The sequence below is a fragment of the Lampetra fluviatilis genome, chromosome 23 (genome assembly GCF_964198595.1).
Source record: "Lampetra fluviatilis chromosome 23, kcLamFluv1.1, whole genome shotgun sequence".
Lineage (NCBI taxonomy): Eukaryota > Metazoa > Chordata > Hyperoartia > Petromyzontiformes > Petromyzontidae > Lampetra > Lampetra fluviatilis.
Window position 1 is genome coordinate 6363115 of NC_136297.1, and position 288358 is coordinate 6651472.

A 288358-nucleotide genomic window follows, 5' to 3' on the forward strand; every position below is an offset into this window, starting at 1 on the left:
ACAACAAATGACAGTATTGTGCTCCACTGCCCTCTACCGTCCACCGTGTAACCCTGCTAACGAATGCAATGTTCTTCTTGGTTCTTTCGGTAAAGTCACGTAGAATGGAAATAATAAAATAATAAAAATAAAACTTAATAAAATAATTCTCACGACGTTTCGGCCACAACGCAAGCAGCCGTCCTCAGGTGGAGAGCAGGTCTGTCGAGAAGACAGACGTCGTGAGAATTATTTTATTATGTTTTATTTTTATTATTTCCATTCTACGTGACTTTACCGAAAGAACCAAGAAGATGAATCCCTGCAGTCACGCAATCTTTAAATCGAATTGAATGTTGGGGTCTATGGCAGGTCAACCCCATAAGAGAACTAAACAGGCAGAAGTCCTGTTTAGCTTCCGAGATCCGATGAGCGAGGGTGCATTCTGGGGGGTTTCTTCACCGCCTGCATCCATGCGTACACTCAATATATATACACAAGCGTGAGAGCACCATAGTGCATGATGCTGTATGGGGCCGTCCATAAATGACGTCACGCGATTTGGGACGATTTTTGACCCCCCCCCCCCTCGTCACACGGCATCACAAAAAGTCAGACCCCCCCCCCTTAAATATGACGTCACAAAGCTCTGCTCCCCCCCCCCCCCCAAACATATTTCCATTTTGAAAATAAAACATGCTTCAAATCGCTTTAAACTATTGTCATTGTAGTGCGTATTTAATGTGGCGCTGCTCTCTGATGTCGTAGGAGTGTTGTTATAACAACTCTATATTTATTTAAAGTTGCGCATTTTGATGTGACGTCACATTTCTCAACCCCCCCCCCCTCGTCACACATTGTTACAATTGTCTGAACCCCCCCTAGGTGCGTGACGTCATTTATGGACGGCCACTATACACGCACCTAATACGCAGAGGCCGTTGTGAGCAACTGATATAAACTATAACGATGTCCTACATGGGCTAGAAAGTTGTTATTTGGCTCAAATATAGCCAGGTCTGTGGTTAGTCACGAGTGCAGTACTATTTCTCGTAGAAACGCTCAAGAAGACGGTAAAACAGGTGTCGGCGACACTTCAGATGCGCAGGGGTAAAAGTAAGAATCCATTGAGCCTGGACTTGAACTGGGACGAGGGAGCCGACGGCACGGGTAGCTGGTGATCATAATGCAGTTACAGACTCATTCTAGATTTGAAGCTTTCGTGACTGCAAGGATTCATACTCTTAGTTTTTTCGGTAAAGTCACGTCGGTAAAAAATGAAATAAAAATTAATTTAAAAAAAATGAAATATCGATTTAAAGCTTTCGTGACTGCATGGATTCATCTTCTTGGTTCTTTCGGTAAAGTCACGTAGAAGGGAAGTAATAAAATAAGAAAAATAAATTATTTTATTATTTTATTTTATTATGTTTTATTTTTATTATTTTATTACTTCCCTTCTACGTGACTTTACCGAAAGAACCAAGAAGAAAAATAAAATAATGATTTCATTTTTTACCTACGTGACTTTACCGAAAAAACTAAGAGTATAGTTACAGACTCGGCAGGCCCAGACTCGCGGTGTGCGCGTGTTCTCTCGTCTCATTCTACACTCACACAGACGCGTACGCGCGCGGGTCTTCTTCACGCTAATGGGGGTGGCGGGGATTGTAGTCAAACGGTAGGTCAGCAGACACTCCGGCTGCAACGTCTCGGCGTCTTTAGCCGCGGCACTGATGTGCGAGGCATCTCGATAAAAAGGCACCCCGTGTCTCCAATAGAACTCATTGCCTCGACGACCCGCAGAGGTCCTGCGTCAATGTCGAGTCGTCGTCTCTCACGGCGTCTCGTTAATGTCCCCCACACACACTTCGCGTGCGTTGTGTTTTCTTCCCCCCCCCCCCCCCGCTTGAACTACGAGCACCGACATTCGATGGCCAATTTGTGATTTCACTACCGCGAGTCTCGCCATCCGGGAGGTAGGCATGTGCCTGAGCGGGCTCTTAATGTACCTTTCTTCATTACTGACAACTTGCAGCTCAGCACACGGCAGATGCCTGCGCAGCGCGACTCACGACCTCCTCTTGATACCAAGATCCAGGATGGTCATCGTGTCTATGCGCCGCTTCTCGGTGGCAGCCCCAACATTCTGGAACGATATCCCTCTGCACATTCGCAGCATCACCTCAATCGCCTCCTTCAAGAGAGACTTAAAAACTCACCTCTACCATCACGCTTTTGAGCGACTCTGAGCTCGGCTCCGCGCCTGAGTTGCGGCCGCTACGTCTGCAAATTTGCGCGCGTTACAAATTGAACTATTATTATTATTAATGTAAGCGCTGTTAAATTCGTGTAAATCAATCGTTTGACACGCTTTCGCGTAACAATATCATCCATAAGAGGGTTTTTTTGGGGGGTTAGATCGTGTAAATATATAAATGTGTCGTTAAAACTCGCCACCACAGGGACACAGCCAACTAGTAAAGGTTCATTTTCTTGGTTCTTTCGGTAAAGTCACGTAGAATGTAAAAAATAAAATAATAAAAATAAAACATAATACAATTATTTAAGAAGATAAATCCCTGCAGTCACGAAAGCTTTAAATCGAAATTTAGTAAGGGTTGTCACGTAAACAGAACGTGGCCAATTCGTCACTAGTACAGCACCACCGGTGTGTTGGAAAATCAAGCCACAACATTTACAATGTGAGTACGACGTTTCGCCTGATGAAGCTAGTTGTAATTACTGGCGAAACGTCGTACTCATATTGTAAATGTTGTGGCTTGGCTCTCCACCACACCGGTTAGTGCTGTACTAGTATACTGCACTATACACTACACTGTACACTACACTATACACTACACTATACACTACACACTAGTGCTGTACTAGTGACGAATTGGCCACGTTCTGTTTACGTGACAACCCTTACTAGACGGGTTTTCACGACACATTTATATATTTACGCGATCTAACCAAAAAAAAAACCCCTGTTATGGATAAGTCAATCGTCATTGGCCACGGTCTATCCGTTGCAGAATGAAGGCCTCCATCCATCGGTGGATGAAGGCATCCCAGATACCGCCAACTGCCGCCGTTCTGCGATGTAGCAATCCATCAAGCACACCTGCACCACAAGATCATTTCATCGCTCCCATCTCCGAGCATTTCAAACATTCGTTTGACCGCTCCACTGTCGCCACCAGTAAACGCACAGAGGCGAGAACAGATTGGGGGGGTGAGTACGAGCGTGGAGGAGGAGGAGGGGGGACTGGGATGGCAACTGAAATTGATTTGGGTGCCGCCTGTAAGCCATAAACATCACTGTGTACCCTGTCGCATAAAGGTCAGCGTCAGAATGCATCAACATTATTCACGACACGCAAACGTGCACACGGGAATTCAATTCCTGGCCTGGTGTGTGCAGCCATTTGGGGTGGCGGTGGTCATGAGCATATGCTGCTGCCCATTCTTATCTCCCATAAGGAAATTGGGTCTTGGATAAATGTTACGCAGTGACGTACTATTTAGCCCACATAATTCTTCTGGGAGCCCTCTTCTGCCCCGTATAATCATATGAATATTCCACAGTGCTGCCCTGTTTACTAATCCCACAATTGCTAGCCAGTGCAGTTAAAGTGTACAATCAAAAACATCCTAGCCAGTACAGCTGTTTTAAAATCCCAGAATTCCGAGCCAGTGCAGCTGTTTTCATTCCTCACTGATGCTGCTACCACGGTGCTTTTGTATGTGGCAGTGCATCTGTGTTTACGAGCGCAGCTCATTTGTCAAATCACATCTGGCTGGAGTGTGTATGGCAGGATATGTATATAACTCGACATGCCTGCGGTCTGGAAGGTCACCCACTAACGTTACACACTCGGCAATATTTCTTTTTCTTGCATCACGCAATGCAATTCTGCGTCCACCGCCCTTGGACAATAAGTGCATTTTTTTTCCACTGCTGGATGAAGGCCTCCCCAATTCATTGGGGAAGCGTGACTTTACTTCACCACGTTGCTCAGTGCGTGGCTTTGATCAAGACCCTGACGCCGGTATATTTGGAGTTTGCGTGTTCTCCCTGTGGTGGCGTGGATTTTTCTCCGTGTCATCCGGTTTTTCCCTCTACATTTAGAAACATTAGTTTTGAGTAGATAGCTGCTATACATTTCCACGTAAGCCACTCCGTTTAGACATTATTTGTGGCCATGTCGCTTCTGAAAACGAGCTATATATACCTGGTAAAATAATTTTTATTTATTAATTGAAATTTTTTTACCTACGTAACTTTACCCGAAAAAACCTAAGAATAAAAATAAATATAGTTTAGTTGTTTAGTTTGTGCCCAGATTATACTCAGGTTGACCCCCGTTCTACCGAGTCAGTCAGGCACATAGTTGGCACACGGCTCGTACACGGCTCGTACACAGTTGCCAAAGTACTCGACACAGTTCGCGTAGTTGCCGCGGTGCTTGATGAAGTGTCAGAGAGACAGAGAGCAGCTGGCCAAGGCAAAACCCAACGAGTACAAGGGGATGCGTCAGCAACGGCATCAGCACGGAGGTTTTCGCGGAGAAACCTCCATTTTTTCGAGAGGATAACAATCGAAAGGTCTGCACGGGGTGGGTGTGAGAACCCGCTTGCTCTGCTGTTATCTTCTGGCTACCTTGTGGTGGATCACAGGCCGGATCAAGATGACTTGGAGAGTTCGAGAAAATTCTGCACCAAGTGTGAGTCTCCCCCTAGGTTGACTCGGCCTCAAATGGGTACTCAGTAAGGACTTCCACTCGGTTAACCCAACCAGAGATGTCTGCCGAGTGGGGCCGTTTGATCATGGTGCTTTCATGAAAATCTCATGGGAGGATGATATTACATCGTAATTATCGTTTATTTTTTGTTAGGTATTTGCATATTAGAAACACTACAGCACCAAAAAAATATTTCGTACATTCTTACGGTAAAAACTCTCAAGAATAAAAAAACCGGACGAATGAGGGTGAATGCACAAATAGGATACGGGGGTGTTGTTCACGTTATAGGGCCGACTCCCATCTCCCCCCCCCCCTCTCACCCCCCCCCCCTCACGCCCCCTCACCCTCCCCCCCTTAAGCCCCCCCCTCACAATCCCCCCCACAATCCCCCCCCCCATCCTCCCCACCACCACTGCTCACGGCGATAGAACCTATATCAGTCATTTTCCAAACTGCAGGTTTAATTAGCGGTCGTTTCCTTTGAAATCAAAGCTACCATAATTTAAGAGGTAACTTGCAAATCGCCACATATAAACTTAATAAAATACTACGTACTATTACATCATATTTCTTTTAAAAATAAAACTTTCATTATAACCACACTAGAAATACATAGATAAATATAAAAGCCACCAGCCCACCTTTAAAATACAGTAATATCACCAGGGGCATCCTCCGTTTCAAACATTTGCGAAAATTCCAAGAAGGTGCCACCATCCTTTAAAAAAAAAATCCCAGAAGTCGCCACTCTGGTGGTGCCCCACTAAACAATCCCAGAATTCCCCACTGATGTTGCCGCCTCGTTTTAAAATTCGCAAACATTCCGAGAAAACGACCGCGCAAAAAAAAGTGTACATTTCACCGACGAAGGCAACGTTACACGGCCGGCAGAGCAAATGTACAGCCATTTCGTACAGTACCCAACACGCAGCACGCACGCACGTGTGATGGAGCGATAGAGCAGGCGAGGAATGTACAGCTTGGTGAGCGATGGGCAGAGAGAGGATGATTGGCACCTGGCTGCAGTGCAACGCATGCTTTGGCATTCACGGGGAAACCCGTTCAGGCTCTGGTGCAACAATCGAGACCGTAAAAGAAATAAGTTATTCGTCCGAAAATGTGGTTCGCCAAACCAAATCCGATTTTCCCCACGAAGCAAGACAGTTTGCGGAGCCCCACGTTGGCTTACGTTACCTACCGAAGGCATTTTCGAACACGTGGAAGAAAAACTGAAAATATTTCTGACCACGATAATTATTTTTTGTATTTTACCAGGCAAGGCCCACAGAGCTACATAGCTCTTTTTTCAGAAGTGACCCAGCCACAAATGAGAGCTCAACGAAGTTGCTTATCACGCAGAAATGTATAGCAGCCAAATACTCGCAATGAATGTTTCTAAATGTGGAGGGGAAAACCGGAGGACCCGGAGAAAAATCCACGCAACCACGGGGAGAGAGAACATGCAAACTCCAAATATACAGCCGTCAGGGTAGGGATCAAACACACGACCTCCTGTATACCAGGCGAGGTAGTTAACATCTCGCCACCATGGCGGAATGTTAACGTTAACCGTTACTCCGAGAAGTGACTAGATAACCATCCAGTACATGTCCTCTGTGTCGTAAAGTAAAATCAGCACGGGGAATTCAGGCTCCTGCTCAAAATTGCAGCCAACTCAGGTTGATAAAATCATGGAAACGTGGCACACATTAAATGTGCTGGCAGAGGCACACAGAGACCCATAGAATATCGTAGATGCCCGGTAACTCACACTAGTCCCACAAGCTCAGACACTGTAGTGTGCTGACATTAGCTTTTTTCATTTCAGTACACAGCTTCCCAAAAAACTAGTCTGGTGGAAGCCCAGCGCTGGTGCATCACTATCGCCACACGTTGCCTTTGTGTTCCCATTAATGATCAATTAACTTTCGCCTGCATGATGCTTCAACGTCATCATCGGAGCCTGGCAAACCAGAGCTGGACTCTGTGGTCTTGTCAACCTGGAGCCACGAAGGCACGTGGCCCGTCACGGTCCGCGTTTTGGCGTTTACCAAATCTTTTCGATTCACATGCCAATTAAGCCACTGCGCACACCACACGCCGCGCCCAATGGTTGGTCGTCACGGAAAGCTGTACCCTGGGGGGGGGGGGGTGTTTGCACGGACTCGAGGGTTTCCCAAACGCGAGTCCTCGCGACCTCCCACCACACTCCGTCTTTCCGCCTTCACCAATTGGACTCCTCCCATTCAAATAAACTCGTTGCACGCTGCACGCGCCCGATGTTTGTTAAACACGCCCACGTGCTGCGGCAGTGGAGCAATTACCGGCTGTCTGCGGCAGTGTGGAACACGTGTACACATGCACTGCCGTGAGCTCAATCTTCATTGGAATCGGCTTAATCGACCCAGTCAATTGCTGATCAGGGCACGTGGTACGTGTTTAACAATCATTGGGCGCGTGTAGCATGGAACAAGTTGATTTGTATTTGAGTGGTAGAAATACATTTGTAAACGTGGGAAAAAAAACTTGGTGTGGGGGGGGGGGGTGGTTCACGAGGATTGGAGTTTGGTGAACCTTGACATGAGCGTCTTGCAAAATCACTCAATTGAACTATATTAAAATTGTAAATAACATGTATATTAAATATGGTCCAGATTAGTTACATTTCAACTCTTCTTAAATGTGCTGCAGTATCCTAAACGAATTGACGTGAGAGCTCGCGCTTTCCAAAAAGAGGCAATGCATCACGCATCTCAAGGGGCCTGAATTGAATCTCCCGGTAAAATGAAGGCGACGACGACGACTACGGCCATTCGCGAGTTGCTCCATGACCACGTGACCGGTCATGGAAGCCAGCGGCGAGCACAGCGCTGGGGACGCCGATGGCCCATGGGTCAGAAGGAGGCCACAACCTCGCTCCATGCGGCCCATGGCCAATACCAGGCTTCCACTTAGAACCGGCTGTGACCCAGGTGCATTGTGGATACAAGAGTACTACACAAGCAGAACCCCATTGTGTGTCCCCACGATAGCCTAGCCAATAGGCCGACGGTTTAAATAATCATTTGAAGGTACTGTATGTGTGGAGACACACGACGGAGTTGTAGTTTGTTTGTACTTTAATTGGGTGACGGAGGAGGCAATATTTTCGAGCTGGCAACAAGTCTGTGTTTTCAAATTTCGCACGCTCAGTCACAGGCAGGAGCGACTGAGGTTGTGTGTGTTAATGTACCATTGGCCGCCAAAGGTATTTGCAAGTTCTATTCGGCCTTCTGGCCGATTGGTAATGGAACGTGCAGGACTGAGATGGACGGTGGCAGCGCTGGTGTGTGAGGGATGGTTGACGGCATGGCGAGGACTTCATCCAGCAGCGGAGAGACAATGGCTGCTGCTGCTGCTACTGATGATGGATTCGGCCCTCCGCAGGGAATTAGTTGCCCACCCCCGTGCGAGCAGATGGGGCGCTCCGCACGGTTGCTCGCACCATCGCTGCCTCATTGGTCCGAGCGTCGCTCTCTCTCTCCCAGGCGGCGCTGTCCCGAACCACCATCGGCAGCATTGAGGGCGCCCTCCAGAGGGCGGGAGCGGCGACGTCGGAGCAGCAGCCAAGCAACTTTGGGCGAGTGGAGCCCGTCGAGTTACCTGCCCGCCACCGCCGCCGCCGCCGGCGTCTCGTAGAGCAGCACCCCGCTGAAAGTGGTGAAGGGCCGATCGGAGGAGGCCACCTCGCCGCTCGCCACCTCGACGAACACGAGGTCGCCCACGCTCAGGCTCAGGATGACGCCGAACACGCCGGGGCCCGAGCCGCCGCCGCTGTCGTGCGTGGCGCGTCGCTCCGACGCGTTGCGATCGGACTGCCGGCGGACGTTTCCACCGATGAGGCGGTTTCCCTCCTCTTCCCCACCGACTCCTCCTTCCGCCTCGTCCACTTCCTCCTCATCGTCCTCGTCCTCCTCTCTTTCCTCCACGCCCTCCTCCTTGCTGTCTTTGGCGTGATGCGAACGGCTGCCGTTGATGAAGCCGGGCTCCGAATGGCTGGATATTTTTGCCGTGTCCACCTGTGGGCACGGGGTGAGTGGTCATAGGGACGCAAGCCAAATGGACCGCGTTGTGCACTCGGATTCGCGGTCTCGTTTTACGTAGACTCAAGACTTTTCACGTGTCAAATCAAAGCTGTTCACCTGTCAACTTTCTTAAATTGCTGCAGCTTTCTTAGGGCACCGCAGTGTTCAAGCACGAGGTTTCAAACTCCAAGTGAGCATCTACCCTGAAGGAGGGCTACGGCCTAAACCATCAATTTTCTACATACACTCTCCTGCTATAGTTTTACATAATCCCTTTGTTAAGTATCGTCAAAAACCACGAAGATCCACACGGTGTACCGGAACCTTCATCCAGCAGTGGATTGACACATTTTAAATTTATATGATTTGAATCTGGAGGAATCCGATGAGCAATAAATCTCTTTTTCACAGATGTCCAGTCGTTTTCTCGGGTTTATGATCCCATTTAGGCAGTTGCCCAGCTATTTTACCCAGGAGATCCGCGGTGAGTGAGCACAGCAGCAGCAACAACATTAACACAAAAATATCACGCGATTTTGGACGATTTTTGACCCCCCCCCCCCCCTAGTCACACGGCGTCACAAAAAGTCAGACCCCCCCTCAAATATGACGTCACAAAGCTCTGCCCCCCACCCCCAAAAAAATAAAACATGCTTCAAATCGCTTTAAACTATTGTCATTGTAGTGCGTATTTAACGTGGCGCTGCACTCTGATGTTGTAGGAGAAAACATTTATTAAAAAGTCTATTTAATTACGTAGAACGTGTTGTCTATATTTATTTAAAGTTGCGAATTTTGATGTGATGTCACATTTCTCAACCCCCCCTCCCTTCGTCACACATCGTCACAAATGTCTGACCTCCCCCCCCCTAGGTGCGTGACGTTATTTATGGATGGCCCCTTACGGAATAATGCGCGACTAACAAACGACGTGTTTAACAGACAAAGGGCTGCCCATCACCCAGCAGGTTAAATCTGTAGGCCGCAGTTGGTCAATCGGCGGGTCACGTGTGGTGGGGTAAAGCGTTGGTATCTCGCAACACCTTCCGAGCCGTCTGGCCATCGTGGTTTTTAACACTGTTGTTGATTTGTATGTGTAATGACAGTATGCCATCTAGTGGCCATGGGTGTTAACTACGGGTGTGGGTGCAGCATAGGACGATACACACGTGAGCGACCACAAGGGGGGGCGTAACTGGGCCAAGGGTCAAAGAGCGGATTGAACTGGAAGCTCCTGGAACCCATAGGAGAGTTCGAGAAGAAGGGCGTGGTCAAGGGCGGGGCTTGGCCACACTGAGTGAATATGAGGGAGAGGAAAAAAATTAACCAGTAAAAACAAAGTTTTTCACTCTAAATCCTTTATATGCGTGGCGGCTAGAGTCCTCTCGTCCTCTGGCTTGAGATGGCTGCCACCTATGGGTCAGATGATTGTCTGCCAGCAGACAATCATCAATTGGTAATTAAATATTTTTTAAAAATTCCCTAAACAGTGCACAACGAGTCTGTGTGGAAAATGTCAGCTCGATTGGATCACGGGAAGTGTGTTAAAAACGACCCAAAGATTTTGCATGGTCGTAAGCAAGCAAGCAAGCACGCAAGCACGCAAGCAAGCAAGCGAACTTAATATGAAGGATTTAAAAAGGGGTTCGGGGCTGTCGTGGGGGTTCGGGTCCTGGCTGTCGTCGCTGTCATTGCTGTCATCTCTTAGTCGTCGTCATCGCTGCATAGCCAGCCAACTATACAGTCGTCATCGCCGTCGTCACTATATAGCCAGACAGTTATATATAGTTGTACGTCGCCGCTATCGCTGTACGGTTGGCTCAGCTATAAGTCAGTCAGCGCTAATGTTACTCTGTGACCCTGTCGTTAAAGTTTTAAGAAATAAATAAAAAATCCTCTACAGTCGTGTCTCTAAAGTCGTCTCATCACATATGCAAGCACTATTTGTTGTTTAATCCTGTTTGTGGCGAGGTCTGGCTTGGGTTCCGTGTAAATGATTTTTGCTCTGGTTGATCTGCACATTCTCTACCTGCAATGATATCTTGTAACTGCCACCACTGCCCACTGTCTTGGACTGCGGTATACGAGTCTCTATGTAACTACACGCACCTGTACTTTACTCTATGAATCTCGATTCAACTCTACGCCCTTCGCGTGGCAGATTTGTGCCAGAAAGGTGCGACATGCTAACCAAAAATAAATGTACTTGACTCGATGTAACTGCGATGTCCTGTTGCTGCTGCCGCTTCTGCCGACCACCTTGGGCAGTGGTCATCCTTGTAACAGAGCTACTTAGCTCAACGGGGGCCTCACCGGCTGAGACAATAAAGCCTGAGTCTTCAGGCCAAAAAGCGTCGCTATAGAGTCGCATTTTTGGCAGTGGCGAGAGCGAGCGATTTCTGGGATGCACATTTCAAAAAGAATGTGGCTGCGGGGCAGGAAAGGCCACCTCCTCTCATCGTCGTTACCTGAGCCACGGTGCGACCGGCTGCTGACAGCCACGCCACGACACCCTGCCCGTCCGCCGACACAAGGGTGCCGCTGAAGAAGTAGCGTCCGTCGTACGGAACGCGGAAAATCCCTGCAGACAAACACAGCGTCACACGTGCCGTGGTCGTAGCGTGGTGGTGTCGTGTATAGTGTATGGCACGCACCTGTGTCTGGGTCGTAGCGTGGTGGTGTAGTGTATAGTGTATGGCACACACCTGTGTCTAGGTCGTAGCGTGGTGGTGTAGTGTATAGTGTATCGCACGCACCTGTGTCTGGGTCGTAGTGCTGTCCGTCATTCACATAAGTTTTGTCGAACGCGACGACGCGACCCCGGGACGATGACCGAGTCAATGCCGCCGAGAACGCAGCTCGGTGGAACTCGTGCACCGGGAACCCTGCACCATCACCACACCATCACAGCTACTATCATCACCAACATCATCACCAACATCATCACCGTCACTACCATCACCACACCATCACAGCTACCATCATCACCAACATCATCACCGTCACTACCATCACCGCCAATATCACCACCATCATCAGCTCCATCATCACCATTATATCTGCCATGCATACTTCATCACGTCACCTCGTGACATGACACCAATTGGAATAAACACGGGAAACACAACAACGCTGTATATATTACAGAGAGATGTCAATCGCTGCGCACCAAATTCCACTGAACACCTGAGCGGCTGGGCGCACGGGCGAGCGACTCACCGGCGACAGGCATGGGCAGGGGCGGCGAGGTCGTGGGCCCGCGGTGAACCACCGCGGCCTCCAGCGCGGCCACGTCAGCCGCCTGCGCCCTCAGCGTGGCGTTGACGGCCTCGACGCCGGCCCACAGCCGCTCGCCCTGGCGGCCCAGGGCCTCCCGCACGGCCGCCACCTCGCGCCGCATCTCCAGAAGGGCGGCCGCCTGCACCTTGGGGCCCGCCGTGACGGCTGGTCCCGCCGCCCGCTCCTCGGGGAGCGCCGCCCCCTCCACGAAGGCCGCCCGAGCCACCGACGGGGCCCCGTCCACGGAGGCCGTCGCTATTGGCGCCGCCGCCACCGGCGCCGCCCGCTCCGCCGGCGCCGCCCTCTCTCCCATCGCCGCCCTCTCTCCCATCGCCGCCCTCTCTCCCATCGCCGCCCCCTCCACGGAGGCCGCCCGCATCATCGCGGCCCTGGCTCTGATGGCCCTGTCGTCTCGGAGCGTCGCCCCTTGCCGCGAAGTCACCGCCCTCTCGCCTGCGACCATGCCCTCCACGGACGTCACCCCCATCGCGGCCGCCGCCACCTCGCCCAGCGCCGCCCTTTCTGCCGGCGCCGCCCTCTCTCCCATCGCCGCCCCTTCCACGGACGCCGCCCGCATCATTGCGGCCCTGTCCCGGACGGCTGGGCCTTCCTTGTGAGCCGCCGCGGCCGGCGTCTCCTTCTCTCCCGGTGCCGCCCCCTCGGACTTGAAGCAGCCGCCGTCCCCCAAACCCTGGCTGCTCTTCTGGGAGCCCTGCAAACGAGTGTCATGCGGAGTATGAACACGATTGCCCGGTATAAGTGTGCGTATATGACAGAATTTATTGCCTGCATTCGCTGCATGAATTGTGGAGCTGTGAGCATCGGATGAGCGATGAATGTCTGACGAGGTTCAGCCAAGTGTCACGTGAATGACGCATCGCCCCCTTCCTAGGACGGTCCGCGCGCTCGTGCGATGTGACCCATGGCATAGGGGCAGTGAGGGGCGGGGGGGTCCTGGGGGGGGGCGGGGGGGTGCACGTGGGGGGGGGGGGCTACAGCGTACCTCCCTGCAGCGCGTCGCCCCATCAGAGGCGACGCGCTGCGCCACCAGGCCGAGCTGGCCCTGCAGGCGCCGCACGCGCCAGTCCTCGCGCGCCAGCCGGCTCGCCTGCTCCCCCAGCAGCCGCCGCACCTGCTGCACCTCCCCATCGAGGCGCTGCTCCGCCTGCGCCACCGACTCGTTGACGCGCCGCGCGCTCTCCACGCGGTACTCGCTCACCTGCGAGACAGAGCCAGAGACTAACGTTGTCTCCCGTACGCGGGCTGTTGGGCCGAGTGCCGTTAGCGAGCACCGGGGGAATGCCAGCAGGCCGTGCAGAGGGGTGGATGTGGCCAGGAACCAGGCCCCGCTGCCCCCCGAGCTGATGTTTTGGGACGTGCCGTAGTTGGTTGTCAGTTAAGGCTGAGTGGACCTAGGCAAGGCCCCAGTACCAGTTCAATAAATACTTACCGCTGATTCTAGCCAAGGCCAGGGATCGAACTGGCAAAGACACAATGATCCGAGCACATGGAGCAAAACCCGACCACACACCGGGGGGGGGAGGAGGGGAGGGGGGGAACGTGCAACCGCACGACCGTGGAAACCTGAACTGTGGCACAACCGTCACGAGCGGCTCCCTCGCTCCCACGGCGGGCTCACCGAGTCGCGCAGGCCCCGCAGCGTGCGGTTGATGGTGCTGAAGTTGAGCTTGAGCAGCGTGATCTCTCCCTGCACGGCGCCAAAATCCCCGTATTCGACGGCGTCCTCCCCGGCTCCCCCGCTGCGTTGCTCCCAGCGCCGCACGCTGGCATTGAGCGACGCCACGCCGGCCTCCACCGCCGACAGCCGTGCCAGGACGTGCTCCACGCGGTTGTCGTCCGTGCAGCAGCCGCGATCCTGGGGCCCGGCGGCGTCCGTTCCATTAGCGGCCGCCCCCCCCGGTCGTCACGACGACGCCAGTACCGCTGCCGCCGCCGCCAGGAGGCTGCTGCCGCGCCGCGTCGGCGATGCGAACTTCCAGGCTGAGTGTCGTCCGCTCGAGCTGGGACTTGAAGTCGGCCGCCTCGCCCGCCACGAGGCCGGAGAGGAAGTCCCGCAGGTGGGAGCAGCGCTCTGGCAGACACGTGTCGGACGCGTTGATCCGCGCCTCCAGCCCGTCGAGACGGGCCTCCAGCGCCACCACCTCCCCCGTGATGACAGCGCCCGGGATGACGCCGGGGCCGCCCAGCACCTGCGGGCAGGGGGATCGCGGTTAGAAACGCCGTCGCCGACACATGTACGTCCAAACTTAATTTGGAGCTTTCGTGACTGCAGGAATTATTCTTTGGTTCTTTCGGTAAAGTGACGTATAAAGATAAAATAATAAATTAAATTAAATACTAGCATACGACGTTTCGATTGCAACACAAGCAATCGTCATCAGGTATAAATGAAATAGAAACACAAATCTAGTATACTTAGACATGTAATGTAATACAACAGAGAGTCGGATAACATAACAGTCAACACCCTATCTGGTTGATTACGTTCTTCCTGAGAATGCTAAATTTGAGAGAGAGATTAAACACAGAACCAGAAACATAGACAGACATATAAGCAGACAGATATCGCAGAGATACATAGAGAGAGAGCAAACATAGGCACAAAGAGAAACTACGCCTCTGTGTCGAGGCTTTAAATAGAGAAAGGGGGGGCGGGGGCGGGGAGAGAGGGAGGGAGGGGTTAGAGAAATGTACGTCCACCGTCGTGGTCTCAGAAGGGGGCACGGTCGGCGGACAACACTTGAAGGTCCGCAGAGGTGGGTGCACAAACCTACTTGCCGTGCTTCTGCCTTCTCCAGGCCACCCTGTGCGCAGCGGGGAAGCGAGGCGCTTCAAGCACACACCGAGTGCCCGCGTGTGCAAAGACACGATCATGAGACTGACGCTACGACGATAAAACCAAGAGTATTGAATTAAACACCTCTTCAAATGCAGCGTCGTTAAGAAGTGTCGGTCACTGCAAGTTCCCCGAGTCGTAAATGCCAGAGGCTCCAAACTAAAGCGAAGACCCTAAAAGTACTCTTAGGTTTTTTCGGTAAAGTCACGTAGGTAAAAAATAAAATAAAATTTTTATAAAAGTAATAATTTCTATTATTACTTTAATTATATTATTACTTTTATTAATTTTTTACTTTATTTTTTACCTACGTGACTTTACCGAAAAAACCTAAGAGTACGAATCCTTGCAGTCACGAAAGCTTCAAATCTAACCCTAAAAGTAGCGGGCGAAACGCGCCGTGCCGACCTGCGCGGCCGCCTTATCTCTCGATATCTCGATGACGAGAAAAACGCCTTCCCGCCCTCCCCCGGTGGTGATAGTTGTTGTTTTTTCCGCACCCCTCTCTCGAGGTCGGCGAGCCGTCCGTCGAGCGTGGCAGCGGCCCCGGCGCAGCAGGCGGCGGCGCCGTCCGCGTCGGTGCGAACGCCCTGCAGCTCGCCGTGGAAGGCGGAGAGCGTCGCGTTCACGTGCTGCTGCAGCGCCAGCTGCGCCCGCTGCGCCCGCTGCTCCAGCAGCGCCAGCTGCGAGTCGCACGAGCACAGCCCGCCGTGGCCACCGCCGTGGCCGCCGCCGCCGCCGTGACCGTTCATGCGCTCGTCCACGCCGTTGAAGATTTCGCCTGTCGGACGAGGGGACAGAGAGAAGAAGATACATTCGCTCGTGAATGATTTCGATCGAAAGCTTTCGTGACTGCAGGGATTCATGTTCTTGCTTCTTTCGGTAAAGTCACGTAGAAGGGAAATAAAAAAATAATAAAACTTTTACTATTAAATTCTCACGACGTTTCGATTGCAACACAAGCAATCTTCATTAGGTGTGAAAACCACAGTAAGAATTGTTTTGAAAAAGTGGCGTTTTTTTCTTGAATCAATGCAAATGTTAAAAGGCTCGCTGGCTGGTTAGAGGGAGCATGAATGTGAGACTTGAGTGGCATATTTGTGCCAGACAGGCGCCACGTACGTAAACAAAAAGAAAATTGACTTGACAAAGCACGTGCGGACTGCTATTTTATTAACTAAAATGTTATTCCGGCTCTGAGACTTAAAATGCCGGTTTTCCTGTCTCGCGACGACCACGACTCTCGAAGGCAGGAAGGGGGAGGGAAGGTGCTTCCTCCGGTGCGGCCCGGCGCAATCTACAAAGCGCCTCGATACCGACCGCACGTCAACGATGCTGCACAGAAAGCGAGCGTCGCGACGCAAAACAGAAAGAGCGCGCGAGGCGGACAGAGGGTTAGAGCCTCCCGGGGGAAACGCGGCGCCTCGAACCCTCGAACGAGCGGCCGAGGGCCCTCACCCTTGAGCTGCAGGATGCGGTCGCCCAGCAGGGAGTCGAGCACGGCAAGGTCGGGGTGGGGGAACTGCTGCTGCGGCGGAGGGGCAGGCGGGTGGTGGGGGACCCTGTCGGCCAGGCGCTGGATCTGCTGTGCCTGCCCGGCCACGGTGGCCTGCAGCTCGGCCAGCGCGCGGTCGCGCTCCCGCAGCTCCTCCCGCAGCGCCACCACCTTCGCCATGACGTCCGGGTACGGCTGGGGGGGAAACGCGCAGGCGCAAGACGCGGGTAGCCCTGTGAGCGAGTGGCACCCGTGAATATTCTTAGGTTTTGTCGGTAAAGTCACGTTGTTGCCTCCGAAACGTTGTGATTTTTATTTTATATTTATTTTACTTTTATTAATTTAAATTTTTCACCTACGTGACTTTACCGAAAAAACCTAAGAATATGAATCCTTGCAGTCACGAAAGCTTCAAATCTGGCACCCATGAATATTCTTAGGTTTTGTCTGTAAAGGCACGTTGTTGCCTCCGAAACGTCGTGATTTTTATTTTATATTTATTTTACTTTTATTCATTTTAATTTTTCACCTACGTGACTTTACCGAAAAAAACCTAAGAATATGAATCCTTGCAGTCACGAAAGCTTCAAATCTGGCACCCATGAAGTTCCGGCGACACGGCACACGAGTAGGGGTTGGGTGGCCAGCACCGGGCCCCTACCCCCCCTCACCCGGTGTCCAGTGCTTGCCGAGCTGCATTGGCTTCCGGTTGCCGAACGATGCATTTTTAGAAGGTCGCACTCATCGCACGCAAAGTGCTTGCCACGAATGAACCACAATACCAAGTATGAATGCATGTTGAACTTCTTTCGCACCGTACGTAGCCAACCGTGCTAATCGAAGGCGCAAACTCCGGTCATCCCTGCAGTGGCTTTTGGCTAGCCATCGAACAAAGACGGTCACTGCATCGCGCGCTTTCAGATGCGCTTCTGCGGCCGTCTGGAACGCTCGTCCTTCCGATATTAGGAAGCCACTAGAGCCGTGCAGTTTTAAATCATCATCTAGATTGAGAACTCATTTGTTCAGACCCCTGCACCTCCAATAATCACGGTTGGCGACAGACGGTGGAAAAGAAGTTCAACATACATACATTACCCCACCTCCCTCCATTACGTCTCTGTACCTCGGCATACATCCCAGGAGTCTTGTCTCCGCCGGGCACGACCTCGTGACGATGGTCGGGAGGCACGGCCTCGAAGCCCACGACGGAGTCGGGCGCCTCGCCATGGGGAGGGCCGGCGCCACGCTCGTGCACCACGCCACCCACGAGCGCTTGGATCATGTGGCGCGCGTCCGCGTGCAGGGAGGCACGCAGGCCGTCCGTCATGCCCACCAGCGAGCCCTGCGTCTGCTCGAGCACCAGCGTCACGCGCCGCACTGCCTCCTCCAGCCGATCGATGCGCTCACCGTAGATGTCCATGAGGGGCCTGCCGCCTGTTGGGATGAGGGCCAAGGTCAACATTGAGATGTTCACCGTGGCCATAACCGCCGGTGCCGCCGGACTAAACGGACCTAAACTTTAATTATTTTCCGAGTAAGGTCCGCTGAGCTACATAGCGCTTTACACCATTGGAACCTCATTTGCCAGTAAAAATATGATAATTGGGTTTTTACCCTTCTATCTGGCAACAAAACTGATACCTTTTTTTACAAGGAGTCATGTTTACATAGACCACAATTCCTGCAGTCATAATGCAAACAAAAAACACAACTCTGATAATGTGCACTGTCCTTGAAGTTGATTGGTCCACAGCCGAGACAGCTTTCCTTAGAGCCTAGTCTCATATGGGTTGGACCAGATGACGCCAAAAGGCCCTGTGAGACTAGGCTCTAAGGGAAGCTGTCTCGGGTGTGGACCAATCAACTTCAAGGACAGTGCACATTATCAGAGTTGTCTTTTTTGTTTGCATTATAACTGCAGGTATTGTGGTCTATGTAAACATGACTCCATGTAAAAAAGGTGTCAGTTTTGTTGCCAGATAGAAGGGTAAAACACCAATTATTACATAGCTCTTGTTCAGAGATGACCTGGCCACAAACGATAGCTCAACAAAGTGGCTTATCGTGTAGAAATTTATAGCAGGCAAATACTCTCAACGCATGTTGAGTCTTACATGTGGGGGGGGGGACCGGAGGACCCGTGGAAAAATCCACACGACCGTGGGGAGAGAGAACACGCACATTCCAGAAAAAGACAGGCATCTTCATGGTCAGGATGGAACCCGCAACCTCCTGTAGACGAGGCGAGGGAGCTAACATCTTGTCACTGCGGTGTCAGCTCAGCACTTCTGACCCCTGTGCCACTCGACCAACTCGTGTTTGTACAAAGACAAAGACTACCCGTATAGCCTTAACAGGCTTTAAGATCAAGTGCTGTTCGCGAGCACCCATGAAGTCCTTCCCACCACCATGCAGGTTTTGACAGATATTTTCACCACACTTCACCCATGCTGGTCAATTGCCGGTTGGCGACGGCTTCCAGCACAGACGCGGGAGCACGAGAGAACACCGCAGCAATTGATTCTTCTGCACTGCACTTTGTTGACCGCAGTGTAAGCACGGCCCCGCAGCGGCCGATGACAACCCGGCGCACGGGGATATTGGATGCGTGCGGGAACACGTGCGGGGGGAAATGCGCCGTGCGCGCGACGCACGGGCATGGGACGAGTGCGTACTTTTCGGTGGATACTTGGGCTTGAAGCCCGGTTTGGTTGGGTCACCCTGAGCCCCGCCTGGGGGGGCCCCCGGCACCATGGCCCCCGGCACCTTCGGGGCTGGGCCTCCCACTTTGAAAGGCCCCCCACCGGTGGGGACGCCTTTGACGAAACCGGCTCCAGGCACTGGGAGGGAGAGCGGGGGGGGGAGGGGGAAAAGAGAGGGGCGGGGAGAGAGGGAGGAGGAGCGATGGAGGGAGGGAGGCAGATGGGCTCACATGGAGCTCATGAATTCGCACGCATCGGAATGAAGACACACGTTTGGCACATGCGTATACGCGCACGTGCCTCGCATGCAGGCAGATACACACGTGCACATGGTTAGGGTTAGAATTACAATTGGGGGGTTGAGATTCGGGTTCGTGTCAACACTGTAATCTACGTCATTGTGCGCGTGCTGTTATGTTATTCTGTCAGAGTTGTGTACTGTGAATGGTGAGAATATTTGTACGTTGGTTCATCATCGGTCACCTGCGATAAGGGTCAGGTTATAGGTCAGGGTCAGGGTGATGTTCTGGGTTAGAGTCAGGATTTGGGCCATTGTCACTATTGAGGTCAGATTTGGGGTTCAGATCAGGGTCATAATCAAAGATAGGGGTTACGATAGGGGCTGTATCACTGGTCAGATTAAAGGATACATTCTGGGTTAGAATAGGGCCACGGTTAGGGTCAAAGGCAAGTATTAGGGTTAGCGTCAAGGGGCAGCTTTAGGGAAACGGTTGGGTTACTGGTCGGAGTGAGGGGGGGGCCACGCTTTGTGTTGGAGTCAGGGCCGCTCACCTGAACCCGATGGGGGGGCCCCTCCCCCGACGCGGTCGAGGCAGCTGTCCCCGCCGAATCCCGGGCAGCAGCGCCACTCGATCTCGGTCACCGTCTTGTAGCCCAGCTTATAGTGCGGCCGTAGGTACGTGCGGTACCTGCGGCGACACGGGCAAGCGGCGGCGGGGGGGGCGGTGGGGCGGGGGGTGGGGTTTATCCGCTGAACCAGTGGCCACTGTGAGGTTCATCTTCTTGGTTCTTTCGTTAAAGTCACGTAGAATGGAAATAATAAAATGATAAAAATAAAACGTAATAAAATAATTCTCACGACGTTTCGGCCACAACGCAAGCAGCCGTCCTCAGGTGGAGAACACAGGTCTGTCGAGAAGACAGAGTCACGAAAGCTTTAAATCGAAATTTACTGTGAGGTTGTTGCTCGCACGAGGACAGCGAGGCAACAAACTGTGAGTGTCTGGGTTGGAGCCCTGGGGCCCCGGTGTCTTGCCAGGAAGGACGTTGTCACCCATGTTAGGATACAGAGCCAGCACCTCTGAGGTTCTGGGGTGAATTCATAGATCAGTCCCCGAGGGGGCTAATACTCCTTTTTTCTTCTTGGTTCTGTCGGTAAAGTCACGTAGAATGGAAATAATAAAATAATAAATAAAAAACATAATAAAATAATAGTGAGAATTATTTTATTATGTTTTATTTTTATTATTTTATTATTTCCATTCTACGTGACTTTACCAAAAGAACCAAGAAGATGAATCCCTGCAGTCACGAAAGCTTTAAATCGGGGCTAATACTGTAGTGGGCATTTAAGAATTCTCCCAGAACCTCTGAGTACCTGGGTTCAACACCTGTAACTGGACGACACCATGGAGGCTGACATTAGACATCTAAGCCCTGGGGCTGCGTGTCTCTCCTAGGAATCTTTATCTCGCGACAGAATACTGAGCCAGCATATCCGAGTGCCTGGGTTCGATTCTTGTAACTACGTCTCCTAGGGGGCTAACATTAAGACATTTGGTGATTCACTCAGAACCTTTTGGGTGTCTAGGTTCAATTCCTGGAAAATGTGTATCCTCGGGCACTGCGACTGGACATTTTAATAATTGTCCATCCTTGCGATCCAATGGAATTGCGATGCGATTCAAGAATTTATAATTTTGTTTATTAATCACTTGGATCGTTCCTCATGTTTTTTCCTCTCTTTGCAGTTTCGTTAACTCCACAGGCCTGAAGTGACACACGAGCGCGACGTGCCACGTGCGCGAAACCACCAATACAGCCATCGATTCTTACAGGATCGTGAGTGCCGACAGCCGACGCGTCATTACACACGTGTCGTTACACACGTGTCGTTACACACGAGTCGTTACACACGAGTCGTTACACACGAGTCGTTACACACGAGTCGTTACACGCGCGTCGTTAAACAAGAGTCGATACGCGTGCTTCATTACACGCGCGTCGTTACACGTGGCAGGCTGATATGACTGCCGCTACACTCGGCCAACACCTCTGATGTCTGGCTTCTATTCCTGGAGCAGATGCCAATTTCAGAATCAGTGGGCCCAGCAACCTCGAAGTGTCTGGGTAAGAGCTCTGAGAAACTGATGCGCTCTAGAGGGCTCCGGCTCATATCTGGAAACTGAACCAGCTCCCTTGAGGGTCAGGGTTCAATTACTTAAGCTGGCTGTCGCGTGCGGTTTTGATGCCAGTGTCAGAGACACTTGAGCCAGCAACCTCCAAGCACCAGGGTTTGAGCCCTGGGTCTGGTCACCACGCACAAGTGGTTGACTTCCCACCCGAGTATTCATTTCTCACCGGATGTTTATTTATTTATTTCCGGGTCACAGGGAGAGTGGAGCAGGCGGCGATTGACTCGTAGCCCCAGACAAAGCGAGAGGCATACTGGACGTGGTCTTCTGGGAGTGGAAATATTTTACCGAGGTCGCCGACTAGGCTTGCCACCTGTCCTGATTTTCTCCAGAATCTTCCTCTCTTTGAGACAGTTGCTGTCCTGGGAAACCTCTAAGGCATCCGAGGACATTAAAGATACCCGTTTCTGTCAGTTGCGTAGTAAAATTGATAATAATCATAACTTCAACTTGTAACGCGCTGCCGCCGCCGCCACACAGTATTCACTCGCTCTTGTAGAGAGAGACCGAATCAGAAGCACGAGGAACCAGATGACAAATGGGAAGGCAGCAGCAGCAGCCACTCGATAAGCCGGTGCAAACAATTATCCAAGCTCTGCAGTCCTCAATATGTAAAGGTGTTATCAGACTATTAAGGAGTCTTTACACGTGGGTGGAAAGTGAAGCACCCGGAGAACACTATCCCATACAGATGGAAAGGTGCAGTCCACAATTGCTGTGCCGTATTCTCCTGGTGAGCCAGGGTATGACACCTCGATGCCCACGGGCAAGGAGTTTCACAACATTTGCGTGACCCACCACCCTCGCCTCCACAGTGCTGATCTGGAGGTATGTGCCACCAATAATTTAAAAAATAATGAACCACTCAAGACAAAACAATTACACGCAGTTCAATCCTCCACTGGTGTCGTGAGACGTTCCTCTTCCCACGAAACGCCCCGGATATTTCCTCCTTTTTGTAGCTGAGGGGCGACCACCCTTATCGCCCATCGGACCACCTACCCACTTTACCAACAGTAACCCGTCGAAATTCAAACTGGTGGCAAAGCCGATGGCTGCGAGCGGGAGATTCGAACCGTGGCCCGTTCCCGTGGGGCCGGGCCCCTGCGATCCTCACATGAGCGGCCGCTGGCACTTGCCCTTGGGCCAGGAGCAGGGCCTACGCTCGGCCTTCACGTAGGAGTCGGTGCCGTTGATGACGGCGCACGAGATGGTCCGGGTCACCACGTGCGCGCACCAGTTCCTGCGGAGGGAAACGCCCGACACGAGGGGGGTGAGGGGGGGGAAGTCGCACAACACGGAGGAGGGGGGGGGGTAGAGAGAGGAGAGATGACGTCTTCGCTCCCACAGGTCAGCTCAGCCTGAAATGAGACCTCAGTGTGGGTCGCCAACCCCCCCCCCCTCCACCTAGGTTGACTCGGACTGAAATGTGGAACCAGTAAAAAGCAACTCTTAGACTGACTGAAATGTAGAGCTGTTGAGTCGCCCCAAGTATGAGTGGTTGTGGGTCTCCCCTAGGTTGATTCAGACTGAAATATCGACCCAGTGAGGGCCTCACCTAACTTGACCCAAACTGAAACTCAGACTGCAGTGTGGGTCTCTCTTAGGTCTACTCAGCCTCAAACGAGTACTGTACCTAAACAGTGTTATTATGAACATCACCGACATTGAAATAAAAAGTATGGAAGGTGACGCTGAAGTGAGGCCATGTGAGCGCCATGACGGTGGCGAATTAAATATAATTTCTCTCATGAACCAATCCTCAATCTTGCGTAAAGACAAAGACGGGCCAGGGGCACGCAGCCGAGGCAAATCGTATCGACAAGAGCTACGTAGTTGATTGGAGTTTGTGACTGCCAGTGTTCTATATATGCAGCACAGAAATAGGTGGCTCGCTAACGGCACTTGCTCCGAACAGTGTTATGCAGTGAGTAGCCAGGGTTATAATAATTGTATTTTTACCCTTTTATCTGGCAACAAAACTGACACCTTTTTTTACAAGGAGTCATGTTTGCATTGACCACAATACCAAAAGGCGTCATCTGGTTCAACACCATGTGAGACTAGGCTCTAAGAAAAGCTGTCTCGGGTGTGGACCAATCAATTTCAAGGACAGTGCATACATTATCAGTTATGTTTTTTGTTTGCATTCCGACCGCAGGTATTGTGGTCAATGCAAACATGACTCCTTGTAAAAAAAGGTGTCAGTTTTGTTGCCAGATAAAAGGGTAACAAAACAATTATCATATTTTGCTACTGGCAAAGAAGGTTCCAATGGCGGTAGCCAGGGTTACTTAATTTTGTTATAAACTGAACACAGTAACACACCACAGGGCAGAAAATAGCGAACAAAAAAATCCACTCGACAACATTCGTCAATAACACGGCTTTGACTTACACAACAGGGTCAAACGGCCGCATTGAAGCTGGAACCGTAGGGCCCAAAACGTCTCCAACCACGCGCCAACGTTGGCGCATAAACTCTTGGGTGTGTATTTTTTGGGGGCCATCACACAGCAGAGGGGTTTCCCACGCCTCCCAGTTTGCCAATACCGTATTACCCGCTCCGTTACAAACGAGGGAAACAACACACGCCGCACGCGCCCGATGCTTGAGGAGGCGCGCGACGTGGGGAGAGGGGGAGGGGCGCCGAATCTAATCGAACAAAATAAACCGAGCAGGTAATTCAATAGTACAGTACTGTATCCCTTTTATATATATATCTATACCTGCTCCTCCACACACACACACAAAAAGAAAACCTATTCTAGATTTGAAGCTTTCGTGACTGCAAGGATTCATATTCTTAGGTTTTTTCCGGTAAAGTCACGTAGGTAAAAAATTAAAATTAATAAAAGTTTAATAAAATAAAAATCACGTTTCGATTGCAACACAAGCAATCATCATCAGGTATAAATGAAATTTTTTGTTGCTATTTCATTTATACCTGATGATGATTGCTTGTGTTGCAATCGAAACGTCGTGATTTTTATTTGTATTTTATTTAACTTTTATTAATTTTAATTTTAATTTTTTACCTACGTGACTTTACCGGAAAAAACCTAAGAATAAGAAAACCTATATTTAACGCATTTCCACCAGCCACACGCCACTTTTGAGAGTGGCTATAGATTCAGCAACGCGAGCAGAAACTCTGGACCCGTTTCAACATTTAAGCAGTCTGGCTCGCTTGAATACAGTGCTGTAATCTCAGCCAGGCTTGCTTAAATACTTCTAAGAAGAAAAAGAAGAAGTATGCGCAGGGACAGATATTAGCGAGAGATCTATAGACCCATTGTCTGAAATTGTGTGAATTATATTCTCCACACTGACCCGAAAATTGATGTTTTGTTATCTAATTAAGAGCGATCTCGAGGTCACGAGTGACAGAACAAAGACCGGAATTGTCTTGAGCAAACTTGGGGCAAGTGCTGTTAGCGAGGGCCTTTTGAAGGTCTACACGACACATCTGTAAAAGGAAGAGCTTTATAGCTCGTCGGATTCCTCCAGTCTAAATACTCATTCTGATTCTGACATTAACGGGTACAGGGGGTGGCCAACACCGCGCCCCCGCCCGTATTTGTCTTCCCTAATTCTGATGTCTACACACCGCACCAGGAACTGTTACAGACAGTACCTCATTCAAGGCTGGAGCGCCCAGTTCGGATAAAATCGTCGAATTCGTAGCTGGAGTGCGCTAACCACTGCGCCACCGCTCCCCATGTCACTGGGACGCATACGCAGGCAGAGTTGATATAAATCATGTTAATAATGAGTATTAATGAATGTATCGATGCACCCGGTTTCGGCAGGATCTCTCCAACACGCCGACTCATGTGATCCGCTACGGTCATTGTGACTTTCCGAGTTGACCAGCTTAAGTTATTACACCCTACGCGCGCCTGATGATTGCTCGACACGAGGGTTGCGTCGATGATTTCGAAGCATTTGCGCGACACGCGCGGTATACACACAAACGGTACACGCAACGCAGAGACACGCACGGAGACACGCACAAACAACAGATCCCCCGTGTAATCTTAACAGACTGTTGGGGTAAATCCTCTTAGCGAGCAGCTATGAAGACCGGCACGGCACACGAGGGGGTGGGTGGCCAGCACCACGCACGACCGCCTTTGTCTCCCTAGTGGCGATGCTTTACACACTGCACCAGGTACTCATTTGAGGCTGAGTCGACCTAGGGGAGGCCCAGGACCGGTTCAGATAATCGTCACTGGTGTTGGCCCGTGAGCGGGAATTGAACCCGGGCGGCCAGATTTGCAGAACAGTTCGCTCACCGCTACACTACCGCTCCCCATACGCACACAGACACACACACAGACACACATCAGCAGAGATACAAAGACATACAGACACACGCACCATCTCCGTCTCAATTTGAATCGACGCGCTGTCCCATCGGACGTGTTTATCACCGCATTCTCCGGATTCTAAAACGCTCCGGAAAGTCAGACAAACCCCAAACTTGTGCCCGACGCTCTGAATGAAGTTGTATAAAATCTGACCGCACACACAGACACCCACCGGATGAAATATGCACCGCCAATTTTTACTTTAAAAGTGGTGCGTAATCACCCGGTGAGCGCCATCATCGGGCGCATATAGCGTGTAACAGCTTTGCATTGCGACTGAATATAAAGCAACGCTCACAGCCAGTCTCGGTGGTAGAGTTCGGGAGATGCCCACGAAATCGTCTCCACTCCATCATCCCACGTGCACCACCAGCCAAATGCGCGAAACGCATGAAGATGCCCACTCGACACGGTGGCGAGATGATAATTACCACGCCTGGCATGCAAGGAGGATCGTGGGTTCGAACCCTACCCTGACGCCTGCTGTATAATATTTGGAGTTTGAAAGTTCTCCCCCGTGGTCGCGTGGATTTTTCTCCGTGTCCTCCAATCGTTTCCCCTCTCCGTTTAGAAACATGCGTTTCGAGTATTTGGCTGCTAGTAATGGGCCACATAAACCGCGTTTTTGAGCAATAATTTGCGGCCAGGTCGATTCTGAAAACGAGCTATCGATATTGACCTGGTCAAAAAAAAAAAAAGTTTTTTCATAGTTTTAGTTTCGTATTCCTGGTTCTTTCGGTAAAGTCACGTAGAAGTGAAAAAAAAAACAATAAAATAATACAAATAAAACAATTAAATTCTCACGACGTTTCGATTGCAACACAAGCAATCATCATCAGGTGTGAAACCCACAGCAAGAACATTTTAAAAAAAGGTTTTTTTCCCCCTTCTACGTGACTTTACCGAAAGAACCAAGAATATGAATCCCTGCAGCCACGAAAGCTTTAACTCGAAAGTTTTATCTTCTTGGTTCTTTCGGTAAAGTCACGTAGAAGGAAAAAAATAAAAATAAAACATAATAAAATAATAAAAATAAAACATAATAAAATAATTCTCACGACGTTTCGACCACAACGCAAGCAGACGGCTGCAGTCACGAAAGCTTTAAATCGAAAGTTTTCGTTTCACCACTGGTCCCGCCAGCGAGGCCAGATCAGAGCTAACAATGTCTGGCCGCGTCGCTCTCTCACCTGTGTCGGGGAGGGGAACGCACGGGAGGGGACGGCGCGGAGTAGAGACTCATTCGGTACGGGGAGCCGAAGTGTCCCTTGGCTGTCGTTCCGAGAGGGCCCAAGCAACACAGGGCGACCAGCAGCACCAACAACGGAGCACCGGGGACTTCAGCCAGAGCCATGATCCGGGGTGGGTGGGTGGGTGGGTGGAGGATGCCTCCCTTGGTGTTGATGATGATGCTGGTGGTGGTGGTGATGGCTGGTGGCTGTGATGATGGAGGTCACTTTTCCGCTGCTGGAGTTGAACTGCAGCTCACGAGGTCCATGTGCGTCCGCTCGTCTGTGCCGATGCTGTACTTGATCAATCAAATGATCGGAACTAACTTATAGATTCGTTTCTCTTTGTGTGTGTGTACGTGTGTGTGTGTGTGCTGTTGACCTGGGCCCAAGTTGTGAGTCTCTCGCTGTTTGCGTGATTTTGATTTTTAAGCGAAGCTACACACGGGTCGACAGGCGCTCCAATGTTGTCGCGGGTTGGTTTTTTTCTCCCTTCTTCTCCGTTCCTTTCAAGTTCCTCCACCTCAGCCGAACGTGGCCAGAACCATCGGAACAAAACAAAAAAATAACGGGAACAAAGTTACTCGAGCAACGCTTTGCCAAGACTTTCTCCCCAGTTACAAAATCATCATCATCATCATCGAGAGAGAGAGAGAGTTATGGGAGCGATTGTGATGGGCAGTTAATAACGAGGGCAGTGACGATGATGCGAAAATGCAGGGGGTTGATGATGATGGCGGTGGTAATAATGATGATGATGCTGTAAAAAAAATCGGAGACGCGATGATGACGATGGTTAACGATGTGCAATGATGATAAGGGATGAATGCTGCGTTATGGTGACGGCGATATCGACGATGACGACGACGACGATGCTAAATGAGTGAAGGCAGTGATGATGAGCGAAGGCGATGTGATTGTGATACCGGTGGTGACGCTGCCCTAGGGACGATGCGGTCACTCTGCGAGCCGATCCTCCCTCGCCTCGGCTGCCCCTTCGCGTCTCGCGGCCCTCCTCGTACTCCGTCGCATTTATTAATAAAGTGGGGGGCGGGTGTGTGTGGGGGGGGGGTGGTGCCTGTTTCCTCTCCTCCTCCTCTTCCTCAGCCTCGTCCCATCGCAAAATGTTTGCCCAGCTTCGGTAAACACGAGCCGCCCGCTTTGATACGGCCCAGTTCAACCCCCCCCCCCCGCTGCCCACCGATCTCCTTCACAATCTCCCCCTTCGCGCCTCTCTTCATGTCACGCCTATTTCTCATTCTCATCTCTCTCTCTCTCTACCCTTAACTTCTTAACTTCTTTCTTTGCAGATCTATAGCCGCGCCCTGGCTCTCTCGCTCTCTCTCTCGCCCCCTCCCCTCCTGCTGCTGCTACTGCTCGACAGCGAACACTGGGCTGCAAGGGCTCCCGGACCCACGTTTCCGTGCAGCGCTGCGGCAACACGAAGATGCAATGACTCTTGGCTCATTCCTCAGAGAGGCAGGAGTCAGGGTCCATGGAGCAACATCACTGAATGGCACTCGGAGACTAGAAACGGGTCGGGTTGCTACCTCCGAGCTACAAAATCCCAGGGCCGTGTGATCTACCTCGTAGCCCAGGCCCTAAGCTGCACAGCGCCGCCACAGAGGACATTGATTCCCGTCGAGGTGCCATGTACATCGACGTGAGATCGCGTTTTCGCCCTCGCATGGTGCGGATTTTCTCAGGGTGATCCCATTTCCTCCCACGTGTAAACTCATTAATTGGCCAAGAAAACACCTTCATGTACAGGGCGCTTCAAAAAGATGTCGACACTTCTGGCAATTTGCAACAAAACCACAAGAAATGTTTGTGCCTCCGGGCTCTGGAGACCACCTGGAGAAGATTCCCAGGCACGCGTTGACAATGACGGCGAACAAGTGGAGGCTCCTTTAACTTTTCCAAGCTATTAGTATTTGTTATCATGTCGCAGTGTATTATCCGTTCTTTTTCCACAAAAAAAATAGTCCCATCATGTAAGTGTTTAAAAAAAATTTTTGAAGCACCCTGAATAGAGGACTGCAGAACTTGGGGGGAGGGCAATTTGGCACCAGCCATGACTAGCTGCTGCTGCTGCCTTTACCACTTGTCTGTGGTTTCTTGCACCTCCGAGGGCGAATTCTCTGCTGAGGCGCGTTATGCAAGTTGACATTCTCCCTTCATCTGACAATACCATGAGCAAGCCAGTCTGGAGTCTTTCTCATCACCAGCCGTCAACTATCCACAGCTTGGACAAAGGCCTCCCCCCCAAGCCGACCGAAAGCCACTCGGGCTGCCGCGATACAACTCTCCACCCAGCACCTTGCACAAGGACCGACTTCATCTGCCCCTCTCCGTGGTGGACGATCGAGAGCTTAAGACCGAGGGAGACGGCCGTCACTTTGTGGACGCGTCGCGCCCGTCTGGAGGCGCAAACTCCGACAAATTGCGCTCACTTTAGTCGGCGATCGACGTTCGAGGTGGACTGCGACCCTAAAATGAGTAGCGCTGCCGCCTCACGTGGTACCGACCGCCCCCACCCCCCCAACCGTGATCCGTGGATTAAACAAGCAACTGGAGACACCGGTGTATGGCAGCCAAGAGCAGTTAATGAGAATGCTATTCGCAAGAGGTCACACGTTTGGCGCAACGCTCCTTCAGGAAACTAAGCGCGATGAATGAATGTGGTGGACGTCCTCTGGAACGTTCCATTCCTTGGCTGCCACTCCGTCGTGAATCCTGACCACCGGCCGTCGTCCACCCTTGCTTCAACGCACGTATGTACTGTATGCTGGACTTCTTTCACACCGTACGTAGCCAACCGTGCTCATGGGAGGTGCGGGGGAAGGACAACAAAAACACACAAAGTTCTAAAGAAATGAGGTTTCAATCTCGATTTAAAAGTGCATAGCTCGAGTGGATTCCGAATATTGGAAGAGCGTTCCAGACGGCCGCAGAAGCACATCTGAAAGCGCGCGACTCTCAAAGTCTGCTGCATTGGCCGATAATGAAGGCTTGCTTACAAACGGCTGACTTTTTTCAAAACAACTTGGACTGCTGATGATGCACAAACGCAACTCTACGTGCCACCAGTCTGCAGAAGGGCATTCCTCTTCAGGAGAGGGATTGATCGGCGACGTTTGAAGGTTCACGTCGTAGTTGGCTAGTGAGCCAGGCTTCAGGAGTGGCCTGGTAAAAACCCTCGATCGCTGTAGGCGAACGATTGAAACTGGCAGTGGCGGGAAGCTATGCGGCCCGTGGTTTGAGATTGGTTCAGCAGTCGCCGCACTGGGGGATATATTTGCAATTACAATAGAGAATCACGCGACCATACGCAAATGCATCCCAGAGTTGTATTAGACGGACAAAAACAATCTCAAAATATTCGTCAACACTGCGTTAAAAGCAATGGTCCTTATTACAAGCACGTAAAAATGTGCTATAACGGCCTTTTGCCAAAAAAGTGTTGACGAATGTGTCAAGTATAGTAGTAGGTTTTAACCCTTTCAACTGGTACAAAAACTGACACCTTTATACAAGGCATCATGTTTGCAATAACCACAACACAAGCAGTCAAAATGCAAAAAAAAGAAACAACTCTTTTTATTTGCATTTTGAATGCTTGTGTTGTGGTTATTGCAAACATGATGCCTTGTATAAAAGTGTCAGTATTTGTACCAGTTGAAAGGGTAAAAACCTACTACTATATTTTGCCACTGGTAAAGGAGATGTCTCAGAATGCGTCAAGTGTTTTGTTATGTGTGCTTGTGCACCCGCCACCAACGCAGCATCAACAGTATTTTACAAGTCGGACCGAGGGGCCTGGTGTGGTAACCACCCAAGGGCGCGGTGGGCACCCACGTGTGAGCTGTGTGCTCTGTGCGGGTACAAACACAGCGCGTGTAGTTTGCGGGCGAACATCTGTCTACACTGTAGGCGTGGGTTTGTGTGCTGGGTTGGCTGCGGTCATGCCACCTTTCCATCTCCTTTTATGTTTGCAACGGTTTGAGAGTCGCATAGTTGACTGCGGTTTCGCGGGCGACAATGCAGCTGTGTCCCCCCCATCGAGTAGCAGCGGATAACCGCTTCGGTCATGGCCACAAGCTGTCGACGAGTGAACAAATTCACTGGTTTCACAGTTACGGAACTTGCTGTGGACCTGCACAAGGAAGTCCATTATTGGGTTCTTGTGCGAGTCTATGGCTCTTTACTATAACGTTTGAGTCATCGACATGAGACTATTAAGGTCAGAGCAGAAATTGGTACCGCCTAACCACGTCTTACCAATTTAATAAGGTTAATTGGTGAATTAATTTGCTGACCCCACCCATGTCAAATGGTTCTCGCATAATTTACTGCTATTTGGCACAAATACATAGGAGCCACTCAAGTTCGTGGTACAAGTGATATACTGTACATCTCATCTCGGCTCATGAACTGTGGGTCTCAGTGGCGCGCAGGATGCTGTACACATGCTATATGGCTGTTCTGCTCCATTTTGGACTCCTGGAGGGAGGTCCGTCCTCTCAATGTGAACACTGCTGACTTCGGAGGCTACCGAATGGCCCAGGACAATGCGACTGTATTTTGAGTTGTTTGCACCTTGCCTAAATGGAATCATCACTCAATTTGATTTTGTGACCATCTGTAGAGGAGTTCAAGGAGGCAGCCAGGGGGATCGGTGTGCTCCTCTTGTCTGTATCACGGAAAATTGAGCCAGCACCGCTCAAGGCTCCCAGGTTATAATCCGATGACGTACATGTCATGAGTTTTTCTCCTAATTCCATTCCGAAAACGTACACCTATGTGATGACGTGCACCTACGTCATCGGAACGGAATCGGAAGAAAAACTAAACTAAAATAACTTTATCGGTACGTCAAGTCAGAAGATGTGTGAAGGCTCCCAAACTGGGCATATGGCACAGTTTGGCGCAAGCTGTCAGAGTACGGTCGTGTCACTCTAGTTCTTTGCGGTGAGTTCGATGTCTTGAAAAACAACGGCGGTATGTCTCTAAATAAAATTAACCCGAACCGCTTGCGCGTTCTGAGATTTATGGGACCCACCCTGCAACTTGCAGATGTCTTGAAATGGGAAAGGTTTGGGCGAACATTTCGCCAGGTTTGGCATAATTAAGCAAAGCGATGGGGAAAAAACACCCCACTTTAGTTTCAGTTGTTTTGCAACAGTAATGAGTTTCATAGTCTTTGCCAAGCCAACAATAAAATTTGTAATAATTTACAGCTTCGTCAATCCACTGCTGAAGGCCTCCCCCACAGCACGTCTTGTCACAAGGGTTGTTTGACCATACTTTACCATGCTGTTCGGTTGTGGGTTGGTGAAGGATGGGTACGTGGAGGGAAGGGGGTGTGTGACGCAGTCCCAATTCCGCAGTAACACACCGCGAACGTTTGCCATGGGCCGGGAGTCAATCTCACGTCCCCAGATCGGCACGTGTAAGACAGCCAGGAGTACACATTTTCACCATTTCCGTTTCCACGATCAGTTTTCTTTTGCAACAATACACAAAGCATAAAAGAACAAGAAAAATACCTTTTTTTAAGTAAAAACACCTGTTTATTTAGTTGTTTGCAAAATGGGCCTATGGCAAATATGCGTTTTTAGGCAAGTAACAAACGTTCAGTAAAATAAATGTACAATGTTTCACAATTGCCATCTGTAGTGGCCTACAATACTATCATTAGTTTTGAGCCTTCGTCTTAAATGGTATCATACATACAGCATATAAATGACCTGTACACAATATAATTCAACATATTTAAAGTTTACATTTTTTTTTTACCTTGTCAGAACTTTTTTTCCTCTAATTTGGAACGGTAGACGCAAACTGCACGGTGACATTCAAGGTGCACGTTAACGACTTGCTCCGCGTTTGCGCTGCTGATTTGCACTCAATTGACCGCATTCCTAGATGTTTGAAGGGCCTCCATTACAGGGAGCTTCTAGAGAACTCCTCCAGGAGGCATTTGACTATTCCACCCTGGAGACGTTCGTTCTCGCAGGAGGTGAGAGCACCCACAATTCACCCCACCCATTCGTAGGGATGGGTTGACAGACACGATGGGGGCGGGAGGGGGGGGGATTTAAAAAACAAATCACTCAATCTTTTAAATAACAGCCGCATTGTGGGATGATCGAACCGGCAACCCCTGGATTACAAGTCAAATGTGCCGACCATTTGACCACGAGCAGCTTCGTCATAGCTTTCCATGTCACTCGAGTGGCCAGCAAAATTTTATTTTGCAGTTTCTTGATCGGTTTCCCCAATTAATGTCCACCATTGGCCATGTATCAAAGTAACTGTTGCCACGTGTCAAATTCCACGAGGAGGGTGTGCTTGAGAAACAACAGATGTAGTATGCCAATGAAGAGATGGTGGCCACCGACTTTAATCAATCACAGTGACCCAAACTAATACACAGTTCCGCATTTCAGCCGCCACGTGATCACCCCGAACCAAATGACGCCCGTCAATGGACGATGCACGCGAGTGACGCAGAGTAACGCCGAAGTTGTAAATCTTAGCATTTTGATGGAAGGATTCATTTTTCCTTTTTCACGAACGGTTTTCTAATTGAGATATATTCATTACTTACAGAAGAGACTGGGAAAAGTTAGACAATGTGGTTGGAAAAGAAGCTGCTGCCTTTGCATGTGTAGGCAATGTAGAACAGCTCAGTACACAGAGCGTGGGATCAAGTGCGTGCGAGCGACAGCACGGACGTGACGTCAAATCTAATACAAAGCTGGTATCAACAGCGATAGCAACGTACATGTGTATGTTGAATTTCTTTCCCACGTACGTAGCCAACCGTGCTACACGGACAAGCAACGTGAAACTATAGCTATGATAAATTAAATAGCACACCTAAAACTGTAAACACTGACCTTGACTGAAGATTAACATTTGTTCAGCAAGGCTTATTTACTCCCCAGTTTTCCTCATATCCATCCATTCGTTTTTAGAAGAATTAAAAAGCATGAATCCTGTTTCGTTTCCAAATCTCTCACCGTTTCTAGTTTCAAAATCAGACTCCATCGACCGGCCTGACTGAGGATAGATAATATGTGACCGCCCGACTTACGGTGGTGCACTCCTCCTTTTAAAAAACACAACAAGAACTAGAGTCCTTTCAGGAGAGAACTATGACTGCGCGTTCGCCCAATTATCAGAGTGTACGTGGTGAAAGCGCAACCGGAAACGATCATGTGCATACCAGAAAATAATCGAAGATTGATACAGGTAGGTCAGTGACCTACTCACTTGTACTGCTCGCTACAAGGCCGCTTCATTAGGCCAGTCAGATTCGGAATCTAATGCACACGCAGTTCTCTGCGTGGCCACCTTTTGAAGTGCTCAGGAGCCCACCCACGCCTGGCACGAGCTTACCTCCAAAACGGCGACAAATCTTCCCAATAAAGGTGAATTCCTGTCTTCGCGCTTTCGCAACGACAGGCGTGCACAGGCAGGATCGATGATCGTCGGGACAAACCAACGGGGTCAGGAACGCAAGCAACATCCAAGCTTTCGTTTTTCGAACCTACGCGGCACATTCTTCACAAATTTAAACGCACTCCGGTAATGCTTGGTTGGGGCACGTAGCCGCGCTCATCCCAGTGTCCCAATGCAGCCTCGTCTGTGGGCCATAGGCCAACATGAGTGACCCCTTTAAATCAGATGGGGGGGGGGGGGGGGGGTGGTGAAGAGTTGGTTATACCAGCGCCTTCCAGCTTCTGCCGCCCCCTTTCTTGCTGTGGGGGCGGCATTGTGTTCCATTACCCACAATGCCACCACGATGTTCTTAAATGTCCCAGACGAGATTTTCGACTGGTGAAGGCCGTCACAGCTTGCGGCGCTTGCTCCTGATGGGGGTATCGGGGCTGCTGCTTGTTCCATTGTCACTGGGGCAGGGGGGACGAGGAGACGAGATGGACATGGCAGGAGTGAGATATTCAACCTGGTTATTCCTTTAGCAGAAGCCGGCTGAATGGCTACAACACAAACATTACAAATGTTCGTCAAATCAAATGTCAGAAAAGTGTTGATATTTACATTTTAAGACCAGGAATTAACCCCCGATTAAGCACATAACCAAATTTATCATTGGTGACCAGGCCATAAATGACTCCACTTTAGAACCTGCTAAAATCAATGGTGGTTCAAAGCTGGACTCAAACACCAGGATACCTCTAGCTCAGCGCTGCCAGCTCAGCACTCTGATTTCCGAGCCACCCGGCCGCCTCCTGATTCATGTGCTTGATGCCCTCTGCGTTACCCGAGGGGGTGAGGTAAAAGCTCGATGAAGGAAGTTCTCTGAAAGGAAGGATTCTTGAAAAGAAAACCCGAAAGGCAGAAAAAGACAGATGCTGCTTGACCGAAGGAAGTTGAAGAGAGGGGGGATGGAGGGGGTTATGCACAGTAAAATGAAAAGGAAAGCTCAAGATCGGATAGGATGGAGGGAGTTTAATCCTTAGACCTGACGTTGGGCAGAAGACCCAAGTAGGCCTGGTGAGCCTGGTTGTTGCCTGTGGGTTTTCACGCCGCTCACCTCCCACTGCGCCGGGCGGCTTCCCGTCGGCCACGTCTGTGGGTCAGAGGGGTCGAGGGAGTCGCCGAGTCCAAGCCATTACCACCAGTGGATATGTACGAGCCCCGGTGGTCAAGGGTCACGGGCATGCCGGCTTTCAGTCCAGGCCGTTGTGGGGTCATCCCTAAGGCAGTGAGGGGGGGGGGGGTGGGGGGGGACATGTAAAAATTAAATTGCTTGAAATTGATTCTTACGCTCGCAATGCGTGCAGTGAAATGCGTGTGTGAATTAAAGATAAGCATTTACATTCATTAAGTGTTGAAATGCGAAGGCAGAGCGCTCCAAAGATGGATGAAAATATAACGAGGTCAGGGTGAACCACAAGCAAAGTACAGAGGGGAAGGAAAGAGAAGCCAAAGGGTGTAAAGAGAGCGACGGGCAGAGGAACACAATCGACGGGTGAACAAGACGCCGACTCGCACACACATCGCAGGTTCAAAGACATTCAACGGAGAATTCCATTTCCGGGAAGAGAACAATCTGGGAGAGGATATGGGACTAGCTATGGAGTCATCGGAGAGATGCGAGGATCAGGATGATGGTGTGGGGGTCACGGCTCGTGGCAATGGGGGCAAGCGGCCTCACCAATTTTATGCTCGAGCGAGCGGAGTTTCTGCTCCGAGTCACGCAGCTCCGCCTGCTGCTGCTTCATCTGCGGCGACCGCATCTCGTCCACATGCGAGCGCAGCTCTCGCTGCACGTCGTTATGCTGCTCGATGGCCGAGCGTAGCTCTTGCAGGTAGCCTTCGCGACGCACGCACACAACACAAAGACATACATCGCCTGTACAGCAGAGGTCGCAAACGGGTTTTGATTCCTTACCCGTACCCGGCCGCACCAGGGTCGCAAATGGGTACCCGTACTCTACCCGTACCCTACCCGAAATGAGTGACAAACAGCTACTCACCAGTGACTCACGGCCTACCCGTACCCAGCCGCACCAGGGTCGCAAACGGGTACCCGTACCCGGCCGGGTACGGGTAGCCGGGTATCGGGTAGGGTACGGGTATCGGGTACCCGGTTGCGACCTCTGCTGTACAGCCTTAACAAACCGTTGGGGCAAGTGCTGTTAACGGACACACCTATGAAGGGCGGCACGGCACACGAAGGGGTGGGTGGCCAGCACCATGCCCGGTACTAATTTGAGGCCGAGTTGACCAAGGGGAGGCCCAAGACTGGTTCAGATAATTGTCACTGGTGTTGGTCGTGAGAATAGGAATTGAACTCGGCTCGCCGGGTTTGTATCGCTGCACGCCAACGGCTACACCACGCACACATGCACACGCAACCCGCACAAATGTGCCCGAGTGTAGCCTCTGTGTTTATTACCCAGGTGATAAATACACCTGCACAAATTTGCTCAGAATGGCGACCACAGCTGCTGCCAGTGCCCGCTTGTGCTGGAGTGTCGGGGGACAACAGTGGTTGTTATTCACCGGGCAAGTGGCTCGAGTGTTTCCTAAACCCACACCACGACGTTAACCCACGAGACGACGGTGGAGCCGTACCGATCTGGCTGCTGAGCTCCTGGCACTCGGCGGGGAGGGGCGCTCCGAAGACAGCACCGCGGAGCTTGGCGAGCAAGGGCGCGTGGTTCTGCTGACCGCCGAACTTGCCGTTGCTGCGGATTCGCTCCCCATTGCGCGTCAGCAGCGTCGGGCAGAACATCGACTTGACGACCTGAGGAGAGATGCGGTGCGGCGAATACAGATCATCCGGCGCTGTAGACCACCAGGTTATATACTTCCCAGTGCGACGACTAGACCAGCCAGCTCTAGAGCAACAAGTGTCACACCGCCCATTGTTACCACTCAACGAGTGATCATTACACAACCCAGTACTGCTGATAGACTACCCATCACTAGACCATCTTCACACGAGACCACCTGGCCCTCACACCTGTCTCAATCACTGGACCACTCTGCACTAGCAATTCGTTGGCCAACCAGCACAACTACGACGACACTACCCATCGCTAGGCCATTCAGCCAGTGCAACCAACATACTACCAGTCACCAGTACCACTGGAACACCTATGACTTGACACCCCACGCCACCTCTAGGCCACCCAGCGCCACATCTAGGCCACCCAGCGCCACACCTAGGCCACCCAGCGCCACACCTAGGCCACACGTGGGTGCCTCACGGTGCTCACCTCCTGCCTGTAGCGGTTGGCCGTGTCCAGAGAGTCCAGGATGATGGCATCCCCCAGCAGCTGTGAGAACACTGCAGGGGACACACAAAAGGAGCAGCCTGGATTCTAAGGACCGCTTAGGTGACACGTCCCTCTCTCTAACAGCCCATGGGCTAGAGCAGAAATCAGTACCACCTAAGGTAAGCAAAACTTTAGTCTTGCTGATGTATTTATACAGCCGATAAGTGAATTATTTGATAACCCCACTCTTTTAAAATGGTTCTCACCAAATTCACCATTTACTGGCCACATGAATGAACTGAAAACGCTAAAGTGATGCCACCTCCGGTGGTACCGACCGGTGAAATATCTGCTCTGGCCCCACGGACTGTCAAGTGTAATTCCAAGTGTGCTACTTGCAACGCTTCTTTGAGCACTTCAAGATTTTTTGCCCCCAAATTCTGTCAATGCCCATGTTTCTCTCCCACCTGTCATGGCCGTTAACATACCCTGATTAAATATGTTCCTCTGCTGACACCTTGGTATGTTGCTTTAAATAATTAGGATTTGGTTTTCAATTTTTTTAATGTATAAAAAAAAATATCATCTGGATAATCCCTGGAGAACGAACGTCATCGTTTGCAAAGGTTGCCCAGATTGTCAATCTACCCGTAGCACGTAGCAAACGTGTCCATAGTCTATAGCGTCTTCCTGGAGTAGACCGACCTTCCCTCGTCCACCTCTTCGTCAAATAATTTAGATCCCGTTCCACCTTCACCAACTGCACCAGGTGCACATGAACTCAGCCATGTTTTCCAGGTGTGTCCCCCCTGACAGGTACCTGTCAGCTGTTTGGCGAAACTTGTCGTACGAGCCTTTGGTTGGCTCCCCTTTACCTTGAACATTAATTTGCTACCTTCTCCTTGATCAAGTTCTTCTTACAGCTCTCCTGAAGCTCATTCCCATTGGACGCTGGAATTATTACATATATGTGTGTGTTGAATTTCTTTTGCACTGTACGTAGCCAACCGTGCTACTTGGAGGCGAGTCATTCGCACAGCTTGAAATGTTTCACGCGTGTTTTTTGGCATGAATGACGTAACGCAAATATAATTGTTACAATTGCGACTACAGATTTGCCTCACTTTACGCGGTTTCGGTTTGTGCGATTCTGCAGAAACGCAGCTAACCTATTCCATCCAAAATTTGCTCTACGCAGTTTGAATGCAATCATATGTGGCTATGCGGTCAGTTTCGCAGCTTTGTGCGTCCTTATTTTGTAACGCATCTGCCGCACAAAGCGAGGGAAACCTGTATTCTACATTTATATTTGTTCCTTTGTCTCCCTTGATGCAGTAAAAAGAAGCCCCCTTCAGCGGGCCTCTCCCAGGCTAAAAAGGGCACCTACATCTAAATAACGCACGGCTGTTACGCAAGACGCTCATATATAAGGGTGGAAAAATTCGTACGAAAAAAATTGTGGCACCTTTTCCTTCGAGCCAATTCACTAAATTGTAAACGAATGCATATTTATGAATACGCCATGAGCAAATTGCGTAATTAGACCGAGCAGATCCCAAAAGGAAAAAATTTAAGACCATCTTGGGAGTTAAAACATGTTTAAAATATCTCAATTTTTTTCGTTCATATATATACATATATCAACAGCTGGAAAAGAATGTTTCCATCGGTGCCAAGATTCCACTTATATAAATGTCGAACTCAGTCCTTATACATGAATTAAATACGTTGGCAAAAAAAAAAAACCCAGCACACATTCATCACCTCCTTTTAAATTGATGGGAGCTCTGCGAACGCCACGATTTTAATCTGTTCCACAAAACCTGCAACAAAACTGCCCCTGGACGCGCTCCCCACCGCGCCAGTTCTCAGAAGCTAAGCCGAGAGCCTTGGTTAGCGTCTCGCGTAGGTGACCGCCAGCGCTTGCCACGAGCCCCGGTACGCACGCTCGGCACGAGTCAGCCTGGCGCCGCTACTGAAGAAGTCTCTCCCCCCCCCCCCCCTCCACCATTACGCGATCTCTACACGCAATCCTCTTTCCTCTAATTTTTCTGTCTTCTCCTCTCCTTCTCCCCCTTTCTCTGTAGTGCACACCGGTGCTGTGTGCACTGCTGCGGTGTGGTTCGTGCTGATGCAGTGCAGGCGTGCACTTGTCTGGGTGCATGATGGTGTGGCGGTGCAGGTGCGCTAGTATGAGTGGCGTAGTCAGAGGGTGTACTGGTGTGGCTGTACGGTGGATACTGGTGCGGTGCGGGCACAGCCTGGTGTGTGCTGGTGCAGGCGTGGTGTGTACTGGCGGTGTGCTTTGTGCCCTGTTGCGTAGTGGGACTGGTGCAGGTGCGGTGCCATAGTGGCACGCGTGGCATACCGATCTGGCATTGCTGCTGGTGCTTTGGGAAGATGAGCAGGTGGCGCGCGTACACAGGATTCCCCTCCACATTGAACCACGGACGGCCATTGATCATGTGTGGTAGCGGCCTGTACGCAAGCACACAAAAAGACAAAGATCCCCCGTATAGCTTTGACAGACTGTTGGGGCAAGTGCTGTTAGCGAGCACCTGTGGCACAAGAGGGGTGGGGTAACCATCACCACGTCACGTCCGGCCGCCTTCGTCTCCAGTGGCACATCGCACCGTGTACTCATTTGAGACTAAGTCGACCTAGGGGAGGCCCAGGACCGGTTCAGATATTCGTCGCTAATGTTGGCAGTGAGCGCGAACAGAACTCGGGTTGCCGGGTTCTTAGCACATTGAGCTAGCCACTACACACTCCCGCTCCCCACGCATGCGAGCGTGCGAACACACATGTGCCTGTGAAAACACACACACCCCCACACGTGTACACGTACACGCCCGGCCACATTCACCCAGTTGCCTTCCTCTTCATCATGCCAATGGAGTTCCCCACAATGCATCAGTACTAATCATTGGTTGGCCGATGGAAAGAGTGGGCCTGGCTCACAAAACAATGTACGTGCGCACGCAGAGGACGTGGACGCACGCATCGTTACTTTTGCTACAAACTTGAACAAAAATATTTTAATCAGTTTAAATGGAACCACTCTAATTTAACAACAAGAGAGCTCATTGCAACTCTTCCATCGCAAATGCGCAATTAAACTGCTTAACAGTGGGTCACATATATTTTCTGCAATGTCCAGCATGTTATTTAAAAATATTTACTGGCTCAAGATTTTTAGCACATGTACATGCAGTGGCCAGTTTTGCTGTGCTTACAGAGATATGGCGTGTCTACAAATCGACTAACTCAGCACAAATTCGGCCCAAGTTGAAATCCTGCTGTTGCATCTGGGGTGGAGCACCCATTTCCAAGCTCACTGGCAGATGGTGTAACTAAACATAAAGCAGTCAGGGTGATTCATGATCCAGCACTCACCAATTCACTCCAGTCACTTGCTCACTGGCAGTCAGTCGCCTGGTTATCACTCTTCGTTTGCTACGAACATGTCCGTCCAGCGCTCGCTGAGCTGCATTGGCTTCTGGTTGCCAGACAAATACATTATGAGGTAGTACTCATTATACACAAAGTGTTTGCTACAAATGAACCACGATACCTTGCTGATCTCGTCTAGGAGCATAAACCATCACGTGAACTCCGGTCATCCTCGCAACGACTTTTGGCTAGCCGTCGAACAAAGACGGTCACCGCATCGCGCGCTTTCAGATGCACTTCTGCGGCCGTCTGGAACACTCTTCCTTCCAATATTAGGAAGCTACTGGAGCTATGTACTTTTAAATCTAGATTCAAAACTAATTTCTTGAGAACTGCTTTTGTGTTTAGTTTGGGCTCCTTCCCCTGGACCTCCTATGAGGACCGGTTGACTACGTATGGTGCGAAAGATGTTCGACATACATAAATGTGTAGTAACATGGAATGGGTCTCTACGTAGCATAGCGCTGGTTGCTGGCAGAGAAGGGAGAATCTGCAGTTGCACCAGCCCTGTCTGTCAGCAGGTCACGTGATAAGCCAGAGAGAGGGATGTAGGGGAAAGGTGATAGAGGGGGCACGTGAGGCGAGCCTGGGAACCCGCTTGTAGGTTCGAGAAGGGGGGCATGGTCGGGGCAGAACGAGGCCACACTGGGAAGTATAAAAGGGGACCCCGAGCGAAGGCCCGGGGCTGTTGCCTGGAGTGGGATCCCCTCGTCGTGCTGCTGGAGTCTTCGCCGCCATCTTCGTCTTCACCTTCTCGCAGGCAGTCTGCCAGCTGTCCTGACTGGGAGTTGTAGTTACCTCTTGTCACCTGTGAAGGCTGATAATAGAGTGCCTCCTACTCCTAGTGTCTCTGAGTGTGTACACCATGGTATGTACACCATGGTAATAACCTTGCAACTTCCCTCTTGGAGTTCTGCAGCCAGGTTAAGAATTCCCAGACTGTTCTGTTCCATCCATGCAGTGTTCAACCACCACAATCTATTTAGAAATTCCCTCCCATCATAATATTCTCCCTCAAGCTCTTAATAATAATAACCTCATTCAATTCAAGAAACGTGTTATGCTCTTAACTATTAACACCATCAACAGTGCTATTCGTTTCGCCATCCAGTTGGTGTTTTGGGCCTGCGCACAGCAACGATGACAGGCTCCCTCCAACGCGAAGAATTTTAACTCTCGCTGGAGAGAAATGTCGCTTTAAACATCGCAACTGTCGCTGCAGACCACCCAGGCAGGGCCGCGCTCGCCGCCTCCACCATAAAAACGGTTCAGCAAACAGCTGAAGGCGACGCGCAAGATAAATAGGCTTTTATTTTTATCTCCTATTTCATTCTTTTATTTTTATTTTTTTTATCGCTGCCACTGCTGCCGCCGCCAAAGTCACATGTTTGTGCTTCAGCGTTCACGTGGGTGTTAGTGGCCCCGGGATGGTTGGTCCCCACCCCTCCCAACCCCCTCCCAGCCTTTCATTGCAACATTTAAAACAATATTTTAAATGTAATAAACTCCGTACATAAGTGCACTTCCTTCCTAGGTTGCTAACTAAACTGCGAGTGAATATTCCTGTCAATGACGGGCGAATGGGAGGGAGAATGGAACTGTTCCTGTTGGGCATGAACAGTTTCTGAAGAAGCTCTCGCCAATGGGAGCGAAACGTCAGATTTTGCGCCAAACAACACGAAGTACATCCCGAAAATGTATTAGAGAGCTGTACGGCCAACAAAAAAAACCTACGTAAATGGCGTCATCTGGTCCAACCCATGTGAGACTAGGCTCTAAGGAAAGCTGTCTCGGGTGTGGACCAATCAACTTCAAGGACAGTGCACATTATCAGAGTTATGTTTTTTGTTTGCATTATGACTGCAGGTATTGTGGTCTATGCAAACATGACTCCTTGTAAAAAAAGGTGTCAGTTTTGTTGCCAGATAGAAGGGTAAAAAAACAATTATCAAGATGAAAATAGAGAAGATTTTTTTTGTAATGAAAGCCTTTTGGAGAATTCTTTCGGAGCAAGAACATGCAACAAGCAAGGAAGTCCTGACAAGAATAGATACAGGTAAACATGCGTTTTGGAGTATTTGTCTGCTATAATTTTACACATAAGCCACTTCGTTGACCTATTATTTGTGGCCAGGTCGCTTCTGAAAAAGAGCTATACAGCTCAGTGGGCCTTACCTGGTAAATTAAAAAGTTTAGGGAGTTTAATAATTGTATACCCTATGATCTTGCCATTCCACAATCTCACTCGCACCAGCAGAGCAAATTGAATTGCTCTATATCTACTGATTATCCTCTCGGGCATGTCCCCTCCAATGGCTACCACGGTCATCAGTTTCGGCCACCAGCCAGCCCTAATCAGAAAACTGCAATATTTCGGACGTGTGACAAGTGTGAATGGTGACCGGTTGCAGAGGACGGTAACACTGGAAGGTGCCGCAGAAAAAAGACATAGCATAGCGCGGTATGTAAGCCGTCTTGGTTGAAAGACACAGCGACGGACAGAGAGAAGAGGAGAGACCACCGCAAAGCAGGTGCCTGTGATGGAGAGTAGGAAACAGTCACGCACCAATGGCCCAATAGGCCGAGGGGATTAGAAGGAAAACACAAACCATGAGAGTCGGCGGCGCGCGAGAAATATCCCAGTTACATCTTGGGTGGGGAGCTCGTGAAGCTTCAACCCACGTGCCTTGGCAGTGCCGGCATTGGCTCTGAAAGCGGCCTGCTTCCACCGCACATCGCGCTGCTTCAGCAGCGATGGACCGTGACTCGCCGAGCGGCCAAATAAGCGTGACGGATTCAGATTTGGCAGCGGCGACGTTTTTTTGCTGGAAAATATATTTTCTTGTACGTGATCATGGGGCAGGGGCGCACAAACTGGCAATGAGTAGCAGGAAATGTACCGCCCAAACATGGAAATAACGGGCACGATGCAGTGCCCTCATTTTAGACTGCGAGCGAGCGACACCACACTGCTCACGACTTGCATTACGCCCAGCTGCCCCTTACTTGGCAGCAATGCGCATGTATTAAACGCTGCCGATTGTGTACCCAGGAAAGCCTGAGCCAGAAGACTCAAGAATACCACTACCGTGCTGAGAGTGTCATTGTCTTTCCATGGTGGCGAAATGTTAACTTCTTCGCCTGGTATACGGGAGGTTGTGGGTTCGATCCCGACCCCGATGCCTGTACATTTGGAGTGCGCATGTTCTCCCCGTGGTCGCGTAGATTCTTCTCCGGGTCATCCAGTTTTTCCCCTCCACATTTAGAAACATGCGTTTACAGTATTTGGCTATCAATTATCATATGATAAGGCACTTCGTTGAGCGATCAGTTATGGCCAGGTCGCTTCTAAAAAATAACTCTATAGCTCAGTGGGTCTTACCTGATAATATATTTTTATATATATATAGTTTCTAGTCTCTACTTGAGACTCCTCTGTCTTCAGTAGTCAGACCATTCTGGTGTTCACACAACGCTACACCAGGGCCCATTTAGCCCCCAATTTCAGATGAACCCGCCTCAATAATGTTGCCGATCTCCCCAAAAGGAAACTGGGGTTGGAATGTATAATAATAATAATAATTATAAAATATCCAATTATCCAGTAAAGTCTCACAGAGCCTCGTTGCTTTCCTGCATTGGATGTTTGACTAATTTTGGCTTGTGGGAAGATTCTAGAGTAAGTGGAGTTTCTCCACCATGCACGCGAGGAGGTGACATTCAATGCCCTCATCTCCCAGCCACCCAAGCACTAACCCACTCAGCTCTGCTTAGCTTCTGAGATACGATGAGATGGGATGCATTTATAGGAAAGTTTGGGCATCATCGAGTGATACGAGCTGTTAGCTACATGACGGTTAGAGGTCACGCGAAAAAACATCCTCGGGCGAATTCAAACGGCAACAACTTGGAGCCATATTTCTGGTGTAGAACGGTTCTCGCCCGATCATGTTGTTGGGAAAACTACGGGTTAATCGTTGGTTCCAGTGCCAAAAGATAATTCTTGTATTTATTCGTGTTGCGCAGGACGGAGCCTGAGAAGCAGGTGGCGAACACATGTGGTGGTTTGCGCGCGCCGCGCGGAACGGACGCAGGGCCCACTATGAGCTCATCGAAGAGTGCAGTTTTAACATCAAATTGCTCGCTCGTTCCACGCTCGTCGCCGAGCAGGCAACCACGGTGGCGAGATGTTAACTGCCTCGCCTGGTATACACGGAGTCATGGATTCGATCCCGACCCTGACGCCTGTAATATTTGGAGTTTGCGTGTCTTTCTCCCCCACCCCCCCCTGTGGTCGCGTGGACTTTTCTCCACATTTAGAAACACGAGTTTAGAAAGTATTTTTGCCGACGTAAATTTCCACGCGATAAGCCACGTCGTTGAGCTTTCATTTGTGGCCAGGTCGCTTCTGAGAAAGCGCTATATAACTCAGTGGGCCTTACCTGGTCAATAAACAAATAAATAGAAACAAAGCGGATGAACGTGAAGAAGGTCCCCCGCCGCTGAAACATCAGACACGGCAGCAGCTGGATGAGTCAATGCATCACCAGACCACGGGGGATGGCGATGGCTTGGGAAGCCCTTCATCCAGCAGTGAAAAGATCATGACTGATGACGAAAATGACAATGGTGAACGTGTACTGTAGGACTTGCTGCTGTAATTTCAGCTTCATAATGTGCTGCAGTGATAGGCCACTGGTCCGGCGGTTAGCGCAGCGCTTCGTTTGGAACCTTGCGAACAGAATTTGATTCCTGGCCACAGCTAACAGAAGTGGCGAGCGAAGTCTGAACCGGTTCTTGCCCTTGCCCCACCCCATCGCCAAACCCGCACTAACCAGCGCGGTGAAGTATGGTCAAACAAACCCCTGCGGCTGAAATGACGCGGGAAGGCCTTCATCAATCAGCCGGATGACAAAGGGGCTGTTAATTATTACGTTGATTACTATAATCAAATGAAGTGAGGAACTGCCTATTCCAGCAGGACCTTGCGTCGTCGTCAGTGGGGACTGACCCCAGAAACGATGGCACGGGAACTAATGGCATAACCGGTTTGTTAACCATAACCACGGCACGGTAATCCTCCGGCTGTGAAAAGGGTAGCTTGCCACGTGTCGCTCATCGCATAGACGGGGGGTTCGTACACGAAAACCTGTCGCGACTGGCTCTGCTCGAATTCAAGTGAAAAACCTATTTGATGCAATGCGCTGTGCATTTAGTGGTAGCCGAGCTGACATCATGAAATTCATGGCTCAATCTCAGGAGGCCGCACTTAAAGAAAGGAAACTTGGAATTGAACCAAGCATCTCAGCACTGCTAGCTCGGTACTCTCTCTGTATCTCGGATCTCAGTGGTGATGGCTCAGGGTTTCCTGTTTCGGGGATTTCAGTAATCAAACTGGCTCAGTGCTCTAACATGGGCACTGGTATTAGTCCCGTGAGCCACCGGGCCACCGCTGCTGAACATCTAAAAGCATTCGTCTTGGCCGGCGGAACAACTTTTCCAGTTGACGGGGATTTTCATCATCTGGAGATGATGTTAACTTGCTGAACAAGTCTCAAGGCTGTGCCCATCCCACTTTTATGGAGGACCCACAGATTGTAAGGGAGCTCAGTTTTCTGTAACGGCCCAAAGTAGTGTTATGGCTGTATGGCTGGGTCTGTATAATGCTGACGATCTTTGGTTAATGTGATACCAGTATATGGTCATCACAGTGCATAACCAGTGATGTTTAAGTCCAGTCCTGAGAAATTGAGCTCCTGTGCACACACGTGCTCTGTTGTGGCTTGCAATGCATTTGTGGGTATTTCCCATGATGCCACATGGTTAAAGAGGCGTCACCATAATCACGTGCTATTCAACAGCCATGCTCACCATAATGTAGGGTGTCTTCGTGAACAAGTGACAAAGCGCTAACTATAGCGCCAGCAGTGTGTCCCTTTGATGTAAGTTAGATCATTTAAAAGCAGCAGCTTTAACCAATGTGCAATTGTCAGTAACATGTCCAACGTAGGAAATAAAGTAGACAAACTTACAAAGAATAATTTACACGTTCACCTCAATTGCTCATTTGGCTTGGTGTGCACAGCCTCCGGTAGAATACCACTTTCAAAAAAACCTTGGAAAGTTCCCTCCAATTCAAGCTGCCATGCAACAAATATTCTTCTGTAGCAGGGAGTGGGGGAAAAGTGCACCCTCCCACCCCTAGTGCGCAAATTATATTTTTAAAAAAAGTTACTTGAAGGGATTTCAAGAAAAGTTCTGCCACGTCTGCTTCTGCGGGTCGTTCTACAAGCAAACGGGGTGATGCACTGCTCTGCACAAAATCTCCCAACGGATGAATACAACTGGGGAAAAAGAGACAATGCTTCAAATCGCTTTCAATCGACCATCCTACCACTTGCACCTCCACCACGGATTTATCCAAGCTTCTCAATGCAGCTCCGCCCGGGACAATGACACGGTCTAGCAGTGGTATGTTTCGCCCCACTTGTTGCAGAGGTTCACGGTTCGAATCCAACGGCCGCCCTGGTTATCACTGACGCTCCGAGAGATTGAATCAATTAACCGTGAAGATACTACCCGCAGTCTGCGTCGCAGTAGACGCTAAAAGATCCCCTGACATAATTTTCATGAGCAGGCCACTGTGTACCAGCGTCAGCTTCCAGATTTGCCCAAATTCGAAGAACACCCACAAATCACTCAATTGGGATAATACAGGTAGCAATCATCGACCCCCTCCTCGCAGTCTGATGCCCCGGAGTCACTCTAGCAAATGACACTCATCCTGGCCTCTTGAGTTCTTACCTTGCTCAACAAAATAGATTTGAACCGATGACTTTAATAACTGCACCACAGATGTACACAAATGCCCGGTGATTAGCGGTGGGGGGGGGGGTGCAGCCAACGCAACTGAATCACCAATCTATTCCAGAGCTTTGCTTGCAAGGGTTTTTGGTGCCACAACAGGCAGCGAGGGTGTCCCCTCTTGCGAGGACCAAAATAATAAGCCTCACTTGTTCCAGGCAGACAGATTTCTCCTGAAGATGGAGCTCAGGGGCAGCAGCTGTTGCTGCCCGTTGGTCTCGACGTAGATCCGCTGGGCGGCCTCCGTCGTGAGGGTGAGCAGGCAGTCCATGTCGCCGCTCATGTGCCACGACAAAACCCTCGCCACCTCGTCGTCCTCGATCAGTGCCAAGTGGCCCAGCTGCGGGGCACGCACATGCAAAGACAAAGGCCCCCCCCGGGTAGCCTTTAACAAACTGTTGTGGGCAAGTGCTGTTAGCGAGTAGCGCCAATGAAGGCCGGCACAGCACACGAGAGTGGGTGGGTGGTCAGCACCACGCCCGGAAAATATTTTATACGCACGGAATAAGGTGCTCATTTAAGGCTGAGTTGACCTTGGGGAAGGCCAATGACAGGTTGCTGGGCACCGCAGGCTGCGAAAGTTGGCCGTGGCTACAAAACCCGAAATCCAGTCACCGCAGGTGAGGCAAGGTGGGCGAGGTCAGTCGGGGAAGGGTGAACAAGCGGATGAGTTTATGGGAGATGGGCGAGTTTTTAAAGGGTGGTTGAGTTTGTGGGTTGTGGGTGAATGGGCGAGTTTGATGGTTGGTAGTCATACGAGTAAAATTCGTGGTGGTGGTGGTGGTGGTGATTATTGAGTATTGGTAGAGAGTCAGAGAGTGGCTGAGCACGTGGAAAGTGGGGCGAGTGAGGTAAATGGCGGTGGGTGAGTTGAGTAATGGTTCAGTGCTGGTCAGGTGGACAATCGGCGAGCGAGTGAACTAGACGGTGGAGGTTTGGTGAACTGTTGATAAAAGGTTGGATCAAAGATGGTTAGAGGGTAAGTGGACGAGTCGCTGCGGGACAGCGATACCGTGGGCGAACGAGCGAGCGAGCGAGCAAGTCCACGGGCGAGTTCCTGGAATCCGGGCGAGCACTAAATTAAGCGGGCAGGCATCGTTTGTGCAGAAAAGGCACCTTGCCCAGGATTTCCTGGTCGACGCGCGGGTATGGCGGCAGGGTGCACGTGCGGCGTGGCTGCTGCACGAGAAGCTCGTGTCGCTCCTTGAGCGATCCCATCAGCTCATCCACCACCTCCACCTGCACGCACAGGGGGGGAGGGGGGGGGGCACGTGGACTCCGCCACGCAGACACAGCTGAGTGCGCGGGCAAGGAACTCTAAACCGCTGGTTATGAGCGCAAGCTGCTGTGTTTCAAAGTCCACTCTAAACGTCACTTCCGACGACAAGGAGTCACACGCAACACACGTGGAGGGCACCAGATGAGGGCATGAAGCACAGTGGCTCACGAGACACAGGAGCGCAAGCGGCTCGCTGTTATGCACGCCCACACGCAAGACGAACACTGCCGGTCAGCTCTTGCCTGCTGCTGTTGTTTTGGTTGCACAGACAACGGAGCGTGTCTGGGGCAGGGTGTTTAGGCTGAGCGGACCAGCCTGTGTATTGGGCAGTATGACCGAGTGCCGCGACTGGTGGGTCTCACCGTGTTGAGCTGCATGTCGGGGACTTTCTGCTTGCGGAGATCCGCGCGCAGCTTCTGCTCCTTGGTGGCGGCTTCTCTCTGCCCCACTGCAGCGGGATCACAACATCGGCAAACGTAAACACTCCGCCCATACGCGCGGCGTAACGTTGCCACATCTCACGACCTCCGGCTGCCTTCACTTCGCATCGCTCTATCTAAGCTTCCGGTCTCCCTTACTCTGTTTACCATCGCTGTGCGGTCTCCGTGTTTCACATCCCATCTCCGCACCTCGGTTTCCAAAAGCATTGTTGCACGTGTCGGCGTGGGTACATGTGCGAGCACACGCGTGCATGTGTGTGTGGATGGGGAGCGGTAGTGTACCGGTTAGCGCACTGCACTCTGAACCCAGCAACCCGAGTTCGATGCCCGGTCACAGCCAAAGCTAGTGACCATTATCTGAATCAGTCCTGGGCTCTCGTGTACTGCATCTCCGATTAGCACGGTTGCTACGTACGGTACAAAAGAATCTCGACAAACATACATACCCTGTTGGCCTGCATCGGTACGCATGAACAGCACTTGCCTCAACAGTCTCTGAAAGGCTCCATATTGTTTGTGTATGTGTGAGTGTCCACATGTAAGCGTGTGTGTTTGTACATGTCTGTGCATGCGTGTCCATCCGTAAATGCGTGTTTGTCTTTGTCCGTGTCTGAACATGTGTGCGTGTCTGGACATGTGCTCATGTCACCTTTGAGCTCCTTCACGAGCTTCTCCTTAATTTCCAGCATGCTCCGCATTTTCCCCACAATGCTCGACAGCTGATCCCGTTGCTTCGACAGCGCCGCCATTTCCTGCTGCTTCTTGCCATCTGCAAAAACGTCGGGGGAGGAATGTGGTGGTGGAAACATGCAGCATTCGATTCCACAGGACACACACTCTGAACTGGCTTCTTCCTGTCTGGTCTCATGAGCAGATTTTGGCCTACACTCTCGCGTGCCAAGTGCGAGAGTCTTTATTCTAAATAAATTACGAGCCGGTCGAGTTGCCCTTGCTTTTGCAGACCAAAATCACCCGGCAGCCTTTCTTTAAACAAACTCTGGACCGGCTTTGACCTTTTTGACCTCATCAGCAATGGTGTCTTTGGGGTTTGCTGCAGCGGTGGCTGTCATAACCCATCGCCAGAGCAAGAGTGGGATGGGCAGGAGGCTGCCGCGGGCGTCGGAAACGAAGCAATCAGCGGCAGGGGCTGGTGGTGGCTCCGGCTCCAAGGTACGTTGGGGCAGTGCCGGCGCCGCAGCAGTTTGTGTGGGGTGAGGATGGCACATTGCTCAGGGTAACCAGGTTGCCTGGCTACGGCTGTGGTCGTACCGTTGTAGAACATGAAGGGGAGTCTGTAGGGCTGCACGGGCGGCTCTTTCGGCAGGGCCTCGCCGCGCACCTCGAAGCACAGCACGTACTTTGCGCTGTCGTGGCCCGGTGTGTCCTCCGCCAGCACCAGGCTCTGCGGCACGAGGCGTAGGAGGGAGGGGGGGGGGGCGGAAGAGACCACGGGAGAGAGAGAGATATACTGTCACACGGGCGGTTCAAACGCACAGCAGGGCACACTCCTGCTAGGTGCAGTTGTAGCAAGGGCTACCGTCGCACATGGGGTACAACAAGCGCATGGGCAGCAGGAAACACAGCAAGACAGGAAACACAGGGGCACCCGACACATGGAAGGACATGAGAAGAATGGCGGTTCGTTGGTCCGGGTTTCAAATGTAACAAAGTTCGCCTTGGGTTTTCCAGCCTAAGGTGTCAACGCGTGGAGGGTGGATTGAGAAACTGGAATGCGCTGGCAGTGGCTTCCATCGCTTTCTCCACGGTGCAGCCCAAGCAGCCTCCCAGGAGAACCGGTGTTGTGGGAGCCCACTACTTGTGCCTCACCATCACCACACATTGCCTCTGAGAGCTCTAGTTATCAAGGAGTTCACTTTGCCACCTACTCAACCTGGAGGTACAAGGTACCAATTTATGAGACACAGGAGGGTATGAGAGAGAAAATCACCAAACAATGGAGGGCATGAGACACAAGACACGTGACACAGGAGAACATGAGACGCATGGTTGGTCCACTGGTCTGTATTGCATCAAAACAGTTTATTATCTTTATAAATTCCCGATTAAAATCACATGTAACCTGAAGGCAATTAAACAACACACGTTGAAAAAATTACGCTTATTCAACATCCCGAGCCCACTTGAGGGCCGCAATGTTTCTAAATTAATCATTCAAGGTACAGCACTAAAACAACATTATGCGACGCCGGGAAACAAAGAGGAGCCTTCATGCTCACGGCTACAAAATGCAAATGTAGTGGCAAAATATTTCCCTTGGACACAACTTTGAATAAAAATGAAGAAACTTGATGACAAATTACGGGGTTACATCTTAGAGTAATTAGCGGCTTGCTGGACCTCACACTTTAGAAACCAGGAGCCAAACGCCCAGAGGAGCCGCGTGCCCAGGGAGCTGCCTGGCACAAGTCGGGCCAAACTTGGAATACAGTTGCCATATCTAGGGGGGGGGAGCCCCCAGTTCCTAGCTCACCACAAAAAGATCAGAATCAGAATACTTATTTATACTGGAGAAATCCGATGACCTATAAAGCTACTTTTCACAGATGTTCAGTAGGGGCGGGTCAGAACATTACAACGACAAACAACACCAACACACAACAGGAGTGCAAAGTATAGGAAATGTAAACAAATCACTTTTAAAAAAATATACAAATAAAACTAAACTATGTTTATATCACCTGGTAAAGCTCACTCAACTATTAGCCTCGTGTTCAAAAGCAACCTGGCCACGAATGACAGCTCAACGAAGTGGCTTATCACGTGGACATTTATAGCAGCAAAATAATCTAAAAGCATGTTTCTCTATATGTGGAAGTAAAGGTGCAGCCCGACAATTGCTTGCTCATGCCACTGTTGGCAGAAAGGCCTCCAAGAGAGCCCTAGACTACCCCTCGAGGTTATTTGGCCTATTTTTTCCACGCTCACCAGGTGTCTTGGAAGAAGATCGAGTACCCACACTGTGTCCCACCCCAGTTGAACTGGCGATTGACTAACTGTGCTGAACCCAAGAAACCTGCCCTTTGCTTCAACTGACGCACCATTGATTGAATCAAACAGGAGTCCCTCTGTGTTATGCTGCTGAAAGGTCGGTTGTTATTTTTTTTATAGATGCTGCAATGTCATCGCCCGCAAGAGGAGGCAATTCCACTCGCCGTGTGGGTGTCAGTACTGTAGCTCAAATGACAAATGCATGGCCAGGAACCAAATCACTCGGAAAGAGCCCGATCCCATCCGATTTCAGTCGCTGAGCAGCGTTGATTCCGGGTGGCACCATGTATGAACTGTCATGCACAAACAGGCTGTCACAGGGTTTGCGGCGCTATTTGGTGGGCAGCAAAGAGCAGTACAGAAAAATCCATTTGTCATACTTGTACATCTATGCTCCATGGTGTTGGGCCAGTACGGCCGTGTGAGCAGGGTGGCATTTGCGACCCAAAGCAATGCATCACTGCCGTAAACACAAAACCAAGCCAAAAGTTCACCTGCTCACCCACTCGCTCCCCCATCCACCCACTCCCCCGCCCGCTCGCTCGCTCCCCCATCCACTCGCCCGCCTGCTCGCTCACTCGCTCATCCCTGCAATGTCTTGGGCCCGTGACATTTTTCACGATGTGTGGACAAAGCTAGCGTTGTGGCGCGAAGGTTTTTCTTTCTTTTTCGGTGCAAAATGAAGCCGCACGGTCACTCAGACAAACAAACACGCTGGCAGGCAAGGGGACAGCAGCCTCCCTCAGGGGGATGATGCTCACGTCAGGGCATGGCAACCAGCGCGCCTCGGAGTGCCTGGGTTCAATCCCAGGGTGTAGGTGTCTCTTAGGAGGATGAATTCAAAGTAAGAGCAATAAGCACAATAGCTTTGAAGCACTGGATTCAAGCCCTGGGACTAGGTGTCTCTCCAAGGTTTGATGTTCATGTTAGAGTAATCAGCCAGCACTTATGAGGTCCTGAGTTCAATCCATGTGTGGGTGTCTCTCAGAAGTTTAAAATCCAGGTTATAGCCTTTCCTAGTAAAAGAAAATAAAAAAGTTTGTAGCTACACTACCAGGGCACTTGAGTACACGCATGGCCAGGAACTAATGGTACCAGGGTTCCCAGTACCAGGGTTTCCCAGGGCCACGGCACCACTTTGCAAATGCGATGCCAACACCCACGCGCACACAATGAAAGTAGCACAACATCAATGGCACGGGAAAGGGCTGGGCCTGGTGCTTTCCTCTCCACTCCACACGCCTGGCTGGCCCCCACCCCCCAGAAGAGCACGTTGAGTGCAGTGGTCTCTCTATTAAATGAGACATGGGATGCATGAGCTCCTCAACCCCACCCAATGAAGACAGCGCTCGGTTACTGCTGTGTCTCGGGGCAGCCGAGGCTGCGCAGGGAAAATGCGAACCACGATGACCCACGTACTAATCCACGCCTCGCTGGAAAGCAGAAATGGCCCGTGGAGCTGAATATGACAATGGTGAATGTACTGCGGAAAGGAAGTGCACTTGCTGCTGTAATTTAAGCTACAAAAACTAATCTCATCAGCAGCACAAAGTACAGGGGACTTGTGAACTCGCAGAGAAAGTGCCAAAGAATTGTTTGAGAGCCTGGGTGGTACTCATTTCTCATTGGAAAGCCTCTCTTTTATTTTTTGATTTTTTGAAATCACGGTGGCTGAGCACAGGCCCAAAGGCACAAAACGCCAATCGGACAGCGACTAATAGTAACTACTGAAAGTGAAACAGATACGGTTTGTTACGTTTCTTGAAATTGAGTGGAGGTTATGGGAACTGGGGAAACGGAGAAGATTGGGAGGGAATTCCAAAGTCGAGCAGTGCAAGAAGCAGAAAGAGGATGGGAAAAAATGTGTGCGCGTTATATTTCCTTTGTAACGCAGGTTTCCCTTGTTAAAACAGTCTCAGTCTCAACGGACTCTCCTCTGGTTTTCAATCATGTGAATCTTGTGATCCATGCTCTAAATAAGGAATGGATCGGCTCCGAGCTAAGCAGCCAACATTTCACATTCCCATGGCAAGAACCAGGACGATCACTTTTTACTTCACATGAAGGCACCACTCAATTTTACTACCGCAGTCAACCCCCGACTGGGAATTGAACCTGCATCCTGACTGTGAGTGCACCTGGAGAGGTGACAAAGGTGGGGGTGGTCGGGGGGGGCGCGGTTTTATTAACCAATCAATCATGTTCACAGCTTAGACACACAGACATAAAGCTGCTCACGTCCCCCACAGCCACAGAGGATGTGCGCTTGCTTAACAAGCCTCTCTGCCATGCCAATTCAATTTGTTTTCAACGGACGCCCCACGGTTTGTAGGCATTGCCGTTCGCCGTTAACGGCGCCCGGTAGACTCGCTACACAAGCCTATTGGGGCTGCAACACAATGATTATGACGATCATCAGCCATGATATATCTCGCACCTGAATGAAGGCCTCCCCCCCCAAGCCATTATCATCCCTCACGGTCTTGCATTCCAACAAACTATCTACGCCCTTGCACCCATGCTGATTTCCATTTTTGAAATGTACTTGTACTTGGCCTCATTTACGCTCCGTCGCCTTCAGCAACCCGCATGAAGTATGATCAAAATAACCCCCACAACCCACACAGCATAAGAGATGCAGGTGGGGGGGGGGGGGGGGGGAGCCTCATCCAGCAGTGGACGAACAAAATCGCTGTACATGTACAAGGGGCAACGATCACAATGTCGGTCAGTAAATTGAACCCAGAGTGAGATTTGAACTTGCGCGCTTGCAAATCGCAACAAGGCTGGCACCGTCGCAAACCAGCTACGCTGACAATTCAGGCGACAGCCAAAACGTCTCACTTTTAATCTCTCTGTAATCAACAAAAATAAACCAGCTATGGCTGCAGCAGCGGCTCTCACGGCCATCACGGGGCTTTTGCTTTTTTATTCTCAATCCCAGCCCCCCCGCCCCCCCCGACTGTCGTCACCGACGCCGTAATCCGCTACTCGCTGCCACTAACAAAAGCACGGCGCCGCGAGCGGCCGTCCGCGCCGCCGCCTGTGCCCCACGATGGCGGAGAATCGATCATCATTGTTCACGGGAAACGGCTCGGGCCACGCGGCGGCCTCGCCGACCGCCGATGTGCGTCTCAATCGCCGGCCGACGTTTGGCTTGGCAACCACGCCGTTTGGTTTGGCGAGAGGCATTGGCGTGACGTGAAGAAAGAAAAAGACAGGGGCGGGGGGGGGGAGGATTGATGGGGGGGGGGGTTATGGGCGTGTGGAGGAAGGGCGGGTGGTTGTGAGCTTAGAGAAGAGCGGATGGAGGAAAGGGTTGGTGGATGGTAGTGGGAGAGGAGGCTTTGGTAGAGGAAGCGACGGGGTAGGAGATGTTGAGGGGGTAGGGGGGCGACGGCCAGAGCCAAATCAAACGTGGCATGGGTGGATGCGACCATGGGAAGAGGAAAAACGCCTCTCGCTCGCTTCCCCAACGTCTTTTGACGGCGCAGAGGGGCGAGGCTATGGAGGGATGTGCAAACAGGCTAGGGAAACAACCAAACGTGTTGCGCAGGCATTCACGCACGTGCTTGCGTGCCCACTAGACATTGCAAAACAAAGACCTTCCATGTAGCCTGCATAAGACTATTAGGGCAGGTGCTGTTGGCGAGCATATATTAACGCCAGCACACCGCTTTCATCTCTCCAGTGCTGATGTTTATGTATGCACTGGGTGCTCATTTTATGTTGAGTCAACCTACGGGAGGGGCCGATGTCCATTTCAAGCAATTTTCAGGGAACAGCAAAGCTAACCACAGCACCACTGCCCCAACACACAATTGCCACAAACATCAGCAGTGGGATTTCCACATTCCTGTGGAGAGAGCAGGACCATCCGTACAAACAGCAGCTCTGGTTGGCTTCTCACAAAATGGTACATGTGTTTTAGCAACCACTGGGCGATCGATGCGCTCGACCGGGATTTGAACTCGTAACCCGATTGCGAGCTGGGCACTCAACCCACCGCGCCAGACATGCTCGGAAATAGACATACACATGACACACGTGCACCCTAGCACACACACACACTGAGATGTACGCGCAAGTTCAGGATTTGAGGAGCAGTGAGAAAAACATATCAATTGCTGTTGATATTGGCAGCCGCAAGGCAACAGGACATCCACAGAGAGAATTACGACGTCTGTGGCAGGAGCTGCGCCATAAATAGTAAATATGGCGGTAATATTAATTTTGGTGAGGCCACAAATCAAATGGCCAAATCTAAGTTCGTGCTTCAGGACTCCGCATTCGAGTAAGAACACCGACATGCACACACGCTGCCTGTGTTTGCATCTGGAAGCGAATATCCATTGCCGCGCACAGCTGTTTTTATAGGACTGCTTGTTGCGCAGGTTTCCTGAATTATGTTGGTAATTAAATCCGACTCCCATCCCGGTCATGGGAGACGGACGATTCTATGAGTAGAATTTGCCTGAAAGTGGCAGATATAGCGGCTGCGTGTTAAACTGCTTTGGTTTCAATTTATCAGACCCGAGTGCAGTACAGACGGACGGAATCATGGGACGCATGCAACATAAAGAACCAACACCTCACCACTGAACGAAAAGCAGAGGTCCCTGGCTTCGACCTCCCTTGAAGACAGTGGACAGCACTCAACCAAATTCGCACAGGACAAGGGGGATGCGGCCACCTGCTTCACAAGGGGAAGATGGGTGATGTGACCTCCAAGTCCCAGAGCGTGGAACGTATCGCATTAACCTACCCACTCAGATCTGTGCTTCATTTATCGACTTAGCAAGTCAGGAAGCCACCGAGTGGATCGCCAAACTAGACGTCCCATTGGAAGCTTCTCCCGTCATACAAAATAAGAAGTGCAGTACAACTACCAAGGGTGGAACGAGTCACCAGCAGTGACGACGACTTGACGAACATGAAGAGAGGAAGCACTATTGGGCGTCTGTGAAAAATAAATAAATAATGTTTCTAAATAACTTTCGCTTTCAGCAGGCGCCTCCCCACTGCGTGTGCAACCACCCGTCAACTCCGCCATTTCCACGTGCTCCACACCTCTCCACTTTGCAGCGCAGCAAGAAAGCACGCTTCCGGCCGCAAATCTCAGCCGGCGCCGTGTTTCCCGGTGTTCAGGGTCCTTAAGCAATTGACACCCAAGTCCCCCCGCCGGCCTTCCCCACTGGCATTTCAAGTCCCTTCCAGTTCACCAGAAGTCACTTTCGCACATTTTAGGTCACGTCCAGGTCACTTTCGGGTGAGCGTTGGTCATTTCAAACGGTTTTGGGAGATTCCCGGCGACGGGAGGAATCTTTCCGCGACAGTCAATCGCCATCGCAGGACGTGCGATTGTCAAGTCACCAGTGCTTCCTCCACATTACAGACGCGGTGAACTTTGCTGTGGAATTTGTTCAGAACGCAAGTGGCCCCCATTCTTTTTACCAATTTCAAACTAAGGTTGAAAGCATTCACGAGTTAACTCAGTTTGCCCATTCATATTCTGGTAGGCACTGTAGTTCTCGTAAATCCGATCCAATATGAACCAAACTCCAGAATAATAACACAAAACATGTCAATAGCACTGCCTTAAAAGTAAATCACATTTAGTACACGTGCTATTTAGAAAGGAAATTGCCCAAAACTTTGCCTATTTTTTTTCTTTTAAGGCAGTGGTGTTGACACAAACGTTGAGATTTTTTTCTAAACTGTCCTTGTCCAACGCAGCAGCAGCAGCATCACCATATAATTTGTCCAAACTTTAGGAGAACATTGTGTTACCTTTAGGGATTTACCCAATAAAAAAACATAAAATCTATCGGTCAAATTGACCAAGAGGTTGCAAAATACTGGGAGGCACAAACCAAAGCAAAAAGGAGCATTGTATGCATGACTTTTCCCTGACCTGGTTGTGATATTAAAGACTTTTGGAAGTTACCACAGATCTAACGGACAGCGCACGCAACCAACGAACTCGGACAATCGCAATTACTGACCAACCGGGACAGAAAGAACGACTTAATATCCACCATTAAACAAAACCGCAGTTCTTTGGTCACATCAACAGATTCAGCGAACCATCCGAAAGCCAGCGGATAAATCTGGGTCCACACCAGGGCGATCGGTCGCGCAACTTGGTTGCATGCAACCGAATTCGCTTAGATGCGAACATTTTTGCAACTGCTTGCTTGCAGCAAAGACAAACTCGACTCCAAGCGATTCCGCTTGGCGAATCTCCAAGACATGGACTCCGGCCTGATCCACCGATTGTCACAGGACTTGAAAAAAAATTAACCCGTAAAAACAAAGTTTTTCACTATAAATCCTTTATATGCGTGGCGGCTAGAGTCCTCTCGTCCTCTGGCTTGAGATGGCTGCCACCTATGGGTCAGATGATTGCCTGCCACCATTAAGCAATTGGTAATGAAATCTAATTTATTTTTTCCTAAAAAGTGTAAAATTTTGGAAAAAAATTTCAAGAAAATAAATTGTCACACACAACGAGTCTGTGTGCAAAATGTCAGCTCGATTGGATCACGGGAAGTGGGTTAAAAAACGACCGAAAGATTTGCACAGTCGTAAGCGCGCAAGCAAGCAAGCAAGTGAACTTAATATAAAGGATTTAAAAAAAAAGAAGAGGGCGCAGGAGGAAGACATGGCGATGGATTCGGAGCATCGCAGGACTTTCACAGCTTCAACCGCAAACAGCTGATTCGCGAGGCTGAGAACCGGGCGGGGGGAGGAGGTCACGAGCAGAGCCGCCAGCACGGCGCCCCTCAACCACCTCGTCATTAGGCCGGGGCACCACGGGAGGGGGATGGATGGGCACAAGCGGCGCGTGGACTACCCGCACTGACATGGCTCAAGCGAAGCGGAACAACGTTTCCGGCTCCCGAGCAGCAGCCTCGCGGCCCGTGTGTGCGGTTAAACGCGACGGCTAAGTGAGCCATCAGCCGGGTAGTGGATGTCAAGGGACTGGGGGCTAGTGATCATTTGAGATTGAATGAACCGTCATGATTCATGGGTCGTAAACCATAGATGGCGATTCGAACCAATAGTCAAGGAACGTTTTTCCCCCCATTGCGGTGAATGCGGTGGCGGCTGTGGTGGCAGCGGCAGGGGGTCATGTAAACCCATCATGACGTGAACAATGAATGCGGATTTCATTGAGTTTCATGTGCGCAGTTCAACACGTGCCGTACCAAATGTAAGAATGGATTTTAATCGATCGCGAGCATAAGAACAGATGGAGATTGATGAATCAATACATCCGTGCTGTCGACTGCCTGCCCCCAATGGCGGAGCCAGGATTTTCAGGTAGGGGGGGGCAACCCCTCCAGCAATGAAAAATGATCGGAGTTGTTAGTAGGCAAGGACTTGTCCCTTGCTTTTTATTCGACGCGTGTGCGGCGATGGCGGAGCCATCGATCGAGGGTCGAATTCGAACCGTGTGTGATCGGCATCACGCTCGCTGAAGGTGAATGCCTTCAGGGAAGTCGTGCACTGTATATGCAACTGCGCACAATTCTGTGAGTCACTTATAACCGCTTTGCCGTTACTTATTGCCAATTATGGATTCAGATTATTGTCCTATCATCTCATAGAGTCCCTGGCACGTAATAATATGCTACACAGTGGCAGTCGCAAAATGCCGATTAATTTCGATCGGATCATTGGGGGGGCACGTGCCACCCCACCCCGACACTGGTTCCGCCAGTGCCTGCCCCTGTTCAAGCGCAGGCTCGTGAGCTTCCCTTTCATCCTCTGCCTATGACTGATTGCCTCCCCCTCTCTCCCTATAAAGAACAAAAAATGCCTGTTTTTGAAGAGCATGTTGCAAATGCGGTCGTATTTAGAAGCTTAACAAAAATCTAAATTGTATTGTAATTGCATTGTGGACGTCATTGCTTGCAAGAGTTGGCGACTGTAACGATACACTTAGGCCATGTCATCCCAGATGGGAAAACTCGCCCTGATTGTAGATTGCAAAACAAAGAAGCATGAAAAAAATACAAAAATGCTCCGTGATTGGACACACACACAAAAAAACAGCCGCTCATGGGGCTCCAACCAAGGTCTTTGGAAGTACTGACTTTGTGTTCTGAGGACCAATCAGCATCAGCCTCCTGAGACATCACAGCCGAGGGCTTGAATCCAGGTCACCTCTAAAGGTGCTGGCTCAATGCCCTGACATAAGCACGCACCCTCTAAATCACCCAGCCTCTTCCACTTTTGCTTAACCGAGTGCAGGCAAATAAATGCATATTATTTTTCCATTTAGAGTCCACATTCGGGGGGAAACGCCATGCCCGTTGCTGTGTGTGTGTGTGCAAGCGAGTGAGCGAGCAGGTCTGGGTAGGCGGGGGCTCATTGTTTCTGTCTTAATTTAAGAGCGCACACGCAAGCGCGGCTGTATTTATAGTTTCCCTTTAGCTTTCTCTGAAAAACCCCCCGGAACCAATATGGCAGAGTAAATGTGATTACTCCATTGCATGGTCAGGAAATAAGCGAGGAGATTAAAAAAAACACACACACAAGTTGTGGGGCACTTTTGGATTCGATCCACAAAACTGCGCGCGGCTGGACGTACTCACCGCACGCCCATCTGCACTTGGAATTTCCTAACAACTAGTGCAGCTGCAGTGGCACGCAGGCACACACACGCGCACACGCGAACATTCACACTCACGAGCATTCATTCTCACACGAAGATCAAAGACAAAGAACCCCGTATAGCCTTAACAGACTGTTGGGGCAAGTGTTGTTAGCGAGTACCGATGGCGGCCGGTAAGGCACCATACTCATCTAAGGCTGAGTCGACCTAGGGGAGACCCAGGACCGATTCGAATAATCGTCACTGGTGTTGACTGTGAGCGGGAATCGAACCCGTATTGCCGGGTTCACTCCCACTCCCCACATTCTCACACACACAAAAATAAAGACTGAAGCACACATGCATGAACGAGGACTTGCACGGGACGCAATTATGAAGATGAACTAAATAAATGAATATGAACGTAAGTAAGCTGAATGTACGCACGCACTTATGCATTCACACACACACAAACTTGCACAGGACGCAAATGATTAGGAGCTAAAAAAACGAATCTGAACTGCAAAAATTGAAAACATGCATGCGCACACATCCATACAAACACACGAACACGAGCTAAAGAAACAAAGATGAACTTAGCAAGTCGAGCACACTGACACACGGACGGAATGAGACACACGCACGGGCACACTTACGCAAATGCACGTGCACGCATGGTGCTCTGCCCAACACACTCACACACGCACACGACCACACAATCCACACACACACAATATCGCATGCACACACAAATATAACAACACACCTGCATATACAACAGTTGACACACACAACACAAACAGCCATGCAGTCATACAGGTGGTTGAGGCAAGTGCTTCAGGCTGCTATAGCACCCGAGGGGATAGCGTGGCCCACACCACTCCCATCCAGTTTCTAATGTTTATATACGACAACCAGTTACATACACATTTAAGTCGGAATCGGTTGTGAAGACGCGGGCAATTTCATAACCACTCGCCCCTTATATTGTCTGTAGTCAGGATTCAAACCCAGGTCGATGGGATAGGATGCAAGAGCAGTGTGCTAACCACTGCACCACCACTTCTTTTGGGGTGGCCTGTCCAAAAGCTGTTTGGGAAAGTAGAGTTAACGATCACCTATGAAGGCTGCCGACATGGCATGAGTATTTGTGGTGGCCAGCACCGCGCCCGGCCAATTAATGATCATTACACACTGCACCAGTTACTCGTTGAAAGTCAAGTTGACCTAGGGCTAGGACCACCACTGATGCTAGCTGTGGCAAGGAATCGAATCCAGATCGCTTGGATAGGAGTGCAGTACGCTAACCACAGGACCGCTACTCAAGCAGTGGCCTGTCCACATACACACACGTATACACAAACTTAAAAGCCTGTGAATACACACACACACGCCCGGTCACGTGACATTTGCCCATGCCAAACACTGGGAATTCAATTATCCACATCAAACAGCTCCGTAGCATTCGACTCGTGACTGCCTACATCTAAGAGCACGCGTCTTCATCAACTAAAAATGCGTGCGCACCATCCCTCCCTCCCATCCAGAGCCCGGCCCCGGCACCGTTAACAATCCCACTTTCACTCCGCGGGCCATTTCCGCTTTCCAGCGAGGCGTGGATTAGTATGTGGGTCATCGTGGTTCGCATTTTCCCTGCGCAGCCTCGGCTGCCCCGAGACACAGCAGTAACCGAGCGCTGTCTTCATTGGGCGGGGTTGAGGAGCTCATGCAACCCATGTCTCATTTAATAGAGAGACCACTGCCCTCTACGCGCTCTTCACTCATTATAACTAAAGGGCACCTGTTCGTCAATCTAAACTATTATTTTTTTCACCAATTAAGGCCCACTGAGCAAAAGAGCTCTTCTTCAGAAGCGACCTGGCCACAAATAATAGCTCGAAGTGGCTTATCATGTGGAAATTTATAGCAGGCAGACAATTTGAACACGTTTCTAAATGTGGAGGGAAAAACCGGAGGACCCGGAGAAAAATCCACGCAACAACAGGGGATAACATGCATACTCCAAATATACACAACCTCCTGTATACCAAGCGAGGTAGTTAACAATGCGTGTGAAATGTCATGGTTTAAGTCTCTCTGTCCTGCCACCCGCACCAACTCCCCCACAAGGGCTTTAAAAAATTTACAAAATTAATTCCAACTGTCAACAAAAAAAAGTAATTGGAAGAGAGTTTAGACATTTCTAAAACCCCACGAAGATTAGAACAGGGTTTCAGCCACATTTTTTTAACCTAGGCCGTTTGTACATAGCTCATCATCACCACCACCTGGCTGGGGAAAAATAATTCCAGACTCTGGAGGTAGCAGAAGATAATTAGTAGCCCTCCTACTCAGTAAAAGGTTGATCGAGGGCATGGATAGAAAGCTTTGGTTGCTGGAGCAGAGAGTGCACTAAGGAGAGTAGAGAAAGATGAGAAGAGTGTTATGGGGAGCATAAAGAGATGAGAGGAGAGGTAGGAGTCAGTGGAGGGGAGGGGAGTCGAGTGAGATGATAGCTACAAACGTCTTCTTGGTTTTTTTTCGGTAAAGTCACGTAGAAGGGAAGTAATAAAATAATAAAAATAAAACATAATAAAATGAAACAATTCTCACGACGTTTCGGCCACAAAAAAAAAAGCTACAAACGTATTACACACTTATTAAAGACCCAACGTTACTACACGGCAGGGGTAGGTCACTGTGTGCCAGCCAGTGTCACTGCCCAAAACCTTAATCTGAAAATGACCCATGGCCAAAGGCCATAATAACAACACGACATCAACAAGTCGTGATCGCAATCACCCGCGTGCACACAGGGCCAGCGTCGGAGGCCCCCCTCGGGAGCCCTGGCTTCGGCACCGAGCGGATGACATTTGGGTTAAATCGGGACGTTCCGATGGAGCGTTAAGAAATGTTGCTGCTCCTGCGGCATGACGCAGGCAGGGCTGCCAGGTTTTTGGGGGGTAAACACCGCCAAAAAAACTCTGGAGCCGAAGGGCCCAAAAGCGCCCGATTGCTACAGCGGGGTCCAAAAAAGAACAGACGTTGTTCAAAAAGTAGTTTTTTTTCTGAATCACATTTCACAACAGCCGATTGTGAAGAAAATATCACAGTCTGGCAGCTTCGAGCAATCCGTTCACAGTCGGGTGACATTGCCGTGGCTGTGAACAACAACAAAAACCACAAACACCGTCACCACGAACCCGAATACCACAATCACCACCGCCACGACAACCACCAGCATCACCATCGCCACCACTGCCAAATGCTCGACCGCTGGCTCACAAAGCACTCGGGAAGTAATTTGTCAAGAGTGACACTGCCCGTGCAACGCCTTGGCTGCTGTGCATTGTGTCTTGGGGCCGTGTTGGTTTTTGTTTTCTGATCGGCATTGATAACAAGCTCCGAGCAGCACTTTTGTTTTTTTACTCGAGCACCTACTTACAGAACGGAACGACCACTTGTATGCATACTTCATGCTCGCGCGTCTTTAATAGGGGAATAAATATTAACGTGAATATATATCGTACGAGTGTGCGTATGTGAGGGGTTTTTTTTCCTTTCAATTATAGTACCACATACCATCATTCTAGTTGGCTCTGCCATCTGGCCCAAAGTCAAAGGAAACGTGGAATTTTTACCACTGCCTTGGGATCATCACTGCTCATTTGAGTAAAGTGACACCTTGACTTTGACATAAACATCGAGGATAACAACATCTGCAATGGTGGAGAGTGGTGCAGTGGTTAGTACACTGGCCCATGAACCCGGCGACCTAGGTTTCGATTCCCAGCCTCCACGTCTAAGATCAGCGGCGAGCGATACAACACATTCCTGCGGAGGGAGCTGGTAGGAACGTTGGGTTGATCGGTCAATGGCCAGGGTCAACGGCGGCGTGGTGTATTCCGCAAATATGGCCGACTGTGAGGGCGGGCACAAGCCGGCGTGAGTAGGTTAAACGTTGAGTTTTATAAGGGCATCACGGGGTGACCAGCCCCACCCAACCCAGCCCCACCCCTCCCACCCCTCCCCTCCCCTCCCAGCCCCTCCCCACCCTGCCCCTCCCCACCCTCCATTCTCCACCCAGCCCCACCCCTCCCATTTTTGGATGCACGACGGACGGACACAATAATCCCCTGTGGGCTGGTGTAACCAGGAGGTTCCTACCAGTATAAACTGGTCCTGGTATTCTGTCGCTTCTTAAACCCACGCCGTTGAGTCGCAAGGTGAAATTTGGTCAAACAACCTCCAATGACCAAAGTGGAATGGCGAGGGCTTCATCCAGCAGTTGACTGACGAAAGACTGTAAATTATTATGTATATTATTATTATATGCATGTGACATGTTAATGTTACACTTAGGCTCATGGAGTGAATAAAAACACTGCAAACAAAAACAGAAAAAAGCAACTGATTGTTGAAACGAATTACGACCCCATAATCTTCACGGGGTGGGGGGGGGTGAATTATTGTCCTCTCTACTGAGGGAGTGGGGCTCAGGGGAGATAAGGCCGCTTGCTACATTCGTCTGAGACGCACTGGGCCGACACCGCCTAGACGCTAGGCTGCGAATCGGCGCAGCAACCCGAGATGAAACCGTGTTCCCCAAGCGTGGCCCAGTTTAACCGTCTCGGCGCCGGCCTCTGACGAAACGAGGAAAACAATACAACATCGCTCGTGCGGATTCGCTTTTTTCTTCTCGGGATTCGGCCGAGCCCCAACTCGGCGGGACTCTGTTCCGCGAGGAAGGCACAGAGCAATCCACTCACTCATCTGCACAGCTGATGAACCGGAGCAGCGAGTCGCATTGCGTGCGTGAGCATGTGCGCTGTGTGAATGTGCGTGGGTCTGTCCCAATATTCTGTGAGGATAAACAGGGAGAGCTGTGCCTTTGTGCGTGTATGTGGACGTGTGTGTATTTGACACACGCGCACAATGCATGCGAGTCTGCCCCAATCGCTTATGAGAATGAAAAGGAGGAACTTTGTGTATGTGCGAGTATGTGCATGTGCGCATATATTCACGTGTGTGTACGTTCGTGTGCACATATATGAATGTTCATGTGTGAATGTTTAAGTGCTTATCTTTGTGTACACACGATTGTGTACACTGTATATGCTCGTGTAAATATATATGTGCGTGTGTGTTCATGTGTGGGGAGTGGTGGTGCAGCACTCACGAGCACTGCGCTACGTAACAACACCAATGACGATAATTTCAACTGGTCCTGGGCATTCCCCTAGGTTGACTCGGCCTCAAATAAGTACCTGCCGTAGTGTGTAAACATCACCACTGTGGACAAAGGCGGCCAGGCATGATGCTAGCCACCCACCCCCTTGTGTGTCGTGGAGGCTTTTGTAGGTGCTGAATAACAGCACTTGCCCCCAAGTCTGTTTAGGCTACGCGAGGATCTTTGTCATTGTATTCAAGTGTATATGTGCACAGCTGACAACACTGTGCGCGTCCTCTCTCTGTTCAGTTGCCCATCGTCATGTCGCTAGCACGGGATCCTCCCGGTGTGGACGCGAAAGGGGGATGTAGACCACCGCACAGCGTCAGCCGCAGCGCATACACCGCAATAGTGCAGGCCACCACGATGGCGGCTGCAGAAGCAGCAGGAAGAGGGCCGATCGGCACGCTCGCTCGTTAAAGACCGCTTAACGACGGCTCGTAAAGCTTAACGACATGCTACATTTCTGTCAGAATTATGAGCACAAGCCAACACCCTAAGTGGCATAAAAGCACCTAAAAATTAGTGGCTGTCTACGAAGATTAGTCACGGAGGATTTGGTGTAGCCACGAGCAGTATTTCTGTTTCGTGCGCATGCACGTGTGTGTGTGTGCATTAATTAAATTCAATGTCCTTTATTTAACCAGGTGCGAGTCGTGATTTGTTTGGAAAGAGAGGGGGGAGGGGTCTGGGAAACCCTAGTCGGGACGTGTTTTATTTTACGACCGAGTTGCGGGTAATTTCAAGCTCACTATTTGAGCTACCGGCCCTGGCACACAAAGATGCCCACGTTCGAGAATGATTCCCCCATGGTCCTTGACATCCGTTCTGCCGCGCACAGCGGTGAGCCTTGGTAATATTAATTTAATGAGAATATTTGGCCAGGAACAACACTGTGATACGGACTACATTCGTTTTCACAGGTGTCCTGGATCGATCGGCAGAGAGAGCATCGTAAATCACCACGCAAATCCGGAAGTCAGGTCCAATGGCATTCGATCTCTGAAGCTAAGCGGAGTTGAGTCTGGTTAGGACTTGCATGAGAAATGACCACGCATGGCGAAGAGGGTAGCTGTAAAAGACTATATTAAGAAATTCATCCGTGCGAAGTTTTGAGTGTCACCCCCTCGTATGGGTGGTGGGTTTTCTCTCCGTGTACTCCGGCTTCCTTCCACATGAAGTCAAACATTCATTTTAAACACAAGAGAAATGCAGATTTGAATCCAGAATCTTGGTGTTGACAGCTCTGTGCTGTGACGCAATATTGGCCTCTGTACTGTCCAGCCATCTCCAACAGAAAAAACAATACCATGCCCAGTGTCTATTCTATATTTATTCATGCAGGTTTTAAAAAAATACTTTCTGAAAATGTTATCACGACTGTGCTCTAAGAGCCATGCTGCTATGAGACGGAGAATCGATGTGTATCTCTCGCACAGCAGTACAATCCCTTGGTCTTATTACCGAGCTTCCTCGTAAGATCCCTTATATTTACCTCTGGTTCACATAGTAGGGGGCAGCTATATTTCACCCACCCTGCCACAAACAGCACTGGATGAAGGCCTCTCCCACGCCATACTGTTAACTCTCAGAGCTGGAACGTAGCCAAATTAATTGCAGAATTTATTTTAACACAATTTATTCGTGTAATCACTGTTAACCAGGCTGAGACCATCGACTCGCGACAAATTAAAACCAGGTTTCATCACAGGCGGCTCAAACCTGCCATTGAGCTTACAGTGCTCAGCGGTGGCGACTTGGCACTTACCTCGGAGCCGCTCGGCCATGTGTGCATGTAGAACTTCTTTCACACCATACGTAGCAAACCGTGCTAATCGGAAGGTGCCACACCTCTGCCGCTCACCTGAATTTTGGCGACGCCGGCGGTGAGTGGGACTTGGACCGAGGGTTTATGTCCAATGAAGAGCGGCCGCTCTTCCCCCTCTGTCTTCTCCTCCGTCTTCTCCTCACTCCCCTCGATGGTCACCTCCACCTCTCCGTCCAAGTCGCAACCGGTCGGGTTCCCAAACTGGTCCTGCGACGCGACATGCCGTGTTATCGCACACGGGTGATGTCCCCTTTCTTAATCCACTGCTGGTTGGCGAAGGTAGAGTCAACAGCGTGTGGGAGCATAGAAGTACAATAGACCAATGGATTTACCGCACTGCCGTCTGCAGTCCACTAAACAGGCCCAGCAGTTGTGCATGACGGTCGCCCATCCAAGCACTTTGCGGCTTCTATCTGTGATCTAATTAATAACCACCAAGAACTATTCGCTAGTAGGATACGCCCAACTTTCAGAGTGGGGCTGTTCCCCTGCATTGAGATGTTAGCCAAAGCGACCTCCATTCGCTCTCTTAGATAACTGGTAGGATGAGCAGATACTGGGCCGCAGTGCATCTGTAATGTAGCCCAGGGGTCCACAATCCGAGACTCTTTACCGACTGCTTCATGACGGAATGCATGTATTTATTCACATGCATAGAGTTTTGTACCGAATAAAAAAAAGCAAGCTCTTTTTCGATTTAAAGCTTTCGTGACGGCAGGGATTCATCTTCTTGGTTCTTTCGGTAAAGTCACGTAGAAGGGAAATAATAAAAGAATAAAAATAAAACATAATAAAATAATTCTCACGACGTTTCGTCAAGGCGCCCTTCCCCCCTTCCAACCCAGCTTAAATATACGCTCCAAGCGTGGTGGTGTTTCATTCAGACGCTGTCTCCCCGACAGACCTGTTCTTCACCTGAGGACGGTTGCTTGCGTTGTGGCTGAAACGTCGTGAGAATTATTTTATTATGTTTTATTTTTATTATTTTATTATTTCCCTTCTACGTGACTTTACCGAAAGAACCAAGAAGACAAGCTCTTTTTGCTACTTCTGTTGCTGACTCCTGATCGAGCCAATAACCACCGGGAATGGTTTGCTGGGTGGACGCCCTAATGGGTATGAGCCACATCGGCCTGCCGGTGGGTGCCACGAGAACGCAGGAAGCGCCGGGACGCTCACCGTGAGCCGCAGCGTGACGGCGCGCAGGAGCGTGCGGCTGTCGAGCGAGCGCGAGTTGGACACGGTGAGCGTGGCCGGTGTCACGTCCGGCTGCAGTCGCTCGGGCGGCCCCGGCTTCACCTCCAGCGTGACCTGAATTGGGCACGCGCGTGGCCAAGAGAGAGCGGGACGCGGTCAAGGAACGCAAGTGCCCTGTCTGGCTGGCCTGACCACGCTTACACTATGGGAACCTCATTTGCCAGTAAAAATATGATAATTGGTTTTTTACCCTTCTATCTGGCAACAAAACTGACACCTTTTTACAAGGAGTCATGTTTGAATAGACGGTCTATGCAAACATGACTCCTTGTAAAAAGGTGTCAGTTTTGTTGCCAGATAGAAGGGTAAAAAACCAATTATCTGCCCGCGCTTGTTTCACCCGGAAAAGCTTTGCCGAGTCTCAAGACACTTTTTCAGGAAAGTCCTGCCAAGTTTTCGCAGCAGGGGGGCGATGCTGCTGCTGTGTGTGTGTGTGTGATTCCAAATCGAGTGATTTGCTGGTAATTTTTGAGCATTGGGATGTTTGTCAAATTACGGTTACATTGTCTTCACAGCCCCTCACTTTGCAAGTCTCTTTTCCATCTCTGCCAATTTCTCTCTTTTTAAATCCTTTATATTAAGTTCACTTGCTTGCTTGCTTGTTTACGACCGTGCAAATCTTTCGGTCGTTTTTTAACCCACTTCCCGTGGATCCAATCGAGCTGACATTTTGCACACAGACTCGTTGTGCGTGACAATTAATTTTCGTGAAAATTTTTTTCCAAAATTTTACACTGTTTAGGAGAAAATAAATAAATAAATAATTACCAATTGCTTAATGGTGGCAGACAATCATCTGACCCATAGGTGGCAGCCATCTCAAGCCAGAGGACAAGAGGACTCTAGCCGCCACGCATATAAAGGATTTATAGTGAAAAACTTTGCTTTTACGGGTAAATTTTTTTCCTTTCCCTTGTTCCTCTATTGTTTTATAGATCACAACTAAGGACCCCCTACTTTTCAAATGAGCATTGAGGCGGTGCTAATCTGCAGTTTACAGCCATAATTCTAGATTTGAAGCTTTCGTGACTGCAAGGATTCATATTCTTAGGTTTTTTTCGGTTAAGTCACGTAGGTAAAAAATAAAAATTAATAAAAGTAAAATAAAAATAAAATAAAATCACAACGTTTCGGAGGCAACACAAGCTTCCGTCACACAAAAATAATATTCAGGGCCTACATTGGCTCCTCCCACCCTCAACCAGTATATATACAAATACTGTGTTCTTGGAATTTCTCTCACTTGATACTGCTATCGTGCTGTGACTATTCCACCTGAAGACGGAAGCTTGTGTTGCCTCCAAAACGTCGTGATTTTATTTTATTTTACTTTTATTAATTTAAATTTTTTACCTACGTGACTTTACCGAAAAAACCTAAGAATATTACAGCCATAAGTCAGTGGTGGAAATTCCACATTCCGATGGTGGGGGTTCGTCTAACCGTAGGTAAACTGTTGTTGACGTCCCCACAAAGTGGTACTTATTTTCGACCATTATCCCCAGTGGGATGATTCACTGGTTGAAATCGATACGTATTACAAACATCACAAAGCTACGACGAGATGGGCGTGCGGTAACACATGTTAGCACACAGACTTGATTCCCGACCACTTACAGCCCTTTGTTAATCCACTGCTGGATGAAGGCCTCCTCATCCAAACAAAACAATTAATCGAATCATGATTTATAATATACGCTTGGTCAAAATGGATTGGCGAAGGTGGTAGGGAAAATCAATCTCAGGCCGCTGGTGTTTCGTAGAGCATTGTGCAAACCACTGCGCTTCAGTTCTGCCCCATCGAGCGTTGGAGAATGGACCGTTTCAGAATCATATACCTTGTAAGTAATGGGTTCACATGACCTCTACTGTCACTAGAAGCTGCTAAATTCCCCACAAATGAAAACAAATTCTCAATTGTCCAAACAAATCACGACCAAGAGCCACGGAAATTCGTCAAATCGCAAGGGGGAGAGACTCATCACATGCCTACTTTGCAGCATTACAGTCTGCTGCTGTATAGAGATGCACATCTGGTGTTAGACTGCCACTCACCAGCATTCCCTTCAGCATTGTCTTATCGTGGGTGTATATGAACTCAATGTTGTACATCCCAGTGACTTCCGGCAGAACTTTATTCCTGCGAGAGACCGGTCCGCACACACACACACCGATCAATGCTCAATGTGCATGTGTGCATGCATGTGCAAGTGTGGGGGTCTATGTTGTATCTATATATAAAAGGGAAATTTGTGAATATGTTTGTCTGTTCAAAATGTTTAGCGTACTCCCTGACATGCAACTAACTTTAAATTTGCCATGTGGGTACTTTCCAGACTGTACACCATGGGGGGAAGGGGGGGGGCGCAATAATGCATATATTTTACACGGCAAGTGAGCTGCTGTGACGTCACATGTCATGTGACCCGTATGCGGAAGCGTAACGGAGTGTGCCTGCTGATGTCACGCCACCCCCAAACCCTCCGCGGGTAAAGTGAAATACAAATGTGTTGCAGGTCTAAGGCGTTCTTCGCGCAGCATTGGTTTATTATTTTAGTCGTTTACTGCCGTACGCACCCTGAAGTTGAGTGTCTGCAGCAAGCACGTGTATGTGTACCTATGGACGCACGCACGTGTGTGTGGGGGGAGCGGTAGTGTAGTGGTTAGCGTGCTGTCTGTGTGTTTGTATCTGTGTGTCTGCGTGTGTGTGTGTGTGGGGGGAGCGGTAGTGTAGTGGTTAGCGCTACACTGCGCTACGAACCCGGTGACACGAGTTAGATTCCCACTCACGGCCACCACCGGTGATGATTATTTAAACCGGTCCTGGGCCTCCCCTAGGTCGACTCAGCCTCAAACGAGTAACTGGTGTGGTGTGTGAACATCACCATTGGGGAGACAAAGGCGGCCGGGTAATAAAGCTAGTACTGTATAAAACATAAATGACGAAGACAAAGATTCCCCCATACGGCCTTAACAGACTGTTGCGGCAAGTGCTATTAGAGCATCTATTTAGGCCAGCACTGCACACGAGGGGGTGGGTGGCCTACAGCCTTTGTCTCCCCAATAACGAATGTTGACAAATCGTACCAGGTACTCATTAAAGGCTGAGTCGACTCAAGGAGAGGTCCATGACCGGTTCGGATATTTGTCACCCATGTTGGCCATGAGCGGGAATCGAACTCGGGTCCACCGGGTTAACAGTGCGGCGCGAACACTCCCCGCTTATGGAAAACAGGTCCACGCGCGCATGCCCACACGGTCAAACGGTTGTTGTGAAAAATTCCACGAAGGTGTAATGCCCAACATGATGGGAATAAATATCTCAAGTAATGAAACCCTTGCACCAACCGGGACCGCCCATCGTGGTGAAGTATGGGTTTTAAAAAGTTTCAACAGCAACGGGTATGGTGTAGAATTGTTGGTTGTTAGGCAGTCACTCACCGGAAGTAGAAATGTCCTTCCTTGTCTCCCGCTTGGGGCATGTTGCACTGGAATGTGATGCTCTGCAACGCAATTCATTAGCGTTACTCAAACCAGGTGATTGCCCGAGGACTCATTCATCCGTTCGTTAACTTTATTCAAACCAGATATATGAAAGTGTTTTGGTTTGCTCATCTATTTTGTTAGTCATACTCGGTGAGTTATAGTGAGATTAATTCATTAAATCCTTAACTGTATTCAAACCAGCTGAGTGGGCCAGAATTCCCTGTGGGTTGAGCAGAAATACACCACCAAACATGCCAATGAAAGATGTTGGATGTGGAATTTTTTAATTTGCACCCGGGGTTGTGAAAGCCACATGAAAACTGGAGGAGGGATGATCAATAATATGCAGCAAACTCTGAAATATTTCATGTGATCAGTTGAGTAGCTCAGCAAATAATGGAAATTGTGATTTCTTTATTTCTACCACTTCAAGTTGTTCTTCAACTCGAGTTCTGGGGTAAGATCAGGCCAAATCGAGCCAAATAAAGTTTCTCATCCTATGGAAACAAGATAGTATCGTTCGAGGGGACCGACAGTGAGATTAGTTTGGTGACGACAGCACAATAGCTCTTCGATGCGTTTTCTGGTTACGACGCGTGACGTCTGACGTTTTCCTCTCAGCACGTGGAGCGAGACGTCGGACAAGTTCCACGTTTATTTTGTTTAACCAGGTAAGAACTCAAGAGATCAGTATATAGTCTCATTTGAAAGCGTGACTTTGGGAGGGGGGGGGGGGAGGTTACCGAAATGACGAAAGCGTTTTCTGGTTACGACGCGTGACGTCTGACGTTTTCCTCTCAGCACGTGGAGCGAGACGTCGGACAAGTTCCACGTTTATTTTGTTTAACCAGGTAAGAACTCAAGAGATTAGTATATTGACTCATTTGAAAGCGTGACTTTGGGGGGGGGGGGAGGTTACCGAAATGACGAAAGCTAAACAAATAAAATAAAGGGCATCAACAAAGCAAACATAAATCAGAACAAAAACAATAAAACATCACATCGAACAACGTGCATTACAACCTAGAAACACATGACAGCGACGCAGCAAACCCGTGCGAACATACACAGCAACACTGCGGCGGCATCGTATCGACGAAACCTTGCAACAATTAAAGAGTTCCGTTGTTTGTCCTAGGAGCCTCACTAAATTCACGAGACAAACTCGTCTTTTCAGGAGGATCCGCCCCATTCCGGATTTCAGGCCAATTCCTTCACATGTTGTGATTTTGCTCATGGGGAAAAAGGCAAGATTATCTGGAGAAAAACCCACGCTCCTCAGTGACGGGAGAAATACAACACCCATGATGGTGCCGGAAGTATCTTAAAGTGCACACAAGTAAAAATCTAGAGTACGGCACAAACTCGGTTAGTTCCGTGTGGTTTCCTGAATCATCGGCGCCTGCAAATTGTCCCAAAACCTTCACAATTAGCAATATAACTCAAATTAAAAACCTTAAATAATCCGCAGACATTTCCCGGGGCTAGCTTTTGAGCGGTGCTATTAAAAAACAATCGTGGTCGACACACGTCTAATAGCAGCAATAACGAACATGCTAATTCACTGCGACGGAGCGAGGATAACCTCAATCACGCGATGTCGCGCCGGGCTGCCAGCCGCCAACGGAAAGTCAAAACCACTTCTCTCCGCCTGATGAAGACCGCTTCTGTTGTGATAAAAACGTCGTGGGTTTTTTTGCTTTTATTATTTTAAATTAATTTAGAAATTTTTATAAAAATTTTATTCAACAATTTTTTTATTGTGTTGTTTAGCAATTTTTTTGCTTTTTTTCAATTGATTTTTATTTTAAATGAAATTTTTATTTTATTATTTTATTCTCTATCTACGTGACTTTACTGAAAGAACCAAGAATATGAATTCCTGCAGTCACGAAAGTTAAGGCAAAATTCAGATCCACTCGATAAAAAATAGACATTTACAACATTCATATTTTTGTGGCTGCATTTCGAGAGAAGAAAAGTGAAGCCCATTTGAATCATTCTCATTATTTCGGTAAAAAGCCCATTACTGTACATTGTTAGCTTCAAGGGATGGCAGTACAGCAAGAGGGTTTGTGAACCCGTGCGAGCAATCGTTTGCGCGGGTTTTCTCCGGGTGCTCCAGCTTCCTCCCAATATCCAAAATTCTCCTGAACAGACAATGGCCAAACATCCATATGCAGGGCCCTCGAAAAAAGTCTTGAGACTATTTTTAAGAAGAATTGACATTATTATGAGATTGATCGCATGGGCCAGCTGCAAATAGAAAGCTAAAATTTCCCTTCCCAAAATAAGTAACTTAATTGGCCTTACATTTCAGCAGATGTGATTTTACCGTTCAATGACATCACACAGAATAACCGTGTAATACTATGAGTCACTGCATAGAAATAATGTCGACATGAATCAATTCAGCTCTATCGGACATCTGTGAGACTACTGTACATCTGTGAAAGAGCTTCATAGCTCATTGGATTTCTCCAGGATAAATAAAGATTCTGATGTACTTAATTTAAATAACTGGGAACTTAGCTACCTCTTCGTGCTTCAGGGGATGAGTTGCGTACGTGCTGACCCCTGGGCCGCTATGCAGGCTGTCCAAATAAACTCGACATTTTAAACGTTTTAAAATTTTCGAAATTCCTTGCCGGGTAAGGCCTGGGAAGAATTTCAAGCCGAGATGCACACTCCCGCATGGCATAGAAAAAGTGAAGTTTTCACCAAAGAGAAATGAGAAAAACCCACAACTAAATTTGCGTCTTCTTAATTCCACCACGCAATTTTTCACAAAAGCTACCATTATTCTCGTCCGTATTCCTGTCGAAGAACCAGACACCGAGAAGGAATACCCAAAAAAAGCAAAATCTGCAGAATTTTCGATTTAAAGCTTTCGTGACTGCAGGGATTCATCTTCTTGGTTCTTTCGGTAATGTCACGTAGAAGGGAAATAATAAAATAATAAAACTAAAACATAATAAAATATAATTCTCACGACGTTTCGGCCACAACGCAAGCAGCCGTCCTCAGGTGAAGAACAGGTCTTGTATTTTATTATGTTATATTTTTATTATTTTATTATTTCCCTTCTACGTGACTTTACCGAAAGAACCAAGAAGATCTGCAGAAATGTTTTTCTTCAAGTTTTCCAACGCTGCTAACTCGCCGCCAACATTTGTTTCGTGTTTTTTTGGCCACAGAAACTGCCCGCGCCTGCCAGCGTCAGATCCTATCGCTGCGGGAACAGCACACAAGTGTGCGTGCTCCCCTCTCTGTATGTGCGAAGCACCGCCGTGGCCCGGACGGCGGGCTGCGACAGCGGGAGGCCTAAACGGGCGCAGCAAGCGGCGGTGAGAGTAGGAGGGAGGCAGAGAGCCCTCTCGCTTGACGTTTCTCACACGTTGCGGTAGACGCGTTCGCTGTTGAACGTCTCAACGTTCCAGAGGTGGCCAGGTGCGGCTTGGCAAGCTAAATGCCTGTGTCGATGTTATACATGGTCATGCGGGTTATTTCACCATACTTCACCATGTTGATGAAGGGTGGCAGGACAAGGGAGGGGGGGGACGCACCAATTTTTTTGAGAATATAAAGTAGAGAAACGTAATCGAATAAAGATTTGAGAAAATATGTAAGTTGAAGGCATCACACATGCTGTAAAGAAAATAAAGTGGGTTTGGAGGCGATGCTTCGATCGAAGGAATGATGTCCGGTTGATGAGACTCGTGATTGAGTTGCAGCAAAAGGAGGGAACTCGGCGGAGATGGAGATTCTAAATCAGCTCACGTGTGGATTGTTGGAAAGCGGAATCATGACGAATGGCAGTGGCTTCATAAGGCCTTTTATTCAGCAGACGATTGATCATGTTTCTGCTGCTGATGATGACATCCCATTGAGACAAACATCTCCTTAAGGGGAGGACTGACAGGGGAGCCGTGAGCCAGCATTGGCAGCTTGAAGAGTTTTATGTTGCACTTTGCCTCGGGCCGCACACACAGGATGGGATTCTCTCTGCTGGAGAGGATGTTTGCCTGTTTGAGGACCCTCCAGGGATGTGTCACCTCAATTACTCTCTTTGCGGACGCCACAGTTTGTAAGGAAAGGCTATTCGTTTTTACGGCCCTCGTATCTCATGCGGTACAGGGGGCGCGTGTTATGGATTATTATTAATGCCAGACCTGTACAGAGTCACCTAAGACCAAAGTACTCGAAATGAGCCCGATCTCATCATATATCGGAAGCTAAGCAGATTTGAATCTGGATCGTGATTGCATGGACAACCACCGTGCATAACATGTGTAAGAGGCTGTGGAGCTATGTTGTGGGCAGGATAATCAGTAAAGTACAATACATCATTATAATGTACTTAAAATGTACTTCTATACTCCCGCATCGATTTTGCTGTCCAATAACTGTTACTTGCGTACAGCTGTAAACTATGTTGGATTGGCGGGCTCAGCGTGTTTCATTCCATATTCATACATGTATGTTGAAGTTCTTTCGCATACTTCATGGCCAACCTTGCTCATCAGAGGTGCAGGGGAAGGACAACACACTAAACACAAAAAGCAGTTTTAAAAAAATAGTTTTCAATCTATATTTAAAAGTAAACAACTCCAGTGGTTTCCTAATATCAGAAGGAAGAGCATTCCAGACGGCCGCAGAAGCTTTCGTACAAAATCTCCAAGGACCGGTGTTGGTAAAGGAGACAATTGATGGTGGACCAGGCGAGAATAAGGCATGCATGGGGATTGCTGGTGAGAATAAGAAGGCAAAGTCAGGTGGGTAAAGTTGACAGCAGTGGAGTGGGGGCGGAGCAGAAATATTGGAGGGGGGACAGCAGTAAACCTAAGCAGGCAGGCAATGATGGTCGAGCAAACAGGCAAACGCAAATTTGGACGACTCAAAGCTTTGCATCTGTTTGCAGAGTGGGCGATCGTCAACTTTAGCCGCTTACCGTCAAGAATGCCTGGGCCACGAAGGCTACTCTGGAATGTCCGACAAGCCGTGTTGGGCAGAGGGAGGTTCAATCAGACTTTACCGCCGCACAAACATGCAGGAGACAAGCCGACGGGGGCTGATCAAACAATTGAGTTGTGGTGGTGGTGGCGGCGTGCGCGCGTGAACGCACGTGGAAAAAATTCACGAGGACGGCATGGCCCGGAAGATGTGTCGTCACATGGAAAGATATTTTGCCTGTGCATCTACAACACGGTATTGGTGGTTGGCGTGCTGGTGACATAGGTGGGAAAAGTGAGGTTACTCTCGGAAAGAAAGCCTCCATTCATACTGGTGCAGAACCTTCCTTAAAAAAAACGCTCTTCAGACTCCCCCGAACCTCCTGGACGAATACAGAGCTACGGCCACATCACCCGCAATGTGCCCAAGGTCATAAAATGTTGGGCTAGAGCCTGTATAGAACTTGGGATGGGCGAGCACCATACGTGTCACAGGCTATGGGGGCTACATTGCGGATAGCAGAGGGCCAGGCAGCGACGTCTATTGTTGTCCTGGACTTGCATGCTCCCCCAGCCACTCTCTCTCCATCATCACCAGCCTGCAATGACCAGCGCGGCCAATGTCTGGTCAAACATTTTGCCGTGCCCTCAGCCGGCAATGGACGGACAAAGGGCTGCACGACACGTAACGTTACATACGGACCGTTATGTAACTGCACGTGTGCGGACACGGTCGCAACAATGTAATTTTAGCGGATAGGGGAGCTGTCCAGCTGGCACTGACCCTGCATACCTTAGAGGGAGACTTGGGGGAGACTTTGGTGTCTGCATTCCAGATCTTCATGCTCAGGTTGTTGGGTGTCACGTTCTTCATCAGCTTCCCATCCTCAGCCAGAACTTGCACCATGAGGTCTGAGAGCAGGTCACCGCATCGAGCACGTGGCGTAAATTGTTTTGTAATTTTGTTTGTCATTCAAGAACCCAGAATACAAAGAAGATTTTCCGAAGATGAGGAAAAACAGCAAATAACGTGGACCACACCCGGAGCAATACACCCTAAAAATTAGAGACTGACCATGGGTGTCTCTGAGCTCACTGCTCTACAATAGGGGAAATGATCGGGGAGCAGGTTAAATGTGTTTTTAATGCTTTCCAAGCAAGGTTGAAAGCTTTTTCCCCATAAGTTCTGTCCGTCAATCGCACCCATCCGTAACGAGGCGCAACTATACACCTCTCGTAGAGATGATCCAATATGTATATGGTAATAAATAATTTAGTTATACTGCATCGGCAGTGATATGCACAGGCACAAATAACAAAAAAACTCAACGCATTCGTCAATAACGTTGTTTGTGGCATTAAAAAGGAAAAAAAATACACAATCGGTGATGTTTTGCACAATAGCCTTTTTTCAGAGTACACCACTGGGATTGTAATGATTCACACCACCCCAAAGCGGCTAGGAGAAGCGCTGGCTCAAACATTTCCACGTGGCCTCGTTCTTATTTTTTCGAAATTTTCCGTATGGTTTCTACGATTTTAGTTTGATCCAGTCTCTTCAATATAACATCGGCCTTTCATGAGCACATCATTGCTATGCATTTCAAGTAATCAATTCTCACACGTACAGTAAAATGCAGAGCATCACGAGCATAAGATTACATTTATATCAGAAGAAGAATTAATTAAACACAAAAAGCCAAACTAAATCCAAAGACTCTTTTTCAGGAGGGGTTTTAATTTTTAGATGTTTTGAACCAATGTTTTGAGTATTTCTAAGTTTGCCAGGAAACCAGAGCATCCAGAGAAAACCTATGTGCATGAGAAGGCAACACAATCACCATACACAGATGGAAAAAGATTGAGGTTAGTCCACTTGTTATACCATCTTCTCACGGCGAGTCAGGGCACATGGCACCTCGACGCCCAGAGGAAAGGGAGATTCACAACATCTGTGTAATCCACCCACCCTCGCATCCAAAATTCTGTACTACAGACAACATGCGTAGCCACCACAGCAAGATGGACAGACACGTCGTCACAAAATAACCGGCACTACAACTAATAACATCGTTGCCATCATGACCACCACCACCATTCCAAGCGCCCACTGAATGCATTCTCACGCACACACTATTGCTCCCAATTTCCGCCAAAATAAAATGGTGCATAACGGCCACTCGCTTCTGAGGGAGATAAACTGCAGTGCAGACAACGCCTCGATTCAAGCAGGTTTTAAACAGCGTTGGCACGTGTGTGTACCCACGCGACGACAAGAATAGACCTTCCTGGAAAGCACGGCACTAAAATATTCATGGCCATGTCTTTTTCTGTTTTCCGCTGTTTTTGTTTTAAAGGAAACGTTGCCACAGAGAGATACGGCCCTCCGTCAACCGCACGTAGAGCCGCGACGGTGCAAGCGCCATGCGCTCATCACGACTACAAAAGTCAAAGTGGTTTCCTCCAAAAGTCAAAGTGCTTTCCTACTTGAAGAAGCAAGGAGACATTGGTGTTCATCTCCTATTTGCAGCCCTGCAGAGAGCCAGCATTGGATATTCTGCATTCTTATGGTGGCAGCGAGGCCATCCATAGGAAACCGCTGTTGACCCTTTCCCAAAGTAGTACACATTTCATCGACACCGAAAGCATGGTTGGCTAAGTCAGCCAGCATTTTTAAATCGCAACCTTCCAACTGCGAGTCGCTCCCTCTTCCACTGGGTAAGCTGGCCAGCTTTGTGACACCAGTGTTACAAATGTATCGCTTCCATCACACAGCACCGTGATGTGTTTATTATTAAAAATTCTAATCCTTATTTTCATACTACAGGGTTTTTTGTGAAGTAATTAGTGATGGGGCTGATACCATCGCCTCATTACACATGAGAATGTGATATACGTTTTAGAAACGTATATCACATGCACGACATCCTTCAAGGGTCTATCTTTCACAAAGGGCTGCCCTGCACTCTCCTTAGCTGTGCAGATGGGGGCGAGTGATTCGCTCTGCATCGAGCTGTTGAATTAGAGCTGTAGAATTTACAAAGCCAGATGAGGCTAAATCAAAGCACAAAATCTAATTTTTACACGGTCTGGGATTTCTGAGATAATGAAACTCCCTGCACATACCAAGTCTCATTGGCTTAATCTTCCTAGCAAAATTGTTTTAATTTGGATCGGATGCGCGAATTGTTTAAGGTCACGCGCGGCTTCAAAGACTGTTCCGTCCTAACACGGAACTGAAAAATGTGCCCCTTTGAAGTATCATATTTAGCTATGGCGTGTGTATGGAAGCACGTGTGTGCGCGCACGCGTGCATACTTGTTGGCACGTGTATGTGTGTCACTTTACTGCCTTGGTGACAGCACAAACACAGCTGGCTCGTGCCTAATTACCGCCGATGGCACCGGCGTAACGGTGCCATTCAGTGCCCATTAAGGGGCCGTGCTGGCAGCAGAGTCGACAAATCTCGAGAAACGACAACCAGGCTCAAGCACAACACTGGCTGTGTCGCAACTGGGAACCTCTATCCATCATTAATCATTCAACCGCTCATTAAGCTGCAACAGCCAAAACGAAGGCAGCAATTTGATGAAAACGCACAAGCGCGAGCAAAATGTTAAATGTAATGGTCCTGAACAGGCCCGATCTCGTCGGAACTCGGAAATTAAAGCAGGATTGAGCGTGGCCAGTACTTGGATAGAAGACCACCCTATGAGCGGCTTGCAATCCGAGGGTTGAGCGTTCGACCATCATCCCTCCGGGGTCAATAAAATTAGTTTAAATTTGTATGGAAAACAACAGAAAATGTCCTGTGGATACACTTGCCCCTGCCATAGTAATGCGAAAATTCCACAACAAACAACAAGTTGAGTAGGATTTAACTTTAACTCATACGCTTAGGCTGCGAGGTGGCCAAAATATAGCAGTACAGCATGGATTGTTGAATCCATCTTTGTGGAGATCTAAGTGTTACCGCCTCATGTGTGGTGGGTTTTATCTGGGTACTTAAGAGTTTTCTCACATATGAAGCGAAATTATCATTAATGGCGATGAACAAACAACCCAATGCAGGACGCATCTGAAAAAAAGTGTCCTGAGACTAAACAAATATTCAGTGGTTAACTCATAACAGTTTTCTTTCGTGCAATGATTGGTGACCAGGCCGAGCTGGTCAAACTCGCTCTACTTGAGCAGTTGGTTTAATCTCAGTGGGTACGCAGATTCAAAGCCAGCAGCCCAGCTGTGCTGGCAAGGGATCAGTATGATGGTTCGCTCACTATTTATTGACAAAATCAACCACTCATGACAATACTAATACGTACACATACAAAACAAATATCCCTATTTAGCCCTTTGGACTCTAGTGGCGAAGTGCTTTTAACGAGAACCTACTCAGGCCAAGACAGAGGAGTAATGTGGCTTGCATCTTGCCCGGCCACCTTTGCGTCCCAGTTATGTAATCATCAGCTGATGACAGATTCATTTGTCACTTGTAATTAGCGTTATGCATAGCCAGGAATCAAAACCTGTAATCGCACCGCTGCTCTCCATAATCGCACAGACACACACAGAGACAAAAATATACCCACACAACAACCACCACCACTTGCCACTAAGTGGAGGTGACATCACCCACAGGTGCCTGAACAGACTTTTTTTGGTACAAGTGCTGTAAGCGAGCACGTGTCAATGTCGGCATGGCACACGAGGAGGTGGGTGACCAGCAGCACTCCCGGCCGCCTTATCCTCCCAAATGGCGATATTTACTCATCACACCAGATAACCAATTGAGGTGCAGTTGCCCAGGACCGGTTCAGATAATCGTCACTGCTATTGGCCGTGAGCGGGAATCGAACTCGAGTCGCGTATTAGTAGCACAGTGCGCTAACTGGTGCACCACCGCTCCCCACACTCACGCACACTCATACATACACACACAATGTACCCACACTGGGCAGTCTGTGTGTGGTAGCCATGCCTGTGAGGATGCCTCCCACAGTGTGCTGCACCAGCTTGTTGAAGTCCACCAGTAGCTGCGTGGCTTTGTTGGGATCGGGCAGCACGGACAGGAGGATCTTGGGCCCCTCCAGCACCTGTTTCCCCACGTGGGCCTTCAGCTGCAGCGTGAAGTCTCCGCTGGAGTGTGCCGCACACACAAGGACAGAGATCCCCCCCGTATAGCCTTAGCAGACTGTTGGGCCAAGCGCAGATAGTGAGCAACTATGAAGGCCGGCACGGAACCCAAGGGGGTGGGTGACCAATATCACGCCCGGCCACCTTTGTCTTTCCGGTGCTATTTACACAGCGCACCAGGTACTCATTTAAGGCTGAGTTGACCTAGAGGAGGCCCAGGACCAGTTCAGATATTCTTCACCGATGTTAACTGCGAGCGTGAATGGAACTTTGATAATCTGGTTCGTTGCCTTGCACGCGAACCACTGCGCCACTACTCGCCATGCACATACAGGTGTGCACAGCATAAATACACAAACATACACACATTTTTATACATGCATGTGTATATACCGCCAGTTTTTTCAACCCACTGCAGGATAAGGGCCTCTCCACTCTGGGTGGGTCATGATGTTTACGTGACCTACATCACCACATTGGTCAACATACATACATTTATCACTCACACATAAGCATACTTATACAAAAAAAACACATGCACATGCATACATGTACAAAGCTCTCCCGAGTAGCCTTCAAAAGGCTGTTGGAGCAAGTGTTGTTAGTGAGCGCCAATGAAGGCCAGCACAGCGCACCTATGAGAGAGTGGTGTGGCCAGCACCAAACCTGACCACTGATGTCTCCCCAGTGCTGACGTTTACAAATCCCAGCATGCACTCATTTATGGCCGAGTCGACCTAGAGGCGACCCAGGACCATCTCACATTCCACCTCTGCCCCTGCTATGCGACGCGGCGTGGAATGGCTGACTCACCAGGGCGCGTTCACTTGCAGGACCCCAAACTCGGCCTTCCCTTGCTTGTTCGTCTTTTGAGTGGTGGCAGCCGGAGAGAGCTGTTCCACACAGCCACGAGGAGTCAGCGCGACACCACACACAAGCAACATAGCGCAACACAGCAGATGCGCACAACGTACATGCACGCAGGCCAGGCATGGTGTTTTCCGATTTTCAGTTCATTACAAAGCATGGCCTAGGTATGAAATTTCGGATATACGGTGTCAAACCAGAAGCGATGGCACGTGTACGTAATTGACGTCGCTCCTGTGCTCTTCTCACCGCGCAGTGTCACTTTTGCTGGCACGAAGACAAATCAAAGACAAGAATTCCCCCCTTATAGCCTTGACAGGCTGTTGGAGAAAGTGCTATTATCGAGCGCCTATGAAGGCAGGCATGGCACCGAAGGGGGTGGGCGGCCCTCACCATGCCCAGCCGCCTTGGTCTCCCCAGTGGCGATGTTTACGTATCACGCCAGGTACTCACTTGAGGTTGAGTTAACCTATGGGAGGCTCAGGACCGATTCAGATAATCGTCACTGGTGTTGGCCATACGCAGGAATCCAACTTAGGTCGCTGAGTTCGTAGTGCAATGCTCTAACCATTATGCTACCGCTCCCCATACACACACACGTCCACATGGTGACTCGGGTGGCTGGGACACGCTTTCCCGTCGCATTACCGCTCCCTGAAGACAAGCCACATCTGCGTGCATACACGCTGGGGGGCAATGGCTTCGAAGTTCATGCCACCTCCTCTCCGTCAGTGCCCGGGTCCCCATCGGGGGATGGGTGGGGAGGGGAAGCTAACGATCCAACCAGTCGTGACTAAATTCTACCAACTCTGACTCTGGTGTGACTCTCGGTGTCAAAACGAATTCGCTAACTAAATAAATAATCCACACGCAATGCCTGCACCGTCGAGATGACCTGGGGAAGTGCTTCTCAGGATACACTCCGCATGCTTCACCACAATCCGTGTATTCCATCTCCGTTTTATTCAAATAAAAAATCCCTGAGTATGGCACTCATCTCGTTAAGTCGTCAGCATATAAAACCTGTACAGTGCAGAAACGTGTAGACTACATGGCCATTACAGGATTAACAACGCAACCCTCTCATCCATCGAGGTTCGTTGGGATGTACTGCGATGATGCCGTGGTATCTCTGCTGATTCCATCCACTGCTAAAATCATATTGAACCACAGACGTATTTCTTTGGTTTTGCATTGAGTAATTAATCCATCAGAGTGAACAAAAATGCTAAGAAAGTAAGCCGAGTCCAGAGGGCGTTTCCCCAAATGCCCGAGTAATTTCTAAGAGCACACTACCCCCTGTTGACCACGGAATGGACAAGAGACATCTCTCTTTCCAAAGTCCAGTAGGAGTCACATGGGTCCTTTAATGGAATATGTGGGTGTCTTGATGTGCCACATGGGTGCCTTGATGTGTTGCATGGGCATTGTCAGCAAAGTGCCTTTTCGTTGTCTTTCCCCAGCCATCTAAAAATTACGCCCAATTTACTGTCCTGAGCCAGTGGTGGAAGCTTCACATTCCTATGGTGGCGACGCGTCGATATCTAGGACATCCAATGTTGACTATTCCCCATGAAGCGGTACTTATTGTATTGACCCGCAGGGGACGTTGGGCTGAGACAACCACCGACCAGGATTTTAGCTCGCGGCCTTCCGATTGCGAGCAGCTTGCTCGAGCGCTGAGCGACATAGCCGGGATCTCATACATGAAGGAGAAGCTGGAACAGACCTTGAGCGAGTGCGGGGTGATGAGCTGCACACGGACGTTCGGCTGCTGGCAGGGGTTTCCCCACTTGTCGCACAGCTGAACCGTCAAGGGCTTCTCCAGGCTACTGTAGTTGTACACAGTGATGGGCTGCACGCGCACACCATCACAGAAGACAAAGATCTCCACGATATAACCTTTATACAGACTGTTGGGGCAAGTGCCGTTTGCAAGCACCCATGAAGGCCAACGCTGTACACCTGGCCAGTTGCTGATGTTTACACCCAAATGCACACACACACAGCACTAGCTACTCATTTGAGGTTGAGATGACCTAGGGAAAGGCCCAAAACTAGTTCAGATATCACTCACCAATGATGTTAACTGTAGTTGTCAATCGAACTCAGGTCACCGGTTTGAAATGCAGTGCACTAACTACTACAACAGCGCTCGACACCCACACACAGATGCGCTCGAGCATACGTATACATGCACGCACGCGCGCACACACACACACACACAACGCCAGCAACACCCACGCTTGCCCGCTTCTATCTCCACAATGCCAATGTTTTTGAGATCACTACACTAAGACTAAGTAATCATTTCAGAACATGGCCATGCTCCGATTCCAATTGTCATCGGTGACGAGCATCATGGCCAGAAATTGAAACCGGAATCCTGAGCTCATAGCTCTGCACTGCTGGCCAACCATCATACCCCACCACTCACCGCGTAGACAGGCACACAACACAATTAGCAACTCAGATGAGCACAGACGATTATTGACTTTAACTTCGCGTCGACCCACGCACTGCACATGTGCTCAGAAAACATCACACGTGTCGAGAGATTTGGAAATTTCGGGGCAGCAAAGCCAATACTGCATTTCATTATCCTTATGTCAGCTAGTACCCAAGGGGCAGTCCCATGCTCGCTGGAGCAGAGAGATGCTAAGTGATGGGTGGTGGTGTCTATGCACGCCTGTAGTCTGGCACTGTGGAGGCGAGGGATGGTGCGACACAAGAATGTTGCAAAACTCCCTTCCTGTAGTACCATACGCTGGGCTCTCCAGGAGGCGGTACAGCAGCTGTGAACTAATCTCCAACTGTTCCATCTGTACAGGATACACAGAGTTCCCCCCTTGCACATGTGGCTTTTCTCCAGGTCCTCCTGTTTCCTCCCATATGTAAATACTCATTAATTCAAGCCCCCACCCAGTGATTCAATGCATTGTCATGACTCAAGCATCGATTCTTTTTGTCTATTTGTCACCGTATGTTGCCATCTGTGCTGCCTCGGCCTCTGTTCAAGTGCAGGGTCTCAGGACCTTGCTTTCTTCTCTCTGTCTTTCACCGAATGACTGCCCTATTTTCTCTCCATAAAATAAATATCCCCACCGTTTCTGTTTGTCCCCTCAAGATACGGTCGGTCACATTCCGACGATACATGAACCCACATCATATTGTCTTGTAGAATGCAGAGTAAATTTTGTTTTCAGATGCTGCACCAAGTCTGCGACGGTTGGCGGTGAGCGCGAATAATTAAGAGTGCAAGTGCCTTTTGCGTGTCGTGCCAGGGCAGCAGCTGCAGCGTGGCGGGCTGGCCCGCGTCAAGGGTGACTATGAGGTGTTCTTTAAGGTCCTTGAGCGAGAATAAAATGTCCCTGGGGCCCAGGGGGCCTAACTGGAAGCGAATGCCCTTCACCAGCACGCTGCCGGAGCACTCCTGCCAAACACAAACACACACACACGCAATTATTATTATTATGTTTATTTACCGAAGGAACCCTGACCGAGTCTCAAGAAGGGTCTTGCCAAGTTCCCGCAGTTGGTGGCGATGGCTGTGGTGTATATTACATTCAAGTAATTTGCGGGTAAATTCTGAAATTTGGGAGTGGTATGGCCAGAAATCTATCTGGCCACCTTTGTCTCCCCAGTGCTGATGTTTACACCTTGCACCAAGTACTCATTTAAGGATGAGTTGACCTACAACAACAAAAACAGCTGCCATTCACCACGAAGTGATGGTGACATCACCACTGTGCTTGTGCTAGATGAGGTGCCAGGTGGCAAACCCACCACCACCTCTTCGTCATGTCAGACAACAACACTGTGGTGTTTGTGAGTGTCTCTCACATCCACCACCGTGGATAACCGTAATACTAGGACGGGTGCGAGGGACTGGCAACCCCCTTCGCCATTAATTAATTTACTAAAGAACCACAGGAAACAGATCCAAAAGACAAAGATCCCACGTATAGCCTTAACAGGAAAGTGCTGTTAACGAGCACCCATGAAGGCCGGCATGGCACACGAGGGGGTTGGTGGCCAACACCACGCCCTTCGTCTCCCCCAGTGGCGGTTTACAAATCACATCAGGTACTCATTTCAGGTTAAGTCGACCTAGGGGAAGCGCAGGACCGATTCAGATAATCGTCACTGGTGTTGACCATAAGCGGGAATCCAACTTAGGTCGCCGAGTTCGTAGTGCAATGCTCTAACCATTACGCTACCGCTCCCCATACACACGCACACACACACGTCCACATGGTGCCTGCGGGCGGCTGGGATACGTGGGCGCCAGAGCGATGCAGCAGCGGACGCACCTGCCAGCTCATGTTGAGCGTCGAAAGGTCGAGACCTTTGGCCGAGACATTGAGCGCCGTCGCGAAGCCGGACGACATCACGGTGTTTCCGAACTGATCCGTCACTTCAACCACTGTCGGGAGTGTGAGGGGCAATGGGGTCGAAGGTCAGTCGAGGGGAGGGGGGGCAGGGAGGATAAACAACAAGAAATCCCACCATATGACCATCAGCAGCCAATCAGAAAACTGCTGGATAGAGCGGTGCTTTCTGGTGGCCGGTAGGGGACAGAGCAGGAGGTAAAGAAGCATTTAATTAATTATTCAAACCACCCACACGAGCCCCATAATCGGCACTGGGCTTGCAATGCTGGTGACCATGGTCTGGTGTTCTACATATGCTGGCTAAGTTGTAGGAATGTGGAGTTTGCACCATTTGGTTGAGCAAAGGTACTCCCTTATTAACGTAAACAATGATACAACATACAGTTACAAGTTATCATAATGGCCATTGCTTATCCAGAAGAGCAGAGGTGCCACGATTAATCCCACAAGGCATTTCATGAAATGCGCCGACGATGATGTGTAGAGATCAGCATTGGTGATAACTGCTTGTTGAGAATTCACGCAAATAATATCCAATTTAAACCTTGAGGCTAACAAAACAAGCGAGACGAAACAAACCAAATAAATAAACGAGATGGTCCAATATAATTGCAACGGCACAAACTATGCAAGAGAACATTGGTTTAATAATAATGTAGAGGGGGGTCTTGGTTTAAGAAAGGTGCCTTTAAAGAACTAAAGTTCGATTCCTCGAGTGAACCCAAATGTGACCACCAATCGTGGGAATTTTGGAGACGGACGGCGAATGTGTGGAAAGAGCTCTAGCAAGAAGCACAGGGCAGGACTGCACTCAACTCAGAGGCAGCGACGCATTGAGGCAGCAGGAGCAAGGAGCAGATTTTTCCGAACAGTTGGAAAGACCGAGCGATTAAAGAAGAAGCGCCGTGAGGGAGCGAGCATGAGGGGTGAGCCATTGCATGACCACAGTTGAGATGGAAAACAGTGGCGCGGTTGGGGCTGCCGGTTTCCACACTCACGGATCTCAGCGCTCAGCATCTCGTCCAGTTGTATGATGGGTAAGCCTTTCAGCGTCACCCTCAGGTTCTTGGGCTCATCCGGGATGGCTCTGTGCCCACCGATCGACCACAAAGACAAAGATCCCCCGTATAGCCTTAATATACTGTTGGGGCAAGTGTTGTTAGCGATGAATGCTGGCACGGCACACGAGGGGGTGGGTGGCCAGCACCATGCCCCCACAGCGGCAATGTTTATACATCATACCAGGTACTAATTTGAGGCTAAGTCGACCGAGTGTTGGCCATGAGCGGGAATCAAATTCGGGTCGCTGGGTTCATAGCGCAGCGCACTAACCGCTGCACTACCCGCTCCCCACACACACGGACACCTCTATTAAACTGTTTGAATGTTGCAGGGTTATTCTAAAGATAAAGTCGTTTGACGATTTTTTTTTTTTATTCAAGCCATCTTCAACAGCACATCACGAGAGCATTGCAACCTGCAGCCGAAGTGATGGCGAACACCGGGGACACTGCCACTGTGGTCACGCGGTAGCTAGAGAGATGAGGCTATAATGACAACTTTTGTAGACCACCAAGTGTCTCTGTGTGCGTGGAGTTTTATCGACCCAGCTCAAACTTCTGTTCGATTATTATCATTTAATAATGGCTGATTATTAAATAATATCATTGTGCCTTAGCTTGGCTCGGAGAGTGCTGGGCAAATTCCGATAAACAGCATCACCACTCAAGTGGTGTATCTATCGAGTGTGCAGGCGGTGCAACTGCTCTGAGAACCACGCACCAGAGACGGGGCCCGATTGTGAGGCTCCAAACGGAGCGGCCAAAATTTGGACAGCGGGCCGCCTTATTTCATTCCTTGCAACCGAGGCACCATGCCAACCACTGCTGACAGTGCGCCCTGCCGCGTAGCGCCCACCTGATGGTGAAGGAGGTCTCCAGAGTGTTGTTGTCGTCCTGGAAGAAGATCTGGCAGTACTTGGGCTCGCTGGCGAGCGTGGGAACCTTTACGTCCGGCAGAAGGCCCTGCATGAGTAACTCCCGGTTCACCTTGGGGGTCCACGTCACCTTCAGCGTCCGGCAGGTGAAATGAAAGCAATCATCAGACGGAACCATCTCTTAACGACCGTTTAATATGCGCTCTCCCCGTGTGGCCTAAACTTTTCAGAATGTCCATGTCGAGCTGGGCCATTCATCACTTGTCATTGTATGCCAGGCTAAAGTCAGCAAGACCAAATGTCGTGCCCAAGTGAACAAATGAATGAATGAGCGAGAGAGCACATGGGCAAGCAGGAATGAGAGCAAGCGGGCGATAGGATGAGTTTGTTACAGAGCAAGAGAGTAAGAAAGCAAGAAGGTAACAGGACGAGCAAGCGAGTCAGAGGGTAAAGAGGGCAAGTGAATTAATAAGTGAGCAGAACGTAGGCGAAGAGGGTGAGCTTGAGTGAGTGAGGGGGAGAGAGGGCAAGAAAGTGAACGGGAGAGTGAGAACCCAGGCAAGAGGCTAGGCAGGCGAGTAAGTGAGCGAGTGAGCGAATGAACGAGTAAGACAGAGGGCAAGGTGAGTGACAGTAAACGGGCGAGTGGCAGGATGAGCAGCCGAATGAGCGGGTGACAGGGCAGGTAGATGACAGGGCGGGAGTGGGGGGGGGGGGTGAGTGCGCGAGCACGCATGCGAGCGAGCGAAGGGGAGAGGCAGGGGGGGGGGACCCCACCCGCATCTTGGAGACCAGCGTGGCGTTGACCATGATCTCGCGGTCTCCCTCGTCGTACAGCTTGTAGAGGAGATTGCGCAGGTGCTCGCCCGCAGGCCAGTTGATCTCGTCGGCTGGACGGATGAGCGTGGCGCGGTTGTTGCCGAGGTTGAAGATCTGGATGGAGGCGGCGCGGCTGCTGGGCTGCAACTTCACTTTGCGCTCCACGGGCGGAACTTCTTTGTTGTTCTGCGGCGCATCGGCAGGACGCCGCGATGTCAATGCTCACGAAACGACATGCCGTTGGATTCATCACGAGACAATATATTATTTATAAAATTCCCCCGTGATGTTGATTTTTATGAAAAGATATTAATTCTAGATTTGAAGCTTTCGTGACTGCAAGGATTCATACTCTTAGGTCCTTTCGGTAAAGTCACGTAGGTAAAAAATGAAATTAATATTAATTTTCACGTAATTTTTCACAATATATAATTTTTAACAACATTAATTTTCACAATAATATATTATTTTTCAAAATATAATTTTTCATGAGAGGTAATAGGTGCCCCTCCACAAGGGATTTAGGCACACCCAAGTAGTGTGGCGGGCACATGAGAGTCTATCCATTCGGAGCATGCCAAAAGGAAATCTTGTCATCGTACTGCGTGATCTGCTTGTATCCGTAGCCTGCGCCAAACGAAATGGCAAGGACGCTGCACCGATACCTGTATGCTAATGAAGGCCGTGATGATTTTATCCTCCTTGAGAGAGGCGATGTGGATGGGAGGCCCCGTGAGAGTGGCCGAGCTGGCGTTGCTGCAGTCCGCCATGTACACGGGAAGACCGGGGGCGCCCTCAAACTGACAAAGACAAAGAGGCCCCATTCAAAGTTACGGAATGTTGGGGCCAAGTGGTGTTAGCAAGCATCTATGCAGGGCGCTGGAGGTGGCGGAAGTGGCCAGAACAATGCCCGCCGCCTTTGTCTACACATCACACAAGGTATTCATTTGAGGCTGAGTCGACCTAGGGGAGGCAAAAGACCAATTTCAGATAATCGTGTGTAGGACGTGAGCGGGATTCGAACTCGGGCACTAACCACTGCACTGCCATTCCCCACACACGCAAACACATGCAGACACACACATATACGCACGCATATTAATAAAATGCAATTAGTGAACCCTATGGGGCACAGTGCCACCAAGTTACGTAGGTGCTCCGTGAGCATGCCCTGCTTGCTCCACACATCACCGTGACTGCGAGCGTCCTCGCACCTTACTCTGGATGATCAACTTAGGCAGAGACGAGACGTTCCCCGCTTTGTCCATGATATCCACCGTGAAGTGCAACGCGGTACCGTTCTCAACCAGCAGCAGCTCCGCTTCGGGCTTCACCCTCAGCATGCTGGGCGGGCCTGCACACATACAAAGAGAGTCAAAGATCCCCCAGACTGATGGGGCAAGTGCTATTGGCGAGCGCCTATGAAGGCCGGCACGGCGCACGAGGGGGTGTGGGTGGCCAGAACTACACCCGGCCACCTTTGTCTCCCCAGTGCTGATGTTTACACACCACACCTGGTACACTCTTACTGCCGAGTTCACCTCGCGGAGGCCCAAGACCGGTTCAAATATTTGTCACTGATTTTGGCCAAGAGCGGGAATCGAAATATGCCTGCACACATACTCACGCACAAAGATTCCCCGTCCAGTCGACACACTGTTGGGGTAAAATCCATTGTTGCGTTGAACTACTAGGCCCCAAGGTCTACGATCTCCACTTGCAGTCACCCTCGTCAACCGGCACTGACCAGTGTGCCAATGTATGGTCAAACAACCCCCAACAACTTCACAGCTTGGGGAGGCCCTCATCCGTCAGTGAAGTAACAAAAGGGCTGCGCGTGTACGCGTGTACGAGTAGACATGAGCGTCGTCAAGCAGTGTCACTCGGACATTGCCCATCGCGCAAGCGTGTAGAACCTGGCAGCAGACGGATCTTGAGCATCTGCGTGCTCTCCTTCAGGTTGGGCACCGTCACCTTGAGGTTGAAATTCTGCACGACAAGAGAAGAGTGACTGTGAGTCGGGCCTAAATGCACGGTTTGATACGATAGCAAAGCATCCTACCGTTAGCGTCTGCGGCCCGTAATGGAAGCAACGCTGATGCTGGAACCATGTGTGCCAACATGTGCGCGCATGTGTGCGGGTGCGTATGTGTATGCGTGCCCAAGCGCGTTTGCGCGCCAGTGTTTGTGTGTGTGCAAGTGTGCACACGCGTGTGCCCACCTTGCCCTGGCAGTGGTGCACCGTGCCCTTGGCGGTGACGCCCTTGAGCAGGAGGGTGGTGCCCCTGATGACGGTGCTATCATAAGACAGCTCTAGGCCCCTGCAGGGAGACATGGTGCGGAATTATACAGAGAGCGAGTTGGGGTCACACAAATTAAAACCGATCTGAGCTCGTCGGGAGTCACCAACTCAGGTAACGAATGACGTGTGGTCTGTATTCAAATCATCATAAATGTATCCGATCTCACAAGTTAAGCAACATTGAGCCTGGGTTTAGTATTTGAATGGGCGACCACCAGGACTGGCCAGGTATTGTAGGAGTTGATACTGACAGATGGCCAGGAGACGGCTGTGAGTTATACCCCCTCGTACACATGGATTTTCTGCAGGTACTCTGGTTTCCTCCCATAAGCCAAACACTCATGAATGGACTTGGCCAAGCATTTAAATGCAGAACCCTAGTGGAGAAACGACGACCGTATGCGATGTGCTTACCTTTCCTATACTTTGCACCTTCATCGTGTTTCGTATTGTTTGTTGTTTTAACTTTCTGACTCGCCCCTACTGAACATCTTTGAAAAAGTGCTTTATAGCTCATCCTCTAGTATAAATAACAATTATGATTCTGAACACAGGTGTTGTATGTTGCCATGGGGGTCCATTCCCAGCAGCAGTGCAGAACACTCCACTGTTGTACTGTACAACGTTGTGCTGCTAGTTTTAGCATAATCAGTCACTTCTGTCACTGCAGGGACAAGCGTTTGCGATTGATAAAAATGTTTTGGGTCAGATCAGAATCAGAATGTTTATTTATAGTGGAGGAATCCGATGAGCTATACAGCTCTTTTTCAGAGATATCCAGTAGGGGCAGGTCAGAAAATTATAACAATATGAAAGCACGATGGGAGTGCAAAGTAGAGGAAAGGGAAGCAAATCACAAAAAAAAACTATTTTAATTTTACCAAGTAAAGCCCCCTTTTTTTAAGAAGCGACCTAGCCACAAATGATAGCTCAATAAAGTGGCTTATCACGTGGAAATTTATAGCAGTCTCCTTCACCCGACAGACCCAAATAAATAAAGTTAGCTGGCTGTGTCGGGTAGAGGAAGGTGCATGACAGACATTGGAATTGTACTCCACATGACACGACCCAAAAATCTCTTATGAATCATATTGGTTGCGAAAGCATCAAGTGTTGTTCGGGGCTTGTGAGTTAACCTGCGGTCACCCACTAAGGGTATTTGAAAGTCCTATTCGGCCCTCGATAAGGCAAAAGCTTTTCCAACTATGCCGTAAAACGCATGGAGCTGCACGCCGCCAAGCGGGGTCAAGCACACTTAGAAATATGTCGCAAGTGGGGACTGGCTGCTGGCGCCAGTAATTTATGCGAAACGTGTGTGTGTGTGCGCTTATGGAGTTCATTTGTGTGCATTGAGTCCACATGTGGAGTGGAAGCAGTCGGGGTCTGGGGTTTTTTGTACCTTCTCGGAGAAACCAGGTGTGTTCAATTCCTCCTATGCATGTTTCGCGTTAACTCTGACCGTTTGCATCCGTCGCAACTGATTTCCAAAACCCGGCACGCGGACGTGGATTTATTTGTTCTCTGGCTCAGGCCAGGGAGGGGGGGGTTACCCTCAGGCCATTGCAGATAAAGTAATTTTCCCGTAATCAAGTGCCTAAATAAAGGCACGTCACAAGAAAAAAAGAATGTTATATACATGTAGCATTCGCCTTTCTGTATAGACGAGCGTGCGTTTATAGGTGCTCGCTTACAGCACTTGCCCGAACAGACTGTAAGGCTGCACCAAGGATCTTTGTCATGGATTTGTGCATGTGCATATACATGTAAATACATGCTGGGTGCATATATATGTACGTGCTTATGTGTTTATGGGTGTGTGTGCATTCATTCATGTTTGCAGTGAGTGGGTGGAGAGGTAGTTCAACCACTGAGCTACAAACCCAATGACCGAGATTTGATTCTGGGATGCGGCTAACATCAGAGGCGAGCAATGTCAGAATTGGTCATGGGTCTCCCCTAGGTTAGCATGTATATGTAACATGTGTCTATATGTGCGTAACGTAATGTACGTGCGTAGTGTGTGTGTGGTTATATACGCGTCTAGCATGTTTGTGTGTACGTATACAGCACGTGTGTGTGTATTATCAGGTGGTGCAACTGCCAGCCATCTCAGTCGGTGAACCCATAACACCTGAGTCTATCCAGTGACCTCCTGCTAGCAAGCCTTGCACACATCACGGCATCTCAAAGGAAATCTAACCTGGCACAAGCGCTGTGGTGAAGTCACTGTCGGTTTGTAGCAATTGCCAGCCGTTGCTGTTTTTGTCGTGTGTATATATGTATGGCGTGCGTGTATCATGTTTGTGTATAGTGTGTGTGTGCATATATAATATGTGTGTATAGTGTTTCTCTGTCTGTGTCTGTGAGCGAATCTTAAAGCAGCTGGTGTGCCGACTCCTGACTGGCGAGGCTGGGTAATCCGAATAGTCAGTGTGCCAGCCCCAGAGAGCATGTGCACCACCGACTTGACAGTTTCAATTTCCGTTACAGCCACTCAGCTAATTTCTATGGGGAAATTACCAGAGCCGCGCTATCAGTTGCAGACGGATCCCGCAACATCAGTCACATGGGCAAGCCATTGGGCTGGCATGTCGTAGAGTGTCGTAGAGTCGTAAGCCACGAAACGTCACGCAAACTCAACTGCATGTAGACTTGAAGAATGGTGCCACAGGCTCCCTATTCAAGCCCCTAAGTCCACCTCTGCTGTGTGGGAGGTCACTCATTCTCTTCTGTCATACCCAATTGTCTGCAACTCTTTTCACCCACCCACCTGTAGGGTTGACTACCTGCCCTGTTCAAAGCCAGACAAGAGATTCTTATGTTTCCTCTGCCGATGACTGGCTGTCTCTATTAAATAAGCCACACTTCATCTGCTTTTTGATGCCATATGAATCAAAATTGTATGATATTACAGAGAAAAAAAATATCCATTTTACTATCATGCGATGAACAACTCGAAAGAAGTAGGAAACTGCAGCTCTCCAAGAGGTTACTTGAGTAGATCTCAACAGCAATTCTTTGAAATCTCCTTCCTGTGGGCTATTCTCTTACACCGGCTGATGCTTTGATTGCTGCTTTGATTGTGAGAATAACGAATGGACCTCGCGTCTTACAGAACGATGAGAACAGGGGAACTGGAATCATATCTCGACTGAGCCAACACAGCGATTGGGCACTCACGCTGCCTCCAGGATGGGCTTGAGTCCCATTGGAGGGCAACTGTCGTGGCCAAACTCGTCCTTCATGTCGAGCGGAATGTTGAACGGGGTGCCAATGAGAAAGGGTGACTCCAGGAAGCCCACGGTGAACTTGTCTGGCTTGGCCTCTGCGCGGGAGTGAACATCAGCAATTACAACTTCAACATCCTGGGACTCTGTATTTTCCGGACGTAGTGCGCGTTGTTTTGCACAACGTCCGACGTTTCGCTCGATGTGCTGGGAGCCCCTGCAAGAACTGGATTCAGTAAATTTATTTAATTCAGTTCCTGAACAAGCTTCCAGCAAATGGAAACACAACGAAGAGCTATGCAGCACATCCACAAAAAACTAATGAGTCAACATCCTTCAATGCGAATGCACAGGCACAACCGAAGCAAACAGTTGTCAATAACCTGGAATGTTTCTTTGTTTTGTTTCTATCTTTGTTATACTCGCTCTGGTAGCCTAAACGTATCATCAGTATGTCGTTAGCATACCACTCCAATAAATCTAAAATAATCGACTCCAATGCGCACGACTCAACACGTGCATTGGGAGTAGCACCACGGAAACCCTGTAAGCCTCTGGCAGCTGTCATGCACATTGGCCGCCAAATCTTGCACCATCCAAGCTCAGTCAACCCGAGCCTAGCTTCCCAGATCTGCCCAGAACAGGCGCAAACCCCGGAGATCAACTTGTAGGCTCGCGGTCATTAACAGTCTCTTGTCTATCATGGTCTCCCGTGTTAGCCGCTGTTGGTGGTGCCGATGGCGTGGAGCGGTGGCAGTGCAGGTGACACGCACCGGTGACGGTGAAGTGTATGGCTTCCGAGGGCAGTTGGTGCCCGGAAAACATGTTCCCGTTGCTCTCGTTTAGCACCTGCAGCCGCAGCGTGTATTTGCCCCGCTTGTTAAGGTTCTCTGCAAAATCACAAACATTACAAACAACGAAACGTCAATGTGCGTAGTGTCCAATGCAAAAGCAGTTCATGATGCTGGGCGGAAAGTGTGTAGCGTGACTATAAGTATGCATAGTGTGGTGGGAATGTGTGTGTGTGTAATGTGCGTGCGTTATGTGTGTGTGGATAGCGTAGTTCAGTTTTAAGTTTCTTTCGTTTAACCTGGTGAGAACTCAAGATAACCAGGATATAGTCTCATTTGTGAGGGTGGCATGGGGCATTAGCCAGCCAGTAGGGGGCAATGACTAGAGGGAGGTCACAGGCTGCGGCATGGATACTGTGCAGGAGAACTTTCGAATTTGCAAGGGGGAACTAAAGTGCAACGTACGACACCACATGAGCCAAATGCCTGACTTGCACAACACACAAACACACAACATGAATCTTAATTTAGGAGCTTTCGTGACTGCAGGAATTATTCTTTGGTTTTTTTTTCGGTTAAGTCACGTCTAAAAATAAAATAATAAATGTAATTTATTATTTTATTTTTAGACGTGACTTAACCGAAAAAAACCAAAGAATAACACAACATGAACCAACTGCCTTACTAAGACCATGTTGACTCACAGCGTAAACATGTGATCTCCCTGCAAGTGTTCGTTCGAGTGGAGGGGGTGGGGTACGGTACCTAAAAGGATGAAAACCACCGGTATGAATCCAAATTATATTGTATAAGAGGTGTTAGTTTTGTGGCTCATGACTTCAGTTTTAACATCGAGTGATTGAGAAAGACTCACCCATTTTCTTAAACCAGAAAGGCCACTTGCTGCCTCCGTGCTGGCTGATGTGGGACACAATTTCCTTGTCTCCGCTCGTAGCTGGAGTGAACGACGCAAGCAACACAAAGACATGCGGTGTGCAGACACCCGTCTCGCACATCATCCGCTTCGAGAATGCATTTAAAAACCTTCAAGGTGTTTTTGGATTGCATCTGCGAAAGTCCGAAAAACCCGCTGGAACTGCAAGATGGCCAATAGGTGGCAGTACAGAAAGTAGTTTATTTAAACACATTCCTGCTGCCAAGGGAGCTGGTAGGAACGTTGGGTTGCTCGGTCAATGGCCAGGGTCAACGGCGGCGTGGTGTATTCCGCAAATATGGCCGACTGTGAGGGCGGGCACAAGCCGGCGTGAGTAGGTTAAACGTTGAGTTTTATAAGGGCACCACGGGGTGACCAGCCCCTCCCCACCCAGCCCCACCCCTCCCACCCCCACCCTCCCCACCCAGCCCCACCCCTCCCACCCCCACCCTCCCCACCCAGCCCCTCCCAACCCCTCCCCACCCTGCCCCTCCCCACCCTCCCCTCTCTACCCAGCCCCACCCCTCCCATTTTTGGATGCACGACGGACGGACACAATAATCCCCTGTGGGCTGGTGTAACCAGGAGGTTCCTACCAGTATGATTCTCTAGTGTACATCGAGTGTTATCCTCCCACGTGCACAACTCTTTATGCATGGCCATCACAGCCATTCTTGTTGTACGTAATCATATCATGGCTCATTCTGAATGAGGGAAAAAACGATCGACTAAGGGCAATGATGATGACTTGTGTACGAACTTTTGACCTTTGACCGTGGTCAAAAAGTCTGCAAACTCACCACTCAATGTAAACAAGAAATAGTGACTGGGTGGTGGAGGACTGCAGACTCACAGTGGAACAGGATCTTGAGCTCCACCAGCAACTTGCGAGTGGAGGTCTGGCCTCCACCGGGCAGCTTCTGCATCGGGTCACCGCGCCTGTTTAGAATTTCCACGCGCAGGGGGCCTGCGAGAGGGGCCGGCAGAGACCATTGGGCAATGTGGCATTGGTCAACACACGCGCCACCACCATAAAACTCCGCAGTACAGTCATCTGCATCAACTCATAATAGCAGGAACCTCACTCAGAATTGGCTGCATGTGGTCAAGTGATAACATCCCAATCTCTCTAGCTTGTTAAATTACTTATTTAGTGTGCGTTTGTTGACACGACTTGACTATCGTGGTCTCCATGAACGTGATGCTATGCGCAGTGCCTGCCTGCTGTCTGGTCAGCTGTTTGACCAGACCACCGTCCCAGCTCTGTCAGCATGTGATGATTCACACATTCAACAAAACTTGGGTCACCCACAAAAGTGCCACTGTCCAGAAATTGGTCTTTTCTTGAGAGGGGGCAGATTATGTGGATGAAAAGTGCTCTCTAAGTCAGGTCAGCTGCGTACGGCGTAGCACTTGCACAAACAGCTGTTTGCTTCACTCCCCATGAGTACACGCTCAATATCTGCTCTGTTGTGGCTTATTCTTCTCCATCTCCAGCCGGGTTGTGTGCTTTGCCATGCATGCTGCTCACTGTCCGCTCTGTCTGCTGCATCGTCGCCCTTAAACTCCCCTGCATTGCCGCTGCGCTGTTGGGAAACGCACTTCCAGCCATGAGTAACAGCCTCGTGTTCCCAGTCCCGTCGAGGATTCTCACCTATGGGGGTGCCGGCCGGTCTCTTATCACTCTCGGTCACTTCTCCTCCCTCGGGCCAGGTCACCAGGAACTTGTCTGGAAACCTACATACACGGCAGTGCACACGCACACTTTAATATCCATGCATTACATTTTTTAAAAGGTTGCAAGGTACAGACCTGCAATTGCTTGCTTGCGCCAATGGAGTCTCAACCCAAGACAATGCCCATCCAGAGTGTATTTGGCCTACTCTCCTACACTAGCCCGGACATCTTGAAGTAGCCACATTTTACCCTAGTGCACCCGATCAGCCAATCGACTAACTGGAGTATGCTCATTTATACTGCTGAGTGGACAGAGGCGGGAAGGGATTTAGGAAGCTTGCCCCACTGTTTCAACTACCACGCCGGGAGATGGAATCGAACTGGCAACCTCTGGATTGCAACTCCAGCGTGTTGACCGTTACACTACAGGCAGCAACCCCCTGTGCGGGAGTCCCCCACTCAAAATGTAAGTATCCAGGCAATGTACCGAGTCAAATACACTATTTAAATAACTAAAAATTGCCTGTTAATTACATACAATGACCACACCTGAGATTTTCCAAGTCAAACAGAGGAAACGGAGCAAGCAAAAGCTCGTGTGAGGGTGTAGCCGGATAAAGAGGGCACCACCCACTTTGCCATTTCGTCATCGATGCACTTCTTGATCTGCGAGATCGACGCTGTACGGTCGAGCTTAGACAGCGGCACGACCCGCAGCTCACTGTACAACTCACGCGGCTCCTGCGAGAGACAGCGACACACGCACCTGTCACAACAAAAGCCGCCACTCGCCACCAAACTGATAAAGTCACCAAGCCGCTTGTGCCATGCAAGGTGCGTTTTTTGAGGCACAGCCATCATGGCCACGCACATGCGTACCCTCTCCTAGCAGCGGGGAGCACCCTACGGTCTGCGTCTCCACAAATTATATTTGTAAATATTTTCTGCTCAATTAATTACAAGCCGCTCCTCGGTCACTGAGGGTCAGCCAAGCAGTGCCCACTTGACTGCAAACATGTCGGCGATTGCTTAAGAAACAATAGAATAAAAGCATTCAAAGCATTCTGCGTCTTCACCCACATTCTACGCAGGTGAACAATGAACACGTGATTATAGCCCAATTTCTGTATGTTTGGTATTATTTATGATTTAATTTAATCTGGGCCACCCCTCCCCCCAATTACCCCAGATTATGGAGGCTTCACTGTACCACTGTGGAGGTTTTCACTGTTCTGTGCAGCTCTCCGACGTATTTTCCGGTTTTACCGTGCGCTGTATGGCACGATGTCCAACGTTTTGCTCCAGGTGCTGGCAGCTTGTTCGACATGTGAACTAATTTTAATGGAAAGTTAACTAAGATCACCATTGGTACCTCATTTGCCAGTAAAAAATATGATAATTGTTTTTTTACTCTTTTATCTGGCAACAAAACTGACACCTTTTTTACGAGGAGTCATGTTTGCATAAACCACAATACCAACCCATGTGAGACAAGGCTCTAAGGAAAGCTGGCTCGGGTGTGGACCAATCAACTTCAAGGACAGTGCATACATTATCAGAGTTATGTTTTTTGTTTGCATTATGACTGCAGGTATTGTGGTCTATGCAAACATGACTCCTCATAAAAAAGGTGCCAGTTTTGTTGCCAGATAAAATGGTAAAAAAACTATTATTAACTAAGATCGTGACACTCGTATTGTGGGTGTGTTGACTGTAAAATACATGCCCTGTCTGCTTCACAGAGGAGGGAAAAGATTCCGCGACGTCATTTGAAAAAAGGAGTAGTAGGCAACGTGTTCCAGCATCGCTATCGTAATTTTCCAAAATCGAGTAACTCACAAATTACATTATCGGAATAACCAATAGCAACGTTGCCCCCCTTACTGGCGGATCATGGCCTACTTTCAGGCCGGTACTCTGTTCATCTTGATCTACAAGCAGCCATTAGGACCCCTAGAATAAACTATCTATTTTTATTTTACCAGCCAAGGCCCACTGAGCTATAGAGCTTTTTTTCAGAAGCGGCCTGGCCACAAATGATAGCTCTACGAAGTGGCTTATTGTCATGTGGAAATTTATAGCAGCCAAATACTCTAAACGCGTGTTTATAAATGTGGAGGGATAAACCAGGGGACACGGAGAAAATTGCACGCATCTACAGGCGTTAGGGTTGGGATCGAACCCACGTCCCCCTGTATACCAGGCGAGGTAGTTAACAACTCGCTACCGCATCACCCCTGACTGCATTACAAGAGCATTTATTATGTTACGATAGCAATATACTCATTATGCAAGTCTTGTTTCATTGAGAGTATACCGGTCGGCATGCGTGAGGAACAGAAGCTGCACTTGCTCACCTGCGAGATCTCCATCTCCCCGCCCGTGGCGTACACGTCCTTCTCGTGGTCGCCATACAGTAGGAAGCGCTGGATTTTACCGTAGTAAATGGGCTGTGTTTTAATAGTCTTCACCTGCCGACCACACACAAACGCGCATGTGTATATGAACACACACGTACCAACAAAGGTCCGTCGTACAGCCATGCAAGACTGTCGGGGCAAGTCTTGTTCGCGGGTGTCTATTAAGGCCTAAATGCTGCGTGAAGGGGTGGTGTGGGCAGCACACCGCAGCAGGTCAATTTTGTCTCCCCAGTACTGATGTTGACGGACTGCAAAGTTGAGGTTGAATCGACCGAGAGAAAACCCTCACGTGTGATGGCAACACTATTCCATACATATACAGTAACACCTTGGATTGCGAGTAACTTGGTCTGCGAGTGTTTTCCAAGTTGAGCAAATTTTTTTAAGTAAATATTAATTTCATAAACGAGCGATGTCTTGCAATACGAGTACTACTGTAGTACGTACAGTATACGCTTTGTCTGCAGAGCATCACGTGATCACAACTTAGCCGATGGTTCTTCTCTCTCTCGCTGCGGGATTGTGGGTAATGGTCTCCCATGCTCGGTCTCAGTCGGCGTGCCTCACTCGTATAGTCAACATCCGTGCGAGCGTAGACTGTTTACTATAGTGTTGTGACCACGAGTGTGTGCGTAAGCATTTTTTTATTTTGTGTCCAAGTGTAGTGACTGTTCTTTAGTAACTGTCCTGCAAGTGAAAGTCGTCCTACACAATAACCCTCCTCTCCTCTCTCTCGTCTCCCTCACACCAGCCACGATTAAATTGCATTAATACATTTTATTACTCTATATTAAATTTAAATAATAAAAATATAAAAAGGTATTTTGTATTAATCATTTTTATATGAAAACAGTATTTTTGGGTTGTGGAAAAAATCACGTGTTTCCATTATTTCTTATGGGGAAATTCGCTGTGATATACGAGTGCTTTGGATTACGAACACGTTTCCGGAACGAATTATGCTCGCAATCCAAGGTTTTACTGTCGCCGTCTCCTGGTGGGCCAGGGTATGGCACCTCCCCGAAACCCACGAGAACGAAGTTTCGCAATTTTTGTGCAAAGCCACCACCGGCTGCCACTACCGCGAGGTCACATCACCGCACCCCTCTCCCCCCCTGCTCGTACTATGCTTACCAGGTCGCCGGTGTTGAAGAGGCGTCCATCCCACTCAATGCGCGAGAACACGGCCCAGGGCGTCTGCATGCGCTTGGGCACGTCGGAGCGTGTCAATGTGCAGCAGAAGCCCGAAAACTTCACCTGCTTGTCGTAGCGCTCATGGCAATCCCTGAGCCACTGCAGGAACTCGCGCTCAATGCGAGCTCGCTGCTCCTGAGAGCGCAAAAGTGGGCGGGGGGGGGGGTGGTCAGGGTGCAGGATGGTGAGTGAAAATGAGGGAGAAGTGGATAGAATGATGTAGACCGTGGCAGAGAGGGAGTGTGGGGGGAGAGAGATGCGATGGAAAGGTTGAGTGAGAGCGTGAGAAAATGAGTGAGGGCGAGCAAGAGAGAAATAGAGTGAGAGAGGAGAGACCAAAAGACACAAGCGATAATGAAATGGGAAGGGAATGGCGAGAAAGCGTGTGAGAGAGAGAGGCGCAGTGTGACAGCGTGGTGAGGGAGAGTGAAGAGCGATGGAGAGCACATATAACACTGCCTCCAAACTCTGGAGACTTGAACCGGCCGGCCACCGGCAGCTTTCTTTCACAAGGAAGGAAACATCATGCATACATAGAAGCATTTAATTTGAAGGACGACGCAGACAGATACCTGTTCAGAAGCCGCCGTCTGGGCAATACCCTTTTCCATTTCGGCAAACGGTCCTTTTTGTATTGGTTCATGTTTCCAAGTTTTGTGCAATAACATTTTGATCAGCGTGCCCGGTGGTTTTCATTTGGGCAAGTCGCTAATGGCAACACAACTTTTTACTAAAGTTTCGTTCATATCGGATCATATTTAGGAGGGTAATAGTAGTGACTCCCCCGACCGCCCCCCCCCGCCCGCCCATAAACACTTAACAAAAATCTGCGTTGTGAACGGAATGGCGCAGTGGGCGGCGGTACCTGTCCATTCACGAGGCGTGTGAAGATGGTGTCCTTGCTCTTGAGTCGGATTGCCAAGTCCATGAAGGTCAGCTTGTTGGTGCTCACTTGCAGCCGATCGTTGGAGAAGAGGCAGCCCGAGATGCGGTTGTAGCACTCGGGGGGAACGGAGCCATACTTTTTCGGCCGCTCGCACCATTCAAAGCTGCCGGGGATGGGGGGCATGGCGACAACGGGAGGCAACAGGATGACGGACAATGCTGTGGACGTGCAACGGTGTAACCTCTACGATGTGCGGCAATCGGAGTTGTGGCCAGGAGATGGCAGTGCTGAGTGTCGTCCGAACGTGTAAGTGATTGGTTTTCTCCGGGTTCTGCCATTTCCTCCCCAAATGAAGCCAAACCCTCATTAATGGAATTGGCTGAGCATCCAAATAAAGTGGGACACTCTGTCACTGTGTGCTGTCACATTGTGGTGCCTCCATGTCACAATGTGGTGTCGCCATGTGGCCGTGTAGCATCTCTGTGTGGTGTCACCGTGTGGTAATGTTGTGTAGTATTCCCATGTGGTGTCTCTGTGTGATGTCTCCGTGCGTGGTATTGCTGTGTTATGTTGTCATGCGGCGTCTCCCGTGTTCATATCGCCATCGCCTTGTGGTATTGTCAGCGCTCACTCCTGGATTGTGGTGTAGGGGATGAGCCGCCCGTTCCAGTAGCACTCAAACATGGGACGCTTGCTCTGTGGAGTTGGGTTCAGCATGAATACATCGTAATCCTCCTCGTCCATGAGCGGCTCGTCTGCACCACACGGCGGGGGGTGGATGGAGAGAAAATGGGGATGCACAGGGAAAAGCAGGCAGAGGTGAGATGTGGAGAGATCAAGTGTATGCACGGGGAGGAGATAGGGTTGCACAGGATGGGATACATGGGCAGAGAACAATGGGATGACAGCAGAGAGAACAATGGGATGAAGGTGGATAGAACAATGGGATGAAGGCGGAGACAACAATGGATGAAGGGAAAGAGAACAATGGGATTAAGGAGGAGAAAACAATAGGATGAATGGGAAGAGAACAATGGGATGAATTGGGATATAACAGGATGAACAGGGAGACGATGGGATGAATGCAGAGACCAATGGGATGAATGGGGAGAAAACACTGTGGCCGTGTGGGGAGGGAATAATGAAATGCGTTGTAGCAAGCGGTAAGGCACTCTGCAGCACTGACAGTGATACCGCTAAGACACTACATGGCACTCACTGCGGGTTAAGGCGATGTCCTTGGGGTACGTTTCGTGGTCGTACAGGAACGGGTGGTAGCGGATCACGCCCTCGATGGAGGATCCCAAGTTACCGGACTCGCGCGCGCGGAACTCGAAGGTATCGCACGCCGTGCGGACATACTGCGTCTGCATGTCATCCGTCACCTCGCGCAGGTTCACCACCTTGAGCGCGCGCTGCCGCTCATACAGAGCAATCTGTGGCGGTGGCAGCAGCAGCGACGGCCGTCATCAACACCGCCGCCCAACACCACCAATAACCATGAGCAACAGAAATAACAGCAGCAGAAGCATCACTATCAACAGCACTGCCACTACCATCAGTAGTAGCAGCAACAGCTGCATCATCGACACAAGCACCATCACTTCTACTACCAGTGCCATTAATACCAACAGCATGAATTACACTGGCACCATCACCTCCAGCCACCAATGCTACCAGCACCACCAACCACCACCAGCAGAAACGATAGTAGACACCAGCACCATCACCTCCCACACCATTACTACCAGCGCCACAAACCACCACCAGCAGCAGCAACAACAGCAACTGTGGCAAATTTCATAAACCGCAGCAGTATAAAAGTGTGGGTGCTCTGCAAGGCGCCCGCATTTGCGTGGGATTGCGCAGAGCACTCGCCTTGATGTTGATGTTGGAGGCCACGTGGCGCTTGGCAGCCAACTTGGCAGTGGGCAGCTCATTGCCACGGGAACCGTGGATGTAGTAGTGGTAGATGTGTCTGCACACGGACAGCAAGCGGGCACAGCACCGGCAATCACACGCCCTGCTGTGCTGGGCTACGTTGGTATCCGGAAAGAACCATGTTTCCAGACAGCGCGATCGGAAACATCGATTCGTGTGTTGGGATCTAGGCTTCGCCCAAATGATCATGGCAAAGTGCACGTTCCAGCCTGTTTGGAAATCTACTGCTCGATGAGGGGCTTGCCACACCGTGCGGGAAATGGTGGTTATTTGGACACGATTTACGACACCGATCGTTGCGGGTTTGTTGAAGGCAGGGAGCATTGGCACAGGAGCATTAAAGTACGGTCCAACAAGCGATGTTGCCGCATTGTCTTGCGCTACCTTCCATGTGGCCCTGCAGCCTATGAGACGTGTTATAAAATTGTACATCGGACGATTATTATTTGAAATGAACTGGGTTATTGTAAGTGGTTGTGAAATTTTGATGACAGTAGAACAAGTTGCGACTGATAAGGAGGGGTTGGGATAGGCTTGGTTGTAGCTGGCAGACGACAGAAAGCTGGCATCATTCGATTGGGAAGACAAAGGGGGTCGGCCAGGGGCAGGAGCCAGTGTGTGTGTGTGTGTGTGAACGGTGTATCAAATCCATCTGTTTCATGCGAGATATCAAACGATCTGGGAAATAGGGTTGGCTTTTGTCATTGTGTATTATGAATCAATCATATACAGGTACTAGCTTTGCTACCCGGCTTCGCCCGGGACTTGGATTCTTGTCCAGGATTCATTTCATATTATTCCCTTATATTTCACCGAAAAAACCCTGAAAAATAATTATGCTTGCAAGATAGAAAAAAGCCGAAACAAATCAATTTAACTAAATCGGATGTTTTTCACTCAAGGAAATTAAACCTTAACCCACTTATACGCAAGGTCGGTTTAGGCAACTCGGGAAGGGAATGACGTGACGAGCTGAAAATAGTCGCATTCCCTTAGAAATTCCAGACAGCGTAAGCCGTGCAAATGTCATGACCTCAGAGCTCAGCGTTCGAGAGTTTTTGCTGCTTCACACAAACAGATGTATTTTCCGCTTTATATTTAATAGCGAGCTGAAAATAGTCAAGACAGCTACGCCGCGCATTTGTGCGGAAGGAGGGTTTGGGGGGGGGGGTGTGTGACGTCAGCAGGCACACTGCGTATCGCTGCCGCATGCGGGTGACATCACAGATGTGACGTCAACGCTCACTTGCCGTGCAAAATATATGCATTATTGCGCCCCCCCCCCCACCCCAAAATACAAAAGTCTATTTTTATACTGTATGCATTATGTACAGTCTGGAAGCTACCCACATACCAAATTTCAAGTTTGGTGCATGTCGGGAAGTATGCTAAACATTTCTAACAGACACACATTCACACATTTCCCTTTTATAAATATAGATACCTAGGTCAACAAAGTAGATGCGTTCCATGATGTCACTTTGTTATCAGAAACTTCTTTACTAGAGGTAGATGTAACATGGGAGACATTGGGATGCGTATCAGGACCTCAGAGAAGGGGGGTATAGAATAGGAAACCATTGCTGCTTAATCGCCTTCACTTTGTCCGCTTGGTTTTTAAAATGGTCTTTAAGGTGGACTGCGCCAACCCGAAGGAACGCACCACATCACTTTTCATCTCTCCCGCCTCTACTCTCCTTTACGATCTGCATTTTCGTTTCAGAAGAGATGGATTTCCGCCGCGCTTCCTTCCCAGTAAGGCCACTCGCACTCGATTGTCAGTTGGATGACATAATGGGGGTAAGTGAAGTTACTTTATCACTGAAAAAAACACGATCGCATTTGACCAAAATGGGCCAAGTGAGGGAGACTTGTGAAGCTTTTTGCCGATTGGCTCCTGATAATGAACAGCACAGAAACCCCACTCGATTGTATTTATAGGACACGCGGAGCGTTTAAAGCTTCACCATTTTCAATTGATTTTCACCATTTCTGAAGATATTTTTTAGATCATTGCATAGTAAGGGGAGCCCTCAACAGCCAACTTCGTAATACAGGAGCTTCGTTCCCAGATGATTTGTTAACCGAGGTATTACTGTTCCTAAACAAATCAAATAGGGACAGGTGTGGGGAAAGAGGAGAGAAGCCGAGGGGGGGAGGGGGGGTACGCACGCGAGCTGGCGCGTCCACGTGTGGAAGGACGCCTTGAGGTAGTGGATGTGCGGCAGTGCGATGCCCGTCACCACCACGTTGGTAAAGCTGGGCTTGCCCTTCTCCTCTGCGATCAGGCTCCGCAGAAAGTGGTCATCGTCGGCGCTCACGTGGGATGAGTCGCCCGGCTGTGCGAGCACATACGGCAACGCGCACACACGCACACGTTCAGGGCGACTCGGGGATGCAGTGGCATAGATCGGATGTGAATCTAGGCAGCCGCCTGTGAATAAGCTGTTCTTCTTAGGTTCTTTCGGTAAAGCCACGCAGAAAGTAAAATAAAATAAAAACAAAAATCACGACGTTTCGGAGGCAACACAAGTCTCCGTCATCAGGTGGGACCGTCACAACCAGATTAGCTGTATCAAGTGAGGCAATGATTCAAGATGTAATCCCTTAATGATGACGGAGACTTGTGTTGCCTCCGAAACGTCGTGATTTTTGTTTTTATTTTATTTTACTTTCTGCGTGGCTTTACCGAAAGAACCTAAGAAGATGATTCCTTGCAGTCACGAAAGCTTCAAATCTAGAATAAGCTGTTCTCAAGTGTATGCAAGTTGATGATCTCAGCACAGTCACCAATGACCACACAAAGAAACCATAAGCTCATATAGAGACCGGCAGACTCGGTTAGAGCCCAGTGGACTCGTATGTAGAAACTTAAGGCTCACAGACTCAGAGAGATCCACGGGGTCACAGAGAGCAGTAAAATCATAGTTTTAATTAAACTGGGCTTTTAAAGCCCATAGTGTGGATGGCCTTAACTTTGTCTGTGGCTCCATGCCCCCTACGCTTGTGTCTGTCAGTGCGGTGCTCTCCCCACCATGCGGTTGCGGATGTAGCTGCTGTAGATGGCCTCATTGCTGCGCTCCTTCCTCTCAAAGTCCTCCTTGGAGAGGCACAGCTCATGCACGTCCGTGGAGCTGGCTGCCTTGCTGATCATCTGCAAGCCATGGCCACAGCCGGTTGTTGTCCAGTTCCCGCCGCTTACAATACACGTTCTTCACGTCACACCAAACTCTTTTGAGATGTTCAGTATATAAAAAAGACAAAGATCCCCCATCTAGCCTTGACAGTCTGTTGGAGCAGGTGCTGTTGGCAAGTGTCGCCTATGAAAGCTGGCACGGCACACGAGGGGGTGGGCGGCCGGCACCAAGCCTGGCTGCCTTTCACTCCCGAGTGGCTTTATTTACACATCGCACCAGGTACTCATTTGCGGCTAAGTCGACCTAGGGAAGGTCCACAACTGGTTCAGAAAATCATCACTGGTCTTGGCCATGAGCGTGAATCGAACTCGGGTCAGCGGGTTTGTACTGCAGTGCAATAATCGTGGCACTTCCCAGGATATCCTTGCGGAGTCTTGTGACTCTTTTTCAGCAAGGTCCTGCCAAGTTTTCACAGCAATTTAGCAAATTTGGTCCATGACACTAGCACACAATTAGGGCCTACTCTTGCAAATGACGTCATACATCTTTAACATCCACTGTGAAGCAGACGGCGCATGTTCTTGCAGTTACTACACTCACAGCAATAACCGGGGCGGTCGCTGGATTCGAACCGTAAACACCTCTGCAACAAGCGACTGATGTGTATGCATTTATGCTGAACTTCTTTCGCGCCGGTCATAGCCAACCGTGCTAATCGGAGGTGCGGGGGAAGGACAACAAACTAAAGACAAAAAGGACCCTTGCGTACCCCGACTAGTTTTGGCAGTGGGCTGTAACCTCTCACGATCCAGCAATGGAATAATCCACCTAGCACCTGCTGGACTCTAATTTCAGGTTGAGCGGACCCAGGGGAGGCCCTCGGCTCACCCGTGTGCAGTGTCCAATGTAAAAGACGGCTTGTTTGCCTCCGACGCCGAAGCAGGAGATGTCGCTGTTGATGCTGCGCGTCACCTCCACCGGGGGCTTGTAGCCCGAGCCACCACTGCACGGCGATACAAAGACAGCAGACGCGGGTCAGCACACCGTACTCGCAACGCAGAGGTCGCAGGGTCAACTTCCTGGCCTCGGCCATCGAAACAATGACCGAGTTTCTTAAATTGGTCCTCAACCCACCCTACCGCCTCTGTGAACCCGGCAGTATATAAATGGGTTGCACCACAGCAAGTCAATCAGCAGGTCTCGTGGTATAAAGTGTGTGTGTACACCACAGCTCTTCCAAGACATCTGGTCAGGATGTAAGATTAGGTCATCTGCCCTCTTACTGGAGGGGTTCTCTATAGGTCCCTCTAGTGGAGGCCCATCTGCCAGCAAAGGCATGATCAATTAATGCCGGGCTGCATGTTTACCTAAACCTAATACACTACAATGTGTATATAAACCGTCTGAATGTCACCGGGTCTCAAGGTGCTGTATCGAACAGTGGGCTTGTTGATTTTTCAGAGAAGCAGTTGTATGTATAGACGCTAGTCTCGGGCTCTCTGAACATGAATGTAACACGGATGACGCACAACACTTACAAGGCGAATGCTGTTTGCTTTGTTGCTTGCACCTGCCATTCTTACATCTCTATTAAAGTGACAGCCACTGTAATAGGCCCCCATGAGAGTATATATAAGCAGAACTCCGTTTCGTGTCTCCGCATAGATAAACAAATGATTTTGCTGTGAAAATCCAGAGACCGATGGACTGAATTTGTAATTATTTATAACAGGAGAGAGCTCTGCTTGCATATGATTTTACCCATAATGTTTTACAACAACGCAGAAGAAGTTTCTGTATTTGAGGGACTCTTGAGAAAATAAACGTAGCCCGGCTAACACATAACATCTACAATGTAAAAGCTATTTGCGTGAATGACTTGCACCTGCCAAACATACATCTCTATTAAATTAACAGCCACTACAACAGATCACTATTAGAGTAGGTAGCGAGCGGTTACTTCAGTGAGCCTCTCTAAACGTAGCTCGGTTAAAACACATCGCTGACAAGTGGTGCGGTGGCGAGGCGCGGGAGACATGGCACGGGGAAAGGTGAGGCGTGGGGTGAGGCACGGCGTGAGGTGAGGTGTTGGGACGAGGCATGGGCTACGGGTCCCGTTGCATGGCACAAGACAAGAAGTGAGGGCTGTGGGGCTCTGGGCAAAGAGAGGGACGTGGGGCAAGGCAAAGTGCGGGGTGAGGTGAGGTGAGGTGAGACGCGGGGGTGAGGTGAGGCGAGGCGAGGCGAGGCGAGGCGCAGGAGCACGGGGCAAGGAGCGAGGGGTGCGGGGCGAGGGGAGGGGCGTGGGGCGAGGCTCACTCGCTGGCGTCGGGGTCATGTCGCGTGAACTTGGAGAGCCGGTAGACGGCCCAGTTGTTGAGCTGCCGGGGCGTCATGCCGCAACCGTTGTCTGTTACCACCACGGCCGGCCGGCCCTGCGTCTCGTCAAACAGCTGGCGGAGCAGAAGGAGCAGAGCAGGAGAGGGCGGTGGGGGGGGGGCAGAGGAGGAATGAACAGACGGCAAGGTCAGGGTGAGGAGGAAGCGACACGGTTTTGCGAGCTAATTTAAGAGGCATGCATGCAACGATTAAAATCCCACGCACTGGTCAAGTCAGGACCACAGTTCAATGAAAAATAACAAATTACCTATATTTCTTAGGAGTATAACAATGCATCAATTCACCGGTTGTTAATTATTATTTGAGTTGAGAATGCAAGCATAGAAGTACATGTGTACGAATCAATGTTTATCATTATGTCACATGGATTGGAACGGTGTGATCCTGAAGTGGCTGCAGGGTTTCTGAGAACCAATCACATATCATGTATAGTTTGCTCTACAGCCCATGTCAATCCACTGCTGGATAACGGCCTTCCCTATAGGTCGCAACTGAAATAGCAAACTATAATAATATACAGCATCATGGAATACATGGAAATACAATAATTAAAAACTGCAACATTTTACTCAAGAATATACTCAAAATAACAACTGACACAGTGTGCAAGTAATATACGCAAGTAGAATGTATGTACAGTCCCCATATCTCCGAGGCGTGTTCACAGTTTCAACTAAATTGGTTAAATCGCGCACATCGCTTGTTTAAAACTTAATTTCTTCTCTTGCACAATGACAAAACGGATCGGATACATCTGTAGAGTAGAGATGTACGCAGTGCGCACAGTTGAGCGGGTGCAATCGGGGACGAGCAGGTGTGCGCGTTGAGGCATGAGGTTGGCGCCGGTGAGGCGGGAGATGGGGGCGATGATAAGGGTTTAATGAGTGCGACAAGCGCTTAAGTGGGGAGCACGTGAGGACTCGGAATGAGGAGGGGTATATAAGCGTGAGTGCGACGAGTTGTTCGGGGACCAAGAGAGAAGACATCTCGCCGCTGTCCCTCAAGCCGTCAACGGGACCTCGCCCCTCACGCCGTCGCCGGGCGGGTGTTGGCTGAACCTCCAGCCCGGGACAAACGGGTGAGTAGGTACGGGGCAGCGTAGCGAGATAGGAGAGAGTAGGTGGGGTGTGGGGTAGATGAGAGTGGGTAGAAAGGAGGAAGCGGTTTGTGTGTGGTGACAGTGAGAGGCAGTCATAGGTGTGCCTACAACTGGTGAGAGAGTAGAATTAATTAAGTGTAAGCAGGTGACTTGTTACTCCGTGTCAGTGCGAGTAATTTAATACACTACACATCAATAAAGTCGGTAATCCTAATAACTAAGCTTGCCTCCTTCTTATTCTCATTGGAGAGTGGGAGTGTGCAGTATCCTGTTTGAACTCGATGAAGGGTAAGTGTAAAAACTAGCACCATTAATTATAATAAGCTGATATGGCCAGGGAAAAAACAATTTCACAAACTGTTTTTTACAGATTTTTGTAGTGCAGTGTCACTATTTGTAGAGAAAAAAAACATTTAGGATGCAACAGAGGCAATAAATTATTAACTCGCACAACGATTTTATAAGCTGTCATGATTCAGAATCGTGGTCGCATTCAAAAAGCCTTTCTTTTACGTCTCATTTTTACGTTCTTGTTTGTAATATTTCTCAATTTCCTGTGCGGTTTAATCGGCCCTTTACCCTATTTGTAACATGACCAATATAGTTTCCGTAAGTCGTACATAGGTGTGCTATTCATAGGGGGTTCGAGGTTGGAGGGCATACGGTTGACCATATTTCACCACACCGGTCAGTGCGGGTTGGCGAATGGAACATATTTTTGTCTCTTGTCTAGCGAATAACTTTGTCTATGTCCTCTAAGCTGGGTGGAGACACCAAAATGCGTCACTCTTGCAAACACCTGATGACACTGGTTGTTATCTCCAGCAAAACGTCAAACAAAATTGCCAATATAATTTGCTTCCTTTTCAACGAAACTGGTCTGCTGAAAAACTAAACCAACTAGCAAGTTTGCCCATGTGACAACTCGAATTGCTTGCCCTGATTGACAGCCCTGATTGACATGACCACACAATCTAACCCAACATAATCCAATTGTGAATAGTGATGTTGGTCGTGCAAGCCTTTGTATGAAATGATGCATCACGTCCCTCTTACCAGGCGGACGACTATCTCCCTCGCTGAATTTCCTGCCGTGGCCGCCAACGCATTGTCTATGAGCTCAGCGAAGGCGTACGCTGCAAAGAAAAGACAAAAACAAAGATCCGCCTATATCATTTTAAACGGAATGTTGGGGCAAGCGCTGTTAGCGGACACCTAGGAAGGCCAACAGCACACGAGGGGGTGGGTAGCCAGCATCACGCCTGACTGCCTTTGTCTCTCTTGTGACAATGTTGACACTCATTTGAGGCCAAGTCTAAAATGAGTACCGCACCTCGGGGATGCCCAAGATCGGTTAAGATAATCGTCACTGGCGTTGGCCGTGAGTGGGAATCGAACTCGGGTAGTAGCAGGGTTCATAGCCAAGTGCACTAAGAGGCCATTCATTTAGTACGCACGCATGGAGGGGGGAGGGGAGGTTAACCCAAATGCATACGCTTGCGTATGGGGGGTCTACTGACAATGTACGTACGCATAGGAAACGGGGGGGGGGGTGAAGCCTCGATAATAATTTGTCTACATTGGCCTTCAAATGAGCCACAGTTCAGTTTCTTCAGCTGTCAGACAAATACTACCAGGAGAAGTGGGACTGTGGGAGAGGTGTCACTTGTATGCCACCGTACCCCGGACTGATAGCTATCACGCAGCTCAGCAAAATAAGTGTCCAGGGTACACAACTTAATTCTTTAATGCAGCCGGCGGTGGACGATCTGTTTGCTTAAACACGTTAATAGTATTCATCCTTGATCATTATATGGGCAAGTGCGGTTAGCGAGCATCTTTGAAGGTACGCAAGGGGGCACGCCAACTCGCCTTTGTCTCCCCAGTGGTGATATTGGTACACTGCAGTAGATGTTCATTTAAGGTTGTGTAACCCTTTGGGTGACCCCAGGAATGGCTCAGATAACAGCCACTGATGTTACCCGTGGCCGGGAATCGAACTCACTCGCCGAGTTTGTAACGAGCGAACCACTATGCCACCGCACACACAAGCAGTGTTATTAACGAATGTGTGGAGTTTTTTTGTTCCACACAGTAGAGGGCAGCAATTTCTCACCCACTGTCACAGAGTACTGTTTGATGCATGGACAAAGCAATATTTTTAATTCTCAGATCTCCAATTTAGCCAAATTCAGTACAGAATAAAATTTAATGCGATTTTTTTGTGTGTGTATTGGGGGACACGCAGAGACCATCAACTCATTACAACTGAGAACCCGGTTTAACCAAAAGCAGCAGGAACCTATATTTAACGAGAGGATCTCAGCAGTGCCGGTTCAATGCTCTAACCTCAAGCCACCTGGTGACTTCTGTAAAATGCTGTTTTTGTGTTAAATGCAGCAAAAAAAGTGGCTTAAAAAGCAGTATGCTGCAGCATCACCAACAGCACAGCAGCACCACAAAAACCATCAAAAGTGACTGTGACAGTAGCAACAGTAGCAGAATCAGTAACAGCAAAAGCAACAAAAGTAGCGGTAGCAGCGGCAACAGCAAAAGCAGTAACAACAACACTATGTATGTTGAACTTCATTCGTACCGAACGTAGCCAAATGCGCTAATCAACCACAGCCTAACCAACAAGAGCCATAGCAGCAACAGCAGAAGCAACAGCAGTAGCAACCGCAGAAACAGTGACAGCAGCAACAGCAGCAGCAGGAGGCGGCGGCAACTCACGCAGTGGGTTCTGCCCCTCGCTGGCGTAGTACTCGTACATGCCGCTCTTCACCAGAGTGTCGTAGTGCGGTAGAAAGTCGATGCGCTCGCACGCCTGTGCAGGGAGCTCCTGCTCCACGGAGGAGAGCACGTAGAGCGTGAGGTCACCGTGGCAGCCCAGCACGCCCTGCTCTGCAGGGGGGGCGGGGGAGGGGCACACGTGAAACGGGCGCATGGACGCACGAGTGACACACATACACGTGCGTGCACACATGTCGGCGCGCAGTCACCGACACCGCCAATAACAACTGGCCAACGGTGGCAGTGAGAGACGATGTCACACGCCCTGCAATGCGCTCCATCGTCGCGATTCGGGGGTTGCCGATTCCACACACTGATCGGTTTCACGGCGCTTTCCTCGAAATACAAGGTGAAAGGTAGAGGTGCAGCCCTGCGTTTTTTCTTTCTCACAACACAACTGGCGGAAGGGCCTCCACCAGAGAGAGTTCTAGAGGGTGTTTTTGGCCTACGGTCCAAGGCTGGCCAGACGGGTTGGAAGAGGTGGGGGTACCCACATTTTACCCCACCACATGCAACTGGTGTACCCATTTGTCCTGCTGAGTGGACAGAGGTGGGGGAATTTAAGAAACTTACACCATTGGTTTAACTAAAAGCTGCCCATTGTTGCGTGGTGGTGCACCCTAGTGTAATAAGAGCCTATGTCCGGCTCACGTGGTGATCGGCTCTGCCGGTCCTGCTTTACAGCCAATGGGGGGAGAGCCTGGGAGCATGGCCCTGGCGTGATCGAGGGGTGCCAGCTAGGGTGATTGGTTCTGCTGGTGTTGGCCTCAGCCAATGGGAAGACAAGTCAGGGGCGTGGTCCCAGGAGTTGATGGGGAATCTAGAAGATTCGGCGCAGGCTACCAAGGATTGGCTGGAGCGTACCACGTGACCCAGGCATTAAATAAGGGGAGAGATGAACGACACGTGGTCAGACAAAGAACGAAGGAAGAGAGGGGCCACGCGCGAGCTGGGCTCCGAGTGCCACGTGGCGGTGCGTCTCTTGTGGTCTGTCTGCCCACTTCCCGTTGCCTGCCAGCAGCGGGGAGTACTTGTGAACTGGAATAAATAAAAGGACCGATTCCACAAGTCGTCTCCAAGAGTATTATTACACTAGTACATCAGTTTTCTTAACAGAACCATGTTAAATATTGACTTAAAGCTTTGGTGACTGCAGGAATTCATATTCTTTGGGTCTTTATTTGTATATTGTTTTTATTTTTTCTATCGACGTGACTTTACCGAAAGACCCAAATAATAAGAACCAAATTTCCATGGAGACTAAATATAGCCCATTCACAGGTTGTCATGTTATTTCATATTGTTTTAATCCACCTGCGCCGTCCTCGGACGACGATGATGACCCGCTCAGCCAAGACTTGACGGACCCGGTTGCCGCGACCGTGGCTGGCTCAACCAAAGGACCGGACAAGGACATCGGCGCGGAGCTGTCTTCGTCTCCGGCCGCGGAAGACGGTTGGCGGCGGCTGGCGGAGCAGATTGATTCTCTTCAAGCTATTCTGCTAAACCTCGTCATGATGGTCGCCTCGTCTGCGGCGCCGGTGCCACCGCAGGAAACGCTGCCGAGTGGAAGCAACCAGGGCTCCTGTCAGGCGGTCTCGGAAGGACTGGCCGCCATCACAACCACGGCGGGCGCCACGTGGTGCGAAATCGCCATTTTGGGCGCGGTCGCGAGCGCGCCACCCGATGCCGCCATTTTGTCCGAACCGCGTGGCGCACGCCTGGGGGAGGCGGCATCGCTCAAGGATGGCGGCGCTCGCCGCAGCCATCGCCTACCCAACATTAAATAATTCATCGCGGGCGGCGACTGAAATGCGTTTACTTGGCGGTTCGAATCCGCTTTCCATTCAGTGAAGTGGACGGAGGCGTTAGAAGCCTTACCTACATTGCTGGACGACGTTTCGTTGGCAGTGGTCCGATCTATTCCCTCGGAAAAGAAAAAAACGCTGAAAGACGCATTTGCCGGGATGGCGGAAATTTACGAACCACCGTCTGACGCTCAGAGGAAGTTCATGCATTGGCGCCGGGGGGCCAACGAATCTCCACTCGCCTTTTGCGGGGCGCTCGCGATGGCCGCCTACCCCGACTCCACGGCCGACTTACTCGACCCTTTGATTCTAGCTAAGATGCTGGAGTTGTCTAAGGAAATGGACATCTCGCTACCGGTGTGCGGCCACAAACCGTTGACATCCCGATGGGCCGCTAGGTGCCTCGACGCAAAGGTCAACTTGCGTCGGTGGAAGCAGATGGCCGCCTGGACGGGGGACCCCGCCAAGGATGGAGAACCGGTTGGCTGGGCGCCTTCTCGCGTCGTCCATTTTCCGGACGACGATGGCGACGGGGATCTGGCTGTTGCCACGCCTCGCTGGGTGCTGCGACGGGGGTCCATGGGGCGTCGGGAGGGTGCCCCGACGCCGCGTGGTAATGCCGAGGGGGCCTCCCGGCCTGCGGGGATGACGTGCTTCAAGTGTGGCCGGATGGGCCACTTCGCGCGCGACTGCCGGAGTCGTCCCCGTCCTCCTCCGTCGTTCCCGTCCTCCTCCGTCGTCCGTGACTCCACCTTCGGAGTCGCCTACATGGTCGGACCGTATCCCTGGCCAGGCAAGTCGGCGCGCATCGGACACCCGGCATGTACTGACACCTCATGTATCTTCCGGCGCACTAAATGTTCCTTCGGTTCGCGACGCGCATGATGCTGCTTGGGGTCGGCCGCGTACGGTCACTCAGCGGAGGAGGTTGGCGCGCCGTGTCGTCGCGGCCTCGTCGGAGTCCTCCACCGTACCGGGTACTATACAGGGGGTGGACGTACGGATTTTGGTCGATACCGGGCGTTGGCGAGTATTATATCCGACGTCATCTTCCACCTCCTGTTTATCCCGGCTTCACGGGTGCGACCGGCTTTTGACGCGTGTATTGCTGCTAATAGAGAGTATGGGTATCATCGGACAGGTGGAAGTTCATATCGCCATTGGTAGTGTAGCCGCATCGGGGACGGTTTTTATTTCATCATCGTTAGCGGTGCCCTGTATGTTGGGCACCGACTTCCTTCGTAGGATGCCCATCAAGATCCTTGTGGATCAAGGCTGTTTGGAACTGCCGGAGGGCCGGAAAATGTTTTTTTTGCCGTCACCGCTGGGTCGCCCATTGCCGTGCCTTGCCGTGCAAGCGATTGCGGACGTCACGGTAGAGGTTCCATCTGGCGCACACATGCTCATACCCTTACGTTATTGAAAACAGTTGGGGGAAGTCTGTCCCCGTCTAACTCCGTCGCCAAGAGTTTTTCTCTTTGTCTACGCGTACCCTCTGCCACGGATGGACGATTCCCTGGATGCCTTGTCGGGAGCGAAAAAAATTTCCACCCTCGATCTCTCGGCAGGATATTGGCAGCTGCCTCTCGATGAGGCGTCGAAACCAAAGACGGCATTTTGTACGCCTCAGGGCCTATTTGAGTTTAACTGCCTTCCTATGGGTCTGAACGCCGCTCCCGCCACGTTCCAGCGTTTGTTGGAGCTGGTGTTGGCGGGGCTACAATGGGACAGAAGTCTCATATACTTAAGACGATGTCATTGTGTTCAATCGCACGTTCGAAGAACACCTCCAACGCTTGAAGGTTGTTTTCGATAGAATGCGGTCTGCTAATCTGAAATTCAAGCCTAAGAAGTGCCATCTTCTGCAACAATCCGTGCGTTACGTAGGTCACATTGTAAGCTCCGACGGCATCGCCACGGACCCGGACAAAACCTCTTGCGTTCGTGACTGGCCGACCCCCACCTCCATGGGGGAATTGCGTCGATTCGTCGGGTTCGCGTCCTACTACCGTTGCTTCGTTCCAAATTTTGCCACCATCGCTAGGTCCCTGCACGTCCTGACGGAGAAAAATCAGAAGTTCAAATGGGGATCCAAGGAAGAATTGGTGTTTCGAACCCTCTGGGATCGGTTGGCGTCCGCGCTGACTTTTCATTGCCCTTATCCTGGACACTGATGCCAGTGATACGGACATTGGCGCCATTCTGTCCCAGCGTAAAAATGGCACAGAGAGGGTCGTGGCATATGGTAGCAGGGTTCTCTCTACAGCGGAGACTCGTTACGGTGTTGAGCGCAGAGAGCTTTTGGCGATCGTGCATTTCGTTCGCCATTATCGGCCTTACTTGTATGGTAGAAATTTTCTGGTACGCACTGACCATGCCGCCCTGCAATACTCGTTCAAAATTGAACAACCGTCCGACCAGCTTTCGCGCTGGCTTGAAACGTTGCAGGAGTTCTCTTGAGATATGTTACCGTAAAGGTACTCGCCACGGTAATGCGAACGCGCTCTCCAGGTTGCCCGGGGGTTCCGCTTGTGCCTGCGCGTCCGGCACTAACCGGTGCACGGTTCTTCCTCAGCCCCCTCGGCCTGTCATGTCCGTGGGGGTGGACTCCACGGAACGTGCGGAACCGGGGCCGGCCGACGGTGCATTGAACCTGCCACGGTCGGTATGGATACGCGAGCAGCTGTTGGACGACTCGTTAGTTTCACTGCAAACTCGGGCTGACAGGCCCCGCAGGGCCCCGTACAAAGACGGTTTCCGCCAGGCTGCCTTTCGGGAGGACCTATTGATGTGGAAGGATGACCTGTTGGGCCATTGGCGCCTGGTAGTTCCCGTGACGCTTCGACAAGAGCTGATTGGCCAATGGCTTGGGCCCTGTCCGATCAATCGGCGGCGTCCATTACGGATGCGTTCTTGAACGGTTATGTGATGGACAAGGGGGCTTCGGAACGGCTGATCACAGACCAGGGCCGAAATTTTTCATCTAAATTGCTACGCGACGTATGTGACGCTTTGGGCATAAAGAACATACGCACTTCACCCTACCATCCGCAAACGGACGGAATGGTGGAACGGTTCAACCGTACCTTGTCTGCCATGCTTTGTCACACGGTGCACGAAAAACAGGCCGATTGGGACCTTCACATTCCTAGCGTACTGTCCGCCTACCGTATGGCCCCGCATGTCTCTACGGGTTACTCACCGTTCTTCCTCATGTACGGTCGGGAAAACGTGCTGCCGATTGGCGTGTAAATAGGGGTGCCCCGCCAAGAACCAGCGCTGACCCTGCCAGAACATGTCCGGGATTCGATTAGCCGAGTCACGGAGGCGCGGGAGGCGGCGAGAATTGCTACGGCAAAGACCCAGGCCCGTAATGAGCGGTGTGCTCGTCGATTGCGATGCGAAATGCCATGGGCCGTAGGCGACCGGGCCTGGCTTCACTGTCCCCAGGTACCAGTGAGTACTTCTCCCAAATTACACAGGCCATGGCAGGGGCCTGTTGATTTGATAGAGGTACGAAGTCCTCAATGTGTACGTATACGGTCGGGTTCGCGTCGCTGGTACGTCCACACTTCGCGGTTGAAACCCTTCTTTGCTCCGCGCGTTGCTCCCTCATCCCCATTAACTACCCTGCCGGGGTCTGATGCGTCCGATGGGTCACCTCGGTTGCCAGTTGATCCCCAGAAGGGGTCTGGTTTGCCTTCCACAGACTCACAGTCCCTAAACGCTCCGGCTGCTGCGGACGACCCCGCTCCGGCGGGACCTTCATCCGCCAAGTCGGACGCCCAACGGACCGGTGACGCATCGGGCTGTAGCAGGGGATGGACCTGCGTCTCGTACATGCTCAAAATCTTATTCCGTTTCGTTGGTGACTGTTTGACCCTTCTTGCATAGCGCGTTCGTATGCATCTTATCATTGTTGCTGTCGTGTGTTGAATGTTATTCTTACTTACCTTGCCTTATGCGCTCGTTAGGCGCCCTGTTAGTGTTCTTACTGTTGCATTGTCTTCATTCTCATCGGCTCTCGTATTGCTCGTCGCTTCGTTTCTAGCCGGGACAGCTAGCCTTTTACACCGGGGAGGGGGGGGGTGATGTAATACGAGAGTTCACCGCCGATCGGTGGGATAGGCTCTGCCGCCTGGGCCATCAACCAATCAGAGGGATGAGCCAAAGTTCAAGGGCGGAGCTCAAAGGCTCTGGGGAGTAACCATCTAGAAGGGTCGTGAGAGGGCGTGGTTGTGGGCGGGGCTTGGTGACGTAGGTCAGGTGATATAAGAAAAAGCCGGAAGAAGCTCGGGGTCAGTGTGTGGAGCCAGGGAGCGGGACCACGTCTCGCGCCTCCGGAAAGCTAGCGGCCATGTGGCGGGCCGGAGGCTTCCTCCTTGCGAGCCGCCTGTCAGCGGCGCACGGGAGCAGGAGAGGGTGTGAGCGAGCCGGCGCGAGCGACAACATCTAACCGCGCGGAACGGGAGTGCAGCCGTGTCAGAGTGAAGAGCGCGGAGCTGTCCAGCTGTCGAGGAATTAATAAATAATAAAGAAGACACAAGTTACAGATCGTCGTCGCAGTGGTTTATTACACTAGTAACAAATAGATATGTTTACGTGACAAACCTTACTAATTGGCTGCGTCGGGTGGTGGTGGGTTTAACGACACATTTATATTTTTACACGATCTAACCTGTTAAATGGAGAATTCCACCAAACAGGCATTCAGCAAAAGTAATGGCAACCCTAGGATGACAGAGAAAAAGATATGCCCCATTGAGTGGACGAGGAGGCACTTGTATGGAGAGAAATTAAATGGATCATCAGGAGCAGCTGGGATATGGCGGTCGATAACAGTAGGACTGTTGTTGCTGATAGTTCGTGGACCCAGCGGCTTTCATAATCGAGTTGGACGAGTGGAAGTTTCGCACCTCCCCTCCCGTTTAACTTCTCTTCATTTATTTTTTCAATCTTTGATTTTAGTGACGGTGGCACCCATATCTGATCACAGTACCCTTTCTTCGTCTCCTCTGGGTAGTTACACACCGAGGGTGAGCATACCATGCGGAATATAAGAGACGACCAAACATTATCGACTCTGGATTCACATCACGACCCTGAAACATGACAACGCACCAGATCGCTGGGGGTGGAAGGTCAATGGGATTGAGCCGTAGTATGCACAGCAAAAGACGATCTCCTGCATCACGATCTTGACTCACCAAAGGACTTGTCATCCTTGATCTCTTTCCTGCTCGTGGTTGTGATGACAAAGCTGTCTTCACTCCCGATGTGGAAGAGCTGGAAAATATGCACACACAAATATTTACAGCGGTGGTCCGGACCGAGGTCTCCGCATTCAAGCACTTTAAGCTGTCACGGCCACTCAGCTTGGCAGTTCCACAAATGAGACGCCATTGTCAAATGTCAACATTACCATAATAAAGATACATGTTTGGACATGTACAGCCCTTTTGTCAATCCACTGCTAGATGAGGGTCTCCTCCGTGCTGTGTGGGTCATGGGGTTTTGGAGCATACTTCACCACACCAGCAAGTGCCGGTTTGTGAAGGCGGGAAGCATGGGCAAGGAAGCTTATAAATGCAGTCCAATGATGGATTTTCAAGTTCCAAGTTAGTTTGTTTAACCAGGTGAGAGCTGAAGACAAGAGGACAGTCTCATTTACAAGAGTGACCTGCTTAAAACAAGGTGTGCTTTTGGAATCCATCCTGATGAGGAAGATGAGCAACCAGCTTGCTGTGCTGCACTGCCATATCCTGGCTATCCTGTGACACAGTAGGTCAGGAGTCTCTCTGCACACAGTAATCTCTGAGTGATCCACCAACTCCAACCTCTGAAGTGGTGGTTTACAGACATAATGGATGCATGCGCGGGCAAAACAAAATCACACAAAACAGTGATGCTGCACGGTAACCACCGTGGTGCTGGTGCAAGAATCCTGACAATTCACTCACCAGTCCACTCGCCAGGGCACAAAACAAATACATCTCGACATCAGTTGCTACATTGTGAAAGTGCTGTTGCGGAAACCAGTGCACAATGGGGTTTTCTCTGTTTACTATGAAAAAATGTAAACAAGCAGCTGTGCCGGGTGGCTCAGATTAAGTTTATTTTTCATTCGTTACATAGATGATCCCATTTATCCAGTTGACCGGCTATTAAACAATGGAGATTCACGGTGCGCGAGCACAGCAGCAACAACCAAACATAAACGTCAATATTGCAGAGAATGGGCACAGGGTCCTTCAGGAATGTGATGTCAGAGATGCTGAGCCGCTTGCCGTAGCTAAGACACCTAACTTTAAATTCAGTTTTCAGGTGCTCTTGTTTAAAACTGGGTTCTCAAGTACTGGGAGTTAATGGTCTTAACCCTCTCACCAATGATGACTTACATATAGACCCACTGACTTACATAGAGACCCACAGACCTGCTTAAGTCTGAGCATTTATCGGGCACTCTTATGAATCCAGTCCATCAGGAATGCGCAATAATCACAGATGTAAGCTCTTTTGAACATTGTTTTTTTTGTCAATTGCAAAACTGGCTCAGGCTCAGGGGTGGATCCCGAACATGAGCTGGTAACTCATTCCAGGTCTTCGGGCAGGAGACCCCAAAACTACGCTGGCTGTATCACACAAGGTTCACATGAGGGTACAGCAGATCACCGTGGGCTGCGGATCGAACACGCCATCCATGTGGGTCTGTTGAGGCCGGCACGTCCTGATTGGCGAGATAGGATGGAGTGGATGTATGCAGACTGTTGGAGACGAGTAGGCATAGTTTGTAAGCAATCCTGTGTTTAATAGGTAGCCAATGTAGCACGTCTCGTATCGAAGTCGTGACCGAATCAAATTTCTGCTTCCAAACTATCAGACTGCTGTGTTTAGCACTGACCAGAGTGGATGGAGGTACACAGCAGCGGCACAGCCAAAGATGCTGTTTCAGTAGTACACATGGCTGATGATAAATGCGTGGGCGAGCATCTTGGCTGTGAACTACACTCAACATAGTTGTGAATAAGCTGGGTTCTCGAGAAAACACGTTGGTCTCAGGCAGGTCACCAATACAGCACACACAAAAAACTAAATTGATAAATTTGGTTTTGTATTTCATTTTGTTAAATTCCAGCTCTGACATTTTGAAGTATAACTTTGACTGGTAAGGGAACACTACGCATTATGCACTCCGTTTCTTCTAATGAATGCATCCTTTGTCTCGCGTCAGGATGCCGATAACCCAGTTGGGAAATCATAGAGGTGTCTATCACCTTAGGAGGGGGGCAAGGTGGCCCGGAGTTCAGAGAACTCACCACTTAAGCCATTTTGCAATTGGCCCAAGGCTTCACTCCAGCTGCAGGCACCTGGTAACTCCGGTTGAGCAATTACCAAAGCATTGTCCCTTGCTGCTCAGTGGACGTTTTAAGCTACACATGTACTGTACAGTAATGATTAACGATTCACACCGATTCCAATATACCTAAATATAAATGTGCATGCAAACAATGACTACAGTGAATCCTTGATCAAATATTTAATTCAGGAGACAATAAAACGAAATATTAGATGTGGCAAAGCATTCACAAAAGGAATTATATGTCCTGCCAAAAAACACATACTTTATGCTGTCCAATGCTACTACTCTGCTTATCTAATGGATTATTACTTTGATGCTGTGTATCTCCACCTTCAAAGCTTTGCTCTCTCCACGCATCGCTATGCCATGTCTCTGCTGAACTCAGGCCATAACATCTCCAGCTTCTAGCACCGTACATCTCTGCACTACTCCGAGACGGGCGGAGCGTGGAAATGCACACCGTGGAATCGTGGACGCAGCACGGAGATGTTTGCATTGCACGCAACAGGGGTCACGTGCAGCTGGAAATATTTATGTCAGTGAGGGCTATGTGCAGACCCAAAGATACATCACAAATGACAATAGCACACGTGGTGTAGTCGTCTGCTCCCCTCCTCCCCCATCTCTTACCCTATGTCTCTTCCCCTGTGCGGTGCAGCCCACGTAACGGGACCGTACTGTCTCTCCCGTATCCTCTATTCCTCTCCTCCTATCTTCTGCTTCATGAGTTTCTGGAACTTTCTTAAGACCTTAATGCTCTCACTCCGTAGATATATAACATCACAGTGGTCTTAGCTACTCCCGTTTATAACCCTAAGCATAAACTCAAACGCTTGTCGTAACACTTAAATCCTAAACTAAACTCAACACCTAACAGTAACCCTTACACCTAACCATAACCCGAACCTCTAACACTAATCCAAAAAACTAAACCCTAAACCAGGGGTCGGCAACCAAAATAACAAGAAGAGCCATTTCTTTCCAATTCGGTACAAAATTCAGTATTTCAAGAGCCGCAATGCATCTATGTACATACGTACATATCGTCAAGAAGCAGCCCGTAAAGAGCCGCATGCGGCTCCGGAGCCGTAGGTTGCCGACCCCTGCCCTAAACCATAACTCCTTACAGTGACACTAACTCCAACCCCAAACACTTAACCCAATAAAAACAACCTCTAATCATAAACCATAACCTCCCACGATAGCTAAAGAAACGAGGGCCCTAAACAACGCATCAGGGTGCACGCTAAAGAGGCAGGAATTATGAAGGACCCCTGTCAACAGCTTCATGATTCCCATGAACTCTCTAATGACGGTTTTCAAACTTTGGTGCGTAGTAACGGCCTGCAAGGGCCATGCCAAAAATCTTGTACACGTGTATGTACGTATGAACTGCAGGTATGCATTAGTGGGTGAATCTGTATATTCATGCCACTCAGTATATATGTATAGCATTGGGGGTTTGACAGCACTATGATGGGGGAAGGGGTGGGGGGTGTTTTCACATGTTGTGTATTTTCTAGGGCCACATGTCAGGGGTCGCACTCAAGGCCACCAGGGGCCTCCAATTGCCCTGGGGCCTTTCAATGAAGAACACCGACCTAATTACCTTCTCCAGCAACAGCTGACACCCTCTTCTTTGCCTGCCCCCCCACCCCCATATCCCTCTTCTGCACAGACTGGTCCAATGTTCTGTGACCAACCATTTAATTCTCTAAAACTTTCTATTTTCTTTGAAGGTTTGTTTAAAACAGAAATGAATATTCAAAGGAAAAATAATGTTCGGGGTCAATTAATTTGGATGGATGGGGGGGGTCACAAGACACCTGGACCACCCTGTACACTGCATCCCATCTCTCCTCTCACCAGCGCCACAAGTTTTCTTTTCTATTTTCCTTTCTGTTGCTTTGAGGAGCATCCACCCCAGGTGACAATCACCATGTACTCACCCCCTCCACCTCCTCTCGTCTCACCTGCCACAGGATCCACGGCTACCACTGAACTTTCTAGAACAGTGGTTCCTGACACTCACACACACACCCCACCCCCTCTACTCAGTGAATAGAATGACGGGTTTTATTCTGTAAACAAAACACACGAGACGGTATCTATAACAGTTCTGCGCTGCGTACCACTTCCCCAATATCCACCACCACCGTTACTCTCAAGTGACCCGGGGAGACTTGGCATCCCAGCGAAACTCCTCAAACATTGTCTCTGAGGAACCGCACGCAAATCCAAAAGAGCTTCACCCTCATCCTCATCATCTCCTGTCACCAGCCCCAAGCGTCTCTCAAAAGCTTCACCAAAGTTATCCCCTCGCAACTCAAGATCACAGGGGGGGGGTGGTGGTTGATACACGTGTCAACCTCTCTCCCGTCTCCACTCTCTCCTCATTCCCTTATCAACAAACCTCAACCTTCTCATCGATCCTCTCTCTCTGCCCCCCCCCCCACGTTGTGTGCCCGCGCCTCCTTTCACCTGCGCCACGAGACTCCTGAACTCCCTGAAGAGCTTCACCCCGGTCACGTCCAGGACTTTCTCGCTGCCGTCACCTTCGCTCGTCCTGCGGCGGTCGAACACGAACACGTGGCTCCAATTGGCCCACATCTCGCCGCGGGCCCTCGGACTCGCCGACCTGAGCACGGCCGAGCCAGACGAGGCGGAGGCGTCGCAAACTCCACGCGCAACGCCCGCCATGTTCTAACTCGATAGCAACGCGGCGGCGGAGGATGGACGACTCCGTTGTTCTATCTCTCTCTCTACTCGCTGCTACACCCCCCACCACCACCACCACTTCCCAGCGAGCCTCCCGTCCCTGCCCCACGAGTCTTTTGAACCCCGGCGGAGGCGATAATTTATCCCCTTGGCAGCAACACGCCGCGCCTTTCCCGCCGCTGCCTCCTCCTCCTCGTCGTGTTGCCACGAGCCCCGCCCCCTCCCCGACGATGATGAACCCGCGACCTCCCGTAGCCCCGCCCCCCTCTCCCCAGGCCTCCCCCCCTCTCCTACCAGTAGCCCCGCCCCCTCTCCCACCAGTAGCCCCGCCCCCATCTCCTCAGGCCTCGCCCCCTCTCCCACCAGTAGCCCCGCCCCCATCTCCTCAGGCCTCGCCCCCTCTCCCACCAGTAGCCCCGCCCCCATCTCATGGGGCCTCGCCCCCTCTCCCACCCGTAGCCCCGCCCCCATCTCCTCAGGCCTCGCCCCCTCTCCCAACCATAGCCCCGCCCCCTGTCACAGGCCTCGCCCCCTCTCCCACCCGCAGCCCCGCCCCCCTCTCCTCAGGCCTCGCCCCCTCTCCCACCCGTAGCCCCGCCCCCCTCTCCTCAGGCCTATCCCCCTCTCCCACCCGTAGCCCCACCCCCCTCTCCTCGGCCTCCCCCCCTCTCCCAACCATAGCCCCGCCCCCATCTCCTCAGGCCTCACCCCCTCTCCCACGCGTAGCCCCGCCCCCCTCTCCCCGGCCTCCCCCCCTCTCCCACCCGTAGCCACGCCCCCCTCTCCTCAGGCCTCGCCCCCTCTCCCACCCGTAGCCCCGCCCTCCTCTCCTCAGGCCTCTCCCCCTCTCCCACCCGTAGCCCCGCCCTCCTCTCCTCAGGCCTCTCCCCTTCTCCCACCCGTAGCCCCGCCCTCCTCTCCTCAGGCCTCTCCCCCTCTCCCACCCGTAGCCCCGCCCTCCTCTCCTCAGGCCTCTCGCCCTCTCCACCCGTAGCCCCGCCCCTCTCCTCAGGCCTCTCCCCCTCTCCCACCCGTAGCCCCGCCCCCTCTCCTCAGGCCTCACCCCCTCTCCCACCCGTAGCCCCGCCCTCCTCTCCTCAGGCCTCTCCCCTTCTCCCACCCGTAGCCCCGCCCTCCTCTCCTCAGGCCTCCCCCCCTCTCCCACCCGTAGTCCCGCCCCCCTCTCCCACCCGTAGCCCCGCCCCCCTCAGTGGGTAAAAACCCAATGAGCTGTTTAACTTATTTTTCAGAAGCGACCAGGCTACAAACGATAGCTCAACAAGGTAGCATGTTATGTGAAGATGTATAGCGGCAAAATAATCTGAATAATCTATGTGGCCTTAAAATAACAAATTAACCTTATGGCGGGACCCCGGGGAAGTCAAAATCGTAATTAGTTTCTTTTTGTGCGACTCCGTCCCACCGCGCACATACAATCCACATAAAAAATCGCAGTGGCGAGGACGAATGCGCAAAAGAGGTGAACAAGCGAAACTTTGATGAGCGAATCGTGTAGAGCTCGTGGAGAGGAACAGATCGCAGTGTCGTTCGCCTTCAACAGACATAAAATGACGTCACAATGCAGTTCATGTGAGAGCCGGGGGCTTATGGGACCCCGGGGTCCCGCCATGAGGTTCATATACACATCTCGGGAAATGGCCTTCCTATATAGAGCATGTGCTTTTCTAAAAGTTATATCTTTTTTTTATTTCAAGGCCACTGTTATTGAAGAATGGGTTGATTTTTTTGGTTATTTGTTCATCACTGCCAACGCAATATGACCACACAATTTTACTTCAATTTGATTTAAAAATTGTTTGGTACATGAATAAGTGGCCTACAAAGGAAAAATAAAGAATAGGCGATGTTTAGGGCCATACTGTGCATACAGTAAGCCCTTGTTAAACGCGATAGATGCGTTCCTGAAAAGTGCCACGTCAAGGGTAAAACTCATTCTTGCGAAAACAATTTCCCCATATTCTTGGTTCTTTCGGTAAAGTCACGTAGAAGGGAAATAATAAAATAATAAACATAAAACTATTAAATTCTCACGACGTTTCGGCCACAACGCAAGCAGCCGTCCTCAGGTGAAGAAACAGAGCTATCGGACGCTTTTAATGTTTAATTTGTATTATTTTATTATTTCCCTTCTACGTGACTTTACCGAAAGAACCAAGAATATGAATCCCTGCAGTCACGAAAGCTTTAAATCGAAATTTCCCCATAAATTATGTAACGATAAATTTTGGCGAGATACGATGTACCCACACACAGTGAGATCAGAATATTTCCTTCAGACTGGAGGAATTCGATGAGATCTTAAGCTCCTTTTCACACATGTCCAGTAATGATGATGGCACCAATAGCTAAGGTTACGCCGCCTTGTCCTGTATTGTTCCGCGTACCATATCACACCGCTCGGCCACACAGCTCAGGAAAAGAGTTCCATGTCAACCGCTCGGAAACCGCGTTATAACGGTGCGTGTTCCGCATTGCGCGTAAAGCGTTCGCCAATTAGAAAACCGCGTTATCGCGAAAACGCGTGGTGTGAACACGCGGTAGGCCAGGGTTGGGGAACGTCAATTGGTGTGGCCCTGCCAAGGCAACAGTTGTGTAGTGTATTCAGGGGCGGTTTCTTCATTAGGGCGATTGGGCGACGCACCACCAACGTCATTCAACCAGAGTCACGCTAGCCGTCACTGTGCCTCTGGATATAGTCCAATCAGCGTCATGCTACGTTCTGTGGAGTACCGCCTCTTTTTGGGCGATTTCCCTCCAGCTGAGAATCGCCCCGAGTGGTCCCATAGACTTACATTCAAAGATGTTTTTTTTTCGAACGGGGGCGCTGCAATGCATTCTCTATGGCTTCCGGGAGGGCTCGCCCTAACGTGCTTACGTCATCATACGTGCTTACGTCATCATACGTAAGCACGTTTCATCCAACAATATAATTTGTCGCCACCTAGTGGAATCTTTAATAAAATAAACTTGAGTGGTTTGTTTTAATAGTGAGTATAGAAACAAACAAGATGTATTGTAAGAGTCACTTTATTTTTCATTAATATTAAAGAAGTGAAGTTGCCTTTACATGCTTAAGCTGTTAATTTATCCATTGCATGGGTGGACCTTATCCTTATCAATCATCCAGACATTTGCCCCCCCTGAGAGATTTTGCAGGAGCCGCCACTGAGTGTATTGTATAACAGGACCCTGCGGGGTGGGCTGGTAGGAACGAACAATTGAATGGCTATAATAAAATGAAATGGCAAAAAATGGCCGCCAATAAGTGGATGCCCCGTGGCCCCGCCCTCCACCCACGTAACCCCGCCCCGGCCACCCGTGGCTCCGCCCCATCTCGGTGTCCCCGGCCCCAGCTCGTTGTCCCGCCCCTTACCGCCGTAACCCCGCCCCAACCACGCCTAGCCCCGCCCTCCACCTCGTGCCCACGCCCCCTGCCACCGTTGCCCCGCCCAGCCCCGCGTAGCCCCACCCCCTGCCGCTGTAGCCCCACCCAATACACCCCTAGCGGGGGAGAGATTCCCAGGCCTGGCTCTAGGCTGGAAAGCCGCCGACGAGGAGGGGGTAGGGAGTTGTTTTTAATGTAAAAGCTTTAAATGTAAATGTTTCTATTAAAAAACATCAGGGAATGTAACATTGTTAAACATTAACTCCCTTTTACACATGCGGGGGTACGATACGAAGGGAGAGTTTGAGGCCTAGGTCTAGGCTTTAGGGCGCCGTGAGTTAATTTTTAATTTACCTGTTTTAATTATTTATGTAAAAGCTTTAAATTTAAATGTTTCTATTTAAAAGCATCAGGGAATGTAACATTGTTAAACATTAATTCCCTTGCACACACGCGGGGGAACAATACGAAGGGAGAGTTTGAGGCTTTGTTCGAGGCTTTAGGCCTAGCTGTAGGCTTTAGGGCGCTGTGAGTTTTTTTTATTTAATTTCACAGTTTTAATTAAAAGCTATCTCAGGGAATTATAAGGGAATGTTACACGTGTTTAGCCAGGAAAGCCTCATTAATTTAAATGTTTTAATTAAAAGCTGAGGGAATTATAAGGGAATGTTACACTTGTTTAGCCAGGAAAGCCTCACAGAGTCTAAAGGTTTTTGTAGGGTAATGCCAAGTGTTTGCAGTAGGGGGCGATGTTGCTACACGGACGGACGGACAAACGGACGGACGATATAATCTATTGTAGGCTGGTCCACTTCGTTCCTACCAGTAATAGTGTAATGTATAGCAGTCTATAGTAGTGGTGTATTGCATAGTGGAGTGGAGAGCATTGTAGTGTATTGGTGATTTAATTTATCTGTTTTCATTTAGTAGCTATCCTATTAACCAGCTCAACTTCCGCCTGCATTACAAAGCTTTAGTTTGAACTCCATGTCCACCTCCCAGCCCACACCCCACCCCCACTGGCTCCTCCCCCCCACTACTATATAATCCTTCGTCACAGCCATCTCGAGGCATACTCAATGGGCATGTGGTGGAAAGCCAGGAATGTGACGTAGTTTGTCGATCCCCTTGAGCCGTCCACGTGCGCGTGGAACGTAACTGTTTGTGCCTCTAGATTGCAGTACAGCAAGCAGGCTGCAAAACTCGTGTTTGTGAGTGGAGGCAGTGTATTAAACAAATAATTATAATTGGCAAACCCGCCTGGCTTTAAATATTTCTCGAGTGAAGATTTCCTGGGTCAAAGGATCGCTCAAGATGTGTTGGCAACGATTAAACGCCATTCCAATAAATCGACTGTTGTTACTGCTGGATAAAGGTCGTTGTAAAAACGATTACTAAAACACACGCAGCGTGTAGAGCTTGCACACCAAGCATCTCGTGGATTGCGGAATAAACGTGCAGAGATGATCGAGAGGTGGCAGTGGTTGATGTGGAATGTGCACACATTAGGGCGCAGCTCCAGTAAATTCGAACATCCTGCGTCTTGCGGTGAAAAACCATGTCCGCAATTAAGAGAGCCACCGGCAGTCCAGTACTCGGATCACCTCAAGTCATTGCCATACCCAGTCGCGTTGGAGGCACCGCAGTAGTTGAGACGTTACCTACTTTGTCTCGTATACAGGAGGCCGCAAGTTCGTGCCTGACCATATTTGGGATTTGCAGGTCTCTCTCCAGGTCCTCCGGCTTTTTCTTTAACGTGTATAAGTGTTGCGTTTTAGAGTACGACTGCTATACATTTTTCTACGCGATTAACCACTTCGTCGAGCTATGTGTAGTACAAGTCGTGTCCTGAACAAAGAGCTATAGAGCTGTGGGCCTCGCCTGGTAAAATGAGTTTGTAATATACCCTCTGGTCTCGTCATTCCACAATCCCACTCGCACCAGTACAGCAAATGTCATCGCTCCATAGCCAAAGGTCGTTCCCTCGGGAATGTTCCTTCCTTTGGCTACCACTTATCAGTTTCGACCATCAGCACCCATCCCCCTTGAGTTTTCTCCAACCCCACCTAATTATCGTTACGTTAACCTTCTACTGCTTGGTGCAAACTACTCACCTGCATGCTTAACCTTGTGCACTTTAGATGTATTCTAGATTTTAAGCTTTCGTGACTGGATTTCGTGAAGGATTCATACTCTTAGGTTTTTTTCGGTAAAGTCACGTAGGTAAAAAAATTTTTTATTGATTTATGTTCATTTATTATTATTTTTTATCTACGTGACTTCACTTTAGATGTTCCATTCTATTTCAGAAATCATGTTTCTGATTCATGTCAATATGCAAACTGAAAACATTCATTTTTAATTCCACTTGCAAAAACTGTTTTGATGTCGATCTGCCCGAAAATAATTGCCCTGGATACACGCATTCTGGGCTGTACGTGTACACAGGTTACAAGGTGGCAGTGGATATCCACACCAAGCTACAAATCCAATGACATTGTTTATTGCAGTGAAAATAGGCACTTTACAATTTATAAATCACTTAAACTGAAGCGCACAACTTTGCCCATGTCCATCAGGAACTGTAATATTTAAAAACACTTGGCCATATCGAATTTTTACATCACTACACGCTGAAAGTTTCCAGTTAGCCAAACGCTGTGGTCTACAAGTGTTTGTTGCCACAGCCGTTTTGACAAATAAAAACATTTAAATAACGCCGTGTACATGGACAAAATTCAAGGACTCGGGATCATGTTGATGTAAAAATGAGCAACAGCACTTTCATACCAGTCCGACCTTTTTTTCCCATGTCAACAGGGAAAAAAATATTTCCCTTCCAACACTTTCATTAGAATGCCAGCCTTCACACAATGCTTGAAAAATCCATTGCAAACGGAGACAATCCAGAACAATTTTCACAAGACTCCAGCACACTCAAAGGGGGAGAGGGGAGAATGTACCTACAACAAAACACACCGGTCTATAACATGCCAGGGGACTTCCAGATTTTACAAAGCCCACAAAATACCTGGCAGCCAACTTCAATTGGGAACCCCCCATATGATTACAGTAGTGCAGTACTATCGCCTGAATGCTGGGCTAGCTGTAACATTAACGAAATTCAGCTGCAGACAGAAACCAGGAAAGAAGTCTGAAGTAGACATGCTACCGACGTGCTTCCAAGGTCCCAGGGGTGCAATGGACCCCTCGCGTACCCCCTCTACGGAAGTCCCTCGAACACGCCGGCGACGGCATCGCGGTCCGCAAATCTTCCTCGCCCACCAAACCTGCAATTTGTATTTGATGTAGTGCACATCAGAAACCACATGCAGAAAAGTGATATCTTAAATCAAGAAAGGAAATTTTAAATGGCAGGGGAGGAATTCCTCACAAAAGCGGAGAACAGGCTTAAAAGGCAGTTTAAACATGAGCTTTCGTGACCAATATTATTCATAATAAAGGCTTTTGGGTTAGATCGTCTGAAGGCCCCAAAAAATAATATCACTAAAGGCATAATGAGTAAGAGTTAAATGTTTGTTGAACTCAACTTTGGAAATCAAAAGTGTTTGGAAAGAATCAGAAAAACAAGTTTTAGGACCTCCAGTGTGGATGAATGGAGGAACCAATGACTAAAGAAACAGCGCCCATGGTAGTCACAAAGGAAGAGATGATCAATGAAGCCAAACGCATTGGTCGACAGCACGGGTGGGGAACCTTTTTTTCTGCCAAGGGCCATTTGGCTATTTATAACATCATTCGCGGGCCATGCAAAGTTATCAATTTAAAATAGCCTGTTATATTTGGTCAAACATTTAATTAACTCACCCCTAATGTGACGGCTGGAACAGACCAAATGATTTCGCGGGCCTTATACGGCCCGTGGGCCGGACGTTCCCCACCCCCGGTCAACAGCAAGACTTTACTACGATTGGGCACGTAACTCTCAATTACGGTTCACCCATTAAAATGCAACGTTATTCTCGCGACACGTGCATTAAATTACATGGGAAACGTGCTGCTTGTGAATGATTAAATATGAACTAAAACTGAGAATTCGGAGGGTAAATTATATCCACGAAAAATCTGAGTAGCGTCTAAATTGGTCCTGCAGCCACCCACCCCACCAGCATGGTGAAGCATGAGTAATCAACTCCCACGGGCGACACAGCAGTCGACCGACAAGAGGACTCTGCATTATTGTAATTATGAGGGCGACTGCCCACCTGGGTCGGTCTCCGCGGAGCTCCTTCTCGCGCTGGTTCTGCTCAAACCGCTCGGCCATCTCCTCTAGCTCCTGCGGCACATCCTGACCGACGCACACATGCGCATAAAGACAAAGATGCCCCCCCCGCCCCGTATAGACTTTAACAGACTGTTGGGGCAAGTGATGTTGTTCAAAACAAGTGCCACTCCGTTGTTCGGCAGTTTCTTGCCGAGTGGAGAACTGTCCACCACCCTGCATGGTGACCTGGAGCCAGAACCAGTCCACCCAGACCTGAATACCAGAGGTCAAAGCAGAACCGGTCCAGCTCCCGACAGAAGGACTGCCTAAATCAGTCTCTCCTTCATGCACAATGCCACACACAAAATAAGATTCTATAAAGAAACACATACATTATACACCTCACAGTTAACTTGCATCTAAGCTACATTAACTTCACACTCACCTCAGCCACTTTAAAACATAACTACAACATTTTATACAACTCAAATTTGAAATTAAATAAATCAATTACAGTATTTTTTTTTACTACACACTGCCTAATAGATGAATAAACACATTCACACAAACACAATGGGGGAAACTGTTGTCGAAAGGCTATGTAGTATTGTGCACATACCAAGAGATAACTAATGTTTAATCTACAGTGGGGATTAACCATTCCTGGTCGAGTCACTAAGGCCCAAATGTCTTGAGGTGGTGGACTTGACAAGATAAAACAATCAGTGTAGATTCTCCCTCTCCCAGGGCGAGGAATCGGACCATTCAGCCTCTATCCACTATGGTCACCACTCATGGGCAGGGCGAGTGAGAGTGAAGAGAGTGACCCAAAAAGCCTCTTATGGAGAGTGAAGAGTTTGCGAGTTGTGGACACGACCCACAGACAGTGGGGTAAAGGGACGTTGAGTTGAGTTGCTTTTGAGATGACTTGTCGAAATGCTGTTGAGTTGAGATGTTGAATTGGTGAGTTGAGATGCTGTCGAGTTGCGGTTGATGTTAGGTTTTTGTTGAGTTGATGTTGAGTTTCCGATGTTGAGTAGTTGTACATGCGGAGTTAGAATCGTCGCTATTCGCAGGCTGTTGAGTTGTGTTCACAAACACGCATACAATCACATTCATTCAATAACTCACACCCGCACACACATGTATGTATCCAAGACAGATCTCCCCCCGTATAGCCTGTAGCAGACTGTTGGGGCAATTGCTGTTACCGAGCACCTATGAAAGCCAGAACGGCACAAGAGGGGGTGGGAGGCCAACACCACGGCCGGCTGCCTTCGTCTCCCGAGTGGTGGCGTTTATACGCACCACACCAAGTACTCATTTGAGGTTGTGTCGACCTAGGGGAGGCCCAAGACCGGTTCAAATAATCGTCACTGATGTTGGCCTTGAGTGGGAATCAAACTTGGGTCGCCAAGTTCACAGAGCAGTGCGCCAACCGCTACACAACCGCACACAAACATACACACACGGACATGCAAATTCACAAGCACACCTATACGTGCACCCACGTACCTATATAAAAAAACAAGCACATACCTGTCTGTATGTGTGTGTGTAGGATCTGCTCATATTTGTAGCAAGCACACAAAGGGACAATTTAATGGGCGACTGCTTGAATCACCAATCTTTCCTTCACCAAGGGTTTCTGGGTACACACACCTAAAACAATAATGGTGACACCATTCTGGCGTTCACCAACATAGACTAAGCCCAGGGGTGTTCAGAACTCACAGATAACATCGCCACCCACATGATGGATGAAGTCAATGGGACCAGCTCGTACTCCTCTAAGTGGGAGAAATGGGAGGAGGGGCGGAAAGTGATTCGACGAGAGTTGAAAGGGAAAGGCAGAAAAGGGTTAGAGGAAAAGTAAGACAGGGCATCAGGCTATTTCCGGGCTACTCTTTACACATGTGTAGTGGCTGGAAATGTCACTGTGGTGCCGGGCCTCCGAGGCCACGGCGGGATGTATACCGTTTAAGTGCACACCTCGGACACGGGGTTTCGTACCAGCCCTAGTGGAGGCTTGGGTGAGCGCTGGTTAAGCGCGGTGGCACCACGCACAGCGTGCGGTGCGGGCTCCCGTTGAGAGAGTTGGAGTGTCAACCAGCTAGGGTTACGTTGGGGGCATGATACTCTGGTTGACCTGGGGACATGTGACCGGATGATACTGGAGGGGGGCCACCGGTGGAGGGGGCCAATGGGTGGTCACATGGTCCGGGAAGAGCTCTCGAGAGCCTTCAGGCAAGGGCGAGAGATTGAGAAGGTGGGCGGGGCTAGAGGCGGAGCCTGCCCCAGCACGATATAAGGGGGCCCCCCCCCCCTGTGAGGGGCTCGGGGTTCTTACTGTTGGAGAGGCAGGATATCCCACGTCAAGCTTGAAGAATCCTCCAGCCACGCGGTCTGGGACCCAGCTTGTGGTCCGGACCGGGATAGTGGAACCGTGTCTAGTTCCGCCGTAGCGTGGTTAGTTGGGTGGTCACCACCCGAGAGTATGTTAATAGCCTGGAGTATGTTGTGCAAATAGTTTAATAAAACGTGTTGCTCCCTAAAACAACGTCTGCGACTCAGTCGAGACTCACTACACGTGTTGGGAGATTCAATTAATACCCAAAAAAACCCACCCGTCTGGAACTTCCCGACATATACATTCTGATGTCTCCGTGTATCTGCAAGGCTTTGAACATAAGTGTATGTATATGTACGTGTCTGTGGATCCATCTCAGTCGGTCAACTCATAACAACTGGGTCTGTCCTCTGACCTACTGCCAGCAGTGAGCATTCTACATTACACGTAGCCTCCAAAAGTACATCTTGTCTTAACACAAACGCCGTGGTGGCGTCACCGCTAACTTAGCGACCAATGGCAACTGTGGTTGTCATTGTTGTGTACATGCAAATGTATTAACAAGCATCCTCATCCATCTTCTTGGTTCTTTCGGTAAAGTCACGTAGAAGGGAAATAATAAAATAAAACATAATAAAATACAATTCCCACGACGTTTCGGCCACAACGCAAGCAGCTGTCCTCAGGTGAAGAACAGGTCTGTCGGAAAGACAGCGTCTGAATGTGACTTTACCGAAAAAACCAAGAAGATGAATACTCTTAGTTATTTCGGTAAAGTCACGTAGGTAAAAAATGAAATTAATAAAAATAAAACAATAAAAATCACGACGTTTCGGAGGCAACACAAGTCTCCGTCATCAGGTGGGACCGTCACAGCCAGATTTGCTACATCAAGTGAGGCAAGGATTCAAGATGTAATCCCTTAAATGCAATCCTTGCCTCACTTGATGCAGCAAATCTGGCTGTGACGGTCCCACCTGATGACGGAGACTTGTGTTGCCTCCGAAACGTCGTGATTTTTATTGTTTTATTTTTATTAATTTCATTTTTTACCTACGTGACTTTACCGAAATAACTAAGAGTATGAATCCCTGCAGTCACGAAAGCTTTAAATCGAAACATCCTCATACATTCGCGAATCCTCTTCCCCTCACCTGCCCGGCCTCCTGCATGATGCTGATAAGGTCTGCCGCATGCCTCCAGTCACTTCGGGTCACCAATGTCACCGACTTGCCCTCCTTGCTGCCCAGCACGGGGCGGGGGGGGGCACACATCCCATCCCACGAGTGAGCTTCTTGTCAGCAGGTTACAACAATATGCCGTTTGCAGTATGTGGCACGCAGCGCAATCTGCGATCAACCTCCACATTGCAGGTCACAGCACTGTCTCTTTCCTCACACGGCTCTCCTCTCTTTCCCTCCCACTCTCTCTTGTCCCAAGTTCTCATAGGCTCTCAATTCAAGAAACATGTGACGGCTTCATCTATAACATGTGAAGTATTGGAAAATGACGGCAGGAAACTCCTTGACGGGAACACACTTCTTTTATTAAATCTTGACTTGTAACAATACAACGCGTGGCCTCTCTTCTTCACACCGCACTTCTCTTGACTCAGGATTCTGTGCTGCCGGCTCTCTGTGCCTCGTGTAGACTCCGCGCCTCGGCTACACTCCTCTCTCGCCTCGTGTAGACTCTGCGCCTCTGCTACACTCTCCTCTCTCGCCTCGTGTAGACTTTGCCTCTCTCTCGCTGGCTACACCGTATGCATACTCGGCTCGTGCAGACCGTTCTCTCTCGCTGGCTACACCGTATGCATACTCGGCTCGTGCAGACCGTTCTCTCTCGCTGGCTACACCGTATGCATACTCGGCTCGTGCAGACCGTTCTCTCTCGCTGGCTACACCGTATGCATACTCGGCTCGTGCAGACCGTTCTATCTCGCTGGCTACACACTATACATTACTCAGCTCGTGTAGACCTTTCTATCTCGCTGGCTACACACTATACCTCACTCTCTTCTACTCTCCATTACTCTCCTCTCCGGGCTCTATCTCTACACCTTCGTCTTCATTCTTAGATGGTTCCACTTCTGCCCCTTGCTCCTCTGTGCATCACCTTATATACCCCTTCTTCCCGGGAGACGGAGCGGATGCGGACCTCAACGTCGGCACCGCTCCTCCGTTACCCAATCCCCACGCGCTATCCCCACGATCCGGTTCCGCTCAGCGCGTGTTTCCACTCTCCGACCAATCACACCGCGCTGCTACCCGATCACTCCCTCTGGGCGCGTCACCGGCACACAGCCAATCAGCAGCACTACCCCCACCCGCGCACTGACGCCTGCTCCTCCCCGTCAGCGCGCGTCACCACACACACACCCGTACATACGCGCTGGCACACGACATATACACCCAGCGCGTATCACCACTACATCACCCCCTCCCACATAGCTCGCAGCCGGCCCGGCTGCTAACAACAACCAACCACGACGATAAAACGACAACCAACAAAAAAAAAACCCCATAACCCCCCGAGTGTGCCCCGTAACATAACACAACAACAACAACAACAAGAATGACTATGTACAGATTGACAATGAACGCGAAAAGTCAACAATAACACGATACGAGCAAATACGAAACGAACGCGCCCCACGTCCCTGCGACTACACGCAGTGACGAGGCGCTCCAGCTGCCCCGACTCCTCACGAGGCAGGTCATGCAAAGTAGCACGACCTGGCGCGAGTCCGTCTGGCTGGTCCATCGTATGGGGCGGGACACTGACGACCGTCCGGCGGTTCCGGCCGCTCCAGACGGCGCGGAACGGGCCTGAAAGGGCCGGCCCCGCCGCGGAGATCCGGCCGCCGGTGATCGGCAGCTGTCAGTTCCGAGACACCTGGGAGCAGATCAGGCGACAATACGTGTGGATCAGGCAGAGACATTTCCCCCTCTGGGTCGCCGGTCACGTCACACGCCCGGCCATCACGACACAAGGGGAGGCCATATGGAGGCGAGAACGGTTTCAGTCGGGAGGGGTGAACGTACCACCGGCGCTTTCCCCACTTTATCTGAACGCACTGGGGCCGTGCAACGCGCACGACCTCCACGGGTCCCCTCCACGGTCTCAACAATTTAGGCGACGTAGCCAAGGGTGCCTGAGGGCAATGCAGCCAGGCCCTGTCACCTGGTTTCCATTCGTGCATGGACACCTTCCGTGCCCGCAACCGTTCATTAGCAATTTGGCGAGCCCGCGAATTAAGCCGTGCGGCCTCCCTCGCCTCTGTCAGCTTATGAATATTAAACTTAATATGTTCTGCCAAATTAGAATTAGTTCGTGGAGCGGACAGGCCAAGTTGCGTTTCTATTGGCGGGTCAGCTTCCCGACCGTACATCAAATAGAATGGGGAAAACCCCGTAGCTGCATGGGGGGCCATTCTATACGCGGCAAGGACTCCCGGGACCTGCAGGTCCCAATCTACATGTGCCTCGCACACCTGCTGGCACAGCATGGAAGTCAAGGTTTTGTGGAGTCTCTCCACCATCCCGTCAGTCTGCGGGTGGTACGGGGAGGTACGCACCTTCTTGGTACCCAACAGATCGCACACCTCTTGCAACAATTTACTCGAAAAATTTTTACCTTGGTCGGTCAGCAGGCGTTCGGGAGCCCCCTTGTCCAGGACATAGCCCTGGACGAAGGCATCCGTCACAGCCGCTGCCGACTGGTTAGCGAGAGGCCACGCCATAGGCCATCGGGTAAAGTATTCGACCCCCACTAACAAATATTTATTCCCTCTCGGCGTGACTGGGAAGGGCCCCAAAATATCGAGTGCCACGAGCTCGTTGGTACGCGAGACCTGAATAGATTGCAGCGGTGGATTAGCTGCCACGGCCGGTGGTTTACGCCTGGCGCACTCAACGCACCCCTTCAGAATATGCACCACATCACTTCCCATTCCCGGCCAGTAATAGTCACGCTGAAGCAGGGCAAGCGTCTTGTTAACTCCCAAGTGCAAGAGGCGTTCGTGTGCCGCCAAGACAACCCTCCCCCTCACAGCGGAAGGCACCACGAGTGCGTTCCGCCGGGACAAACTGTCCCATTTCAATAACACGCCCCGCTCAAGTACATAGGAGCCGGTACGCTCCTGGTCCCCCTCGGGACCCCCAACCTTGCGGCGCAATGCTAGCAGCGAGCTGTCCGCCATCTGGAGGCGGCCCCATTCGCTGAGCGACAGCGAGAGCAGCGAGTCCCGACCCTGAGAGGCAGTGGAATCATCCCCACTCGGTGCGCCCGCTGTCGCAGCCAGTGCCCCTATCTCCCCCGCAAGCGTCGGTTTACAGCGCGCCGATCCCGACAAACACGCGCATTCATCACAAGGCAACAACCGCGACAAGCAATCGGCATTCGTGTGTCGCAACCCCTTACGGTACGTAGTCGTAAACTGATAGTCCTGGAGGACTTCCAACCAACGCGACAACTGGCCCGAGGGCTGGGCGACCCTCAATGAATACTGTAGCGCCGCGTGGTCCGTTCGGACTGTAAAGTGACGACCATACAGATATGGCCTAAACTGCTGCACAAAAAAAACAATGGCAAGCAGCTCGCGACGGGTGACACAGTAGCGCTGCTCCGCCGGAGACAACACCCTACTACCGTAGGCGACAACTCTTTCGACACCCCCAACGACTTGGGATAGCACCCCCCCAATGCCCGTGTTGCTAGCATCCGTGTCCAGCAAAAAGGGACTGGCAAAATCGGGATAACACAAGGGTGGGGCACCCACCAAGGCGTCCCGGAGGGAGCGAAACGCGGCCTCCTCCTCCGGTCCCCATTTGAACTTCACTCCTTTCGCCGTTAGAGCGTGCAAGGGTTTTGCAATAGTGGCGAAGTGCTCAACGAACCGCCGATAATAAGAAGCAAACCCGATGAAACTACGCACGTCGGAAACGGACGTAGGTGTCGGCCATGAACCGACACAATCCGTCTTCGCGGGATCGGTGGAGATCCCCGAAGAATCGACAATGTGACCCAAGTATCTAACGGACCTACGAAGGAGGTGACATTTGGCCGGTTTAAATTTCAACTTAGCCGATCGCATTCGCAAGAACACCCCTCTCAATCGCCGGAGGTGTTCCTCAAACGTTTTACTGAAAACAATGACATCGTCCATATAAATCAAGCATGTATCCCACTGCAAGCCCGACAAAACCAGCTCCATAAGTCGCTGAAACGTCGCTGGAGAGGAGTGAAGTCCCATGGGTAACCGGTTAAACTGGAACAGCCCCCCTGGAGTCCGAAATGCTGTCTTAGGTTTCGACTCTTCGTCGAGCGGCAACTGCCAAAACCCCGATAACAAATCAAGAGTCGAAAAATATCGCGCACCAGACAATGCATCGAGGGACTCATCCATCCTGGGGAGCGGATACGCGTCAGCCACAGAGATCTTATTCAGGCGACGGAAATCAACGCAGAATCGCAGGGACCCGTCCTGCTTCTTAACCAGCACAATAGGCGCTCCCCACGGGCTAGAGGAGGGTGAAATAATATCGGCTTCTAGCATATCGTTAACAGCCGACTGAACATGTTCCTTCTCCACGGGACTCAGTCGGAAGGGATTTAGCCTGACCGGCGCCGCATCGCCCGTTTCAATGTGATGGTGCAACAAATCCGTGCACCCAATGTCATACTTATGTTTACTGAATACATCAGAGAATTCAATGAGCAACTCGCGCAGCGCACCCAACTGCGCCGCCGACAAATCGTCCGAGGCGGCACATAACGAATGGACCCACTCAAGGTCTTCCCTTGGCTCAACGTTCCGCGCGGGGCTCGAGCCCACCTGCGCAACCAACCCATCATCCCCAGGAACCTGCGCCGCGTGAGCCAGCACGGTGCCCTGCGGGATGACAGCTGGTCGCGACCCCGCGTTCAAAACCATCACAAACGGATCCCTGTCAGCCCGCACCAAAGTGTGAGCCACCGATAAATCAAGACCCCCGACAGCCTTGTTAGAAGGACCCAAAAGCATACTCTGTCCCGAAGCCTCCCTCACCCATGGTTTTCGCAACCGGAGGGGAATCAACATCTGTGAACCCGGGGGCACTTGCACTGTCTGCGTCGCCACCGCTTGTATCGTAGCGCACGCCGTCCGAATGTCAGTAGGGCCCGTCAAAAATGAAATCCGGCGACCCGATGGCAGTTCAATGCATCGTTGATCGATAAGAATTTTAATGGGCATTTTAGCCAAAAAGTCAGTGCCCAAAAGACACGGAACTGCCAAGGAAGACGAAACGAAAACGGGTCCCGATAATTTGATATCTCCAATGCAAATGGACGCCCTAACCTGACCGATAATGCCCAACGATCCCCCATTAGCGGCGTAAAATGGCACATCCACTGGAAGCAGCGGACGACATTGGACTGGAAGAATATTATAAATGAGGTCCGATATAATAGTTGCCGATGCCCCCGTGTCCACTAACACCCTAATCTCAACCCCATCAATAGATCCCGTAACAACGGACGAACCCGCTGAAGCAGCCACAATTCTATGCCCCAATTCCGCCCATTCAATGTCTCCCTGGTCCCGGCCGAACCCCCCTCGCCGAACCGAATCCCCGAACCTTAACCGGCCCTCCTCCGCCGCAACGCGGCGTCCCATGTGTGCCGAATAAACAGGCCGAGCGTGTGAGGTGCCGCGACTTGCCGGGGATTGTAGAGATGACTTGGGCTCTCGGTCGTCGTCCAGCCGAGCTCCCATGGCGCGCTGCCGCGGAGCGCGGCACCCGGACGCCACGTGGCCCCGGAGGCCGCAGTTATAGCACGTGACGAGGGTCGGAGTAGATCTTGGTTGCTCCGACTTTCGGCCCGATCGCAGAGGCGACCGGGCCCCCGGCCTCCAGTCCCCTGGTCGTCCCGTGGCGAACGCCTCCTCTCGTGGGCTGACGACTTGGGGTTCGGCGACCACCAACCCCGGGGCTGCGACGACAGCAGCGTTGCAACCAACGCCTTGCTTCCGTTGTAGGGCCTCGTGCGCTTGAATACTCGTGGCGACTCTCAAAGAAGAAATATCAATGTCGTCAGCTGTGTTGATAGGGACCCCCTGGTCCTGCGCCAACTTGAGCAGCTGCTCCAAAACCATCGCGTCTTGGCCCTCCTCGTCCATCCGAGGGAACGCAGCATCAGCAAGAGCCAGCAACGCCGTGCGATAGGCCAGCGCGGTCTCCGTGGCCGCTTTCCGTCTTGCGTAGAACTGATGGCGGCATGTAGAGGGAGGCCCGTAGACCCTGGCCAACAAACCCAGCGCATCCTTCAGCGTGGAGCGGTCCGACTTCCGTGCAGCCCTGAAGGCCGCGAGCGCATCGTCGTCCAGCATGGCGGGCAATGCCCGCAGCGCCGTAGCATCGGACCACGCTGACATCTCTTGATGCGCCAAAAACCTTCGCTGAAATTGGCCCCAGTCTCCGCCTTCCGCCTTGAAGGCTGACAACGTGGGCAGGCGCTGCTGAAAAATGAAGTCATCCGCCTCGTGGTTCCTCTCCGCCTGTCCGTCGGTGTCTAAGATGGCGGCTCCAGCAGCAGACGTAAGATGGCGGACCCCCTCGCGCGCTGATGAAGTCGATGCGCGCGCTTGGGAACCCACCACCACGTGGCGCTCGCCGTTCCCGCCAAAAGCAGGCCCAGGCGCAATGGCGGGAATCCCCCATTCGTTTTGGCGGGAATCTGCGGGGCGACCTTGTAAAATGTCCCCCACCGTCCCCGCTCCTCCCGACGAGCTGATCTCCGCCAAGATGGACGCGGCGGCGAGCAGCAGCTCCGCCAGTCGGGAGTGCGCCTCACGAAGCCCGGCGTCTGTCCCCGGTCGCTCGGCCGGCGCCGTCGACGGACCCTGCAGCGTGGGCAAGTCCTCTTCCTCACCCCCCGCCACCAGCGGCTCCGAGTCGTCCAGATCTTCCTCGCGGTCAATCCCGTGAGTCCTACGGGTCTTCCTCGTCTCCATACTTGGAAGCCCGTTTCACTTCTGACGCCAGATGAAGTATTGGAAAATGACGGCAGGAAACTCCTTGACGGGAACACACTTCTTTTATTAAATCTTGACTTGTAACAATACAACGCGTGGCCTCTCTTCTTCACACCGCACTTCTCTTGACTCTGGATTCTGTGCTGCCGGCTCTCTGTGCCTCGTGTAGACTCCGCGCCTCGGCTACACTCCTCTCTCGCCTCGTGTAGACTCTGCGCCTCTGCTACACTCTCCTCTCTCGCCTCGTGTAGACTTTGCCTCTCTCTCGCTGGCTACACCGTATGCATACTCGGCTCGTGCAGACCGTTCTCTCTCGCTGGCTACACCGTATGCATACTCGGCTCGTGCAGACCGTTCTCTCTCGCTGGCTACACCGTATGCATACTCGGCTCGTGCAGACCGTTCTCTCTCGCTGGCTACACCGTATGCATACTCGGCTCGTGCAGACCGTTCTATCTCGCTGGCTACACACTATACATTACTCAGCTCGTGTAGACCTTTCTATCTCGCTGGCTACACACTATACCTCACTCTCTTCTACTCTCCATTACTCTCCTCTCCGGGCTCTATCTCTACACCTTCGTCTTCATTCTTAGATGGTTCCACTTCTGCCCCTTGCTCCTCTGTGCATCACCTTATATACCCCTTCTTCCCGGGAGACGGAGCGGATGCGGACCTCAACGTCGGCACCGCTCCTCCGTTACCCAATCCCCACGCGCTATCCCCACGATCCGGTTCCGCTCAGCGCGTGTTTCCACTCTCCGACCAATCACACCGCGCTGCTACCCGATCACTCCCTCTGGGCGCGTCACCGGCACACAGCCAATCAGCAGCACTACCCCCACCCGCGCACTGACGCCTGCTCCTCCCCGTCAGCGCGCGTCACCACACACACACCCGTACATACGCGCTGGCACACGACATATACACCCAGCGCGTATCACCACTACACATGCATTAATTGGACCTGTGCTCAGAATGGAGAAAAAAACTGACATTGTGTGTGTCGGTGTCACACGTGCAGTGGCGTTTCAATGTTGCATTCGTACAAACGCATGGCAAAACGCATGTACACACTTGCGTAACATTCGGTTGCACGTAGTTTGTGTAGCTCTCACGTTGGCTGGAGATTCTCCATGAATGCTCGTTCCGAGTGATGTACCGTAAAGGAATACGGCATTGTAACGCGCACGGGTTCTCACGCTTGCCTCAAGGCAATGGTAGTGCGCCAATGGTCAGGTGTATATGCATCTTGTGTCAATGGCATCTGTACACAGTGTACCAGTAAGGTGTGTTACTCTACGAAACATTCGAATATACATTTTGTACCACTGTGACCTGTGTGCAAGTCAAGGGTGTACCAGGGCAACACGTGTATCAGCCTCAAGTGCGTGTGTAGTTCTAGATTTGAAGCTTTCGTGACTGCAAAGTCACGTAGGTAAAAAATGAAATAAAAACATAAAAAATCACGACGTTTCGGAGGCAACACAAGTCTCCGTCATCAGGTGGGACCGTCACATGATGCAGCAAATCTGGCTGTGACGGTCCCACCTGATGACGGAGACTTGCGTTGCCTCCGAAACGTCGTGATTTTTCTTTTATTTTTATTAATTTTAATTTAATTTTTTACCTACGTGACTTTACCGAAAGAACTAAGAGTATGTGTGTGTAGTGTGTGTACCGAAGTGACGTGCTGCACACGGTGTATAGCAGCGATATTGTGTGTGCGCGTGTGTACACAATGCATGCTCCCACCCGGCGCGGCCCGTGCGGCCGATGCGATGCACGTACTCCTCCATGTGGCGTGGACAGTCGTAGTTCAAGACGTGTGTGATGTCGGTCACGTCCAGCCCGCGCGAGGCCACGTCCGTAGCTATGAGGATCCGCACGCAGCCTGCATACGCATCCGTACACCACCACCGCTCCAGGAACACCACACAACACCACGCACCACCGTACACCACGGACACCGCACAATAGGAAATGCCCACACCATGGACATCTAGCACCATGGCCACATCGTGGTCACTGCACACCGCAACAACCACACCAGGTATAATAAAAAAACTCATTATGCATTGTTTTAGAGACTTGTGGGTAAAAGTAAATGTAAGTAAAACTCCATTCTGTCCTTCCATATAAATAATATATATGTGCATCAGCATATTGGCTTTCCTGGCAAATGTTATCCAGCAATGTGAAAACAAGAACATTCTGCACCGGTTCCACCTTCCGGGTCTCGTGAAGCTTAACAAATGCTGCTGGATTTCGATTTAAAGCTTTCGTGACTGCAGGGATTCATCTTCTTGGTTCTTTCGGTAAAGTCACGTAGAATGGAAATAATAAAATAATAAAAAATTTACATAATAAAATAATTATCACGACGTTTCGGCCACAACGCAAGCAGCCGTCCTCAGGTGAAATGCTGCTGGGTTTGCCAGATGTGACCGATGCCTGTGGTGTGAAGCCAACGCATTACGGATGACATCACCGCACACCGCTCACCGAGCAGCCACCACTCCCACCAACTGGTGTGCGTGGAGTTCCACAGGCTCTGGTTGCCTCCGCAGGCAGCCAAGTGGGCATTTCCACAGGGTTGCGACACAAATCAATACAGCTTGGATCTATGTATCGTCTGAACATGACTGCATCAAGACACTGCACAGCAAAGTTGGGCGTGCATCGCCAACGTGCGCCGTCTGCCGAGAAGCGGACAAAAAACGCCGCGCTTGGAGAACGAGACCACTGCGATGTAAAATTTCGATTTAAAGCTTTCGTGACTGCAGGGATTCATCTTCTTGGTTCTTTCGGTAAAGTCACGTAGAAGGGAAATAATAAAATAATAAAAAATAAAACATTTAAAATACAATTCTCACGACGTTTCGGCCACAACGCAAGCAGCCGTCCTCAGGTGAAGAACAGGCCTGTCGGAAAGACAGCGTCTGAATGAACACCACCAAGCTTGGCAGCGTATATTTAAGCTGGGTTAGGGGAGGAAGGGCGCCTTGACAGAGGAATTTTGCATATTTATGGAAAATTCAGACGCTGTCTTTCCGACAGACCTGTTCTTCACCTGAGGACGGCTGCTTGCGTTGTGGCCGAAACGTCGTGAGAATTGTATTTTATTATGTTCATTTTTATTATTTTATTATTTTCCTTCTACGTGACTTTACCGAAAGAACCAAGAACACTGCGATGTAGTAGGGGGGTGGGGGGGGGAATGTGGAGGCTGGGGTGAGAGGGGAGGGGAAGGTGGACACAGGGATGGGAGCAAATGCTCACCGCTGCGGAATTCACTTAGCGCCTGCTCTCGGTCGAACTGCTCGCGGTCGCCATGGAGACTCTGGACATCGAGGCCCATGAGGCAACACTTCGTGGAGAGGTGATCGGCCCTGCACTCATGGGTGTGCGTGTTGTGCAGACAAAGATCCCCCTATATCCATAAACTGCTTGGAAAAGTGATGTTAGCGAGCACCTATGAAGGCCAATATGGCACACGAGGGGGTGTGTGTACGCGTGTGCGTATGACATGCACATGTGCGTACTTGCACACATGTACGCACATGCGTACGCAACACAAGAACATCAACAGCTGCTATTCGCTACTAAGTGACAATGACGTCATTATGGATTGTGTCAAGCTAGGTGGTCTGTAGCAGGTCACAGGCAGACCCCCAGGTGTTGTGGGTTGAGAAGACACCTACACACACACACACCTGTGTATAGACACATGCACGCAAACCCAAATATAGAATCAGAATCTAAACTGGAAGAATCCGATGAGCTATGAAGCTCTTTTTCACAGATCTCCAGTAGGGGCAGGTCAGCATAGGACTTGTTGGGGAAAGTGCTATTACAAAGCACCTATAAAGAATGGCACAACACACAAGGGTATGGGGTTGTGGCCAACACCACTCCTGGCTGCCTGTCTGTCTCGGTGCTGAATCCCCGTGGGGTGAATCGATGACACGTCGACCGCTTTCCCATTATTCCGAGCGGCTCAAAACGCCTTCGATACACCCATGCTGCGCTTTAGACCCGTCACATGCACCAAGACTCCGCAAGCCGCATCGGCCTCCGCAGCCACGACACGCTCGCCCTAGCGACTGCTGCCATCGGATGTGTTGCCATGGCATCGGTTCCCATGGCAGCCGTCTCCCTTCTCCCCAAATTGCCCGCCCCACCGAGCAAAAATTGGTTCAAAGCCAAAGACGCAATTCCAAGGAGGGGGAGCAGAGCGAAGGCGCAAAGCCAACGCTTTGCGCACACGCATGACTAGACAGAACATGGAGATAAGCACCCAGAATTACACAGTGGAAACGCATGACACGCCACACCCTAAAACAAGATGCAATTGGGGAATATTTTTTTTTATAAACGTATAAAATGGCATGCTGCTATGGTGTAATAGTTGGCACACCAGAATTAAAATCGAAATGTCACTCGTTTGATATCCCGGTGTGGCAGTTGAAATGAGTGGGTTTTTTAAATCCCCCCCCCCCACCTCTGTCCAAGTGATTTTGATCGTCAGCCTCAACACCACCGACTACATACGCCAATGATGTATTGATAGGCAAAGATTGTACTCATCAGCCATGACCAATCCACTGGTGGATGACGGCCTCCCCATGCCATCGCCATTCAAGAGTCGCTTAGACAGCACCGCAGACAGCACCACGGCAGCACAGAAAACACAAGAGCAGCACGCACTAAATATTGCACCAAAATACAGCACCAAAGCATTAGGCACAGCATCACATGACACCGGCACAAACCACACGTCCGTATCACTGCACACAGTACCACCGGTGACGGCACCGCCTCTCGGCAGATGCCCTTCGTGTCCTCACATGGCCTTTCGCCCCGTGAAGACGAGGACCTTGTCACTGGGCTGCATGCTGGCAAAGAATTTGAAAAGGAAGTCCTGTTTGTCTTCGGGGTTCAGGACCACCACCTCCTGGTGCACCGAATGGACGGCCTGCAGCACAAGTGATGCGCACAAGCGTGTGCATGTACGCATGATGAACTGTTGTACCGTAAGTAGTCAACCGTGCTAATCGGAGGTGTCGAGGAAGGACAAACTAAAACACAAAAAGTTCTAAAGAAAGAAGTTTTCAATCTAGATTTAAAAGTGCATAGCTCCAGCGGCTTCCTAATATAGGAAGAGCATTCCAGACGGCCGCAGAAGCGCATATGAAAGCGCACGATGCAGTGACCGTCTTTGCTCGATGGTTAGTTAAAAGCCGATGGCAAGGATGACCGGAGTTTGCGTGATGGTTTATGCTCCTTGATGACATCAGCAAGGTATTGTGGTTTATTTGTAGACACACAAGCAGGTGGCTGGCAGTAAGTACCCTCCCTTCCGCACAGCTCGGTTGAAAACCCATCAGCGTGTAGTGGGGGGGGGGGAACACGCTGCGCAGCACACCAACACAGACAGGCAGCGTGAGCCCCAGTGTTCCCAAGCTTCAAATGCGGTGCACATTGCATGTGGAAAACCGTGCATCTCGGCACCGATGAATTCAGTGGGATTTAACAACTACAGCATTAACCCCCATAAACACAAAATTGGCATTCGCTTACCGATCATTCACAGCCCCTTGTACAATCCACTGCTGGATGTATAACTCCGTATGCCGTGTTGATCATGGGTGTTGTTTGGCTATACTTCACCACACTGGGTCAAGTAAAGTCAAGTTTGCGTAACCAGGTGAGAATGCAAGAGACAAGGATTGTCTCATTTTAAAGAGTCATCCGAGTCGATCTGGGGGTTGGTGAAGAGGGGAGGGTGGCCCATGACCATTTCAGATATCACTCGTCACAGATGTGTCGTGAATGGAAATCGAACAGTGCACGAAAAATGGCACACTGATCAGAAGCGGGAACCCTGAAGTTATCATACAACACAGTACCACATCTCCGTATTCCCGCGTTGCAAGACGGGAGAAGCCATCGCCACTCACCGCCAGATTCAAGGAGCCGACGTAAACGAGCATTGGGTCCTTGAGGTAGGAGCGCGCAAGCCGCCTCACTCCGGGCGGCCACGTCGCGCTGTGCAGTTTTGCATGTGCAGACAAACGGATGCGTGCATGCGAGTAAGACGTTTCGTCCAAAGCCACTGTGTAGAATTTCGCGGCTGCGCTACATCGCTCTCGATGCGTTTTCGGGTTTCTGAACTTACCCAAGAAGCTCCGAGCAAGTGGTCCGAAACAGACATCACACGGCACAACCCAAGAGCGCACCGTCGAGTTATGGCCGTGTCTATTATCGAGCTTTTTTTGTATCTATTGCATTCCATGATTATATGTGCGTGGATAGGAAACGGCCATGTATAACAGGTGTTATAGGCTGCAGGGCTCCATGGGCGACGGCACAAAGCTGCGCATGGGGAAACGCCCGCAGAGGGGGGAGAAACGTTAAGATGGCGGCGGAGGTGGCAGCAAGATCACCTAGTCATGGTAGTTTGCCTGTCTGGCCGCACGTCCAGAAGGATTTTCATGATCTGCGGCTCAAAGCCCAGATCCAGCATGCGGTCAGCTTCGTCCAGCACCTGGGGGCACGGCAGGGATGACGATGACGAAACCATGAAATGAACATCAACACTCGTGCACATCGTTAATTCTTGTCAAGTAAACGAGTGTGGTGACATCTGGAGTGGATATCCTAGTTCCTACAGACTTCGGCCTGAACGACAACAGTGATAATAATCATGGGAAGGCTTTGTGTTTCTGCACCACTGCGAACAGTTCCAAATATTATTATTTTCTTTATTCAACCTCTTATTTAATAAGGAACCTGGTTGTACTATCCAGCAGCCGACGTGATGTCAGGCTGCACATCATGAGGATTAGGGGGAGCACGAGGAAGATTGGCGCTCATGATTTCGCCGACTGGTGACGGTGCCGGGAATCGGCAGCTCTCACCAGATAAGTGATGCCGCGCATGCTGATGTGCCCGTTCATCATGAGGTCGTTGAGCCGTCCAGGTGTCGCGATGACGATGTCCACGCCCCTGGTGGCGATTTCGATCTGCTCCCTGCGGTTGCCCCCACCGTAGATGCACACGCTGCGGGTGCACGACCACACAAAAAGCATGGCAGCGTTTAATGCCAAGTTCACCCTACAGAGGCCCAGCTCATGTTTCAGAAACCACCCATCACCGGTGATGTGCTCGCGTAATAATCGCAAGGTACATGTACAAGCTCTTATGTCAACTCACTGCTGGTTGAGAGCCACCGTACATAATGTCAGTCTGATCATACCTCAATATTTTGGTCAGTGAGTCGAAGGTGTGCGGGGGAGGGGAGTAGGAAGGTGTTGGCCAGGACAGTTTCAAATATCACTCGCCACTGATGTTTGCCATGGTCAGGAATCAATCTCAGATACCCCAGTCACTATCATGGAAGTGAAACACCAGCACAACCCAACGCTTCTTCGAGTAGGAAGGACACCAACCGACGTTTAAGCGTTGATGTGATCAGTAATGACCGATGACGTGGGCCCATCACTCGACGATTATTATCAATGTGATCGGTGGAGAATTACAATGTGCGTGACCGATCTGACGTTTCATTGTTGCTGCTATCCAAGCGATTTATTGTTGAGGCGAGTGTTTCGATCGCCGCTGACGTGACCAGCGGCGACTGAACATGAAGAATGCAGTCTGCGCGATTGATGTCGTGGGTGTTTGGCTGCACGGAGGCGGCTCTCGCCTGGTAATTCCCTGGTACGAGTATTTGCTGCACTCCGATTTGATCTGCAGGGCGAGCTCGCGTGTCGGCGTCAAGATCAGCATTCCCGGGCCCTCCCGCTGCTCCCGGGGTCTTCCACCGTGACACACGAAGTACGGGGAGTTGAGGGGGGGGGGGCACATGGGAACACTCAGCAGGTGCAGGAGGTGGCCTCTAGGGGGGCTCATGACCAAGGGGGCCAGAAATGCCGAGAAACCACCAGTGATTAAAATTGGTTATCAAGTCTACCGAAGTGATGGTTCTCAACCGGATGATCAAAGTCTGCACAATGAAACAAATCGTATTACATTTTAATTTGGGTTTTCATCAAATATTCCTTGTTTCAGTAACAGCATTCTTTGGTTGGATTAATATGCAAATAAAAGTTATGCCACTATGCGGACAGATAGCTTTTAAGTGACCATTTTCAGCATTAATTATCTAACACAAGGTGGTATGCACTCCTGAGGGGTCTGAATGCAAACCTCTTCATCATCTTGTGACATGACCACGATAACACAATTGCAATATAAATGTTTTAAGTGTACGATTTCAAATATAATTGGACTCTTTTCAACTCATTGATGAAGGCCACTTCACACCTCATGTGCCATACTTCACTACGCTGGTCAGTACACATTCGAGAAGGGTAGGCCCAAGGACTGGTTGAGACATCACTAACCAGTGACGTTATCCATAGCTGGGCATCAAATTCTATAGTTACCAGGTTTCGAGTGTAGTGTGCTAACCACTGCGCCACCGCGCTCCAACCATTTACGAAGCGTATAAATGGGACCACATCTCAAACTGCTGTACAAAACATAAAACCACAAGCAGCAGCAGCAGCAGCGTCGGAATGAGGTGCATTTTGGAACCATATGCTAAGCATCAAGGAGGCACACAGGAACCATTTTAGAAGCAGATAGGACTCACATTGGCTGCAGTGGGGTGTGTGGAGATACTGAGGGACTCGCAGAGTGAAACCGGAAGAGACTCGGGGGACTTGCAGGATAAGGTGGCACTCAGAGACTCACATTGGCTGCAGGGTAAGGTGAATGAACCCTGGGAAGAGGAAGGCGAGTGTTTTCCCTGTGCCTGTCTGAGCGATGCCCACGAGGTCCCAGCCCAGCAGAACCACGGGCCACGCCTGGCTCTAAGGCAACAACGCAAACAACGCAACAGCACAATATCAATGTCTACTCAACACACATTGTCATATAACAATACGTTAAAACTAATTACAGCCGTTTATCAACCCACTGCTATACGATGGCCTCCTCATGCCACGATCATCATGGAAATTGTTTGACCAAACTTCACCACTCTAGTTAGGCGTGGATGTATGCACGTGCAGTACAACGTGCAGTACAATGGATTGTGTAAATTCTGACCATGTAGCCCCGCAGCCTTTAACACCCAGTATGCACGGTGGTTACTCATCCAAGCACCAAGCTGAAGCCTACTTAGCTTCTGAAATCTGACATGATAGGGTGCACTCCAAATGATTTAGTCGTAGGCTGTCAGTCCCAGGCACTGAAATAGAATCCTTGAACCTGGACTTCAACAGGGGGTCAACAGCACAGATGACTGGGGGAAGCGAGTTCCAGACAATGGAGACGGTGAGAGGTTGGTCATTCTCATTTTCCGAGCAAAGATTGACTGGGGGCTTCAACACAAAACCGTGGTTGCTGGAGCAGAGAGTCCATAAACAGCAGCAGAGGGGAGAGGTAGGAGAGTGCATGGAGGAGAGTGAGATGAGAGATGTAGGCAGGGAACGAGTACTGGATGATATTTAAGATAGTGTGTCATCTTGAAATTGATCCAGGATTAGATTTGGAACCAGTGAAAGGATCAAAGTATTCGGGTGATGTGGTGATGAGCGAGGAGTCTGGAATTCGGGATCATCCAGAACTTGAGGATGAGGGATTTAATGAGAGCGTAGAGGAGACCATTATAATTGCGGAGTTGAGACATGACGCAGTAGCCCTGGTAAGGAAATGGCCAATGTGAGAGATGCTGTGCAGATGGAGGCAGGGGATCCTGCAGAGTAGAGACATTACTGGTAGGAACCTCCTGGTTACACGAGCCCACAGGGGATTATTGTGTCCGTCGTACAGGGAGGGGCTGGGTGGGGAGGTAGGGGCTGGGTGGGGAGGGGCTGGGTGGAGAGGGTGGGACTGGGTGGGGAGGGGAGGGTGGGGAGGGGCTGGGTGCAGAGGGTGGGGAGGGGCTGGGTGGGGAGGGGCTGGGTGGGGAGGGGCTGGTCACCCCGTGGTGCCCTTATAAAACTCAACGTTTAACCTACTCACGCCGGCTTGTGCCCGGCCCTCACAGTCAAGCATATTTGCGGAATACACCACGCCGCCGTTGACCCTGGCCATTGACCGAGCAACCCAACGTTCCTACCAGCTCCCTCCGCAGCAGGAGTGCGTTAGTGGGAAGAGACAAAGTCCCTGGATCAATTCTTCTATTATAAAAGCCCAGTATTGCGTGAATCAAAAAATTTTAGAAAGTGGACCCTCCCCAGATGTGGGGGTAAAAAGTTAATCTAACAGATTTCCAAAAATTGTCGACCGCCCCCCCCCCCCCCACAAAAAAAATTACCCAGGGCCCCACCGCCGATGCTCCGTGATGCGCCAACCTGTATGGGTGAAGGCGTGGTAAAGCCTGCGCGACAGATGTTGTCCAAGATGTCGGGGAAATGCTCAAAGGCGTCCGCAAAGGTGCGCACAGGGTTGGGTATGCTGCGACCCCCCTCCTCGCACATGTCCACCACGGAAATGTTATTGTTGCTCTGCCTAGTGGTGAGTAGAGGCCGGAAAAAAAACGGAGAATACAAAGGTTGTTGCCTAATCTTCACCATTGTTTTGCTATGCAGACAGGCCATCATCTGAAACGTCGCCTACTAGATATTTTCCCTTTTAAGGCCAGTGTTCGTGACAATCTTGAGTTAATGTGTGCTTATGCACCACTGCCAACACAGTATCACCGAATAATTTAACATTGCAGAGATGGGCAGTATATAAATTACATTTAATTTAAATATAATTTCATTGAATTCGTAGCTTGTAATTGGAAACTGAATTACACACTTCAAATTGGTAACTTGTATCTAAATTACACAAGACGGGGTGTTAATTGGTAATTTGTATGCGATTACATGTATTTTGCCCATCTATATAGAGCGTAATGCGACACCGGACCACACACCCACGTGCTTTACACCACTACCACATTGCGCTCACCAAACAGGGACAACCTCCTCCTAGATGAGGCAACCCTCACTCGGCGAAGCCATTCACTCTCTAAAACATATCAACACCATCTGAACTAGGCAACCACATAGAAAACCAGTGTCACCTCCAGATCAGATAATCTATATATACACACACAACGTTGACATCTACCGAATGTTGTCCTTCTCAAGACCAGGCCATCCTCCTGTAGACCCTTGCACCCTAGCGCAGAACACCAGTGTCTAAACCAGTGTTCTTTATTGCAAGACCCGCGCGTGATGTACACAAATGTGAAAACACCTAATCGCGCTGTCAAACCCAATAGTTTCAAATGTGGGGTGGCCTTCCCAACAAAGTCTGAAGGCGAAAGTGGCCCTCTGATAATGAGTGATGAACACTGGTCTAAACACCAAGCCGTCCATCCTCGTAGAGACCACGCCATCTCCCTTTAGATCAGACCACCCCTATCGTCTCCCTTGGGACTAAGCCACTCTTCTCTCGTCATCACGTGGCACGAACCTCCACTCGGCCACCTCCTCAGGGCTCATTCTGGTCACGCTCGGCGACTCAAAGTAGAAATTCTTCTTGATGGGAGGACAGTCTGTGGATAGAGGGGGGAGGAATTTTAGGGTGTGGATATGCAGATGGCCGGACCCGCCGCCCCCCTAGAGTTCTTGGATGGTCCGTGTGCGTGTGTGCGTGAATGTTGTCTGTGAGCGCACCATTCCACTTGAGTGCCACAAAGTCGGCCTGGCGTTCGTTGATGCTCGCCCAGTCAATGCGCATCCGCGGGGGATTTTCGGTGTCTTCAGAGTCAGCGGCTGCACCACTCGACTTTGTCCCGCCACCACCAATACCACCTCCACCACCAACGCTACCACCTCCACCACCAACGCTACCACCTCCACCACCAACGCTACCACCTCCACCACCAACGCTACCACCTCCACCACCAAAGCGACCACCTCCACCACCAAAGCGACCACCTCCACCACCAAAGCTACCACCTCCACCACCAAAGCTACCACCTCCACCACCAAAGCTACCACCTCCACCACCAAAACCACCACCTCCACCACCAAACCCACCACCTCCACCACCAAAACCACCACCTCCACGACCAAACCCACCACCTCCTCCACCACCAAACCCACCACCTCCACCACCAAACCCACCACCTCCACCACCAAACCCACCACCTCCACCACCAAACCCACCACCTCCACCACCAAACCCACCACCTCCACGACCAAACCCACCACCTCCACCACCAAACCCACCACCTCCACGACCAAAGCCACCACCTCCACCACCAAAGCCACCACCTCCAGATCCACCACGACCACCTCCTCCAGACCCATCATGACTATCAACAAACCCACGACCACCACCAAACCCACCACTGCCACCTCCAACCTCATTTTCACCACCTCCAAATCCACCTCTACAAGCACCTCCACTCACACCACCACTATCATCACAATCTTCAGTCCCACCAATACCTTCCCTAGCACCACCACTCGATACCGTTCTACCATCATCTCTAGTCCCACCGCCCCAACTGGGGTCACCCCTGCCCTCCATACCCTCCCTAGCCGGGTGCCACCTTCCCTGGCTGCCTTGGTGGCTCTTCTCTGCCCCACTCCCCGTGATATTGCGGATCAGGTTGCGGGCAATGCGTCGCGCGCCTGCGCTGCCCACCAGCTGCACGGTGCCCTCGTCCCCATCTCTCAGCAGCTGCGGGTAAACGGGGAGTGGGCGAGTGAAGGCAAAATATCAATGGCTTCAATGCAATACGATTTTTTTTTATATGCATTGAACAGAAATAGTGGGAATATTATTTAATCGCCCCCTCCATTGGCTCCCGATCCAAATCCCAGGTCAATTTGGGTAGCAGTGTGACACAGTGGTAACATTTGTTTGCGTTTCACAGCAAGAAGTCCTTGGGTTCAATTCCTGAATTGGGCACCTTTGTGTAGTTTGTATATTCTCTCCCTGTTTTGAATGAGTTTCCTCTGGGTTCTTCAGTTTCCTCCAAAAGCTAATGTAGTCTGGAACTCCCTTCCCCCTTTACATGTGCTGTCAACTCTGTCCAAGTCCAGACTCAAAATCTTCCTCGTGACCACTGCCTCTGACTGTGCCTCTCCACATAAACTAAATATTTCATGGCTTCTCTCCAGCATCTTGACATCCTGTCGCATTTAAACGCAATAGAAATCAACATTGTATTGCCAGGCAGCAATAGTGGTTAAGTAGGATTTTTTTTAATACGATCATTTGGGCTAGGTTTTTGGTCCAGTGCTAAAAAATTACAGTCGTTCTAAAATGGAATCAGTCAACAGGAAGCACAGATGTGGTCTGGAGCAGATCGGCCCCCTTGTTAGAACGAACACAGGAACACCCCCAACCTTAATCCGCGCTCCACTCAGCTTCTCCAGCTCCTGGATTTTGCTGCCACCTCTTCCTGCGGGTCACAGAAAAAAAAACTCTTAAACCAGTCAAATCCCCCTGCAATTTCCATTTGCAGACCCGAGTGGACATTTCACTCCGTGTTTAATAAAGAACACTTTTTTGTGAATCACCTTTTTGGATAAGGGCCTTCCGGCACTGTGGGACTTTGGGGGCTTATATATTTCAAAACGCAGGCAAGTGCAGGTTGGTGACAGTGGGGAGCATAGACATTGGGAGCATACATGTACAGCAATGGAATTTGCTGCTCTTCCCCTGCTAACGTAGCCCCAGCAGAAACCTATAAAAACCACGGCTGGTGATTACTTATCTACCTTGACCCAATGAGATTGTCTCTTATGTCAATCAATTATGACTGATTTCGGTAGACATAATTTGTCCATCCTTTCCTGGTGTCGGACATACCCAGACACTATGACTTTCACATCCGCACTGAGATGGTGTTGACGGTGCAATTATTTTCATGTGCAAACCACTGACCTGTTCCCTAAATAGGCCATATTATTATAAAACTATAATTCCCTTTAAAATTACACGCCCATATACTAAAGTAGGAAATGTTCAACAGCCCGGTTGTCCAATTTGTGCAAGTGGCCAGCCACGAACTGGATTATGAATTCCTCAAGCTCTCAGGCCACGTCAAGTAAACATGGCGAGGCAGTGGAGACCGTACCGATGACCCGCCCAACATCGCCAACATCAATGGAGAAGCTGCAGCAGCCACCGTCATCATCGCCATCATCTTCGGCGTCACTTTTGGCGATTGAATGCGGGCACTCCGACACATACCTCTCCTGCCCATGGACTACACACACACACAAACATTCCACATATATCCTTTTAACATACTGTTGGGGTAAGTGCAGTTAGCGAGCACAGTACACGAGAGGATGGGTGGCCAACACCACGCTCAGGCAACAAGGTGAGGCCAAGGACCGATTCAGATAATCAACACCAGTGTTAACCGTGAGTTGGAATCACACAATCAAATAAACCCAACACTCATGTTTACACATGCCACTAGGTACTCGTTTAAGGCCGAGTTGACCGAGGGGAGGCCCTGGACCGATTCAGATATTTGCCAATGTTAGCCATGAGTGGGAAGTTAACTCAGATTACCGTATTCACAGCGCAGTGCACTAACTCCAACACTGCCGTTCCGCATGCACAAAACATTAAAATAAACAACATTTTTACATTTCAAATGAATAAAGACCTCCCCGAGCCACAGGGTCTTGTTTTGTTTGTAAAAAGTGGTATACCCCGCGGGTTATATGCGTGAAAATACGGTAATGTCTTCATCACAGCAGTGGACATCCTCAGGCGTGTTCCCTCCTTTGGCTGACACTCACTCATTAGTCTCAACCCCTAGTTATCACCATCCTGTCCAGCGATCTTTCCTGCCAAAACCCACTTACATTTGGTTACGGTTAATATGCATTTTGACTCGTGTATATTCCCGAATTCATGAGTTCCTCTCTCCGTCTCTGAACCTACTGTGCCTTGATAATTGACGTTTTCATGGAGTGATATTACCTGCCAAGGCATGGATAAGAAATATTGACATTGACGGAGATATTAGCCAGGCGGTGGTGGTCACGCACGTCTTTAATCTAGCACTGTGGAGGAGAGGGTTGATGGATCACACAAATATTGTGAAACTCCCTTCCCATAGCTCGCCAGAAGGCGATACAGCAAACTGTGGATTCCATCTGTTCCATCGGTATGGGATAAGTCCATTCACACACGTGGGATTTCTCCGGGTGCTCCGGTTTCCACCCACATGTAAGCACTCATTAATTGGCCAATAACACCTTAATGTATAAAGGAGAGCAGAGCTTGGGCAATTGTTGGTTCGGACTCTGCGTGGCTGCTGCATTCCCCTTAATCGGTGGTTCCTCCTCGTGCCTCATCGTTCTCTCTATCTTATTTTATATTTATAGAGCGCCTTCTCTCAAGGCAGATAAGTCTAAAAAAACGGAAACAAAATAACATGATTTGGATGACATGAGCGCGCAAGCATTGAGGAATAAGTGACCGCGATATAAGGGTACTTTGGGACCACGAAGGGGTTGGGGAGGAACGGGAAGGAGTGCAGGGGTGAGGAGAGGGAATGGACAATAGGTAAGAGGTAAGCTTTTTTTACACGCTTTCATTTAACTCACTCTGTCTGTTGTTGTCGTATCCTCAAATCTTGTAACTCAATTTTAACCCACTTCCCAATACGGTATCGACTGCAAGCTTGGTATACTTATGTCTTAGTGATGACAATACTATATTCTATCATTAAAAATAAAAAAATGTAAACCATCTTTTTTATATGTTATGTTTCGCCTTGGCTCAAATTGTCCACGCTCAACTGACGTTGCCTGTAAATCACCACGGGCCCTTACGATATGCGGCCACTTCCTGGAGTCGTGGAGTTCTGCCATTACTCGTACTGTACATTTCATTAAAGCGTGTTTTTTAAAAAAAAGTTTTTTTTTTACATTACTTATTTTACGTATAGTTTTTATATTTGACAAGAACCCGGTAAAAGGCACAAACCCGTAACAAGGGAGGGGGGGGTTACAGAAATTTCTCCGACCTAAGCCCGAACTCAGTGCTGCTGGGTTCTGGCTGGGGGGGGGTAAGCTTTAAGAGAGGAACAGAAGGTTAAGGAGGGAGACTACTCAATAATGTACAGCGGAAGTTTATTCCAGTGGAGAGGTGTAAAGAGGAAGAAGGACCGTAAACAGGATTGGGCACATGGAGGGACAGAGAGATGGCTGGGGATGAAGAGAACGAGAGGGGCCATATCGAAAGAGATGAGAGGCGCAAGTGAGTGAGCGAATCCTGTGCGGCCGCGTTACATGTTGAAATTAACACATTCCTCCTGCGGAGGGAGCTGGTAGGAACGTTGGGTTGCTCGGTCAATGGCCAGGGTCAACAGCGGCGTGGTGTATTCCGCAAATATGCCCGACTGTGAGGGCGGGCACAAGCCGGCGTGAGTAGGTTAAACGTTGAGTTTTATAAGGGCACCACGGGGTGACCAGCCCCTCTCCACCCAGCCCGACCCCACCCAGCCTCACCCCTCCCCACCCCACCCCTCCCCACCCAGCCCCACCCCTCCCCACCCCTCCCAGCCCCACCCCTCCCCACCCAGCCCCACCCTGCCCCACCCTCTCCACCCAGCCCCTCGTAGCCCCACCCTCCCCTCCCCACCCAGCCCCTCCCTGCACGACGGACGGACGGACACAATAATCCTCTGTGGGCTGGTGTAACCAGGAGGTTCCTACCAGTATTATCCGAAAAGCGTACAAAGAAAGCGTCGAGATATGCACGCACGGAATGACCAACATACCATATGTGGGCCCTTTCTTGTCAGCAGCTGCTGCCTGTGAAATGGAAGCGTTTAAAGGCAGTCACTGTAATGGCACATTGCTGACATTGTCCCCTCTCAAGCTTTTAATATCACAGGAGACGCATAATTTTCCTTGGATGTATTAATTACACTCCATCCTTACGGTCACGACACACGCATCCGATCTTGCGTACGGAAATCTATTTACGATGGGCCGTGTACGATATAATTTTAATATAAAAATAAGCGGACATGGATCAATTTTGTCCGCTTATTTTTAATCTCTACAACGACGCTCACAAATGGCTTTAAGTACTAATTACGACCGCTATTCTTAACCTTTTTGTGGCTACCGCCCCCCCCCATTGCATGAACCAACATGGTTCTGCGAAATGAATGTACGAATAATTAACATCAAATGTTAAATCTTGACTTAAAGCTTTCGTAACTGCAGAAAATTCATTTTCTTTGGGTCTTTCGGTAAAGTCACATAGATAGGTTCAAAGAAAACAACAAATAACTACGTTTCGATCGCGTGACTTTACAGAAAGACCCAAATAATATCAAATATATTCTTGGTTCTTTCGGTAAAGTCACGTAGAAGGGAAATAATAAAATACAAATATTAAACGATAAAAATTCTCACGTTTCGACTAATTGCTTGTGTCGCAGTCGAAACATCGTGATAAATTTTATTTTATATTTTTATTATTTTATTATTTCCCTTCTACGTGACTTTACCGAAAGAACCAAGAATATGAATCCCTGCAGTCACGAAAGCTTTAAATCAAAATATCAAATATGTGGTTCCAAATCCTCTATTTTGTGGGGTATCCTAACAAGCGAGTAAGTTGCAAGATAATAAAACATTAATGCGTGATGTCATTTTGTTCGGGCTCGCTGGCTATTCTTGGAAACCCCAAATTGTTTACGATAAATTAGTCTAGCAATGTATTCTATATCTATTCTAGGTTACCATATGCATTCAAATGCTTCCGTAGTAAGTTTACATTGGCAGATTCACACGATTATTGAGCAACGACTCGTGTAACGATATAACTCCACAACATTGGCCCGCGATTAAAAAAGAACCAACCGAGTTACAACATTTAAAACAAATACACCCGTGACACGACTTGTGATAACCGGAGGTGGACCAAGAAAAACTTGAAACTAAATCAACAACAAAAAACCCGCACGACCGCTCCCTCGTACCACGCTAGGTTCGTCGCATTCCCAATCCGACATCACTCGTATCGGGTCCCGAGAGCCTCCGAGTAGTCAAAAACCACCAACTTTCGTAATTTCGTCACTCAATTATCACTTTAAATCCACCACTGTCTTGTTTTTACTGATGGCGGGAACTTGAACTTAAAAAAAAGCTTAGACCACGTGGGCGGACGCAATTCGAGTGCGCGCGCGCGCGGAGTCGGTAAAAGGGGGAGGAGCCTGTGGAATGACGTCACGTCATTTAGTGACGGTTCATGTACGTGACGTCATATCATTAGTGGGGAGATGACGTCATATTGAAATTACACGCGTTACCCCCCCCCATCCCCCAAATTCGTCAGGAATCTGCGCGGTGATTCCTGTACAATGTACGCAATGGATACTGCTTCAGAGCATACGGAGGTGGTCTCATACCTGTCAACCTGCCCTACTTTATTGCAGACCAATTAAGGACCTTATTGGTTACCCCCGTGCCGCTTATAAACCTCAACGTTTATCCTACAAAGTCCCAACACAAGGGAGAAACACAAACAAATAGACACAAACACGTTTATTTAGCCCTATTTACAAATAGACAAACCACGTTTATACTGGTAGGAACCTCCTGGCTACACCAGCCCACAGGGGATTATTGTGTCCGTCCGTGATGCATCCTAAAATGGGAGGGGTGGGGCTGGGTGGAGAGGGGAGGGTGGGGAGGGGCTGGGTGGGGAGGAAGAGGGAGGGTGGGGAGGGGCTGGGTGGGGCTGCGTGGGGAGGGGCTGGGTGGGGAGGGGAGAGTGGGGAGGGGCTGGGTGGGGAGGGGAGGGGCTGGGTGGGGAGGGGCTGGGTGGGGAGGGGCTGGGTGTGGAGGGTGGGGCTGGGTGGGGGTGGGAGGGGAGGGGCTGGGTGGGACGTGGGAGGGGTGGGGCTGGGTGGGGAGGGGCTGCTCACCCCGTGGTGCCCTTATAAAACTCAACGCTTAACCTACTCACGCCGGCTTGTGCCCGCCCTCACAGTCGGGCATATTTGCGGAATACACCACGCCGCCATTGACCCTGGCCATTGACCGGTGATTCAGTTTGTTCAAAAAAGCAAATGTATTTCTTGTAGAAGATCAAACAAATTAATGTATTTCTAGATTAACATGAAGCAATGCAAGGAAACTCTGGACCTGTTTCAAATCTTGTATATTCCCAACAACGACGCTGGTGATTATTTTGTGTGAACTTAGTGTGATCGACACGGCGGGAAAATCCATTTAGCAGTAAAGGCACAGCAAACTAACTCTATTGCATATTTGCACGAGATCGAAGCTTCGTTTATGAAATATAACTCGCATGTTTACGGTCACTTGCTCCATTACATAACTCAGATGATGTTACTCGCCGTCAAAGTAGTCAGAATCATACGTGTATTATACTGGAAGATCTTGATTTGAAGCTTTCGTGACTGCAGGAATCCATACTCTTTGCTTCTTTCGGTAAAGTCACGTAGGTAGACAAATAAAACAAAATAAAAATAATATATCACGATTCTTTTTTTACGCCTGAGGACGACCGCTTGTGTTGCGATCAAAACGTCGTGATATATTATTTTAATTTTGTTTTATTTTTCTACCTACGTGACTTTACCGAAAGAACCGAAGAGTATACCGGAAGAATCCGATGAGCGATAAATGTATTTATTTTACAGATGTCCAGTGGTGACATGCCTAGACCTCTATGGCAATACACTTATCAGTAAATTGAATCGTAAGGAAACTTGAAATTGTATCCGACAACCTGGGCGTACAGGCATATGCCACGCATGGGGGAAATTAGATTAACTGGGAGAATGTATCGTGAGGCAGAGTAAATATGTTTGTATTGGTGACAGATCGGACACCAAAGGGGTGGCAGTATTTACTTAACATAAAAGCGAAATAATAAAACACCTCTCTGAACGTCACACGAAATGTAAATATGCTACTGGATATGAGGCTTTTGGGTTAGATCGCTTCAATGTGTGTCGTTAAACCCGCCATCACCCGACAGCCAATTAGTAAGGTTTGTCACATAAACAAAACATTACTAAATTTCGATTTAAAGCTTTCGTGACTGCAGGGATTCATCTTCTTGGTTCTTTCGGTAAAGTCACGTAGAAGGGAAGTAATAAAATAATAAAAATGAAACATAATAAGATAAAAATACCCACTTTATTTTATTATTTTTATTGTTATTATTATTTTATCACTTCCCTTCTACGTGACTTTACCGAAAGAACCAAGAAGACAAAAACATTACTAGTGCAACACAAGGGTGTGTTGGAGAGTAAACCCACAAACATTTACAATTCGAGTACGACGTTTTGCCTGTAATTACACCAGCCTCATCAAGCGACTGCCAGAGTTGTGGAGAAATCCTCCTGTGGATAATACTGGTCGCGAACGCCTACGTGTTAAAATGCAACTGGACGTCTGCGAAAGAGAGCTTTACAGTTTAAAGCTTTCGTGACTGCAGGGATTCATCTTCTTGGTTCTTTCGGTAAAGTCACGTAGAATGGAAATAATAAAATAATAAAAATAAAACATAATAAAATAATTCTCACGACGTTTCGGCCACAACGCAAGCAGCCAGAGGTGGGACAAAGTCATTGTTATGCAAGTCCAAGTCGAGTCGCAAGTCATCAAATTCATGACTCGAGTCTGACTCGAGTCCAAGTCACATGACTCGAGTCCACATCTCAGAGGTGGGACAAAGTCATTGTTATGCAAGTCCAAGTCGAGTCGCAAGTCATCAAATTCATGACTCGAGTCTGACTCGAGTCCAAGTCACATGACTCGAGTCCACACCTCTGCAAGCAGCCGTCCTCAGGTGAAGAACAGGTCTGTCGGGGAGACAGCGATGTTTTCTCCTACAACATCAGAGTGCAGCGCAACATTAAATACGCACAATGACAATAGTTGAAAGCGATTTGAAGCATGTTTTATTTTCAAAATGGAAATATGGTGTTGGGGGTGGGGGGCAGAGCTTTGTGACGTCATATTTGAGGGGGGGGTCTGACTTTTTGTGACGTCGTGTGACGAAGGGGGGGGGGGGTCAAAAATCGTCCAAAATCGCGTGACATCATTTATGGACGGCCCCCAACCCCTTATCAGTGCCTACTGATTACATAACAATTCAGACCATATTGGTCACCCCGTGCCCTTATAAATCTCAACGTTCATCCTACAAAGTCCCATCAGAATGGAGAAACAGACAATCTAATTTGCCCGTGTTGAAACGGCTGTACGCCGTATGGACATAAAAACTCAAATTTGCCTGTACAAGAATACGGGTAAACCGTATGGGTTGTCAGGTATGAGTGTGTCTTTCTCCTATATAGGCAAGACCCTTGCCGATCTCGTGTTCGACACCCACGTGGCGAACACTGCCTCTGTAGCCGCGGCGCCGTCAGTCGGGCTCTGTCCCCCACCTCGTTACGTAGTGGATGGTCGTTGTCACCACCGCCCCAGAACAGGCTGATGAATATTCACATTCACTGAACATCCCTTCCAGAAGTGAATATTTACATTGATTTCTAATTGCACAATAACGCTACAATCGGTGTGTATAAGCATCTTGATCACCTTACGGTGTAGTTACAGCAAAGCAATCGCTTACCCCTTTTCTGCCGTTCAAATGTTGTGTCCTCAGGAAATGTCTCTTATCAGTCCCTCCAGAAAAACGCGGAGTTTTTTGGTGATTGTTGCGGGCAAAAATCGTTGATTATGCGGCACGTTTTCTTAAAAAATGCGATGGAATATGCGGGATATTTATGCAATTTTATGCGATTAAATTGCGGGAACTTGCAAAAATTGCGGTTTGATGAAAAAGAGAAAAAAAAGTGATTCCCCCAACACCCTATTCACTAGGATACTACTTTAATGTAAAGAGTCATTTCGTATTACTTCCTATGATAAGCAAGCATACTACATCACAGAAAGTGCTGGGAATATTTAAGTTCTCATCTTGTTTTATTTCAGACCTTAACAAACAGATGGCTCAAACTTACAAAACATTGAGTCGAACAAGTTCTGTAGCTTTACACAATGAATATGCTACAACTTCTGTAAAAATGAATAAATAAAATATTAAAAAATAAAATGTGTGCTTCCTGTTTTACAGAGGTAGCTATGCAAAATAATTTTCCCCCACTGTCATGTAACACACTGGGGAACTGCTTTGCGCGGTCTTTTGCGCTTATGTTTGTTGGCAAATGAGAAAGATTTGCGGGCTTCATCATGGTTTCATTGGCATCGCGGGGTTTGCAGCTTTTCAATGATGTCGCGTAATGAGTGACGTCACTTCATAACGTTCCCATGGCAACAGGGGAAATGGCTGCGCTTGTGTGAAGTAAACGCAACATTTTTCAACTTTCTGCTAAGATATATGTGACTTTTTGCAACGAAAATGCGGGGATTATGAAATAATGCAAGCCCGCATATTTTGCGCGCGGAAATCTGCAATTTATGCGGCGAAAGTGCGGCGTATTTGAAAAAACGCGCCCCCCGCATAAATATGCGGACTTTGGCTGATTTTGCGTGAAATCTTGCGATCGCATAATCGCGTTTTTCTGGAGGGACTGTCTTATTAGCTGAACCGCTGTTTATATGAAGCAACTGCTGTATATCAACCTCTCCCCCGTTAGATAGCCCCCTTTCGTGGCACCGCGCTTTCAGATGCGCTTCTGCGGCCGTCTGGAACGCTCTTACTTCCAATATTAGAAAGCCAAGACATGCGCTTTTAAATTTAGGTTGAAAATCAATTTCTTTAGAACTGCTTTTAGTTAGTTCGTCCTTCCCCCGCACCTCCAATTATGGCTGTCGGCTACGTACGATGCGAAGTTCAACGTACAGGACATTCATGTGTAGTGACATTGAATGAGTCCCTGTAGCGCGTGGCGCTGGGAGATTGATAAGACAATGGGATTGGGGGTAGCTGCCCGTTCTACCGGTTGGGCCTGTGGGCTTGGTACGGAGTCTCCTGGGAGATCCAAAGGGGTGCGGGGCCGAGGGTGGAGTCTGGCCACGCTGGGGAGGATTAAAGGAAAGCTCCGATTTAAGTCGGGGCTGCTGCTATCTAAAATAAAACTCGTCATGTTCTCTTAAAGCTGTGGATCTGGAAGCATGTTGGCTGTCCTGACCCGGTATGTAGTTATCCCCCATGGCTGCAAAGGCCGGAATAAACACGAGTGCCTCCTATTCGTCTCTGAATTGGTACACTACACATGCATTAGTATGTCCAAACATTGTAGCCAGAATGATACGTATATTTCCGGTAAAAACCATTTTACAAATAAAGAAAATATCAAAACAAGCATCAATCTTCCATTGACCCCATGGTAGTTAGAAACCACATCGTTATAGCATTAGATCATTTTGTCTACCTACGTGACTTTACAAAAAGAACCAGAGTATGAATGTTCCTTGTTAAGTTGGCAAAATCCCAACTTATTTGATAACAGTATGCGAATCTTTCAAACAAATGTGGTGTCGTGGATCAAGCGGTTACACCATTTTACAACTGGCACCCATGAACACATGCACAACATACACGCACATCGTGAGGCAGTGTCACACTAAGTTTATTATCAAAACGAACACAACACGCTACAAGGTAAAGAGCTTAAAACTTAACCACGTCCCAACAAAATCCAGCCACGAACCCAGCAACCAAGCTCTGAGGGCCACTCTGCAGCTGCACATGGGGTCAAGTCACGCACGGAAAAATCACGAGCATGCAAACTTCTTTGGCATCTAACATTCATCCAACAAAAGACTAATAGCTTTTTGGTCCTCAAACTTTCAGTCTAAATTTTGAGCATATTCAGTCTTGCATACCTTTAGGTGACCGATTTCTGCAGAAGCATATTAGTCTTTTGAAGACTTTCCAAGAAATAACTTCTAACAAGCATTGCTTCACAATTTGACCAGTGGTCCAAGACCATTACAAATCGGCATAAATGTGTACGTGCTCATTAGGCCCAAAGCAGTGTTGGCACGTCCGAACGTACCAAGGCCTTAAGCGTGACCTAGTGCAAGACCGCAGAGCGGTGTAAGGAGGCAAGATGTGGCGAAAAGCACTCAGGGCAACGTCTTCACATACGACAGTTTTAACAAGGTAACCACTAACAACCCCACAAGGCGCAGGGGCTGTACAGCACGGAGATTCGGCCTTGAGCAAGCGTCACAGGTCTGCCGAGACGATGAATTAAACTTGCAGAGGGCATATTCTTAGGTTTTTTTGGTAGTCACGTAGGTAAAAAATTAAAATCACGACGTTTCGGAGGCAACACAAGCTTCCGTCTTCAGGTGGAACCGTCACAGCACGATAGCTGTATATGCTCACTTGATACAGCTATCGTGCTGACGGTTCCACCTGAAGACGGAAGCTTGTGTAGCCTCCGAAAAGTCGTGATTTTTATTTAACCTTTATTATAATTTTAATTATTTTACCTACGTGACTTTACCGAAAAAAACCTAAGAATATGAATCCTTGCAGTCACAAAAGCTTCAAATCTAGAATTGCAGAGGGCACACATCGCGATAAATGGCGCAGCCGTATATAAATGAAGTGGTTAACCACGTGAAAAAACCCAGTTTTCCAAAAATGTTACGTGACCACGCAATTATCCCTACGTCACGATCAGGCTGTGAACGAATACCATTAGGAATTTACGGTGTTTTTAATGAATGGCTGCAAGGCATGTACAAGCACGAAATGCACCAGAACGCGAGGTGGAACTCGGTTTGAGGAGTTATTGCAGCCATATGCATTTCATAAACATTTCAAAGCCAGTTCCCAAAAGTGTAACGGCAGATGCCAAGTGGCAAACGTAGTTTTCTCACAGCCGGATCACGCAGCTGTGATGTCATGAAGCTCAATTCCACCTCAGACAGATTCTCGATTATATAGCATGAAAGGGAAATACCACAAACCACACAAGACCTCAAAACATGGCAGCAGCTCTGGGAGTTTTTGGCAGTTTCCAGCTACATTTTTTCTCCAAGAATAAAACTTAATGGACATGCGACATCTTGCAAATATTTGTTTTATAACGACGAATCGGTAACCCTTTTCGAGATTTTAATGATCTATCGAATTTCACGAGGTTAAGAAAATGTAGGTGGAAACACATTGTGCCCGTCAATAAGCACATTTCCTCATGGTCACGTATATAGCAACGAGCAGAATACAGAAGCACGTAGGCATGAAGGTGAAGCAATTACAAGACTGAGTGCACATCACAAGCCAGACATCCAATAAGCAGAATATTTTAGCATTGAGATTTCTTTTTTGTAATGCAGACAAAGCAGTGATCTCCCTTCATATAAAGTATTACCTCCCTCGGAATTGCCACGTCCCACGTGTGTATTTTGTAGTTAACTGTTAGATATACTGAACCTAACACTGGTTTAAAAAATTACATGTAAATGACAGGCAACTTGACTTAAGCATGGGTGTAGGGAATGCAGTGTATATACAGCCAGATAATCTAGGGCCAGAGCATGGACGCAGGTCATAGGAATGGCCTCCGCTCTCTTCACTAAACCCTCATGGCACAACAGCTCAGCAGAAACAACTTTTCACTCTTGTTAATTTGGGATGTCCATCAGTTGGCCTCCACCATCGATTGACAAGTAAAACAAGATGGAGTTGTATTGTTGTTGTTTACATACAACTATTCCACAAATTGTAAAGCAGGAGGAAATCGTGCTTCACAGTACTTACAATGAAAATTTGTTTTTTTTACCAATGACACATTTCAGAACTGTGCATTAGTTTTAACCTGTTATTTAAACATTTGCCTGCTTTTATTAAATCACACCACAATGTGGGATGGAAATGGCAAAATATATGCAAAACCCAAACCCTCCCATGCAAGTCAATGCCGAACTCCCCCTTGCCACTTTATACGGCAACCCAGTATCTATGGAACATCCATTTGGATTAATTGGAATCAGGCCAACATTTCAACCGATCACCGACTAAATCAACTCATTACGCCTGCACTATGGGTGGCAATGGCGACACTAAAAGCATGTTCAGTGCCAGGGGGTGTGGGTGGGTTCGAGTTTTCCGATGCAGGAGGCGAGGTGTGGCGTTTCTCATGGCCGTGGTGTCATGGGTCAAGGACGACCGTGCCGTGACGGTGAGGTGGAAAGGGAGATTGGGACAAGGCAGTGCTCTATTGGCGGCACGGCTCTGGGCACTTCTCCTTGTTTTTGCGCACCTCCTCAGCACGCTTCTCCTGCAAATACAGATGCGCGCACATTTTAGGGGTGTCATACTATAGTGCGACAACAAGCAGCATACCGTATTGTGCGGTGGTTCAGGCTTTTTTTTTAATGGTGGTCCCCCTCCAATCCAGCCCAATAATCCCCAAACCCCCCTCATCACACTCAATGCAGTTAAATCTTCATTTGGAATGTGGGATGTAGTGGTAACAGAAGGCTACACAAAGCCCTTTTTCTAATTTAGTGTGTCCATGCCACAGCCAGGACACCACCCTGAAAGGCTTTGAGGGCCAACCCCACAAGTTAAGTACTTCAGGTATAGGTCAGGAGCAGGCACTGAAATTTGTGGGTGCACAATGCAGTATGTTCAGTGTAGTATCCTGCAGTTTGTATTGTGCAATGTATTTCAGCTGTTACCGCTGTGAAGCATCATAAAACGCTGCCTAATACTGCATTACAATATATTCATGCAAGACCCTTTCATCATTCCAATGATGGAGGGCCTCCATGACAATACGTCACGATTCTTGTTGTGCGATGTTGATGGCAGCCAGATTTTGCAGCATCGTGCCAGTACAATATATTTTTCTGCACTGCCCTCTGCTGACAGTAACCTAAAACCGTTTTTTTATGCATGGTCTGCACCTATTCTAGCACTATCCAGCCAGCTGGGATCGGGCACACAAGATGGCTTTATGTTAAATGAATAAGCATTGCATAAGGATTAGAGAACTAATTTTAGAATCAGAACCCAATATCTATGCTGAATCTATCCTTGGCAATTCTACAATTTCAGACACATAATAATTGTGTTTTTTAAATTTTCTATGGACACTATGTAAACCAATTAGGTACCATCGTTCAGAAATAAATAATTTGTAAACCTCTCAAAAAGGATAAGTGCTCATTAAATACCAATGTCGGGACACTATGCTACAAATCAATCCCAAAACTGAGCGACATTAAAATAGCCTTGCAAGGTAGGGGTAAGTGCAGCCCATGCAGTATAAAACCACGGGGTGAAGAGCCACTCACAGACTGGCGAAGCTTCTCCATCTTGGCAGCAAGCAGGGCCTCGCGGTTCTCCTTGTTGGAGCCCATCTTGTTCTGCAGTTTCTCCTCCGACTGGCGCATGAACGACTGGTTCTCCTCCTCGGCCTTCTGCAGCACCTCCTTCTCGTGCTCGCGCTTCTCCGCCAGCTGCTTCAGCACCTGCGCCTCATGGGACTGGGCGAGAAGCAGTCGGTTTTTAGGATTCGCAGTCGGTATTTAATACACAAGAGTAAAGCGCCAAGTGCCCAAAAGGTCTCGTCTCCTGTTCCGTACATGGAGGTGCTACAAAGGGATTTAAGTTACATGCAATGTTCATAAACAAAAACCACAGGAATACGAGCAAAACTGAAAGGCTAACAGCAAAAATAAGTCGTAACTACACTAGGCGCGGTTATTATAACATAGGTCGAAATTGAAATATAATAAAAACAACGTAATAAGTCAGACGTGTGCCTGTCCAGGCTCGTAGGTATGGACGTGAAGTGGCGAGTTGACAGTTGAGCGACTCCCCCTATGTGGGTGCAGTGCACAAATGCCACGCCAAATTACCCCAAGGCTTTGGGAATACAATAAATATTGTACCAAACAGACGGTTTTCTTAAATAGTATAAACGAGTGGCTAAATCTGACTAGCCACATGCACTGTACACAGCAGGGAATAGCCTATGAAGATTACTCTTTATTGCAATTAACCAAGCAGCCCGTTCAACAAGGTGTGGAATTGTATCACTAAACAATTATCAGCTCTCCAAGGACCGAGATGAATGCAGTTTATTTACAATCAGCTGAGAGCCCATTGAGACTTAAATCTCTTTAAGGGAAATCATTTCAAAAGTTCCAAATTCCTTGAACTTGAAATGAAACAAATATCAAAAAGCCTAAAGGACAAAATATGTTGGAAACAAAATGAAGCTAATTCTGCATACCATTTGTAACAGTAGATCAACTTGCACAGAAACTGTTGAAATTCACACCACTGAAAAATTAACTACCATTCCTAAACAGTCATTGCTACTCAGGTCTCTATGAAAAGAACCAATGAACCTTGATGAGCTCTCACCTGATTCAAGGGAAGGTAACCATCAATGGCAATACAAAGCGTATCAGTGGGAATGACGTCAGATCAGTTAGCACTGTACCTTCCTGCGCTCCTCAGCAGCAAGCAGCTTCTTCTGGATCTCCTCAAGCGAGCAGTCTTTGCGCGTGGGTGAGAAGGGTGGCGCCGGTGTGCCCGTGCTGGGCTCCTTGAGGATCACCTCGTAAGCCGCGCCCGACGCACGCTTGTTCAGCTCCTTCACCTCAATTGCCTCGAGTTCCTGATGCTGCTCGCACACAAGCACACACACGAGGAGTTGTTTATCGAATCAGTTGAGACCATCGCTTTTTTTAAGATGAAATTGAAATCGCCATTGCAGAGTGGCAGCTTAATTGTTGTTTCTGAACGGAGTTATTATTTTACACTTTCGAGCTGGGATACCTGGATAAAGCAAAAAAAGCGTAATCAACCATCTTCTTGGTCAATTGGCCGAATCCCTTAAAAAGTGGCCACCCTCCACATAATTAATCCCAAAAGCAAGCAAACCCTTCCAATTACACCCAACACGAGACCATGGCCGATGCCAGTGATGTCACCAAGCACATAAAGCATCAATTGTGGAAACAAAGGTGACACTTAACTATGTGTTATCCGATTCGTCGAGTGTTCAAACCGATAAATCGATTACTTAACTTCAAATCAGAATTATCAGCTACACACGACAGCGTTGGTTAAATTAAAGTGCTTAGGATTTGAGACTTGCAGCTGTTGTGTTACCCACTCAAAACAGTAGACCTGATGCTCTAAAAACACACCATTGTGCAAATATTTCAGTCAAGCCCTCTCACCAACCTCACTAAGATATTAACTGTGCCCAGTTAAAATGGCTGAAAGTCTGAGCAAGTTTAATTATTAAGTTAGAATTAAAAGCTACGCATATATGCATCCAAACAGACTCCCTTATGCACACAAATTCACAAAAGACAAAGATGTTTTTAGTAGACAGTTGCCATTGCTAGTAATGTAGTAATCCAGTATAGGCAAAAATTGCACACATGGTCAATGTGCATATTGGTACTGACTTTGGGTATAAAATAACAGTTCACTCACCCTCCAAGCATCACTCCCACACCAGACAAAACAACGTTTTCTTCCAAATCTCAAATGGGTAAAAAATAATTTAGCGTAGTTACCAACTAAAAGGCAAAACAAGATAATTACGAGGCACATGTTGTGCAACACACAAGTGGAATAATTAGCAAGTGGTCAGCAAGAGATGCGTTATGCATCCCTTGTAAACATTCTCCACACCCAATTGGAAGGAAAGGCTGCTGATCTTTGACCTTCCCATTTCCTCACTAGAAGTATTTTAAATAAAAACATGCCTCCTTTCCATAGGATGCCCATATTCCATTGTTATGTACTGCATCTTGGAGACGTGATGGCATTTGTGCCATATAAATCCAAATTGTATTGTAAAAGTGCCCCTTTGTCTACACATCAAAACACTATCGCTGTGCAATGCTACTTCACTGCAGCACAATGCCCATTTATTTTCCTCAAACCTTATCCTGATTATTCAATAAACTATCTTCCATTATAGAACGACCCACTTTTCCCATCCAATCTACCCTTTGAAAACTAGAGGAACCTTTTTTCCCCTTCACTAAGGGCCAGAAAATAGCAGTAACCCAAGCACACACTATTGCCCTGAAGGGATTCATTGTAAATCCTTATCGCATCTCGGTGGCCAAGCAGATGGCAACACTGCCCAAGGCTGGCGACCTCTACAATCTGTTGCCATGCGCGTTGCACAGTAGCACTACTCCCCTATTTTTCCACAGAAGTGGTGCCCAAATAAAAGTTCCCAGGACTCTGCACGGGCTGGAAATTATGACCTGGCTTTTCAAGCTCAGGCAGCAACAGTGTCAGTAACTACAAAGGCCGATCTGACATTTCAAGGCACTGTCACACCCAGTGTCAAGGCACAATTGTTGCGCAGCTATGTTGCGCAGCTTCAATTGAGCTCACAAAAACAAAATCAATAACCTCACAATCCTACCGTTGCTTTCAAGTTTCCTGCATTGCACCTATCTGTGGAATTGGTTTAAGCAGTGGCAGGCCACTTGGATTTTTTCCCCATCCCTTTGTCTAATAGCTGACGTTATGCCAAGAAGTTTAGTTTCATTTTAATGCACGTACCATACCACAATAGGCTCAATTAATGTTGTACATCTTAATTACAGTATTTACAAAATGGGTGTATTTTTTAAAAAAGACTCAAGTCGATTACACTGATCTGCCCAAAACTTAAGGGATTGCTGATAACAGGCAGATAAACACTCGAGGCAAACCCCTTTTGCAGCCACAAGCGCCAGCCACAGTTGCTACATCAGTATGCTTGCTGACATGTCTGACATGGGTGTGTGCACCAGACATTTTGTCAAATGTAATCAGCAATGCACAGGTTTTTTTCTGTATGCTGAAATCTTAAAACGGGGCGAGGGAAGCAGTAGAAATACACACCATATTAGGCCAAAGAGCTCTTAAATTTGAAGCTACAGGGCTGCTATGTATGGAGCGTATACCAATGTCCATACTACCAACTTTTGAATGAAAAGGGTTCGGGAATTGCACAGATCCAAGAATCACAGGACAGAATGTTCGAGGGCATTTTGAACGCGACGGTTTGGAGTAATTAAATCTGTCTCCACAATAGGCGACATGTGGACACGTTCACACGCATCTCAGCCGATGCACCAATGACATTAGCATATCAATTACGCATCCGTCAAGGCGAAAGTAGAGATTTGTGATTATTTTTCGGACAAATCTGTGGAAAAGTGTAGGCAACATAAAATCGCATGCAGCTAACAGGATGAACTAATGCACCCGACATAGCAAGCCACATAATGCTCGTACGACAGACACCCACCACGCCCATGTACGCGAATACGAAAGCAAGTAAATTAGGCATCACACCACAACCAACAGCTGCCAGGGCTTAACAAAGGAATGACAAATACTAAATTGAACACGCGGTATTCGCAAATCAAAAAATAAAATCACAAATACGAAATTATTCGCACACTAAAAAAGCAACTAACTGCACACAAAGGCACACCGACAAATGCACGAACAATTTATGACACGAACATTTGAATTACGTTTAGGAAGATTGGAGGCATGGATTACAGAACATACGCAGGTGAAATTGACGTTTTCCGCCCCCCCAAAATACTGCACATTCATACAAATGGGCTCAGACAAGCCACATCGCTCGGGTGGTGAATAGTGACCGGATTGGAAGGCAAAGGAGGCATCCGTTCATGGTGGAGATGGAGCGAGGGGGAATCGGCTCGTGCGCATGTTATTACAATCGCGAGAGCGTGAAATGGCGACGGCTTGTTGGGCGTTCAAGGCCCTTCATCCAGCAGTGGACGGATAACGACGGGCAAATAGACAATGTGTACAACGCAAGGACACCACACGGAGTACAACACAATGGATAGACACAATACGTCAACAGCAGTACAACGCAGACACCACACACACGGAGTACAACACAATGGATATACACAAGACGTCAACAGCAGTACAACACCACACACACAAGAGTACAACACAATGGATAGTCACAAGACGTCAACAGCAGTACAACGCACGGACACCACCACACACACGTACAACACAATGGATATACACACAAGACGTTAACAGCAGTACTCACGTGTGCATAACGGAAGATTGATGTTTAATAAACTCATTGGGAGACAGGCTCGTAAAGATAAAAAAGCGTCTGTTTTATTTCCCGCCAGAATGACACACCACATGTTCGCGTTATTTATTTTATTTTCTGTCATCTAATCTAATTTCGGCGGGAAGGGCGACGTTTACGTAAACCTCCCCCCCCCATCTCTCTACACGTCCAGCGTTGTTGTTAAATCAACATCACAAGAATTTACAACCACGGGTTTTGATTTATTGTTCCCACGAAAGCAACGAAAACTAGCAACTATCTTTGTAGGAGTGCCCCAAGTGTTATTGTTCTTGGTTCTTTCGGTAAAGTAGAAGGGGAATAATAAAACAATAAAATTCTCGTTTCGATTGCAACACAAGCAATCGTCATCATCAGGTGAAGACCTGTGGCCGAAACGTTGTGAGAATTTTTATTGTTTTATATTAATTTTCTTTTATTTCCTTTCTACGTGACTTTACCGAAAGAACCAAAAAGATGAATCCCTGCAGTCACGAAATCTTTAAATCGAAATCTAAGTGTTATTGTTTGCGATAAGGCTTTAGAGATTAAGATATAATTCAATTAAAAGCGACAATTTGTTTTAGCAAAACGGACACTGGTTGACGAAAATTAATGCTTTCTGCTTGTGCGATACGCCCCAAAGTGTATATATTTTTAGTCGTTCGCTAACATTTGCTAATTTTCTACCAATGTATTCATTAAAAACATGATAGTATTAAGTGGTTTCGATTGCCACCGTGGGTTCTAAGGAGGCTGCTTGGGCTTTATTCTTTACACTTGACAGTCGACCACGCCGCTTTTGTTCACAGACAATGAGGACCCCCCGCCCCACCAACACAAAAAAACGTGGCAATGTTTATCTGCAATATTACTACAAAAGTATAAAGCTTAATTTTTTTTTTTACACGTAACGAGATAATGTACCGATTTTAACACAGATATAATCTATAGTAATACAAATCATTGTTATGTGTATTTCACATTATATCCGCCGTCACGTATTTTTCGGATTATTTTACACACTTATCGCGATTAAATGCCTCAAAGTGTTTGCTAAATTTAAACACGAGTCAAGGCTTAATTATTAAGACCGTCGCATTACGCAATTATTTATTTATCCGCAGTCCTATTTTACACGCTATTGTCTCGATTTCGTGAATAATCATGCACGAACAGGTCATTATTTACTTATTTTTAGACATTACCGTAAACAAATGTTTAAATTCTACGCGATTCGAGCCGAAACAAAAGCGCGCGCTCAGCACCCGCCCCAAAACAAATAATATTAAAAATCATTTCATTTTTCCGACAAAATAACCTCGTCACAGCCACTCACAAAACACACCTTCGCATGGAAAAAAAAACAAAGCATAAATCACATTACTAACCAAATAAAATAAATTTGCAATAAATGGAGGGAAACGACGAAACCATTCCCCTCGGCTCAGCAGCATCTGCGCTCTCTAGGGGCATTGTTCAAAAACGTCGTCTCTATTTATATTCTTTGTTGGTGGTAGTGATAGTGGACGAAGCTATTGCCTTTTTTTGTTATCATGCTCAACGTAATTTATCCCTCGATTCGTGTCACAACGGCTCCCAACAGAACCTCGCCTTCGGTTTGCCCACAAAAGCCTTAACGGAGGGTCGCGACTTTACCTCACGAATTTTGCTTGCGGGCACGGGAACCCGCCCGAATCCTACACCGCTACGTCTGGGGCTTAAGAGATGTTGGTGGTAGTGGGAAGGAGGAGGAGGAAGAAGAAGAAAAAAGTCGAACAGCTCTCACCTCAGCCATGGCTCACAGCTTCTGTCTCTGGCGCAAATTGACGACTGAAGACACCGCTCCGTGGCGCGCGCGAGCGACTGTTAACACCGCTGGCCCCGCCCCCCAACAACAACCTCCTGCTGTGATTGGCTCGGCGTGGATACCCCACCAACCCCCACCTCCACCAATCCCCCCCCCACCAATCCCCCCCCCCCACCAATCCCCCCCCCACCAATCCCCCCCACACCAATCCCCCCCCACCAATCCCCCACCCACCAATTCCCCACCCACCAATCCCCCCCCACCAATCCCCCCCACCCACCAATCCCCCCCCACCCATCCCCCCACCCACCAATCCCCCCCCCACCCACCAATCCCCCCCCCACCTACCCCCCCACCTATCTCCCCCCCACCAATCTCCCCCACCAACCCCCCCCCACCAATCCCCCCCCACCATTGTGGGACGAGACGACAGCAACAAAAAAAGGGAGTGGGGAGCTCAACTCGGCCTCTCCTGTGCGCATGCGCGCAACCAACGGCGTTGCAACAAAACGCGAGGCGTGTGGACAGAGAGGGGGGCGGGGGATAGGTTGCAAAAGCTTGCAAGCTTTTGGCGGGAAAGCATCTCCAAGTCGATTTTTATTGGCCCGCGCGTGTCACGTGACGGGGGCGACGGGGCTGGCAGACAGCCCCCCCCCTCCCACCACCCCCACTGAGCAAAGCTGCAACGGCTCTCGTACAGTTGGCGGGAAATGTAATTAGCTTATGATTGGTTTAGTGCGTTGTCACGTGACCGGGGCCTCCTCGTGACCCACTTGGGAGCGAAACCGAACCCGCTTGGGTTGGCGGATTGTCGTAAAAAAACAACCCACAATTCTCATTGGTCCGTGTGCGTCACGTGGTAACGGCCGACAGGTTTCTCGCGATGGCCGAGCGAGAAAAACAACCCCCCCCACAGCCCCTCCCCCCACAAGTGTTGTTGGCGGGAAGAAAATAACTTGATTCTGATTGGCTCGTGCGCGGCGGTCGATGTAATTAGACGACCCTCCCCCTAACAAACAAAATAGCCCCCACCCCACCGCCGCATTTGGCGGGAAAAAACATGTCAGTTATCGGTCACGTGGTAGAGATCGGAAGGTTATCGAAATTGTTACAGTAACAGTGGAGGAATTTGGCGGGAAATTTTTTTTCAGGCGAATGATCAATACGTGGGGCGCGGTGATGACTGACAGTGAAATGCATGCAACACTCGCACTATGATAACCACTTTATAACTAAGCCTTTTGGTTAATGCATACCTATTATTGGTTCTTTCGGTAGTCACGTAGAAGGGAAATATTTTAATTGTATAAATTGTATTATTTCCCTTCTACGTGACTTTACCGAAAGAACCAAGAAGATTCCCTGCAGTCACGAAAGCTTTAAATCGAAATCTATTATCGGTTCTTTCGGTAAAGTCACGTAGAAGGGAAATAATACAATAACAATATTTTATAAGAATATTAATCCCTGCAGTCTCGAAAGCTTTCAATAAAAAATGTAATGCATACCTGTCAAACCCTTATCAATGCCAACATTATTCCAGACCCAAATTGGTCACCCACGTGCCCTGAAAAATATCAACATTCATCCCACAAAGTCCCATCGCAAGGGACAAAACGCAAAGAAATAAGAAAAAATGTGACTTGAAACGCCTGTTCACAGTCTGAACCTGAAAAATAAATATCCCTGTACAAGAATACGGGGTAAACAGTACTTGTTGACACGCTATGTTAATGGTTTTGTATGGAACAACAACAACAAAAACAGTCGAATTCATGACTGGTTTGCTGCACATTGAGTCGGGTGGTGGTATGTTTAGACCAGGCTATGGGCTATTGCCATGCGAACCCTGACACATTGTTTTAACAAGTCCCACTGATAATTAAAATCTCAACATTCATCCCACAAAGTCCCATCGCAAGGGAGAAACTCAAAGAAATAAGAAAATATGTGACTTGAAACGCCTGTTCACAGTCTGAACCTAACAAATAAATATCCCTGTACAAGAATCAGGTGTAAACAGTACTTTATGACACGCTATGTTAATGGTTTTGTATGGAACAACAACAACAAAAACAGTCGAATTCATGACTGGTTTGCTGCACATTGAGTCGGGTGGTGGTATGTTTAGACCAGGCTATGGGCTATTGCCATGCGAACCCTGACACATTGTTTTAACAAGTCCCACTGATAATTAAGAAAGATAAACGAATGTTGGTCTGCAGTCTTTTTGTCAATTCACTGATCCACTGCTGGATAAACCACGCCACGTATTTTACACTTCAATGCGGGTGTTGGCGATGTTATGGGTTGTAGGTTCGGTTCAGATATAAATCGACACTTTTTCTACGGTTGTATGTGGTTAATGGCTGTGGCCAGGAATTAAATGTTAACACAAGTTAGCAAGTTCATAACACTGCTCTCAAAACCGCAATCAGTCTAATCACCATGCCACCACTCTAGACCTCAAGAGCTAAAACCGATCCATAATCTCCCTGCTGAAATTGTTGTCCATCAAATAATAAACAAGTTACAGTATAGTATTCATACCTGTAAACCCATACGATTTGCCCGTATTCTTATACAATGAAATTTAGTTTTCAGCTCCAAGCGAGCAATGTTTTGGTCTATGTGTTTCCTCCCTTGTGATGGATCTATGTAGGATTAACTTTGAGATGTATTAGGGCACGGGGTGACCAAGAAGGTCTGTAATAAGATAGGCACTCATAAGGAGTTGACGGGTATGAGTATTTATTGAAAAATGTTTGCGGCGTAAGTCTCAATATATGTTTTAACTCAGCACATTCGTCAACACTGCCTTATAACAGAGACAAACACACATTGGCAGCGTTATAGGCTGATGTTTTGGGCAATTCTTCAAGGTTTTAAGCTTGCGAACCATGCGATAGCTTCGGGGTTGTAGAATGTGGTTATTCGGGATATAGCCCATTGCTTGGTTTGGGGAGTCGCAAGTCACTGTGTGTCATCTTTAAAAAAAATCCACTTTGAAGAAGTGCACCTCCTTCAGGGAAGGAATTCGTGGCTTTGGCATTAGGGGTGCACGCCACCGTGATTCCACTCATCCACTGAGGTGGTGAGATGTTAACTACCTCTCCTGGTATACAGGAATTTGTGGGTTCGATCCTGACCCTGACGCCTGCACATTTGAAGTTTGCGTATCTTTATCCCCCAGGTCAAGTTATTTTTTTTCTCCGGGTCCTCTGGTTTTCCCCCCACATTTAGAAGCATGCTTTTAGAGTATTTGCCTGCTTTAATTTTCATATAAACCACTTCGTTGAGCTATGAGCGTCCAGGTCGCTTATGAAAAGGGGCTATATTAACATACCTGTCAAGCCCTTATCAGTGCTTACCTTATTACTGACCAATTCAGACCGTATTGGTCACCCGGTGCCCTTATAAATCTCAAAGTTCATCCTACAAAGTCCCATCACAAGGGAGACACACAAAGAAAGACAAAAATGCCCGTATTGAAACGGCTGTACGCCGAAAGGACCTGAAAACTAAATCTCATTGGAAAAAATACGGTTAAACCGTATGGGTTGACAGGTATATATGTATGTCTCTACAACTATTACTCGCTTAGTTTTAGATTCACCCGTTCACTAAGATGCGAGGCTGCAAATAGCATCGTGCAATCTTTTATTTGTCCGCAGCAAAAACCAGACGAAAACTGCCCGCAGGAGCCTGGATTCGAACCGGCGAAAATCAGACTCGGAGGCAACCCAAAGGCAGAGAACCAAACACTGTGGTGAAATAAACGGACCACACCATCTGAAGAAACCATGACAAACACGAGACAAAACCCATTCAACACCACAGGAAATAATTGAAGTGCAATCTTAACTTTGGAGTGGCTGTACAAACTGGTGTAGTATAATGGATTCCTGCTAAATCCCATATAAGCCACATCTGAATGACATTGCCATTAATAGTCTGAAGCTCACATGAATCTGAGTTTAAATCCAATACTGTTTAGTGAGAATCCCACTTACCAAAAGAAACTCTTTATTATGCCAAATACCAGGCATGCAATTAGTACAATTCAAAGCCATGATTGAATTAACACATTAATAAGTCTCCTTTGTCATCTCAATTGTAGTTTCTCACTTTTCATGCCACATTTGCAGTTATGTTTACGCTATTTGCATAAATACATTGTATTTTTGCATTCACATTTCATTTTACACGCAATTAGATGCATTTATCGTGATTATAATCTAATTTAAATCGATGAATCATTGTATCATCACATGTCTACTCAATAGCATATACGCATTTGTAGTAACTCCGATAATTTTATTGGCTCGTACATTTTTTTTTCCCATTGCAGCGCTAACATCAAATTGGAGCTCTACACAGCCACAGGGCAGCATGAGTCAAAGGAGCAGCAAGTAACGCTGCCCTGGGTTGCACACCAGGGATGTGCGGTCAGGGGAAGAAATGAAAATAGCTGTTACGAAAAGTAAAAAAAAGAATCAAATAAAACAAATATTAAGATTTTTCCACTGATCCGTGTTATAAATGTAATTTCTGTACGATTCCAATAATTTTTATAGTCAAAATCGACAAATTTGCGGAGCTCCGCTGCAAATACAGGAAGAGACGAGAGTTGAGGCAGCGACGCGCTCAGCCTCCCCTCTAATTGCGCAACCCCTCAGTAACTGGATGTACCGCGGGCAATAAGCGCGTGCCTGTTACTATCTCAGTATGTCACCAATGTAATGTTTATAGACCCCTTAATTTCATGTCCTCGCCTTCCATACTCCAGGAAACTTATTTCACGCATGTGTATAAATATATTTAGGCTCGCTGGTCTCGTCATGAAACTGCAATGAAAAAGCACCAGGGGAGGCAGCTATCACATCTGCCTCACTGAGGGGGACGTCTAACACGCCCCCCTCAGTGAGGACACGCCCCCTCAGCGAGGCCACGCCCCTCCATGAGGCCACACCCCCTGTGTGTGAATCTGGCTCTGATACTAGCCAGTGCCTCCCCAGCCATTGACCTCACCGCACATCACTGTTGCACACATGGGGTTGTACAGGACGTCAAGGCTGCAAGAAAAAATGTGTGCAGCAGGCCTTTAACTGAGAATATACAAGTGCAGGGTGAAGTCAAAACGGGCTAGGTAACTCCATATTCTCCGGATAAAAAAAAAACCCTCCGGAAAGTAAGATGCATCCCAAATTTGTGCACGGTGTCAACAAATATGCAAGTTTGATCACACACACCTACCGAAATATAAGACGCAACTTTTGTTTTCAATTACAGGGGAAATTTGCTCAATCCGGAAAATACAGTAAATGTTGTCCAGCCCACAAGGCATGCAAAATCATCACTGAAGATACACACCATCAGAAAAGCATTTCTAACAGTTTCCATATATTTTAGTTTGCTCTTTTTTTAATAAAAATAGCAATATTCAAACATGTTGCAGCTACATTTCCCCCTCCCATTAATTACATCCCCCTTGCAGAGGCACAGAGCACATTTAAATTCAATTCAAATCCCCACACAGAGAGCAAAGCTGCACATCACGTGGAATGACCCGAAAGAGTGCCACCACTGGCCTCCACATGGCAACCTTCAATTGTCTTACACAAACACAATGTCCATTCTTTGGCTGTGCAAACAACATATTTTTTCCCAGTGCCTATCTACAGAATAAGCTTAGAAGAGCTGGGCTGAGTAAATTAAGTGCAAAACAAATGTTTACATTATAATTCGTGACCAGACCGAGCCAATCAAACACTCCACACAAGAATCGTGGCTGACGGCCAGAGATATAAATCAGCTCTACTCCATTCTGATGCAAACATCAGCATCAGAGAACCCTGGGCCACTCCGATGCAACATTGTGAAATTAATCATTAATTTAACGAAGTGCCAGAGTTAATTAATTATTCAAAACCACTTCTTGGTAAATCATAATTACGCAGGGAGAAGTTATTCATTTTTAGCAATTTAGTTGTATATCATTTTCAGATGACATTTGGATGACAATGGTGGCACACAATATGCTATTCTTACAAATTATGCCACGGAATATTTAAAGTCCATACTTCAGTACAGTTGGCTTTGAAATTGCCAATGTCCCATAGAAGTTACTTGGCGGTTATAGCAGGAACTTTAGTGTAAACTCAATTGCAAACCAGTTCAGTGGTGTGGTGAGTGTGCTAACCCAGAGGCTACCAAGGCTCTTTGTCGATTACATCAAGGCCTCCATAATACAGGTTTTTTTTTGGGTTAGATCGCGGAAATATATAAATCTGTCGTTAAACCCGCCTCTATTTGCCAATCAGGCGATGTGCCACAATTATGTTCTTGTAGGCACACAGAATTACAACAGATTCAGAAGGTGATTTTATCTGATTGGGGTAAGGAAGACAAGTAACCCGCAGCTATAGCATATATACACAAAAAAAATCCAATAAACACACGTGGAGTTGGGGTTGCATCGCAATTAAGGACGGTTTAGAGCATTCAATGATTTGCATTATAGAAGAGAAACGAGGGGAAAAATTGGAAAGGTGGAGCAGCAAATAAACAAATGGGAAAATAGGCAGTGGAGTATGGTATTTACTGAACTGAAAGCAATAATAGGGTGGATATTTGCTATTCAATCTGATACAAATCGAGTACGATTTGTCTAAATATTACGGCAGCTAAGTTACGCGATTGCAGTTTCCTAAACAGGAAATTCTAGGCAGAGGTACGCCTTCATCAACAGCGAACAAATTCAGTGATGAGAAAAAATAAAATACAATTTCAAATCCACCACAGCATCAATTCCAGGAATTAAGACATTTTGTACAGAACGAGCCACCCCTGAAAATGAGATTAACTATTACAGTAAACATACACTGAATTCTTAAGCTATGTCAGGAGATGCTGTGCGAAGCTTACTTCCAGGCTCACCAGGCCTTTCTCAATTTAGCTGAGAGTAGATTTTTGAAATAACCTAACACAATCTTTATAGTCCATCTTACAGCAGAACGTTGCTTTTAAATTTCATAATGACCAGGTGGGCTTTAGCGGGAATCGAACTCGTGTGTCCCGAGTCAACGGCGAGCATCCTAACTGCTCGGTTATCCAGCAGCATACATAACCATTCACATCGCCCTCTGCTGGATTAAAGGCTGATATATCAGCACCAAATAATCCTGATTTTTATTTTGTAGAACAATCACTTTGAGAAGGGGTGGGGGAAACCTATGTCGGCACAGATTAATTTCACACGGCCCATGACCATGAGGACCCAGAACTTTGAAATGGCCACAAGGTATTTATCCGATGCTGCACGCATCTCTAATGAATAATTAATCTAGTCACTAGAATGGAAGATTTTCAACCTTATTTGAGTAAATTCGGTCACTTCAACCACTACAAAGCTCTCTTTATTCCAGGTCGACACGCAAGTTAATTTTTCGCATTATCAAATGCCACGAAAAGGTGTGTGGTACTACGTGCCCCACCAAAGGCAACCGAAGGTCCAACTCGGCCCTCGTTAAGGAGAAAAATTACCCCCGATTTATATCCTTAGCCGCAGTTCAGCAGACAGCCAAACGGCGTGGGCGTGCCGACACACGGGTTGCGGCGATCCTTGGAGACGAGCGAGCTGGCGAGTAGCGACTGTTTTGTCAGCAGCAGCGCCGCGCCGGCTGACCCGCTCCACGCAGCTGGAACCCGGGCCGATCCGACGAGTCCTGGCTGCCAGGAGGCACGCGCTCGCCTACACACGCGCAGGTACGGGTACGCACAACGGTGGACAGACATGGCATGTAAGAAGGGAACGCGTTAATATGACAAAGACACACGAGGAATGTTGAACTTGTGCAAATAGGGTCATGTGGATGTGTACAGGTGATGCATGTGATAGACATGTAAGGGCCACACAATACACAGGGGACACGCGCACAGCGGACCGACACACATGCATAAATGTGAACATAAAGAACACATTCTTGGTTCTTTCGGTAAAAGAACCAAGAATATGAATCCCTGCAGTCACGAAAGCTTTAAATCAAAATAAAGAACACACTTAAATCTGACACACAGGACACAAATTATACATGTGACACAAGGGAGACACACACGGAAGGAACACACACATACCGATATATATAGAGAAGTGTGTGGGATGGTGCTACAGACAAAACCAGTGGTCACACATGTAGACGGTATGACATCATAATATGATGCGACGTCACAACGTCCGTACACCTTACAGGATGGCGTTAAGACATCATGTGGCCCGTCAGGACACGCTAGCTTAAGTACATGGCTCGCTTGAAAATTGTTGGGAACACCCGGGTGTAGTGCACGGGATGGCGGTAGCGTTGCACGCACTGATGCGAGCAAAGATCTCGCAGATGTTGATGGCCGACTTGGCGCTCGTCTCGATGAAGATGGCGTCGATGGAGTCGGCGTAGTCTCTCGCATCCTGCACGGACACCTCCCTGCGCACCCACGCACGCACCATCACCACAACTGCACCATACTAACACCAATACCATCGGCATCACCACAGCACAGTGCACATACAGGGTATCAGCAAAAGTCAGGAAGCATTGTAATTTTATGAGACTCTGCGATCCCCGTTTGTGAATTTCTGCACGAGACATCCCCCACAAGGGTGGAGGAATGGATGGAGAGTTCCCTCCGAATGGCTACTCAAGATCTCTGGACCTCACACCTCTCGACTTTTGTCTGTGGGGGCATTAGACGTCTGTCATTTTCAACAACCGACCCAAACACATCAAAAAAACCTAAGAATATGAATAAGAATATGTAAAAATACGAGCCAAGTGTGCCAAGACGTGCATGGAAGAATGTCTTTACTCAGTGTCACCATGCCTAATTAACCTGCATTTAAAGTTAGAAGTGTTGCTATTCAAACATAGCTATATACTAGAGAATGAGGACATGATGAGGAATGTTCAAGGCAGCATGATACAGAATGCTGTGGTTATGATGTACAGCATAACAGCATTCTGTCATTGTATGGTGCGACTATCATAGCACAGCGTTCTGTGGTTGGCATATAGAGAGTGTGGTAGCAGTAGCGTGGGGTAGTCTGGTGTGGCTGGTACGGTACGGCGTGCAAATCTGCGCATACCTCATGTCATCCAGGTCACACTTGTTGCCTGCGATGGCGACGATGATGTCCTGGGGCCCGTGCTGGCGAAGTTCCCGCACCCATGACTTTAGCATCTGGAACGACTCCTGGCACCCAGAGACACAAGGACATGCTGTTACAGGGACACAAGGACATGCTGTTACAGGAACACAAGGACGTCCTGTTGCAAGAAGACAGACGTAGAGACAGAGAAGCAAGGCCACAAGTACGCAAAGACACGGAATTGGATGACAAATCTGGATTGGTCAGACAGTAGAGTGAAAGGGAACGGCTTTGCCCAAGCAGGTGATTGAGGGAAGATTCTTTGGGAAAAGACCGCAAGATATAAAAAGAATGGCTACACGAGACAATGTTCAACAAGATGAGGACAAAGAGAGCAGCGGAAAGCAGAGTGGAGGAAATTGTGCCTCGGACCTGTCCATAGACAGAGCACTTAATGATAAGGATTGATTTAGTCAACAAAAATAATTTTCACAACAATGTTACGGGCTGTTCGGGCTGTTATTATGCTCTTGTTATCAGCAATTTTCACACTCTTATAAGGCAGCAGTGTAAAATTACTCCTTTGAAGCAATTGTGGCCGGAAAGTAATCCGGACGCCATTCCTGACTTCCTGTAAATTCAGCAGTGGCGGCGGATGCCCTCACCTCCTTGGTGATGTCATAGACGATCACGGCAGCGGCTGACCCCCGGTAGTACATGGGTGCCAGCGAGCGGAACTATGGGGCACAACGCCGCACCAGAACACGCAAGTATGAGCACAACAACGACAATAACGATTTACGTCAATACAGTGATTTACACAGTGGGGCTACGTCGTGGGCAGCAGCGAGAAGTGCAACACGATCAAACATGTTTCTGTGCTCCACATGCGTATGCTCCCTGCTCCCACCACCAAGAGAATCAGAAGTTAATTTTGCGAGTAAATATCGTTGAGCTATACAAGTCTTTTGCAAGGGCGACTTGGCCACCAGTCACCAAAAACCCACAATGACAAGCATGGTGAAGTATGGTCAAGTAACCCTCACGACTCGCACGTCGTGGGGAGACCCTCATTCAGTGCCAGATTGACGCAAGTTTTTGTACGTGTGTAATGGTGTTATTGGGCCAAGATGCGCCGTTCTCATGCGGTAGCCGGCAATACCGGCCTCATGCCAATAGGGGGCAACAGAGGGACTGAGCCCAGCGCTGAGAGTCTATGCGCCATAGGGTCCAACGGTTACCCTATGGACCAATATGTAAAAGGGGCAAACCCCAGACCCCAGGAGGGTGGACTGGGGGATGACATCATCCCCGGATCCTTCTCGAAGGTTCGAGAAGGAAGGCGTGGCTGGGGAGGAGCGAGCCACGGCTCTGTATAAAAGCCGGACATCTGGACGGTCCCGGGATTCGTCGTTCAGCTAAAGACAAGAAGCCTCCTGAAGACTGAAGAGCCCCGAGGGCAGAGCCGTACTCCTGGCAAGGGTCGGCTCCAGCTTGTTTACCAGTGAAGATTCAAGCTTCACTCGCGGAGGAATTGTAGATTAGCCAGTGAGAGGCGTAGTAGTCTGGAGAGTAACCTCCATAGTGTATCGGGTGTGAGGGGCCGTTACCTCTCTGTGTTAGGTGCTAAGTGTTAAATAAAAACTGTGTTGCCTCAGAGAAGCCTTCTTCTAGTTATTCAACCCACAACATGTGTGTAGTGACATATAATGGGTCACTACGGCGCCTAGCGCCATCTACCGACAGAGAGAGGAATTGCATGTGTAGTAGCCCTCTGCCAGCAGAGGACACGATGTCATGGAAGAGGTCTCCAGGGGAGCATCCTTCTGGGGGCTGGCAGAGTAGGGGGCATTTGAGGATGTAGTAGCTCGATTGGCAGGCAAGGGCACGTGATAGGACAGGGTAAGGATGTGGGCCAAAGGTGACAGAAGGGACACGTGGTGTATGGCCCAGAATCTTCTGGGAAGTTCCAGAAGGGGGCGTGGCCGAGGGTGGAGCCAGGCCACGCTGGGGGGCATAACAGGGTGTTCCCGGGGTCCCATTGGGGTTGTCTGCTGGAATGGAACCCGCCGTGCTACATCTTCTCCTCGGTCTCCGGTCTTCGTGCTCGGCATCGTGGGTCAGGCAGTGTGCCGACTGACTTGACCCGTTTATATAGTTACCCCGTTTTGGTGACTGGTTATGTAGTCACCCCGTTGTGGTGGTAGAATAAACGTATAGCCTCCTGAATTTCTGTGTCCCTCCAGTGAACCCACTACACGTGTACGCAGTGTCGATATGCATTCACATTTCAAGACAGTTATAAGTGGGGTGGGGGTGACAGGGCAGGGAGAGACACTGTCGCAAAATCACTGTAATGAAACAAACAGGGCCTAGGACCAAACAACAATGAGCCCAGGGCAGCCAGGGCAGCGAGGGCAACACCAACAAGTTCCAAGGGATCCTAGGGGGAGGCTGAAGCATGCGTCCCATGTAGTCAAGTAAACATGTGCTCATGTGATATGACTGCACTAAAAACTCAGCTGCCAGGGGTTCGATTCCCAGTGACTACTAACTTCATTGGCAAGTGGCACCTAAACCAGTTCATCCTCAATTAGGTTGATTCAGCCTGAAATAAATACTTGGTGCAATGTGCATACATCATCAGTGAGGCTCGGTTTTGGCCCCACGACCCTCTCTCATGCACTCTAAAGCCTTAACAGGTGCTCGCTAGAAGCCCCTGTCCCAACGTTCTGCTTGTTATACATTGGATTGATGTATGCGAGTGGGTATACTCACACGCTCCTGCCCAGCTGTGTCCCATATGAGATACTTGTGAACCTCGTTCCCTTGGGGCACCGTCTTGGTCATGAAGGATGCCCTGAAGGCAGAGAAACCACAAATGGGTATATTAATCCTTTCAGTGACAATTTCACAAGTTTCAGGCCATGGCATTATTCATCCAAGGCTTCATCTTAAAAACTCCCAAGGTGTTGGGCCTGGCCGGTGTGGCTTGGAGGTCATTAGGCTCCCTCTGCAGAGATTCTGGGCTAAAATTTTGGGATTCAGTAGCCCGTGATGAAACCAGGTGCTGAAGTAGCGAGTTGATTTGTCTCAACTGGGCCACCTATTGTTGCATAGAAAATCAAAACATTTTAACTTGACTGCCTTAACTTCTCGTTAGTAAAAACAAACTGTTTGGCTGTGATGCTGACATATTAAATGGCGTACGGCAAAGTACCCCCCCTACCGTGAAAAGGATAAAGGCCACCTGAAGGATTATTTCGTGAGAAGTCTGTTATGCGGCCATTCTCTGACACATGCGGTATCCTGCACTATGATATTTTCAATTGGATTCTCTTAACCTCATTGAATGATATAAACAGCACAGGTGAAATAAATTTGGGAAAAATATATATTTACACAACTTTCCAAAAAAATACATTAGGCTCCTCATTTTCCTACAGTATGAGCTGCCGTTCTATTAATAATTGTCAAATAATGTATTTATTCAAGAAAGTACTTTTTGCAAACCGCAAACACACTGCATACACAAGGAAATATTTCGTCTGGAAACACGTTTCCTCTTCCATACGCTGGCGCCTCTACGTTCCACGAAACTCCACGCAAGTCCAATTAAGAGCCAGGAAAGCAGAATAACACAACTCAACCAACGAGCAGGAAGCTGGGGGAAGGGAGACGGGGGGGGTGGAGGCTGTGGAAGCATTGAGTCATGGAGCCAGCCACGACGCACCCGATGGTTGGGTTGATGTTGGGATCAAAGTTGTCCTGAACGAAGCGGCACACGATGCTTGACTTGCCCACCCCGGTATCCTGGATCACGTGGCACAACAAAAATGGCAAACACCGTCAACAACAACGGTTTAGATTTGAAGCTTTCGTGACTGCAAGGATTCATAATACTCTTAGGTTTTTCGGTAAAGTCACGTAGGTAAAAAAGAATAAAATTAAAGTTAATAAAAGTAAAAAAATAAGCAAAATTTTTTATTATTTTTACCTATGTGACTTTACCGAAAAAACCTAAGAGTAATAACGGTTTAGACTGCTAGCCTGGGTAAGAAGAGAGCGTTCCATTTGAATGTCAATTAGTGTAATTATGGCCACGCATCCACATGCTCAAAGCCACATACTTGCCTACTTAAACGTGTAATGTTATAATTGCGCTCGTACATATAACCACTTATCCACAATCATACACAACCACTCCAACTCCCCACCGACACATAACGTACATTATTTACCACACTCACCTATATACACACATTCACCAACATGACCTCATATAAAAGTAGATTCACACACTTAAAAAATCACACTATCCCACAATCACATTTACCACGTAAGGGGCCCACAAGCTCACTCTCATCCATGTCTACAGACTAATAGCTACACATACTATAAACTAGTCAACCAAACATCCACATAGCCACTTAAATAAACTACAACTTCAATTCGTCATTAAGTGGCGATGGCGTGAAACACGGCGTTTGTGCCAGGCTAGGTACACATCGAGGCCACGTGAAGTGAGGAAGGCTCGCTGACAGGCCACGGGGACAGGCCCAGGTGTTATGATTTGATTGAATGAGATGATTACAGACTCGTATACAAAACCAGACACTAGAACTACTCCCGATCGCCTTTATCTTCCCAATATGTATTATTACAATCTGCACCAGGTACTAATTTAAGGCGGAGTCAGGCTAGCGGAGGCCCAGCACCCATCAGATAGCGCTCACCATTGATGTAAGCTGTGGCCAGGAATCACACCTTACCACACTACAGATAAACTTGACACCTAAACGCACACATTACAAAAACAATTCGCGACACCACGAAACCGCACACACCCCCAACCACACACAGACACAGATAAAGATCCCCTGTGTAGCATACACAGGTTGTTGAAGCAAGGGCTGTGAGCGAGCACATAAGCATGCCGAAATATCGCACAACCAAACACACACCACCACACAATCGCACAACAAATAACCATACTTCACCACTATTTTGAATCCTCGACCGAACCCACCCAGAGCAGTCAAACCTTCAACGCTCACACTCAACCACGTACTGCGTCAACAACAACAACAACAAATCACTCGCATAACCACACGAGTCTAATGCACACGAGCATATGACCACACACGCACAAAGATAAAGATCCTCCGTGTTGATTTTAACAGGACGTCGTGGAAAGTGCTGTGAGCGAGCACCAATTAAGGCCATTAAGCTGCTGTTCGCTCGCCTATGAAGGCCGCCACACTTGACCACTCACCCGGAACAGATAAACTTTTAACTCTCACCTACAAGCACCGATACAGCCACGCGACTTACAAACCAAATACGCCTCGCGTAGCCCTTTAACAGCAGACTGCTGGAGCAAGTGCTGTTGGCGATCAGCTACCAAGGCCGACACGGCCAGCACCACGCCCAGTCGGCGTTGTTGTTGTTCTCTTCAGTGGGGGTTGCTGACACACCAACAACAACACCACCATCATCGCAAACGGGCACTCATTTGAGGTCGAGTCGACCTAGGGGAGGCCCCAAGATACCCGTTCAGATATTCGCTCACATCGTTATTAAAAAAACTCTTGAGCGGCGATGGAACTTGGGTCGCCGGCTTCGTAGCCCAGTGCGCTTAGCCACACTGCATGACCGCTTCCCACAACACTACTTGTACACACAGCTATACACATGCACCCACGCACATACAGACAGTCATACTTCGCACATACACACAGTCATACTTCGCACATACACATAGTCATACTTCGCACATACACAGTCATACTACGCACACACACACAATCATACTTCGCACATACACACAATCATACTTCGCACATACACACGATCATACTTCGCACATACACACAGTCATACTTCAACAAACCACTGGACCCCGCCACTCACCCCGAGCAGGCAAACCTTGAGCTCCCTAAGCGCCATGGAGACGCCGCATACAGAACTCGCGTTCTCTTCCTCACCAGCTTCTTCTTATTCTTCCTCCTACCCCCCCCACCGCCGCCGCTTCTTGTTCTTTATCGATAATAAACACAGATAAATAGACGCAAACTTCAACGCTCGCGACGCCAATTCGAGGCGATCATCACGGAAGGAGCCCGCGGCCCGGCACGACTCCGCTGCGAGCGACACGGAGATGCACTTCACTGTACGGGACTGTACCGGAAGTCTGCGACCCTCCCTCCCACAGTGCAGCGCGCGCACACACGCGCGCGCGTCAATCGTCCGATGCCAATTTGATTGATTTGAGAACGATAAGGAATTTGCGGTAACGTGGAACCGCTTTGTCAATGAATGGCAACGGCTGGATGAAGGGCTCTCTCTCTTCCACACCGCGCTGATAATGGATGAGATTGGGGGGTGTTTTTTTGGTTGTTATACTTCACCCCGCTGGTCGGTGCGGGTTGTGTTGAACGGTGAGGTTCAATCGTCTCTCCGCAGCTGATGTTTAGCCATGGCCGAGAATCGAGCTCAGTAGTACAGACTACAGTGGTTCATAGCGCCGTGTGCTAACCACACAACACCACCGCTCCCCTCGCTGTGTAACTTTGTTCGTGGAACGAGATCGTGACCTTCGGGATCAGTGTCTGTGCGTGATGCTCAATGAGCAAGATTAAGGCACCATCACAGGGCTCAATGTCCAAGGCTCATCGAACCAGATCAATGTACCATTAGCGTCCATTGTCTGTGCTTGAGAATCAATTCGCAAGATTAAGGCATCTTAATAGTTCGTTTTACCGGGGCTCAGCCAGATTAAAGCACTCAAGTGTTCATTGTTTGTACCTTAGACTTAAAGAGCCAAAAGCGCAGCTAGGATTCAAGATATGTACCTGCGGCTCATACAAAATAAGGCACCATTACTGTTCAACGTGATTTACGCCTCGATTCATGAAACCAGACAAACGCATTGGAGGGATTTTTTGGGGTTCAGCGGAAATGCCTGAGTCTGGGCATATAATGTGAATTAAGTTGCCCCGACAAACGTTTTGCTGAAAACAACACGTGGTTCCAGCAGTAGCGCACGTCACGACCACGGAATGAAGCTGTTGACGGTAGCGGTTTAGAAAAATAGAAGAGGTCCGCGGGTGTAGATCTGACACCAATAAAAAATGTTGGGGTGCTTTGACATTTTTGGTATTGTTTAGTCTCCCTCTGCAGAGTAATCGTTTAACTGCCGACAGGAAATATTTACCAAAAAAAAAAGCCGAGGCATTACCGTCAATATGAAATAACAATGAATCGTTACGTTGTGGAAGATGTTGGGCAGAAAATCAATGAGCAAAAAAAGCAAATGTTATTTAAAACGGTTTTATTTTTATTCATATTACAGCTACCTTTACAGCTCGGAAACACACGCAAGGCCAAAGGGCACCGTCCTCATCAACTAAACTTACATCAACTCAAACATATGAATCATTTATATTTTAATAACATGTCTTTATGTACATACAACCAACTCCCCTATAAAGCGACGGGGAACAAGAATGAAATTGATGTCATGAATATTGGCTCTGGGAGCTCGGGTTTCAGCCACGATGTGGTGACTTAGAGGGACACTTTTGGCGTTATTCAAAATGAAAATACATGGGGGGGGGGGACTTTTCTTCAGATTTGTAGCAAAACATTTGAAGTGATTTTTAAAATGCGAGACAATCATATTTTTCGCACTTGTAGTTTACAATTGATCCAATAAAACCGAACTATTAAGGTTTATGACCTGTAAGTTGTTAAAGTAAACTGACTTTATTGCAATATATTACCAATTAGTAGAGTTTGCATGCATTCACCAGTGCAAACAAGTCAAAACTAAATATTTGCTTTTAACTGGAATCTAATTTTATGACCGTTTCACATGTTTTTTTTTACTGAAGATGAGTGATTTTTTTGGCATTTTAACAATGTTAACTCAATAGTGTAATGCCCAAATATCCCCATAACATTTGCATGACTTAAGCAAAAACTTAACTTCAACAGCCAAAATAATTCCTTAAATGTGTGTATTTTACCAGATGAGAGACCATGAAGACTGTGTATCATATGAAACGGGTAAATATAACTACATATTGATTTTTATTTTTGAAAATGTTCACAAATGGGTTTCTGGCGATTTTTCACTTTCAGATTATGGGAATAAACCAAATAACGATGCCAGATAATGTATTTTTTTAAAAGCCCACCTTACAGCTAGTCCTTACACTTTCCTGCATCTCTTATTACACGTTTACCAATCACCATGAACATCACTTTACCTGGCTTACACTCAAATGCCAAAGCTTGGTAAAAGAGAGAAAGGACTAGAAGCTCGACAATGCAGCATGAAAGAACGTCATCTCTACCCACGGTTCAAAGTATAACTTTCCAAGTGAGCAAACGTAGATAAAATGTTTTTTTTTTATAAAACGTGAACATAACACACACATGAGCCTGAAAAAAGCGTGTAACTCGATCTAAAATACATAACCAACAACCCTAATGGTTATGAATGACTTTTAAAATGTAATGTCTAACAGGTTAAAATATATATTTTTTAATAAAGCCCGATTGCGGGAATGATGTTCGGCTAATATTCCTCTCAGGAGTATGGTCCTGTATCGTATTTTGTTGAACTTCTTTATCACCGTACATCGCCCACCGTGCTAATCGCAGGTGCGGGGGAAGGACAACTAAACACAAAAAGCAGTTCTAGAGAAAGGAGTTATCAACCGAACACCATGTCAAAACCAAAAAACATAAACTTGCACAAAAAGTGGTCCATTTGAATAAGGTCTGTGAAATCTGATACCACATTAAACAGATATTGATATAAGCAATGGATGCCTTGGCGTTAAGGCTTGCCAACATCCAAAACCTTAGTACATAGGGATGGACTTGTAAACGCACCACTGGATTACATTTCTGCTAAAATCCAATTTCAGAACCATGCTTGTTAACAAATCAGGTTGTATTCCCCGAATATCTTCACATGTAAATGGATCCAAATTTAGCAAGATCAACAATCAAACCCCACAAGTTTTGTAACGTGCAATCGTTCAATGGGTTCACATTTCTACACCACTTTTGGGTCTCGACAGTTCTACGGAACCCATTTAAATCCACTCGTCTGCTCGCCCCATGATGATCATCCAAAGTGATCATTTTTTTGCTCGACCCAAATGCTAAAGAATCCCCCCAATTTGACCACACCCTACCAACGACTCTTTCCGATTCTCACCGGCCATTATTCAGCCTGGTTGGAGCTGATTTATATCAACGATTGTCTTTCAAAGGAGATCTGGGAGGCCATAGGCAACTCTAATTTATTAACAAAATGTCCCGTTTTCATTATCAAATGTAGGATTTCTTTAAGACATGGAAAATCTTACATTTAGCAATACTGCAAATTGTATTAAACTGCCTAGTTAGCTTACAGATCTCCCTTGCAAGCGATAATTGAGTTTCATATGGTAATATAACAAACTTATTTTATACAAAGGTTTTCATATTTAGGGAACATCGAAATGGGTTCTGCAATTCTGGTTATTTTTAAAAATCTATTTCCTCTATGAAACTTGTGGATGTTTTTTTTAGAATTAAATTTCAGTTCCCTCAATTTATTATTATTTATGACCATATGAATATTGTTTAAAAATAAAATGTTAAACCAGTGTTGATGCCACAATTCAAATTTCATGAAAAAAACTGAGAAATAAACATTGCCAGTTGGCCACTATTAGCACACATATTTCTGCAATCAAAATAATCATGAACATTTACTAATTTGTTTAACCAATAATTGTAAATGTGGGCTTAACCAGGTTTTAGAAAAGGAAGCCATTCCAAAAATAGTTCACAATAGTTAATTATGTTCACTTAAAACAAACTAGAACATTCAAATAAAACCATTGTGCACTGAAATTTTCATTCAATGAAATCCCTTGAGCTGCACCGAGCAGTGGTGAGATCTCGAAGGGAAATCAAATGGCTGCCACACCTCTTGGCCAGGGAGGGTTATTCAGCCCAACGAACCACACGAATGGATCAGCTACCTGTACCAATGGCTGACGTTCTCTAACAAACGCCAGTGATGAATGTGGCACCAAAATAAATAACTAAAATATTAATCAACAAATGGTCTGAGATTCAAACTCAGCTGCACAGTTCTGTGAATTTAGCTCTTCACTAAGTTTGCTTGGCTTATACCTACACTTAAAAAAGCATCAACTCTATCTGCACAAGCACATCCATAAAATTAGCATGTTTTCCCTATCCGTATCGATAGAATTACCCTTTACACTATCCTTCATTTTAAAAAATCCCTTGCAACAACACTACGTTTGTTATAACTAACCTTATACGTAACATACCTCTAACTGAAACACAAACTTCACCATTTCAGCTAGCCAGCTTTGTTATTCCAGCACCCAATAGAAATATGGTATTTTTTACATTTCTGGCATATTTTTTATTTTATGTTTTTATTCCTTTCTTAATACATATAATTATCAACACAAAATGTACATTTTATGCACTGCATCATTTCTCACTGTCAGGACACGTAACTTGATTAAAATTTTCCTGGAGGCACAACTAGAGGGCATTTAGTGACGAAAATAATCCTTTCTGCAGTATGTGTAGGCAACAGTTCAAAATGCAAAAGCACCAAATCTGACAGATGTCGCTTGCAACGTAATTTAAATAGAGAATAGGAGTCATTAACTAATTCCCAAGGTCATAGTGTGTATAGTGAAGCTGTCAGGGTCATAACATAACAGTACTGAAAAACTATACATTAAACTGCATCTGCACTAAACTTGGTGCTTTCATCGCAATTTGAACATTCATGTTATTGACCTAAAGAGCTGCACTCATGTGGCCTAAGACAGTGAACATTTTTATATAAAAAAATCATAAACACAGCATATACACGCACACACACAGTGCTTATACACACATACACCGCATATTGATACTGTGTATATGTGTATATGTACGTGCCATACATGTGCATAATTACACCAGACTGCACGTGTATACACTGTACATGTGTACACCTCTACACTGAGTGCATGTACATGCACTGCGTGGACAGTGTATATACACGGAGTGCATATTGTACACATGTGCAGGTAAACATGTGTATGTACATATATATATACACACACAGTGAATTCCCCCCAAACCGTTACAAGTCTCCCATTCTCACCATCAGGTAAGACAGGGCTTGGGAACGAGATTTCAAACTGTGAAAATTACCTGTGGGGGTGAGGAGGCGTGGCTGAGGCAAGCATTAACAGGTGAATAAGTGTACTCATGACCTCCTTGAGAGGGTCAGTGGCAGCACCGAGTGTTTACAAGTATGTGCATGTAAATATAAAAAAACAAACACAAATATGCACACACTTGTGCACACACATACAATAGCTGCATCTCACTGCAAAGAGACGCTCTGACTGACACTCAGTGCCAAACGACGGAGCGGTACAAAAGGGACAGCGGCGGTGGTGGCTGTAGCGTCCCCCGTCCCCCCCCCCACCCCCCCCCCCCCGTTGCTCCATCCCACCACCTCCTATCCCTCCCCCTCGGTACCACTATGCACGCGCATGCGGCCGTCACAGGTTGTGAAAGCGTGGGCCGGGCGTGGCCACGATGTCGCCAAATGGCGCATCTTGCCGCAAGTCGATGGCCTGCTGCTTCTTGAGCACCAGGAAGCTGTAGAACTTCGCCGTTGCCTGCTTGCGGTTGTTCCGTCGGCACAAATCGAGCAAGCTCACCGAGTCGGCGCCCGTCTTCGCCAGCACCCGCTGCGTGTAGTGGAAGGAGGGGGGGGCAAGCAGGGAGTAAAAACGAATGGCAGCGGTAAGAGACACCAGTTTTATCCCAGTGGAAGCGAGATGTAAAAAAACAGCACTGTGGCATTTGTCTAATACAACAAGATGAGGTTATGAAGTGAAATTATGATAATTTTAACACTCCAAATATCCCCCACGTCATCTCTCCATGCATCACGACCCTGGACTAGTGTTGACAAACATTGGTGTAAAACAAGATAGCAAGCATGCTATGATACACACTTTCAATCTAATCAAGCAAATGCGTAACATGCAGTATTTAAGATTTAAAAGACTCAATCACCCTGGTTAATCTTGAATGGGAACCCAGGGTGAGACAGACGTTATGAAGTTCAAGAGAAAGACCCACCCATAAGGCTTAAACCTGAGGTTGCAGCAGAGGCTAAGCGCTCTGTCAGGGCCATTATGAACACTTTGAGAAAGCCATCCAGTTCCAAGGCTTAAATCTCTGTGGTGCTGGCTCAGAGTGATATCAGCCACCCGCTATACTGTGTGGTCTCATTGTTACACCTTCAAATAGCACGGTTGGCTAGGTACGGTGCGAAATAAGTTCAACATACACACGTTATCGCTGCAGGTGCTATGAAGCAGGCAGACAACAAAAACAGGTGGGTTATGTAAGTGACGTGGGGTACCTGTAGCGCATGCAGCATCTGTTGTGTGCGTTTGTTCCATCTCTTCTCCTCCTGGTCCTGGTTCTCATCACCAACCTCCTGTGGACACACGCAGCATGTAAAGTTGTTTCCGAGACATGCAGACACCCCCAGGCGGTGTCAAGTTGTAGAACATTATCAAAACACCCGCGAAAAAAAAAAGGTGCGTTAAAAACATACGGAAGCACCAAGGCTTTTGCGACGTTGCAATGTCCAACCCTAATTGTTAAATGATCTTTGACCTAACCAACGACAAAGATAAGCTCTTTGATTTTGGCCTTACCAACAGCCGAAGGTTCGTGCTCTGACATTATGCAGGAAAGACATGTGTTTAAATGCATACTTTTACGAATCAGAACTTTTCTCATTGACATGAACCCTGCAACCTCCAAAATGTTAACATAATATCCATAATATAGGTTTTTCTGGGTTAGATCGCATAAATATGTGTCGTTAAACCAGCCAATTAGTACGGTTTTTCAAATAAAACGAGCATGCCAATTCGTTACTAGCGTAGTGACATTGAATGAGTCACTGTAGCGCGTGCCACTGGGGGATTGGTAGACAATGGAATTAGGGGTAACAGCCCATTCTACCAGTTGGACCTGTGGGCAAAGCACAGAGCCCTGTGGGGAATCCAGAGGAGTGCGGGGCCGAGGGAGGAGCCTCGCCACACTGGGCAGGATAAAACGCGAGCTCCGACTCAGTCAGGGCTGCTGCTCCGGCAGTAACGACAACGAGCATCATCAGGCAGACAGACAGATTTATGGAGAAATCCTCCCTATTTCGTTCCTTACAGGGATAGATGTGATATCACTTGTGAGCCCTTCACGTGTGAAGGGGGGGGGGGATTAATTAATGCATATAAATAACAATGGGTATCCATTGCCAGTTGGGTTATTTCATATGGAAATCAAAATACATTATGCAAGCACATTGTTCTTGTACCGCCTGTCATTTGTGTGCACTAAAACAGCAGTTCTAGATTTGAAGCTTTCGTGACTGCAAGGATTCATATTCTTAGGTTTTTTTTACTTTACTGAAAAAACCTAAGAATATGTTATTGTCTGTGACAGGTTATCCCCATTGACGCATGGTGACCTGGATAGGCACGGATTTCAACAATGTATTATTTGATGATTCGCTTCCAAGCAGCACTAAGCCTGTAGCTATCCGAACGGTAAAACAAATTCTCAATTTCAATAGATTCTCTAATTAGTCTTGGCCAGTAGTAACTCGTTTTGCACAGAACTTCAACCTCATCAAAATAAATTTAGTGTCCTTATTGGTACGCATGTTCTGCCACTGCCGACAGTTGTATTTGGGAGTATTTAATATTCCTTTGGTGTTCTTTTCGTCTCATGCTGATCATTCTTCCTGTCTGCTCAACATAACAATTTGCCACAAGTGCAATTAATCCGGTACACACCTTCTGTTGATAGCTTCGGTAATACATCTTTAGTACCAGATATCAGTTTATGTATGTTTTTGGTCTGTGCCAAATCTGACTCGGATGTTTGGTTTTTCCAAAAGTCTGCCTAGTTTATCAGTTACTCCCGCAATGCACGGTATTTTAATAGTTTTAATTACTTGGTCAGTTTCAACTTTCATGTTATTTGATTGGGTTTTGGCATTTAGTGCCCTGTTGATTTGTGCATCATTGTAAGTGTTCAATTACAGCGCTACTTTAACATGTTTAATTTCACTTCTATGCAGGCCGAAATAGACGCGAAAGCCTATGCGTTAAACTGTAAAAAAAATAGTTGGTTTTCTTTGATCGAATCATAGCCCCATACCATGACAATTCATGGAATCGCGAGTGGGGTGATTCGTTTAACAGGCCTAGCAAGCGGTCAAATATATTTACGGCACATATAGATTGAACACAACCGATTCTTGCACACGCAATTCGAATAACATATCACAAGTGTAAAAATGCATTTTAACTTGTGACTTAATAAACAAATCGTTCCAATCCCTAATAAATCAGGGAATCGCTGTGTCTCTGAGGGAAAGAAATGGCGCTCTCACCTCCTCCTCCTCCTCCTCTTCTCCCGTCTTTTCCTTGGTTTTCCCATCGAGAGCCAAGTTAATGTCGGAGACGGTGCTGGACTGCTCGGTCGGCTGTTCGAGGCTGGCCGACACTATCGGCTGCTCGTCCAGCATCGTCAGCTCCAGCGGAGGGGGCTCCAAAGTGGTGTCCGGCTTCCGGGTCAAAGGAAAATAGGTTATCGGATGCGTCAATATTATGAGAATACCAAAAAAATCATCATCACGTGCTCTGTCACAGCACTCTCTCAAGGGAGGTGGTGAGGGAGGAGGGGGGTGAAAAATCAGGCAGTAGTTAGAGCAATACGCTATCAAACCAGGGTGATCTGAGTTCGATTCCCGGCCATGGCTAACATGAGTGGCGAGTGATATCTTAACCTGCACTGGTCCCCCATATTCACCAAAACACACTGTTTGTGAAGTATGGTCAAACAACACCCATAAATAAAAGTGTTGAGAGGCCTTCATACCGCAGTGAATTGACAAAGGGCTGTAATTTACAGTACTAGGGCACCACGGTGGCAAAATGCTAACAACCTTGCCTGGTATACAGGAGGTAGTGGGTTCGATCCTAACCCTGATACCTGTTTATTTGGAGATTGCACGTTATCTCCATGGTCGTGTTTTATTTTCTCCAGGTCCTCCGGTTTTTCCCTCCACATTTAGAAACATGTATTTACAGTATTTGCCTGCTAGAAATTTCCACCTAAAAAGCCACTTCGTTGAGCTCTAATTTGTGTCCAGGTAGCTTCTGAAAAAGAGCCATACAGCTTAGTGGGCCTTACCTGATAAAAAATATATTTTTTTAGCAAATAAAAAAGCTGTAAGTTTTAAGTTAACTTGTGTTATCACAGCATTGATGTATGGAGTCGCATAACTGATGTCACTATAGTGCCATGACGAAATGCTTGACAATTTTTTTATTCCTTTTCTTATTAATTAAGCTTCTATCTTTTATCAGACAGCCTGGAACATGCAGTCTAAGTCTGTCCTGATCAGGTAAGACCCATGTATGTGTTTTTGCATTGCCTCTTTTAATAACAGGTGTACATCACTCACAAGCATGGGCTCCATGAATTCTGGCGGTGGCGGCACATCCTGCGGCGTCTGTGGCGTGTGCTGTGGCGGCGGTGGCAGCTCAGGCTGCGGGGTGGCGGGTGGCGCCAGGTCTGGTGCAGAGAGGTCACTGGCCTTGCGCTTGACCCCCTTGCCGTGCGAGGGTGTGGCGGGTGGTGCCAGGGGCTGCTGCTGGGGGGCAGTTCCCTTGTCATCCATGCTGGCACGCGACCCCTCCACCACCAGTGTAGACTCCTGCAGGCGACTTGGCTCCTCCGCAATCACCTCGTCTTGACACACGGGAAGACATGAACTTAAACGCGGGTATGCGCATACCACGCTGACACACGCGCAGGCAAGCAGACACAAGGTTACATAGAGACACAAGCACATACAGAGGCGCTTATGAACATACAGAGGTTCATAAGCTTGTGGACACATGAATATAGACACCTGGCCAAGCAGAAACAGACTCGCATACAATAGCACGTAGACACAAGCACCGAGACAAAGGCTTATGAAGAGACACGGGCACATTAAAACAAACTTTCAGAGACAGGAACATCCACGCAGACATCGATATGGATACAGAGATTTACAGACAGATGTGATGTGCCGAGTTAGTCACTGATGTTGCCATTAGGTTACACTTCAAGGATTGTAATTTCCCAGTGTAGTGTCTCCTCTTTGTACAATGTCCCCATGATTATCTTCGCTTGCCACATTCCCCTGTGCCATATCTCCTGTGTGTCTGTGTCTACCCATGCCTTGTGTCTGCGACACCACCATACCGATGATGTGGTGTCCATGTCGCGGGACCTCAGGGTTCTCGCACTCTCTCATGAGCTCCTCCAACGCGTCAGCCTCGCCTCCCTGTCTCCTCTTACGCAGCTCCTCCGCCACCACCGGCGCCAGGCAGCGTGAAAATAGCTGCTCAAGACATAAAGGTGGTAGGGGTCAGGGCTGTCAAATAATCTTCAAGGCTATATCTCAACACATCCATTAGACAGAATTCTATTAAGCTGTGCTAAGGGGTAGTTTACCTCCATGGCTGGCTGCATCAAGGTTGTTTATAAACTTTTCCTTGACCACCCTAATATTGCTAATTCGACTTCACGTCTCCCAGATCCAACTAATTGTGCACCACATAACGTTTTCCTAAATCACTATTCCCTTTCTAACCATTTCCCAAAGCAAAACTTTTCCAGGTAAGTCAACCTCTCATACGACATCCCCATGTCATCCTTGCTTGGGTTTAATTTCCCTAGCTCACCTTTTTCCAGGTCTACCCAAGTAGACCATTCCAACAAAGGGAACCATTTTCCAGATCTCATTGCCCCAAAAAACTGTCCAAGCTCACTGGCTTATTTCCCCTTTTCACAGCTAATTCTTTCTCAGGCCACCCTTTCCTAGGTCTCCCAGCCCCACATTGCCCTTTACCAGGACTCTCATCCCCAGGTCACCTTGAGCAGCTGGCTGTTCCATAGTGGCTGCGCAGGCAGAGAGAAGAGCTTCTCGACTCCACCACTCTCCTTCCACATCATGAGCTTCTTGGTAGGCGGTGCCAGGTCGAGTGTCGTCAGGATGTCCGAGTAGTCACTGAGCTGTGAGCGGATAGTCTTACTGTCCAGCTCCTTCAGGCTATCCACAATCAGCTTGCGCTTCCGCTTTGCCTTGATCTCCTTGACTGCGTGCAACATAGTTGGTGGCAGGGGATGGGGGTGCAGTCAGGGACATGTTATGCATATTAAACATTTTTATAAATAAGCATGGGGTGGCACTACATTTTATCTGAAGCCCTGAGCATGTGGCAAGGGCCAGTCTTTCCAATGGAGTCATTGATCAGGAATAACAATTGAACGGAATCAACTCCCCAGCCAACCCAGTTTTAAATGTTATTTTCAGTCAAGCACTTTAATGACAGCACCATCTACCAGGTAAAAATCCAATCCCGAGTGTGATCTTCAACAATAAGACAATGAATCATTCTATGTTGCGTTTACTATAAATAAGGACCTTTGCTGAAACATTACCCAATTACACATTTTTCACATATAAGGTAATGCTAATGATGACTGTGTCTTTGTAGTAATGTGTGTTCATGTATGTGGGGGGGGGCACAATATTCAGTGCACCACACTTTAAACCCAGTGTTCCGTGTTCAATTCCTGGTCACAGGTAAACATTAGTGGTAAGTGACATCTAAACCAGTCCTGGTCCCCCCTCTCACCAATATGAACTGCCCAGTGTGATAAGTATGATCAACCAATTCTAATGACCAACAATGTATGGAGGCCTTCATGCAGTGGATTAACAAAGCCTGCACAATGATGAATGCTTTTGAGATTCTTATATTTAATTCCACATCACACTTAATAACATCAGTTACTTAATTTCTGATTCCACTTCTATCCAAATTATTCAATAACACCTGGATAGTTGTGGTCCCCCAATAATTGTGGAGCAAAAAAAGTACACATCTGTGCTGGAGAAAAAGGGGCGGTGGAATAAGGCAGCAGTATGTCCCATGATGAGTGATGGTTAGTGCTTTACCCGTGATGTCGATGGGTTCCAGAGCGAAGGCCTCACGCTCGTTGGGCACCAGCGTGGTTTGTTCGGCCAGCGTAGGCACAGGCTCCGCCGCGTCATCAGACACGGGGCTCATGGGTCCGACCACTGAGGCACAGGGGAGTAGTGATGGTAATTACAATCTAAATCATATAATATGCAAGTAATCTAGTGTTATCAATTAAATGTAACTGACAAAGCACAATCAACACAATACAATCTAAGCAAAGCAATAAAAATGCATAAAATATAATGCAAAAAACAGTACAATCACCACAACACATTCAGTGCAACAATCACAGTATTGTAAAATAAACTAAATATATTATCAATGCAATAAACGCAACACTAAACAAAACAGAATACTATCATCAATCAAAACAATCAATACAATCACTTTCAAGACTAAATGAACTAAGCAAGAAATGCATTACCATCATCGTCATCATCCACATCATCGTCATCGTTGGGGCCATGAATGGGCAGCCCCACGTCGTCCTCCGAGGCCCTGATAGCCGGATCGTCGAAAATTCCAGGCTCGTTACGCAGGAGGGTATCCACTGCACGCGCACACCACGCACAAATGCTGTTAGCAAGCACCTATTAAGCAAGGTAGATAAGATATGAGGGGGTGGTGCAGCCAGCACCAGAGAAACCTGGCCACCGAATTTTCTAAGGTATTGAACTGACACCCAGTCAATGTTTATCTGATGGATGGCCATTCAGTCTGCTGCCCCTGCTGTCTGAATCTCCTAATGGTGACTACTTCCTGTTTTAAGTCCAGGCCTATTACCATTCCTCTTTTGAACGTCTGACTTTTATCTCCCCCAAAAATCTACTCAATTGCAGTTTTGTCCCTCCACTCGCCTCTCTGTTACTTCCCTCCAAGTTAAAAACTCAATCAACCACGTATTTTCACACTAGTACATGTGTACATGGCCAGCCCTTTCTCAATCCTCTGTTGAATGAGGGCCTACCGACATCGTATGGGTCGTGGGAGATATCTGGCCATATATCGCCACGCTTGACTGTTTGCCATTAATTCAAAACCGCATTGTATCATGGGAAATAGAATTAATAAACAAGGGTATGTTTATCCAGGAAAAATGTAGGTTGAAAAAACACATTAGTCCATCAGCCTTTTCATACAGATATTTTCCAGTTAGTTCACCCAGGCAAACTCTAAACTAGCTTCGACTTTCTGAGTCGCAGAGTAACAGCGTAGTAACCACAACCGAAATAACACAGTAACTGCAAAATAAACTGTGCATGCCGTCTCACCCAGAATGCCATCCTCGTCACCAAAACCATCGTTGCCTTGCCCGCAAGGCTCCTCTGTGAACTCCAACGGGTCCAGGTCGGGCGCAGTGGGTGGTGGTTTCTCCACATTGATGCCACCAGCGATGACAACCTCTCTGCCGGGACTGACCACGTCGGCACGACTTTGCTCGGCGTCGAACAACAGGCTCGAACCAGTGATGCTCACCAGCATGTCTTCGCCCAGCGCGGAATTGCCGTGGCGCTCGATCTCAGGTTCATCTTCATCCACGCCAAATCCAGCTGGGGTGAGGGGGGTGTCAGGGATTAGTGGTGCTACTGGCATTTGCCTCAGGTGGTCGGGTGGCTCAGTGGTAAAAGCACTCAGCTGGCAATGGTCACTCGAAACCAGGCAGCCACTTGTGATAAACTGGCATCTTCGTGGCCTCTAGTTTGAACTAGAGCCCACTTAAAGGATCTTCGTGGTAACTCTGTAGTATACACTTCTATGGGTTGTTCTTTAACACAATGGGTTTCACTGCTCTGCCAGAATGCAAATGCATCATTTGTCTCGTGACATGAAACGGAAGACAACATTTGGATAAAACAGTGGGGAAAAGACAAAAAATGTTTAAGGGCCATGGGGCAAGCATGGTCGCCTTACCATAACCTTCATCCTGCAAGACCTGCAGCGTCCCCACATCCTCTCGCATGGTGATCTCCTCCAAGCGGCTCTGGTTCAGCGTGAATTGCTGTGCCACGTCAATGTCCCTACACGCGGCACGCACATTGATCAGTGTTCCGTACTTACATACACTGCACTCAACAGCTTTAGCCACAGGGCATGTTACAGAACACAATCACACAGGGAAATATACCGTGGATCTCCTTCCCTTAATCTCAAATGTGTTATGAGCCACTGATGTTTGGGACCACGTAGGGAGCATATCAATGGATACACTCATACATACTAAGACAAGCGGGTATAAACAGACACTTACACATACATGTGTAGTGACTTAACTCGGAGACGCTAAGTCTTGGAGGCACTTATTTTATTTAACCGAGCACCCTTTGCGCAATACACACCCTACGCTGGTACACCCTACGCTGGTACACTCTTCTGTCGCTCGTTTATACACAACTCTACGTGGGTTGCTAGCCTATACACAACACTAGCAGTCTAACACGGACGGTACTGAACCGAGACAGGCAACTACCGTCTAGCAGCGCAATATCGAGTGAAGACGACAGCGACGATGGCGATGATTGATCTTCAACAGCAGGACGGGGATCCCACTTCAAACGACAGCCCTGAGCTCTTGCTCAGGGCCCCCTTTTATGCTCCCAGTGTGGCCCCGCTCTGCCCCGGCCACACCCCCTCTCCAGAACCTCCAAGCGGGTTCCCGGGCTTCCCCCAAGTGCCCCTTCTGTAACCTTTCCCCCAGATATCCCCTCTGGTGTATCACGTGGCCTGCTGACGTCAGGGCTGCTGTAAGCCGCAGATCCCCTTCCCCGCCAGCGCAATGTTGCTACATTGCTAATTCTATGTCACTACACATGGACAAAAACACCCTCGAAAGCCAGGCGAAATGGGCAAGTCCTGTTCTCGAGCACCAACTAAAGCCAGCAGGGGTATAGCAAAACACCAGGCCGCCTTGGTCTACCCAGTCCTGATGTTCACCCACTGCACTACTCATTTAAGGCCAAGCTGACCTAGATGAGACCCAAGACAGGTCCATACTAAATACACTGGTGTACATGACCTGGAATCAAAACTGCCGGGGTATTTGCGCAGTGTGTTAACCACTGCATCGCTGCTTTCCACACACATACAAAGACAGACACATTGAGGTAGGAACAGTTATTCAAGCGTACCCGAGGTCAGGCAGAGGCTGGTCGAAGTCATGGAACTCCTCAGGCAGTGTGATCGCATTGTAAGCAGCCTCTCTGTTTTCCTCAGGAAGGTCCACAACACCTGCACACATATACGTACAAAATCACATATCCCATACACGTACCCCACATACATCTATATCACATGACTTGTAAACATGCAATTAAACAAAACCAATAGCTTATACGCCCGTGCACAATTCAAGACATAGCACCCTCTGCACTAGCTAGTGCCAGTGGCAGGAACATTTGAGAATGCACGTGGCAAAGGACTTAATTTTCTCGTGTCAGGTAAGGTCAACTGAGCTATATAGCTCTTTTTCAGAAGCGACCTTGCTACAAATGATAGCTCAACGAAATGGCTCATCATGTACAAATTAATTGCAGCCAAATACTCTAAATGCATGTTTATAATTGTGAAGGGAAAAACTGGAGCACCACGAAAAAAGAAAACGCAACCGCGGGGAGAACATGCGAACTCCAAATATACAGGTGTCAAGGGTCGGGATCTAACCCATGACCTGCCGATCACGGCAAGGTATTTAACATCTCATCAGCATGGCGCCCGAGGACCAACCCAATACCGTGCTCTTCAGTTTGCAGACACACAGGGAACAGAGCAATTTCCTCACCAGGCCGGAAGGCCATCTTGATTTTAACGAAGGCTTCATTGCAGTCGGCGAGGAGGTACTTAGCCTTCCGGCTGTAAATCCGCACAACACCCAGCAGCAGATGGCCCGACGTACGCAACGCCATTTTCACCTGCGGCATGAGGACGAATAAATAAGCCAGAACAGTTTAAGTTCAAGGCTATCGTCATTGGCAATCATTGCTAGCTACTGTCACAAAAGTAATTTTCCATTCCGTAAAATTTTTTTTTTATGCATAATGTAACAAAAAATGGACAAATATGCTCGCCGCTCCCCCTAGTAGTTAACTGATATGACAATTTTGAGACCAGCTCAGCATGGACTACTATTGTGAACAATAACAAGGGAACAGTGCTCAGATAAGTGGGCTTCACGAATTGTCCAAAAAGTTTATATTAACCATAACCCCCACATCAGTCACACATCCTTACCGAATGTGCATAGGACTCACAAAAATTATAGGGGAAAGGTCACATCACATCAGGGCGAACCTTCGGTGAGATGATGCTCTCAACACTGCTCTCGAGGTTGCATTCAAACACGTGAGCCTTGGTCAGCTTCTTGTCCCAGTGGGCGGCCAGCCAGATCTTGGCCAGCGGCCCCCGCTTGCTGAGCACAAAGTGTGCGTAGAACATGGTGGCGGGAGAGTGGACGGCGGGTCTGGGACGGAACGCTTGCCTCCCTCAGATGGAAATTTCGCCAGCGCGCCCTGCCACATCACACACCGATACAACCACCATCACCATCACTGCAACAACTAACCCCTTAAAACTAGGGGTGGGGGCACTTTTCCTTACCGAGGGCCGAATCTGACTTTCGTATTCTTTTCGCAGGCAACCAAGCATTAGTTAATGCTAAATTTTGATCATGCCAATACTGTATACATTTACTTTGTGCTCCATACGACTCGAGAAACAACAGTTGACCAACTGTGCAAACATAATATACACTATTGCTAGGTCTAAAAATGTTCTATTCTAGTGCTGCTAAGAAGCTTGCAGTGATGACTGGATATCGTTTGCAGGCCGTTTTGAAGTGGTCAGCTTTATATGGCCCCATGTGGCCACAGACTGCATAAAAGCAAGTCATGGACCGATTGTATCTGGCCCGTGGGTTACAGGTCCTCAAACTTCTGAGTTAAGTAGTACAAGCAGGTCTATTACAAGCTAGACTGCAAATTAATGCACTAAAATAGCATAATAGGCATGTAATTATGATCAATTCGTCGATGAAAATCCATTCTTACACTCAGAATACATTCATTTAATTGTGCGTGTAAAAATAGGTTATTGTATGTTTGTATATTTTTTGTAAATGGGTTACTTAAATTCTCCAGGCAACATTCATTCCAGACACAGAACAAAAATAACCAAATAAAATCATGACCCCAAATCACAACTGATTGAATTTCAGGGGACACCATCACATGCATAGCAATAAGCTAATATAAAAAAAATTGACGTAAAGTCTCTTATTGTCCAACGTGATTTCATATTTTATAAAAAAAAAAAGAGGTATGGGAAAGTTGGTACTGTAAATAAATTTCAACCCGTGTTTCTATGAAATTTACAACAGACCCTCATGAATTGCAAATGCTTTTCTTTTCTATAGTCTTGTACGTAAAATAATACATCAATATCCTTTATTTAACAAGTTCTGAGCTTGTTGATATTCATTTCCTATTTTACAATGGAGATTTCTGGAACAATAATTAATGAAAGACTTAATTTCTGTATTTTACGGTACTGTTTATGTAATGACACTCTTCACATCTTGGCTATAACACGGATATAAACCGAAAGTATAACAACGTTTTTTACATACATTTTCACCAAATGTGTTCGGTAATAACGTTTTTCAGTGAGTACACAGCCTATTTGTTCACTGTTCTAAACAGTTTTGACGGCATAACGCAAAGCAATGTGGTTGCTTTGATACTGGTAAATATACGTGTGCAACTAATATGTAATAGTGTAATTATAAAATACACAAAGTTACAGATTTAAAATGTTTGTATACCTCTAATTACTTGTTTGCTATGTATGGGTTAATTTACACCATGGACAGGCTTACAAACGAGCTGTTCTATCCCAATCTATGTTCAAAGTGAAATATTTCAGTAATTAACAAAAAATATCGTGTCCAAGTAATAAAAATATGATTCATTATAGCTTTCTAAGGGGTTAGACCACGTAATAAAATGGCCAAATTTATATTGTAACCCTCTACCACCCAACATAGGCAAACAAATGAAATTGTTAAGAATTAGGTCCGCAAGGAGTTTTAAACCTTACAAGATCTCAAAACGTTGTGACCACGCCTCGATATCCCGAAGTATGCAAGCTAGGCCAGTGATCCCAACATTTCGGGATCCTACGAAATTTCAAATTAAAGGTTGGAAAACATCGCAAAAGACTATAACAAAACACAATTGCTCCAAAGAGGCCAATATGTTGACGTAAATACGTGTTATTATATACGGTACGCGTTTGGTTTATGCTTTAATTCAACGTATAACACATACCCAATCTACCAATTCATACATAATAATTACGTATAATCCAACAGTCAGAAATAGCACTATGTCTTCTTCACATCTTTCCTCCCGCCTTGTTAGTACTTTAATATTCATAAAAAGCGAATACACATTAGGTTTAGGGGATACATTTCATAAATCAACCCCAAGTTTTCCTCAAAATATCGAAATTAGCATCAAACACATTTAAAAAAATTACAAGATTATTCAGTCGAGGTGGATTTTCACAGCTGGCCACGGAGTTTTGTTGTCCTACCCCCCGAATCGCACAGGTTGGCTACGTACGGTGCGAAAGAAGTTAAAGCTACAGTACTGTACATTGTGGATACACTCGCTCGTTATGTAAACAATGAACATTCCACAACACAAAATCGCAACCACAGCACGAAACGCGACTTATAACGGTGCATACATGCTAACAAAAGCACTAACAATAGTTGTTATATACAAAACATGTAATGAACAACGAAGTGGTACCAGCCAGGCCACGCGAAAAAAAATCCACAAGTTCGCGAAACAAACACTGTTGTCACGAATGCGTCAAAACCCCAAAGGCACGAAATATAAACTACCGCGGTGTTACTTAACATCGCTGATAACCGAAAACGCAAAATTAATTTAACGTTTAACGGAAATACAAATAATGCACAGGCCTCGCCTCGACTAGTCCCAGGCCTCCAGTGTTAACGCGCCGCATCAAAGACTTTTTAACTCAACTCGCAGTCTCGCTGCATAAGCGCAGACACTTTCACAGAGCACAACGTTAGCACGAATCAAATAATAAAGTTGTAAACGTTATGCGAATTGTATTTTAATAAGATCGAGTCATTTTACCTCAGCTTTCGCGCCGCCGCTCGCTTCACGGTGGCTACGCCGCGGGGCACGACGGGAATAAAACAAGATGGCGGCTGGTGCCTTCCCGCCAAAACTCCGTTCAAATTCGACGAGAAGTAGTGCGCGCAGTGAAACGGCTTTAAACCTTCAATTATCGATCACATACCGCACATTTATTTCCATGAGATTGGATTCGATGCGATATATTTTTTACAAATGTGTTTATCTTTGTGTGTGACGACGTACTGTGATGTTTTTGACCGACGCGGATGAATACAAAGCCAGGTGACTTTGCTGTTGGTAACTTGTGGGTGATGTTACCGTGTGTTTTTGTAGTCTTCCGCCGGGACTATTTGTGGCACTCTAGTCAAGTTAACAAGCAATTGCAGGGCTGCGCCTCCAGCTGCATTATGAAACTAAACTATTAAACCATTGGAACCTCATTTGCCAGTAACAAAATATAATTGGCTTTTTACCCTTTTATCTGGCAACAAAACTGACACCTTTTTTACAAGGAGTCATGTTTGCATTGATCACAATACCTGCAGTCGGAATGCAAACAAAAAACACACAACTCTGATAATGTATGCACTGTCCTTGAAGTTGATTGGTCCAGACCCGAGACAGCTTTCTTTAGAGCCTAGTCTCACATGGTGTTGGACCAGATGACGCCAAAAGGCGCACAACTCAAAGACAATGCACCATCAGAGTATGAGAGCTCGGGGTCAAGCATTTACACCATTGGAACCTCATTTGCCAGTAGAAAAATATAATTGTTTTTTTTATCCTTTTATCTGGCAACAAAACTGACACTTGTTTTTACAAGGAGTCATGTTTGCATAGACCACAATACCTGCAGTCGGAATGTAAACAAAAAACACAACTCTGATAATGTATGCACTGTCCTTAAAATTGATTGGTCCACACCCGAGACAGCTGTGAAACTAGGCTCTAAAGAAAGCTGTCTCGGGTGTGGACCAATCAATTTCAATACCGTAAAATATTTTTAATTGTTACATTTTTATTATTTCCCTTCTACGTGACTTTACCGAAAGAACCAAGAAGATGAATCCCTGCAGTCACGAAAGCTTTAAATCGAAATTTGCATCATTGTTTTAACTGAAAAATCCTAAGAGTTGGAACTCACGATCTCTGGATAGCAGGTCCAGTGTGCCAAGTATTATACCACGACAGCAATCCTCTCACCGAGATTAACGATGGCATAGATTTCACAATCTCACACTGGCATTTTGCACAGGAAGACAGACACACGGACACAGTTGTACATTTATTTTCATTAACCCAATTAGTTTTCACTGATGTGGTTAGAGTGTTTTTTAGCATCGGCTCACATCCGAGAAGAAACTTTCTAAACATCAAAACGTGGCACAAACACAAATATTGACACCACACAACCACTGCGACAATTACAGTTAATCGGTTTCAGGATCATTACATTAAGCATCAACATTTTAATTCCCACAGTACACATTATATCTCTAGTTCCTTACAGTGGACTTGGTTGCTGCCCCCAAGTAGCATTCATGTTATGGGGCACATCGAGAAAAAAAGTGCGTTGTCGTACAGTGGGGAGGATAAGCCAGCCCCCCCCCTTTCCCAGTGGAACATCTGAGCCGGGCCCTCAAAAAATGGGTGGTGTTTTTCCACTGGCTATTTGCTGTGACGAGCTGGAACCAAAAACGTGATGTGCTGCTCTCGCATATCTGAATCTGGGCTCGGGGGCCAAGGAGGGCCAGAGTTTGGGGCTCGTGGTTTATTGTGACGGCGGTGCATTGCAAGAAAGATAAGCAACACAGTGTCGCCGCGTCACCTTCACGTCTCGACTTTTTCATTGTGTACACATCATCGGCATCACGGCTCTGCTTCCACAGCAGAGGTCGCAAACAGGTTTTGATTCCTTACCTGTACCCGGCCGCACCAGGGTCGCAAACGGGTACCCGTACCCGGCCGTACCCGTACCCTACCCGTACCCGGCTGGGTACGGGTAGGGTATGGGTATCGGGTACCCGGTTGCGACCTCTGTTCCACAGTGGAAAATTCTGGCCTCTCCCAAGTCGTGCCGGGCTGGCTTGGCACAGCCCTGGCGCAGCTCAGTTGTACAGTGAGAAAAAAAGAGGTATCTGACGTGAATGATCCCATAATTGCACAAGTATAAGAAAGATGTACAAGTCAACACTAAATTCCTTTGTGAGAATGATTTACGCACCATTAGTGAACTTAAAACAGTGAAAGGGTTCCTTTGCAAATGAGCTGCAGGCAGCTCGATTGAGCCAAATCATAAATTGCTCCACATACCACAAAAATACGGCAAAATAAAAACAGGTTTCAGCTTGACTAAATATCTTCAGTCAGGTCTAGCCATATGAAGCAATGGTAAAAAGGACACCCTGATTTTATGGTCAGTAGCTATCCAAGATTGTCCAAAAAGACTGAATCATTAACACATAAATTCTATAATTATATTGGAATATTAGCAATAGCTCAACATAAAACGAAATGTATTTTTACTTGTGTTGTATGTGTAAGCATGTCAGAGTTTCTCTATGGGCTGCATGTCTGCCTGTGTGTGTACTTGTGTCCGAATTGATTATTGATGTTGTACATATTTGTGCCTTATGGGTGTGTGTTGTGCAGTAGTGACATGAAGGTCTGCAGTCAGTGCCAAACCGTGTTACCATCACCACCTAGCCTGGGCCTCCACATCAACCCCTCCTATACAGTGCCTGGTGTGGTGGCAGTGCGGTCATGAATATCAGCATAGGAAAAACAAAGGCGGCCCGGAGGTAATTTTACCAGCTTTCACCACCTACTCATTCATGTGCCATCCTCACCTTAATAACTGCTTATCAACAAGCCTATCCAGGCCAAAAATAAAAACTGTCTTGTGTGTATGTGCATGTGTGTTCTTGTGTGTGTGCATCCGCCTACAGTTGAGTGAATGAGTATGCCTGCTGGATTTGTGGAGTGTTAGGTGCACAGTTGTGCTGTCATTTAGCCTCTGGTCTGTCCAGTCGCCTCCTCGGACTTGAGCTGCTTTCCGAGATATTCCCTAGGGTGCAAGAGACAGGAGGGAAGGTAGCAAACACAACAATGATGTAGTCAACACCGCAAGTCGCAACAACTTTGGGATGCATCCAACCGTGGAGAATGACTGGCAACTCATGACACATTGTTGAGCTAGGCTGCAGATGGTGCTCTCGCTCTCAAACGACATGAATTGTACCTGCACCTTACCAAGTTTGATTTATACCCGTTTTGAATGCCCCCATAAAAAATACGGCTACAGGAATGAAATTGTAGTCAATAAGGTTAAAACAAGGGAAGGACACTTTTCTTAATATCGATGCTTCAGCTCACGACACACACAAATCGAATCGCGTGTGTAAGCATTTCTATTTTTGTTCGATCCATAAGTGTTGCATGTAATGGGCTCACATGACCTCTTCACCCACTTTGCTACATTTACCACAACACTAAATAATTACAGGACTGAATAGCAACATTCTACATGCTCACGCATCTATACTCCCTGCCTTCACCAACGTGCACTGAACAGTGTGGTGAAGTTCGATCAATAACACTTGTGACTCGTATTGCGTGGATTGCAAATCCAACGGTGGATTGCAAATGTAAATATGAATTTTTTGATTTATATAGCGTCGTTCATGCAAAGTGAATCTCACAATCACTGAGGAACCACAGATAAGCTGGAAGGCTGCCAGGCAGTGGGCTGGCACCAACAATTACCCAAGCTCTGCGTTCCTCTAATATAAAGATGTTTTCAGCCAATTAATGAGTGTTGTACAATTTATGAGTGAAATATTATATTGGTGTTATGCAGGTGTCCGTTAAAAACGCTTGGTCTCGATAAACTCTCACCTGGTTTAAATGGCGATTTAATGACAACATTAATATCGTGACACTTGTGTCCGCCTGATGCTCCTGTCGGTGTAAAAGCCCGTAGCTCACGTGAATGTGCAGTGTGCGTGTGCACTGAGGGTCCCACCAGTTGTGAACCATGAGCTTCTGCACGGCGAGCAGGGCGTTGTAGCGCACGTGCTGGTCCTCGTGGTGCATGTGGTTCATCACCAGGGTCTTACCACCCAGCTGCTCTATAATTCTGAACAAATACAAACACACAACGTAGACGTATGCTTACGTGTTCACTACGTAGGGTCAGCATCAGCACCGAGAGCCAGACTGCTCACTAGAGACACCTATACAGGTAGTCCCCGACTTACGATATTTCGATCTTACGATGGCGATAGCGATATGACAAAATAGTAAAATATTTAACATTTTGCCCAGCAGGCAAACGCAGCAGCGTACGAGGTACGATACTTTACGGTGGGACGCTGCCGGGATGTACTGTACGCATATAGTTTATACAGTACGGTACTGTAAATTGCTCTGTTTTGCTAAATTATCACCATTCTTTAAGACTCCCGGGTAGGCTAGGCCATTTTCGACTCACGATATTTTCGACTTACGATGGGGTCGTCGTAACGCATCTCCATCGTAAGTCGGGGACTACCTGTACTCCTTTTCGACTACCACATCCAAGCCAAGCCAGCGGGGGACCTTCACGTTATGGATATTTGCGAAGCCGAGCCATAACCAAACCATGATACGATGGCCTCACAGGACATCTGAATCTGGCTCTGGGTCAAGCAGAGCCAGGGGTGGATGGAGTTATTGACATATTCATTGCATATGACGTCAGCGGCACAGTTCCGCTTCTATAAAACTAAACTTTTTTATTTTACCAGGTATGCCCCACTGAGCTAAATAGCTATTTTTCAGAAGCGACCTGGCCAAAAATGATAACACGAGGTGGCTTACCACGTATAAATGTATTGCAGCCAAATTCTCTAAAAGCATGTTTCAAAATGTTGAGGGAAAAACTGGAGGACCCGGAGAAAAATCCACGCGACCAAGGGGAGAGAGACATGCAAACTCCAAATATACAGGTGTCAAGAGTCGGGATCAAACCCACGACCCTCCTGCATACCAAGCAAGGAGTTAACATCTTGCCACCGCTGCGCTTCTGGAGCGGAAAAACAACCTGGCGCCTCCTGAGCCGCACGAGGCTGGCTTGGCGTGGCCCTGGCGCAGCTCGGTTGTACCATGAAAAAGAGGTGCTATTGACAAGACGGCATCCATCTAACCATAATCCAGAGCCACCCCCACATAACGAAGTGTGTAGATGATGTTGGTGTATGGGCGCGCTGGGCTGCGACGAGCGAGCGAGTACCGTTTTCCACGGGGATAGTGCCGCACGTACTCCCCCACGTCGTGCGCTGCCACGGCCAGGATCTGAGGCTCCTCGGAGCGCTCGAGCAGACGTGTAAGAATCCTGAAAAACCAAGCACAAAAAGCAAAGATAAAGATCCCCCAGTATATCCTTCGCAAACTGTTGGGGCAAGTGCTGTTAAGTGAGCACCTACGAAGGCCGGCTCGGCACACGAGGGGGTGGGTGGCCCGCACCACGCCCGGCCGCTATTGTCTCCCCAGTGGCAATGTTTACACACCACACCAGGTACTCATTCGATGCCGAATTGACCTAGAGGAGGCCCAGGACCGGTTTAGATATTCGTCACTGGTGTTGGCTGTGAGCAGGAATCTAACTCGGGTTGCCGGATCCGTAGGACAGCGTGCTAACTGCTATACCACGCGAAGCGCTATACACACAGACACATACACACACGGAAAGCACCTCAAACACAGAAAGGGTGAGACTCACTTGAGCAACTCGCAGTTCTTCTCGTTGAGTCGTGCCGCGTTTTCACGCCAGAACTTCTCCGACTTGTGCACGGGGCTCCACTCCAGCCGGCCAGACTTCAGCTCCGAGCTGTACTCGTCAAATGAACTGCAATGCAAATATGTAAGTACACAAAAGATAAAAATAAGAATCCTCCATTGAGCCTTCCAGACTATCGCTGCTAATTAAACCTCTGAACAACACATGAGGTGGTGCGATAGACACCACGCCTGGCCGCCTTTGTCTCCCCAATACTCATTTTAAAGGTGCACACAGATGTACAAGATCTCCCATATAGCCAATACAAGCTGCTAGGGCAAAGGGCAGTTCGCAATCACCTATTAACACGGCACATGAGGTGGTGTGATCAGAACTACACCCGGTCGCACTCACACAAACACACACACCCATGCTTGCACACGCATCCCGGGAGCCCGTTTTGTTTGAACCGCGTGTGCACCTGAGGTCCTGCACGCTCTCTCCGAGTTTGTCGAGCAGAAAGCGGATGTCTTCCGAGATATCCTCATCGTCGTATTTCTGCTGCTCCAAGTTCTCCAGCTGCTTCAGCACCTGCCGCACGGTTCAATGACGATTAACGACGACGATGATAACACAAGTCAAGGTTTGTCGTGGCTGTGACGGTACCACCTGAAGACGGAAGCTTGTGTTGCCTCCGAAACGTCGTGATTTTTATTTTTATTTTATTTTACTTTTTAATGTTTTCACCTACGTGACTTTACCGAAAAAACCTAAGAATATGAATACAAGTCAAGGTGCAACAATGGATTGATTCATCATCATCATCATCCGTCTTAAAATCACTGACAGTTTCCATGATGTATAACTATTTGGTGGTCTTCAGTCTAAGTTGGTACGATTTAACAGGACGCTGTACAGGTAGTCTCTCTACTTACGATGGAGATGCGTTACGACGACCCCATCGTAAGTCGAAAATATCTTAAGTCGAAGATTGCCTAGCCTACCCAGGAGTCTTAAAGAATGGTGATAATTTAGCAAAACAGAGCAATTTACAGTACCGTACTGTATAAACGATATACTGTATGTATTTATTAATTACAATACTGTATTGCACAGTAAAATGTAAAGTAAAAAACAAGGTAAATACTTAGCCTACCTACATGAACTGCAATTTAATAGAAAGTTTTTTCAGGAAACAATCCTCTCTTCTATAAAAACTTTTAACATGCTTTGAAACACAAAAAACACAGAAAAAAATACACGCGCTAACACCGAGACAACTTAACTCCGTCGACCGCTGGTCAGAGTGAGGCATCACACAAGGCGGGAGATGCCTACATCCCGGCAGCGTCCCAACGTACAGTATAGTACCGCGTACGCTGCTGCGTTTGCCTGCCGCGCGAAATTAAAATATTTAACAATTTTGTCGTATCGCTATCACAATCGTAAGATCGAAATATCGTAAGTCGGACCATCGTAACTCGGGGACTACCTGTATTTTAGTCGGTGCTGCCATAGCTCAAAGGTTCAGCTCACCTTTCCCTGGATCATGGCAAGAGCGTACTCCTGCCGACTCTCACGCTCCACACTCTTCTCCAGAAGATTCTGTTCCACACACGACAACCACCACAACAACCATTACATTCATCAAGCAACACTTATCACACCACTCACCATCACAACCACCACAACAATCACAACCATCATCTCACCATCATCACAACACATAAAACAACACCCATCATGCGTATGTATGTATGTTGAACTTCTTTCACACCGTACGTAGCCAACCGTCACAACCACCATAGCAATCATCACCTCCGGAAAAATAACCACCTCCACAATGACAACACTCACTGTTACCATGACCGTCCCCCACCACCACCATCGTGTGTGCTCATGGTTGCGTGTGTGTACCAGCGGGTGCATGTGCATGTGTGCGTGTGAGTGTACCTGTGCATGGATATTCACTGTGGGTGTATCCATTCATGTGCAATTGCCCATGTATGTGGTTTTACTACTGCATGTTACATTTTCTAGTATGTGCACAAGATTGTACATGTGTGTGTGCGTATGCATGTTGGGGCAAGTGCTGTTTACAAGTTAACGACGTTTGGCTTTGTGCACGAGTGAGTGTGTGTGTGCGAGCGAGAGAACCAGACATACACGGAAGGTGGCAAGGATGATGCGGGTGACCTTCTCCTTGACTGACTCCTGCAGAATGTCGGACAGCGTGGTGACCATGTTATAGCGACGGATGCTCTCGCACATCTGCGGGCTGAACGTGAGCAGCCAGAGACAGAAGATCATCTGGTACTGCAGCTGGAAGCCACACTTGGTGTGCAGGACCGACATTACACTGTGGAAGCACACACACACACAGCGGAAAGAGAGGCATGGTGAGAGATACGCAGTGGAGTCTATGTGTGTTTGTTTGAGCATGTGGTCCGCATGAGTGTGTGTGTGTGCATTGCCACTGGTTCGTGTATCTTTCTCTTTGTGTGTTCCTGTGTGTCTCGGTGTGCGTGTGTGAGTGCAGTAGTGGAGTAGTTAGCGCGATGCGCTAAGAACCCAGCGACTCAAATTCAATTCCTGGTCGTGGCTAACAAACAGTAGCAAATATCTGAACTAATCATATGCCTATCCGTTGTTGATTCAGATTTTTAAATGAGTACCGGACATAGTGGTGGTGGTCACACCACTCCCTCATGTGCCGCCAGCCTCCACATAGGTGCCCAATAACAGAACATGCCCAAACAACCTATTTCGGCTATATGGAGGGTCTTTGTCTTTGTGCCATTGGAGTGTGTGTGAAGAAGCATCACTCACCAGCTGACACCATCCATCTCCACCCAGGCGAAGCGATACTCGTTCACCCTGAGCATGAGCTGCAGGCATCCGGCCGAGCACTGCAGGTACTGCGAGTTCTGCACAAGCCATAACAGCGACAGAAATGTCAGTGACTTGGTAGTGGTGGGCAAAGACTTGTGATGTTTAAGTCACTTGTGGAATGCAGATCCGTTAACGACAGTGGCTTAGAAAAATATAAATTCACCCCAAACGTGGTCTGGGTTGATGCTGGTTTCTTAAATTGTATACATTTCTAAATCACTACGCAAAGCCTTCACTACAACCTCACTGCAATGACGGAGCATCTGACTGATTTGAAAGTAATTTTTGTTGTTGCTATGGAACCTTCCAACTCGCCTATTTAGTTTATTTTCATTTGAAGCTCTCAAATTAATTCGACCACATTTAACGCATGTGTCGGGAATCTACTATAAACTCTCACATGGTAACCTTTAGTGAGAGGCACCGTGCCGTCATTTCCCTGCGGCGTCGCGTGTTTTGCACGGTTCTGCTGGAGCGGACATACCTCGGTCGGTGAGACATGGCCACCGTCTTGTCCACCTGGGCGATTTTTCTACGCATTACACACATTACACAAAGGGAGCGATAGTGTGGGTCAGCAACTCAGAAGCATCACAACTGTGTTTAAGACAAAGGCGATCAGGCGTTCATGTGCAGCCAGTGCCAGTTAATTCATATGTTTCTTTCCCCCAGAATATTTGTTCCCCCTAGGAACAAATATATATTTCGGAATATTGGTGAACATTGGTTCTCCTTTAAACTATTAACTATTTTTATTTTACTAGGTAAGGCCCACTGATCTACATAGCTCTTTTTCAGAAGTGACCTGGCCACAAATGATAGCTCAACGAAGTGGCTTATCATGTGGATAGTTATAGCAGCAAAATACTCTAAATACGTGTTTCTAAATGTGGAGGAAAAAACCAACGGACCCGGAGAAATATCCATATGACCACGGGGAGAACATGCAAACTCAAAATATATGGACATCAGGGTCGGGATCGCACCCACGGCCTCTTATGTACCTGGCGAGGTAGTTAACATCTCACACCGGTGGTGCCCATTGCATATTTGTACCCCTTTATTTTTTTGTTTGTAACAAGTAATCATACGAGTCCTATGTCCATGCATGTGTGGCACCTGTGAGCCAAGCTGTGTCTTGAGCCAGTTGAAGTAGTAGGTCAGGTCACTCCCCTCCATCAGCTCCTTGCCCCACGCCGCCAGCTTCGCAATGATCCGAGCAGCCTGCGCATGCGGCCACACAGGTGAGCACGCGCACGCACTCCAACGTGGCAACAGAGCGTGATAATCTCCAGCGAAGGCAAAGCCAAAATACACTCGCCAAGTAACTAAATTAATTATATTATTTAGGTTGGTGAAACACGTGCCTAGCTGCAAATGGTGCTGTGTAAGTCTGTAGAGCCTGCACTGATCAGCGTACTGCAGTGCGATGGTGGGTTAGCTTCACCAACCCATACTGACCAGCGTGGTGAAGTTTGGTTAAACAACCCCCGTGACTGACACAGTGTGCAGAGGCCTTCATGTAGCAGTTGATTGACAAAGGGCTCTAGTTGCTCCATCGCCTTTTGACCACATCACCCAGCATTTACCCGATCTCGTGAGCCCTCATAGCTTAGCCTAGATAGTGCTTGGATGGGTGGCCTCCGCACATACAACTGGTGTTAGAAGGTGCTGTGAGCCAAGAAGTGGGCATTAGAGGGCAGTGTTCCAAAATCCATCATTGTACTGTACGTCTATGCTCCTACATCTATGTCGCCCACAATCATCAACCCGTACTGACTGGCGTGGTAAACTACAGTCAAACGAATGGCATGACACGCACGGCGTGGGGAGGCCCTCATCCAGCAGTCCATTGAGAAAAAAGCCCGTGTGCTTACATAATAATGGGGAGAAGATTCAAATCACTTGTATAACAAGTAATAACATGGCGACATCCATGCTGACGACGCCCAAGAGTGTGCACCTGGTGAACGGTGAACTGGTCCTGGCGGTTGAGCATGGGGAGGAAGTAGGACCAGGCCGAGGACTTGTTACGCCTGGCGTGGTCAAAGAAGATGGACACGCGGCTATGGTCCTCCTAGTGAATGCAACGTCACGAGCAAATAAAAATATAGTTTGCACCACAACAGCAAAAAACACAATGGTGGCAAGGCCACAGAAGTAATCCCCAAGCAAGTTGAGTGGATGATGCTCTTGAAGTAACCGGCATTAATTTCAAATTAACCATTTCATTGCCACACAATCATAGTTATGAGTGGCACACTTGAACCAAAATAGTAATTGACCACTCGATCAACGTGGAGGAGAGGAAAAAGTGGTGGAGGAGTCACCTGCAGCATGTCGTCCACCATGGTGAGCAGCAGCTGCACCGTTTGCTCACGCGAGATTTGCGACATCAGATTCAGGAATGTCTTGGCTGTCTGCACACGGAAAGCAGGCATGACACGTGCACACAAGGAAATGACCACATGCCCTTGGGGACGTGGTTGATTCCCACGTGTAGACACAGTCAATGCAGAGTCCGGTATATGCACGTGCACATGCACTCAATAAACTTCAAACAAAGCTTTTCACGGTCTGTTCTGTTAGTGAGCACCTTTAAGGTTGGCACGGCACACGAGGGGTGGTCTGGAGAGCACAACACCTGGCCAGCTTCGTCTCCGCAATGCTGATGTTTACACACTGCACCAAGTATTCAGTTAAAGCTGAGTAAACCTACAGAAGGCCTAGGACCGGTTCAGATATTCTTCACTGTTGTCAGCCATGGCCAGGAATCTAACTTGGGGAGTCAGGTGTATAGCACAGTGTGTTAACCACTTCTGCTCCTCACATACTCAAACCCACACAAGAACCACACCAACACGGACACACATATATACATATTCACACAGCCTCTCACTGTCACTGCACGTGTGTGGGTATGCACCTGTATGCCCTCCGTCTCCAGAATGTGCTGCCGCTGGGCGGTGGGCATCCGCTCGAATCGCTTGATGAACTCGCAGTCATCCTGGGAGATCATCTGACTCCTGCCAATGTGGCACGGCACAACGCGACACAGTACGCCGTCAGCACCCCCAACCTTCCATGCATCAGCGATGATCGGTGAAGTCTTTGATTCAAATGTATTCTTGCATTCATGGTACTTGCGTTGAAGTGTGGTAAAAATCTATATCTTTTTTAAATTCACCTATGTTGTATGCAGTACTCCAGGTGAGATTTTGAGTCTCAGCAATTTACCCTCCAATTTTGATACTATCTTACACATTAAATGCCAATGTCTTATGGACAGCCCTTTGACAATGCAATATTGGATGAAGGGCTCCCCACAGCACACTGCTCATGGGGGTTGTATGATCATACTTAACCACATGCCGGTCAGGGTGGGTTTGTGAAGGGGGAGTTGACCAGGACCGGTTGAGATATCACTTGCCACTGATGTTAACTGTGACTGTGAATTGAACTCAGGTCACTGGGTCCATATAACGGTGCACCAGCCACTGCGCCACACATCCCCACCACATTTTATTGTCTATTGAGACTCATGTAGATATGAATGTAGGTGTTTTTTTAGTACACGTTTATCAATGTTCACATCTAGACATGCATCTTCCATATATGTTGCATTGTTATTTCTATGCACCTGATTGTTTAAATATTTTGCTCGCTTTAATAATTTGATGTTGAACACCGGAATTGTACTCAAAATGTCATTTCTTTCATTTTACTTCTTTTCGATTTTACCAGTTTGGCATTATACCTATGTATTGACATTGCTACGTTTGATTTCATTTGCTGTGCTTAAATCGTTGTGAATAAGAAGTGTTATGTTTGTACTTATTTGACAGATTTTCCTTGAAAAAGACAGGCCCTCACCTGGCTATAGAGAATATTATTTGATATAATCGAAAATACTAATCTGTCCCTGAGTGTTATACCTAGAGGAACACATGGATCAGGGGACAAATTAAAGACATCATATTCACAAGTAATAAGATTCAATGGGCTTGGGCAGGATACATTATTATTAGGGATGGCCAATGGACGATACTGGTGATCAAGTGGCAGGATACGTATGTACATTGAATATGTGTCTATGAATATGCGACTGTAAGCAAATATGAATTTGCCAAACATGGGTATACCAGTTCATGTATAAGACCACGTTGGATTGTCGCATCACGAGACCTTGTGGGATAAGAGCTTGGGCAGCCCTTCATGCACCAGTGGATACAGCATGGCTAATGGGGAGCCCTTCGTGGAGCAGTGGATAGAGCATGACTAATAAAAACGAATCTCTTTAGAACTACTTTTTGTGTTTATTATGTTGACCTTCCCCCGCACCTGTGATTAACATGGTTGGCTACGTACGGTGCAAAAGAAGTTTCAACATACATGCATACGTGAAAGCTTATCATTGGAAGAATTGCCCGGTGTAACGCCACGGGTCTGGATGCATCACTCACTGGAGGTAAGACTGCCAGTTGACGCTGGATGAGCGAACCTCTGCTGCCTTCGCCGCCACGATGTTGGTGGGGACGAACTCGGTTACTTCATGACGATCCATGGTGCTACAACAAAGACAGAGGTTCACATGAATAGACTGTTGGGGCAAGTGTTGTTAGTTAATACACACGCACACACACATGTCCGACGTTTTGCTACGCGTGCTGGAAGCTTATTCAGGAACATAAACACATTAGAGCTATATAGTGTAACTACGAAAACCCACACGACACAGGTATTGCATTAATCGTATGATTGTAATCGATTACTTGCTGTTTATGTAAATTAAGTGTTGTCAAAGAACCCCCACAGCCTACACGGTGTGTGGAGGCTCTCATCCAGCAGTGTACAGTATTGACAAAGGGGGCTATGCATGTACGGTACATGGAAAGTACAGTTCGTGTATATTATGTGCAGTTGTACATTTTTGCTAATGGACTTTCATGATGGTGGGCAAAACAATTTGTACCAACAAGCCAAAACATTTCGATTTAAAGCTTTCGTGACTGCAGGGAAACATCTGTCTGTCGGAAAGACAGCGTCTGAATTCAGACGCTGTCTTTCCGACAGACCTGTTCTTCACCTGAGGATGGCTGCTTGCGTTGTGGCCGAAACGTCGTGAGAATTATTTTATTATGTTTATTTTTATTATTTTATCATTTCCCTTCTACGTGATTTTACCGAAAGAACCAAGAAGAAGCCAAAACATTGATAAACACAAATGAGATTATTAAAATGAGACGAAAACTGCGGGGGGGGGGGGTTAAGGGAATTGTGACCCCGAATCTTGGCAACATCCAATCTCTGTGCGGGTCATGCATCATCACTGTTTCTTGGTCACTGTACGGTGTTCATTTTAGGTCCGGGGAGCGGTGGCCATAGTACGCTGCGCTATGAACCCGCGTTATTGACGAATGTGTTGCGAATTAGTCGTGAACCCGGTGGAGATCACGGAGTTCGATTGCTGGTCACTGTTGATATCGGCGGCGAGCGATATCTGGCGCGGTTCAGGCAACTACCCCCGTCGTGAGAAACCGGCATTGACCAGCGTGGTGAATTAATGGTCAAGACAACTCACACAGGAATGTAAAACGGATAAGAACGATTCATGTAAAGAGTCACCACGCAGGCCGACGAGTGCGGCCTACACCGCGGGAGTCACCATCGGCCTCGACTTGTTACCCCTGCCGCCTCAGCGCACCATTCGCCCGCTAACCAAATGACCAAGCGGGCCGGGAGTCGTCGAGGGGTTAACAAAAAAATATAAATGTTTCACGGTGAAATTAAACGACGCGACACGAGCCGCTGGGTGATTGTGAGGGTAAAACTGATACGACGGCACACGGAATAGTTTAATTTATATCATTTTAAGACGAAAAACCTCACCTCGACTTCCCGTCGCTCCACACGGAGCTTGCGGAGATCACGGGCGGTCAGGTGACGGTGACGTCATGCGCAGGGTCCTTAGGGTTCAGAGTCTGCAGTGAGACTCATAGGGGCAGACTAAGGTAGTGTTAGGAGCCTTGGGTGCAGTGTCTGTGGTGAGACTCATAGGGGCAGACTAAGGTAGTGTTAGGAGCCTTGGGGTGCAGAGTCTGTGGTGAGACTCATAGGGGCAGACTAAGGTGGTGTTAGGAGCATTGGGGTTCAGAGTCTGTGGTGAGACTCATAGGGGCAGACTAAGGTGGTGTTAGGAGCATTGGGGTCAGAGTCTGTGGTGAGACTCATAGGGGCAGACTAAGGTGGTGTTAGGAGCATTGGGGTTCAGAGTCTGTGGTGAGACTCATAGGGGCAGACTAAGGTGGTGTTAGGAGCCTTGGGGTGCAGAGTCTGTGGTGAGACTCATAGGGGCAGACTAAGGTGGTGTTAGGAGCATTGGGGTTCAGAGTCTGTGGTGAGACTCATAGGGGCAGACTAAGGTGGTGTTAGGAGCATTGGGGTCAGAGTCTGTGGTGAGACTCATAGGGGCAGACTAAGGTGGTGTTAGGAGCTTTGGGGTTCAGTGTCTGTGGTGAGACTCATAGGGGCAGACTAAGGTGGTGTTAGGAGCCTTGGGGTTCAGTGTCTGTGGTGAGACTCATAGGGGCAGACTCAGGTCGTGTTAGGAGCCTTGGGGTTGAGTGTCTGTGGTGAGCTTCATATGGGCAGACTAAGGTGGTGTTAGGAGTCTTGGCGTTCAGTGTCTGTGGTGAGACTCATCGGGGCAGACTAAGGTGGTGTTAGGAGCATTGGGGTCAGAGTCTGTGGTGAGACTCATAGGGGCAGACTAAGGTGGTGTTAGGAGCCTTGGGGTTCAGAGTCTGTGGTGAGTCTCATAGGGGCAGACTAAGGTCGTGTTAGGAGCCTTGGGGGTCAGTGTGTGGTGAGGCTCATAGGTCGTATAAGGAGCCTTGGGGTTCAGAGTCTGCAGTGAGGCTCATAGGGGCAGACTAAGGTGGTGTTAGGAGCCTTGGAGTCAGAGTCTGTGGTGAGGCTCATAGGGGCAGACTAAGGTCGTGTTAGGAGCCTTGGAGTTCAGTGTCTGAGGTGAGCTTCATAGGGGCAGACTCAGGTCGTGTTAGGAGCCTTGGTATTGAGTGTCTGTGGTGAGACTCACCAGTGACGAATGATATCTGAACCAGTCCTGGGTACTCCTCACCCCTCCACGAATCTGCATTGACTAACGTGGTGAAGTATGGTCAAACAATCTATACAACGGACACTATGTATTGAGGTTTTCATCAGAAACCCAGTCTCACACACACACACAAACTCACACGCAAGTGATAGATATAATAAACAGCACAAAGTCAAAAGCCCGTATAAACTACATAGATTGTTGGGGAAACCTATATAGGTCGGTATTACACCAATACCAATAACCACCATTCACCACCACGGCGCCTGTGTCACGCCAGTTGCACCATGAGGCCACGTGCAGTGTCGAAGGCTCCCTGACAGGAGGTATCAGGACAGACCCAGGTTCTATGGTTTTTCTGGCTGAGATTACTGGTAGATGCACCAGCTATATGACCTACTGTGCTAACTTGCTGTATTTTATCCACCCGGCGCTCCACTCGTTGTTGTGAGCGTCACTCCTCTGTCCTCTGTTGTTGCCGGAGGTCGATTGCCTCCAACTGCCCAGTAGCAGCTTCCTTCACGAGCCTCCTCCATAGAGGCCGATCTTGACACCGCTGGTACCAGTCGTCGGCAAATCCACTCAGCTCCACATCCGACCGTACCGGATCAGTCCATCTCTTATCCAGCCCATGCCGTGCCCGTTTAGCCCCCTCTATGCGGCCAAACGGAAGCTGCTTGGGCATGCCGTGGCTTGTCTCCCCACCAGGCACTCATTTGAGGCTGAGTCGACCTAGGAGAGGTCCTGGACCGTTTCAGATAATCGTCACCGGTGTTGGCCGTGAGCGGGAATCGAACCCGGGTTACCGGGTTCATAGCGCAGCGCGCTAACCACTACACCACCGCTCCCCACAATATATAACAAAGACAAAGATCCCCCATATAGCCTTAACATACTGTAGGGGCAAGTGCTGTTAGCGAGCACCAAACAATATATATCACACACATACAGAACCACCCAACAACCACATAGAATCACACAAAGCGTACACACGCGGGGTAGATATTGCTGGCTGCACCCACAAAATCTCGCACACAGATTCACTCACACACACGGGATGGACATAGCAGACCCAGCACACACACAGAATCACACAGACACACATATTTACACTCTTTCTCACACGCGGGATGGACATAGCTGACCAAGCAGACACAGAATCACTCACACACACATTTGATAAATACAGCTGACAGCACACACACACACAGTCACTCTCACACAGATTCACACACACTGCATAGATTTTGCTGACAGCACACACACACACACAGTCACACAGATTCACACACACTGCATAGATTTTGCTGACAGCACACACACAGTCACACAGATTCACACACACTGCATAGATATAGCTGACACCACACACACACAGTCACACAGATTCACACACACTGCATAGGTTTCGCTGACAGCACACACACACACACAGTCACTCTCCCACAGCTTGACACTCTCACGCGCGCATACATTCGCACTGACGAGATAGACATAGCGGCCAGAGCAAGCACACACACCACACACACAGTCACGCAGATTCACACACACACACATCACAGATTCACACACACACATCACAGATTCACACACGCGCGGTCAGAGTGCATCATTCTCCGCGGTGCCGCTGGAGAGGGAATCGTGAGCTGCTGCTGCTGCTGATCATCATCATCGTCGTCGTCGCTGTCGCTGCTGCTGCTGCTGCAAGTGGAGGAGGAGGAGGAGGGATGCGCCGAGGTGGAGCAGAGACGAGCAGCAGCAACAGCAGCAGTAGCGCATAGAGGTGAGAGCGAGACGGGACGAGGCCGGCGGGGGGGGGGGTTGGCATCGCGCACGGAGTCCATCGCCACTCACTCTCATCAGCGCAAGCGGCGGCGCCAGCATTAATCCGACTCGAGCATTTTTTGTGTTTATATAACGCCAGCAGCAATCGACGCTAGCCCTTGATACAGCACTCGCATTTATGCAAACCCAATGGCTCGGTGGAATACCGGCAATTCACACAACGTTATCATCGAGACAATGCCGGCTTTGGAACAATCATCGCACAGCTGTCCACCGCTGACACGAAGGACACCCTTAGAATATAAGAGCGTGTCCATCGATAGCATTAGCTACGGGGCTAGGATTATTAATACTCGCGCCTATGCAATGCTCGCATTGATGCCGCACGCGCATTTCACGCGCAGAATTCACCGTCAGCACGAACGCGCTAATGGCATCGCAAACACAGTACCCGTCGTTAGCACATGCGCAGGATTCGTATTGAATTCAGCATTACTACTACGATATAGCAGTGGCAGTGTCCCACACAGAGCATCCATCATTAGCATTCAAACTAGCATTAATACAGTCCTAGCATTACACACGCAGCACCTGTCAACTAGCATAACATACGCGAATCGAGCACGAGCATCGATACTCGGTTGAATTCACATCTACCGTCTCCAACACTACCAATAATTTTTGCATCACCGCTTGCTTTACACCATACATCTCCATCGCTAGTATTATTAATCTAGGGGGAATTACTAGCAGCATTATTAGTAAATAGTAGTGACCCGGCCATCATCGCTAACATAATGACCAGCATCGTCGTCGTCATCATCAGCACAAAGAAGAATAGTGTAACGTCGTAATCATGACCAAAATTAGCAGCTAGCATCTTAACTAGAATGTATACCTCCGTGTCGTATATCTCACGGTAAAATTAAATGCGAGCGTGAATGCATCTTGATTAACATCGAGTGTCATTAATGCAATAGTATCCTATCAATAATATTTCCTTAGATTCATTATAACAATTTCAATGTCGTAGTTCTGAATATTACCATTTATAATACATTTAATTTCAACTCTATTCACAATTTTAATTAAAAACATGTTGTGTATTTTATATCTCTCATGTTATTCAATGCAGTAATTATAAGTGTCAGCAGTGCTTATTACAAAATACGCTGGTATAACACGGTATATTATTACAGTTCAGTATGTAATATTGAAAATTACTGTTTTCATTGGTGCATCAATTTAATGAAATAGTTTAGTATTGTCTTTATTTGTGCTTTATTACAGGAATAGGAGTGCCTGTGCACTGTATAGCAAGGCCTATCACAGGCTTTGCCTATCCTACACACTATTGCTGGTGTTGAATGTGAACTGACCTAATATATTAAGGTATTCATTTGTGTGCACATATAATGGACTTGACATGTAACATTATTTCTTATACAAAAAATTTTTTACGTAACTGTGCGTGTACTATGTTAACATTTTGATGTATATATGTTATACATTGAATGCATGAAAGGCTAACCTCACTGTGTCTTTATGTATTCAACACGGTGGGCATTGCACTGCAGGAGAGCATAAACTGACACATTGTGCGAAAATATCGAGTCTCATACATCCATCTCCCAATGCGTGTTGGCCAGTGCTCCGTCGTTGAGCTTTTAGGTACAGACCAACATACCAAGTTCCGATGGCCAGGATAGTTCGATACAAACGGAAACAACCATTCTTGTATTAATATGTGCACCCTTCTCCGTCGGTGATAATTTTGTCTGTCACAGAAGAACGATTATGCTGCTGCTGCTAGTGATGATAATGAGGGAACTAGGTTGACCCTAGTGGGAATTGAGCTCATGTTTCCACGACTTGAGATAACCCTGCTTCTTTGCCAAATGAACCCTACAGCCCATTCCGGCTGCACACTCTCTCAATACAGGACCTACTATATATGAAAGGCTTCTGACGCACGTGTTGTGTGGGGCGTGTGTGGGGAGCTGTTCACACACTGGGTGCTGAAATTTTGACTTAAAACTTTCGTGACAGCAGGAATTCATATTCTTTGGTTATTTCTGTAAAGTCACGTAGATGGAAAAAAAGTAAATAAAATAAAAACTGCGACGTTTCGATCACAACACAAGCGATCGTCTTCAGGAGGTTATCGTCTTCAGGAGGAAGATGATTGCTTGTGTTGTGATGTATTGTTATTTTTTCTATCTACGTGACTTCACCGAACGAACCAAAGAATATGGGTGCTGAAAGTTCCAACAAAGTTGTGCCGTGGTGGAACTACAAGTAGACACATAGCCCTCCGTCCAAGATTATAATATAAATCAGTTGAAGGCAACTGTTATAACCATGAAGCCCAGTAAACTTTGCCACGTTGAGCAAACATTGGCATATGGTTCGAACCGTTGGACGAATGTTGACGCAAAGCTGGTCCAACGTTCCACGTTTACTCGGCGTTTACCATTTAAGCTATCTCCCTCAAGGGGGTTCCATGGTGCTTGGTTACTCTTTTGCGAAATGACCGGTTGCAAATGCCTTTACATCAACGACTTAGTCAAATCAGTTTGTGCTGCAGTAATCTAGTTTGCCTCTGACGAAATCAACTAGAGTGCACTTGATCTCGTGAGACCTCGGAAACGAGGCACGTTTGACTGGATAATTCGTGGAGCAGCGACCACCATGCACAGCACAGGTGTTATAGGCTGCTGCGCTGTCGTTGCTGTTGCGGTCTGCAGAGCAACACGATTTATTGGACACGACTGGACTGTTCTCCCCACCCTCACCCGCCTGCGCTCACCAGCACGAAAAATGATCAAATAACACTCGCGACCTGCGTGGGGAGGCCCTTATCCAAAAGTGGATTGATCAGGAGGAGCTGTCTGTGTACTGGTTGTACCTCCTCCAATGAGGTTCTGATTTTCAGCGCGTTTGTCTATTTTACTTTCTTCCTCAGCACGTTAATTATAATGAAATAGTTTAAGGAGATTACACTCAGAATGTCTCGTAAAAAGTAGGCTTTATTAAGCAATTTAAGTCTTTATCAAACAACTTCGGGAGCAACAAGCACTATCCTTCGGTAACGAAAACCGTCTCTCTACCTAGTGTATATCCGGTCTCAAGCACGCACTACTAAACCACCGCCTGGTGACGTGTCAAACGCTCTACTCTTGGAGTTTCCCAATGTGGCCATGTGACCTAAAGGTCTTACGCCTTAGCGTGTCACGTGACAATGCTAACGATGATGATGCTGCTGTTATCTTGAACCAGCAGAAGAGACGCGAGAGGGCTGGACATGCGCAAGAGGCAATCCTCCGTTGGAGGGCTCACTGCCGCCACATCCACCACCACCACCACCGCTACCGCCACCACCACCACCACCACCACCGCCACAACTACCACCGGCACCAGAGAGGGGTCACCGGACACACGCGCAACCGCCCGTGGCAGCAGGACCGTCCATCGAGGAGCCCCCCAACAAGGAGCCACTAACACCTGCTGCTTCTGCTGGTGCTGCTGCTGCAGCTGCTCATGGTACCATCACTGCCATCGCCATCATCCACTTCATCTTCCATAGTCCATGCCGTCGTCCTGGAATTCGTGTCTATTCGCATCGCCACCATCATCGCTACCAACCAGAGATGGGGGACGATTGACAAAAAAAGTCCCGGTCTGTGCTGCTCGTTCCAAACAGTGCTTATGTTCTATTATGATATCCTCAGGATGTTATCTGGAGTGTTCGTTGAAATCCCGCTTGAATTATTGGAATGCTCCTTAACAATCCATCAGTGAACATCACTGACTACAAGCAGGGGTCCAGAATATGTACATACATGATATATTAAACTGTGCATGATAAACAAACTGCCTGATAAAAAAATAAACTGACACCTTGCACAGAGTGGAGTGGATGAATAAATAAAAACATTTCGAAGAACACACATTTTATTAATTAAATTGGAATGAATTATCAAACAAGAAAGAGATGAAGTTTCTAACATTCCGTTCCTATTGTTTTAACTCAGTTACGTCCTGCATTCTGTTGAATGACTTTCAATCATTTTCTGGAGCATTCATTAGTTCCATGTACCGTTCCCCTTCCTCGCTATCAACTTCACCATCACATCTGCTTTACCATCATCAGCCACCTTACCATCATCATGCACTTCACTGCTATCAACCGCTTTGCCACAACCACCACCACCATGGCCATCACCGCTTCACCATTAACACCCATTTCACCATCAAATATACGCACTCGTGCATGTCCTCACCGTACGGCCCCACATCTACACGTGTGTGTGTATGCGTGCACCATGCAGCCTTGCCATCCGGAACCGAGAGGAAGAGGATGTGGGGCGGCGTACATCGCGGGACACAAAACTGGAGAGCATCCCCAGCCCTGGCGAGAGGTGGGAGCCGCGGGGTTGTACTCGCTACGTAAACACACGTATGCAGACAGACAATCAGGGCCCCAGTTGCTGTTGGGTTCGTTTGACCATGAGCTGCGGGGTATATGGATAGATCAGGTTATATTGTACGGTCAAGCCTAACTCTAAACCTAACACCAATCCTATCCACTCCTGGTACAGTTATACTACATGGGGCAGGGGGTACAAAATAACCCGCGAAGATGATCCACAACATTTCTCACTTTCCCTACCGAAAACTGGTCAGTGTTTAAAGAGTTTTCCAAAATTTGGAGTCACAAACCGCAGCAATAAGGACTATTGGCAAATAGAGAAACACATTTTGCCCTGACAGATACTGGTTGGCTTCTGTAGTGTTAATTAAATACTCTCGAGGAAATTTGCATTTTGGAAAGCATTACATAACCTGTGAATATGCATATTTTTTCTTACTTATTTTCACTCGACAAGGCGATGATATAAATAGTAGCACATTTACCATTTGTTTCACAGGTTTGCCATTCAAGCCAAGCGGTTGCCCTGGCTAATACTGTGGGTGTATTAACCAAAAGTGCGCACCATCTACTTCACAGTGCAGGCGATCATCGACTTAAGTCGGTTTGACTTATGTCAATCTGCACTTACGGCAGGTCGCCAATTGCCACACCAGCGTTTATTACCCACGGTGGTCGGACTCACATTTACGCACGACACTGACTCAGGCACCGGTTCTGCGCAGTTTTTCGCTCAGTCCGTCGGCTCATCGACTCGCTCCAGTGCTAAAACTTTCTGTGAATTCTTCATGATTATTTAGCATTTTTATTGATTTCATCCTTTAAAACGGCTGATAAAAGGAACGCTTCGTGCTCTAGTGATGGTGTTGAAAAGCATATGTAGTAGAAAGGCGATTTCTGTATTCAATCCAAATAATCCAGGAATTATGAAGAATCAAGGTAAAAACCGTCATAAACACTATTATTGTACTTCATATATGATTGATTCAATATGCTATTTGTATTCGTATCAATAAAAGTTGCATATCAGACTCTCGGTCAGGAACGTAACCCCCGATTGTAGAATTGTTTCTCTAGGAAAATCTGTCTCGACTTACGCCGTTTCGAGTTACGGCACCTTTTTTTTAGGAAAGTAAACCTGACGCAGTTCCAAGGACCGCCTGTAGATCCCATGAACTTATCCAAAAAAATAATAGGCCATGTGTGCCAGCATCACGGTCCAAATTTGCAAGTTACTTAATTGGGTAAAGCCACATACAAGTGTAATGCGAGCGTAAACGGGGTTCGCTGGTGGGCTCTGGGCCAATCATACGGCCCGGGGTATTGGGGGGCGGAGCCCAGTATGGGGGCATATGAGAGGGCCCGCCGTTCACCTCGGGTCCAATCGGAAGTGAGGTGAATGGGGGTGGAGCCAGCAGGGCGCTATGGGAAGGCCGGATCTGAAGGTCCGGAAGGGGAGGAGACAGGATCACGTGGTGAAGGGGATATAGGTGGGAGCCCAGAAGGGCTCGAGGTCAGTTGGGAGAGTCACGAAGGTGGACCATATTGGGTGGCCGGAGGGAATCCGCGCCATCAGCCACGTGGCTGAAGGGGCTTCGGCACACCGTCGGCCAGTGGTGTGCAGAGTGGAGAAGCGGAAAGACTGACGAGGAAGCGCGTGCGGGGCGCGCGCGAGGAGACGCTGGTCCGCTGTCGGGACCAGCAGGGTGCGAGGAAGAAATTGAATAAAGAGCAACGGAGACCAGCAGTGTGTGACGAAGTCTTTTATTACACAAGCATTAACTACCGCGGGACAATACTTAGTGACAGCCTTGGGTGCTATAATAATGGCACAGATAGCAAATATACTGATGATTTGATTTGTCAACAGTGCTCCGTCTCCCGAGGAGGTGCGTGCCTGGGGCCGCTCGTTCGACCGGCTCATGCGCTCGGCGGCTGGACGGCGAGTCTTCCGCGAGTTCCTGCGCTCCGAATTCAGCGAGGAGAACCTGCTCTTCTGGCTGTCGTGCGAGGAGCTGACACACGAAAGCGATCCCGCTGCCATCGAGGAACGCGCCAGGAACATCTACGAAGACTACATCTCCATCCTGTCTCCCAAGGAGGTCAGAGTCCATGCCTTCTGCATTCATCTGTGTCCATCTATGCATTCCATTCCCATGCACCCGCTGAAGAAATCTGTGCGACAAAGCTTGGAGATGTTGCACATTTGGAATTACACTGAGACAGCAAGATGTAGATGGGAGCATTCAAACTTTTAAGAAAATAAAGTTGTTTGGGCAGGACAGAAAGCCTTGGAGATGAGGAAAGGGAGTGATGGAACCAGCTTGTGTGTAGGGTTAGGTGGATTAATACATTGCAGGATTGTGAGATACGGTGACGGCTTCATCAAGCAGTGGACTGATCATGGTTAATGATGATTGATCAAATAGTTCAACAATATGTTAGTCCCTAGTCCAACAGCATTCACCCAGGTAACACGCTGCATACTGTTGTTTGACAGTGGCTGCAATTATGCTCATCATTCCTTGAACACTCATCACTGCCCTGTCTGGGGTTTGCACCATTCTGCCTGCGATTAATACAGCTTCATATTCTGGCGAATTAAAGTCGGTAACCTCATGAACAACTTCATGTTCCAACATATTTCGGTGAAATATCTCCTTTGTGTGTCTAATAAACGGCAGCATCAGGTCTAATGGAGGTCAAAATCTTGACCAGTAATCGTTCCAACATCTCAGTTAAGATGATTCTACTCCATATTTTGCTGAATAAACATCCCCATCCTAGAGCATCTCCACTCTTTTTTTAATCGTTAAAGCAAACTCCACGACATGCCTACTGGATGCTGCATAATCAATTATTCAACACCTCCACATTCCATACCTTGTAATGAACACATCTACTGTACATAGTTTGTCCAAAGAAAGTGGCAACAACGATCATAAATTCATGACCATACTCTTGTTCCAAACATCATCAGCAAACTAACAACTTTTCTTCGTCGTCTGCGTTGAACATATCTTACACTGCTTGATTGATGGAGGCCATCATCTTTAATGTCAATGCTTCAACATCTGAACTTTTTTTCGGGAAAACATCTACATTATTTCTACATTTGAAGCTTTCGTGACTGCAAGGATTCATATTCTTAGATTTTTTCGGTAAAGTCACGTAGGTAAAAAATTAAAATTAATAAAAGTAAAATAAAAAATAAAATAAAAATAAAAATCACGACGTTTCGAAGGCATTATATTGTGTGCCTAATTTCAACTTCTTCTTGTGTCTTGTGCTAAATAGAAATCATCATTAAAATTATCAACCCATTAACAGCTCCATATTTAATATCTCAACCATTATATTCACCTAACAAATGCAACTATCAAACGCACTAACCCATTAACGTCGTCGCGTACAACATCTGTTGTTCCATTTACCTTACAAGAGCCATCATGAAACCCATCAGCATCCCCATGCTTAACACGCCATTCCATCCATGTAACAAAGGCTGCGTCTTCGCCCCCCCCCCCCCTCCATTGACCCATAAACATTCGTGGCGGACGTCCGTGAGATCGTATGGCATTGGGGGGCCGTGCCGCGCAGGTGAGCCTGGACTCGCGGGTGCGAGAAGTCATCAACAGAAACATGCTGGAGCCCACACCGCACACCTTCGACGACGCGCAGCTGCAAATCTACACGCTCATGCACCGGGACTCCTACCCGCGCTTTATCAACTCGGTGCTCTACAAGTCCCTCCTCAACTCCACCAGGGCCTCCTCGACCGCCGGCTCCTCCTTGTCGGAGCCGTAGTAGGCCGGCGACGGCGGGTGACGGGAGAGCGATATTTTGGCCGCGGGACGTGGGGTAGGTGCGCAGACGTGAGCTGCGTTTGTAAAAAGATGTGTGGGCAGATGGGCGTGTGTGGGGAGTCATAACAATGCTCCCTCCTCAATGCTGGAGCCTGTTTGATTTGGGGTGAATGACGCGTTCTCAGGATGAACTTTAGTGTGGGCCAGTCGCGGGGTCCAAAGATATAACAAGGGGACACCTAGTTGTTAACAAAGAGGCCTGTGGGACCTCCCCTTCTCGAGATAATGTGAGATCCTTAAAGAGTTCTGTATGCTCGGCAAATCTTTAGGCTGAGCAGGGAGAACTTTGCGTAAAAAGAAATACAAGGGCTTAACCTGAACGGGCCTTGAAGCCGGGCAGGAGGGTGTGTGTGTGTGTGTGTTTACTTCACTGTTTTTAACGATAAGCAGGGAACATTCCACAGCCCATCATCTAACCGACCATTAGACCACTCTTGAGCACAGTAATGCGGCTTGCATCTTTTTTTTTTGGGCCAAGTTGTACGGTGGCGGGGCGGTGGGTTGCTATGATTAACGAGTGTCTCCTTCTCTTCTCTGACATCGGAGTCGCTTTAAAGAAAGAAGACTTGGTCGAGGGATTTCCTCACTTTCATTTGTTGCTTCAGGAGGTTGAGTTAGAGCGATCTTTTCCACGGTGCTGAACAGTGAGACGCTTGATGGGTGGCTCAGTAAGTTGTTTCATAGCCTTTATGTGATGAGCAGTACAAGCCGAACCTAGCTGCTTGCTTGCTGCTCACGGATGTGCATGCAACTCCATGATGCTCAGTGTTTTGAAAGGTAGGGCCGGCTGAGAGGCAGCTTAAGAGAGGTAATGATTTAGGGACACGGAGTAAAAATGACATTTACACAAACGCATAAAATATGGGCATCATTGCCTTTTTGGCTTTTAGTGGTTTTTAAAATGGACTTTTTTAGACTTTGTATCTTCAGTTTGATGAGTCGGAGAGCAGATGCAGCCTCTGAGTTTCCCATAATCACCTTCTCCAGTTGACGAACATCTCTACCAACTTGGAAAATAAAATATGCATGTGCACGCCAGTACAATGCACACATATATTATATTATTAAACACACTGAGGATAAATACATTGAAGCAATCTGGAGAGAGAAATAATCTCCACAATACCACAGGGCTTGAAATGTGCCAAGCACCCTGTAGTTTTCACCAGCCTTGCTAAAATGCTGAAAGTGTGGCCGTGCTGAATCTTATGGCAGAAAAACGGCAATGAAAATGTGATAAAAAAATATATTATCTTCACTTGTACAGATATTTTAGTTTTCCTGTGAGCTGCAGTGACAGTGCTGAAGGGAGTCAAGGGCGATTTTTCTTCCCTGCCTTTCTCACCAGAAAAGCTGTGTTCTCTCTCTACAGTCTTAACGGTGTCTTCAGCAATGTTTAGGCTGCAGCACTGCTGCTGTGCAAGCCCAGGTCAGCGAGGCCTTCGTAATGTGAAGTTGAGTATTTTTTGTTTAATTCCTATCGATTTAGGCCTGAGGGCGAGACATTTCATGGTGCATAAGTGACCGGTAAAAGGCATTTTCGGTGAGCAAATGCCTTAACAAACCTTTCAATGAATCAATTTATTTAATTCCAAGGCCTAGGTGAGGGTTTCACCATGGGCGAGGTGGACAGCATGCTTTATTTATTGATTGGTTTTGGCTGAATGCATGGAAAATCTCAGTAGTAAGCCTTTCCAAGTGTATTTCCATAAGGGCCAGATTTGCATTATGTAATCTGGCCAGAGATTGTGAACGTGAGGGCTGGGGATGGGGTGAACACTTAAGTACACTTAAATTGAACGGTGCCAATATGTTGCATGCAATTTACTTGATGTTTACTAACTACGTGAAAAAAAATTCTGCGCCAGAGAAGTCTAACTTTTACGTTGTGTTGCTTCTTTTGCGCGGTAGAGTTGAGCTGACTGAAAGAACACTCTATTTTATTTACTGTAACCATTAATAAGGTTACGCTAGGCCCGCCAGCCTGTAGACCAACCAACCCCTCTCCTAGAGAAGCCAGTTTCAAAGTGCTAGACAAGATACACAGTGAGATGGCGATTCTCCTGGGGCAGTTCCCGAACGCAAGGATCTAAGGGTCTGCCGCCTGTGAGAATCACCACAATGGACGTTTCTTATCCCCGTGCCTCCATTAGCATAGCACGATCGGCATGCCACAACTCAAGATGAAAGTTGATTAAGCCAAAAAGATGGGGGGGGGGGGGGGGGGACAAAAACAACCACGAATATTCTATAAATTATCATCAAAACAAAAATACACCAAGTTATAACTGTAAACAAAACATGTTGCACATTTATTTCATTTTAAATTATGTAAATATATGTACATACAATTGCGTGTGAAAGACAACGCAAGTTTGAAATGTGTGTTGCGTTGGTCTTTTAATTTATACACCAGGGGGGTTTTTAATTGTTAATGTTTCACGAGCAATAAAAAATATATATATAGAAAAAAAGAAAAGGATTTTTGTAAATACTTTATGAACATCAAGTCCATTTCCTTCTAGGGGTAGCAAATAAGTAATCGGGACAGATTTAATTGCTATTAATTTATTTTTCAGATCAGATATGCTTTAGTTGCTGAAGCTCAAAGGTTTCACGTGCTTGAAATGCTACTTTAAGGGGAAAGCGAGTGCTGACGCAGCATCAATTTGCAAGTTGGCGTGGCTTTTTGTGACTTATTTTCAGTCTGAGATTACATTGAGATCTCTAACTGGGGCTGCAAAATAAAATATATATTTTCCTTCACGTTAAGTGTTAATTTTCTTCACCTCGTGAAAACTGTGCCAAAACATTACGTTTGGTGCCAACATCAAAATATTTGTATAAACTTTACTGCTACTTAAGTTTTTCTGCTTGTGCTGTATAGCCCCCTGATGTGTTTTTGGGTTGTACTGCATGTTGTTCGACATGATGTCGGGAAACGAAGAAACTCCCAGCACATGGAGCAATACGTCAAACATTCATTCAGTTCGTGTACAAGCTCCCAGCACCTGAAACGAAATGTCGGACATCATGGCGAACACGCTGTTGAACCCGAAAACACACCAGTGCCGTGAATGTTTCTAAGAACTGAAAAAAAGAGACGTGGATTTTATGACCGTGTAATATCCCATTGTGAACATTTGGAGGTTTTTTTGTTATGCCAAGATGTGGGTTTGACATATTTTATTGCGAACAGCATCTATTGAACAAAGTGTGACGTCTGCCTTCTGCCATTGTGCAGGGTGTAACGCAAACCCAAATATATGGACGTGGGCTGCACCTATATGCTATGAAGCAACATATAGCGTAATGCCACCAATGTATATTATTTTACTTACACCACACTCTTCGACAGTACGGTATTCTACACAGCAAGCATGCAACAATTCATTGGTTAAAATATATTCAAACGGTCACAATATATTAATTGAATCATGCATCGTACAATCTATTATTTACAATTAAAGTACGTTTAGGCAGAGCGTAATTTCTCAAATATTTTCTGGGTTACTAATAGAAGACTGGATTAGGTGGCAGATGAGCAATATCCACAGCCATAGCGAGAGGGATACTGGATGTGGTGTGCTGGGTGAAGACATTTCTATTGGCCGCTGACCCAAACAAACCTGGCTGAAAGTAAGCTCCATCTTCAAGCTAATAGGTCAAACCAGATTAGAGAGAATACAAGACAAATAAAAGACTAACAGGAACTAGTAATACTCTTTGGTTCTTTCGGTAAAGTCACGTAGGTATAGAATAAAATAAATCACGACGTTTCGGGCGCAACACACAAGCGTCCATCATCAGGTGGGAAAGCATGGATTCCTGCAGTCACGAAAGCTTTAAATCAAGAAGGAACTAGTTATTGACAAAAAATGGAATATCAAAATTGGTAAATCACTACATATCGACCTATCTACTGTAGTTAAGGTAAAATACGACATTGGGATTTAGCTGCTGAACATATTGCCATATGCACGAATGTCCATTTAGTAGTAGTGAAAAAAATCGATATTCCTATGGCAAGGATCAGTCTCCCCCATGGGACGTATTCGTAAGAATGTATTGCCATGCATATCAATACTAATAACACTATTAACACAATTTTTGTTCCAGGGTAGTAAGTGTTATTTCGTAATTGCTTATGCCTATAAAGTATAGATAATAGATATTATTCCCCACAAACTTTGCTTTTGTGACTAGGACAGTGATATTTAGAAATTTACCTATTTTCAATGAGAAAACGGGCGAATTTGTGTAATTTCGTTCACATAAAGTCAGAAAAAAACAACATATGAATAAAAATGAACATGTATTTATACTAAAGTAATACAAACATGTCTACAAAAGATTTAGAAGCGAGTCGTTTTTCGAGATTGTTCCTCCCCACAGAGAACTCGGTCTGCTGTGGCCAGTCCCGCCTGTGGTAGTGCACCTTGGTGTCTACATCTTCAGTTCGGTCTGATTATGTGCTAAGTCGGGGAGTGTTATGGAACTCAACTATTTATAAAACAGCATTACATTTGACTCATGCTTAGTTTTTTTATAGTTGCGATGTGTAGGTCTCAAATGGGTTGTGCCATGCATTGTTTGAACATCATGCTGAACAAGACGCGGTACATTAAAAACCCATCGGCGAGTATTACATTTAATGTAACAGTGTAAAGTACATTGTGTACTTTAACTGTAAAGTTTTATTTTTATTACACTGTAAACATAATTACATACTGTATGAGTCGCGTGCATTCTATCGAATATGGCAACGTTAGCAGTTTTGTTAACATAGTGTTTACCACTAATTGTGTGTTCAATTGAAGTGGTCGTCAGCATGAATTTGTTCTAAGGTCAGTCATTCAGTCTGTGAGACCAAGGTCAGAGTCTGTTCGACGAACATCACAAGTCATTCAGAGTCTGGTAGACGAGACCTCAATTAATCTTCATTTGTTTTGCTTGTGTATAGAAACACCGAAAGCAAAAAAAAACATAAAAAGAAACATATACAATATATGATGAACTTTGTAACATTTATTTTGAAATGTATTCGCTTTTCCACAAAGCAAACAGTTCAGTTAAGAGAGTTTTATGAAGTTGCAGTCTGCCCTTTAGGTCGGTTTCAACTTTTAAGTTCGAGAGCAAGTACGTGTGAACGTCTTTTGACGCGGGGGAAAGCCGAGGCTATAGTTGAGGCGGATTTTCGAGATCGGCGATATCCTGCAAAATATGTTTTCGATTTATTGAATCGCAATAGAAAAACGATGATGAAAAAAACCGTCTTTGTTTTCGTTCCAAGTGACCTTGACCTTTAACAAGGGTGAAGGGAACATCTCAATTTAGAGCCCACATAGTCTGTTATGGGCACATTTTCTTTATTTCTTCACGTTGACTCTGCTGGTCTATAGTACAGGTTGATTCATTTATCGATGCCCCCCACTGATTGCCAATGACCCTGGTCTTGTGAAGAATGTGGCTGGTTGAGACGTTTGTATGTTGGACTGGCCGAGATTGAACATTTGCATGACGCCGGTGTGTCAACTGGTATAACCACACTACATTTTTTTTTCTTGTCGGGTCACAACGAAAACTGCGTGTATGTGGATTGTTTATTAAGTGTGTAGAGATTGGTGGGAGGCTTGTCGAGGCTTTGAAATAAATGTATCCCTATGACTTTGGTGGGGTATCGTGAGGTGGTGGCGGAAACTAGGGGAGGCCTTCATCAAGAAGTGGATTGATTAAGGCTGACGATGATCGAGAAATAGATCACCCTTTATATCTCGTTTGCAAGATGGTCATATGCTGTTGAATAGATTGGCCACGAAAAACCACCGCAATGATTTTGTACATTTGTTTTATCTAATACCTGAAGCACTAGATCGGCAAAGTCAACAGTGATGCCAAATGTGCTGTGCGGGGCAAAGAGAGATCAATGCATGTGTCTATCCTTGTCTTTGACCCAAGACCGTACAACACTGTAACGAGCGGTGCATTGTGGGTCCAGGTTATTCATCTAGCCAATCGGCAACAAGCAAAATGCTCTCTGCAATCATTCTTTGGCTGGTGCTTGAATCATTGAGATAGGTGTCAGTTACTTTACATACGTTTTCACTTAAGTTACTCAGTGAGTTACGAACTACATTTTTTTGGAAAGATATTTTCCATGCTGTAATATCTGCGTTTTTTTTTAAATACGGCTGTACAAAAAAATGTACTCTACTTGGATATATCTCCAGTATGTACATGCACAGTCTCTACAATGAGCGCCTAGCGGTCTCATTTTTTGAGAACGAGATACCGAACACATTTTATACAAACTTACTCGAACGTTAAGCTCATTTTAAATGCCCTACCTTTGTGTAATAATCAAATATCTATATAGTATTGACGTTAAGGGTGCCCATAATGAATAATAAAGTAATAAGCTTGAGTCCATCCGTGTTTATATCTCGTTCTCTAAACTTTTGTGTGATCGACTAGAGCTCAGTCGTAGTCGAAAGTGCATCTATTAGTGTTGATTGTGTTTAATGTGTGCTGTCTTAGAATGTGTCGGATTCCAATTCAGTGGAATTGGCTGATGCTCTATGAGCCCGAGGCCCCCTACTGAGATGAAAGTTCTGTCGGATGTGTCGCTGAAGATGTTGTTCCGAGGAAGTTATTCCGAACCATACTTTACTATAATCGGATAATGTTCTGAAGTTAAATTCAACAGCCTATTAATGGCAGCTCAAATATGAGGTTATGTACAATGTAATTTGCAACATGGACTATATGACTAACATGTGATAGACATGTCGCCTGATACACACATATGAAAAGTTGTGTAATTTAGGTCACTTTATAGTTAATTAAAAATGGGACCTAAAGCACACGTGGCTGTGTCGAGGGGGGGGGGGGCAATTATCCTGACACTCAGTAAGTGAACATGCATAATCTATATTGTTGATTCCCACTACAGCCATCCAGGTAACTTAACAACAAACAGCATTTTTATGCATGGTATACCGTAATCGCAAGTCCCCCATAACAATGAGCTAATTGGAAAGGTTGAAAAACGTCCATCTTTAAGGTCAGATCGTGTGTCTGCTGCACAGCAGCTGTGGGATCTGGCAAGAGGGTAGAAAGCGTTGACGAGAGGTGTGGTGGTATCAATGGCTTTGGCCAAGATGACATCTTGATCTGGAGGAATATAATCCCAATGTCAAAGTGCTGAGGCGACGTTCTTGAGATAATGGGTCTGAATGATTGTAAGCCAGCTAAGATAAAACCAGGTTCTCTGCACAAAATGGCATGACATTTGGTTTCCCAAATTTGGCTCAACATTAAATGTACTGAACTGGCTGGCTGACTTTGGAAAATCAAATTCAACTTAATACAAAGATTTAAAAAAAATTATGTGCAACAACAAAATTAAATGCTGAGTGTTTGGTGTGTGCACGATGCTGCTGAATCCAATGCTAATTTATATTAGCGTGGCACGAAACACACACAGCAGGCCACCACCCCTGGGAATTGGTGCTATTTCCACCAATTTCCCAACAAGAAATCCCATTGCACCTGGATTTTTTCAGTCCACCGATCCTGACGTGTGACTGATGATCGTAATTGTTCCTGATCAGGAAGACAATGTAACATAAAAGTATTATTTCCCAGTGAGTATTTTCTATCGTTCCATTTCGCCAATGTTTTAAAAAACTGTGTTGATGCAGACTTTATAAGGGCTAAGTGTGCATATAACTGCATGTCATATTAATACATGAATGCTTGTGTCATATAAAACACATGCACACAATCACACAGCGCACATTTCACTCGGTGCTGAATGCGTAGTCACATTTTTACCGCCACATCCAGTACTGAAAATGCTGCATCCCATCACTGCACCCTTGGTGCTCATTTTAGGCCAGGCTGGGGAGACCCAGACCTTGTTCACATAACGACTGCGACTGGTGATGTGCAGGATGAGGAATTCAATCCGGGTGGGTGGGACCATAGTGCAACATTGAATCACTACACCACCACTTGCTACACATGCACACACACAGAAATATTTTACAAAGCTCTTTCTCCAGCACCAGAAACAGCAGGTGGGTCTCGAGAGAGGCTTTTCATTTTCTCGATTCATGCGTAACCTTGCTCTAGAACTTCCTGTCAAAAGGCTGCTTTGTGCTGGTTCATCACTTTTTAACAAAGAAACATATTTACTCATTTTCTACACAAAGAACAACAACGGATAACTGTAGATGGATCCGACTCGATTGCTCAACTGTATGAGTGTGAAGCACTGCTTTTATTTCGGGGTTTTTCCCCCCTCTTAATATGTAAAGCGTACTGTTATGGCTCGATCAAGTTGGCAACATTTGTTCTATTTCACTGCGAATTAAACAACGCTATTTGATTTCACTCTCATTGGTGTCGAAATCTCTATACAAATTACTGATGAAGTTGCATGTCTGGTGTTCCTTAAAATGTAATCTTCTTTCTAAACCAACACGGAGTCCCCTTTGCAAAGGAGATCTTGGATTTCATGGCCACGCTTTGAATTACATTGAGCAACAAGAAGAGTAGCACGTGGATTAGACAACACACAGGTTTGAGACAAACAAGAAAAAGGACTTGGGATGAACACATCACTAGAAGGATGATGGCTGATGGTAAAGAATACCAATGGAATCACGGCCACACAGAAGAAACGTGCAAACGAGAACGTTCACGGCGGAGATGATGTGATGAAATCAGCTCGTGTGCATGTGCCAAGTGGATTGTTACATCACAGGACTGTGAGGATATATCGCAACAGCTTGGGAAGGATTTGATCCAGCAGTGGATTGGTCCTTGTTGAAGATGATTATGGAAGAACAAGTTAAGTTTATTTAGTTTAAGTGTTATACTTCAGGCCACAACACCAGCACCTCCGATTAGCGTGGTTGGCTACGTATGGTGTGAAAGAAGATCAACATACACATACATGTGTAGAGGAGTAGAGGAGAGTGGTGGCGTCGTGTGCGCTGTCCGGTGCGGTGACATCACGGGACGTGGGGTCGCACGCGCTGGGCAGTGCACGTGACGTCACCCCTCCTAGGGTATTTAAGGGAGACCCCGTGACGTAAGCGGGGTCACTGGAGGAACGGGGATAGTAGAAGGGGTAAAGAGGGAACCAGGGATAGTGATATGTGTTAATAAACCCTGGCGGAAGCCCCTAACTCACCTCCGTCTCCGAGTACCTCCGTCTACTACTCAACACATGCATACCAGCATAAGACAACTTGCTCTAACAAATGTCACATTGTGTTTAATGTCCATTTTACAGCAGTTGGTGTACTCTGGTCATTTTCTGCGCAACCCGCTGAGGAGGTGTTGTGGGAATCAAACTGCTGAAATCGCCAACAGCGACACCAGCTAACGGCTTGCATTGTACAACGAGATATTAAAGCAGTGTAGGGGTTTCCGTCTCTATTTGTGCTCACGGGAAACTGTGGGGTTAAAACACATGCGCCGTGGAGACACAGCCAGGTGCGTAGTTCCTAAATTGACCCAGGCATTGTCTTGTATTTGGGGTTCATGTCAGGACTGTATTCAGAGTTGCAGGAGACCCTTGAATACCGTGGGTTTATCTTTCGCGACTTAGATCTATCGCGGGCAACCTCTTTGTCCACCAATTTAGCTATCGCAGGGGTTAGTTTTGGCCTTTCGCGGGTATACTATACCCGGACCGTGGTTTATGGAGAAACAAATAATGACGAATACATGTTATTTATGCACCAATGACACTTTAGCACTCAATACTGTAATGACTGCTGCACACACTCGCATACGGGCGGTAGAGTAGGAATTTGAGATGGATTTACCTTCCAGTAGTGCCCGCAGGAGATGCAGAAGGCGTAGGTCGTCATGGGCACGAACAGGCCTAGCTTCTTCTTCACCTGTAATACACAGCGACCGTCACCGAGGGTGGTAACCCCTAACCCTGCTGAACTACACATGCGATAACTTTGCTAACAAGTATCACCCTCGTTATAAATCATCAGTGCAGGACAGTATACTCTTAGTTCTTTCGGTAAAGTCACGTAGGTAAAAAATGAAATTAAAATTAATAAAAAATAAAATAATAAATAACGACGTTTCGGAGGCAACACAAGTCTCCGCCATCAGGTGGGACCGTCACAGCCAGATTTGCTGCATCAAGTGAGGCAGGGATTCAAGATGCAAGCTCTTAAATACAAGTTAAGGGGGAGGAGAGGACAGCCCTGATGAGAATACAAGTATGTGTATCTACATGCGTACCTTTTGTCAATCCACTTCTGGATGAGGGCCTCCTGACGTCGTGCTGGTCATGGGGGTTATTTGCCTAGTTCACTACACTGATGAATGCAGGTTGGCCAAGGCAGGTAGCATACGATGTGGTAGCATAATAATACAATATACCATGGACTTTGCTGCACTGGCCCTCTGCTGCTCACAATATAGACTCGCAGAAGCCTATAACACCGATGTTTATGCACGGTGATCATCCAATCCAAGAACTTTCCATGCTCAACCCTGCATACGGCTGTGCACGTAGGGATTTGCAATTCGACCGAGCACGTATAGCCGTTTACGTATGTGCGCAGGTGCGCATATACATACTACTGAGTGCCTGCATGCTGCTGCCCACCTGCGAGTACGTGCATTTGAGTGATGCCACACTTTGGGCAGGGCCACAGGTCGGATTCCGTGGCTGCAACGGCCTGCAGCTGGTGCGCCCGCAGCGCCACCTCCATCAACGAGCGGCGGGTTTCCTTCAATTCGTCGCTCGCCATCTCCTGCCCCGGGAGGTAGTGGTGGTGGGTGCGTGGTGTAAAAACGTGCACTTAATTTGGCTAAATTGCAGCTTTGAGAATGTAAAAATGGCTATTTGACCGTCATGCAACAAACATGACTCTTAAATGGCAGAGCAGGTGGGAAAGTGCTGTTCCTTACTGTTTGTGCCAGGTCACTTGAAGCGATCCAGACAGGTAGCTGTGATATCCGCTTACGGATCATTTTCTCACACGTCTCACGACGATAGAGATAGTGCAATTGGATACATTTTGGGTAAATACAAAAACTACTTAAAAGGACAAAAAGGTCATGCAAAAGCATGGATTTTGTAACGGTTTCCAACATGCATTTTGCTAGGAAGTATCCAATTGGCAATACTAGGGATAGTGCTCGTACCAAGCGTGAAAACAGTATGTCGCGTTTATTCCATTTCAAGGAGGGGGTGGCATTAACTCGAATGTTATCTTCCTGTGAGGCAGAATTTAGCTTATGCGCAGTAGTGAGATGAATAATGACTGTGAGAGATGAAGATGTCGGTAGGATAGATATTCAAGCAGTGGATAGACCATGGACCGGGGAAGGCAACAACCTATGGCTCCGGCGCCGCATGTGTGGTGGTGGTATTGATGCACACACACGCCGAACCGGCCGACTTACAATATTTACCGGTGCGGGTGATAGTGTCAACTCTGGCCAGGCTTCCTGAGGGGAGGGGGCTGGGAGGCCTATGTGATCCCACAGAAACCCGCCCCTCGGTGGGAAATCGTATAAAAGGTGGGACCCGGAGAGCAGAGAGGCAGTTCGACCCAGCAAGACGAAGAACCAGTGAAGACTGAAGGCCAGCTAGCTAGACCCTGGGACTCCACTGACCCGCTGTCCTTTTGAGGGCCGGGCAGAGCAAGCCAGTGGTGCGACCCCAGAGCCGCGAGGGCCGATGTCCTTCTAAGGGCCGGACTTGTGGTGTGGCTGGTGGTCGGAACCTGTGCCGAAGCTGGGCCGGGTTAGCTAGCCTCCTCAGGAGGAAGGTCTAAAGTAGGGGAAGTAGGGAGTTGACGTGGGGCGTTAGCTGGGGAACACTTCCCCCGCTAAGAACGGATGAAGAGGCCGTTACCTCTCCGAGTGTCAGGGTCGCTACTCTGCTGTATTGAAGTTATCTGTAATAAATACGTGTTGCCTCCATCAACCTTCTCCGTCGTCATATAAGGCCACTATACACATGCGGCTCTCTACGGACTGCTTCGTGACATAATGTATGTATTCATATGCAATGCGGCTCTTAAAATATTGAGTTTTGTACCGAATTCGACAAAAACGTCTCTTCTTGCTATTTTGACCCTGAATACTGACCGCAGCCACCACCATCTGCCTGCACTTGATGCGGATGCTGCTCTGCCTCTCGCATGGATGCATCGTCTCAGCAACCGGAGGAGTAGAGCATTTATTGCCCGCAGTTTTGACGCTGTCACAAACATAAAAAGATATGGAGTTTTTCATCACCAGATGAGAGCCCACTGAGACTCAACAGTAGTATTTTGGACAGTGTTATTTTCCACCGTCGTGCAGTAAAAACCATGGGGAAATTTGTTCCACGTCCCTCTCACGCTTCAGCAATATGTTCCAGGGGGCAGCAGAGACTGCGTGGAGGAGGCTTGGGATTATTTCATTATTTAGCCTAGCCAGCGGTTTTCTTGTATTAAGAATTAAACAATTATAAGTGAGCGTAATCAAATAATACATGCAAATTTAAGAGTTATGAGCAATGAGTCTGGTTAAGCGTAGTGAGTCTGTTACACGTCAAGTCAGGGTTCACGGTCACAAATGTCAATGCAAATGCATGTGTCAGGGTTAAAAGTCATGGGAACCACGTCAGCTCACAGAGTTTTGATCACACGGGATGATGCAGGAATGCTCGCCCCAAGGTCATGGGTCACACAGGATTCAGGTATCATCTTCCTATGAACATCTGCAGGACACAACAACAGACACCATTCGTGAAAAAAGTGGCGGTGATGTCACCACAGCGCTTGTGCCAGGCTAGGTGCAGGACACACACCACACAACACATTATGAGATCTCTTTTACCAGTGGCAAAATATGATAGTAGGTTTTTACCCTTTTAACTGGTACAAAACTGACACCTTTATTCAAGGCATCATGTTTGCAATGACCACAACACAAGTAGTCAAAAAAGCAAACAAAAAGAAGCAACTCTGATAAGGATGATAATATGCACTGTCCTTGAAGTTGATTGGCCCACACCCGAGACGGCTTTCTTTAGAGCCTAGTCCCCATTGGTGTAGGGCCAGATGACACCAGAAGGCGTACAACTCAAACACAGTGCAATATCAGAGTATTGAGAGCTCGGGGTAAGCATTTACACTATGAGATCTCTTTTACCAGTGGCAAAATATGATAGTAGGTTTTTACCCTTTTAACTGGTACAAAACTGACACCTTTATTCAAGGCATCATGTTTGCAATGACCACAACACAAGTAGTCAAAAAAGCAAACAAAAAGAAGCAACTCTGATAAGGATGATAATATGCACTGTCCTTGAAGTTGATTGGCCCACACCCGAGACGGCTTTCTTTAGAGCCTAGTCCCCATTGGTGTAGGGCCAGATGACACCAGAAGGCGTACAACTCAAACACAGTGCAATATCAGAGTATTGAGAGCTCGGGGTAAGCATTTACACTATGAGATCTCTTTTACCAGTGGCAAAATATGATAGTAGGTTTTTACCCTTTTAACTGGTACAAAACTGACACCTTTATTCAAGGCATCATGTTTGCAATGACCACAACACAAGTAGTCAAAAAAGCAAACAAAAAGAAGCAACTCTGATAAGGATGATAATATGCACTGTCCTTGAAGTTGATTGGCCCACACCCGAGACGGCTTTCTTTAGAGCCTAGTCCCCATTGGTGTAGGGCCAGATGACACCAGAAGGCGTACAACTCAAACACAGTGCAATATCAGAGTATTGAGAGCTCGGGGTAAGCATTTACACTATGAGATCTCTTTTACCAGTGGCAAAATATGATAGTAGGTTTTTACCCTTTTAACTGGTACAAAACTGACACCTTTATTCAAGGCATCATGTTTGCAATGACCACAACACAAGTAGTCAAAAAAGCAAACAAAAAGAAGCAACTCTGATAAGGATGATAATATGCACTGTCCTTGAAGTTGATTGGCCCACACCCGAGACGGCTTTCTTTAGAGCCTAGTCCCCATTGGTGTAGGGCCAGATGACACCAGAAGGCGTACAACTCAAACACAGTGCAATATCAGAGTATTGAGAGCTCGGGGTAAGCATTTACACTATGAGATCTCTTTTACCAGTGGCAAAATATGATAGTAGGTTTTTACCCTTTTAACTGGTACAAAACTGACACCTTTATTCAAGGCATCATGTTTGCAATGACCACAACACAAGTAGTCAAAAAAGCAAACAAAAAGAAGCAACTCTGATAAGGATGATAATATGCACTGTCCTTGAAGTTGATTGGCCCACACCCGAGACGGCTTTCTTTAGAGCCTAGTCCCCATTGGTGTAGGGCCAGATGACACCAGAAGGCGTACAACTCAAACACAGTGCAATATCAGAGTATTGAGAGCTCGGGGTAAGCATTTACACTATGAGATCTCTTTTACCAGTGGCAAAATATGATAGTAGGTTTTTACCCTTTTAACTGGTACAAAACTGACACCTTTATTCAAGGCATCATGTTTGCAATGACCACAACACAAGTAGTCAAAAAAGCAAACAAAAAGAAGCAACTCTGATAAGGATGATAATATGCACTGTCCTTGAAGTTGATTGGCCCACACCCGAGACGGCTTTCTTTAGAGCCTAGTCCCCATTGGTGTAGGGCCAGATGACACCAGAAGGCGTACAACTCAAACACAGTGCAATATCAGAGTATTGAGAGCTCGGGGTAAGCATTTACACTATGAGATCTCTTTTACCAGTGGCAAAATATGATAGTAGGTTTTTACCCTTTTAACTGGTACAAAACTGACACCTTTATTCAAGGCATCATGTTTGCAATGACCACAACACAAGTAGTCAAAAAAGCAAACAAAAAGAAGCAACTCTGATAAGGATGATAATATGCACTGTCCTTGAAGTTGATTGGCCCACACCCGAGACGGCTTTCTTTAGAGCCTAGTCCCCATTGGTGTAGGGCCAGATGACACCAGAAGGCGTACAACTCAAACACAGTGCAATATCAGAGTATTGAGAGCTCGGGGTAAGCATTTACACTATGAGATCTCTTTTACCAGTGGCAAAATATGATAGTAGGTTTTTACCCTTTTAACTGGTACAAAACTGACACCTTTATTCAAGGCATCATGTTTGCAATGACCACAACACAAGTAGTCAAAAAAGCAAACAAAAAGAAGCAACTCTGATAAGGATGATAATATGCACTGTCCTTGAAGTTGATTGGCCCACACCCGAGACGGCTTTCTTTAGAGCCTAGTCCCCATTGGTGTAGGGCCAGATGACACCAGAAGGCGTACAACTCAAACACAGTGCAATATCAGAGTATTGAGAGCTCGGGGTAAGCATTTACACTATGAGATCTCTTTTACCAGTGGCAAAATATGATAGTAGGTTTTTACCCTTTTAACTGGTACAAAACTGACACCTTTATTCAAGGCATCATGTTTGCAATGACCACAACACAAGTAGTCAAAAAAGCAAACAAAAAGAAGCAACTCTGATAAGGATGATAATATGCACTGTCCTTGAAGTTGATTGGCCCACACCCGAGACGGCTTTCTTTAGAGCCTAGTCCCCATTGGTGTAGGGCCAGATGACACCAGAAGGCGTACAACTCAAACACAGTGCAATATCAGAGTATTGAGAGCTCGGGGTAAGCATTTTGTACCAGTTAAAAGGGTAAAAACCTACTATCATATTTTGCCACTGGTAAAAGAGATCTCATAGTGTAAATGCTTACCCCGAGCTCTCAATACTCTGATATTGCACTGTGTTTGAGTTGTACGCCTTCTGGTGTCATCTGGCCCTACACCAATGGGGACTAGGCTCTAAAGAAAGCCGTCTCGGGTGTGGGCCAATCAACTTCAAGGACAGTGCATATTATCATCCTTATCAGAGTTGCTTCTTTTTGTTTGCTTTTTTGACTACTTGTGTTGTGGTCATTGCAAACATGATGCCTTGAATAAAGGTGTCAGTTTTGTACCAGTTAAAAGGGTAAAAACCTACTATCATATTTTGCCACTGGTAGAAGAGATCTCATAGTGTAAATGCTTACCCCGAGCTCTCAATACTCTGATATTGCACTGTGTTTGAGTTGTACGCCTTCTGGTGTCATCTGGCCCTACACCAATGGGGACTAGGCTCTAAAGAAAGCCGTCTCGGGTGTGGGCCAATCAACTTCAAGGACAGTGCATATTATCATCCTTATCAGAGTTGCTTCTTTTTGTTTGCTTTTTTGACTACTTGTGTTGTGGTCATTGCAAACATGATGCCTTGAATAAAGGTGTCAGTTTTGTACCAGTTAAAAGGGTAAAAACCTACTATCATATTTTGCCACTGGTAAAAGAGATCTCATAGTGTAAATGCTTACCCCGAGCTCTCAATACTCTGATATTGCACTGTGTTTGAGTTGTACGCCTTCTGGTGTCATCTGGCCCTACACCAATGGGGACTAGGCTCTAAAGAAAGCCGTCTCGGGTGTGGGCCAATCAACTTCAAGGACAGTGCATATTATCATCCTTATCAGAGTTGCTTCTTTTTGTTTGCTTTTTTGACTACTTGTGTTGTGGTCATTGCAAACATGATGCCTTGAATAAAGGTGTCAGTTTTGTACCAGTTAAAAGGGTAAAAACCTACTATCATATTTTGCCACTGGTAAAAGAGATCTCATAGTGTAAATGCTTACCCCGAGCTCTCAATACTCTGATATTGCACTGTGTTTGAGTTGTACGCCTTCTGGTGTCATCTGGCCCTACACCAATGGGGACTAGGCTCTAAAGAAAGCCGTCTCGGGTGTGGGCCAATCAACTTCAAGGACAGTGCATATTATCATCCTTATCAGAGTTGCTTCTTTTTGTTTGCTTTTTTGACTACTTGTGTTGTGGTCATTGCAAACATGATGCCTTGAATAAAGGTGTCAGTTTTGTACCAGTTAAAAGGGTAAAAACCTACTATCATATTTTGCCACTGGTAAAAGAGATCTCATAGTGTAAATGCTTACCCCGAGCTCTCAATACTCTGATATTGCACTGTGTTTGAGTTGTACGCCTTCTGGTGTCATCTGGCCCTACACCAATGGGGACTAGGCTCTAAAGAAAGCCGTCTCGGGTGTGGGCCAATCAACTTCAAGGACAGTGCATATTATCATCCTTATCAGAGTTGCTTCTTTTTGTTTGCTTTTTTGACTACTTGTGTTGTGGTCATTGCAAACATGATGCCTTGAATAAAGGTGTCAGTTTTGTACCAGTTAAAAGGGTAAAAACCTACTATCATATTTTGCCACTGGTAAAAGAGATCTCATAGTGTAAATGCTTACCCCGAGCTCTCAATACTCTGATATTGCACTGTGTTTGAGTTGTACGCCTTCTGGTGTCATCTGGCCCTACACCAATGGGGACTAGGCTCTAAAGAAAGCCGTCTCGGGTGTGGGCCAATCAACTTCAAGGACAGTGCATATTATCATCCTTATCAGAGTTGCTTCTTTTTGTTTGCTTTTTTGACTACTTGTGTTGTGGTCATTGCAAACATGATGCCTTGAATAAAGGTGTCAGTTTTGTACCAGTTAAAAGGGTAAAAACCTACTATCACACAACACATGTTCAACTGCACATCGACACTTTGGTTCTACACTTCATTTGGTTAAATGCCAGCTCTGAGATTTAAAATACCACTTTTGCCACCATACAACGAACATTACTCACGCCTGTCAGTGGGTGGGAAAGTGCTACTCTCTATTAGACCCGATGGCAGAGGTCATGAGGACTCTCAGATGTAGCTCTGTGGTATCAGCTCCCGTCAGCGATTCTCATCACAAAGGATTATAAAAGATCAGAGAGGATATTTTACGTCGTGAACCGATGCTGAGAGCGCCATTGGGGGAAAATTTAAGAAATTACAAAAAATAAACTGTTTCGTCCATGCGCAGCCAGGTGTTTTTTTCCAGCTCTGGATGAGCGATCGTGCAACAGAAACCACCTCCTCCTCCGTGCTGAGATGGCGAAGGGAATTCACAGCCAACCCAATCCGGGACACCTGCCAGAAAAGGGGTAAAGGGTGAGGCCATTGACGTGGTGAGAGGCAGGCAACTGCGTGTGGTCCAGATTAGTGGACATATATCAGTGCAATCATCATCATAGAGCCATGCTGGAGGAACTGCTGGATGAAGGCCTCCCCAAGTTGTTCCCATCCCTTACGGACTCATGATGTAGCTCCTGCACATGAGCTCATCTCATCGCTCCACCCACAAGGCAATGTAGTAGATGTCTGTCTGCACAGCTTGGTAATACTGCTAGGAACCTCCTGGTTCCACCAGCCCACAGGGGATTATTGTGTCCGTCCGTCCGTCGTGCATCCAAAAATGGGAGGGGTGGGGCTGTGTGGAGAGGGAGGGTGGGGAGGGGCTGGGTGGGGAGGGAGGGGCTGGGTGGGGAGGGTCTGGGCGGGGAGGGAGGGGCTGGGTGGGGAGGGTGGGGAGGTGCTGGGTGGGGAGGGGAGGGTGGGGTGGGGCTGTGTGGAGAGGGAGGGTGGGGAGGGGCTGGGTGGGGAGGGAGGGGCTGGGTGGGGAGGGTGGGGCTGGGTGGGGAGGGGAGGTGAGGGGCTGGGTGGGGAGGGTGGGGAGGGGCTGGGTGGGGGTTGGGAGGGGTGGGGCTGGGTGGGGAGGGGCTGGTCACCCCGTGGTGCCCTTATAAACCTCAACGTTTAACCTACTCACGCCGGCTTGTGCCCGCCCTCACAGTCGGGCATATTTGCGGAATACACCACGCCGCCGTTGACCCTGGCCATTGACCGAGCAACCCAACGTTCCTACCAGCTCCCTCCGCAGGAATGTGTTTGTGTAGAGAATATACCGAACAGTGATAATTGTGGGTACTGCCAGGCCATAAGAAACAAACCATTAGTTTCACATTACAGTGCCTTGAGAACACTATTAATTTCACATGGTGGTTGCTTTAAAAAAATTGTTTTAAAACACAATTAAATTCACAATGTATTGCCTTTATTAAACAATTTTTTACTTTACCAGGTAAGGCCCACTGAGCTATGTAGCTCCTTTTCAGAAGCGACCTGGCCACAAATGATAGCTCAACGATGTGGTTTATCGTGTGCAAATTTATAGCTGCCAAATACTCTAAAATACATGTTTATAAATGTGGAGGGAAAACCCGACCACGGGGAGGGAGAACACATGCCAACTCCAAATATACAGCAGCAGGCGTCAGGGTCGTGATCTAACCTACAACCTCCTGTATACCGGGCGAAGTAGTTAACATCTCGCCACGTGGCACCCTATACATGTCGGTACTTTAAAAGTACTATCGAGTGCCTTTCATGCACACTAATTTCACGCCTTGGCTTAAAAAAAAACACCTTAACTCTTTCACCTTGGTGCATTGAACACGCTTCATGGCAGGCAAGGGTTAACTTTGTTGTCTTTTTGGTTTAAAGCTTTCGTGACTGCAGGGATTCATATTCTTGGTTCTTTCGGTAAAGTCACGTAGATAGAAATAATAAAAATCTAAAAAAGAATAAAAATATAAAAAAAGAATAAAAATATAAAAAATAAAAATAATTCTCACGTTTCGACTGCAACACAAGCAGTCGAAACCTCGTGAGAATTTTATTGTTTTATATTTTTATATATTTGTATTTTTTTCTTAAATTTTTATTATTTAATATTTGTATTATTTTTCATATTTTTTATATTTATTTTATTATTTCCCTACTACGTGACTTTACCGAAAGAAGCAATAATATGTTGTTTTTGTTACTGCAGCGATCTTCGTTACGTAAACATTAAAATCCCAACACACCCTGAACTTTAATTGAGGGGGGATGTAAAACTTTTCAGTAATACACATTAACTGTAAACTAATAAAAAAAAACTTGTAGTTTAAACTTTTACATGCACGGCACATACTTAGTTTACACCACTATATAAGCAATACAATGGAAAATATTTGAAGGTTAATGTCGATAACTTTAAAGTGTCACGGTCTTAAGCTAAGGGGGTTGGCAATCTGCGGTTCTTAAAGGACTCCTTCGTGACGTTATGTATTAAGAACCGTCTCGTATTCACACATGCATTGCGTCTCTCCCGAACTATGGAATTTAAAACAAAATATCGATTATATCGCAAAATATATCTTTTCCCCTCACGTCTCACGCCGGATTTCAGTTTTCCCGCGCTTTCTCAAGGCCTCCCCCACGCCCCCACCCCCAAGGCCTCCCCCCCAGCCCCCACCCTCCCAGCTTTCCCCCCACAGACCCCCACCCCCAAGGCCACCCCCCACGCCCCCAGCCCCCACCCTCCCCAGCCCCCCCCACGCCCCCACCCCCAAGGCATCCCCTCACCCCCCCACCCTCCCCAGCTTCCCCCCCAGGCCAGCCCCCCACGCCCCCCCCCCCTTCCCCCCCACCCCCAGCCCCCACCCTCCCCCCCCAGCCCCCCCACCCCCAAGGCCACCCCCCACGCCCCCAGCCCCCACCCTCCCCAGCCCCCCCCCACGCCCCCACCCCCAAGGCATCCCCTCACCCCCCACCCTCCCCAGCTTCCCCCCCAGGCCAGCCCCCACGCCCCCCCCCCCCAGGCCCCCCCCCTCCCCCCCCACCCCCAGCCCCCACCCTCCCCCCCAGCCCCCCCCACCCTCAAGGCCTCCCCCCACCATCCCCCCCAGCCCCCACCTTCCCCCCCAGCCCCCCCCCCACCCCCAAGGCCTCCCCCCACCCTCCCCCCCATCCCACCCCAGCCCCCACCCCAAGGCCTCCCCCCCACCCTCCCCCCAGCCCCACCCCCAAGGCCACTCCCCACCCTCCCCCACCCCCCCACCCCCAGCCTCCCCCCGGCCCCCACCCTCCCCCCACACAGCGGCGGCCATTCCCCCCGTAGCGTCACGACGAGCAATGGCGACCCCCCCCGCGCCTCCCGCGTGAAGACGGAGCCGGCGTCCTCCGGCCGCTCTCCGCGGGTCGTGGCGACGGCTTCTTCGCAACTCTGGACGAGCTCCGTCTCACGCAGCAGCAGCAGCAGCTCCTCCACGACGCCAACACCTCGTCCTCGACTCCGCAGGCGAAGTTCGTCTCGACACGACGCCTCGGACGGTCCGTGAGCGGAATGAGGTCGCTCCGACAGGATTCACGTCGCTGTTTAAGGCCCCCAGACCACATCGCACTACCTACCCCTCTTACATACAAAGTGTTTAAATAAACAACAAACAGGTTTAACAAATTAGAATGGGTGAAGATAGGAGAATGGGAAGCTTAAATGGGTTTCCTCACATTTACCGACTCGATGCCCCCCCTCAACGTGTTACCTCAACATTCTCACGGTATTGTAGCGGATTGTGAGAAACTCGACCAAAGAACGGAAAGACGAGGACATTGTATGACATTGAGAGATGAGAGGGGGTCATTACACACTTTTACGAATGCCTCTTTATATAGCCTGATTTTTCTCCGGGTCCTCCAGTTTTCCCCTCAACATTTTGAAACATGCTTTTAAAGAATTTGGCGTTAAAGGGAGAGATTGGTACGGTAATGTAAACGAGTTTCATGGAAAATGAGCCCCGTTGCCGCAGCTGCTGTACTCGTGTGCGACTACGGTGCTCATTTTCCATTATACTCGTTTACATTGACATGCCAATCTCACTCGTTTACATTGACATGCCAATCTCACTCGTTTACATTGACATGCCAATCTCTCCCTTTGACGCAGCTGTTGTGGGTGCGTGCGGCGATGGGACTCCTTTCCATCTCTGACCCCGCCTACTTACCCTTGGGCAGAGGTCGCAAACGGGTTTTGATTCCTTACCCGTACCCGGCCGCACCAGGGTTGCAAACAGGTATCCGTACCCAGCCGGGTACGGGTTACCCGTACCCGATACCCGGCCGGGTATGGGTAGCCGGGTATCGAGTAGGGTACGGGTATCGGGTACCCGATTGCAACCTCTGGGATGAAGCCATGTTGCAGGCGCGGGTGGGTTGATTCTAGGAACTTGAATTGTGAGAAGAGACAAGACGTTGGGAAATGAGTGACAAACGGTTACTCACCAGTGACTCACGGCCTACCCGTATCCGGCCGCACCAGGGTCGCAAACGGCTACCCGTACCCGGCCGGGAACGGGTAGCCGGGTATCGTACGGGTATCGGGTACCCGATTGCGACCTCTGCCCTTGAATGACACCCACCTCAAACATATATATAACCTCTTGTTGCAGCAGCCCTTTCTTGTTCAGCAGTTCTACTGCTGTATCTTTCCACCTGATGACGATTGCTTGTGTTGCGATCGAAACGTGATTTATTATTTATTTTTCTAACTACCTGACTTTACCGAGAGGACCAAAGAGTATGGATTCCTGCGGTCACGAAAACTTCAAATCAAGATTGTAACACACCTGTCAATCCCTTATCAATGCCTACCTTATTACAGACCTTAATAGTCACCCGTGCCCTTATAAATATCAACGTTCATCCTACAAAGTCCCATCACTAGGGAGAAACACAAACAAATAGACAAAACAAATATCCCGTATTGCAACGGCTGTACGCCGCATGGACCTGAAAACTCAAATTCCCTGTACAAGAATTCGAGTAAACCGTATGGGTTGACAGGTATATTTTAAGTACTGAAAATCCGACAAATAATTTGTTATTGTGTTGGCAGTGTGGTGCATAAACACAATAAACGCAACACATCCGTCAATAACACTGACCTTAAGAAAAGTATGTATAAAATTAAAACAACTATCTTTTTTTTACCAGGTAAGGCCCACTGAGCCATGCCATTGACGTCACATTCAATATAGCTCTTTCACAGGGCTATATAGCTTGGGCAACGTTTCAGGCAATAACCGGGTGGTGGTGGCTATGCACGCCTCTAATCCAGAACTGGAAGCGAGGTTTGTTGTTAAACTCCCATCCTGTGGGGGTCGAGGTGCCACATGCCTTGGCTCATCAGAAGGCAGTACTATAAGTTGACTAATCACCATCGGTTTCCATCTGTATGGGGATAGAGTGTTGCCCCCTTACATGAGTAGGTTTTCTCTGGGTGCTCCGGTTTCCTCCCACTTGTATAATAAACATCTCATCATAAATTGGCTGAAAATATTTTAAAATAAAAACCGACTGCAGGACAAACCGACTGCAGGACCCTCATGAAAAAGAGGCCTGGATAAATAAGTCAATTATTATAATTATTCTTCTCTGAAAATAGGCCAGCGAGGTAGAGTGAATAGTGACTTTACGTTTGGCCTCTCTGTGCTGTGATGAATAGCCACTGCCCATGTTACCTACATTTCTTTTTAAGGCAGTGTTATTGACGAATGTGTTTTGAGAAAACCAAAATTTCACCTCTCAAAAAAGCCTATGTATCCTTTTTTTTTAATCAAATACCCTTCAAATCCCTCTCGTTCTTGAAATGCAAATCTCACATTTGGAAAAAAAAAATCAGTTTCAGTGTTTTCCCCTCATTGTGGTTTTCTTCAAATGATGCAAACAGCAAAATAATATTTTCAGTTTATAAGCTTACCTGGTTATGAATATGAATTCCTGCAGTCACAAAAGTCTTAAGTCAAGATCTTACTTACCTGGTTAATTTCTTTTTGAAATGAAGCACTTTTTACCAATGCCCAATTTATGACATTTGGTATAGTTTCGCACCTTTATATGGCTGAAGATGTATTATTATACGATGTATATTTAAATATATATATATTTCATACTATGATTACACAAGTACTGTAAATATTTTAACTCCATTTTATTTTTACCATATTTTATCCATATAAAAAAAGTTTAACCTATTTTATAAATTTTCTTAAGGTGACCAGCCCAACTGATTCTTAAATGCAGAAAATGTCAATGGAAATGTTAGATATGGAAAAATTCACAGTGTGAATGTAATAATGTGGTTTAATTGCACAAAAAATATAATGTTATAACCATAAAATCCGATGAATATTAAGGATAAGACTGTGACATTTTTCAATGGCAATTTACAATCTAGCTGTGGTGACTGAGCCCACTGACATGAGGTTTTGTCTGCAGGGAGGAGGTGCTGAGGGCTATTGAGGATGTGGCAGGCAAGGTGCTGGCCTCCATCGCTAGGAAGCAAGCACCATCGCTCTCATGTGTCGACCGGCACAGCTGGGCCACCGTGCGGTGAGCTGCACGTCAACGTGCCCTCAAAGGGTGCTTTCTGGCAATCGCAGTGGCCAATACCTCCTTTTCCAATGCACAGGAAGTACCGCATTGTTTTTCCTTTGCAACAGCCGAGCTGTGCCATTGAACATCGCATGCAATGAACGAGTTCAGATGTACGTAGGAGACGTGGTGACTTGTCTCTTCACAGTGCATTGACATCAAATGCAATGATCAAGTCATTTATTCCACCTCAAACCAGACTCGGACATCTTGTGAGCCCGGCGTAGAGTATTATGGTTTGGCTCTGGCTCGGCATGGCAAATAGCTAGCAGAAACTCAACCATACCGTGAGGACCTGGGGCTAGCTTGGCTCAAATGTGCCAGTGGAAAAGGGGTAAAAGAAACATATTGGGATAGAAAATGGCCTGCAAGTTGGCTCAGTCAGCAGTAAAGCACATGGCAGGTTAACTGGTTTGATCGTTATTAATACTGATCAATGAACTCCAGCCTGGCTACCCTACTACCAATACAGTACGTAATATGCATGTAATGCTTCGATGTATCGATTAAAATGAATTCTTACCCTCAGGATACATGCCGTATGAGAAATTATATGCTGTAACATTTAGTAAGAAACAACACTGCAAATTATATTGTAAAACGAGGTTAATGAGAATCAAATAAAACATGCAGTTCATAAATCTATCAAATCACTGGAAGGGTGAATAGTTGAATGCCAAATACCTAGAGCTGTTTTACACGGCAACCCACACTTTGAGGAAAATCAACAGGGGTTGTCATATTGATACTCATCATACCATAGGAATATGTAATTTCCAACACCGGCTCTCGGCTCTGAACTGGAGATGAGCACTGCCTCATGCTGAACAGAAAACCACCAACACAATTGCTAAGGGTCCCATCTGTAAATGATAAAATTACCCCATGTTAACAATGTGCTTATGTGAAGGAACCACCTCACTCGCCATGTGTCTTCAGATTCAATAAGGAGGTGGGGCTGCAAATGCTGCCTGAACTGGTGTTAAGGGAGCAGAAGTTCACAATGCAAGGCTCCATGCTGAATTTTTGTGAGTAGTGCACTCACAAGCACATTGCTCATCCAATCCACCCCTTTTCAGTTTTCTTTTTTTAGCCCAGGTGATAACCTATTGAGATTTGTTGTCTCTAGCAAAATAAACTGAAGCCATATAATAATATATTTATATACACACACCGTAAAATGTATTTACAATTCAGCTGTTTTTTTAAATAAAAATGTGTACTTATGGACCGCACACTATGACCTCTTGTGCATGATGTTAAAGGGTCTTCAAAGTCTTTACAGCAGATGGCTTACTTTGAGTATCACCATTTCAAAAACATGTCCTGTAATTTAACTATACACAAATGTCTTTGCAAAAGTTAATGATATAATGCAGCCCTGGGTCCAAGAGACCCAGCATGACGTCATTGGTATACTGTACATGTGACAGGCTCTTAGATGACCTAATACAAGACATGTAACTTATTACATGAAGGGATCAATAATTAATATTTAGTGACCAAATATACATGAATGCTTATATGGGTCTTGTTGACTAGTCAACTGAAACAGTGTAGAGTAACATAGTACATACAGGGTAACAAAGTACATATTTCCGTTTCACGCTCTCATATTATACAATACACTTGGTAGATGTGGCACCGTAAGTATCTTACTACTGTTTTGCCATGCCATACGATGCGTGTGTTAGGTATGACTATGAAAGTCCTGCACATGATTTACAATCTCGTGCAGACCAACCAAAACTCAACTAAGAGGTAAGCCAAGCTTCTATGTGTGCGCATTGAAGCATATTTCCATGCATGACGAAAAAGATGACTGTAAATGAACGAGAATGTGTGCAAGCACCTTTGTGTGTATGTTTGTCTGGTTATGATTTTAGAGACATCTATTACCAATACCCCACGTTGTTCAGAAGCCAGACCATAGTTAACAATATTGTGGACAACATCGCCTGTCTGCTGAGGGTCCCTCGGGACTGTCTGCACGTGGTAAGAGGGTCTACAGTAGTAGCACGGGAGGGGGGGGCTAACATCGGCTAAGATACAACCCGAAAAAATAAAGCACTCTTATGTTGCTATTGACACCCTGGACACCATTGCAAATGAGATGTTTCATCTCAAGGGATTATCCAGGTGAAATACTTTATCAAATAAAAAATAAAGATACATGACAGGCATCTATGCATCATTTACTCGATTAAAATACATTCTTACACTCGTCGAATTGTGCGTGTTAGAAATGATAACTTGCAATGTATGCAAAATATATAAAAATTGTTAATTCTACATTTCGACTAATGGAGTAAAACACCAGAAAAACAAAACAAATGAGATGGTAAAACTGATATATTCTACCTTTAAGGATAACTTCCATCACTCATTAAGGTCCTAGCCCTATCATTCATCCAATATATTTTCTCATCCTGGATTACTTGCAATTTTAGTCTTAATGTTGGAAAATAATTTTTTTTTATATTCCAATCAAAAGTCATGTAACCATAAACATTCCACTGTTTATCCGATACAAACATATGTACACGTGGCCCAAATGGGTTCACTGTGATTGTCCAATGTCCAATTGCAGCAGTCCACCTCCAAGGGCTGTGTGGCCGGCAACCTTTGCTACATCGAGGAGGACGGAACAAAGATCTCCTGCACCTGCAGTTCTAATGTACGCACATATGTATGGGAGGCAGAGTAGACTGGAGGTTGTTTTCTCATTGTCTCACTGATAGAGGTTGCAGTAGAAGATGCTGTTGTGTTAAAAAAAAGCACTGCTGCCACCAGAGTTGATTTTGGCGAGGTGGCTCAGAGGTCAGAACTCTGAGCTAGCATTACTGAGATCCTGTTTCCAAATCCAGATGGTTGCCTATGAATAAACCAGGGTCTCAGGTATAGAAAGCTGGTCTTAGCCCGGGCACCTCTGCAATGACTGGCTTAATTGCAGCTCTGAAAAAAAATTGGTTTGACTGTCAAGTGACAACCATTACTCTTGGTGGAAGAGTGTGTGAGAAAGTACTGCCCCTATTATTTCCACCAGAAGTTACTTGAACTGGATGTTAGAGGAAGCACTGTCATATCCACTACCATGGGCTGTTGTCTCACACAAAGATTGTACTGCTTTGCGAGAGATCTGATGGGAAATTAATCGTGGGGTTTTGAGCTCACAGGTAAAGGTAATTTACATGTGGTTAGGCATACCATAAAATCCATGCATGGGGAAGGGCAATGTTGGAGTTAGGAATAGGGTTTAGGGGATACCGATTGGCAACATAAATATTTTCAAGACCAGCAGTGCCAATGTCGACCACAGATTTTGTTTATTGTGAAGGTGGTCCAGTGTTGAAACGTGTCACTGTGTGCCGATTACAGGGAATGCTGGTGTCTAATAATGTGCAGGGAATGCACAGTATCCTTTAATGCACAGATTGTTGGACTTACAAATACACGATTGTCTGTTTCATCATGCTGTGTACGTCTTTGGCCTTTTACATAATAGTACAGCACCTTTGTCAATCCACTCCCCACACTATGCAAATCATGGATTTAGAAGAGTACAAACATGTCCTCTCATGCCCGCAACTTAGCAGTACTGTACTAACACACAATAATAACTAACATACACTTCTCCTATGACTAAGATCCGAACATAAGAATCCAGAATATTTCAGGGGTGCCGACTTAGTTTCTTGACAATGGCATTACACCATATGGCCACAAGGATACATTTCTGGAATATATTCTAATTATATCTTAACACACTACAGAGACGATTAAGACATCCTTCCCACACAAATAGCCTAAGACTCATTAATCTTTATGGGTGCATCCAGCTCAAATATCCATGAAAAAAATAGACATCGGTATTGGAGAGCACTTCACACGCACACACATACACGTGTGCACTTGCATACACACACATGCGTGTGCATGTACACATGCACACGTAATGTAAGCGCGAACCTGCCTCCTGAGCCTCGTAGACCTGACGACAAAGGCACGATTCGTGCTTGTTGTGGAGAAGGATGCCACCTTTCAGCACCTCCTGGATGATGGCTTCTGCAAGCGATTCCACCCTTGCATCATGGTTACGGTACCAAGTCTTACAATCGTGGCAGCAATAATAAAAGCCAACACACACAAAATACGGCACACTCACTGAAAGAAAATAATTATGGAAAATCTAAACATTAACCTTAGGATTTATACACTGGTTAGGCAAGCGGCCCTCAAAAATAGAGATTGAAAACCTTTATTACGTAAAATGAAATCACTTCCCTGCTCCGGTCAATGGCATGATGACTGTTGCTGGAGCCAGTGTAATCCATGTCCTCTCTACGGAAACCAGGGAAAAGGCGTCCCGGACGTGAACACGCGACTCCTAGTACGAAAGCTATGGGACACCTTCCACATCCCCACCCTGGCCTTGGTGGACGCAGATCCTCACGGTAAAAGGATGTGCTGAATTGCCCGCGACATCTTGTTCAGCTGATCTGGTTGGTATATACGGGTGTCCCATCATCCACGCTCTACAAATCGGGGTTAGGGGATGAAAAACACTGGAAACATCAGTGCACACTTGAAGGTGTTTGAATGTTCCTGCTTTCTAACTGAAACAAAATAGGTAAAGTTTCTTGAAGAATTAGTGCTAGGCAGTGTTGTTTAATTCAAGGCTATTCGTATAAATGACACATTATGGTGGGAGTCAATTCATCCTTAACACAACAATTGCTGTTGAGTTGAATTTGACACTAAGTGTTGCTCATTTTACTGACTGTAGATGGAATGACGAACCAGACCAATGCATACTCCCATCAGCATTAGAAAAGTATCTTCATTAAAGTACATTTCTTGTATCATAACTAGGTTGTAAAAGTACAAACATGAACAAGAACATGATTTTTCAAGTAAAAGTTTATTTTCTTTCTACACAGTATAACATTTATGCTGCAGTCTGAGCTAAGTATGAACATTTTAACAAATTTTTGTTTTTCAGGATTTGAAATTATGACAATCTACAAGTATGGGTCCCTGGTAAGTGGATAAAAAACACATTTAACTTAATTAACATGACCGCTAGACTTTCCAACCTCCGAGTATTTATTCGAAGGCTGGGAAAACTAGACATTAGATACAGGTCAAAATGAAGACTAAGAATATACATTTTTTTTTTTATCAAACATCACCATTTCGGAAGTTAAGAAAAACTACTAAACTTGTACGTTTCATATTCAGCGTAACCGAAATACACTTTTTCAAGAAAATGCTATAATCTTTTGCTACACTTCACTCAGTGTGACCTGCAGGCACACCAAGACATACTCAGCTTTTATTAAGATTGGGTGGAACACGCTGTAATGAAATATAGTGACTAACTCACACGTGCTAAGTTCACGTCATGGTGCAATTATTTAAATAAATTGTATTAAGCGTTCACTCTTTGTATGTACGAACGCCTTTCGCACTGTACGTAGCCAATCATGCTAATCGGAGGTGCGGACACTGGTGCCCCCTTAAATCTGGTTCCAAACCTGAGCGATTAGTTACACTACTTGGTTGCACGTAACTGAATTGCTTATATGTGGACATTTCAAAAACAAGGTGCGAGCAGTTACACAATCTGTTACTTTTAGCAGAGACAGACTAGAATTTCAAGCAATCTGGTCAGAAATGTGTAGCAAAGTATTTAATTTGTACATTTGCAAACTATAATTGGTTATTATAATCCTGATATAGGTGGGGGTGGAGCTAACCATAAAAGGGTAAATGCCAACTCTTAAACACCAACCTTTTTATGCACTTTAGCCACTCAGATGTGGACAAAGCAATTGGAAAATATGAAGTTGTGCAATTTCTGCTGCAATCTTGCACAAATGATCACTCAGGCATTGACTCAGCTTAAAGCTGCTTCTGGCTAACCCATACTTGTCCTGTTGTCCTTACAGTCCATGTCCTTCGATGCTGCCAACCTAACTGTGCCAACCATTTGCTGGCTGGGTGTGCTACCCTCTGAAATAGAGAGGTGGGTCCCACTACTTGGCTTAATTTCACGTCTTGGGATTGTATCTATTACTGGGTGGAGGTAGATTATCAACCATCAACCCCCTTTTCAAACTGTCCCAATGTACTGGCCAGATCGGTCACCAAGTCACCTGCCACTAAACAATTACTGTATATGTTTTTTTTTATCCAAGAAAGTATCACCGAGTCTTAAACACTCCTTTTCAGAAGGGTCCTGTTTCAGGATGTTTGGATCCAAACTTCATACTGGTAGGAACCTCCTGGTTACACCAGCCTACAGGGGATTATTGTGCCCGTCCGTCCGTCGTGCAGGGAGGGGCTGGGTGGGGTGGGGAGGGGCTGGGTGGGGGGTGGGAGGGGTGGGGCTGGGTGGGGAGAGGCTGGTCACCCCGTGGTGCCCTGATAAAACTCAACGTTTAACGCTTGTGCCCGCCCTCACAGTCAGGCATATTTGCGGAATACACCACGCCGCCGTTGACCCTGGCCATTGACTGAGCAACCCAACGTTCCTACCAGCTCCCTCCGCAAAAATGTGTTAATTTAGTTTGGTAAGAAACCAGGGTACCAGGAGAAAGCCCACGCATACTCAGAGAATCTCACTCAAACACCACACAGATAGGTCCGCAACCTGTTTCCTGGACTGTATCCTACTGCCATGTCCTCATTTCCCTGCAGCTAGATGTCTCATGCGCACAATTTGTGCATGACATATACCAAGTATCTTAAGTATAGACGTGCATTATAACCAAGTACACTCAGCAACTACGCATATTCAGGTAAAATGCACTCCTAAGTGTTGGGTATTGGTGAGCACCTGTGTGTGTGTATACGTTAAGTGGGGAGCGGTAAAGTGTAGTAGTTGGCACACTGCATGACGAACACAGAAATTTGAGTTGGATTGACGCTAATGGCCAGAAATCGGTAACGAATATCTAAACCAGTCCTGGACCTCACCTAGGTTGACACAGCCTTAAGTGCCGAGTCCAGTGTGTAAACATCAGCACTGGGGAGATAAAGGTGGACAGGTGTGGTGTAGACCACACCATCTTATTATGCACCATGCTCCCCTTGATAGGTGCTCACTAACCGCATTTTCCCCTACAGCACGTGAAATGCCAGACGGGGAATATTTATCTTTATTCCCTGCTCCACAGGTGGAACATTCCCACAACTGTGCTGCTGCCACTCTCTGACAGAGACCAGAGGAAGCTGCGGGAGCTGTTAGGCAGGCCCTTCATGGAGCTGCACCCCGAGTGGCGGAATGAGGTTAGAAGCTGACCTCAGCGTCCCTCACAAACTGAAACTCGTGCCATGGCTACGAGCTTGCGTGATGAGCAAGCGTGTGTGCACAGGATTCCTTCACTGGTGGATTTTCAAACTGGCTAGGGTTTTTCTAAAACTTTCAACCAGTTGCATAAGACACCTTAAAATTTTCCATTAAGCAAACAAATATTGGACTGCGTTGGCAGTGGTACACATGCACGATTTATCAACACTGCCTTATAAAAGGAAATATACATAGCAGGTAAAATATATATATACAGGTCATTGGTGTCTGGGTTGGGTGCTCCTCACAAGATATCAGGTTGACTTCGCCTAAACTGACATTCAGACCAGCGAGGCTTTCCACGAAGTTGGCTCAGCCGAACATGAGTACAACGTATGACCCTTCAATACATTAAATGTGAAGTAATAACCACAAGATAACTTCTACTAAGTCAACTTAGCCTGAAATTACCATTTGCAAACACCTCCCATAGGTTGACTCGGCTGGATATCAGTCCTTGATGAAGGCCTCCGCCAAGTTAACTCGGCCTGGAATTACCACCAGATTGACCCCTGATAGGTTAATTTAGCCATAATTCAAACCAGTCAGTGCTTTCTCGAGGTCCAACACAGAATTACCACCAGGTTAAGACTTCGACTGAGTCAATGTCACATACCAGCGATCGCATTTGCCAGGTTTGAAATGAGTGCGTCTTGTATTTCAGCTGGAAATATTGCAAGCACGTGCCGTGAAGGCAGAGATGCAGGCACTGGAGTCGATCTCGCCAGGGCTACTTAGCCGCTACTACCTGCCCAACAAACTGCAATTTGGGGGGTGGCTGTGAGCAACTGTATCCGAGGTGGCTCTGGGCTTGGGTGTAGCTATTACAGGAACAAACCCAAAGGACAAACATGTTTATATTTTAAAAGTACACTTGCTAGGTTTATGAAAAAAGAATAGGCTAGGTTATTTGTGTCCACTTGTTTTGAAAGATTCTTCAGAAGTAAAAAAAGATTACATTTAAGATAACTTGCTCTTCTCTGCTCTTATGAAGTGCTGTGAAACATACTGGTAGATTTGTGCCATTGTGAACTTTTATATCACTTATGATATAAATTAAGCAAAATTTCAGGCATCTTATTTGTGGCCATCTTGGATTTGTGTAAAGTAAATCTTTATCTTGATAGCTATCTGTCCTTGGAGAAGACCGCGACGTCACTTTCATACGTCTAAATACATCGGCGCAGCAACACCACTGGAATATGAAGGAACACCTAAACTTACTTTTAAAGTAATTTTCTCATTCATGACGTTTTAAACTCATGTTGGATAATCCAACACACACCCTCGATATGCATCAACAGCTGTTTGATATTGCGTTGCGTCTTCCTTCAAAGATCCTGGAACAACACGTAATGTGGATTAAGTCACACATTTAATTTAGATGCTGTGGCTATAATAAAACGGTCATATGACTTAAAACGTGACTGCTTTGAGCGATCAATGAACCAAGATAATTTTAGTCAAGAGGCAACTAGCGTCACTGCTGCTCGTACAGTCACTAAATGTTTTCCTCCAACCCTGTTAAGTATTTAAGTTTATTTATTTGGCTGTCAGACGATGGTCTCCTGTGGCTTTGTGTCTTACACCTGCCAGATGTTTGTGCAGACCTGCTGTCTGGTCTGCTGTGTCCACAAAAGAACACGATTCCATCAAATTACAAATGTCCCCGGCATGTGGATCCTAATATTCAAGCTGTTGTTTACCTTGTGAGTTAGGAGTCTGCAGCTGCTGTATCGCTCACTCAGTGCTCGACATTTTTTCCAATAAATGTGTTAACAGCTCATTATTTAATTTATATTTATAGCTCAGTGGCTCGGCTAAATAAAGCGTCGTATGCGCTCACACCCAACTTGAGTTGTGTACAGCTTTCCTGAAATGTTACGCATGCTCTGACCCTATTGTGTATGTTTACCAGAACCCCGTGTTACAAGGTTCAGGAAGGTTGTACGTGCATCTGTTAACCGTGTCTCAGTGAGACTACATTTAACATGGTTCATTTATGTGTTTACCATCATATGATGAGTACAGCAAGGGGTATTCCTTTAACCAGTGCTTGTAGATGGAGCCTCCACGCTGCAGAGGACAAACATACATACTCTGTCACACAAAAAAACTACAAGACAAAGATATTCTCTTTATCCCAGACAAGTTGTTGAAGTAAATGAAGAACAATGTCGCATATACGATCATCACATATATGCCCTGACCATTTAACTGCCCACGAGTGCAGTAATTGTGTGTGCTGTGACTGTCATTTTCTTCGGATGTTCACAAATCCAACCTTTTCATATTCAGCAATGTGTTCTTAACCTCGCGTACATTTACTTCTCAAACACTGTATTTCCCACGATTAAAGCAGTTTGTGCTTGATTTTTGTCCAGTGGCCTATTTGTGCATGGCTTATCCATCATTCTATAGATCTTCACACATCTGACATGTTCACATATCCACCTATAGTCCTATACCTCAGTCTCCAGTGAGTCAGATATGTGATGTATAGTGTGGTAAGCAAGCACACCTTAAGACTGATGCCAAATAAGAGCAGTGTAGCCAGCACCACATCATAGTGATACATCACGTCATCAATAAAGGAATGTCATGATTCACCCTACTATGATGCCATGAATTTCCATACGTCGAGGTCACAAAAAGAAATTTGGTTGTATAATTTGTACTGTTTCTATGTTATTGTCTGTTCCGTATGTTCTCCCTCGCCTGTTCAATTATCCTAAAACAAATATTTTCATATAAACTGTACAAACAGTAACGACAATACATTTTAAACAAGCACAATTTTATGAATATCAAAAACATAATACATTTGAAGCATTACATAGCAAACATCAAGTAATTTTAGTCTGGCCCGGTTTCTTACGTGATAAGCGGATGAGCAAGTGTCTAATTATTTGCATTTTTAACAAAAGGAACATTAGGAGCCGTCCATAAATGACATCACGCACCTAGGGGGGGGGGGTCAGATATTTGGGGTTTGAGAAATGTGACGCCACATCAAAATGCGAAACTTAAATAAATATAGACAACACGTTCTACTTAATTAGACTTTTTAATAAATGTTTTCTCCTACAACATCAGAGTGCAGTGCTACATTAAATACACACTGCAATGACAATAGTTTCAAGCGATTTGAAGCATGTTTTATTTTTTTTTGGGGGGGGGGGGTCATATTTGAGGGGGGGTCTGATTTTTGTGACGCCGGGTCAAAAATGGTCCAAAATCGCGTGACGACATTTATGGACGGCCCCTTAACAGCAAAGCGGTACCAGAACCAAAGCGTTATAAATAAGTCTCGATCTCACCATCACTCCCATGACTGCATTGAGCAATCCAGCTATTTTGTTTTCTAGGCATGAAGCGGATATGTAGGAATTCATTATTTATTATGTGTTGTGTATGTAATGGGTTCACGTAACCACTGCAGACATTAGAGGTGCTACATTCACAATGTAAAACATATATGTGTAGAGGAGTAGAGGAGAGTGGTGGCGTCGTGTGCGCTGTCCGGTGCGGTGACATCACGGGACGTGGGGTCGCACGCGCTGGGCAGTGCACGTGACGTCACCCCTCCTAGGGTATTTAAGGGAGACCCCGTGACGTAAGCGGGGTCACTGAACGGGGATAGTTGAAGGGGTAAAGAGGGAACCAGGGATAGTGATGTGTTAATAAACCCTGGCGGAAGCCCCTAACTCACCTCCGTCTCCGAGTACCTCCGTCTACTACTCAACATATGTATAATAATACGTATTGAACAAAAATATTTTTCTTATCGTATTGCGATCCTGGATCAAGATAATGTATCTAATCATGAGGGGGGCCAATCATTACATGGCCGATGTCTACCGGTCATGAATATTTAGTATCCTTTGCTGAGACTAATTTGCCATGATCATCAGGTACATGCAGTGTACAGTGGCTTAATTTACATAAAATCAAATGTGGGAGCGTGCGGATGTTGTGGGGATTGGAGTTTAGAAAAATTGGTTTACAGAGTCGTCAGACGCTCAGCTAGATGTTGTCTGCCTGTTGCCTCTCACACCTGCTTTCGCTGGCTTGGTCCGGCCGCTCCCAAACAACGTGCAATGGTGGTGGCTCCATTCCCTCCAAAAACCCTGCACTCGCACCATCCATGGCCCCTGGTTGCCCATCTGCAGCAACAACGAAAGCCTTTAGGTTATGTAGGTGCATGTACAAGGGTGTACCAGTTTGTGTCTGTGAGTGTACATGTGTGTATGAACGTGTGAGGGTATGTAGGGAAGAGCATGTGCCTATGGGGGTGTATGCGTTGAGCCGCTGGTGCAGGTCGCGCAGCATGTATTTCAGGTGGGCAATGGTGTCACGCTGCTCCATGCGCAGCAGGTCCAGCTGCCAGTGAACATCCAGCACCTCCTGGCACACCGACGACAGTGAGCCCGATGGAAACGGCCTGCGCACACACGCACAGGCATACATACATACATGCAAACACTTGCACACAGATCCGTGCAAACACATGCATTGACACCATGAGCTACTCCATTCCCATCCGGGTCTGTGGGCTTGGAACCAGGGACTAACCGGGGAGACTGAGGCCTGGTGGTGGAAAACATCTCCTTGGTCTCTCCGTTTGTGTGGTCATCACGCACGTACTCCCTGAGTTCCTCCAGACCATCCTTCCAGAAAAAATAATTAAACATTGCATCAGGTCGTCGTTTGAGGGCAATTCAACATAGAGGAGGCCCAGGAAATGTTTATACCACTTGCCCCAGACTAGTGGTAAATGTTTTGCACATATCCATCACTGATGATTGAGTGATGACTACGACTCCCCATAAAAGATCAAAGCATGGCGATTACAAGTTTCAATGAAGACGCAAACTGCAATAATTTAGGAACATCAATCTAGGTTACAGTGCACTGAGAGGATCAAAAATGGTAACTGGCAATGTATGTACATACAACGGTTCACCAACTCACTAATTGGCTGACCTGATATTATCGGGAGAAATAGTGCACCTCTCACTCTAGCATTTAATAACAAAGAGTGGCCTACATTTTTGACTTTTTAGTTAACAAGACTGAAAATAAACAATACATTAAAACTGTCCATTGTGCTAAGATGGAATTCTTACTCAGGTAACTGAGATTACAGTGCAATAAGCAAATGATTGCACAAATGGCACACACACATCTACACACGTAACAATGTATACATGTAGGCTTCTACACAATACAATCATTCACACGCAGAATCAGTGACATGCATACCTGGATTTCACACGCTGCCGTGAGCAACTCGGATTCTGTCTGTACCGCACTGCAATATAAAAAACAACAACACGTGAGTCTACGATGTGCTTTTGGGTGGTACCGTGTGTTCGTTATGTTGTTTGACGTTTGGCTCTATATGCTGGGACCTTCTTTAGCAAGTGAAATATTGGACATCATGCTGAACAAGCGGTACAACCCTAAATCACATCAGAGAGCTGTACGGCACAACAGTGAAAACTTACACACTAATAAATATACGAGTCCATACTCTTGGTTCTTTCGGTAAAGTCTCAGTAAAAAAATAAAATAGAAATACGTTTCGATTGCAACACCGAAAGAACTAAAGAGTGGATCCTTGCAGTCACGAAAACTTCAAATCTAGAATGAAATATACGAGTCACTCACAGAATGACAATCAGGTATTATTGCCAGTGCACCCATACACTTTAAAAAATAAAACTTGTGCTGCTTTAGCAATCAGGGTAAATTTGTCCAAAGGCCCAAAGTGCCAAGTGGCCAGCAATAAACAGCGCAATTGTCATAAATAATATTTGTGAAAGGCGCCAATCATTTTCTTGAATTGATTCTGCTGATATTAATCTTGAGTGGATTGATGCCGGCAGGGGACCCTGATGGCGCATGACGGCTGGCGTCACCCCTCCAGTGTGTGTGGGAATGCCTTCGTCTGCTTCCGATGAATTTTTAGTTGATAACGGTGGTGATGACAATGGTGAAATGTTGACGCTGATGACATTTTAGAGAGAAGAGAGGAAAAGCGGCGGGCGAGGTGGTGGGGAGGCCGTGCGTGCGTGTGTGCATGCACCGTTCGTGGCCGTAGGAGGCGTGGAGTGGCGAGCATTCGTTGTGCAGGAACCGGCGAGTGACCTCGCGATCCCCGCGAAACAACACGCTCTTCTCTAGCCCCAGCAGCACGCTGGCGCGCTGCATGTACATGTTGGCACGCGGGTCCTCGCTCACACTGCATTCGGACACGTACCGTCACGAGTGTACCGTGGTATAGCAGCGATACAATATACCATGCAATATGATGTCCGCGATAATTGCATTGTCAGTTTTGCTGCATATCGTTACACCATGATTATCGTTGCTCATTGAATTATCTTTTAGATACGTTATTTCCCGAGAAAATAAGTACGAAATAACAAACCCCTAATAATTAATGTTCTAAATAAATACCTATTATTTAGTGCTTTGCTAAATGTTTTGGCAGTCACTGATAGCATGGTGGTTATATGAAGTAATTTTCTGTGTAACTGACAGCTTGTGTACTCATACATAGGTTGTAATCTTGCAATTATTAAACTATTTGTGGCAGGTTTATGGCAATTTAACTGTAGTTGAATAACTCAAGATTTTAAGTAAAACATTCATTGTGATGCTCTTTTGTGTGCAGATCATTGATGATCAGGCTGGCACCATCAACTCACTACACTTAATCACGCTTGTTATTAGGTGTAGTGGTCACTGCAACTTGTACCAGTTCAGATATCATTAACTGCAGATGTTAGCCATGTCCGGGAATCTAACCCAAGTCCAAGGGTTTGTCGTGCAGTGCGTTAACCACTGCGCCACCCCGAATCATAACAATTCATGAAATCGCTGGCAGAGTATTGGGGGCTGTTGTTAGAAGCAGAAATCAAGAGTGTTGAGGGCACGGTTGAGTGGGTTGTCGATCGGCTGAGAGCGTGGGGGTAGGACAAGGGGGCGGGCGACCTCTCGTAGGCGTCGTTGAGCATAGCCACGAAGATGTTGAGACAGACGATGGAGACAAGGCCCACGTAGGAGACGACGAGCAACGGGGTCATGAGCGGCGCGTGGGCCAGCATGGCCAGTGCCTCGTATTCGTCCGTAAAGCCCAAGCGCAGCACTTGGAACGCCGTCATGTGACCCGATGCCAGGGTCTCGATGCCAGAGTCTACGCAAAGCGCCAACAACATCATCAGCGATGTGCTTATCATCAGCAACTTGACAACGCCCACATCCTCATCTTTGCCATTGACACGTGAGCATCGTGAACAGTAATGACTGCGAGTGGTATGTGGAACAAGGTAATGCGACCACAAGCTTTGGAATTTATAGGTAACATTTTCACTGACACGCGAGTCGGGCACGTTGCATTTGAACGGGCTTTCCCTTTCTCTGCGCAATAAGGTGATCGGTCGCTGTGACGTTGCCAGCGAGAAGTGAGGCTCACTGTGGAACACGAGGAGGAACGCGATGCTGTACGGCACAAAGAACTGCAGGAGGAGGAAGAGGAGCTTGAAGAAGTGGACCGCCATCTTTCCCAGCATCACGATGAAGGGGCCGATCACCCTGTGGCTCGCAGTAACCCACACATGTTCACACACATCACAGAAAGATCCTCTGCATACCCTTTTACGGGCTATTGGAAAGTGACGTTAGTAAGCACCTTTTGAGGCAGGCACAGCACATGCAACGGTAGTGCAGTCAACATCACGCGCAGCCGCCTATATATCCCTATTACGGATGTTTTACAGAATGCACCATGTACCCATTTTAGACCGAGTCAACCAATGGGAGGTCCAGGACCGGTTCAGATATCACTCTCTACTGATGTTAGCCCAACCACACATACACCTACCCAGGAACTCCTGTGGAACTGATTTGTCCACTGACTATTCAGTGGTCGTCTAAGCAGTGACTGCTGTTCTTGCATTGAGTGAGCAGACATCTGCCTAGGACCCCAAGTGAGCGCCTTCTAAGGCCAACACAACATAAGGGGGTGTGGCCAGAATGATAGAAGTTTAATACAGGTAGGAACAACAGGTTCCACACTGCCCACCAGGGATTATTTGTCTGTCGTGCATATGGGGAGGGTGGGAGGGGTGGGGTTGGGTGGAGAGGGGAGGGTGGGGAGGGGCTGGGTGGGGAGGGAGGGGCTGGGTGGGGCTGGGTGGGGAGGGGCTGGGTGGGGAGGGTGGGGCTGGGTGGGGTGTGTTTGGGGTGGGGCTGGGTGGGGAGGGGCTGGTCACCCCGTGGTGCCCTTATAAAACTCAACGTTTAACCTACACACTACACTATACACGACACGATACACTACACTTATACAGATCGGAACAACAGGTTCCACACTGCCCACCAGGGATTATTTGTCTGTCTGTCGTACACGAATGCGCTGTCCAACCAAGTTCCTACCTGCCCACTCCGAAGGAACGTGTTCAAAGTCATAGTGCGGTTCACTAACCACTATACAACCGTTTTCCATACACTTAAAAATAAATGCAGACAAATTACACATCACACACAGACACAAGCGCGTGTGTAAACTGGGTCCCACCAGAAGGACCGCATCTGCTTGAGGTTGCACATCCACAGCGGTACTATTGCCACGGCTGCCAGGCGCACGTGGGTGCAGGCGAGGGCGGCGCTCGGCCCTATCACGTCCGCCACGTGTGTCACTAGCGCCGCCAACAGCACCAGCAGCACCACCCAGTCCAGAACGTTCCTGCAACGGGGGACACAGGCACATGGCGCACACACACACACACACAGGTGAAACACGGGTGGTTGAGAGACAGGTAGCCGAGGCACGTTGGGAGAAACAAGCAGGTGAGAGACATGCATACAAACAGAAGGAAATGTGTTGTCTGTGTATCCCTGTTTTTTTATAGCCATGAGTAAGAGAGTTTGGAACAAGACTGTGTACTGGGAAGTGGTATATGTATGACAGATAGGGGAGGTGAGGACATAGAGGCATACTGTGTGGATGCGAAAATACGAAAGTAGTGGGATGGGAGGAGGTAGGGGTCACTGTTACGGGAATCGAACCATTGACTCGACACGCGGTGGGTCAGTGGGGAGCGCACTCACTGCTGTCAACCCAGCCGTCCAGCAGAGCTTACCAGTAGTCCAAGAAGTAGAAAGCCTGTGATTTTTTCAGCTTCTTCATCTGGTTCTGAAGGTCGTCGCTTTCCTGAATGCAGCGATAACCAAAGACAATTTGTACACCCAAAATACATCCAGGATTAATGCAGTGGGATAGCTATCGAGTGTGCAGACGGTGCAATTGCACCGGGGCACATGGGCCAATCTATATATCAATGTGTGGGCAAATTGGACAGGGGGCGGTCACAATTTATTCCTTGTACCAGGGACCATAGGAAACAAGCTAGCACATTATACACATTGGGACGTACGGACATATCAAACATATTAAAGAAACTAGGATATCTGGACACTGGAACATTATAACACACTTGAGTACAGCACAAGGACACAAGATGACAATTAAGTCCACGGCAGACTGGGCTGTCGGGCTGGCCTGCAGGATTCAGAACGGAACGAGCACCCCCTGAATCCTCTTACCTTAGGCCAGCACGGGTGGCAGAAGCGGCGGTCGCTGCTGATCTCCTGGTACCGCAGCTCCTTCCAAGCAGCGAACGAGCGGCGAGAGGAGAGGAGCTGGCGCACCTCGAGCACCAAGCGCAGCAGAGCGTGAGAGCCGCACCACAAGGCGAGCGCCACCCGCCACCAGTCCTGGCCAAAGCAAAGGCTTTGTACGTTAACTTAACGGCTGCTTCTTCTTGGTTCTTTCGGTAAAGTCACGTAGAATGGAAATAATAAAATAAAACATTATAAAATAATTCTCACGACGTTTCGGCCACAACGCAAGCAGCCGTCCTCAGGTGAAGACCAGGTCTGTCGGGGAGACAGCGTCGGGGAGACAGCGTCATTCAGACGCTGTCTCCCCAACAAACCTGGTCTTCACCTGAGGACGGCTGCTTGCGTTGTGGCCGATACGTCGTGAGAATTATTTTATAATGTTTTATTTTATTATTTCCATTCTACGTGACTTTACCGAAAAAACCAAGAAGATGAATTCCTGCAGTCACGAAAGCTTTAAATCGAAATTTAACGGCTGCTGATAAACGTTAACATGTCAACTCGTACGGCTCTCCTCCAATGGGTTTTCAAATTGTCGTGTGTCGTTCAGCACGATATCCGACGTTTAGCTCTCTACTTTTCCGTCAGTTTGACATTTCATTCAATGTGTTGGAATGGAAGAAGCTCCAAGCGGGTCGAGAAAAATATCAGACTGAAGAAGCTCCCAGCATATGGAGCCGACCGTCACAATTCGTGCCGAACAACACATGGCACAACCAGAAAACGCTTCACAGAGCTGTGGTTACATCAGCATTGACACCAGCGAGCTACAGCATGACTTTCAACATTTTGCTCCACGGGACCGTACTAAAGAAGCTCTCAGTATGTGCGGATAAATCTCAGACATCACACGAAAAAACATGCAGTATATCCCGCAAACACATCATGGTGTGATGGCTACATGCGAGTGTTCATGCTAGTGAGCTGTGGCAGGCCGGTGCAGTGCGATGCGGGGCGGCCGTGCCTTGGGGAAAGTGTAGACGTGGCGACGGGGCCACGGCACGGCCACCAGCAGCACCATCCACGTCACGATGAACGCCATCTTGGTGGTCAAGGTCCAGCAGTTCCCTTTCCTGTGGGCGCACACATACACACATCACCATCGCGTGAATAGACAAATACATATGTTTATACTGGTAGGAACCACCTGGTTCCAAATATGGGAGTGGGGTTGGGTGGAGAGGGGAGGGTGGGGAGGGGTTGGGTGGGGAGGGCAGGGTGGGGAGGGGCTGGGTGGGGAGGGTGGGGAGGGGCTGGGTGGGGAGGGTGGGGCTGGGTAGAGAGGGGAGGGTGGGGAGGGGCTGGGTGGGGGGCAGAGGTCGCAACCGGGTACCCGATATAACATTGATTATTTAAAACATTATGCATGCATCATAAGCTTAAGATATGATATTAATTGATAAATCAATAAGATTGTCACACCTCTCGCAGACACCCTCAGACTGGAGCCTCACAAAAGGAGAGAAACAAACCTCTTAGATTAGATAGAACACTTACAGGCCGTATGCATTCCACTTGACGTCGATGAACATGCGTACAACCGGGTGGTCCACGACCTGATACAGCCGCCTCATCACCACGAGCTCCAACTGCCAACATCGACAAGGCAGAGGGGGAGGAGGGGAAACGAACAGTGGCAACAGCAGGAGAAAGATTGTGGTGGAACAGGCACTGCTACACCCCTCACCTGCGCATGAGAAATCTGAGTGGTGGCGCAAGATGTGAATTAGCTATCACACTGCAGACAGCAAGGCTCTGTGTCAAAGGCCCAAGTCAACGTTCACTCCTCTGCTGCCCTCAATCTGAAAATCCCTTTCCCCCAGCCATCCGTGCTGTCAATTTGATTTAATTGATTTCATGGTGTATCAGCTGCATGTTAACACGTGTATATTATTTATTATTATTTAAGACTTATTTATAGCTGGGAACTTCTTCTCGACGTGACTCAATACGTGGTTCTAGGAACCCTTTTTAAGCAGGGAACATTTTTAGGAGGGGCAATGCCCAAGCTTACAGTATTTAATGGGTGGCAGTCTCCTGAGCTCAAGTCTACTGCCAGTGGAAGGGGTCAGTGTGTGGTGTTGGTGGCAACTCCAAAGAGTTGTACATAACTCATCCACAAGAAGATCTTAAATAACGCTTTGTGGGATTAGATGCAGCTTAACTTTCTAAAGGTGTGGTCTATTGGTCTATTGAATTGAATATGCTGGTGCCAATGCTTACCAAGCTCTTAACAGGCTTTTCTTGATTATCTGTATATAAAACAAAAATAATAACAAGTCAGTTCCAGTGGCTGCATGTGCATAGTTTCACCCTATAGGCATTAACCAATGTTGTTTGTTGGGTGTGTTTGGCTGTGTTTTATTAATGGCTCTGTGCAAGCGGTGTAATGATGCATCGATTCAGTGTTATCGATCAATAAATGCGTGATATATGCATCGAATGAGTCGCGTAAAAATGGATGTGTCTTTGATTCGTATGCATTGTATGCAATGTTAAAATATCAAGTTGTTACACACTGCACACGCATGATGATTTTTAAACATGTCTCATGTGAAGTATACAAAGCTCGCTAATTGGAATTCAGCTCTACTTCATGGAAGTCAAACACGGAATCTTTTCATTTCAATCGGCACTCTATACACCTCGTGGAATGTGTTTAGCAGTCATCAGACATGTGCAGTGTGCAAAAACTCAGTATGTATTTAAAAGGAGGCAAGCATTGGTCAGTGAATGGTGGCACAGTGGTCAGTGCACTGCCCTATGAAACCTTTGTTCAATTCCTGCCTATGGCTAACATCTGTTGGAGATTGATACGTGAACCGGTCCTGGAACACCAATCCACATTCAGTAGCGTGGTGAAGTATGGTTAAACAACCCGCCACAGCCAACACGGCATGGAGAGGCCTTCATCCAGCAGAGGAGTTACAAAGAGCTCTACACAAAATATGTTATTACTGCAAGATGTACAGTGGTGGCTTGCAAAGAGACAGTCTTTGGGAAACCCTGTCTTAAGTGGTTGGTAAAATAAATACCACTCGGTGACAATGGATAGCTCGGCAGGACGTTAACAGAATAATCTAGAATTTCCACAACTGGCTCTTGACTAAACAGCAGAGGCCTCACCGGATTCTGCCGGCTCCAGTATTTTTAGGTAGAAGTATTGCTTCTGGTCAGACTCCTTTATCACGCGGAGCTGGTTCAGCGCTAGCAGCGCCTGATGGAGACACACACAGGCAGCGGGCAAATTATTTTTTAAAAACACCGATGGCACTTGAGTTGAAAAATAGCTGCACCTTGTACTGGTTTCCCTTCTGACAGCGACAGCTGCCTAAAATAAACGTGAAAACTTGGGAAGAAACACAGAGAACCCACAGACAGAGCAACACATACAATTGGAGAACATTGTTTTCCAATCATTAAGTTATAATTGTTTAACTTACTTCACAAATCTAAAGGTTTAATTCAACGTATAATTTGACTCAAGTTATTTCCTAAATTACGAATTCGGAAGTCCAAATTTGAAATAAATAGGGAACAAGACTGATGGCTCAAAAATAATCATGCAGTGATGGTGACAGCAGCGGTGCTTGTGACAGTGGTGATGGATTAGTGGTAGCAATAGAGTGGAGGTGGCGATGGTTGTGGTTATAATAGCAGCAGCAGTGGTAAAAGGAGCAGTAGTGGTCTTGGCGCTAGTATTCGTGATGACAATGGTTGCGGCAGTGGTAATAGCAGTATTCGTGGTGGTGAAAGTTGTGGTAGTTGTATCGGTGATGGCAGTGGCAGTATTATTAGCAGTGTTTAAAGTAGTGCTAACGGTGATGGTAACAGTGGTAGTAAACGTTGACGCAGTAGTCGCAGTAGAGGTTAGTGTCAGTCGGAGCAGTGGTGGTGCTATCAGTTGTCATGGCGGTTGTTGGTGGTTGTGCTGGTGTCACCATGTCAGGAACGGTGTCGAGAATGACGCTCAGGCAGGATGTCCCCAACGAGTCCTCGGCACCAGCGTCCGCCCCCACGTTCAGCAGCAGCTGCACCGTGCCGCGCTGGCCTACCCAACATTTTAGTTGTGGTTGTGTTGTTAAAAAAGTCTCAAGCACAGGAGAAAAGGAGGACTTGAGACAGAATTAGGATAAGAATTATCATGTATAGGGTGCTTAGATTTCTCAGCAACTCATGAGTGCCTCACATCTCGTATCAACTATTTCTATGCCTTTGCAGTTTAGCCAAGGGGACCCCCAGTGGCAGCTGTACAGGTGCATCACAACATATAATCAGCACTGGACTGTAAATCGACATGAGTTAGCCAGTAGGGAGAGATGGTGTTATATGGATTTTCCCAATTCAGTAATTTTGTGAGTAATTTACCAAATTTGGACCGTGAACGTAGTATACATGGCCTACCATTTTTTTGAATGTCACCGGTTCTTTAACGTCCACTGTGCAGCAGACGGTGTGTATTCATGGTTAGTACGCCTCGCAGCATTAAGCAGGGCGGCCGCTGGGCAGGAACCGCAAGCCTCCGCAACAAGCGACAAACACGCTACCACTTGGCCATGTCAGCCAATTTCCCATCGACAAAATTAGACCCATCGCGGCGGTGCTGGCGGACCTACCGTGCTTGGCGGCGAGGAAGAGCGGCGTGCGAGCGCGGTAGTCCTGGGCGTGGATGTTGGAGAGGCGCCGGTATAGACACTCGAGGGCGGCTCGCGCGCCGTGCTTGGCGGCGTAATGAGCGGCCGTTTGAAGCTCCTCCCGCGTCGCCGCCTCCACATCGCCTGCCGGGGCCAAAAACCACACACGGCGGCCGAAACTCTTTACTTAGGTCAAGGTCAATTTTTGTAGACTGACTTAGAGGAAGACACAAACTAACATCTTGGAGATACGGTCAGTAACGTCGTAAAAAAAATTAGTGATGTGTAAGCAACTTTAGAAAATGACAGTTACACAATGCACAAATAAAGGTTAATGGAACCAAATAAAGTGAAAAAGTGCTCTACAATAGGGAATATGCTTTACTGTACTTTAAAAGTGAATGGTAATGGTTGGCAGCGGTGTCAATGGTGGTGGTGTTAGTGATTTGCGGCAGTGTTGATGGCATCAGTGGCGATGGAGGCGGCTTTAGCGCGCGACAGCGGTGGCCGTGGCCACCTCCGTGCTTCACAAAGAAGTCGATGACATTGGGGTGGTCCAGTGCGGCAGCCACGTGCAGGGGCGTGCGTCCATTCGTGTCCGGCTCGTCAACGTGCGCGCCACGTTCCACCAGGAATCGAGCCGCGTCAAGGTGCCCTGCCTGCGCCGCCTGTACGAGCGCGCACACACACACGCAGGCGTTATAATACACAAAACAAAGATCCCCCTGTAGCCTTTAGCAGACTGTCGGGACAAGTGCTGTTAGTGAGCACCTATGAAAGATGGCGTGAAAGCACAAGGTAGGTGTGGGCAGCACCATGCCTGCTGCCTATGGCTCCCAAGTGGTGACGTTTACACACCACACCAGGTACTCATGTAAGACTGAGTTGACCTAGGGAAAAGCGCAGGGGACCGGTTCATCATTGATTTGGCCATGGCCAGGAATCAAACTCAGATCGCCGGGTTCGCAGCGCAGGTGCACGAATCACTACACCGTCGTTCAACCCTTATACAAACACACACACTAGCGTAACATTTTTAACTCAAATGAATTCAACAGGTCTGCCAGAAATATGATCCAACACAACTGTGCATTTAAAGGCACTGATCTGGAAAGGGGCTTTTTAGGAGCTCGGGGACATTCGGAAATTGAAAGGTGAAGTTCATAGTGGCGCGATCGGAACGCTAATGGAAAGAAACCCAACCGTGTGCAGTGCCGTCTGGCCGTACTGGTCCTTGGTGTTCACGTTGGCACCGCTTCCAATGAGGCTACTGAGAAATCCAACGTCAAGCTGCTGGGTCAGAGGGCAGAAAAAATACAAGAAAACCAGCACACTTATGGAGCCTTTGCTGTCTGCTGATTGAGGTGGACATCGGTGGTGGATTTAAGAAACTTGTCCAATCAATCTTTACTTTATCTGCCAATATCGCACTCAATAGCGGGAATGGTACAGAGGGCATAGAGGAAAAGGAATGAAAAAAAAACTGTCACGACCTCAGTGGCTAACACGGACTGAGCCAAGTAAATTGGAACTTCGTCCATAATAAAATGCAATCGTGTGCAACGAATATCATCAGGTAAGTAGTAAATAAAAGAAATAATAAGTAAAGAAACAGAGAGGTTTTTTGTTTTCTCATTTTACATTTTATGAGGAGTCAAGTCTGAATAGGTGTGTCTTGCACAGTCCAAGGAACTGAGAGACACTCGGCGCGTTTCGGATGTCCAGTGGCAGGCGGGGTGTTCCAGATTTTTGGGGCTGCGTTCGAGAAGGTTCGTCGCCCCAGCGCCGGGTGAAACATCCTGGGCTGGGCAAGTCACGCCGTTCTCGTGGAACGGAGTGTGCAAGTCTAGCGAGTTATCATTACACGATGGAAACATCTGGCCTAATATAAATAACACGAATAACTACACCTATATAAACACAGGTGGGGGAAGCTCTGATCACCTCATGCTGCTCTCTGTCACCGCAGCCCAGTCTGTGGAAGTACTCCAGGAAGGCCGTGTTGAGTGTTGCCTCATTGGGCGGTGGTCGATGCTTGCTGCTGA

The 288358-nt window shown here is 47.9% G+C and overlaps 10 protein-coding genes across 17 annotated transcripts; 2 read left to right on the plus strand and 8 right to left on the minus strand.

Annotated features, from left to right (window-relative positions):
* Nucleotides 1-7267: 7267 nt before the first annotated feature.
* LOC144940655 (uncharacterized) lies at nt 7268-13979 on the minus strand. Its single transcript, XM_078866930.1, has 6 exons — nt 13713-13979; nt 13077-13292; nt 12014-12785; nt 11551-11679; nt 11263-11375; nt 7268-8788 (listed from the first exon to the last, which is right to left on the minus strand). The coding sequence occupies exons 3-6, from the start codon at nt 12651-12653 to the stop codon at nt 8369-8371; spliced, it is 1302 nt and encodes a 433-aa protein (XP_078723056.1). The 5' UTR covers nt 12654-12785; nt 13077-13292; nt 13713-13979; the 3' UTR covers nt 7268-8368.
* Nucleotides 13975-28494, minus strand: LOC144940654 (EMILIN-3-like). The gene is made up of 9 exons (XM_078866928.1): nt 28091-28494; nt 27126-27687; nt 22680-22805; nt 19920-20056; nt 19101-19265; nt 17549-17859; nt 16389-16620; nt 15431-15711; nt 13975-14283 (listed from the first exon to the last, which is right to left on the minus strand). Exons 2-9 carry the CDS (start codon nt 27287-27289, stop codon nt 13975-13977), a joined length of 1725 nt encoding a protein of 574 aa, XP_078723054.1. The 5' UTR covers nt 27290-27687; nt 28091-28494.
* Nucleotides 28495-32723: 4229 nt separating this feature from the next.
* On the minus strand, nt 32724-128370 carry SMCHD1 (structural maintenance of chromosomes flexible hinge domain containing 1). Of its 4 annotated transcripts, none has more exons than XM_078866931.1 (48): nt 127924-128370; nt 123290-123368; nt 116215-116385; nt 114538-114617; nt 112302-112435; nt 110871-110985; nt 109880-109999; nt 109018-109184; nt 106783-106882; nt 106124-106340; nt 105536-105659; nt 104884-105067; nt 103959-104153; nt 102762-102875; nt 101039-101145; nt 100382-100464; nt 99581-99694; nt 98668-98748; nt 97776-97892; nt 96956-97100; nt 93695-93794; nt 93390-93462; nt 92688-92827; nt 92139-92273; nt 91432-91659; nt 90636-90784; nt 89717-89805; nt 88638-88750; nt 87590-87757; nt 86054-86179; nt 84271-84350; nt 83303-83460; nt 79118-79236; nt 73328-73389; nt 71942-72026; nt 69809-69940; nt 68666-68836; nt 51230-51362; nt 50610-50729; nt 49883-49968; nt 49358-49480; nt 48391-48581; nt 40293-40402; nt 37925-37995; nt 37278-37449; nt 36355-36513; nt 35731-35893; nt 32724-35083 (listed from the first exon to the last, which is right to left on the minus strand). In XM_078866931.1, the coding sequence occupies exons 1-48, from the start codon at nt 128140-128142 to the stop codon at nt 35023-35025; spliced, it is 6183 nt and encodes a 2060-aa protein (XP_078723057.1). In that variant the 5' UTR covers nt 128143-128370; the 3' UTR covers nt 32724-35022. The 4 variants fall into 4 exon arrangements, 3 of the variants coding, with proteins under 3 accessions (XP_078723057.1, XP_078723059.1, XP_078723058.1); XM_078866933.1 differs by having other exon boundaries at nt 116215-116323; nt 127924-128061; XM_078866932.1 differs by having other exon boundaries at nt 116215-116380; nt 127924-128061.
* Nucleotides 128371-133991: 5621 nt separating this feature from the next.
* LOC144940863 (putative ATP-dependent RNA helicase DDX43) lies at nt 133992-164318 on the minus strand. Its single transcript, XM_078867355.1, has 19 exons — nt 164151-164318; nt 162936-162969; nt 160266-160397; nt 159532-159587; nt 158489-158860; nt 157846-158107; nt 157643-157724; nt 156529-156685; nt 154922-155040; nt 153870-153980; nt 153082-153223; nt 152608-152708; nt 152122-152209; nt 151009-151136; nt 149441-149550; nt 147914-148052; nt 139296-139383; nt 135793-135875; nt 133992-134856 (listed from the first exon to the last, which is right to left on the minus strand). Exons 1-19 carry the CDS (start codon nt 164181-164183, stop codon nt 134790-134792), a joined length of 2304 nt encoding a protein of 767 aa, XP_078723481.1. The 5' UTR covers nt 164184-164318; the 3' UTR covers nt 133992-134789.
* A 5415-nt stretch (nt 164319-169733) lies between these two features.
* Nucleotides 169734-180145, minus strand: LOC144940657 (stathmin-1-A-like). The gene is made up of 4 exons (XM_078866935.1): nt 180040-180145; nt 174597-174779; nt 173440-173631; nt 169734-172418 (listed from the first exon to the last, which is right to left on the minus strand). The coding sequence occupies exons 1-4, from the start codon at nt 180046-180048 to the stop codon at nt 172356-172358; spliced, it is 447 nt and encodes a 148-aa protein (XP_078723061.1). The 5' UTR covers nt 180049-180145; the 3' UTR covers nt 169734-172355.
* Nucleotides 180146-182995: 2850 nt separating this feature from the next.
* RAB22A (RAB22A, member RAS oncogene family) lies at nt 182996-195390 on the minus strand. Its single transcript, XM_078866936.1, has 7 exons — nt 195116-195390; nt 192936-193015; nt 191981-192062; nt 189868-189939; nt 189200-189306; nt 188431-188540; nt 182996-187813 (listed from the first exon to the last, which is right to left on the minus strand). The coding sequence occupies exons 1-7, from the start codon at nt 195149-195151 to the stop codon at nt 187722-187724; spliced, it is 579 nt and encodes a 192-aa protein (XP_078723062.1). The 5' UTR covers nt 195152-195390; the 3' UTR covers nt 182996-187721.
* A 5378-nt stretch (nt 195391-200768) lies between these two features.
* RAD21 (RAD21 cohesin complex component) lies at nt 200769-214626 on the minus strand. 2 transcript variants are annotated; one of them, XM_078866938.1, is made up of 14 exons: nt 214554-214626; nt 211675-211892; nt 211166-211295; nt 210516-210615; nt 209302-209408; nt 208662-208940; nt 207815-207940; nt 207366-207488; nt 206276-206499; nt 205604-205742; nt 204816-205102; nt 203739-203912; nt 201690-201764; nt 200769-201006 (listed from the first exon to the last, which is right to left on the minus strand). In XM_078866938.1, exons 2-14 carry the CDS (start codon nt 211816-211818, stop codon nt 200815-200817), a joined length of 2100 nt encoding a protein of 699 aa, XP_078723064.1. In that variant the 5' UTR covers nt 211819-211892; nt 214554-214626; the 3' UTR covers nt 200769-200814. The 2 variants fall into 2 exon arrangements, with proteins under 2 accessions (XP_078723064.1, XP_078723063.1); XM_078866937.1 differs by having other exon boundaries at nt 201690-201767.
* Nucleotides 214627-215828: 1202 nt separating this feature from the next.
* On the minus strand, nt 215829-229183 carry ATP6V1H (ATPase H+ transporting V1 subunit H). 2 transcript variants are annotated; one of them, XM_078866940.1, is made up of 15 exons: nt 229096-229183; nt 227670-227774; nt 226133-226232; nt 225537-225626; nt 225170-225283; nt 224326-224430; nt 223691-223738; nt 223144-223241; nt 222481-222673; nt 221851-221919; nt 220796-220905; nt 220318-220443; nt 219829-219930; nt 218581-218694; nt 215829-217623 (listed from the first exon to the last, which is right to left on the minus strand). In XM_078866940.1, exons 2-15 carry the CDS (start codon nt 227768-227770, stop codon nt 217566-217568), a joined length of 1428 nt encoding a protein of 475 aa, XP_078723066.1. In that variant the 5' UTR covers nt 227771-227774; nt 229096-229183; the 3' UTR covers nt 215829-217565. The 2 variants fall into 2 exon arrangements, with proteins under 2 accessions (XP_078723066.1, XP_078723067.1); XM_078866941.1 differs by lacking the exon at nt 229096-229183 and adding an exon at nt 228832-228894.
* Nucleotides 229184-229255: 72 nt separating this feature from the next.
* On the plus strand, nt 229256-242625 carry LOC144940661 (regulator of G-protein signaling 20-like). 3 transcript variants are annotated; one of them, XM_078866943.1, is made up of 5 exons: nt 229256-232109; nt 235391-235654; nt 236443-236532; nt 238414-238645; nt 240144-242625. In XM_078866943.1, the coding sequence occupies exons 2-5, from the start codon at nt 235416-235418 to the stop codon at nt 240348-240350; spliced, it is 768 nt and encodes a 255-aa protein (XP_078723069.1). In that variant the 5' UTR covers nt 229256-232109; nt 235391-235415; the 3' UTR covers nt 240351-242625. The 3 variants fall into 3 exon arrangements, with proteins under 3 accessions (XP_078723069.1, XP_078723068.1, XP_078723070.1); XM_078866942.1 differs by having other exon boundaries at nt 235394-235654; XM_078866944.1 differs by having other exon boundaries at nt 235394-235630.
* A 17102-nt stretch (nt 242626-259727) lies between these two features.
* On the plus strand, nt 259728-273002 carry SPO11 (SPO11 initiator of meiotic double strand breaks). Its single transcript, XM_078867356.1, has 14 exons — nt 259728-259733; nt 261322-261533; nt 264477-264590; nt 265572-265660; nt 266327-266393; nt 266519-266627; nt 267223-267309; nt 268011-268047; nt 268622-268731; nt 268987-269086; nt 269635-269672; nt 270584-270660; nt 271814-271925; nt 272651-273002. The coding sequence occupies exons 1-14, from the start codon at nt 259728-259730 to the stop codon at nt 272768-272770; spliced, it is 1278 nt and encodes a 425-aa protein (XP_078723482.1). The 3' UTR covers nt 272771-273002.
* Nucleotides 273003-288358: the final 15356 nt, after the last annotated feature.

Bases quoted from the DNA above. Each gene is read 5' to 3' on its own strand.
- LOC144940657 (XM_078866935.1), bottom strand. The intron at 173,632-174,596 runs GTACAGTGCTAA...CTTCTCGCCCAG, and splicing joins CTGCTGAGGAGCGCAGGAAG to TCCCATGAGGCGCAGGTGCT. The intron at 172,419-173,439 runs GTGAGTGGCTCT...CTGTATTTGCAG, and splicing joins TGGAGAAGCTTCGCCAGTCT to GAGAAGCGTGCTGAGGAGGT.
- SPO11 (XM_078867356.1), top strand. The intron at 268,048-268,621 runs GTATCCTTTAAT...TGAGCCTCGTAG, and splicing joins TAATGTGCAGGGAATGCACA to ACCTGACGACAAAGGCACGA. The intron at 270,661-271,813 runs GTGGGTCCCACT...CCTGCTCCACAG, and splicing joins CTACCCTCTGAAATAGAGAG to GTGGAACATTCCCACAACTG.
- LOC144940661 (XM_078866943.1), top strand. From the start codon at position 235,416: ATGCGCAAGAGGCAATCCTCCGTTGGAGGGCTCACTGCCGCCACATCC. The intron at 235,655-236,442 runs GTACCATCACTG...TGCACCATGCAG, and splicing joins TGCTGCTGCAGCTGCTCATG to CCTTGCCATCCGGAACCGAG. The intron at 238,646-240,143 runs GTCAGAGTCCAT...CGTGCCGCGCAG, and splicing joins CCATCCTGTCTCCCAAGGAG to GTGAGCCTGGACTCGCGGGT.
- ATP6V1H (XM_078866940.1), bottom strand. From the start codon at position 227,770: ATGGATCGTCATGAAGTAACCGAGTTCGTCCCCACCAACATCGTGGCG. The intron at 223,242-223,690 runs GTATGTCCGCTC...TGGCTTGTGCAG, and splicing joins GCCATGTCTCACCGACCGAG to AACTCGCAGTACCTGCAGTG. The intron at 222,674-223,143 runs GTGAGTGATGCT...GTGCTTCCACAG, and splicing joins GAGATGGATGGTGTCAGCTG to TGTAATGTCGGTCCTGCACA.
- RAD21 (XM_078866937.1), bottom strand. From the start codon at position 211,818: ATGTTCTACGCACACTTTGTGCTCAGCAAGCGGGGGCCGCTGGCCAAG. The intron at 207,489-207,814 runs GTAATGCATTTC...CCTGTGCCTCAG, and splicing joins TGTGGATGATGACGATGATG to TGGTCGGACCCATGAGCCCC. The intron at 205,743-206,275 runs GTGACCTGGGGA...TGTCTTGAGCAG, and splicing joins GGAACAGCCAGCTGCTCAAG to CTATTTTCACGCTGCCTGGC.
- LOC144940654 (XM_078866928.1), bottom strand. From the start codon at position 27,289: ATGGCTCTGGCTGAAGTCCCCGGTGCTCCGTTGTTGGTGCTGCTGGTC. The intron at 16,621-17,548 runs GTACAGAGACGT...TTTCCCCCCCAG, and splicing joins CTCCTGGGATGTATGCCGAG to CCGTACCCGGACGTCATGGC. The intron at 14,284-15,430 runs GTGCGGAAAAAA...CCCTGCCCGCAG, and splicing joins TCGCCGACCTCGAGAGAGGG to GTGCTGGGCGGCCCCGGCGT.
- SMCHD1 (XM_078866931.1), bottom strand. From the start codon at position 128,142: ATGGCGGGCGTTGCGCGTGGAGTTTGCGACGCCTCCGCCTCGTCTGGC. The intron at 35,894-36,354 runs GTGAGGCCGCTT...TCACTGCCTTAG, and splicing joins CTCGCTCGAGCATAAAATTG to GGATGACCCCACAACGGCCT. The intron at 35,084-35,730 runs GTGAGCGGCGTG...CCCCTGCCCCAG, and splicing joins GCCGCCCGGCGCAGTGGGAG to TGACAATGGAACAAGCAGCA.
- RAB22A (XM_078866936.1), bottom strand. From the start codon at position 195,151: ATGGCGCTTAGGGAGCTCAAGGTTTGCCTGCTCGGG. The intron at 192,063-192,935 runs GTGCGTCGTGGC...CTCTGCCTTCAG, and splicing joins AACATCAACCCAACCATCGG to GGCATCCTTCATGACCAAGA. The intron at 188,541-189,199 runs GTATGCGCAGAT...GTGGGTGCGCAG, and splicing joins TGTGACCTGGATGACATGAG to GGAGGTGTCCGTGCAGGATG.
- LOC144940655 (XM_078866930.1), bottom strand. From the start codon at position 12,653: ATGATGCGGGCGGCGTCCGTGGAAGGGGCGGCGATGGGAGAGAGGGCG. The intron at 11,680-12,013 runs GTGAGTCGCTCG...GTGATGGTGCAG, and splicing joins CCTGCCCATGCCTGTCGCCG to GGTTCCCGGTGCACGAGTTC. The intron at 11,376-11,550 runs GTGCGTGCGATA...GTTTGTCTGCAG, and splicing joins GCACTACGACCCAGACACAG to GGATTTTCCGCGTTCCGTAC.
- LOC144940863 (XM_078867355.1), bottom strand. From the start codon at position 164,183: ATGTCGGATTGGGAATGCGACGAACCTAGCGTG. The intron at 152,210-152,607 runs GTGATCTTGCTG...AAAACTGCACAG, and splicing joins AGGCAAACTACCATGACTAG to CGCGACGTGGCCGCCCGGAG. The intron at 134,857-135,792 runs GTGGGCAGTCGC...TACAAATTGCAG, and splicing joins CTCCGCGGAGACCGACCCAG to GTTTGGTGGGCGAGGAAGAT.